Source organism: Typopeltis vanoorti, chromosome 2 (genome assembly GCF_054136105.1).
Source record: "Typopeltis vanoorti isolate ZY-2024b chromosome 2, IOZ_Tvanoo_1.0, whole genome shotgun sequence".
NCBI classification, from domain to species: domain Eukaryota; kingdom Metazoa; phylum Arthropoda; class Arachnida; order Uropygi; family Thelyphonidae; genus Typopeltis; species Typopeltis vanoorti.
In genome coordinates, this window is record NC_143550.1 from 50,267,793 (window position 1) to 50,526,817 (window position 259,025).

The 259,025-nt window shown below is 35.8% G+C and overlaps 2 protein-coding genes across 6 annotated transcripts in view; both read right to left on the reverse strand.

Annotated features, from left to right (window-relative positions):
• The window catches only part of CSN1b (COP9 signalosome subunit 1b), a 279,185-nt gene extending 234,743 nt beyond the window's left edge, over positions 1-44,442 (reverse strand). For 3 of the 4 annotated variants that reach the window (XR_016549486.1, XM_090404895.1, XM_090404886.1), the window contains exons 1-3: positions 44,228-44,442; positions 28,261-28,350; positions 15,035-15,216 (exon numbers count right to left, since the gene is read on the reverse strand). Coding sequence is in view for 3 of the 4 variants with exons in the window: in XM_090404895.1 (XP_090261021.1) it covers positions 15,035-15,216; positions 28,261-28,350; positions 44,228-44,263 (308 nt within the window). In the remaining variant the exon portion in view is untranslated. Of the gene's footprint in view, positions 1-15,034; positions 15,217-28,256; positions 28,351-44,227 lie in introns of all 4 variants that reach the window. The other variant, XM_090404906.1, reaches the window with a different exon arrangement.
• A 20,347-nt stretch (positions 44,443-64,789) lies between these two features.
• On the reverse strand, positions 64,790-234,532 carry LOC150109004 (putative RNA-binding protein Luc7-like 2). 2 transcript variants are annotated; one of them, XM_090404919.1, is made up of 8 exons: positions 234,059-234,532; positions 159,029-159,123; positions 138,916-139,014; positions 129,696-129,806; positions 110,277-110,420; positions 101,104-101,280; positions 72,135-72,274; positions 64,790-65,147 (listed from the first exon to the last, which is right to left on the reverse strand). In XM_090404919.1, exons 1-8 carry the CDS (start codon positions 234,117-234,119, stop codon positions 64,913-64,915), a joined length of 1,062 nt encoding a protein of 353 aa, XP_090261045.1. In that variant the 5' UTR covers positions 234,120-234,532; the 3' UTR covers positions 64,790-64,912. The 2 variants fall into 2 exon arrangements, with proteins under 2 accessions (XP_090261045.1, XP_090261054.1); XM_090404928.1 differs by lacking the exon at positions 234,059-234,532 and adding an exon at positions 147,002-147,047.
• Positions 234,533-259,025: the final 24,493 nt, after the last annotated feature.

Sequence of the window (259,025 nt, forward strand, 5' to 3'; positions counted from 1 at the left end):
TGTCTCTTTATTGGAGGATAGGGGAGGGAGGGAAAGAGAGAGAGAAATCCAATTTTCTGGGAGGAATAACAACGCCACTCCACATTAGATTGGATAAGTTCACCTTCATGTGAAAAGTCTGCATAAAAGTTACTCACATTCGAGATTGAAACTTGGATCTTTCAAAGGTGAGGATGTGTCACCTTTGAAGCATTAACATAACACACACACAACACCTTTCTGATCCAACAGCTAATGGTGCAGTGATATTGGTTCAAAATCCTATTTTGAATTATCATAAGCAATAACCTGACTTGGTCTACACTGCATTAAGAATAAAAAAAGCAAGTATTACAAATCGACTATATCTACAAATACACTATAATGTTAGGAGAGAAGGAGTTAGCTATAAATGGTGATGAGTGCCAAAACTTTTTCTTGAGTGAAACAAGCATTTTCAATCTATGGTTAATGTCTTTTAATTCTTATTTTTAATGATTCCATACATAATAGGTCAAATGACCTATAAGCACATTGGTGCTATATGTGGGGCAAGGATTGCGATAGAAGTTTGACTTTTTTTTTCCCGAAAAGTTTGCAAGTTGTAGTTGTTTGGGAATAATTCATGAGGAAGGCTGTTTCAGAGAACAGAGATAAATAGAATAAAAGAGGAAGAGGAGAGGCAGGTTCAGTGCATTTGCAGTTGCCCAGCATCCCTTTTCAGTGCAACTGCAAATGCACTGAACTGCTGCTGTATTAACAGGTGCAACAGCAAGTGGAGGAATAATGGCTGCCAGTTCAGTGGAGTAATGACCATTGAAGTACATGCAGAACAAACATGCACCATAACACTGCATCTTGAGATAGAGGATGAAGTAAACCTGTTAAACATGGATCATCTATAAACTGAATTATTTGCTATCCTCTAGAGATCATCAAGAATTTTTAGGAAAGTTTTAGGTGCACCACTCCAAACATGTGAGCAGTATTCAAGGATGGACAGGTTCGGGATCTGCATAGAGTTAAGAGTTGGGTGGGTATAAAATAGCATCTTGAGCAGAAAAGAATGCCTAGTTCTTTAGAAGCTGAGGAAGCTAATGATGTGATGTGTTTATGCCAGGAGAGACTAGAGTAAAGTTTAGTCCAAGCAGAGCAAACTGATCCTGTCTGGTGATTTGTATATTGCTTAGGATAAGAGTAGGCGAGATGAGATCTCTTTTGCAAGAGAAAATGCAAGACTGCATTTTGGTAGTAATGAAGGTGACCAGATTGTCTTTGCCTCAGTGAAGGATGGTACATAGATCAATGTTTAAGGCACTGATTGTAGATGATCTTGAATCTTGGGATGCCTGAGCACTGCACGATTTGTCAAAAGAGGAAGATGAATGGAAAGTACTATTATCTATAAAGGTGTCTAGTACATATAACATTTAGTTTAAATATGAAAGGGAAGAAATCTGTTTACAGTTCTTACATTTCCATTCACAGCTACACACACTTTTCATGACTCCTTCAGAGATTACATAAAAATAAACAAAACAAAAAAATGGAAAGCATATTAATAATGTGGAACTAACACAAAAACTAAGTACAAATGATAAATAATAAAAATAAAATAAGGAACAATACACTATATGTCTCATCACATTTAAAAGCCATTTGAGATTAATTATTACAGATACATTTGAGATGGATAAGTAGAGCTAAAGTCTATAGTTTTTAAATCCATTAATCACTTTACTTACAATTAAGCATTAATCTCCACCGTCCATGTGACATCTGAGTAGAGTATATGGGCTGAGTTAAGCTAAAGGGGTTTTTAATCCTACAAAACATGTAAATCAGTTTAAGAACACAACTGGAAAAAGTAAGATATGCATTAGATCAGTGTCCCGAGAAATTCAATCATGCATTCATGTAAGCATGTGCTAAAAAAAGCGTATAGTTATATAGATGAATGAACAAAAATCACCAGTTGGTTTAAAAAAATTGTGAAAATTCTTTTATCCTTTTTTTTTTTCTTTATAAGCAATAATATGAAAGGTTACATAACACCTATGGTATGCTAGTGCCACAAAGCAGTATAAGGTTGGAGATGTGAACCTAGACAAATGTCTCATTAAAAAGACACCCAGCCAGATTCCATGCATTATAAGTATCATGTAATGAATGGAAACTTTTTCATCTAAGTTTAGTAGAATCAAATAACATCACAAGAACAAAATAAATAAGATATTATTAAGGCAGCAAATAAAATAAATTTCAAACCAACATCTTTAGAGTGAAAACAACTTGTCAGTATACAGGCACTAACAATCAAGCAACAGTGGAAACAATTAAAAATTTTAACAGAGAAAAGAACTAGCATCCCATTTGATGCACCTAATATTGAATTAAAAGAAATTTACAGACAGTCTTTAAATAACTATCTCCTAAATTTTTAGTAAATTAAGTCTGCCAGTGGCAAGTCAGGATTGGAAGACCATGCCCTAGTACCCTCACATAGGATTGACTGTATTAATTTACTAAAAATTTAGGAGATAGTTATTTAAAGACTGTCTGTAAACTTCTTTTAATTCAATAAAAGATACTGAATTAAAAGAAGATATCTGATTATATCACATATAATCAGATGGAGGATAACATCAATGTTACATAGAAGTTATAGGTTTGAGAGACTAATTTTAGAATCAGCATCAGCAACGAAGCACTTTCCCAACCTCAACAAGTATGGTTGCATTAATTTGCCAAAGATATGGGAGACTGTCATTTTGAGAGCTGATAGCCCAACTTCCCCAATTTAACTTTATTATCTGGCCCATAGAAGGTGCCATGTAAGGACATTAGTTCTGTTTCTGTTACAGTTTGAACTGTTTTCCACAACTATTTAGTATGGTGCAGTGTGCCTGTCACGGTTATAATGCTCTGAAGATGCTGGGTAGAAAACCAGTGAAATATCACCAAGTTCAAATAAATGTATTTTTTCCTCTCTTGGTGTTATTTGTACCTAAGCTTTTCCATATGAGAAATAAAAGAACACACGAGAAAAAACACAAAAGACATGGCGAAAAAAAACAAAGAAAATCATGGGAAACAGAACAGAAGAAATCACGGAAATAACAAAAGTAATAACTGGAAAGAGAACAGGATATTACAGGAAACTATTAAAAAAAAAAATGCAAGAAACAGAAAAAAAGGAAAGGTGGGAAAATCATATACTAAAGACATAACACAAAAGGATTGGTATGAACCATATAAGATGACATGAAAAAATACAAATACAAACAATAATGGGAGACAAAGGAAAAAACTAGAAAGGTATGAAAATTATAAAAATATAAATTCACACATAATGTTTAAAATTTTAAATGTTACATTAGCTTTAAGTCACTTTGACATCTTAATAATATTTGCAAGTTTGTACCATTAAAATCAAAAATAACTGGAGAACTACAACAGCCAGTCAACTTGCTCACCTCTAATTATATGGAGGTAGCAGGGTTTTCTTTCTTCTCTCAGAAACTCAGGTTTTTCATTCCACATTCAGCCAAGAGAACACATGCAATTTACAGACAAAAAATATTATTTATTGGTAGTTGTGAGTTGATGGTTAGCAGTGTAGTTGGAGGATTAAGTAGGGGAAACAGTGAGATGTGAGTAGTGTAGTAGAGAGCCTTCCCATGTTATGGAGGTGTCTCCATCCCATAACTGTAATAATAATTAGTCATCCTACATTAGTAAGCCTGAGAGGGTAGGGAGGGGAAAACTGATAGACACATAATTTAGTTTAATGGTATTAACACCATCAAACAAGCTCTTTTATTAAAAAAAGTTTATTAACTGGTTTATAATTCTGCTGAATTTCCAATCAGCATCTTCAGAGCACAAAGCAGCATGTAATAGTTTATGTGTGACAATAAGTAAGTGAAACAATTCAAAACTGTAACAGACAAAAGATGTAAAGTCCTAATTTGGCACCCTCTAATGTAAAAAAAGAAGCAGTATTACAGCTATGTAAGAGGTGATCTTAAGATAAGTCTCCTAAATTTTTGGTGAATTAATGCAGCCATACTTGTTTGGGTTAGGAGAATTGTCCATAGTCATGAATGACTCTAAAAATAATATTTCTGATCTGTAACGACTTCTAAATAGCACACAGCTTTTCTTCCATATAATCTTGTGTGAAAGGGGTGTCCAAAGTGTGGTCTGTCAGTCTTAATTTGTCATCATAATGATAGCAAATGTATTTTTTATGTTCGTCAAGGTTAACAGATCTTCCTATTTGTCCATAGAAGGCCAAGTCACAGTCACAAGGAGCTTCATACACTCCAGGATATGATAGAGGATGAAGTTTATCCTTAGAAGAGCAGATCAGAGTTGCTAATTTAACATGCAGTTTGAATGTTTTATTATTACTACGGTAATCTTTTCTAATATACCTCTAACTTAGGGAAAAGGAATAGTAATGTTTTGTTCTTGTGTATTAGAGGAATGAGAAGTAATGAGGCTGTGTAGTATTTTATTTATTTTGTATGAAATGTAGCCACTGGCCAAGAAGGTGTGGCATAGATATTTAAGTTCTGTGGAAAGAGATGTATCATTAGAACAAACTGCAATGGTCCTGTGCATAAGTTTTTAAAATACCATATTGTTGGGCTGGATGACGTCATTGTTTATGTAGATATCTTCATGTGTGTGTGTGTTGGCTTTCTGTAAATGGAAAAAGATAGTGATCCATCAGAAAGGCAGGTGACTAATATGCAAAGAAAAGGATTCTTTTTGTACTGTGAAGTAAATTTTGGGGTGTTGGCTGTTTATGTAGGTGACAAGCAGGATACACACCCCATACTAGGAGCTTGTATGTAGCTGTGGTAAATATTTTGCTTTCAAAGTGTTAAGTGTGAAAGTTGCTAAGGGGAGGTAAGGAGGCAGAGAACCCATAGCAGTACCATTAATTTGTAGAATAAGGAAGTGGTCAAAACTAACCATTATGTCTGAATTTTTAAGGATATGATTTGAAATAGACTGATTTTTTTTTTGGGTGCTTAAGGGTCAAAGCTGTATAACTGAGAGGAGACCTCCACATAGCCTTTAAAGGGATGCGGAGAACCGACCAGGGCTTCTGACCTAATGTCCAATCCTCACCTTCTTGTGGTGCACCCTGTTGGGTATCTACTTGTATACTGAATGAACGACGATGGGCTGCCAATTTGGGATTTAGCCGACCAAATTGTATTCTTATTGGTTAAACCAAAATAAAAAATGATGGTACAACATGACAAAATTTCATGCCGGCTGGGGCGTCGCCCGGTTAAACAAGGCCCCCGTTGTTTTTGCCAGGGAACCAGGGCGAACAGCGAAAAGTCAGCTACTGGAACAAATCTGAAAACAAACCCGAATTCGACATCACCAGAGTTAAAGATCGGTACTATCAACGTAAGAAGCCTGAATGGCAAAGAAATGGAGCTAGCTGAGTAATTAGATAAGTACCAGATCGACATAATAGGGGTGACTGAAACAAAAAAGACCAAAACTGGTGAGATCTTTCTGAGCAATAAATACAAAATGTTATATTCAGGAAATGACAATCAAGGAAAAGAAGGAGTAGCCATAGTATTCAACACAAAATACGAGGCTAATCTTCTTGAATGGCAGTCAGTCTCAAGTAGAGTAATGTGGGCAAATATAAGAATGGTGAACTGGACAATGAGACTTATTTGTGCCTATGGTCCCACAGAAGGTTCTACTAAGGTAGAAGTGGAGGAATTTTTTGAGGCTTTAGAAAAAGCAAATGACACAATGAAAAAGGAAAAGTTGATTCTTGTTGGGGATCTAAATAGCAGAGTAGGAAATGATTGTGAGACATACAAAAATATTTTGGGAAAATTTGGAGAAAAAAGCAAAGCTAATAATAATGGCAAATATCTGTTGGATTTCTGCTCAGGACATGGACTGGTTATTACTAACACCATGTTCCAATATAAAAATGTGCACAAATTCACATGGAGAGAAGAGGCAAGGAATAAGAAAAGTCTCATTGACTATGTTATTGTTGATAGTGATGTTTTCACCCTGGTGTAGGACACCAGAATGTACAGAGGATTTGAAATTGGAAGTGATCACTATTTAGTCTCGAGCAGGATAAAATTGAATTTCATATTCAAAAGAATAACATGTAAGAAAGTTTTAAAGAGAATAAAAGTTGAGCAGCTCTCAGATGTGAACTGTAGACTAAAATACACAAAGATTATTGAAGAAAAAATGAAAGAGTTTGAGAACAGGAATCAAATCTTGGAGATTTAGTGGCAAACTCTGAAGAAAACATTGATTGATTCTGCCAGAGAGGCATGTGGTGAGGTTGTCTGCAAGGATAAAAATATCAGAACTCCCTGGTGGACACAGGAAGTTAAAGAGGCAGTGAAGGAAAAGAATAAAGCATTTCAAAAGTTCCTGTCAAATAAGTCAGCTTGTGCTGTTAGAGAATATAGAGACAAATGCAAGAATGCTAAATACTGTGTAAAACTAGCTAAGCAAAAGTCATGGAAGGACTTTGGCAAGAATATAGAAAATAAATATCAAGAAGGTGGCAAAATATTCTGGAGGTTGTTGAAGAAACTTAGGAATGGAGGAAAGAGTGCTGTAAAAGGAGTTAGAGATGATAAAGGTGACATGAAAACGGAAGAAAAAGATATCCTTGAAGTATGGAGTAATTACTTTGAAAATCTGCTAAATGAAACAAGCAGTGATGACAGCACAGTGATAAAAAACACTGACCAGGCATGCAGTCAGGAATACATATCCATAATTGAAGTAGAAAAAGCCATCAAAGGCTTGAAATATGGAAAGGCAGCAGGAGTAGATGATATTCGACCAGAAATGCTGAAGTATGGTGGTATAAGAGTCTTACAGTGACTGCACTGCATAGTTCAGAAAGTTTGGACAGAGGGACGAATTCCCGATGATTGGAGTAGAGCTCTCATAGTACCCATATATAAAAAGGGAAATAAAACTGAAAGTGAGAATTACAGAGGTATTTTCCTACTGAGTGTTCCTGGCAAGATCTACGCAAGTATACTTGAAAAACGGTTGAGAAAGATTGTGGAAGAAAAGCTTGGTGAAGAACAAGCTGGATTCAGTTGAAATAGACGTTGTCAGGATCAGATCTTCACTTTACGACAAATAGTTGAGAAAGCATGGGAATATAACAAAGATCTGTATTTAAGTTTTGTCGATTTGGAAAAGGCATATGACAAGGTGCCAAGAGAGAAGCTATTCAATACGCTGCAGTTATATGGTGTCAATGAGGCATTATATCAAGCAATACTTAGTCTTTATTTGAGTTGTAAGTCAGCAGTTAGAATTGAAGGAAGTACAGGAAGATGGTTTAATTTTAAATCTGTGTGAGACAAGGATGTACATTATCCCCTCTGTTATTCATTATCTATATGGATCACATTATGAAAGAAAGTGGTATTAAACATGATATCAAAATTGGAGATGTTAATGTCAGCTCTTTGCTTTATGCGGAAGATGTTATACTTCTAAATAAATCCGCTACAAGTCTGCAAGATTCTCTGACTAAATTGAATAACTATTGTAATAGATATGGTATGAAGGTCAGCAATAAAAAGACAAAGACAATGAAAATAGGCAGAATCATTGAAAATGTCAACTGTGTTGTGAATGGAGAACCTGTGGAACAAGTAAAACATTTCAGCTACTTAGGCATGATTTTTAGTGAAGATGGTAAATTCAATATAGAAATAGACAACAGAATCAGCAAAGCTGGTATGGTCAGAAATCAATTGAATAAATTCATATGGAATAGGAGAGAAATTAGTCGGAACACTAAATTAGCTGTATACAAGACAGTGTTGAAACCAGTTTTAACTTATGGATCTGAGAGCTGGGTCCGAAGTAAAACACTTGATCAAAGACTAGTGACAGCAGATATGCGAGTCCTGAGAAAGATTAGGAACATGAACAAATGGCATCAATGGCAATATCATATTAAAAATGAGGATATTAGGAAAGAACTTGACATTGTCAGCATCCAGGAATGCGTTAGCAGAGCTAATCTCAGGTGGTATGGTCACTTAAACAGAATGGGTGAAGAAAGATTAGCAAAACAAGTGTTCTCTGCCAGGTTGGCAGCAAAACGATCGAGGAAGACCATGATATAGGTGGATTGATACGGTACAAAGTGCCTTAGGCGATAGAAATATAAGATCTGATAATGATGATGATTTTTTTTTTACAAAAGCAAAGGAGTTGCCGGTAATGGGGGAGGGGAATATTTTTGTTTCGTAGTAAGTAAAACTCAAACTGCTGTATCTTCTTCTTCCCCCAAGAATTGTTCTGTCATTGTCATAACATAGCAATTGATAACTTTTATATATTTTTCTTTCTATAAGATAGACTTCATAAATATCCCCTTTTAAGTTCCAAAAATCTCATTTCTCCCACGGCAATATTAATACTGTTCTTTTCACTCTATGCGTGCATCACATTTTTTTACATGTTTTACATTTTTTTTAAATAGTTTCCTGTAATATCCTGTTCTCTTTCCAGTTATTACAGTTGTTATTTCCATGGTTTCTTCTGTTCTGTTTCCCATGATTTTCTTTGTTTTTTTCACCATGTCTTTTGTGTTATTTCTCATGTGTTCTTTTATTTCTCATATGGAAAAGCTTAGGTACAAATAACACCAAGAGAGGAAAAAATACATTTATTAGGAAAAAATAATATATATTTCAGTGATTTTCTACCCAGCATCTTCAGAGCATTATAACTGTGACAGGCACACTGCACCAAACTAAATAGTTGTGGAAAACAATTCAAACTGTAACAGAAACAGAACTAATGTCCTTACATGGCACCTTCTATGGGCAAGATAACCATAAAGTTAAATTGGAGAAGTTTGGCTATCAGGTCTCAAAATGAACAGTTTTTATTTACCATAAAGAGAAAAATGAACACCATTAATGGCACTTTACTTGAAAATAAATCTAACACACTTCAAGCATGAGAGAAAACTTGAGTTTATCATATCATAAATAGATTTAAATTAAATTATATAATTTCCGATAATTGTTTTAATGAAATCAAGGCATTCATTTAGTTCAATATTAACATTACACATATATAACATTATACATGACATAATAGAAAATCTAGTTTAAAAAAAAATTGTACTTTTCTCACAATATAACTTCATTAGCAAACTAAACCAATAATTAGAAACATAAAAATTAAAATTTACACAATCTAATTAAATACTAAAGTACATTTATACATTTTCTAACACATTTATCTCTGAAGTAGGTGCACAATTGTAATATAGTATTGCCCCTAAACTTATTTTCTCAGCTCATAACGTAGTACTTATTGTAATTGAATTTTTGAAAATTTTACATATAAAAAATGCTTTTGAATATTGTTATTCAAAAATTACAATTATCTTGCAAAGTTAAATCAAAGACAGAATCAGGTGACTGAGTGCATCGTGTGGGTCTGGCTGCACATGGAGTGCTACCTACTTTCTTGCTTCCATGAATTTAATTATTTGTCTTTCCTCTTAAATTACTGTTTATGGATAATTTATGTAAATTCACCCTTCATTATGAACAATAAAGGAAAGAAAACATAAACTGAGTTGTGGCATATACATTTTAAACTCACATTAAAGGAAAGTATATTTCTGTATAATTATATGTAACGTATCGTGAGAATTAAAGAATACATTACTTTGTTTTGTCAAATGTAACATATAATTTTTTTTTTTTTTAATCACTTATAACAACATTTATGGAAAGTAGACCAGTAGCTTGAGCAAACTTTTTTTGTGAATAGTAGTTCCAAGTTGTATTTCTGGAGCCCTGGATGTACAGGATATTATGATAATACTACATGAAAAAGTTACATCATTACTAACTTCCTATTGACGATTTTCCTCAAAATTAACCTGTTATCTGTCAACATTCCAATATTATTAGATCTTACATTTCTGTCTTCTAAGGCACTTTTTACTGTATCAACCAACTTAGATCTTGGTCTTCTTCTGGATCATTTTCATGTCATTCTGCTAACCTTTCCTTTCTCATTCAGTTCAAATGACAATACCATATGAGATTATCATTGCTAACATGTTCCTGAATGTTAACAATGGCAGTTCTTTCCTAATATCCTCATCTTTAATACAATACTGCCAGTGATGCCATCTGTTCACTCATCTAATCTTTCTAAGTCTCATATCCGTGGTCACCAGTCTTTGATCAAATGTTTTATTTCTAACCCAGCTCTCAGATCCATAAGGTAAAATTGGCTTGAACACTGTCTTCTATACAGCTACTTCAGTGTTTTCACTAATTTCTCACTTATTCCATATAGATTTGTTCAGATGACTTCCTATCATAGCAGATTTAATAATTCTGCTGTTTATTTCCAAATTTCATTTGCCGGCCTGGTTGGCTGAGTGGTTAGCATATCCGCTCTCCAGCCAAAAGGCTGCAAGTTTGAATCCTGCCATGGGCATGAATGTTTGTGATTGTTGTGAAAATGCTAGTGGTGGTGGGCAGATGGCATTGGCATAGACGATGCAGTTTGCTGTAGTGGTGGATTGAGTAGCAGAGATGGAGAGCTGTAGAGTAGGTGCCCATCCTCGATGAGTCTTTGGACTCTCTGGAGGTGTCATGTAATAACAATAATAATAATAATCTTCACTAAAAATTGTGCCTGAATAGCTGATATGTTTTACTTGTTCTATAGGTACTCCATTCATGATGCAGTTGATGTTTTCAACATTTCTGCCTATTTTCATTGTTTTCATCTTTTTGATGCTGATTTTCATACCAAATTTATTGCAGCAGTTATTTAATTTAGTCAGGGATGTCTGCATAGTTGTACTAGATTTACTCAGAAGTATAATATCATCTGCATGAAGTAAAGAGCTGAGATTAACATCTCCAATTTTGATATTAGGTTTAAAATCACTTTCCTTCAAAACCTGATCCATATAGATGATGAACAAGGGTGGAGATAATCATGTATACCCTTGTCTCACACCTGATTTCACATCAAACAATCTTGTGACTCTTTGAATTCTAACGGCTGATTTACAACTGAAATACAGACTAAGTATTAAATGATATAGTGTCCCATTTACACCATATAACTGAAGCATTTTGAACATTTTCCTCCTGGCACCTTGTCATATGTATTTTCCAAATCTCGTCGTCATCAAATTACTGACATTTACCCTCTAGGGGGGGTGTACAGGATGTGATAGTACCACATGAAAAATTTACATCGTTACTAACTTCCTATTTACAATTTTCTTCCAAATCAATCTATTACCTATCAAAGCTTCAACATTGTCAGATCTTATATTTCTTCTAAAGCACTTTTTTATTTTATGGTTTGTTCCAGTAGCTGACTTTTTACTGTTTGCCCTAGTGAAAATAATGGGGGGGGGGGGCCTTGTTTAACAGGCGACGCCCCAGCCGGCATGATATTCTGTCGTGTCGTACCATCATTTAATATTGTGGTTTAAGCCAATAAGAATACAATTTGGTCGGCTAAATCCCAAATCGCCAGCCCATCCTCGTTCATTCAGTATCCATAAAGATACCTAACAGGGTGTAACACGAGAAGGTGAGGATTGGACATTAGGTCAGAAGCCCTGGTCGGTTCTCCGCATTTCTTTAATAGCTACGTGGAGGTCTCCTCCCAGTTATGCAGTTTTGACCCTTATTTCATTTAAAAATATCTAATAAACTTATGATTTTGCAAATATATGATGGGTATTCTAAAAGTAATGTCTCCACTGTAATAGCTCTTCACCTAAAAGAGAGGGGCCAGAGAAATAAAAATCAAACCCAGCTTTGAAGTCTGTACTTCATAATCATACTGTTTCTCAACACTAGTCTCTCTTTCAATACATTTTCTCTGCAATGTAACAAGTTTTTTAAAACTATCATAGTAAAATTCTTTAGTTTTTTTTGATCCATTTTCTCACCTCTGCTTTGACCTCTTCTTCATTTTAAAAATGGATACCTTTGAGATTTCTTAAATTTAAGAAATAACCAGAAGTCCAATGGAGCTAAGTCTGGACTGTAAGGAAGATAAGTTCCACAATTTTGTTCATTTTGATGAACATCAACAAGATCAGATGTAGGTCATCAAACATCTTCCCTACATCATATACTTGGCTTCATCAGGCCTCTAGTTATTTTCTAAATTGAAGACACATCTCAAGGTGTCATTTTGCTAGTAACAAACAGGTCAAAGCAGCAGTAAGGCAATGATTTCAAAAATAAACTATGGAAAAAATGTATTAAAAGGGAGGGCTATTTCTCATCATAATATGGAATATTATGATGAGAAATAGCACATGAAAATAAAAACGTGCTATTATGATGAGAAACAGCATGTGAAAATAAAAACTTCAAATTTTTTATATTTTTTTATTGACATCCATTTTGGATAGCAAGCTATCACAATGCAAGCCTTCTTTCAGAAAAAACTTATGAATAATATACATGCAGAACTAAATACTACAGATAAGCATACAAAATACGAAATCCTTCAGTGACTTATAATGGAATTTTATATCTTACCTTTACACTTAAACTCCTACCATCATCATAAGCTATCTAGACATCATTCTTATATGCATATGGAACTGACTCTCCTCATCAAAAAAGCCAACTGCTAATTCTTTTAGGAAACTACAAACCCGTGAAAATCTACAAAACTTAAATACAGATCCTTGTTATATTATCACGATTTCTCAACTACTTGTCGTAAAGGGAAAATCTGATTCTGACATCCTCTGTCTGATCTGAACCCAGCTTGTACTTTTGTAGGTTTCCCTTCCATAATTTGTCTTAGCCATTTCTCAAGTATATACTTGTCTAAATCTTATCAGGAACACTCAACAGGGAAATCCTTCTGTAATACTCACATTCAGTTTACTTCCCTTTTTATAGATGAGTACTATAAGCACACCACTCCAATCAACTGGAATTTGATCCTCTGATCAGGTGCTCTGAATCACAGAATGCAGTAAAACTATTATACCTCCATATTTAAGCATTTCTGGCTGAATTTCATCTTGAAGTTGCCTTTCCACATTTCAGGTTTTTGGTAGCTTTTACTATTCAAATATTGATATATATTCCTGATTGCATTCCTGTTGAGTGTTTTTCTACCACTATGCTATCACTGCCTGTTACATTTAGCAAGCTTTCAAAGTAATTACTTCAGACATCTAGAATATCTTTATCTTCATGTCATCTTCATCATCTCTGATTAATTTTAAAACACTCTTTCCTCTATTTCTGAACTTTTTCAATAGACTAGAATATTTTACCACCTTCCTGATATTTATTCTTATTTTCTTACCAAAGTCTTCCCATGACTTTTGTTTAGCTAGTTTTACACAGTGGTTCACTTTCGTACATTTTTCTCTGTATTCTCTAAGAGCACTAGTTGACTTACTTGCTAAGACCTTTCGATATGTTTTCTTCTTTTCTTTGACTGCTTCTTTAATTTCCTGGATCCACCATGGAGTTCTGATTTTTCCATCCTTGCAGATCACCTCATCACATATCTCTCTGGCTGAATCGATCAATGTTTTATTCAGAGTTTGCACTGGATCTCCTAGGTTGGTTCTCATTTTCAAATGCTTTCATGTTTCTCTGAATAATGTTTGTGCATTGGAGTCTGCACTTCACCTCTAAAAGCTGCTCAACTTTTTGATTCATTTTAAAACTTTTTTATGCACCCTTCTTTTTAGCATGAAATTAAATTTTATACTGCTCAACACTAAATGGTGATCACTTTCAATTACAAATCCTATGGATACTCTTGTGTCATGAGCCAGTGGGAAAACACTGTCAACAATAACATAGTCATTGAGACTTTATTTATTTCTTGCATCTTCTCAACATTGAATTTGTTCAGATTTTTATGTTGGAACTTGGTGTTCATAATAAGTAGTTCATGTCCTAAGCAGAAATCTAGCAGGTATTTACCATTATTATTAGCTTCATTCTTTTCTCCAAATTTTCCCAAAACATTTCTATGTCTGGTAACCATTTCCTACTTTGCTGTTTAGATCTCTAACAAGGATTAACTTTAGCTTTTTTATTTCAGCTGCCTTCTATAATGTCTCGAAAAATTTCTCCACTTCTTCCTTAGTAAAATCTTCTGTGTGACCATATGCACAAATAAATCTCATTGTCCAGTTTTCAAATTACTCCATATTACTCTACTTGATATTGCCTGCCATTTAAGAAGATTATCCTCATATTTAGTGAATACTAGAGTTACTCCTTCTTATCCCTAATTGCCATTGCCTGAATATAACATCTTGTATTTGTTGTTTAGAAAGAGCTCACCTGTTTTTGTTCAGTTATGACTATTATGTTGATCTTGTACTTATCCAATTCTTATGCAAGTTCAATTTCTTTTCCATGGATGTTTCTTATGTTGATGGTACCAATCTTGGTCTCTGCTGACATTGAGATGGGATTTGTTCCAGTAGCTGACTTTTTGCTGTTCACCCTGTTCTGTGACAAAAACAACAGGGGGCCTTGTTTAACTGGGCAACATCCCAACCAGCAGGAAATTCTGTCATATTGTATCATCATTTTTCATTAGAGTTTAAGGCAATAAAATATAATTTGGTTGGCTAAATCCCAAACTGCCAGCCAGTTTGGGATTTAGCCAACTTGTTTGTTTAGTATCTACCATTCAGGTAGATACCTAATGGGATGCACTACAAGAAGGTGAATAGTGGACGTTAGGTCAGAAGTCCTCCCAGCTATCCAGCTTTGACCCTTAAGCACCCTTAGTTTTACTCATTAAATCATGGGTAAAAGTCAGCATGTTCAAAATGGGAGGGGGGGATACTTAGCAAAATAAGCATGCTATGTTATATTAATAATGAAACTCTTATGTAATTTTTCAAACTATAGAAATAATGAAATTTGTTACAACATATCATATAGATATGCATACATACATATATAACAGAGTAATTTGGGCTTACCCAGCAGCTTCTAACAATTTTCGATGTATCTGCTGATACATGTTAACATTGTAGGTAGTCTGAACATATGCAAGAGCCATTTTTAATGCTTCAATCCTAAGAGACAAACAGTGATCAGAGATGTATAATAACCGATACAACTTTGCCAGACCCGTATAGCTATTTATGTATGCTTCCAAATCCTAATATATGAAGAAAGAGGGGTAGAAAATAAAGAAACACAATTTAGAACAAATTTTAAAACATTTAAACAGTATTTGAAACCAGTTATGTGCATACAAAAAAAAAAAAAAGATTATTACAGAATCACCAGTTCAAAATGAATCCTTCATATTGTATTTGCTTAAAAGAAAAAATAACTTCTTAATAATAGAAATGCATACAAAAACACAAAAATACATCTTGACAGTATGTGTAATCAATATACATTAAGCTCATAATATAATAAATATATTATTATATTATGAGAAGTTCCTAAACCATAGAAGAGAGTATGTTAACTGCTCAGCCAATAAGGCTAGCAAGTTTTCATTTGAAAACTTTAAACTGTGCCAAACTATAAAGGCATAATTCATATTATGGGAGGGGGATACACAAGCTGTTACATAGTTTATCAACTATATAGTTTAAGCCCTCCCCACCTGAGAAAATAAAGTGAATTTCAGCTAGATATAAAGGGCCTAACTGAAACTTTACTTTTCTGAAATCAAGACAACAAATATTAGTGATATGTTATTTTTCTATACAGAATTTCTTGCTAACTCTAAAAGTGACATCTTGTGCTACCAGTTATGACTTATTTGAATAAGGAACAAACAAAGGAATGGGATATAATGGTTAACAGCATATTCACTTTAGACCCATTCTCCTTATATACCTCCCAGTCTCCCTTTGTGGATTAGAAAACATTGATGATGATAGGAAACTCATTATTATCATCATCAATTTCCTAATATGTACTCTCAAGGGGTGTTCAGATATATGAAAACTTGAAACTGCAGTCCCATTCCATGAACACACTACACAATTGGTAATCTTTTCATCTCAAAATGCATAACCTTATGCTTTGCCATATTAACCGACAGCCATTCTCCTTTGCCCATGCTATCAGTCTATTTAAATCATTATGCAAGATCTCTACATTATCTTTATTAAATATTGCTCTATGCAGTTTTGCATCATCTAATTGTTTCTCCTCAGATCATTTCATATATTATTAATGTACAAATTAAATGGGTGGCCATCAGATGAGTGAAACAATGAAAAGAGCCGATCCACAACCAAATAGATGAAATGATAGATGAATGGGATTAACAATTTCAGTGAGCCAGCTATTCAATTCAACTGTAAAAAGATGTTCAGCAGTTGTTTCTTGTGTTACTACTGTAGAGTTAGAAATGGGGGGGGGGGAGACTGACTGACTGTAAGGGAATGGCTGGAAGTTTATGAGGGAGAGGAATCATCAATTAGTTGAACTACCCTCTTCTGAACAGCATCGACCAAAACGTTTTTCATCTTGCCAGCCTGGTTAGTTACTAGCTACTGTACCTGCTCTACAGCCAACAGGTTGTGGATTCAAATCCCACCGTGTGTATGGATGTTTATGATTGTCTTTAGGTGGGAGATGAATTTCATTGCTTGGTGTGAGACCAATACCCTGCTTATCGGAGGCCTGAAGCGACTTGAGAAAGTTTTATGTTTGTCTTTAGAGCAGTTTCTGGTTTATGTAAAAAATAACTTAAAAATATATACATTGTTAAAAATAGAAAAAAAAAAATTCCTTAGCCCACCCATGGTACAAAATGTAAATTGAATAGGTTTGCAAATAACCTTTCATGGGTGGGAACAACATAAAAAATAATAAAAATAAAAATAATCCAATATTGGGTAGATTTGGGATTTGTACAGTTGGCAGGCTGAACAGATGAAATATAACATCTTGAGCAAAAAAAGATGTCAAGTTTTTTTAAAAACAAAACAAAACAGGGAATGCTATAGAGATGATATGTGCCAGGAAAGGCTAAGAGTAAGTTTCAGTCTGAGGAGCGAGACCTGATCTTGACCATTAAGCTGAGGATTATCAAAGGTGAGGGGAAAAGAACGAAGGTCTTTTCTGACTTCAGTGCTTTCCCCTCCCCCCTTCACCTCTGATAATGAGAAAAGAGATAAAACTGAATTTTAGAAGCATTAAAAGTGACCAGGTTGTTATCATCCCAAAGTATGGATAACAGTATTTAGAATAATGCTAGTAGATGTAACAGTTCCTATATATTTTAGTAATGTTATAGTTCATGTTTGGCCTTTTATTGTATTTTTTTATGTCATTCTAACACAGAAGAATCCACAGGTTTTAGTGGGGAAATAGTCGGTTTTCATTATATATTGTTATGACCAAATAAGCTCAGTGTATTTGGTCATAACAATATATAATGAAAACCGACTATTTTTTCCCCACTAAAGTCTATATATTCAATAAGTTTCTTCTCTGTTCCATTCTATCAACACTGCTAGAAAGTAACTACCGTATATTATCATGTATAATGCAAAACATTTATGGTAAAAAATACTACTTAAAGTTAGCGGTTCGCATTATATGCAGATCCTAAAAAATATAACATCTTATTAGACTTGCACACACAATATATACTACCTAATGCCTATGCAACCAAATCTACTTGATCCACTCGCATTCGGCGACCGAGCGTGCATCGTATCTGCGCATAAAGCTACTTACATTACTGGCATTATGCGCAGATACGATGCGCTCTCCGTCGCTGAATGATAAAGCACAGTTAGGTATATCGGTTTAACCACAGTTCATTTTAAATATTATTCGTTAAACAAACCTAGACTGAAAATGAGCCAACAGAAACATAAACGTTCATCTTTTGAAGCAGGATTTAAATTGCGTGTCGTGGCAGTTTGCAGAAGAACATAATAACAGTGTTGCTATGAGAGAATTTGGTGTAGCAGAGAGTAATATTAGACTTTAGAGTAAGCAAAAAGACAGTCTTGAAAAAACCCTTAAAACGAAACGTGCCCGTCGTGGAGATGTAGCATCCTTTCCAGAACTCGAAGAAGAGCTAAATGAATGGATGTTGATGCAACGACAAGATGGCATTATAGTAACAAGAAATGCAATTCGTTTTCAAGCTCTACAACTCAAGAATGGTAAATTCAAGGACACACCAGGTATTTCATCTTTTCTTGCTTCGCCTAGGTGGTGCAACAGATTTATGGAACGCAAAGCATTAACATTACGACACCGAACAAAAATTGTGCAGAAGTTACCAAAGCAGCTTGAAGAAAAAGTGCAGTCCTTCCATAAATTTATCATAAAATTACGGAAGTGTCACAGATATGAACTTTCCCAAATTGGCAATATGGATGAGACGCCCATGTACTCTGATATGCCTGGGAATCGAACAGTAAACTCAGTTGGTGAAAAGGGTGTCTTCATAAAAACAACGGGACATGAAAAAACGCATTTTACCGTTGTTCTAGCATGCATGGCAGATGGAACCAAATTAAAGCCAACAGTGATATTTAAAAGGAAGAAAATTCCGAAGCATATGAAATTTCCATCAGCTGTAATTGTTCGCGCCAATTAGAAAGGTTGGATGGACGAAGAAGGTGTACAATTGTGGCTGGATCAAGTATGGAACATACGTCCAGGTAGCTTGTTATGTCAACAAAGCATGCTAGTCTGGGATCTGTTCCAGGCGCATTTAACAGAGGCAAGCAAAGAGAAAACACATGAGCTAAGTACAGACCTAGTAGTCATACTGGGTGGTCTAACTTCCGTTTTGCAGCCGCTTGATGTCAGCTTGAATAAACCATTTAAAGATCACTTACGTGAAAAATGGAGAGAGTGGATGTCACCTGGTTTGGTGAAGATGACAAAGGGTGAGAATTTTCAGAAGCCTGAGATCACCCTAGTCACCAGCTGGGTTAAAGAAGCATGGGATTCGATACCATCTGAAATGATTCAACACTCATTTCTTAAATGTGGAATAAGTAATTCAATGGATGGATCCGAAGATCACGTCATATATGAAAGCGAGGATGACGCACAACAAATTGGAGAGCATGAAGACGATGATTACAACTGCTACACTGATGACACAATCCCTAGATTACGACACCGAACAAAAATTGTGCAGAAGTTACCAAAGCAGCTTGAAGAAAAAGTGCAGTCCTTCCATAAATTTATCATAAAATTACGGAAGTGTCACAGATATGAACTTTCCCAAATTGGCAATATGGATGAGACGCCCATGTACTCTGATATGCCTGGGAATCGAACAGTAAACTCAGTTGGTGAAAAGGGTGTCTTCATAAAAACAACGGGACATGAAAAAACGCATTTTACCGTTGTTCTAGCATGCATGGCAGATGGAACCAAATTAAAGCCAACAGTGATATTTAAAAGGAAGAAAATTCCGAAGCATATGAAATTTCCATCAGCTGTAATTGTTCGCGCCAATTAGAAAGGTTGGATGGACGAAGAAGGTGTACAATTGTGGCTGGATCAAGTATGGAACATACGTCCAGGTAGCTTGTTATGTCAACAAAGCATGCTAGTCTGGGATCTGTTCCAGGCGCATTTAACAGAGGCAAGCAAAGAGAAAACACATGAGCTAAGTACAGACCTAGTAGTCATACTGGGTGGTCTAACTTCCGTTTTGCAGCCGCTTGATGTCAGCTTGAATAAACCATTTAAAGATCACTTACGTGAAAAATGGAGAGAGTGGATGTCACCTGGTTTGGTGAAGATGACAAAGGGTGAGAATTTTCAGAAGCCTGAGATCACCCTAGTCACCAGCTGGGTTAAAGAAGCATGGGATTCGATACCATCTGAAATGATTCAACACTCATTTCTTAAATGTGGAATAAGTAATTCAATGGATGGATCCGAAGATCACGTCATATATGAAAGCGAGGATGACGCACAACAAATTGGAGAGCATGAAGACGATGATTACAACTGCTACACTGATGACACAATCCCTAGATGAATTTATAAATGAAATGTTTGACGATTCAAAAGATGAAGAAGAATTTAAAGGATTTTGACATTTTGTTTTAAAATAAATATTTCTTTCGTTAATTCGTATTGTATTATTTATAATGTTATGGAACAAGATCAGCAGATTACATTATACGTGGACATGGCATTTTAGGGCTAGTTTTCAAACAAAATTTCTAGTTTGCATTATACGTGGATCGTGAGTTATATGGTGTCAATGCCCCATTGACACCATATAACTGTAGCATATCGAATAGTTTCTCTCTTGGCACCTTGTCATATGCCTTTTCCAAATCGACAAAAATTAAATACAGATCTTTGTTATATTCCCATGATTTCTTCACTATTTGTTGTAAAGTGAAGATCTGATCCTGACAGCCGCTATTTGACTTGAATCAGGCTTGTTCTTCACCAAGCTTTTCTTCCACAATTCTTCTCAACCGTTTCTCAAGTATACTGGCATAAATCTTACCAGGAACACTCAGTAGGGAAATATCTAGGTAATTCTCATTCAGTTTTATTTCCCTTTTTATATAGTGAAATTCCTGATGATCAGAGTAAAGCTCTAATAGTACCCAGTACTATTAGAGCTTTACTCTGATCATTGGGAATTCGTCCCTCTGTCCAGGCATTCTGAACTATGCAGTGCACCCACTGTAAGACTTTTATATTACCATACTTCAGCATTTCTGGTCGAATATCATCTATTCCTGCTGCCTTTCCACATTTCAAGCCTTTTTCTATTCAAATTCATTTCATGGCTTTTTCTACTTCAAGTATGGATGTGTATTCCTGACTGTATGCCTGTTGTGTGTTATTTACCACTGTACTATCACTGCTTGTTTCATTTAGCAATTTTTTGAAGTAATTACTCCATACTTCAAGGATATCTTTTTCTCCCATTTTCATGTCACCTTTATCATCTCTAACTCCTTTTACAGCACTCTTTCCTCCATTTCTAAGCTTCTTCAACAACCTCCAGAATATCTTACCATCTTCTTGATATTTATTTTCTATGTTCTTGCCAAAGTCCTCCCATGACTTTTGTTTAGCTAGTTTTATATAGTGTTTCGCTTTCTTACATTTGTGTCTGTATTCTCTAAGAGCAAAAGCTGAATTATTTGCCAGGAACTTTTGATATGCTTTATTCTTTTCCTTCACTGCCTCTTTAACTTCCTATGTCCACCATGGAGTTCTAATTTTTCTATCCTTGCCGACAACTTCACCACATGCCTCTCTAGCTGAATCAATCAAGGTTTTCTTCAAGGCTTGCCACTGAATCTCCAAGGTTTGGTTCCTGTTCTCAAACTCTTTCATTTTTTCTTCCTATTATTATTATTATTATAAAAAATTAATTTGTGGAAGACAGATTCATTTTTAACTTCATCACATTTTCAATCAGTCTTCCTTCCACCAGCATGATGCTGACGATAACTAGTCTGTCATGAGTATTTGTTTGATAGCCTACCATCTCTTAGATCATCTTTATGCTTGTCAAACTTCCAGAGAAGCATGCTCACAGTGACTGTGCTGCAATCATCATTCTGCACATTTCCTCTAATTTTGTGTAAAGCAATGCAAATATCAGCTGAGTTTTCCCCACATAAGTTTTTAATTTTGATTAAAGAATGATGGTTACTATGCAATATCTGACCTGAGTTAGATTCTTTGTCCATTTTAAGCTTATTTGATAAAACAAGAAATACCATCACAAAAAATGGGTGCACAATGTTTTTATTGGCTTACACGAAGGTGAGAACTATCACAGTGCCTCTGTAACCATGCAGGTATGGTGTACAGAATTTTTGAAATGATCCTTATGTCATTATAAAAATGACAAAAAAATTAACAAAATTATATGGCTTTCAGTGTGAAGGGATTAAAATATTTTATAACACAAAAATATCAGAATTTCTGGTAAACTGTGGACTAATAAGGCAAAGACACTAAAACTTACCAACATTAATCTGACAGCCATTCTTTTTTTTGCCCAAATTTCCAGCCTATTCAAATCATTTTGTAAGTACTGGATATCAGTAGCATCCCTGATTGAACTGCCTATCTTTGCATCATTAGCAAACAATTAGACATCTCCTGTTAGACCCTTCCTGATGTCAATAATGTATAAATTGAATCACAGTGGCCCAAGGATGGAATCCTGAAGTACACCACTGGTCACCCTAAATCTAGCAGATTCATCCCATACCACCTTTTGATATCTGTCTGTCCAACCATCCATTGATAAGAGTTTATATTCCAATTCCATATTCTCCAGTTTATGCAACAGCCTTTCGTGTGATATCCTATCATGTGCCTTAGCAAAATCCAACATTATCATAGTGTATCCATTCCCTGTATCCAACTTGGCCATAACATTGTTATAAAATATGAGCAAATTGCTAAAAACATGGCCTATTTAGTAAACCCATGCTGTTCCTTGCAGAGTACTACTTGTTTGTCTACTCATTTTCTTTGTGAGTTCTTGTTCAACTTCTCTAAAATCTTCACCACGACACCAGAGATACATCTGAGAGGCTTAGCCATTTCAGCTAAACATTCCTTTAGCAAAAGTGCCAATATTTCATCTCTTCCTACTGACAAATTCTTATCCAGATTAAGCACTGCTAACTCTTCATCCAATGTAGAAATAGCACTGTGCACCATGTTACATACACCTGGTTGATATATCTTAACAAGGTGCACAATCTCACTAGCTTCTGACACTAGAGTATCATCTGCATTCAATAAAGTTATTCTTTCACATTCATTCTTTCTTTTGCTTGCAGCATAATGATAAAATTCTTTTCGATTGCCTTTAGCTTACATGGCCAATTTTTTTTCATATTCCGATTTAGCTTTCCGCACAATACTCATCACTTTTCTGGCCTGAACTTTATATATTTCATAACTCCTCTCACTCTTATTCTCACGATATTTTTTCTACATCATTTTCTTCTTGTGGATCTCTTTCTTAATAAGGTTGTACATCCATTTCACTCCCAATCTATTTATTCTTCGAATGCTGCCTCATTTACCGTAAGCACTTTTTCAAAGATTCCTATGCATTGCAGAATCTTTGTCGATCTCATTGATGGACAAAACAATCCATCTCATTGATGGTCTACCCCTGCCTCTTTTTCCAGGAACTTTAACAGGACTACAAAAATGGGACAAAGAAAAATTGTTAGTAAATCTATTAATATAATACAAGGCCAAATTCTTCACATGGCCTTGCGTTGCTTACAGCAGTAATTCATCACTAAAAAGAGTACTGCAATCAACTGTTATGAGATTTCATTTGTCAACCTTGAGGCATTTGACACAAGAATGGTTTATAAGAATTCAGTCACATGGAAAAGTTACAAAACACAAGATTGAAATCTTACAAATTACTTGTAATGAAATGTCTGAATGGAAAGTTTTATAGAACAAAGTCACCTACAACGTTATGATGTTGAAAAAAACTCATCTTTCTTTGAACATCATAATGCCCCATCATGCTGCAGGTGCCACTACAAAATGGTTTGAAAAAACTTGACAGGACTGCACAGCATCACAATTTCAGCTAAACAGAACATCACAGGGATGAACTGGGATGTTGGCTGTGAGCCAGACTAGTGTATTAAATAAGTGTACATGGAGTAATGAAAGAAGAATGGATCCAAAATACCTAACTCAACTTATCTCAAGCTGGTGGAAAATATGCTTAGAAGTGAAGAAAGTATAATTAGGACTAAAAGAGAGCTATTGAAGTGAATACAATTTAGTTTTTTCTCATTACATAATGTGCATTTTTTTTTCTTTTATATCTGATCCACACACGAAAAGCCACAAGACCTATAGCACGTTAGTGCCATGAGTGAGCAAAGAATAGAAGAAATGAGAAATCTGTTCACATTTTGCTTGAACAGCAAATTTACTGAAAGTGTGCAAGAAAAAGTACTAATAATCATGCCTACTTCTACAACATGTTTTCTTGACATTGTTCTGGTTTCTATTTGTGAAAGCTGTTGCAATAAATAATAACACATTAGTGCACAGCTTGTCCTATTTGAATATGCCAATCACTTTTACTAGTACACAATATGTTCAAGTTTGCAATCTGCTCACTGCAAGGTCTCAATAGTGTGGAACAGGAAATACCATATTCCAGCAATGGAAAAATACCTTGTACCAGTAAAATTTACTTTCTTCTTAACCTGCAAAAAATAAAATTAAATTCATTCAATTTATAATCCTTTCTTGAAATCAGAAACCGATTTCCATTCAGTTAATATATAAGTTAATGATTTTTGTATTTCAAATACAAAGACAACATTTCCTAAAAAAAAAAAAAAGTTCAAAATAAATTCATGTTAAAAATTGAGGAGACACAAAGGATCAACAGTAAATAATTTTTAACAGCCATAAACATACAAAATCCAAAGTCTGTCATCAGTACTTCTGGGCAACAGACTGCATTCCAGATATATATGGCCTTTCTAGATATCTAACTTCCTGGAAACTGAATTACTATTTTATATATATATATATATATATATATATATTTATGTCACTTCCACCCACAAAAAGTCAGTAAATCTATAGTACATTAACATTGCATGTGGGCTAAGGATTTTTCAATTATTATTATTGGATTCTGAATGAAGAGAAATGGAAATTGTTAATATATCATTCAGAGTCCAACATAATCTACCATTCCCTGAGCAACACTTGTTTTTTTTTTAAACTAATAGTCTCATGCTCATAATTTGTTATTTATGTAATTTCTTCAAGTTATGTTAATCAACATTTATTTATTTATATATGTTTGGGATAAATTACAGTTATGAAAAGCTGTGTATTAAAATATCATTAATTTTCTGAATTTAATTCCTTTAACATAATGTTAGAAATTGTAATATATGTAATTTTGATATATCCAGAAGATTCTTTGTGGTATCACTTGATTGGTTGCTATGAGAAATTATGTTATTTTTAGTTAGCACGTGTTTACTCTATACTATGCACAAGGCGAGTTTGATGTAAGCCTAACCGGCGAGAACCAATTATTGACAGGAAAAAGGAAGGAGTGGATATGAAAATGAAAGTAAAGACAGAATCGGAGTAGGGAAGTATAGAGAACGGTAGTTGGAGACTGGAAGGGAATTTTGACGTGCCGAAAACGGAATTTCGCTTGGTATTTTAACTTACCTTTTTCTGAGTTGGATTTATACCAAAACTTCCTAACGCCTAACAGTGGAATAGTGCAGGAAATAGGATAATACGTATAAGAAAAAGAAGAAATAGGTAGATAATTTAAACCAAGTGCATAAGGGTTATATTCTCCCGAGTCTATAAATCAGTCGCGGAAGTGGAAGATTCTTTTAAGTCTGTGTTATTACAAAGTAAAAGTCAGCAAGAACTTAAAAATTGTTGCTCGATCTATTTATGTGTTGAAGCTATATCCTGGTAAGATTACCTTTACTATACTTAGTGAGAAGTAATGAAAATTAATTCCTCCGAAAGTAAATTGTTCCTAGTTGCAGTATTCAGCGAGTCAAGATTTAATATGTGATGTGCTAAGACTTTTCTCTCTTCAAATGATAAATACTATGTTATTGAATTAAGTGTTCATTAACTGAATCAGAATACTGTGAAGCCTATTTGTTGTAATTTAGGAATCTCAAACTTACATGAACTAAAATTGATTAACTGAGCCTAGAGAATTACAAATGAATGTCTGAATGTTCATGAGTGTATTCTTCTGAATATCTTATCAAAGACAGGAATGGATCATTACTAACAGAAGAGTTGGAAATCAAAAACAGATGGAAAGAATACTGTGAGGAACTGTACAGCAGAGTGGATAAAGAAAATGTGGAGTCCTCCCACCAAGAAAATTTTGATTTGGAACCTCCTCCACTTAGGCATGACGTCGAAAGAGCAGTTAAGCAGCTCAACAGCAATAAGGCCCCAGGGGATGGAGGGATAAGAGTGTTTCATAGACTGATTACAAGGATATGGGAGACTGGAAGAAGTCAGTTTTCATACCACTACACAAGAAAGGTGATAAGAAGGCATACAAGGATTATAGAACTATTAGTTTGATATCTCATGCAAACAAAATTTTATTAAAGATCATGCTAAATAGGATTGAGGCCAAAGTTGAGGCAGAGATGCCCGAGGAACAAGCAGGTTTTAGGAAAGGTAGGGGCACCAGAGATCAGATCCTTTGTCTTAGACAAATCATAGAAAAATATAAAGAATTCAGACTCCCTCTGGTAATGTGTTTCTTAGACTACTCTAAAGCTTTTGACTGTGTTGAGCATGTGAAACTGTGGGAAGTAATGAAAAGAATGGGTTTTCCTCAACACACTATCAGGTTGATAGCCAACTTGTATAAGGAGCAAGAAGCCACAGTAAGAACAGGTGTTGGATTGACTGACTGGCTTCAAAGTGGAAAAGGAGTTAGACAAGGATGTTTACTTTCTCCTCACTTGTTTAGTATATATGCAGAGGACATCATGCGTGAAGCACTGGATGAACTCAGGACAGGAATTACGATAGGAGGTAGATTGATCAGTAATCTGAGGTCCGCTGATGATACAGTACTCCTTTGTAATGACATGGAAGAACTAGGACTAATTCTTGACAAAGTTAACAAGATCAGTAATAACAGAGGACTTCAACTCAATTCTAGCAAGACAAAGATCATGGTTCTCAAAGGAAAAACAAACAGAGAAGCTCTTGAGAGACAAATGTATCTTAATGGAGAAAGAATTGAGGAAGTCAGCAAGTTTGAGTACCTGGGATCCATTATTAATGTGAAGAATTGATGTTCAGAAGATGTCAGAAAAAGCTTAGGAATGCTAAAACAACAGTCAGAGACCTGTCTAAAATCTGGAAGGATGGATCTATCTCCATGGGAACAAAGTTGAGGATTTTAGATGTAGTTGTTTTTCCAACAGCAACTTATGGATGCGAGACTTGGAACCTAAAGAAGTCAGATAAGAAACGGCTATCTGCTTTTGAGATGTGGTGTTACAGAAGGCTGCTGAGGATATCATATACTGAAAGGCGTACAAATGAATGGGTGTTAGAAAAGATTAGTAGAACTTTAATACTCCTTAAGGATATTGACAGAAGAAAGTTAAACTATTTTGGACACACAGAAAGGATGGAAGGAGGACTTCTCAGAACAGTAATAGAAGGTAAAGTTCCTGGAAAAAGAGGCAGGGGTAGATCATCAATGAGATGGATGGATGGCGTGTGTGGAGTGACTGACCTTCAGAGAGTTGAGGCTACCAGAAAAGCAAACAACAGGACTACAAGGCGAGGCCTGGTGTGGAACATCATCAAGCATCGGAGTGACCATACTGCATCTGTAAATGCCCAGTGAACATAGAGAGAGAGAGAGTAATAAGAAGGATAAGATCTGTTAATTATAATCTTTAATTATAAAGTTTAAGCTCAGCTGAGTAGTATACTAGAATCTTAATGAGAGCTTTGTATTCGTTTAATTGTAATGTCCCTGTTGGAATACTGTGTTATAATGTAATTTATGTGACACTGCATTAAATAATTTTGTTTGAATTGAATCTTGTATTTGCCTGATTGTTTCATTACACCGCTCATTAAAATAATTCGAATCTCAGCGGGAACCCTATGTAATAAAAATAAAAACCTCGGCCTGAAAACAACTTATGATAACCTGATACAGTTGAAGGTTGATTTATCTAAGTTGCTCTTGCAAGTTCTGAATATGGAGTGGCGCAGTATAATATAAATTTTCTTCATATTCGATTGATATATCCACCTACAACCAATAAATACCAACGAGAGAGAGAGAGAGTTATAAGACGATAAAACATGATTGAGCAGAAATTACGATCTAACATTATTTTTATATAGCCCAGATATTCCACTACAGGCCAATCATGCAACTTTTTCTAGCCATTTCAGGCCTACAATAAATGAGGAAGCTGTCTCACACAGGACAATGGAATTCATCTCCCACTCAAAGACAATCAGAAACATCCATACCAATAATGGGATTCAAGCCTGCAGCCTGTTGATTTGTATACATTAATTCAGTGCAGCATAATCTAGCTAATTTAACTATTTTCTAAAATATGACCTGGAGCTTTTGCAAGATTTCAACTATTTATGTGTAAGCAAAAATAAAAGTTCAACAACAAAGGAAAGTAGTACCTACAAGAGTTGGATTTTCTACAATATAGGACTCTTCCTCTGGTGCTTCATTTTCATCAGGCGGTGCATCAACTTGCATTGGTTCCACAGAACTCTACAGAAGAAAATGTCATAAATAGGAATTAAGCAATGATAACAGAAAATTTACATTTAGATTTTAGGTGCATGGTGTTAATAAGCTGAATGATAATTAAATAATATAAAGCTGGTATTCATGACCACCAAATGATATAAATGCCCATAAATTATATATTTAGTGTAACCCTTTATCCAAGCATAAGCAAACCAAGTTTGCACCTGAAATATCTTCAGGACTGGGGGCAACTCGTGGCAAAGGTGGACTAAGTTCTCATCTGGCATATGGAAATATGAGTTCTGCATTGATTCAATCTTGGTATCACCTCTGGGTCTAGCTCCCACTGAAGAGACCTCAATAAAGGTTGAAACAGGTGGGGTAGTGACCCTTCCCATAATGCAGAGCATTATACATGTCCACAAGGAGATGTGCTTTGCATTATGGGATACTAAGGAAAGTGATGAGAAACAAACAAACACAGAAAAATTTGGATTCTCCATATCTTTTTGTGTGGCTGGGTACAATGTTACTTAGTTCTATTATGTTGGGTGCGAGGTTTGAAAGAGGTTTCGAAATGGATACTTTCTGAATTCTAGCTGATGGAAATAAGGCTATTGGGGGGGGGGGGAGAGCATTGTATTATATCTGTTAAGAGCATGTAAGTGTTTGTTACCTGACAGGTTTTAATGTTTTCTCAGGATGAAAATTCCTAAGGGGATTATAAAATGAGTAGAAAGCAAGAAGTTATGTAAGAAAGTTATGTAAGAGTGGGTGAAGAAGGGTGTAAGGAGTAGATTTTACATGCTTTACATGTCGAGCCCATACAAGAGAGGTTTAGTTGATCAACCTATAGTATATTAGTGCCATATATGGATAGTGGATTGGGAAAAGAGGAACTTGTTTACATTTGATTTGAAAGATTGTATATTATTGTATAGTCTCAAGTAGAGTAATGTGGGCAAATATGAGAATGGGGAACTGGACAATGAGACTTATTTGTGCCTATGGTCCCACAGAAGGCTCTACTAAGGTAGAAGTGGAGGAATTTTTTGAGGCTTTAGAAAAAGCAACTGACACAATGAAAAAGGAAAAGTTGGTCCTTGTTGGGGATCTAAATAGCAGAGTAGGAAATGATTGTGAGACATACAAAAATATTTTGGGAAAATTTGGAGAAAAGAGCAAAGCTAATAATAATGGCAAATATCTGTTGGATTTCTGCTCAGGACATGGACTGGTTATTACTAACACCATGTTCCAACATAAAAATGTGCACAAATTCACATGGAGAGAAGAGGCTAGGAATAAGAAAAGTCTCATTGACTATGTTATTGTTGATAGTGATGTGTTTTCCCTGGTGCAGGACACCAGAGTGTACAGAGGATTTGAAATTGGAAGTGATCACTATTTAGTCTCAAGCAGGATAAAATTGAATTTCATATTCAAAAGAATAACATGTAAGAAAGTTTTAAAGAGAATAAAAGTTGAGCAGCTCTCAGATGTGAACTGTAGACTAAAATACACAAAGATTATTGAAGAAAAAATGAAAGAGTTTGAGAACAGGAATCAAATCTTGGATATTTAGTGGCAAACTCTGAAGAAAACATTGATTGATTCTGCCAGAGAGGCATGTGGTGAGGTTGTGTGCAAGGATAAAAAAATTAGAACTCCCTGGTGGACACAGGAAGTTAAAGAGGCAGTGAAGGAAAAGAAGAAAGCATATCAAAAGTTCCTGGCAAATAAGTCAGCTTTTACTCTTACAGAATACAGAGACAAATGTAAGAAAGCTAAACAGTGTGTAAAACCAGCTAAACAAAAGTCATGGGAGGACTTTCGCAAGAATATAGAAAATAAATATCAAGAAGGTGGCAAAATATTCTGGAGGTTGTTGAAGAAGCTTAGGAATGGAGGAAAGAGTGCTGTAAAAGGAGTTAGAGATGATAAAGGTGACATGAAAACAGGAGAAAAAGATATCCTTGAAGTATGGAGTAATTACTTTGAAAGACTGCTAAATGAAACAAGCAGTGATGACAGCACAGTGATAAAAAACACTGACCAGGCATGCAGTCAGGAATACATATCCATACTTGAAGTAGAAAACGCCATCAAAGGCTTGAAATGTGTAAAGGCAGCAGGAGTAGATGATATTCGACCAGAAATGCTGAAGTATGGTGGTATAAAAGTCTTACAGTGGCTGCACTGCATAGTTCAGAAAGCCTGGACAGAGGGACGAATTCCCGATGATTGGAGTAGAGCTCTCATAGTACCCATATATAAAAAGGGAAATAAAACTGAATGTGAGAATTACAGAGGTATTTCCCTACTGAGTGTTCCTGGCAAGATCTATGCAAGTACACTTGAGAAACGGTTGAGAAGAATTGTGGAAGAAAAGCTTGGTGAAGAACAAGCTGGATTCAGGCCAAATAGAGGCCGTCAGGATCAGATCTTCACTTTATGACAAATAGTCGAGAAATCATGGGAATACAACAAAGATCTGTATTTAAGTTTTGTCGATTTGGAAAAGGCATATGACAAGGTGCCAAGAGAGAAGCTATTCAATACGCCAGTTATATGGTGTCAATAGGGCATTATATCAAGCAATACTTAGTCTTTATTTGAGTTGTAAGTCAGCAGTTAGAATTGAAGGAAGTACAGGAAGATGGTTTAATGTTAAATCTGGTGTGAGACAAGGATGTACATTATCCCCTCTGTTATTCATTATCTATATGGATCACATTATGAAGGAATGTGGTATTAAACCTGATATCAAAATTGGAGATGTTAATGTCAGCTCTTTGCTTTATGCGGATGATGTTATACTTCTAAATAAATCCGCTACAAGTCTGCAAGATTCTCTGACTAAATTGAATAGCTGTTGTAATAGATATGGTATGAAGGTCAGCAATAAAAAGACAAAGACGATGAAAATAGGCAGAATCATTGAAAATGTCAACTGTGTTGTGAATGGAGAACCTGTGGAACAAGTAAAACATTTCAGCTACTTAGGCCCGATTTTTACTGAAGATGGTAAATTAAATATAGAAATAGACAACAGAATCAGCAAAGCTGGTATGGTGGGAAGTCAATTGAATAAATTCATATGGAATAAGAAAGAAATTAGTCGGAACACTAAATTAGCTGTATACAAGACAGTGTTCAAACCAGTTTTAACTTATGGATCTGAGAGCTGGGTCAAAAGTAGGTCTCTTGACCAAAGACTAGAGACCGCAGATATGAGAGTCCTGAGAAAGATTAGAGGCGTGAACAGATGGCATCAATGGCAATATCATATTAAAAATGAGGATATTAGGAAATTACTTGACATTGTCAGCATCCAGGAATGTGTTAGCAGAGCTAATCTCAGGTGGTATGGTACTTAAATAGAATGGGAGAGGAAAGATTAGCAAAACAAGTGTTCTCTGCCAGGTTGGCAGGAAAACGACCCAGAGGAAGACCAAGATATAGGTGGATTGATATGGTACAAAGTGCCTTAGACGATAGAAATATAAGATCTGAAAATGTTGGAGTCTTGACAAGTAACAGACTGATTTGGAGGAAAATTGTAGATAGGAAGTTAGTAATGATGTAATTTTTTTCATGTAGTACTGTCATATCCTGTAAACCCCTTGAGGGTACATGGCAGGAATTTGATAATGATGATGATGAGATTGTACATTGTATTCCTTGGAAAACACAACAGGGGGAAGACTGCTTCACAATACAGCAGTTGCAGGGATGAAGGAAGAGGAAAAGAAACTTGTTCTGTTGGTTTCAAGGTGCACTGTGAAGGGATGTGAGGGAATTATTGATGTTATTTCAGACGAGCATTTCCCATGGAAATATTTATAGAATATATGTATTGCAGATACTAAACATCTATGTGAAAGTGGGGGGGTGAGCCGGTAAGAGGTGGGTCATTAATAAGTTTAACTGCTCTCCTCATATTGAGTCAAGAATTTTGAGGTAGCTTTTAGGGACTCCACCCCATATGTGAGAGCAGTATTCAATAACTGGGCAAATTTGTGATTTGTATAATGTTAACAGCTGTTCAGGGGTAAAGTAACATCTTGAGTGAAAGAGAAATCCTAGTTATTTTGAAGCTGAGAATGCGATAGTTGTGATATGTTTATGCCAGGAGAGGTTTGATGTCAGGGTAATTTCAAGAAGAGAAATCTCAAATTGTCTGGAAATTTGGATATTGTCAAAAAAAAAATAATTTGAAAAAATGCTTCTTTTTTTATGAGAAATAGACAGAACTGGGTTTTATTAGCACTGAAATTGATGTGGTTATCTGAGCCCCATTGGAGGATGGCTCAGAGATCAGAATCAAGAGTTGTGTAGAGTAAGGTTTATCAAATGAAAGGGAAGAGTGCAATGTGCTGTCATCTGTAAAACTGTGTATTGGGTTGGAGGTCAACTGAAGTAGGTCATTGATATAGAGCAGGAAGATGATTGGTGAGAGAACAGAACCTTGTGGAACCCCAGCTTTGAATGGTGAGAGGATAAAGAACCATCCATCATCACACAGTGTACGTCCAGATAAAAAGCTGGAAATCCAGCTACATAAGTCCTGAGATAGATCAAATGAGTAGTTTGCTTAGTAAACCTTTGTGACAGACTCAGTCAAAAGCTTTGGAGATATCAAGTGCAACTACTTGAGAATTGCCAAACTTCTCCATAGAATCTGTCCAGAGATGGGCGACATGTGAGCAGATCACCTGTTGATCGGCAGCGATGGAATCCATACTGGTGGTCGTTTATTGGCTGGGTACCTTCAAGGTAGTGTAGCAGTTGGGAATTGCATGATTTTTTCCATTACTTTAGACAGGATTGAGGTAAGCAAGATATGACGGTAGTTGGATGGCAGTGACTTGTCGCCATTCTTGGGAATGGGTTGAATATAGGCCAGTTTGCAGGTTGTGGGATAGATACCAGCGGAGTAAGAGAGTATATACAAGCAACATAGGATAGGAGTCAGTTTTGGTGCACAAACTTTCAGGACAATTGGAGAAATGACATCAGGGCCAGGAAACTTTTTTTGTGTTTAATTTGGACAGGACATGGAGAATTATGAGTGAATGGAATACATTACTGGAATACGTTGTTAATGTAGGGAGTGTTAAGGATTTTAAGATTCAGTACAATAAATACACAGTGTGCCTGTTAAGTAATAAAACAATTATTATATCAAAACAAAGAACCATATTTGGAATTGTCAATTATACTGATTCAAAATAATCTCGCTACTACTCCACACAATGTGTGGAATTGGAGGGAGATTATTTTCATCTGTCGTACAGGTGTTTGAAGGCATGGTGGAAGTCCTAAATGGGAACTTCCAGTGTTTGGATCACACGTGCACGCATGCACACTTCGTCTTTAGGAAGAGGAAAAAGTCTGCAGGAGCCAAATCTGGTGATTAGGGGGGATTTTCGATCACACAGATTGACTTCAAAACCAGAAACTGTTTCATAGGCAGTGCACAGGCGTGTTGTCGTGCAACAGAAACCAATTGTTGTCGTGGAACAGTTCTTTCCTGACATGTCACATGCAGACATAAAGACATTTCATTACTCCTAAATAATACTGACCGTTCATTGAGCGCCTCTGGAACAAATTCACGATGGATAATTCCAGGTGTCGAAAAAAACAATGACCATTTTTTTTTCTTGTATAAGAGGGACAGCCTGCACTTGAATTCATTTAATCAGGTGCCTGGGAAAATTACTTACTGGTATGAGACCTAATGCAGAGAGTAGGGAAAGTAAATCATCAAGAGAGGAATGGGAAAAATGTGTGCAAAGATTCAGCTATGGTATGCAGAGGTGATAAAAATATGAATGATAAAGGTATGGCTTTGAACGTGGTTATGTATCTGGTGAAAGGGTGGAAATATATGCTTTGGGTTTGGACCTTTTCAGTATGTTTGGGGGAGGGTAAAGATAAAGTTCCACATCAAGGCAAAATAGATTGCATATCTAATTATAAGAATAGATTAGATGGTAATTCATGTCTGTACACATATGCCAGGAGCATCAGAAACAAAGGGGGTTGAGTTCGTTGCTTTATTGAATATGATGTGGCCTAAGATTGTTGGCATTACTGAAACCTGGCTATCAGAATCAGATATGGTAACTGGGATCGAATGTAATGGGTATATTATTTCTAGGAATGATGGAAGAGATAGGAGAGGGGGGGGAGTACTACTAATGATATCAGATGATTTAAGTCCAGTTAGGATAGAAATACATGAAAACAACAATGGTAATAATAATGTCCCATACAGCATTGACTTTGAGGCTATCTGTTGTGAAGTGAAGGCTAATAGTATATGATGAGATGTTGCTACAGATCTGGGGCACAGTTGCAGGGGACAAAGAATGCATCGCCAATTTAGCTTTATGGGTACTAAACGAGTGATCATTATGGGTTACTTTAATTATCCAAACATTGATCAGGTAGAAGAGAAATCTCATGAAAAGAATGAAGATGAATTAATTGAATTTTGAAAAATAACTTTCTTAAGTATCATATGAAAGAACGAACTCAAAGTCAAAGAGTGCCGGATTTGCGCAATCTCACTAGCTTCTGACACTAGAGTACCATCTGCATTCAATAAAGTTAATGTTGAACTACAAAGCTGGAAATTATGATCAACTTAGGAGAATACCATCTTTGGTCTCATGGTATCAGTTACTCAATGAGAAAAATATGCGCAATGCATAGGAATCTTTGAAAAAGTGCTTACGGTAAATGAGGCAGGGTCCGAATGTATCTCTAGGGTTCGAAGAATAAATCGATTGGAAGTGAAATGGATGTGCAACCTTATTAAGAAAGAGATCTACAAGAAGAAAATGATGTAGAAAAAATATCGTGAGAATAAGAGTGGGAGGAGTTATGAAATATATTAAGTTCAGGCTAGAAAAGTGATGAGTATTGTGCGGAAAGCTAAATCGGAATATGAAAAAAAATTGGCCATGTAAGCTAAAAGTAATCCAAAAGAATTTTATCATTATGCTGCAAGCAAAAGAAAGAATGAATGTGAAAGAATAACTTTATTGAATGCAGATGATACTCTAGTGTCAGAAGCTGGTGAGATTGTGCACCTTGTTAAGATATATCAACCAGGTGTATGTAACATGGAGCACAGTGCTACTTCTACATTGGATGAAGAGTTAGAGGTGCATAATCTGGATAAGAATTTGTCAGTAGGAACAGATGAAATATTAGCACTTTTGCTAAAGGAATGTTTAGCTGAATTGGCTAAGCTTCTCAGATGTATCTCTGGTGTCGTGGTGAAGATTTTAGAGAAGTTGAACAAGAACTCACAAAGAAAATGGGTAGACAAACAAGTAGTACTCTGCAAGGAACAGCATGGGTTTACTAAATGGGCCATGTTTTTAGCAATTTGCTCATATTTTATAACAATGTTATGGCCAAGTTGGATACAAGGAATGAATACACTATGATAATGTTGGATTTTGCTAAGGCACATGATAGGATATCACACGAAAGGCTGTTGCATAAACTGGAGAATATGGAATTGGAATATAAACTCTTATCAATGGATGGTTGGACAGACAGATATCAAAAGGTGGTATGGGATGAATCTGCTAGATTTAAGGTGACCAGTGGTGTACTTCAGGATTCCATCCTTGGGCCACTGTGGTTCAATTTATACATTATTGACATCAGGAAGGGTCTAACAGGAGATGTCTAATTGTTTGCTAATGATGCAAAGATAGGCAGTTCAATCAGGGATGCTACTGATATCCAGTACTTACAAAATGATTTGAATAGGCTGGAAATTTGGGCAAAAAAGAGAATGGCTGTCAGATTAATGTTAGTAAGTGTTAAGTTATGCACTCTGATGTGATGAGATTTCCGGTTGCATATTATATTAACAGGGTTATGCTACAAGAAACTGAGGAGGCTCGGGATCTTGGCATAATGGTGGACAGGAATTCGAAGTTCAAAGATCACACAGCAAAAGTTTCAAATACAACTCAGGATAATTGTGAAGTTGAAGCAAACCTTGACATGTAAGGATAAGGAAGTCATTTTGCCTCTTTATAATATGACCACTCCTGAATTACTGTATGCAGATTTGATCTCCTGGGTTCCAAGGGGAATACAGAAGTTGTGGAAAGGGTGAAAAGAAGAGTTACAAAGATTATATCCGGATTATGCGATTCAGATTATGAGGACAGATTGTATGTATATGGATTATACATAGAATCTGATTAACAGGAGAAAGGGGGGGATGATATGACTGGAGCCTGTGCAGCTCAGGAAGTGGCATGTGCCTTCCACGGTGCTAAATCTCCCGAAGAGAGAGAGAGAGAGTGTTTGCAGCAAGCTCGACTCTAGTCACCGACTAGAAGAACTAAGCACCTCCATAGCGCAACTGGAAAAATGGTGGTGCACCATGCCCTTTGATTGGAAATGGCCTAAAATCGATTCTCGTCATGACAAAAGGATCTTTATATGAGAGTTTTTCAATTGAAGGTGAGTTATCTGATCTCATATGGAGGTAGTAGGGTTTTTCCCCTCCCGGAAACTCAGGTTTTTCATCCCACAAACAGACAAATCGTCCTTCAGAACACATGCAATTTACAGACAAAATATACTAGTGGTGGTGGTGGTAGATAGTAGATGGCGTTGGTGTAGATGGTGATGGTGGTTTGGTGTAGTTGGTGGATTAAGTGTTGGAGATGGAGAGTTGTTGAGTAGGTGTCCTCCCTAGATGAGCCTTTGGACTCCTTGGAGGTGTCAAAATAATAATAATAGAGGTATATAAACTTTTGAATGGGTGTTATAGGATATCGTCTGATGAAAATTTTCATTATATGGAAGGAAGGTGGGAAGAGAACACAGGAATATCCATGGAAGTTAAGTTTGTTTGAAGTCATGAAAGGGATAAGAGCTCAGTTTTCCTCTCACAGCACAGTGAGTGAGCAGAATAGTTTGCATTTAGGGGTAGTGAGTGTATTATTATTATTATTATTATTACTACGGGCTACTCCAGGGAGTCCTTAGACTCATCGAGGGAGGCCCTAAACATCATGTTCACACAACTGTTCAACATTCTCACAGTATCTATCATACCTTGCCTTGAACTCGCTCACTGTCATAGCACCCACAACAGACTCTGGCAGCTTATTCCACTCATTTACCACTCTAAAAGTAAAGAACCCAGCTCTAACACCCCTGCTAACCACGCTCTTGCCCAGCTTCCATGGGAGTCCCCTAGTTCTCCCACCACCAGTCCTGATCTCAAAAATATCCTCTGAATTAATCCTATAGAATCCTTTTAGCAATTTGAATGTCTCAATCATATCTCCCCTTATCCACCTATCAACTAGTTTCTGCAACCCACAAATCTTCAACCTGTTCTCATATGGTTCATTCCATAGACCTGCTATCATCTTAGTCACTCGCCTCTGGATCCTCTCCACCTCCTCCCCATCAAGAAGGAACCGAGGTGACGAAATCTGGGCACAGTAGTCGAGATGAGGTCTTATCAGGGCTCGGTACAGAGGTACAATAACTTGCTTGTCTCTGCTCGTCAAGGTATTTTTCAACAACCAAGTGAGTTGATGAGCTGATTTAGCTACTTTCGCAATGTGCCCCCTAAACTTCATCTCCCTATCCACCAACACTCCCAAGTCCCTGGCCTCATCAATCTCTTGGAGTACAGTTCCACCAATGTGGTATACTGCTGCTAATCTTTTCACTCCGAAATGCATAACCTTACATTTTGTCACATTAAACTGACATCCATTCTCCTTAGTCCAGAACTCCAATCTATCTAAGTCATCTTGCAAGACTTTGACATCTTCTGCGTTCACTATCGCCCTACCCAACTTTGCATCATCAGCGAACAAATGAACTGTCCCACTTAGACCCTTCCCTATATCGTTAATGAACAGATTAAACAGCAGTGGTCCAAGAACAGAACCCTGTGGCACACCACTAGTCACAGGCCATCTTTTGGACTCTACTCCTGAATAAACTACTCTCTGATATCTCTCCATCAACCACCCAGCTAACCATCTCACCAACCCTATATCCATTCCCATATGTTGTAGTTTACGGATTAGAATTCCATGTGATATCCTGTCAAACGCCTTTGCCAGGTCCAGCAGTATCACTGGAAACCCATTTCCCTTATCCAGTTCAGCCGTCACCTTGTTATAAAACTTGAGCAAGTTACTGAGGCATGATCTACCCTTCACAAAGCCATGCTGTTCTCTGTACAGTATCTCATTTTCATCAATCCATTCCTGTATTTTTCCCTTGACTACTTTCTCCAAGACCTTGACAACGACTCCTGATATGCTGATCGGTCGGTAATTTGCAACCATAGTCTTGGATCCTCCTTTATGCAGTGAAACTATTTTCCCCTCTTTCCACACCTTCGGGACTAAACCTGACCCGAGACTCAGATTAAACAACATGGTCAAGGGCACTGATAATTCTTTAGCCGCTTCACGCAAGACCCGTGCCGGTATACCATCCAATCCCACAGATGTATCCACATTATTAAGGTTCTGTAATAGACTATTCACCTCCACTTCATTCATCACAATTCCTGTATAAACTAATGGTTCCTTCATTTTTTCAACGTCACCACCTGGATGATATACTTTTGCAAAGTGCACGCTCAGTAACTCCACTCTATCGACTGGTTCAGTGAACTCTTTACCATCGTCATTCCTTAAAATCATTTTGCCATGTACAGTTTTATTCTTGCTTGCAGCATATTGAAAGAACTGTTTGGGATTCTCTTTTGCTTGCATAGCTAGTTTCCTTTCTAATCGGCTTTTGCTGTTTTTACCACACTCGTTACCCTTCTGGCCTGCACTTTATACCGTTCGTGTGCCTGCAGGTCACCCCTTTCTTTAAATTCCCTCCACAGTTGTTTCTTTTTTTGCAGCTCAAGCTTAATGGTGTTATTCATCCATTTAACCCCTACTTGTTTCACTATTCGGACCTTAGGTATACAATCAGCCATAACCTCCTGTAAATGCTCTTTGACCACTTCCCATGCTCTATCGACGTCCAGCCCTTGCAGTTGTACATGCCATGGCACTGATCCAAGCAATCTCCTAAGCTTGCATACTTGCCAGCACGGTAATTCCACATATACCCTGTCTTAATCACAAATTGCACACCTTTAGCCACCTCCCAGGTCAAGATCTTATGATCACTCTCACCAATAGGTGGCAACATGGTCATATTCATTACAGTCAAATTTTGAGATGCAATTACCAGGTCAAGCACTCTCACACCCCTAGTATTTTCAATTACATGCTGTTTCAGATAGTTATCTCTTAATAATTGAATAAAATCCATTTCCTTCCTCACATGTGTCCTCTCCTCCTTCCAATCAATGTTACCATAGTTGAAATCCCCCATAATAATTACCCTCCTTCCACTCATTTCATCAATTTGTTTATGCATACCATCTCCACCATCTATTCCATCACCTGGTCTATAGCAGCACCCAACTGTATATTTTATTCTGCCAGTGTCAATCTCACACCAAATAGCCTCAAATGAGCTCCTTTCACTATCCTGCAATACTTCAATTTTCCTTGGCTGCAGTTCATCGGCTATCATCAATAACACCCCTCCCCCCATTTTATTCTCTCTGTCCCTCCTAAACATACTATAACCTACACATTCTATCCCACTAACTATATCATCTTCCGTCAGCCATGTTTCACTAATGCCAATAACCTGTGGCCAGGAAGAGCCAATCAAGGCCAAAAATTCTTCCTTCTTGTTCCTAATACTCCTGGCATTAGTATACATGAATTGCAGTGATCCCTTTGTCCCACCCCTATCTTGATGCGTTATTCTAAATGTCCCATTCCCATTTTTTGTCCTTAGTGCTGGCTCAGGTACATTATATACATTTTTACACTCAACTGTCTCACTGATGTCTGGATATCCACCCCCCCCCTCCTTGGTAGTTCTAGTTTCCCTGGTTCTGCACATCCATTTTCACTTCATTCAGCAACACTTTTTCCAGTCTCCGCACACCAAGTCCATTCAAATGCAGGCCATCCATCTTGTATAAGTCCTTTCGCCCATCAAACTCATTCCACACGTCCACGAATTCCACACCATATAGTATGAATAGTATATAGTATGAATGAATTAAGAGAAGGATGACACAGTTGGTTTGGGTGATTTACAGCCTTCCCTTGATGAGTCCTTGATTTCCTGGACATCTCAATAATAATAACTGCATGGATGAAATTTTGACAACAGGCAACCCTTTTCTCTCTCGGTTTGTGTGGCACAAACCTTGAACAAATCTTCCTCTTGTTGAAATCTCTTTCTAAGATTAATCTGGCCATTTCATTACCGACAACAAGCTATACAACAAGTAGCCTAGTGGTTATTCGCCTGTCATGGGCAACAATTTCCTTAACTTTCACCATATTTTCAATTGTCCATGCAGAACTGGCTGTCCACAGCGTAGTTTCAACCTCCAGGAATTCCCTCCCCTCTTTAAACGTTGAAATCCAGCAGAACACCTGTGCACAGCTCAGACAGTCATCACTGTAAACTTTTTTTTTAGGTCTTGGTATACTTCTGTAACAGTTTTTCCTAATTTACAGTAAAATTTTATCGGAGTTTTTTGCTTCATGATGCAACTTGTAACATGCTCTACTCACACACACAGTTACTTCAACAGCTGCCACACAAAAACTGCTGCATCATCTGACTCGAAAGTTGTACCTGTGATTACAACACACCAGCAGAGAAAACTATAAATACTTTTGTTACTTTTATTCAAAGGGCTGTCCTGAAAAATCAATCTCATTACTTAAAGATCACACTATGTATGTGGTCAGTTGAATGAACCTGCCACGATAATTCTGCCGATTCCATGGAGGGTGTAATACATTCATGTCCAAAACCTAAGAATGAATATTATTTCTGAACATTACAACTGAAAATTCAGACAAATCAGGTTGTCTGGGAATTTGTATAACTGACGATTTCGAGTAGAAAGTAAGTAGCATTCAAATTTGCGAACTGCATGCAAAGGGGTCACACGGTGGCACTCAACAGGATAAAAGGCCAAGTGAATTGTGTCTAAAGGAAGCTCTTTTCGTGAAGGAATAAAGTTGCAAAGTTGGATGTCTTGTAATGTCTCAAAGACATCATCTAGATGATTTCAAATGGAGAAGAATTTTTGGAAAGCTTGAAGAAGGCCACAATTTTTGGAAAGCTTAGAATTTCCATAGCACTGTATCCAGACTCTGAGCAGCATTTCAAACCAATGGAATCCAGACATTTGCTAAGAGGTCACCCCCCCCCCTATCTCTACCACTAAGCATGAAGACAGATTTTTGGTTATAACAACAGAAAGTAATGACACACCACAACATGCTGGCTTGCAAATCAGCTCAATTCAAGCACAGGCATGCGGATATCTCCACATCTGCAACAAGCATGCCTATACATCAGAAGGCCTGTAGTCACCATCCATTTATCCACAGTTCATCCTAGAACACATTTTCAGCGGTGCTGTGTCATAAAAATTGGACAAGATACCAATGGACAAATGTACCCTTTACAGATGAGAGTAATTTTAGTCTTTCCTCCAATTCTAGATGGAATGGCATAAAAGTGGTACTTACTATCATGAGACCGTTCTTGAAAGAGATAGATACAGCAGTGCCGAGGTCACAATGTGAGGAGGCATTATGCTCAATGGATGCACCAAGTCATGAATGCAGGAAAAAAGGGACTATGACTGGTGAATGATATTGCAAGGAAGTTCTTTAATATCTTGTCCAATTGTTCTGTGGTGCTGTAGGCGAAGAATTCATTTTTATGGATGACAATGCCACACCACATTGTACACAAGCAGTGAGATACTTCTGGGGACCGATGATATTAATCGAATCGAGTGGCCAAGATGCTCCCCAGATCTTGACACCATAAAACACATTTGGGATGCAATAGGAAGATGCATTGCTGCTCGAAATTCCCCTCCAGAAAACAAACAAAGCCTTATCCTTGCTCTGAAGCAGGAGCAGGCCAGTTTGCCTCAGGAACTTCTGAATCACTTGGTGCTAAACATGGAACAATGGTTTTCTGTAAGCACCGCACACTAATTCTTTAACTATGCCTTTAGGAAATTTGTAACCTTTGCAAAAATGTCTTGCAGTTTAATCTGTATGAAATTTATAACACATTTTTTGTGTAATATTATTTATTAGTATACGGCAATAAATTTATGTCCACATTTGGCTAAAGTCATGAAAAATTTTTCATATACAAGTAAAAATGTAGTTCATCCTTAGCTTTTGGACACCAGTGTAATAATAAGAAAGTCATCTGTCAATATAACATTCCATTTGCTAAAATTTTAAATCATATTATAAAATTCTCATTTAAGAAATGAAATAGTGACTGATTGCTGATGCTTACACATTACAAATTATTCATATTACATTATAAAATTTAGATCATAACAATTAATAATAATAATAATAATATAAAATATAAATTATATAATAATAAGTATTATTCTTAAAAATTAATGATGCTACAGAAATTTAGTTTATAATATTCTAATTTTAGAAATGAAATACTGACTGATTGCTACTGCTTATACATACATGAAGTATTTCAAGACTGAAGTAGTTATGTTATTCAGGTGGCAGAATAAGACAAGTTTGGAACTGATTAGTTTCGAAATAAGCTTGTGCTTTCTCATTTATCACAAATAAATGTTATCTATGCTGTAATACAGTACTCAGTGTAACCAACTATACATTTTCACATACAGTTATCTCTCATCCAGTTTCATAAAAAAGAGATCTGCTAACGATTAGATGTGGTAAACTGAATACGCTATTAGACAGTACTGTTCCTAAAGTCAGTTGACATGCTAATCCATTCAGACTAGCTAAGATTCGAGGATCAGACAAATGAGAGATCATTATAATTAATTTTCAAGCTGCATAATTTAGTCTGCAAAGTTTCAAACTATTAACCAGTTTTGTTAATTTGTAATGAATCTAGGAAGGCAAGAATGAATTGCTCAAAAACAATAGCCTTTTATGATTATAGGATATTCATAAAAGGAGGTCTTCATATAGGATATATGAAGACCTCCTGATCATATGGATTCAACCTCAGCAACCTGTTTCTATAAAAACTTGATTATAAATCATAATTGTAACTGATATTTCCAATTTATTCTGTCATAGAAACTATTTCATGAAAAATGGCATACCCCCCCCCCCCACACTCCCCCAAAAAAAGACAGATGATCAGATTTTTTTTTTGGTTCCACCAGTTTCTGTCATTTGCAAACAAGTAAGCAGTGACAGAAACAATGCTGGTATCAAGGGCAAGGACCATTCGGGAGATCCAATCATGGCGAAAATAGGCATGCATCAGGGATGTGTCTCCTTATCCATGCTCTTTATCTTCACTGTGACAATTCATCTCAATGATGAAAAACAAAGGTGGGGGGGGGGGGAATTACTTACCTGCTCCAGGTGATTAAGGGCAAGTACTTATATATCATGCAGCTGGATTAATTTTCGAAAATGTCAATCATTTCTCCTCTCATGGAAATTACTTCCAGAAGAAGCTGATACTGAATCTCAATGTCACACTGCTTCAGGAAAGGGTGTTAAAAAATTATTACGTGACATCTACGAGCAGAAGGGCTCATCGCAGGTCATTCTCTAACCCACCATTCACAAATATTAGAATTGAAACGAATTAAAATTTATCTCAAACAAAATTGGCTATACTTCATAAAATAATTTTATAATAATTACTACCTGCAACATTATATGAGAGATGCAGATATTTTAGATTTACATGAACTTTTTAAAGCCGCGGTTATTACCTGAAACAAACCTGAAACTTGAACTGGTAATGGCATTGCTCGTGTTATGCGAAAATTACTTTTGAGTTCATAGGGTATCTGAATAATAATAAATGTGGATTATTTTTTCCACTTTACACAAAAAATAATTGTTTACGCTGATCACTCATAATCAAACTAACAACCGGCATTCAGCATCCAAGCAAAAGTAACAACAACTGACACACGACACCTAAGAGTTCATAAGTAGAATGGCGAACCTCACAAACAAACAAACAAAAAATAAAAAAATAAAAATAATAATAATGGCAAAATAATCCAATTTTCAAAAATGAAAACAGCGAATTCAAAGAAAGCAATAACGTGTAAATCAACATAATGAGTATTTCTTTGTAATGTATAAGTACAGAAAGCAGAAAATTGTTCATATAAGTTTGATTAGGAATTCCAAAGAACCTCTTTAAGTGTCTCCGTAGCGCAATTGGAAAAAAGAGGGTACATTGTGCCTTTCGATTGGAAAAGTCCTGAGTTCGATTCCCGTCGTGACGGGAGGAATCTTTATATGGACTTTTTCAATTGAAGATGAGTTAGCCGATCTCATACGGAGATCGGCTAACTCATACAGACAAATAGGCCCTTCAAAATGCACGCAATTGACGCTGATGTGGTTGATTGGTAGTAGAGGTTCGGTAGTGGTGGAGACGGAGAATTGTGCAGTGGGTGTCCTCCCGCGATGAGTCTTCGGACTCCTTGGAGGCGTCACAAATAATAATAATAACCTCAGTTAGACGGAGTGAGAAGAGAGGATGAGAATTTGGTTCGATATGCATAAAGAGCAAATGGTTATTGACCATCAGCTGCTCTGTTCTTAGAAGAAAGAACGGGAAAAGAAATGAAGACGAGAGAGAGCAATTTAAAGCAAAGCAGTGGAATGATATATCAGTTCGGGAGAACATCAACCATGAAATGGGTAAGGCAAAAATAACCATAAGTGAGAGAGTAATAAGTGAATCCGTCAGAGGGATTATCAGCAAACTGGATTGCCTTCTTCTTTTTCTTCTGGGTAGCATAAGGCAGATTAACAAGATTTTTTGTGTCCTCCAAATGTGGGTAAGCGTTTAAACGTTTGTTAGATGTGGGGTGTATAGTGTTTTTAGTGAATGTGAAGAGAATCTCTAAATCGTCACAATTTTTTCGTAAATCTTCGTTATTAATTTGTAGTAATCTATACAAGAAATTGAAATTATCATAATGTGCTTTTAGTTGTTCAAAACGTTCTATTGTAACGTCTAGAAGTGTATAAAACACATTCACTCTAAATTTATCTTCTAGCGATTGTGGCGTTTCGTCATGATGCTCGTAGTCAAATTGTAGTGTCTTCTTTCGTCGTCGGACTTCCGTACCAGTTTTAAATTCTCCGTCCACTTCTTCACATAGTTCTTTTGCCATTTTAGAACTTCTTTAAAATTTGTATCCGATCGATACTCTTGTAAAAATATTTTTAAGTTTTCGATAGATTGTAGGGCAAGTGTAATGTTCATATTTTTGTCTTGAAGCATTTTACTCACAGGGTTTACTCTGTTAAGTAAATCATTAAAAAATCAACTAACGCCTTTTATTCCCTAATAGGGAGTAGGCGAGGTCTTTATACCCTATCTAGCTTTTGGAGATTGAGTGGGCAGTTCAATCTCCACCGGTAGCCAATCAGAGATAGCTGGCCCATGTCTATCACTAATTATAGCAGCCACTGATGAAGAGGCTGGCAAACAAGCGCTGCCATCTCTTGGTACCTAACCCTAACAAGATATGTCACTGTCTGAAATAATGTGGGTACTACGGTCGTTTTCTTGAGTTTCCAGGAGGAAAACCCCGCTTGCCCGTGCCAGAGATCGACTAACTCGGGAACCGGTCGAAGATAGGCTTAGAAAAAGTTCCTCCAGTCAGCGACTAGACTAGAACCTAGGTCTAACTTCAAGCTGCCTGCCAAGTGCAGAGGACGCAAGCGCCACTTCCACTGAACTACACAGGCCTTCTTAAGTAAATCATGCCCAGTTATAAGAGAGCAAATAAATTTGTAGTCCTTTATTTTAGCACATAATGTTGGTGCTTAATGCTGAGTTTCTTTTTTAAAATTTTCATTATTTAAAATTTCAAAAAGTGCGTAGTAAATTTCTCGTAACTGGTATCCTAGAGGGAGGATTCCCTCGCGTTTCTGATGGCTGTTTCAATGTTAATTTTTTTACGAACTTTAAAAGCATTGCCCAAGAGAATGAAAAGGAATTGTATATTTCTTGAATAATTGCAAAGAAACTAATTGTATCTGCATTCACTTTGGCTACATCCTTAATGATTAAATTTAGAGTATAAGCAGCACATGGCACGTAAAAAGTTCGAGGATTTTTGTGTAAAAGCAAATATTGGAGCCTATATTTTTTCCTTTTCATATTTTCCCTATTGTCATACCCTTGACCTCTCATGTCTTCAATGGGAATGTTCCATTTTTCCAGTTGTTCCATTATTGTTGCGCATAAACAACGTCCTGTGGAAGCTGGTATATCTGCAAAACCTAAAACGTTTTCCCTGATCTTGACAATTCCATTGTCACAGGAAACAAAGCGAATAATAATGGTCATTTGTTCTGTTTTACTTACATCAAGTGTGCAGTCTAAAATAAAGGAATAATATTTAGATTTTCGAATTGATAATAAAATTGTATCTCTGACTGCGTTACTTAAAGTTTCCAATATTTAATTTTAATTGCCTTTACTCAAATAGTGTATTCTATTGTTTTGCTGTAGGGCCCTTTCAACATGATTTTCCATAACGGGATCAAATTTCGCAAACAGTTCGACTAATTTTAAAAAATTGCCGTTATTCCTTTCATATAATTTATCAGATGATCCGCGAAAAAAGTTTTGGCTTCCAAGGAATTTTATTATTTCATGGAAGCGTTCTAAAACACTCCAATGTCTCTTTACCTTGAGTCTGGCAATCAATAGTAGTTTTGTTTTTTAAATTTTTATCAACTTCCTTCCATTTTAAGAAATTTTTCATGTGAGTTAAACTAGTCTCATGTCTATGCAAAGTTGTACTTACATTTCTCCAATCGTTATAACCTTCTACAAGACTACTTGATTAGGTAGGTGCGAAAGGTTTGCAACAAAAGCAAAAAACAGAATTTAAAGTTTCGGAATAAATGAGCCATGTTCTTGGCACGAACTCACCGTTTTCCATTTTTCTATTATAATACGTGTCGCCAAATTTATGACCTCTGGGATATATTATATTTTATATAATAAATATATATATATAAATATATAAATTATAAATATATGTATCTCTGGGATATATTATATTTTTCTTTTGAACAGGCCCCATTTCAATTAAAACAACTCGTAATTTTTCATCAATATTTCCACATTCACCTGGATCTTCTAAATTTACAGAGACTAACAATGTGTTAGTTTCGTGGTCAACTACAATTAAATCTTCTCCTAACTGTTTTTCACTTAAATCATGCGTCTTGTTATCTTGTTCCTTAGGCACGAGCTCACCGTTTTCCATTTTTCTATTATAATACGTGTCGCCAAATTTATGACCATATGTATCTCTGGGATATATTATATTTTTCTTTTGAACAGGCCAATTAAAACAACTCGTAATTGTTCATCAATATTTCCCCATTCATCTGAATCTTCTAAATTTACAGAGACTAACAATGTGTTTGTTTCGTGGTCAACTACAACTAAATCTTCTCCTAACTGTTTTTCACTTAAATCATGCGTCTTGTTATCTTGTTCAATAGTTGCAACAGGGACAACGAAATGGAGGCAGTTATCTCTCATACTCAACCCCAGATGCCAATTAAAATCACCAATAGTCTTGTGTCGGCAATTCTGCGATTTGCTAAAAGTGAGGGCTAGCTGCCCACCAGTCATCTAAGACCTGGGGTAGAATCCCGTCTAGGATGGCAAGAACTTTGATCGGGATCAGATCTTTTAATTTGCACGTGAGTTAGCCAGTTTATGCGGAGTTTGAACGTTATTTATCTCTCTCTCGGAATCTTTAGTTTTTATCCCACAAAACACAAATAGACGAGAAGAACACATGAAGTATACTCGCACAGCCATATGAGTATAGCTAGATATATGCATAAGCTGGATAAGCTACTCTTAGGCCCTTATATTGCAATGAGCCACTGCAGCAGTATAAATTACCTGAAATTTACTCTGTAGAGGACAAGCCTCTTAAAACGTTCGTGACGATCAGTGTTCCCCTACCCACGGAAACTCTGAAGGAATTTGAAGAGAGAAATCATTTTTGAGGAAGAGGAGGGTTTACCCGTATCTCCTTTCGGGGTTGAACGTGCACATATTCTCCACGTTCATACGGCATATTAGTTTAACTTTCTCTGGTAGAATTTTGTAAAATTGGCTTTCTGAACGCAAAGACTTCATCAAAAATAGGCGATACCGTTTATTTTTTGCAACTGAAAACTTCAAAAAGTGTGTTAGGACAAATGTATTTAGTTAGGTACTGTGTTTGGTGCTACAATAAACCTGTTTTTCTTGCATGTATGCAGTATAGCGCCTGTGGGAGTGGATATATAATTTTCATTCCAATTGTTTCTAACGGCTCTAAATATTTCTAATGCAGAATAGACTGTAAATTATTATTTGAATGGCTAATATAGATTACTTTCGTTTAGGAGTAGCCCTTGTTTTACAATGTCATTGGCTCTTTACTCAAATCTTAGGGCATTGCTGAAGTGTTATAAAACTAATATATGAAGAATAATAGAGGAGAAAATTGGGACATACCTTTTTTGGATGTTATTTTCTGCCTCCTTATCCCGGAGATATGCATAATACCTCTGCTGTTAAGCTGTTAAAGGAAGAGGATTTCGGGTAAGCGGGGGTAAAGTAATGTGAATAAAATATTTGTAAAAACCCGGATTCTTATATCTATAATAATAATATTATTATTAAGGGTGGGTAGAGAGCGTTCGGAAGGTGGAGGTGAGAAAAGGATCTGAAGAGAGAAATTATTTTTTGGGGAAGAGGAGGGATTAATGGGAAAAAGTCAGGGGTTCCCAGAAATAATACCTAGATTGTAAATGTCTCTGTACTGTATTTAATGATAGAATAAAACATGTTATATATGTAGAACTCGGTTATAACGATCACGGTTACAGCGAATTCACGTTTATAACGAATAATTTTGAAGGTATATTTGAATTACATTTGATTAATGCATGTATTTCATGTTTATTACGAATTCGTTTCACGGGAATAACGAACGAATAATATACGTTAGTCGTTCCTTTACTGACATTTCGTACGTACCCATTTTCTGGTTGTGGAAAATTTTCGGGAGTCAAACGGAAAATTTTATCGGTTTCCGAAAAAGTAGAAATTATACGGGAGGTGGAAGGTGGCCAATCAAATCTGACAGTAGCAAAGAAGTATGGTTTGTCCCCATCTACAACATCAACAATTTGGAAGAATCGCGAGTTGACTCTGAAAGCTTATGAAAACAATTTATCGAAGTGTAAAAAACTTAAAAAGTGTAATAAAAGTGACGTTGACGAGGCACTTCTTTCGTGGTTTAAAGTTCAAAGAACCGCTAGCTTACCTATTAACGGACCAATTTTGAAAGTTCAAGTCGAAAAATTTGCTGTTCAAAATCTTCGCAGTGAAAACCGGAAAAGTTTGTTATTGATAGACAACTGTCCTACCCATCCTGTAGTGGCTAATTTAACAAACATAAAACTTGTTTTTTTTTTTTTGCCACGGAATATGACATCTGTCTTGCAACCACTTGATCAAGGCGTAATTAGATGTTTTAAATCCCATTTTCGTCGTCTGTTAGTCTTGGAACTGATAGAACGCAGAGAAAAATCCGCGGAAAATGCTTATGCTTACGACTCGAAGATCAGTGTACTTCACGCAATACGTTTAATGAGTGATGCTTGGAATTTGGTGTCATCATCTACGATACACAACTGTTTTAAGAATGCCGGTCTTACTGATATACGAGTGCGAATCTGAAGAAGACGAAGAGGATAACTTACCGTTATCAGCGTGGTTAAAAGCGCGAAACTTGAACAATTTTGAAACGTGTGCAGAGATTAATAATTTTATAGACATTGATAATGGCGTCGCAACTTCGGGTATACCGACAGACGCTGACATCTTAAAACAAATCTCTCATACACCAGAAGAAGATAATAGTAGTAGTGACTCCAAGGAAGAAATAGCAATGATGAGAAAATCGTTACCTTGTGTGAAGCCGAAAGTGCTTTGCATATTTTAACAAGATTTATGGAATCGCGATCTGTAAGTTCAGACGACACATTCAAGCATCTTAGTGGTATAAGGAACAATTTCAAACGTATGAAATATGCGTCTTGTGCAAAGCAAAGCACGCTTGATGATTTTTTTTATGTAAAAATGTGAAGTTTTAAAAATAAATTTTTGTTCTTTATATGTATGTAGGCACATATGTATTTATGTTACCCAATATACCTATGCTGAGAAAAATCTGAAAACATTTTTAATTCGCTCAAATTATGACCTTTTTGGATATAACGAATAACGATTATTACGAACAAATATATGCGGTCCCGTGGAATTCGTTATAACCGAGTTCAACTATGTGTGTGTGTATATATATATATATATATATATATACTTTGAACACGATAGTAATAAACAGGTCAAGCATTGAACTCAATGCAAAGCAATCTGGCACTAAGTCAAAAAAAAAAAAAAAAAAAAAACGAAAAGCAAAAACAATCAATAATTAAAGATTTTTTTTAAATAGATAAATGTAAGTACATTGTAAATTCATCTATTTTCAGTTATTAAATTTTGTAATCTAGTATGTAGACTCACATATTAGCAGTAAGTCATCTTTTAGCCATATTTTTAATGTTTTTTTACATTTCCTGCTATTTACACTTTCCTGCTGTTTGCACTTTTTTTCCCATCAGTCCCCTGAAAAGTGTAAAAAAGGGGTTTTACTGTGTGTGTGTGTGTGTGTGTGTGTGTATATATATATATATATATAACATGCCCACCTCCTTGAGGAGAGATGCATCTCTTCAAGGAGATGGGCAAATAAGGGTAAATATGTAGAATAGTGATCAGAGCTTATTCTACTTTTACCATGAGTTGCCTTGACTTGCACTACTTTGAGGGTCAGCTAGAGATCCAATATGTGCAGGCGCAAACTTGACTTGTCTGTCTGTTTGCTTACTTGGGAAATGGAGTAAAACCAGGTTTAAAATAGCTTGGTATCTTTAACACACACACACACACACACACACACACACACACACACACACACACACACACACACACACACACACACACACACACACACACACACACACACACACACACACACACACACACACACAATTTATAGATAGATGAATTCTTTCATGTATTATAAGAAGAGGACTACGTTTGTGATCTCTAACTATATATTATTAATAGGATAGTAGGGCCACTGAAAAACTAAAACAAAGTAAAGAAAAGAAGAAGAAAACTAAAAAAAGATGTAATGATCGGAAATTATTTATGTATATATTGCTCTGTATAAATGTTTTCTGTTCATAAGTGAATAATGAAGCAAATTCTTTGAAGATCTGTGTAGTTAAGTGGGAATGCCGTTTGCATCCACTATACTAGGCCTCCCGAAGAAAGCCCTGAGTTCAATTCTAGTCGACTAGAGGATTTCCTCTAAGTCTTTCTTCCATCGATTTCCGAGTCAGTTGATATCTTACAGTGGAAAACGGTTTTTCTCCTAGAAACTATGGTTTCTCGCAGAAACTTTGCCCCTGTAAGCTCAAGAAATTCCACTATAGAACCCAAACTATTTCAGATAATAAGATATTGTGATAGCGTTAGGAACCATGAAGTAAAGACACTCCTTTGACATCTTTGCACTGGATACAGCCTTAAAATTGCTGATAGTTTTGAATTGACAATGCATAATTGGCTAAAGGTGATGATTTAACTGCCCACACACTTTCCAAAAGTCTGTTAGGGCTGAATTGATCCTGGCAGTAAGGGAATAAAAGGTGTTGGAGGGATAGTTTTTTTTATTAGAAAACACACTGAAATAGAAATAAAAAAGAGAAATATTATACATAACGAGCACAACAAACTGGAATATATGAAGTGTTTGATGATCCGTCAATCCACAAGTGTTATTGCCACATGTAGAGGAATCACTTGATGAAGATTTTTATTTTAGAGGATAATCCTGTCAGTACAGTGTAGAAGTGGGAGGGAAAAAAAGAAAGGGTGAATGGGAAAGGCATAAATGTGCGTGAATATGGGAGGAAAGAGGAAAGTACTGTATGGGGATTCAATGATATGAGGTGTACTTAATGACAAAGTAATGAAAGTAGTCAATGAAGCTGTAAGTTTACAGAAGAAAGAACTGGAGTTAATTATTTAGGCAGATACAAATGATATGAAATGTTAGAAATATGCAATAACAGATGGTATGAAAGAATCAAAAATAAAGAGTAAGAAGGTAAAGATTGTAAGTCTCCTACCTCTGGAGGATAGGATAGAATTGAGAAGAGTTACGATTACGTGAGAAGTTTGTGTAGAATGTATGGAGTGAATTTGATGGACGAAAGGACCTTTATATGCTCAATGGACTGCACCGCAATGGTTTTGGGTTTAAATGCTTGGAGAGTGTGTTTTTCAGTGAGAGTTTAAAAGTGCATAAACAGAGAAATTATGAGGGGAGCAATCAAGAATGTGTCTAGCCACCCTGGAATAAATGAGTATGAGTGCAGGAATGACTGTGAGAAAATAGAACTTCTTGGATGGATGAGTATGAATGCAGGATTGATTGGGAAGAGCTGGATTCAGTTTCCAAGTTTTCGAATATCAATGGGCAGGTAATGACATTATGTAAGGGTAACTGTGAGCACAAAGGAATGTTGTAATGCATGCACACGAATGCCCAAATTTTCAGAAATGAAGGAGAGGAGTTTTTTGTCATTGGTCAGCTTGGCCAAACATTATAGGCATCATATACCTGGTTGTCAGAGAATTATGTAGTTACAGGGATGGAATGTAACGGATATAGTAGTTGCAGGAAGATATAGGGAAAGAGGGGAGGAGAAGTGGTATTATTAATGATAGCTGAAGAATTTCAATCAACAAAAATAGAAGCTAAAGTAGATTGAAAATCTGAGGGAAGTGGTTCATTTGAAGCTACAGACCAATAGGACAAAACACATTGTTGGTTGCCGCTATAGACCTGAGGAATAGAAGAATATGTGGGTGATATTGGAAGATTTGCACAACGAGTGCAGGCAAAGTAATTATCTTGCAAGTCTTCAACTACTGGGATATAGACTGAGGGAAGAAAGGACACATGGCAAAATCGAAATGGAATTTATACAGTTACTAAGGGATAATTACCTGAACACGAACGTGATGAAGGTGAGCACGACTTGACCCTGTTGGATCTAATAATAGTAGGCTTGCCAGACGTCCCGTATATATGGGACGTATATACTGTCCCGTATTTTACATCGAATTTTGCTGTCCCGTATTGTACTAGTAGGGACAGCATCATGTCCCGTATTTTAATGAAAAGATAAAATTATAAATATTATGATAAGCAATTATAATTTTCAATATTCTTTTCGAATAATCTAACTTAAATTGATTTGTAAGCCATAAAACTGACAATTCGAGGAAATTAATTGTGTTTACAGTTTACGGCGGCGGCATGACGGCGACGGCCCCTTTCATTGGTCGCTTTTTATTTATAATTCTGTACAGATATATGGCATTTGCTTATTTTCAAGCAATTCGTATTTGGACAATTGTGCGGTAAAGTACGTGGATGTTATTTCATTAATTATTAAAAAATAATATCTTGCCTTTTCCGAATATGCGATATTTGATTAATACATAAACTATATAATTAAAGGTAAATTAATTTTCTTTATAAAAAAAAAATCAGCTAACGCCTTTTTATTCCCGTATGTACAGGGAGTAGGCGAGGCCATTTAGCCCTATCTAACTTTTTGGAGACTGAGTGGGCAGTTCAATCTCCACTTGTACCAATCAGAGATAGATGGCCCAAGGCTATCACTAATTAAGCGGTACACAGTGAAGAGAGACGGCTCAAATTTGCCGCCATCCCGAGGTCCCTAACCCTAATACAATATATTTAATGTCTGAAATAATGTGGGTTCTACGGTCGATTTTCTTGAGTTTACTGGACGAAAAACCGGAGTTTTCGGGAGGAAAAACCCGCTTACCGGTGCGAGAGATCGACTAACTCGGGAACCGGTCGAAAAAAGGCTTAGAAAAATTTCCTCTAGTTGCCGACTAGACTCGAAACCAAGTCCTCCTTCGTGCGGCCAAGCGCAGTGGTATGCAAACGCCACAACCACTGAGCTACACAGGCTCTAATTTTCCTTATTAATTATAAATTTTTTTTATTAATTATGCAAAGATAAATTAAATTTTGTTTTTTTCCTTAAGCCCTTAACAATGACAAAACGAAAATGCGTTTTTAACGATGATTATTCGAAGGAATGGAATTTTTGCAAAAGGAAAAACATAGCGACGAAGTTGAGTGCAAAATCTGTAGACGAACGTTTAGTATTGCATAATTATTATTAGTATTGCAACAAATAAGGGAAAGAATGATTACGGAAAGACAACTTCACTCAGTGTTGATGGTAGGACGGTTACAGAAGCATAAGAAATAGTTCAGTTGCTAAATGATCATTTCTCAAGGGCGTATCATCCAGTGAAGACTCACTTCAGCAGTTACTGAAGTGACAGGGCTTGCTGTGAGATTTGAGGTAGATGAACTGAAGGTACTAAACATATTGAAAAATATCAATGTGAACACAGTACTGGGACTGAACAGAATGTCAACTCGTGTGCTAAGGGAACATGCAATAAATTGGCAACGAACTGTAAGTATCAGCTCTGGCAAGGTTCCAAGGGAGTGGAAAAAGTTTAGATAATAGTAGCAAATTATAGACAAATTAATATCTCTGTAGCGATGGTTAAAATATTAGAAAAGTTGGTAGAGTAAAATACAACAATGGGTGAATAGGAATATGATGCTCTATAGGGGAAAGTATGGGGGACAGCTTTGTAAAAGTGAGGTCCTGCATCACCAAATTATTCACATTTTATAATAAAGTAGCAGCGGAATTAAATAAAGGAAATGGCTACACTATGATATTGCTAAACATTGCACAGGCATTTGACAGAATACCACATGGAAAATGATTCCATTAGTTGGAGTAAATCGGAATGGATATGAGGTTGGTGGCAAGGAGAGGGGGAGGGTGCTAACAGACCCATATAAATAATAATAGTTATTTACTGAGCTACCAAGGTACAGGATGACCATAATTATACTTCCCAATTCATAGCCTTATGTAACTCGATCTAACAACCGGAATGTCATCAAATCTGGTAGGGAGATTAATCAAGACATGGGAAGGATTCCGTATAAAAAATTAATTGGAATAGTCGCCAATAGGGGAAATATGGCGTGGTTTTAACCGAGAAAAACCGAATTTGAACACTTGTATTGCTGGCATCATAAGAGCTATAAAGTAAAGGGAAAACTTCACGAGCACATTTATATTGATCGAGTCGTGTTCAATATCCGCCTCACTTTACTTTATCATGAGTTACCCTTAATTTCTTTTACCTTAACGAGCGCAATGTATCAGCCGTTCCTCCTTGAGTTTAGAACCCGCCATGTAAAGGTCCCCGGTCAGTTAACGCATATCGATCGATGATTCGGAAGTTTGAAGAAACAGGATCTTTGGATGCTCGACCTAGCAGACGACGGAAACCGGTGCCATCACGTGCAAATTGCAATTGTCAAGAAAATGTTGTTGATTTTAGCAGCATCAGTGGAGTAGCACGACAATTGGAAATGCTTTTATTCCACAGTATGGAAAGTCTTGCACAAAATTATTACATTTTATCCATACAAGATCAGCCATTACAGATGATTATGATAAGCGACTGACATTTGCTCTGACATTTCTAATCAGATTGGAAGTCACGATGCTTGGCCTTGGAAAATTCTTTCGGGAGATGAGGCCCATTTTTATCTGAATGGCACTATAAACACTCAAAACTGTCGAATTTAGGTTGCCGAATAACTCAGTGAGGTCTGCAAGAAAACATGGAGCACCTCCCTGCATTGCATGCCCAGTACAGCATCTTTAATGGAATCTTTGTAATGTTATTTTTTTTTTGCTTCTTTCCAGTTGCATGGCCAATGGAAAGTGACAATGCAACTCCACTATTACGCCATGTGATTTTTGGTTGTGGGATTATCTGAAGGCCAATATCTATCGTGGTGGTGTCTCGAACTTAGCAGCCTAAAAGACAACTTATCACAGACTATGACATCTCCCTGGCACCTGCAAAATTTTAAGCCAGCAAAAGGTTGGTCGATTGGTAGAGCCTCTGCTACTAATGGCTTACGCAAAAAATAAACAAGTTTGAGCCTGGTTAGTAGTTGGAAGGGGACCAATCGTTCGATTCTGCTGGCACTCTGCTCCCTCAATAGGTCTTTGGATTCCCTGGAGGTGTTACATAATAATAATAATATGCTCTGTTGTGAGAATGCTGTGTTTAGGATGCAATTTCTGGTCTACGAGAACGGTGACCACATTGAACCAGGCCCTCTTTAGCATGGATGAACTCAATGTGCAACTGGTTTGTTTTATTGATGTGTTATAAGTGCAACATATATAAAAGTAATTTTTTATTTTTGTTTAGTCTTTATTCCTTTGTCCATTTTAACGCTTTTCTTACATTGTGCAGTGCCATATTCCCTATATCTGAGACTTTTCATAACTTTTTTTTTTTTTTTTTTTTTTTGCAGAATCGTTCTTTCCATGTCTTGACGTCTCCATACCAAATCTGGTTATATTCCAGTAGTTAGGTCGAGCCACATATGGCTCCGAATACGGGAAGTTTAATTATGGCCCAACCTGTATAATAATTCGAAATTTATTGACTCTTGTTACCTTACCAAGGCTATTGGGACGCTTTTCAGAATATGTTATTTGTATATTATCCTGTTCTATTTCCATACTGAAAATGCCTTTACTAATAACCAAATATTTTACAATTAACAGGTTATTTAACTTGAGTTTCTCGTTTCCTTCATTTTTATTAGTAAGATAAATGATGTTAATCCAATTTTAAAAGTTTATCTTGTGTCCTGTGTAGTGTGTATATGAGAGTAGCATCAAAGTAATGCCTTCGCACTCCATTTGATTCAAGCATGAGTTTTACAAGATAGTGGACAGTACTATCTAGTTCCAATACATTGAGTAGCACTGAAATCCGTCACATGGGTGCAGCACACAAGTAGTTCAACGGTGGGTTGTTTATAGATGCATAATAAAGCAGAGTGGTGAGCGAATTCCTTATGTAAATCCACGAAAAACAGGCAGGAACGTGATACTGTTCCCATGTTCATAGTTAGGCACTAGGTCCTTCTCCACATCTAACCTTCAACCCGTTTGGTGCAAGGGAAGCTATTAAAATATTTGACTGATCTTTCCCATTATGCCCATAACCCATATCTACTACCTACTGATTACTTCTTTGGCTGAGAATGTGAAGAACGGGAGATGAAATAGGCCATTAAAAAAGAGCTCCAAATGGAGAAAAAACTACAGGGTCAGCATACAGCAATTTCACTCATTGATAGAAGAAGGGTATAGATAATTTTTTTGAAATCATATTTTAAATAAGCAAAGCTTATGCGAAATATATTTTTATAGCATATTGTTTAATAGTATATGGATAATGGAGATTCTGTTGAAAAATTATAGAATGCAGCAAAAGTAAAGATGATATAAAACTAAAGTATATTTTACAATTAACAGGTTAATTGTAAAACATAAAGATGAATAATTTTTATTTCTTAAGTAAAGAAAGGAGACACGTTAGATAGGGTAAACGGCCTCGCCTACTCCCTATATGGGAACAAATAGGCGTTAGCTGATTTTTTTTTTTTTTTTTTTAAGAAAGGAGGCATTACATGATTTACGTGCCATTCTTCGTATATGATGTGTGTGCAATACAATAAAATATATATAAGAAGCAAACTGGCTTTTTTAAACTTATAATTTCTAAGTCTTACTTTAAATGGGAGATTTTGCAAAAATAATAAATCGAATTCTGCAAGTAGATTTTGCATCTAAACAAACTGAGCACCCACTGAAAATTGTGAGGACATCTACACGGCTGTGGCTATTAAGAATAAAGGTTATCATTGCATAAGGAACAAAATTAACTGGAAGAACCTCCACAGTCTTTTAAGGAAGAACGTGAAGAGCTAACTGTGACTTCTGGCATAATATGCATTCCTCATTTTCTTGTGGTTCATCCCATTAGTAGGTATTTACCTGGATACTGAATAAATGATATAACTGGATCGGCTAGCAATTCAGAATTTTGTGAAACAGACTATTATTTTGGGCGTAAACTAAAAGCAAATGATATAACTGGATGGAAATTCATGGTTGCTGGGGCATCATATCCAGTTAAAATTTCCCATGTCATGGAAGCAGGAGAGAAAACAGTGAAAAGTCAACTACTGGAACAAAACTCCAACTCAAAATCAGCAGCATTCATGATAAGTATCACAAGTACAAACAGAAAAAAAATAAAAAATGACAGATAAGAAGTATCACTTTGATTAAAAAAAAAAAAATCAGCTAACGCCTTTATATTCCCGTATGCAGGGAGTAGGCGAGGCCATTTAGCCCTATCTAACTTTTGGAGATTAGTGGGCAGTTCAATCTCCACTGGTACCAATCAGAGATAGATGGCCCAAGGCTATCACTAATTAAGCGGTTCACAGTGAAGAAAGACGGCTCAAATGTGCCGCCATCTCGTGGTCCCTAACACAATATATTTAATGTCTGAAATAATGTGGGTTCTACGGTCGATTTTCTTGAGTTTACAGGACGAAAACCCGAGTTTCCGGGAGGAAAAACCTGCTTTCCCGTGCCAGAGATCGACTAACTCGGGAACCGGTCGAAAAAAGGCTTAGAAAAATTTCCTCTAGTCGCCGACTAGACTCGAAACCAAGTCTTCCTTCGTGCGGCCAAGCGCCGTGGTATGCAAACGCCACATCCACTGAGCTACACAGGCTAACTCACTTTGATTATTGACAAAAAATGATGAGAATTTTCTAAATAAGAAATACAAGATGTTATATTCAGAAAATAGTGATCAGGAAAAGAAAGGAATAGCTGTAGTATTCAACATGAAACGCGAATGCAAACTTAAATAGCAGGCAAATTTAAGTAGATGGAGACAGACGTCAAAATAGGGAACTGGGAAATGTAACCTATTTGTGCCTATAATCCTGCAGAGGAATTTACTGAAAAGGTGGAGAAATTTTGAGTTATTCTGAGGTAGGTGACAAAGAAATATCCTTCTTGGCGATCCGAACAGCAATATATGAAACAAATATTCAACATATAGTAATCTTTTGAGAAATTTAGACAAAAGATCAACGGAAATAATAATAATAATAATGGCAAAGTACCTTAGATTTCTGTTCAGGATATGGAGTAGTCATTTTTAATACCACGTTCAACAAGATATAAACGTACACAAATTCATATGGCGAGAAGATACAAGATGTAGGAAAATAAACATTATTATTGATAGCAATATCTTCATTGGTCCAACACAAGTATATAAAAGGGATTTGAAATAAGAATTGAATACCATTTAGTGTTGGACAGGATAAAATCAAAACCAAAAAGAAAATATTAAAAAAAAAATCAAAGCAGCTTTTAGAAGTGAACTAGACTCAAATACCCAAATATTAAAAAAAAGTCTGAAAACAAGACAAGGTCCATATCCTACAAGATGTGACAGACACTGAAGTAAACATCGATTCAGACAAAGGCATATAGTCAAGTTTTCTGAAAGAAAATAAAAATTTTAACTTCACACTGAATTAAGGAACTTAAAAGCAGTCAATGGAAAAGAAGGAAATGTATGAACTTCCTAGCAACTTAAATCAGCATGCGCTCTGGTAAGAAAGCAAACAATGCATAAAAGTCACAGGGGAAAAGGTTAGCAATTTTCTCCCTTCTTTTTTTTTTACATAGGATGGCAGGAAAAGACTCAAAGGAACACCAAGATTTAGGTGGATTGTACAGTTGGAAGGCCTTAGAACAGCATTCTTCAACCTTTTTACACCTGCGAACCGGGAAAATAAGAGAAATATTTCGCAGACCGGCTGATGGCTAAGACAGAAACATAAACCAATGTAGATAGTATTTTATTTATTAAATCCAATATTATAAAATTACAATTTTTAGCTAGTGCGACATCTGATGCTGATTAGAGGTTAGAAAATTTAATATACCATAATAATATCCCGTATACCCACCACCTTGAGGGTGCATATCAGAAATTACTCATTTAGATTTTTTTTTTTTTTTTTGTATTAATAACACATCCATACGTTCGTATGGAAATACAGCAAGTAACATATTACTAACTCCAATATCTCAATATGTGACCGTTTCAATATGAAATCCAGGGCAGGTAATAGGTTGACAGTGAAATTCTATACCACGTTGTTGCAGAACTGATTAAACATCAGTTCAATCAGCACTTTATGCTTCTGAGATTTACTCCTAGACAGTGCACATATGCCATCCCTCTTGGCTATTTTGGAAAAAGTGTATCGTCTTTTTTTTATGCCCAAACTATTAACTCTCATAATTATTATTCAACTTATGTATCAGAAATGTATACTGCATGAATCGTTTCCACTGTTAGATTTTGGCTGAGATCTTCAGTGACTACATAGTCAGATCCTCTTTCAATAATCATTTTTGGCTGAGAATTTTTTTAATCATATGGTAAATGTTTTTACCAAGTCATTAAAAATTACTTAGTTTAAGCCTTGAACAGTGGGCCTCTTAACAGTGATACATGAGTATGATACTATCTTGAAACATCGCTCTTTCTCTTCCCTTCTCTCTCTTTTTTTTTAATGAAAATGCAATCCACAAAAGATGAGAGAGACTAAATATTACTTCACAGTGCTACTAAGTGGGGTGGTAGTCTTACACTAGATGAAAATCATCTACCATCTAAATCTAAAGACAAATCACAATGGGCTTTGATCTGAGTAAGCCAGTTATCAAATGAAAATATTATCCACTTGACCAACCAGACTGGCAGCTATAGCATTTTTTCAGATGAGCTTCTTTTACAGATTCTTATTAATAACTAATACATCACTAAAACTGCTTCTCTTTTCCAATTGTTCTGATCAAACTATAACCATTGCAAAATAGCATTATGGTGTGATCTAAACAATTAATCTCTCTCTAACAAAATATTACACAATTTAATTCTCAGAAGTGCGCCAATTGATAGAAGAGAATGGATATAAATTATCATTCGGATATCCAAACCATAACTTCATATAAACTCTGTTCAGCAGGAATTTTTCCATCACCATTTTTGGCTCTTTGTTATACAACAATGCCTTGAATAATTGTAATAATTTTGAATCATATTTTCTGTCCGCGCGGTTAGCCTAGTGGCTATGCGCTTCACAACCATATGCCTTGGGAAGGAGTGTCCTAGGTTCGATTCCCATCGACGACGTGAGGAGCTTAAGGATCTTCCTCAGCCATAGCCAAGTTAGCTGGTCTTGGCCGTGGGCAACAGGGTTTTTCCCGTTTATCTGGGGTTTTTCAACCCACAAACAGGCAAACCGGCCCCGTGAACACACATGGATACAATCGGGACTACTTAAGACAATCCCTCCAGCCATAAGTCTGAATTGTCAGCTATGCCTGTCCAGAGCCCTGATAAAAATAGGGGGATTGAGGAGATGCCATACCTCCCCATAAAAGGGGCTCACGGCCGTTCAATCACCATACGAAATGAATGAATCTTTTCTCTGAGTAGTTTTTCATTATTCTGATCCACTCTCCAACAAATGGAACGTGGGGTTGAATCCCCTCCCCCCCCGTTTTCCCAACACCATGGATATACAGATGTCTCGGAATGTCTTTAGAGAGATGAATTTCGTCACTTGATATGACCATTCCCTAGCTTAATGGAAGCCTGGAGTGGTTTTAACAATTTTCATGTTTGGGTTTTATAGCAGTAGTCGCAAATTATCCAAAAAGTTATATACATAAAATAATAATAATAATAAAGCTTTGGTCCATTCATGGTATTAATGTACTACAGGTTTACAATCTTTTGTGGGTGAGAATTACATAAAAAATAGCAAATAATTCGCGAAGGATACAAGACCCAGGGAAGACCAGGGATTAACGTGACATAAAGCCCTCAGAACCACATTGCTTTGACTTGCTTTATCCATGTGGGACCCAACCAATCTTGAAGAAAAAAGAGAAGAAAATAATTCTCACCAAAATATAATTTTATCCTCATTTTATTCTAAACACTCATTCTTTATTCATATTTTGTTTTTAAATGTGCAGTTAAAGATAAAAATAGAGAACCACCCTTTAAAAAAGTCACTACTGTGTACAAACACAGGTCTTTTTTCTTTTTCAAGTTAACTACAACACACAGATCACATTAAATGCATTTCCATCCAGAACGAGATCATGATTTGCCTCACAGAAAATTGGAAATCCCTATGAAAGGGATTCCTCCACAAAGATAATTTTTGTATCTTAACCCATTCGAAAGGCTTTATATAGTGCTATGTGCACACAAGCTTAGAAAAATTGAACGAACAATGAACATCTATTCACTGTTCTCTTAACACAATAAAACAAAATGTATCGTTAGTAGCAAATCAAGTTTGACAGAACATGTCCTGAATAACGAAGAGAGAACAATTTTTTTATTATTGTTATTTTTTTTAATCTGAAATCTCAGTTCATTTCTGAGCTAGTCTTCTTACTTCTCTAAGGTGGTTCTTAACCTTTTTTTTTTTTAACCTCGTGTCCCCTGCTCAATTTTAAACTAGGTTAATGACTCAATATAATTATATGTAATTATATGTTCAGGGCCGTTGCCAGATTAGATCGCTCCCTGAGGCAAACAATTAAATATCGCCCCTGATGGATTATAAGACAAAAATATAAGAAAATTCTTCAATTGCTATTTTGTTTTTATTAGAAGAGAAACATCAATGCAAAACGATCACATAATAATATTAATGAAATCAAATGCTCTACAGGGATATCGCACAATAAAACTTTATAAGCTCTTCTAAAATTAAATTATAACCTATGTCTGCCTCTATTCGATTTAGTTGCTAGACCAACCAATCTTTCTTGGGTCATTTCTGTTCGCATATAATTTTTAATCGGTTTAATCTTGGAAAAACTTCTTTCCCACACTTGCTACACTAACAGCAATTGTTAGCGTAGCGACGGCGCGTACCGCAATATAGTTAAACGAGCGGCGCCGTGAGGCAGGTTGCCCTATGCTACACCCTGTCGACGGTACTGTATGTGTTATTAGGTAAACCTAGATTACCAACAAGATATTGAACATTTAGTTAATTAAAAATTAATGGCTACCCCTAGTCTGATGAGATCCTGTTAATTTTTCAATATCAGGTTCAATGTTCGACAAATGAAGTCTGATCTCCTCTTTCACTTATTTGCAATCTATTTCGCTGCTTAGCTAACAATTGCAACACGAAGCAGAATCCTTCCTCGACCAAGTATGAAGAAGGAAAAGCAATCAGCTGTAATTTTATCTTTCCAAAGCTGAGGATACTTGCACTGCATGTTTGGCCAGACTCTTTCATTCTCAAGCAGTTGAAATTGTACTTGAGCTTCAAAATCATTCTGCAGTCAAATTCTTTATACAAATTTAGATGAACAGAAGTGGATCAGAAAGAAATGGATTTGTGATCCAATCGGGTATTTTAAGCTCGTTTTTTAATCTGATCAAGTGCTATACAATGTCAACGAAGTGCGTCACACGATACAAGCTAGATGTAAACTACAAACCAGGGTTGTCGGATAGGGGTTAAGGAAAAATAACAGATAAAGCTTACAAAAGTAGTGGATTCTGCTAAAAACAGCCCAAATTAATTATTTTCCATGTGGAAAATTCAGACCAAAAAGTAATTACTTAACTTTCAGTTTATAACTAAAATTATAAAAGTAGCGAATAAATTTGAACAGTGCTGCCAAACATACAATGATAAATCGGGATGTTAGATTAAATACGGAATTTTTTGTTTTTACTATATTAGTAGTATTATAACGCTTACGTATCACCCCCCCCCCCCCAAAAAAAGAAGAGCGCTACTGTCCAGGTTAAGAATCACTACTCTAGATGCTACATAATGATTCTTTCTCATTCATTTCATTTTAGCAATAAAAATTTTACTTTTTATATTTTATTTCTGCATGGAAATTTGTAAAAGCAATTTTTTTTTAAAACCAATGAAAATAATCGTGGTTGGCTGCCATGAGGTCAAACTGCAAAGTTTTCATAAAGTAAGATATACGCTTATACTGTGCAAAAAGTAGACAAAATATTCAGTCAGCATAGTTTTATTATTAGACAGTATACAGTGACAACAATGATAACTGAAATTAAAGTATTTCTTTAACTAACATATTCACAATTTAAAATTTATAGTAATTATATCCAGATTATTTCATCTTTCTGATGAAGATCTATTCTCAGAATGCCTATCACGATCTCTACTTCTTGATCTGCGGTGTTTCCTCTCACGACTTCTTCCTCTGCTATGATCTCGTACTTTCCGATCATGGGAACCAGAACGACGCGATGACTTATTACTATGATATGAGTAAGAGCGTGACCTGTGCTGGGATCCAGACCGAGATCTTGACTTTCGGCAACGGTATTCACGAGAACGTGATCTAGAGCTAATTAAATTAGAACACATTTCATTAAAAAACATTTGAATACTTTTTTTTTAAATTTAAAATCAGTCACAAAACATCAAAAACCAGATGTACAGAATACAGATATACCATCAAAAGTACCCTATTACGTATCCTCTAAGTATATTAAGACTTCTGGAGTGCATTTTCATTGATTCGAAAACAATATTTTCTCAAATCTGGGGAAAACGAGAACAATCGTATCAAATATGGCTGTGTCTAAATCATCAGCCAAGATTTTGGAAACTATTATTATACGAGGGACGACTGCAGCGCTGCGATCGCAATGGTGCGCATGCGTGCTGAGTTTGTTGATTCCTTAGCAAGGCGTTGGTGCCATTCTAAGACATTCTCGCAGTGCGTTCTTCTTGGTGTGTTTATAATATCTAAGAAAATCGAAACGCCCGCCGCGTGTGAAATTAGGTCAGTTATCCGTTTCTTGAATGCGAGGAACGTTAAAGCAGATGAAATTTATCGGCAAATTACCGAGGTTTATGGAGAACAGGCAACGAGTGACTCAACGGTACTAAGATGGGTAAGACTTTTTAATGAAGGACAGGTGTGCACGATGATGAACAGAGCGGGCGACCATCTTTAGTGACTGACAATTTGGTGCGTTCAGTTGAAGAGAAGACTGAATTATTGGAAATTGTGTGCATGCTGAGTGCTGAAGTTGTTTACAGAACAACACAACGTGAATCAAATGGGCAGTGTGTTGGAATTTTTGACCTGCTACCATGAGGATGGCGATGCTTTCCTGAGGATATATGTCATCAGGGACGAGACTTGGGTGTCGCACGCAACCCCTGAATCCAAACAACAGTCCATGGAGTGGATGCACAGCTCATCGCCAGTCAAGACGAAATTGAAGACAACGGTTTCCACTCAGAAAATCATGTGCACTGTGTTTTGGGACAGACAAGGAATTTTGCTGGTAGACATCTTGGGTCAAGGCTCCACAATCTACTGCCAAACCCTTAAGAAACTGCGTCACGTGATCCAGAATAAATGATGTGGCATGCCTACCAGGGGCGTTGTTTTGATTCATAACACATGCCCACACACGGCCAGCGTAACACAACAACTTCTCACCTTCGGCTGGGAACAATTCCCCAGAGTGGAGTTGAGTATCTAGTTTATTGACATGGTAACTATTGAGCCAGACAGGAGCACCATACTCTGCTGCACTGTAAACTAGACCCATTGCAGTGCACCGAAGAGTTGTGGCACTTGAGCCCCATATAGTACCACAAAGTTTCTGAACTATGTTATTTCTGTTGCGAACTTTAGCAGCGACATTAATCATATGCTGTTTATATGTCAGAGTTCTATCCAGAGTTATTCCCAGATATTTAGGTGTTGGATTAAACGAAATTAATGTTCCATCAGCATATATCTCTGGTTTTTGATTTACAAGACTATTGTTCAGGTAAAAGCAAGAACATTCGGTTTTACCAGAATTTGGTGTTAATCTCCATTTTTTATGGAACTGCCATAAAGCAGACAGATCATTTGTCAATATTTCTTCAGTTCTTTTGATAGACTTGTTGCTGATCGCCAAAGCTAGATCATCTGCATAAGCAAACTTCCTGCTTGCTGTTTCAGGAATATCTGCGATGTAAATGCTAAAAGCCCTCTGGGCTCAGTGCTTGCACCATTGCTTTTTAGCAGTGGTGCAAGCACTGAGCCCAGAGGTAATCCATTCTTAAGCACTCTCTGTTTACTGATGCTTCCTCTGGTGACTATCCTGAAATATCGATCACACAGTAAGTTGTTTAGGAGATGACCCAATATTTTACATGGGATGACCTTAAGAAATTTATATATGAATCCCTCCCCCCAAACAGTATTGTAAGCCGCTGTTAAGTCAATGAAGACTGCAGTAGTCTTCAAGCATCTTTGAAATCCTGCTTCAATGTAGGTTGTTAAGCTGAGAACTTGATCTGAGCAGCTGCGATCTCTTGTGAACCCTGCTTGTTCTATTGGAACACGTTCCAAAATTTTATCACTGATCATGTTCAATATTAGTCTCTCCAATAATTTGTAGGTTGCACTTAAAAGGGCTATGGGTCGATAGTTTTCAGTTCTGTCTGCTGGCTTACCTGGTTTTAACATAACAATGATATTTGTCCTTTTAAATTCTTTAGGAACGCAGCCACTTTCAAGTATATCGTTAAAGAATTTAGCCAGCCACGATCTTGCATAAGGTCCACAGTGCGTCAGGAATTCATTATGAATATTGTCAAATCCAGGAGCAACATTCCAATATTAAAAGATCTTACATTTCTGTCTTCTAAGGCACTTTTTACTGTATCAATCCACCTACATCTTGGTTTTCCTCTAGGTCCTTTCATGCCATCCAGGCAAAGAACACTTGTTTAGCTAATTTTTTCCTCTCCCATTCTGCTTAAATGGCCATACTACCTGAGATTATCTCTAAATAATAAATTACACGACACCCACAATAATGAACTTTAATGAAATGAAAGTACAGATATTTCGTACTGAAAATAACAGTACATCAGTGTGTAGAAACAAGCAATAAAAGAAAAACCAGATTACAAAGTACGTGCAGCTGTTCGTGGTTTACCAATTAAAATCTGTTGCCGCATGCTAGAAATAGCATTAATAAATAGTATTATTAAAATATTATTAAAAACTATTTTTGATGGTCATGTTGTACCATCATTTTTTATTTTGGAAGAGGAAGACCAAGATATAGGTGGATTGATACGGTACAAAGTGCCTTAGACGATAGAAATATAAGATCTGATAATGTTGGAGTCTTGACAAGTAACAGAGTGATTTCGAGGAAAATTGTAGATAGGAAGTTAGTAATGATGTAATTTTTTCATGTAGTACTGTCATATCCTGTACACCTCTTGAGGGTACATGGCAGGAATTTGATGATGATGATGATTTTTGATGGTTACATAAGTTATCACGTAATTTATTATTTATTTATAGTCATGCCACAGGTACCTTTAAAGATGAGATTATCTCTGCTAACAATGTCAAATGTAAGGTAACATAAAATTGAAAATTATGCATAATAAACAAACAGTGCGTCATTCAATTTAAAATTCAATGTAAAAAAGCTGAAAATTTAAGAACTTTTGAAGACATCTTGGTTTACTTCTAAAGAAATATCATCATCAAATTCCAGCCATGTACCCCAAGGGGTGTACAGGATATGATAGTATACTAGTATACCACATGAAAAAAAATTTACATCATTACTAACTTCCTATCTATAATTTTCCTCCAAATCTGTTACTTGTCAAGACTCCAACATTATTAGATCTTACATTTCTATCGTCTAAGGCACTTTGTACCGTATCAATCCACCTATATCTTGGTCTTCCACTGGGTCGTTTTTCTGCCAACCTGGCAGAGAACACTTGTTTTGCTAATCTTTCATCGCCCATTCTGTTTAAGTGACCATGCCACCTGAGATTAGCTCTGCTAATGCATTACTGGATGCTGACAATATCAAGTTATTTCCTAATATCTTCGTTTTTAATATGATATTGCCATTGATGTTATCTGTTCACAACTCTAATCTTTCTCAGGACTCTCATATCTGCAGTCTCTAGTCTGTGGTCAAGTGTTTTACTTCTGACCCAGCTCTCAGATTCATAAGTTAAAACTGGTTTGAACACTGTCTTGTATACAGCTAATTTAGTGTTCCAACTAATTCTCTTATTCCATATGAATATATTCAATTCACTTCCTACGATACCAGTTTTATTGATTCTATTGTCTATTTCCATATTTAATTTACCATCTTCACTAAAAATCGTGCATAAGTAGCTGAAATGTTTTATGTGTTCCACAGGTTCTCCATTCACAACACAGTTTACATTTTCAATGATTCTGCCTATTTTCATTGCTAACCTTCATACCATATCTATTACAACAGTTATTCATTTTGGTCAGAGAATCTTGCAGATTTGTAGTGGATTTATTCAGAAGTATAACATCATCTGCATAAAGCAAAGAGCTGACATTAACATCTCCAATTCTGATATCATGTTTAATACCACTTTCCTTCATAATGTGATCCATATAGATAATGAATAACAGAGGGGATAATGTACATCCTTGACTCACACCAGATTTAACATTAAACAATCTTCCTGTACTTCCTTCAATTCTAACTGCTGACTTACAACTCAAATAAAGACTAAGTATTGCTTGATATAATGCCCCATTGACACTATATAACTGTAGCGTATTGAATAACTTCTCTCTCGACACCTTGTCATATGCCTTTTCCAAATCAACAAAACTTAAATACAGAGCTTTGTTATATTCAAATGCTTTCTCGACTATTTGTCGTAAAGTGAAGATCTGATCCTGACAGCCTCTATTTGGCCTGAATCCAGCTTGTTCTTCACCAAGCTTTTCTTCCACAATTCTTCTGAACTGTTTCTCAAGTATACTTGCATAGATCTTGCCAGGAACACTCAATAGGGAAATGCCTCTGTAATTCTCATATTCAGTTTTATTTCCCTTTTTATATATGGCTACTATGAGAGCTTTACTCCAAGCATCGGGAATTCGTCCCTCTGTTCAGGCTTTCTGAACTATGCAGTGCAGCCATTGTAAGTCTCTTATACCACCATACTTCAGCATTTCTGGTCGAATATCATCTACTCCTGCTACCTTTCCACATTTCAAGCCTTTGATGGCTTTTTCTACTTCAAGTATGAATATGTATTCCTGGTCAGTGTTTTTTTATCACTGTGCTGTCATCACTGTTTGTTTCATTTAGCAGTTTTTCAAAGTAATTACTCCATACTTCAAGGATATCTTTTTTCTCCCATTTTCATGTCACCTTTATCATCTCTAACTCCTTTTACAGCACTCTTTCCTTCATCAACAACCTCCACAATATTTTGTCACTTCTTGATATTTATTTTCTAAATTCTTGCCAAAGTCCTCCCATGACTTTTGCTTAGCTAGTTTTACACAGTGTTTAGCATTCTTGCATTTGTCTCTATATTCTCTAAGAGCACAAGCTGACTTATTTGACAGGAACTTTTGATATGCTTTCTTCTTTTCCTTCACTTCCTCTTTAACTTCCTGCATCCACCATGCCTCTCTAGCTGAATCAATCAGGGCTTTCTTCAAGGCTTGCCACTGAATCTCCAAGGTTTGATTCCTGTTCTCAAACTCTTTCATTTTTTCTTCAATAATCTTAATCTTTGTGTATTTTAATACACAAAGATTATTGAAGAAAAAATGAAAGAATTTGAGAACAGGAATCAAACCTTGGAGATTCAGTGGCAAGCGTTGAAGAAAGCCCTGATTGATTCAGCTAGAGAGGCATGTGGTAAAGGATAGAAAAATTAGAACTCCATGGTGGACGCAGGAAGTTAAAGAGGCAGTGAAGGAAAAGAAGAAAGCATATCAAAAGTTCCTGGCAAATAAGTCAGCTTGTGCTCTTAGAGAATACAGAGACAAATGCAAGAATGCTAAAGACTGTGTAAAACTAGCTAAGCAAAAGTCTAACGTTCACATCTGAGAGCTGCTCAACTTTTATTCTCTTTAAAACTTTCTTACATGTTATTCTTTTCAATATGAAATTCAATTTTATCCTGCTCAAGACTAAATAGTGATCACTTCCAATTTCAAATCCTCTGTACACTCTGGTGTCCTGCACCAGGGAGAAAACATCACTATCAACAATAACATAGTCAATGAGACTTTTCTTATTCCTTGCCTCTTCTCTCCATGTGAATTTGTGCATATTTTTATGTTGGAACATGGTGTTAGTAATAACCAGTCCATGTCCTGAGCAGAAATCCAACAGATATTTGCCATTATTATTAGCTTTGCTCTTTTCTCCAAATTTTCCCAAAATATTTTTGTATGTCTCACAATCATTTCCTACTCTGCTATTTAGATCCCCAACAAGGACCAACTTTTCCTTCTTCATTGTGTCAGTTGCTTTTTCTAAAGCCCCAAAAAATTCCTCCACTTCTACCTTAGTAGAACCTTCTGTGGGACCACCATAGGCACAAATAAGTCTCATTGTCTAGTTCCCCATTCTCATATTTGCCCACATTACTCTACTTGAGATTGCCTGCCATTCAAGAAGATTAGCCTCGTATTTTGTGTTGAATACTATGGCTACTCTTTCTTTTCCTTGATTGTCATTGCCTGAATATAAAGAAATAATACCATTTAAATAAAAGAAACTTTTATTTAACAAGAATTCAAAACTGAATTTGAATTCTGTTACCTTATTTATAAAAACTGTAATATATATAAATTTATAAAAACAATAATTAAGCAAAGTAATTTACAATTAAAAATAGATTATCACAGAGGGATAGAAAGCAATTTATCCCTTGTATTATAATTTAGTCTTTCTGCAATTTGTATACAAGGTATAATTCCTTGAAAAAACTGAAAATATGTCAATCAAATTCATTATGTTATTAGAATCTGTAGCTGGAAGTGGTATTACAATTCAGAGATATATTCTCAAAAGAATGACGACTACAATAACAACATTGAATATCTGTAAGCAGTGTGAAGTTCATAAGTCTATTATCCAATGAGCTTAATGCTTAACTGTGAAAAAGAAATAATGAAAATTTGTCTCTTAAGAAAAGCATGTTAAGCTACATTATACACAGTCAATTGTTGCTAAAGCAAATTCATAGGGACTGCAAGTTTAGTTTGACATAGCAGTTTGCTTATAGTGAATTTTTTTTAGCATAACACTATTGATCTTTAGTCAAGATATGACTTTTCAGCAGTTTGTTATAATGGTGTTTGCTATAGTGAGAGTAAACTGCATTTAGACTGGGCAAACCTTCCCCCAGTTGTCATTTTATAACAATTCTCGTGAACTACTAGTTCGTGAGAATTGTTATAACAGAAAAAATTTCATTAAACATTCAGCTATGAAGGAAAAAAAAAAAAAAAAAAAAAAAAAAAAAAAAAGATACTTACCGTTGTCTGTAACCATGACTTCTGCTACGGCCAGGACTTCTACTATGTGATCGACGCCTTCTAGGAGGTTTTTCTTCTTCTCGAAAACCAGTGTAATCGTTCTTTAATGCACTATTTTTGCGTTTTTCTTCAACAGTAACCTACACAGGCAAAATATTTATGAGAATAATTCAATAAATAAGAAATTAAGTAATTCTGTCCACAGATGTTATTTATTTGTTTATTTATTTTTTGAAGTCACACTTAAAGACTAATGCTTTTTAAAAATGTACCTATTCTTGTGTTAAAAGCATTTATTCCACTAAACTGTCATGACAAGGCTATTTTCATGGTTGCAACTAATTTTAAAGATCTTTCCATCAGTAGTTTATTGACATGGTAACTATTATAAATAATAGTTACCATGTCATATAGTGAAAAGATAGTAAACACAGTAATACTATATTTTCACTATATACACACACACATAACACTATCTTCCTGGCAAGCCTTCGTAGATCAGTTGGTATAGACAAAGCCCTTTGGTCAGAAAGACCTGGGTTCGATTCCCGTCCGTGATGGGAATCGAACAAAAGTCTTTTTGACAAATCGAACCTTTATGTGGTCTCTTTTGACGAAAGTCAAGTTAGCCTTTCGTCAAAACCACCTGAAAACTCAGGTTTTTCATCCCCAAGAACAGGCAAACTGGCCAAGTGAACACACACGGATTACAGTCATGAATACTTAAGATGTTCCCTCCAGCCATAAGTTTGATTCGTCAGCTATGCCAGTCCCGAGGCTGGATAAAAATGGGGGGGGGGGGGTGAACCTCCCTGTAAAAGGGGCTCACAGCCGTTGAATCATCATATGAAATAAAAAATAAACTAAACCTTCCTGGCATCTACCAAGTTTTCTCTGTAACTGTCATCTTTCTTCCTTTAGACAAATGTTTAGTGGAGAAAAGAATGAAAAAACACCAATCTTACATTGTTAATAGGAAATCTGAGAAATCTGGTCTCGTAACATGGAATTGATACCAACTATAATATCCTAGGTCTGAAATGAACTTACTCAATCATTTGAACCTGAATTGGAATGCCTGCTTCTCACTATCGAAGATATAGGAGAGTCATATTGTAATCTCACATCAAATACTAGTAAAAATAAATAAATAAATAAATTAATAATAATGTTTCCTCGGTTATTCCTTTGCACTGTTCTATGTATGGGGGTACCCAAAAATTACAGGAATCGGAAGCTGGCATGAGTGCATTTTCTAATTATGGATGATGCCAGTAGACATCATGAGTGTGCAATTTTCCACGCTAGTCTGGCAAGTGGTGTCATCCTGTGTGAACTGGTTTGTTGTTCTGGCTGCTTTTTTGTTAGTTCTTACAAGCCTGGCGATTTTGTGAAGGCTGACCACAATGAACAGAGAGTATGCATGAAATTTTGCTTTCTTTTGGATAAAACTGCAGCTGAAACAATTGTAATGCTTCAGCAAGATTTTAAGGAAAATGCTTTACGTAAACACAGGTCTGAGGGTGGTTTTCCTGTTTCAAAAATGGGGATGTGTCAGTTGAAGACTAACCACAATCTGGCCAACCTTCGACAAGCAGAAATTATGATCAAAAAGGTTTGCCAGGCAATCAATGAAGATCATTGAAAGACCACTGAGCAAGTTTCTGAAGAGATGAATTTGTCATGGAGTTCGTGCCAGCAAATTTTAACAGAACATTTGAAAATGAAATGCATGCCCACTAAATTTGTGCCTCGTTTGCTCACAGAGGATTAAAAAAAGTAAATGTTTGCCACAATTTTGAGGAAGCAAGTCCTTAATGGCCAGAACTTTCTTTCAAAATTTGTGACAAGGGACTTAATGCTATAGTTATGATTCAAAAACAAAACAAGCATCAAGACCATGCTGATTTGTTCCTCCTGGACAGACAGTCAAACAACATTTTAAGAAAACTGCATGATAGTGTGCAATGAAAACGGCCAGAAATGTAGGGTAGCAGAGATTGGTTGCTGCACCATGACAATGCCCTAGCCTATACGGTCTTGTCTGTCCAACAATTCTCGACAAAAAACAACATGGCAGTTGCAGGCGCAGACTTCTGTGACTAATTGGTTCAAAAGATATATTTCGGTGATTACAGCACATTTTTTATTATTCAGTTATACAAAATACTGAAATAATAGTTCCTGACAAGTTTCGTAAATCGTAGGATTTACATCTTCAGGGGATAAATAGTAAAGTTTAAACAAGAGAATTAATAAATACAAATCATAACCGTCTGGCTATTCATAAACTCAAATAACAGAATGCAGATATAAAACGTTATTGACGTTGAACAATACTGGACGATGTCACGTGTTTTGTTCTCGTTCATACAGTCCGAGCTTAGATTGAGGCAGATTTTTTTTATTAGAGCTGACCACACTTGATGGAGAATTAAACCTTGATTTTTATTGCATTGGGTTGGGTTTTTCAGCATATTAGCAGCTTCTTTAAATTTTCTTATATAACTGTTGTTTTCTATGTAATACAAATTATAACTGGCTATTGATAAACTCAAATAACAGAATGCAGATATAAAACGTTATTTACGTTGAACAATACTGGATGATGTCACACGTTTTGTTCTCGTTCATACAGTCCGAGCTCAGATTGAGGTAGATTTTTTTATTAGAGCTGACCACACTTGATGGAGAATTAAACTTTGATTTTTATTGCATTGGGTTGGGTTTTTCAGCATATTAGCAGCTTCTTTAAATTTTCTTATATAACTGTTGTTTTCTATGTTTGACATCGTCGTTTTTTCCCAGAGTACATCGTGTCCAGTGGAAGTGGAATGGAAAGCAAGGCCCGTTTTTTTTTTTGTTCTCTTTTGTATTGTACGTCTTTTTGGTGTTCAGCCATGAGTATTTCTCCAGATCTTCCTGTCTGTTCTACGTAGCAAATCCCGCAAGAGCAATGGATTTTGTAGACTCCTGGTTTTTTAAGAGGATGATGAGGTGGTTTTGGTGGATGTAGGAATCTTGAGATTTTTTTCCATAGGAAGGAAGGTTACTTTTATGTTGTGTTTGTTCATTAATTTGGCTAGCTTATCTGTAACATTTTTGATATAAGGAAGCGAGATTGCATTTTTGTAATCCTGTTTTATTGTGTTGTTAGTTGGAGGCATTTTAAGGATTCTCTTGATGGTTTTTATTTCATACCCATTCTGTTGGAGGATATGTGTTAAGTATTTTAGTTCTTCATTACATCTTTCTTGTGTGGTGGAGATATTGTATGCTCTGTCTCAAAGAGTTTTAATTAAACTTATTTTTTGTGAAGGATGGTGGTGTGAGGTTGCATTTAGAAATCTTCCAGTGTTTGTCGGCTTCCTATATACTGAGAAGGAGAGTTTACTTTCTTCCTTAATTTCTAATAGAATATCCAGAAAAGGAAGTTGTCTATTTATTTTCTTGTTCTAAAGTGAATTTTATGGTGCTGTGCAAATTGTTGAGATAATCTTTGAAATTGATAAGTTCATCTGTTGTTCCATTGAATATGATGAAAATATCGTCCACATAGCGTAGCGTAGCCATATTTTTGGTTTTTTTATGGTAATTCTTAAGAGCATTGTTTTCAAATTTTTCCATAAATAGGTTTGCTAATACTGGTGATAATGATGAACCCATGGCCAGTCCTTCTTTTTGTTCCCAGATTTTGTCTTGATAGGTGAAAAAAGTATTGTTTATATAATGTTTAAAGAGATTTAAGATGTCCGGAGGGAAGAGGTCTTCTAGGAGATTCAAAATTTCTTGTCTTGGGACGTTTATAAACAAGCTGATAATGTCTAGACTTGCTAAGATGTCTGTTGGACCAATATGTATATCTTTCACTTTTTCTATGAAATGTTTACTATTTTTTTATGAAGGAAGATGTTTTTCCTATATGTTGTGAAATCATGTTGGTGAGGTATTTCGCCAAGTTGGAAGTCAGTGAATCTCTTCCATCTATTATTGGTCTATTTTATTAATTCTCTTGTTTAATCTTTAAGTTATATCATTTACCCCCTGAAGATGTAAATCCTATGATTTACGAAACTTGTCGGGAACTATTATTTCAGTATTTTGTATAACTGAATAATAAAAAATGTGGTGTAATCACCGAAATATATCTTTTGAACATGGCAGTTGTTCCCCACCCTCTCTACTTGCTCGATCTCTTGATCTCTCTCTCTCTCTCTATGTGCCTTTTTATTCCCATGGATAAAGAAAATGATGAAAGAACAGCAATTCAATGAGATGTGGACGAAATGAAAGAAAAGTTACTGGACGCTATAAACAGTATTCCAGTTGAACAGTTAAAGAACTGTTTCAAGCAGTGGAAAAAAAAATGTTGGGCCAAGTGCATCGACTAACATGGAGAGCACTTTGAAGGAGACTAGAATATGGTATTATAAACTTGAATAAATTTTGTTTATAAAAAGTAATTCCGGTTATTTTTGGATACCCCCCCTCCCCACCTTGTATCTCACTTCCCTAACAATATTTCTTTTCCAGAGTTTCAGGAAACTTCTTTAGGATCTAGTATTTTGAAAAAAAAAAACTCACTTCATTTTTTTACTTCTCATAATACCCATATCTCAAGACAAGGTTATATTCCTCTTTTCACGCTGATGTATGATTCTAGACTATAGGTGGAATAAATATTTCGCACCCCACCACTGCCTCTTCAGCCTCCAAAAAACTCTTTCTTTTCTACTCAAGACAATATATCTCACTTGTATGACTGTTAATACCATATAAATCTGAAACCTGCCCAATCTTGGAATACCACTTCCACATTCAGGGTGATGCACCAAAACCATCTTATAAATGGTTAATGATGATGTTTCCACTATCACATATTCACTCCAATTACTTTCTTACAGATATTCTATTTCTGTCATATGCTCTATTGTTCTATTTCTGTCAAAATATCTTTTCCTATAGATATTTTTATGCCATGTTCTGCTAAACTGACTATCATTACTCCACTTTCATTTAATCATGTAAAAACATAGGTACCAATTAGTTAACATCCATTTACTATTCAGCTCAAACTTATTGAACCAGCTTTTCTTCCTCTTTCGTTTCATTTACCTGGTTTTTGAAAAAGCTTAGTACAGTGGTATCTCACTAATCCAAACTAATAAAAACTGATCGTTCGGAGTAGCGAAAAGTTTGGATTAGCGAATTTTCTCCCAAGAGACAACAATAATTAGCATTTAAGACAAAAATAATCAGATTCTAATGGTACATCAATTTAATTCTGTAAATAAATAAAGTAACTGATAGAAAAAATGCTACTGTATTGTAATATAAAAATTAAAAAATAATACAGTATACAAGTTTATTTTAGAAAAAAATTTAGTTTGTGTGTACCTGTATTGTTAAGGATTCTGATTTAATAAAATTGCATAGTTCAGTATGTAACTTAATTTGCATACAAAATATCACTTTCTTGTACACGACACCAAAAAAAAAAAAAAAAAATCACAAAATAACGCAAAAAAAAAAAAAAAAAATAACAAAATAACACCAAAAAAACTTTTTGATTTCTTTGTAAAAAAGTCACTGGTTTTCTTTTGCTTCTTGGAAGCTAAACTTTTTTTGAATGCTTCTCCTCAGAGCTGCATTAGCAATACAATTTTTTGAAATGGCGTATCATTCAGCTTAGCACATTCTATATACACGTTAAAACTATCAACTGCCTCTCCATGTTTTACTTTTTTTTTTCTTCGAGTTCTTTATTGTCATCATCGTCTTCTAATTCATTCTGTAGCATCATATTTATAATTTTAGCATCTGATTTGATTTCGAATTCACTTTCGGTTCTACCAGTAATCCATTCCTTAACATCTGTTTGTGAAATTTCAACATTTGGATTTATATTTTTAACCAAATTATGCATGTTTCTAATTTCCGCTTTTTGTGTATCACGGTTTTGTGTATCTTGGTAAATTCTAGAAGGCCACAGTTTTATCTATGACTCTCGACAGCGGTGATTCATGCCGACAATATAGTACATACTGTACAGTATAAAAAAGCAAACGTGAACACACAATAAATCAAAATAGGCCTACAGTGTAACCGTACAATTGACAGTATGAAAAAAAAAAAATTACTGTACTGTAATAATAATAAAATAAATAATAATGATTAAAATAATAATTATTAATAAAAATAATACTGCACAAAATAATAATACGTAATGATAATTTTTTTTCTTATTTCAAACCACAGCTCGGATTACTGGACGGTTCGCATTAGCGAGATACTACTGTACTTAAATAGAGTACATTTTCTTGTTTTCCATTTAACTACTTGCCCCTATATAGCAAGATATGATCCAGGTTTTTAAATCTCTCATTTATAGATAAAAAGTGCTAAGACGAGAGTCACGTACATGTAATGGAAGGATAGATGGTTCTATCTGCCAGTAAAAGTTTTCTGATAGGAAACTGAACATTGCCTATAGCGTCACATATGATTCTTCAATTATCCAAAAAGGGAACACATGCTGTTTGATAGTAAAGTTAATATTTTATTTAGATATTGTAGTAATTTAGTCTCTGGCTTTGTTCATTCTGAATCATTAACATATAGCTGAAAATATTTAATTAAGTCAAATTAATTATAGATATAAGTTTCAGTAAGGAAATACCGTGAGTAGACAAATCACTTCCTATTATAATAATGAAATTAACTCACATAAAATATTCTTTATTTGTAGAATTTTCACCTGAGTATCACAGGCATCACCAGTACAGGCACAAAGGCTAATTAAACAATGACTGTTATATTCACACAGCACCACCTAAGTAGCTAAGGTTAATTTTCTAAATTTATTTTATAAAAATAAAAAAATAATAATTTATATATATATATATATATATATATATATATACACACACACACACATACATGCATACAATTACAAGTTAGGAAAGATTTGCTTATAGAGTACTACCTCCCACAAGAGGGAAAGACATACACCATCGGATCTGTTTAGGTTAGGGGAGTGAAGTAACGTTTCACACGTTTCTTTGCAAAACAGTTCCATTAGGAACCGACTTTTGTCTATAGGTCCAGACTGTTGAGGTTCAAGGTACTGGATATATGACTTGTGTTCTTCTAACCAGATCAGAGCAGATCTTCCTGTTTGTCAGAAATATGATAACCCACAAGAGCAGGGAATCTGGTAGACACCTGGATAGCTGAGATGTGGGAGTTTGTCCTCTGGAGACGTGAGGAATGTGCAGATTTTTCTGATGGGTCAAAAGGCCACACAAATATTTAGTGGTTTTAACACTTTAGCTATGCGTTCGCTAACACCTTGCACATAGGGGATAGGTATACGGGTAGGTTCTTCTGTATTAGAAGAACATGAGGAAAAATTGGAGACATGAGGAATGTGGAGATTTTTCTGACGGGTCGAAAGGCCATGCAAATATTTAGTGGTTTTAACACTTTAGCGATGCGTTCACTAACGCCTTGCACATAGGGGGATAGGTATACGGGCAAGTTCTTCTGTATTAGAAGAGGATGCTGAAGCACAACTACTTAAAGCTCTTTTTATGAAGTAATTCTTATAACAATTGGACATGAAGGAGGAATTAATATATTGTAATTCTTTTTGTAATAGTTCTTCTGAAGAACAAAAGCACTGGGCTCTATGAACCAATGTTTTTATAGTACCTGCCTTTTGACTGGGATGGTGATGTGATTCAGCATGGATGTACCGGCCTGTATGAGTCTCCTTCTTATAGACTGTGAATTGTAGGTTGCCATCTGGTTGGTGCAGAATTAAGAGGTCTAGAAAGGCTGACTGTTTATTTACTTCTACTTCTAAGGTGAACTGGATCCTTGGATGAAGTGCATTTATTTTTGAGAGAAACTGTTGTAGTTCTTCCGAAGTGTCCTTCCATATGGCAAAAATGTCACCCACATATGTGAACCAAAGGTTAGGTCTGGGTGTAATGTTGTCAAAGATTACGTTGTTCCTGGAGTCTATTGCATCCACTGCACCTGTAACTTACCGTAGATTGGTGAAACAGGACGGACAATCCCTATACACAAGAAAGAACACATTAGACACATTAAATATAACCATTATGGTGAAGCAGGCCTCTCAGACCACACGCTCAACACCTTACACCAAATCAACTGGAAAAGCACCCACTCTTTACACCACACAAAAATCTGGTTTGAAAGGAAATTTAAGGAAGCCTGCGAAATCCTGATAAACCACCCAAATATCAACAACAAAGATGGCATGAAAATTCCAAGGATCTGGATGGCACACATTCAGCCTACCTACTTAATATATAAGATCCAGCATAAGTCAGGACTCTAGCCAATCTTCAGCTAGTATTAGAAACCATTCCATACCAACTGGCTGGAATGTACAAGTATAATCATGATGTTAATATATGTATATACGTAAGCTGTTCAATAAGTTATAAGACTATATTTATACAGAAAACAGATTACCTTTAATCGTCATCATTTACACGGTCTTTTTCGAAGTAACTACTGTGAGACGCGATGCATTTGTCCCAATGTTGCATCCACTTCTTAAATATATGTGAAAGTCCGTTTTTTGAGAGTTCTTTCAAAACCGCCTCCGCAGCTTTTACACATGCTTTGTTGCTTTCGAAATGGCGGCCTCTTAGTGGTTTCTTGAGCTGAGGAAACAGCCAGAAATTGCACGGTGCGAGATCAGGACTGTATGGAGGGTGTGGTAGGATATCTATGTTGTTCTTCTGCAAAACATCCACTACACAACCAGCAATATGTGGCCTTGCATTATTGTGGTGCAATAAGAAGCCATTCTTCAGCAATGGATGCTTCCTTTTGACGTGCTGTACCATTGTCCATAAAACATCCACATAGTATGAGCCGTTTACAGTATTCCCGGGTTCTATAGCATGTTGGTAAACAATGCCTTCGTAGTCAAAAAACATTATGGTCATAACTTTACCAGCTGATTTGACAGTTTTTGCTTTCTTGGGGGTAGGCGAAGACGGATGCTTCCATTCACTGCTTGGTTGTTTCATTATAGGGTCATAGTGATACAACCAAGCTTCATCTGCTGTAATGATGCGTTTTAAGAAGTTGTCGCCTTCTTGTTCCAGTCTTTCTTTCCATTCTGTGCACACATCCACTCGATGCTGCATTTGCTCCGGTGTCAAGAGTTTGGGAATCCATCGGGCGCAAACACCCAAATGTTCAGCCATGATTGAGTGAACATTTCCCACAGAAATATTCAGGACAACATGCAGCTGGCGTACTGTAATTCTGCGATCCTCCTTGATGATAATCACTGCTGTGTTGATCATTGTCTCTGTGATGGACGTTGAAGGTCTTCCCTCACGTTCAAGATCTTCCACATTTTGCTTTCCTTCCTTAAAAGTTTTATGCCAGCGAAAAACACTTGCCCATGACATTGCTTCATCGTGGAAAGCTTCGCGTATCATGTTAAAAGTGTCCGATGCCGATTTTTGCAAATACACACAAAATTGAATCGCATAACGCTGTTCCAAGGCCGCTTCCATTTCGACAACTGGTCGCGGATCGTAGGCACGACGAAACAAGCTCGCGTTTAGTCACGTGACACTCTGGCACATCAGCCCGTATACGCCATCTATCAACCTCTTTTGTTAATACAGACAGCAACATTTCTTTATTCCACAGAAATTAATATTGTGATGAGTGGTTTCGTGACAGTAAAATTAATCTTATTACTTATTAAACAGCCCTTGTAGATAGATACTTGGTGTTGCACCCAATGTATTTCTACAACCAACAGATAACACTAATAATAGGACTCTAGCGTTGATGTAATTTTTTTTTTTTTTTCCTCCAGAGGTCAGGCCAACAATTGTTGTAGCAGTTGGTCAGTATCTTTAACAAACCAGTTTGATTGTAGTGTAGCTTGTTTCCTGTGTATAGTTTTATGCTCCAGAAGATGACCTTGACATAACAGTCGAAATGTCGAATATAGATTTTAGTTATATTAAACTAAAGTTTTTATTCAAACACGGTAGTTGTCTCCATAATTTTCAAAAATGCATTCAGATCACCGTGTAAGTTTAAAAGAAAGGATTCAAAAATGCATGAAAATGGATTACATTGTTCAAAGTGCTCCATGAAATAGTTGGCAATAGCAGGAGATATTGGATCACCTATTGCTGTTCCTTCGATTTGTTGGTATAACTGGTTTTTGAAGGAAAATTAACCGTACTTTATTACAAATTCAAATAATTTGACTATGTCTGGAGGAAATTCTTGGTGCAGTAATTCAATGCTGTCCACCAACAGAACATTTGTAAATAGCAAAACAACATCTAGACTAATCATAATCTCCAAATCACCTAGATGCAGATTGGAAATTTTATTTCTGAAATCCACAGAAATTTTTATATACGTAGCAGTTCTTCTAGTTGAAGAAGTGAGTACATTTTTTCAGAAATTTTGATATTTTGTAAGTGGAACAACCTATACAGTCTACAACAGGTCTTAATGGAATTCCTGGCTTAGGTACTTTTGGAAGACTAATATAATCTCGGTGGGCACCCGAAGGAGGTCTTTAATGTTTTCTTTTTATCTTCATCCCATATTGATATTTTTTCTATAAGAGCATTAAATCTTTTTATTTGACTACTGGTAGGATCTGAATTGAGGGGCCTATACGTCGAATAGTTGCAGAGTAACAGCAATATTTTCTCTCGTATTCTCTTCTGTCTTGAATAACAACAGCCTTCCCTTTGTCAGCTTTCATAATAATTAGGTTCTTGTTGTTTTTCAGTGATTTCAGTGCTTTTTTTGTTCAGCGTACAATAGGTTCGGCCGAGGAAGCTTGGCATTAAAAAGAATTTTTGCACACTCAAATCTTGTCCTGTTAGCTGTTTTTTTTGGGGGGTAAGGATCAAATACCTCTGTCTATGCTATGGAAAAAATCTATTATTGGTACCTTACCTCTTAATTCTGTGCCAACCTAGAATTTTCACCTGAGTATCACAGGTGAAAATTCTATGAATAAAGAATATTTTATGTGAGTTAATTCCATTATTATAATAGTAAGTAATTACAGATATCACGATTCATATATCGTGGATCATTTTCAGTGTAAAATGGTTAGAAATCAAAAAATTGAATAATGAAGGTATATGTAGAACAGAATCTCTTTCTTATATGCAGTCATGAAAGAACCAGGTAAAAAAAGAATACTATTAGGATCAACTGAAGCATGCATGCAAGCTATGAAAAAAAAATCAATTTAAAAAAAAAATGAAGATATGTGTTACATGTAATAAAAACTTATATAATTAAACAGTATAGTTCTTAATAATTTCTGATTTTTGGCATAGAGAGGCCATTGGTAGGGTTGAGATTTGGACAATGTTGAAGTTATGTTTTCTTTAAAGAGATATTCATATTTATTGGAACATCTATGTAGTAATTTGGCATAATTCCAAAGGATCCCCGTGACTTGTATTAGTAATTTCATGTTTTGCTAGACCAGATTTGTTCTGTTTCTTGGAAGAAATGTAGGATTGGTGTTCAGAAATGCATACAAAAACAGATCGGCCTGTTTGTCCAAAGTAGAATAACCTGTAGTTACATGGGACTGAATAGACATCATTTAGCAGTAGAGATAAAATTTTATCATTTGGAAATGTTATCAATGAGCCAATTGAATTCATAGGCTGAAAAGTTGTGAAAATATTAAACTTAAGGTGAGAGAAAGGCATTCTGAAATACCTTCAAAGTGTGGGATGATGATTCTCTGTGTATATCTTCTATTCTAATAGATCATCATCATCATGAATTTCCTGATATGTATCCTCAAGGGGTGTTCCGACTACTATGATAGCACTACATGATTAATTGTGCATTATTAATAATCACCTTTCATCAATTTTTTCAATTTAGTCTATTAATTGTAAACACTCCAATATTGTCATTTCTAATATTTTCTTCATCTAAGGAAATTCTGACCTAATCAATCCACCTATATCATGGTCTTCCTCTGGGTATTTTAACTGCCATCTTGGCATTAAACAATTGTTTGCTAACTTTTTCTCACACATTCTATTTAAGTGACCATATCACCTTAGATTATCCCTGCTCACACATTCTTGAATGCAAATAATGCCAACTTCCTCGTAACATCTTCATTTTTAATATGATTCTGATTAATTCCATCTGTTCACTCCCTTAATCTTTCCTTTATTTCTAACCTAGCTCTCAGATCCACAGCTTAAAACTGGTTTGAACACTGTCTCATATATTGCTAGTTGAACGTTTTTGCTAATTTTTCTCTTATTCCATATAAATTTATTCAACTCCACCACCATACCAGCTTTACTTATTCTGCTGTCTATTTCCAGATTTAACTTGCCATCTTCACTATAAACAAGCCATAAACAGCTGAAATACAAGGGTGGTCTGAAAAGTTCCAGGCCTAACAATGAAAAAACAAATTTATAATTTCAAAATTATTTTTATTTTTTTCAACATAATCTCTCTTAAGACTAATACTTTTATTCCAGGGATGCTCCAGTGCCATTATCCTGTCCCTGTAGTGGTTCTCAGTAAGATCTGCAAAATATCCCTCTACAGCTGCAATCCTCTTGATTCGAAGAAAAACGCTGACCAGCGAAGAAGAGTTTTACTTTTGGGAAGAGACAAGTCAGAGGGAGCCAAATCTGAGGAATAGGGTGGATGTTCCAATAATTCATAGTGCAGATCCCTTATTTTCCCATTGCCAAAACACCTTTTTGGGTATGTGCATCATCCTGATGAAAGATGATTTTTTTCTACTGCAAACTGGGTCTTTTCTCAGGAATTTTTTTTTCGAGTCTGATTAAAAGATCGGAATAATATTACACAGTCATTGTTTTACCCTTTTCAAGATAATTAATAAACAAAATGCCTTTAGCATTCCAAAACACGGATGCCATGATCTTTCTGCTGATGGAACCAACTTTGTCTTCTTTGGCGCTGAACAACCAGCTTCTGTCCACTGTTTTGATTCTGATGTATAATGGTGAATCCAAGTCTCATCGATAGTAATAAATCGACCCACAAAATCAGTTTCATTCTTGTTAAAATGCCCCAAGCAACGTTCAGAGATTTTCATGTGAGTTCATTTTTGATCTGCTGGGCAAGTGCGGCACCCATATTGCACAAAGTTTTTCATTTGCAACTTTTCGTGCAAAATATATCCTACTCGTTCTTTTGAAATGCCTACAGTCTCAGCAATTTCATGCACTTTGACTCATCGGTCATCCAATACCACATCGTGCACTTGATCAATGATTTCTGGTGTTGTTACTTTTTGGACGTCCTTCGTGTGGATCATCTTCAAGGCTAGTATGGCAACGTTGACAGCCCATTTCTTAATTGTTGAAAACGAAGGAGGAGAGTGCCCATAAACTTTTATGAACTTCGAATGCATTCCTTTTGCCATTAAACCTTCTTTTACAAAGAATTTTATAACCGTACGATACTCAATTTTATCCATTTCAAGAAATACAGACAACACTTTTGCTTCAGACAGATGTATAAAACAAACTACTTAATAGAATGATTTGCAATTTCACATGGATGCTTATGACAGATGTACCAACTTAAAAAAAAATCGTGCCGATAGCGTTGCCATCTATGGTCAAGAACTTTTCAGATCACCCTCGTATTTAACTTGCTCTATAGGTTCTCCGTTCAGAATGCAGCTGAAGCTTTATGTTCCTGTCCATTTTCATAGTTTTAGTCTTTTTATTGCTGATTTTCATGACAAATTTGTTATAGCTGTTATTCAATTTAGTTAGAGAATCCTGAAGATTTGCACTGAATATGTTTAGGAGTACATCATCAGCTGCATAAAGCAAAAAACTAAGTTTCATATATCTCAATTCTAATATCAGGTTTAATGCCACTTTCTGAGGATAATCTTGAATGGCAGGCAGTATCAAGTAGAGTGATGTGGGCAAATATCACAACAGGGAACAGAACTGCACAATGAGACTTATTTCTGCTTATGGTTCCACAGAAGGTTCTACTGAGTATTTGCATTAGTATTACTTCCAAGCCTCTTATGGAGTCTGAGATTCATTGGGCTGAAAACTCAGACCACAATAATTATCATACCCTGCCTTGAACACATTCAATGTTGGAGCACTCAATTCACTCAGCAATACGTTTCACTTGTTCACTACCTGCCAAACAAAACATCTCCTTTTCACTTCTTTTTACAGTTTCTAGTGATGAGCACTTGAATCGCCCATTGCTCTATGCCAGCTTTTCTCAACCTTTCTAAGCCCAAGGACCAGTACAATGCCTAAAACAATTCTACGGACCACTAAGTTATGTAATTTTTTAAAAAAAAAAACCTATGCGGGAATTACCAACATTTGGGAGAAACTGTGCCATTTATAACATAATAAATCTAAAATCATTTTTTGAACAGATATGGAAACATAATTAATTAAACTAGAAGCAAAGGATTAAAAGTCTATCATCATTGAACAAAGTTATATTTTATTAAATAAATAAATAATGATACAATTATGTTACAACTTACTTTGAATAAGATGTCTGAACTTCTCAGCACTTGCAGAGTTGCTGGCTATCTGGCTCAATATCGGATCAACTTCAGCAAAGATCGGCACACACACTAAGACGATTTCTGCATTTTGTTTTTATTTGAAGGAACGATGAAAATCCTTTCTCAGATGATTTTCAATGCTTCTTCAGATAATTCGGGAAATTCACTTCTCACTGAAGGCGAGATTCAAAATCGAGCCAAACCAAGATCACGGAATTGCATTTTAAGTCCACTGTCACTTGAAAGCTCAATTAACTGTTCTTTTATCGATAATGAAAGGCCGTTCTCGTGACTGCAGCCCTGAAATGGATTGCGAACCCACAGAAATTTCTTATAAAAGTTATTCAGAAAATATATTTCAAAATTCCGTTTCAGATTTTTGAGGTGATCACAAACCCTTTTCAGAAACTCAGAATCAACAAAAATATAATTTTCCACTAAAAAGGATTCCGATGTTGGAAAAGGTGCAAATTGTCTGTCTTTGACATAATTAATCCATAAATCCAGTTTCTTCTCGAATGCCTTTATTTTGTCGTAGGCATCAAGAACAGTTAAAGAATTTCCCTGAAGGAAGAAATTTAGTTCATTAAATTTCGAAAAAATGTCTGAAAGATAGGATAGTGTTGATAACCATGCTTCGTCAACAAGGAGTGATGCAAAATCAGAATTACATTCATTTACAAATAATAAAACTTCGTGCCTTAATTGAAATAACCTTGTTAGTACTTTGGCCATGGAAAGCCAGTGAATTTTTTCAGAATGAAGCAAAAGTTGTATATATTCACTGCCCATTTCATCGCAGAGTACTGAAAATAACTTATTTAACGGTTGAGCTTTAATAAAATTAACTAGCTTTACAGCGTTATATAGCACAGTTTTAAATTCTGGTGGCATTCCTTTGGAGGCTAACGCTTCCCTATGTATGAAACAATGTATCCAAAATCTATCTACTTCCATGACCTTAGAAACAACGCCACTCGCACCCTTACAACTGCCTGTAAGGGTGCGAGCTCCATCCGAACAGAAGCCCATACATTTTCCCCACTGGATCCCTTTGTGTATTATGCAATTATTGAGAGTGTGAAATATTTCTTCTCCAGTTGTTCGGGATGGCAAATTTCTACAAAACAGAATATCGTCATGAATATTGTTATCATGTGCATATCTTACGTAGCATATTAACTGCCATCACTTGTAACGCATAATAAGGGCCCTTCTTAACTCTTTCGATTAAGTGAGATTCTAGGTCACCTGTCATATCATTAATTCTGCGAGCGACAATGTCATTTGAAAGAGGAATCAAATCAACATCTTTTAGTAACTTGTTTTGCCAAATATAGTTTTTACCACATCTGGAAACCTCATCCGATACAATGAGGTTTCCCTGTTTTCGCTATGTGCAAACTTAAGAGATAGGTTGCTTCCAGTACCTTGCTATTAATGGAACCCATGGCCAAAACTATATCTTTCCCATGATTTAATGTCCCTAAGCGTCGCTGAAAAAATTCAATTGGCTTATTTTTCACATTACTATGTTTAGTTTCTAAATGTCAGAATTTTGCAGGTTTTGCACTCGTTCGACAACACTTCATAACACAAAACACACACTGAGGTTTCTGTTCACTTTAATCTCCACACCAAGTAAACACGAATTTCTAATATGAACTGTTATATTTCCTACTATATTTATTCTTTGAACTGTTTTGTTTCTTCTACTTTAATAGTATCAGATTTACTCGCCGTTACAACACGTGCATCATAATTAGGGTTAGCATCACCTGCTTCGTTTGCTTTTCTTTTCAAAGTCCAAGTTCTAAGTCACTTTTCCAGTATTAAAAAATGTTTCCAAAAAATATATACATACTGGGGTTAACTCCACTTTGTCCAGGTATCACTTAGCACTTCTGAAGATATACTGAGCATTGGTTGAAGGCAGAAAACCTTCAATAATAAAAATCAATAAAGAACAAGTTGGTTGAAGTGTGGATAACACATGTTCACTTCAAATCTGCCAAAACAGCAAGGGAAGGCGGAAGCAATAAAACTATATTGTTGTTCAATTCACCCCTCTTTTATTAAATTATTGGTTGGTTGTTGGTTTTTTAAACTATCCATTTTATTTCAATAATTTTTACTTACTTATTCAATTTTAATTTGTTTTGTTTGGATAATTAAAAAAAAAAATTTATTTATTTAAGTCTGTCTGAGGACCACTTGTCCCATCGTCGCAGACCACAGGTTGAGAAACACTGCTCTATGCAACAATGCAAAGAAATCAAAATTAGCAGTGGAACTATCACATCCTCAACCATACATATGGTTTGCTTTATAGCAGCAATTTCTAGGTAACTCTTACAACTTTCACATTGTGTCCTATGAACTTCATCCATCAAGTTCCCTATCCATCAAAATCCCCAGATCTCTTGCCTACTGACCTCCTGAAGCAGAGTTCCTCCAATATGGTTAACCTAAATTTATCTTCTCTATCCAAAGTGCATAACTTTATACTTAGCAACATTGAAATAACATTCCAAAACAATAGACTATTCAAATCATCTTGCAGCAACAACACATCAGAACTTCCTGATATTGTTCATCCTAATATAGAATAACTAGTAAACAAATCAATATCTCCTTTCACACCATGAACTATATTATTGATATACAAATTAAATAAATTAAACAATCCCAGAACACAACCCTGTGGCACTCCGCTCTTCACCTTCCTCTTTTGGGATACTGCACCTCCATACACAACTTGCTGGCTCCTATCAGTTAGCCATCCCTATAACCAAGATACTAAATGACTATACACTCCCCCCGTTCTGCTCAATTTCAATGATAGTAAGTTGTCTCAATCAAATGAATTAGTAAAATCCAAATAAACTCATCACTAATGTAGTGAGTAACAGTTATAGCAAGGAACTTTTGTCGGTCCCATTCATTATAGCTAAGTTCAACTGTATATAGATTACATCATGAAGGAAATTTATTAGTCATCAGAATATGAAAAATACACCTAATACTCACTTCACCACCTAAAATAGAACTGGTGGCTTCAATGGGGATTAATCATTATATATATATATATATATATATATATATATATATAAAAATCACAAAGTTTATTAAACACTGAAACCAATTTTAACTTATGGAACTAAGAGCTGAGTTAGAAATAGAACCCTTGCTCTGAGAAAGATTAGTGGAGTGAACAGATGGCACCAATGGCAATATCATATTAAAAAAATAAGAATATTAGGAAAGAATGACACTGTTTGGATCCAGGAATGTGTTAGCCTAATAATCTCAGGTGGTATGGTCATTTGAACAGAATAGGAGAGGAAATGTTAGCCAAACAAGTGTTTTTTGCTAGAATGGCAGGAAACAGACCCAGAGGAACACCAAAGTCTATACTGATGCAGTAAGAAGTGCATCAGAAATGAAATAAATTTATAAGATCTAACAATATTGAGACATGATAGATAACAGATTACTTTGGTGGAATATTATTGATTGTGTGTGGGAGGGGGGGGGGGGGATCCACTTAGTGATCAAAGCTAAATAACTGGCAGATCTCCATATATAGAATTTTTAACAAATGTGGAAAACTGACTAGCACTGCTGACGTGATATCCAATCCTCATGTTTTCGTGGTGCACCCTATTAGTAGGTATCTATCTGGATACTGAATGCAGTGAACAAATAGGAAAGAATGTCTGTATCAAGTTATAAATTATTTCTTTAATAGTCTTGAAACTGGTTCAGAAATACTAGAGAAAGACATAATGACCTCATTTTTCAGCCTGTCTCAATCTCAGAACCTCTTTCAAGAATATTAAAATAGTATAACTTGATACTGATATTCTATCCTATTAAAATTCTCATCTTGGCTACACTCCTCTAAGGACAGATGACTTCCTTTTATCCTTCCAGACATTGTACTAAATTCCATGTGAATGTAATTATCATTATTTTGGACACTGGTCATTAACAAATAACATAAAATGGATTTACCTTATGTATATATATTTTTATTAGTGTAAAATTTTCACTCTAGTATCGAGGACATCTTCAATATGACTTTCAAATTAACCAGGGTGCTTAAGGGTCAAAGCTGTATAACTGAGAGGAGACCTCCAGATAGCCTTTAAAGGAATGCGGAGAACCGACCAGGGCTTCTGACCTAATGTCCAATCCTCACCTTCTCGTGGTGCACCCTGTTGGGTATCTACTTGGATACTGAACGGACGAGGATGGGCTGGCAATTTGGGATTTAGCCAACCAAATTGTATTCTTATTGGTTAAACCAAAATATTGAATGATGGTACAACATGACAAAATTTCATGCCGGCTGGGGCGTCGCCCGGTTAAACAAGGCCCCCGTTGTTTTCGCCAGGGAACCAGGACAAACAGCGAAAAGTCAGCTACTGGAACAAATCTGAAAATAAACCCCAACTCAACATCACCAGAGTTAAAGATCGGTACTATCAACGTAAGAAGCCTGAATGGCAAAGAAATGGAGCTAGCTGAGGAATTAGATAAGTACCAGATCGACATAATAGGGGTGACTGAAACAAAAAAGACCAAAACTGGTGAGATCTTTCTGAGCAATAAATACAAAATGTTATATTCAGGCAATGACAATCAAGGAAAAGAAGGAGTAGCCATAGTATTCAACACAAAATACGAGGCTAATCTTCTTGAATGGCAGTCAGTCTCAAGTAGAGTAATGTGGGCAAATATGAGAATGGGGAACTGGACAATGAGACTTATTTGTGCCTATGGTGGTCCCACAGAAGGTTCTACTAAGATAGAAGTGGAGGAATTTTTTGAGGGTTTAGAAAAAGCAACTGACACAATGAAAAATGAAAAGTTGGTCCTTGTTGAGGATCTAAATAGCAGAGTAGGAAATGATTGTGAGACATTGAAAAATATTTTGGGAAAATTTGGAGAAAAGAGCAAAGCTAATAATAATGGCAAATATCTGTTGGATTTCTGCTCAGGACATGGACTGGTTATTACTAACACCATGTTCCAACATAAAAATGTGCACAAATTCACATGGAGAGAAGAGGCTAGGAATAAGAAAGTCTCATTGACTATGTTATTGTTGATAGTGATGTTTTCTCCCTGGTGCAGGACACCAGAGTGTACAGAGGATTTGAAATTGGAAGTGATCACTATTTAGTCTTGAGCAGGATAAAACTGAATTTCATATTGAAAAGAATAACATGTAAGAAAGTTTTAAAGCGAATAAAAGTTGAGCAGCTCTCAGATGTGAGCTGTAGACTAAAATACACAAAGATTATTGAAGAAAAAATGAAAGAGTTTGAGAACATGAATCAAACCTTGGAGATTCAGTGGCAAACTCTGAAGAAAACATTGATTGATTCTGCCAGAGAGGCATGTGGTGAGGTTGTCTGTAAGGATAAAAAAATCAGAACTCCCTGGTGGACACAGGAAGTTAAAGAGGCAGTGAAGGAAAAGAAGAAAGCATACCAAAAGTTCCTGTCAAATAAGTCAGCTTGTGATCTTAGAGAATATAGAGACAAATGCAAGAATGCTAAGCACTGTGTAAAACTAGCTAAATAAAAAATCATGGGAGGACTTTGGCAAGAATATAGAAAATAAATATCAAGAAGGTGGCAAAATATTCTGGAGGTTGTTGAAGAAGCTTAAGAATGGAGGAAAGAGTGCTATAAAAGGAATTAGAGATGATAAAGGTGACATGAAAAGGGGAGAAAAAGATATCCTTGAAGTATGGAGTAATTACTTTGAAAAACTGCTAAATGAAACAAGCAGTGATGACAGCACAGTGGTAAAAAACACTGACCAGGCATGCAGTCAGGAATACATATCCATACTTGAAGTAGAAAAAGCCATCAAAAGCTTAAAATGTGGAAAGGCAGCAGGAGTAGATGATGATATTCGACCAGAAATGCTGAAGTATGGTGGTATGAGAATCTTACAGTAGCTGCACTGCATAGTTCAGAAAGCCTGGACAGAGGGACGAATTCCCGATGATTGGAGTAGAGCTCTCATAGTACCCATATATAAAAAGGGAAATAAAACTGCATGTGAGAATTACAGAGGTATTTCCCTACTGAGTGTTCCTGGCAAGATCTATGCAAGTATACTTGAGAAACGGTTGAGAAGAATTGCAGAAGAAAAGCTTGGTGAAGAACAAGCTGGATTCAGGCCAAATAGAGGCTGTCAGGATCAGATCTTCACTTTACGACAAATAGTCGAGAAAGCATGGGAATATAACAAAGATCTGTATTTAAGTTTTGTCGATCTGGAAAAGGCATATGACAAGGTTCCAAGAGAGAAGCTATTCAATACGCTGCAGTTATATGGTGTCAATGGGGCATTATATCAAGCAATACTTAGTGTGTATTTGAGTTGTAAGTCAGCAGTTAGAATTGACGGAAGTACAGGAAGATGGTTTAATGTTAAATCTGGTGTGAGACAAGGATGTACATTATCCCCTCTGTTATTCATAATCTATATGGATCACATTATGAAGGAAAGTGGTATTAAACATGATATCAAAATTGGAGACGTTAATGTCAGCTCTTTGCTTTATGCGGATGATGTTATACTTCTAAATAAATCCGCTACAAGTCTGCAAGATCCTCTGACTAAATTGAATAGCTGTTGTAATAGATATGGTATGAAGGTCAGCAATAAAAAGACAAAGACAATGAAAATAGGCAGAATCATTGAAAATGTAAACTGTGTTGTGAATGGAGAACCTGTGAAAGAAGTAAAACATTTCAGCTATTTAGGCACGATTTTTACTGAAGATGGTAAATTAAATATAGAAATAGACAACAGAATCAGCAAAGCTGGTATGGTGAGAAGTCAATTAAATAAATTCATATGGAATAAGAGAGAAATTAGTCGAAACACTAAATTAGCTGTATACAAGACAGTGTTCAAACCAGTTTTAACTTATGGATCTGAGAGCTGGGTCAGAAGTAAAACACTTCACCAAAGACTAGAGACCGCAGATATGAGAGTCCTGAGAAAGATTAGAGGCGTGAACAGATGGCATCAATGGCAATATCATATTAAAAACGAGGATATTAGGAAAGAACTTGACATTGTCAGCATCCAGGAATGCGTTAGCAGAGCTAATCTCAGGTGGTATGGTCACTTAAACAGAATGGGCGAGGAAAGATTAGCAAAACAAGTGTTCTCTGCCAGGTTGGCAGCAAAACGACCCAGAGGAAGACCAAGATATAGGTGGATTGATACGGTACAAAGTGCTTTAGACGATAGAAATGTAAGATCTGATAATGTTGGAGTGTTGACAAGTAACAGACTGATTTGGAGGAAAATTGTAGATAGGAAGTTAGTAATGATGTAATTTTTTTTCATGTAGTACTATCATATCCTGTACACTCCTTGAGGGTACATGGCAGGAATTTGATGATGATGATGATGAACCAGAATATTCAACAATGACATACGCAAACTGCACGTAAATTTATTTAGAGCATTACACACCCACCCACACAATGCTTGGAAAGAAGTCAACGGACATCACAGTGTGAGAACAAACAGCCATGGTGCCCATCTTAAGGTATAGGACAAGTTTTTGCTGTGATTACTGCAGCAATCATACGGGAATTTTGGACCATTTTTCCTGTAGGAATGTGATGAGGTCCTGGACTGTTGTGGGATGGACATCCCTTGATCTCACCAGATGGTCCAGTTCATCCCAGAGATGTTCAATAAGGTTGAGATCAGGACTCGTTGGAGGCCAGTCAAGTGTGGTGACATTCATGTCCACAAACCATGCAGTTACAGCAGCAGTCTTATGACAAGGTGTATTGTCGTGCTGAAAGAAGACAATGGTTAGTTCAAAGAAATGCCATAAAGTAGGAAGCTATGCATTGTCCAGAATGTTCACATACCTTTTTGGAACTCACTGTTCGTGGCATCACAAACAGAGACCCAAGGTCAAACCATGAAAAAAAAAAAAAAAAAAAACGGCACGTCCAAATTTCATAACTGGGATATGCACTCTGGTAAGAAACATTCACAGGCATCCACCAACTATTTGGTAGAGGGTGCAGTGTGACGTCACTCTATAACACAGCAGCAGTCTTATGACAAGGTGTATTGTCGTGCTGAAAGAAGACAATGGTTAGTTCAAAGAAATGCCATAAAGTAGGAAGCTATGCATTGTCCAGAATGTTCACATACCTTTTTGGAACTCACTGTTCGTGGCATCACAAACAGAGACCCAAGGTCAAACCATGAAAAAAAAAAAAAAAAAAAACGGCACGTCCAAATTTCATAACTGGGATATGCACTCTGGTAAGAAACATTCACAGGCATCCACCAACTATTTGGTAGAGGGTGCAGTGTGACGTCACTCTATAACACAGCTTTAAAAGCTTCCACATCCCACCATATACTCTTTGTATTGCTTAAGACCATGCTGCATGTCATCATCATCAAATCCCTGCCATGTACCCTTAAGGGGGTGGGGGTGGGGGGATGTACAGGATATGATAGTACTATATGAAAAAAATTACATCATTACTAACTTCCTATCTACAATTTTCCTCCAAATCAATCTGTTACTTGTCAAGACATTCTCAGATCGTATGTTTCTATCGTCTAAGGCACTTTGTACCGTATCAATCCACCTATATCTTGGCCTTCCTCAGGGTCGTTTTACTGCCAACCTGGCAGAGAACACTTGTTTTGCTAATCTTTCTTCGCCCATTCTGTTTGAGTGACCATACCACCTGAGATATTAGCTCTGCTAACGCATTCCTGGATGCTGACAATGTCAAGTTCTTTCCTAATATCCTCGTTTTTAATATGATATTGCCATTGATGCCATCTGTTCACGCCTATAATCTTTCTCAGGACTCTCATATCTGTGGTCTCTAGTCTTTGGTCAAGTGTTTTACTTCTGACCCAGCTCTCAGATCCATAAGTTAAAACTGGTTTGAACACTGTCTTGTATACAGCTAATTTAGTGTTCCGACTAATTTCTCTCTTATTCCATATGAATTTATTCAATTGACTTCCCACCATACCAGCTTTGCTGATTCTGTTGTCTATTTCTATATTTAATTTACCATCTTCAGTAAAAATCGTGCCTAAATAGCTGAAATGTTTTGCTTGTTCCACAGGTTCTCCATTCACAACACAGTTGACATTTTCAATGATTCTGCCTATTTTCATTGTCTTTGTCTTTTTATTGCTGACCTTCATACCATATCTATTACAACAGCTATTCAATTTAGTCAGAGAATCTTGCAGACTTGTAGCGGATTTATTTAGAAGTATAACATCATCCACATAAAGCAAAGAGCTGACATTAACATCTCCAATTTTGATATTATGTTTATTACCACTTTCCTTCATAATGTGATCCATATAGATAATGAATAACAGAGGGGATAATGTACATCCTTGTCTCACACCAGATTTAACATTAAACCACCTTCCTGTACTTCCTTCAATTCTAACAGCTGACTTACAACTCAAATAAAGACTAAGTATTGCTTGATATAATGCCCCATTGACACCATATAACTGCAGCGTATTGAATAGCTTCTCTCTTGGCACCTTGTGATATGCCTTTTCCAAATCGACAAAACTTAAATACAGATCTTTGTTATATTCCCATGCTTTCTCGACTATTTGTCGTAAAGTGAAGATCTGATCCTGACAGCCTCTATTTGGCCTGAATCCAGCTTGTTCTTCACCAAGCTTTTCTTCCACAATTCTTCTCAACCGTTTCTCAACATGCTGCATGTTGGGTCAAGAAATGTAGAGCTTGTATATTGCAGCCCTACCATGGAAACCCATGTTGTGAGCCTCAGTGAATGTTTTTGTGCAGATTCGTGTTCTAGTCGAATACCCGTAACTTCTGGCCAATGAATGGCAGTTTTTTACCCATTATTCTTCATAGCACCCTAAAGTCACATTTGATGAGTGTGGTGATTCATCCACTGCAGGTAGCACTGAATGTTGAACTGGGATATCCCAATTTTTTAACAATCTACCAAACAGATAGGCCTGCAACATGGCATCCTATCACAATGCTGATTTCAAACTCCGTCAGTTCCTTTCTCACAACCTTTTCACCTGGGCACAGTTGTAATGACTTGGAAGCGTTCAATTCCCAAAGAACACTGTGACTGGTGGTGATTACCATGCTTCGAAAGTCCTGATTGCTCTGGGTCATGCAGCTTAATGTAGTTTAAATGTTCATCATAATGCACTGTTGCAAATCAACCTGTTTGGCCAAAATACGATAATCCACATAGACAAAGAATTTGATACACTCTAGGATGGTCTATGGGCAGAAGTTTAGCTGAGCCTATAAAAGTAGATATCTTGTTGATAGGAAGGAAGGACACTTGTAGGCCAATGGATCTACGTAGTTTGGCTATCTTCTGAAATGCCCTTAACACAGGGAATGGCGACAACACAGTGGACCACCTCTGTATCACTATTTTGATGAGAGGTAGACAAGAATTAAACTCTATAATTATTTATTATCTTGTTTACATGTGATTTAGTAAAACCATTAGTAAGGAAGGCAGCTTTGATGTGATTTATTTCTTGGGAGAGCAGGAATTCAAAGGAACAAAGAAAGTGTGTTCAATGTACCAAAGTCTTAATGGTCCCAGATTTTTGACAATTATGATGGTGTGAAAGAGGATGAATGTAAAGTCCAGTATGTATTTTCTTTCTGAATACTGAGAAGTGAAGACTACCATCTTGTTGACAAAGTAAAAGGAGATCTAAAAAGGCAATCTGATTGTTCTCTCCTGACTCCAGAGTGACTGGATATGGTGGTGGAGGTTATAGATCTTATTACTCTTGTAGGTCTGTATGGAACCCATGCAAAAAAAAAAAAAAAAAAAAATGCATTGTTGAATCTTTCAATGAAGCAGTTAGCTAAAATAAAGATTTATTGTTACATAGACCATATATTTACAACGTACTTAAGCTCTTACAAATTGCCTACCGGTTTCGCTAGTAACTGACCAGCTTTCTCAAGGCATGCATAGTACAAAAAAGAGGTAAATGCAAAAAAGGTTTCAAAATACAAAGGACTGTTAGTACCTGTTAGGTAGCTAGGGTGACCCGTTCGCATGACATAACTACTCAGCATCATGAACACGCATTACATGCAAACGCGTAATATGATTATTTGCGTACTGTAGCTCTGCTGAACTGAGGGAGGTAATTAGATTTTTCCATATATATTTTTTGCATTTACCTCTTTTTTGTACTATACAAGCCTTGAGAAAGCTGGTCAGTTACTAGCGAAACCGGTAGGCAATTTGTAAGAGCTTAAGTATGTTGTAAATATATGGTCTATGTAACAATAAATCTTTATTTTGTAATACTTTATGACCAAAACATGTACAATTTGAAGCAGTTAGCTAGTGTGGGAGAAAGAAGACCACTCACTGCTATGCCCTCACAATTTGTTGGTAAAGTTTATTTTCACCCATGAAGTAGCCAGATAAATGAAAATGTAAAATAGGCTGATAATACCTGCTGGAAAATTTGGCTTGAGGAAATTAAGTGTTTCATCTAAAGGAAGATTTGTGAATAAGGAGACAATATCTTAGCTGTAATGATCGCATGAGTAAAGAAGTAGCTCTGATATTTTTTTTTTTTTTTAAATGAGAATTATATTTTCACAAATGAAGGACTTTCCTGGGAATGCCAAAAGCAACTTGGAAAGGTGTTTTGCAATTCTGTAACATGAGAACCACCACAAGATAATGTTATATTTGTTTTGTGGCCTTTAGCCCACTCTGGATTAGGTGGGAGATGTCTTATATTCCTATATTTCACTTATTAAACTTGTTATTCTGCAGAAAATGAATACAAAGGGCATCAATTATACATTGCTTACAATAAAGCATACAAGTCCAGCTTAGCACAACACAGTGTAGACACCAAAAGTAAAATCTTCTAGTCATGAACCTGATTATTATTTTATCGATGTTGCTTTAAATACAAAATGATTATATGTCTTGATCAAAAATATGGGAATGTCTCCTTAGTCATCACTAGTTTTAAAGTATTACATTTGTATCTCAATGTAGTCACATCGCTGTGTTTACATGGTGCTAATATAATTTGAAATAATCCATTGTTAGCATTCTTTGTTCAACCATTCCTGCTCTGCATATGGTGTGTTAGTTTGAAGCTGAAATGTTTGTAAATATAATGTTATTGGTGTTCCTGCAAAAAGCATATACAGGTATCCCTTGCTTAACACGGGATTTGATTAACCCAGTGAAATTAACTGCGACAATCCCTTGATATACGCGGCAAGAGTTTTAATTAACCCGCCTTTAAATTTACTATGCAAAACATGCAAGTCTCAAGGAGTGTTTCCTGGCCGAGAGAAAGAAAATCATGAGCATGATGGCAACGCACTTGGTCACCCAAACTCTCTTAATGATCTGTGTGAGAATGAAGTTTTATTTTTTCCACCAAATATGACATCATTACTACAACCCATGGATATTGGCGTCATTGCAACTTTCAAAGCCTATTTTCTTAAAAAGACATTCTGAAAGGCAGTAGAAACAACAACTGAAGAAAATGCGATTAGGCTCCATGAATTTTGGAAAAATGTTAACATTAAGCACTCAATTGAAAACATTCATGACTAGTGGAAGCATGTGTCTTCTAGTTGCATAAGAGCTGTTTGGAAAATCTTTTGCCAGAATGCGCTAATGACTTAGGTGGTTTTCAAAATCCTGTGAACAACGTGGTTGAAGAAATCATTTCAATTGGTGAAGACCTTGGTTTTGATGGTGTTGATGCAGAAGTCATTGTATGTTACACTTTCGTGGAGGCCTACATGACCTGCACTATTTTTGACCACAATAATCCAGTGGAATAGGTTGGTTGCTCCTTATTCCTGGTGGTATCCCATGTCTGTCAAAGCGTGTGTTCACGGGGCCAGTTTACCTGCTCTGAGGGATGAAAAACCTCAGATAAACTGGTGGAAAAAACACTGCTGTCCACGCCCAAGACCGGCCAACTTGGCTATGGCTGAGGAAGATCCTTAAGCTCCTCACATCGTCGACGGGAATCAAACATAGGACACTCCTTCCCTAGGCATATGGTTGCGAAGTGCAAAGCCACTAGGCTAACTGAACAGACGATGTTAAAGAATTATTGGTTTCAAATTCAAAAGATTTCAGTGACAACAATCTTCGTAAAATTAAACAACAACAACGAGCATATGAAGATAATGAACAAATGAAATTTGAAGATGAGGTTCCAAAGGAGATAACAATCAAAGAACTGGATGGAATATTTCGCATTTTAGAATCGCTTAAGAAGCAAGTAATGGATACGGATCCAGATGTTAATCGAAGAATGCTTGTTTACCGAGGTCTAGAGAGTCATTTTGCTTGTTATCATAGAATTTATGCTGATAAGAAAAAACTAGAACTGTTCAAATGACTCTTGATAACTTTTTTTTGATAAAAAAAAAATGCAGTAACTAATGTAGGTACAAGTATTTATTAAACATTTATTTTGCATTCATTTTTTATCTTTCCTAAAAGAGTACTGTATAAAGCAAATTATTAATGAAGTAATCGATCATGGACAAATTGTAATTTTAACCACTGATTATTATATTTGATTAACATGATTTTGATATACGCAGTAACACTGAGGGATTAATTAATCACATTAATCAAGGGATACCTGTATATTATGACACAAGTGCCCTCTAAAAACATTTTTACTCAGATTATAGTTTTATAGTTGCCAATAAATTCTTGTTTAATCCTTTATTCAAACATAAGCAAACAGTGTATGTGTGTGTGAAGTATCTTCACAACTATTTGTATAGAGACGCTGTTTACCATAAGGAAGTGTGTTCTGCATTATGGAATATTAAGGCAACTGATGTGAAGACAACTGCCTCTATATACAAGTAGCTTAGTTGTAAACATACTTCACATGCAAACTTTGTTTGCTTACACTCAAATAAAGGAATAAACATGAATCTCTCGGTAAGTATAATTTACTTAGTAACTAAGTGGAAAAACTTTCTGTGACTAGTTACATATTTTCCTGAATAGTGAGCCAGCCCAGTTACTTCACCACTACTGTACTTTTTAGTTATGCATCATCAAGTTTTTTCCATTTAGGATTTTTACCATTACAGGTAAAAATCCTATACTTATAGACTTTATGGCACTTGCTTGTTTAAATGTTATGAGGACTAATTTATCTTTTATAGAATAATAAATTTCTCATAACCAAATTTTAATAAAATTATATTTAAAAAAAAAAAAAAAAAACACAAACCTTAAGCTCATTCAGTTTTTCACGTATTGTGATGAAACCGAGGTGAAGTTTCCCACCAAAATGATCAGCCAGACGTCTATCATTGTCATGTATACCTAAGTATGCTGAACATACTTCACAAACTCTGAGCTTTTGTTGTTGATAGCTTGAAGCTGGTATAGAATTACGGTAATCTTGCTAGGAAATAATAATACTATTAGAAATCATCATCAAGAACTATGACCTAATTAAAATCATTACTAATTAATAATAAAAAAGTATGTTTCATCTTCCTGATCCTTTCTTTAACATAAATCATAACTGTCTTTTTTGACAAATAGATTTGCAATTCTACTGTTGTAAAGAAAAAATGTGACAGGTTTTTTACCTGATATGTATTTTGATAATTCTGAAAGGTTACAAATATATATATATATATATATCACATTAGTACTATGGATGGGAAAATAGTAGATAAGTTCAAAACCCCTGGTAAGAAACTAACTCTGGAACTTTTTCATGCATTTTCAGGCACGATGCATATAATAAGCAGGATGGCAATCCCACACTGGGCAAATGAAAATCGACTGCAATTGTGAATAGTACCTAGAAATATGAAAAGAAGAATGATAACATAGAGGGAAGAGCTAAGCTTCAAAAAATTAGCTGTGAATTCAATCAAGGCTTAAACATTTTAGATGGCTAAAAATGGGCAGGAATTAGCCTGTAGTGATGCATGAATATGCATTACCTAGATAGTACTTTGGTTTGGCTTTTCTCCCTTAGATTTTCAGGTTAACCAAAGGCAGATATTGGCTCAAATCATGATGTCAGGGTGAAATCAAAATCCAATTAAAAAAGTAAAATAGCACTGTTTCCTGAAGTTGGTGCAGATTCAATCAACAAATTATATCTTGGCTACAAAAGATAAAGAACATTAGGAGCATCACCTTACAGCATATATACAAAGTGCAAACAGAAACATTATGACAAAACCTCAGCAGCTGAAAAAAATTGTGGCCATACTATTCAATTTTTTTATTTCCACTTTCATTTCACCACTAAAAAGAAATCTTTTTATCATGCTCAACATACCATAATTAACTAGAGTTTATATCCCCCTCCTCTGTCTAAGGACACAATACTAAAACAAATCCACAGGTTGTCTGGATAGCACATGGTAACAAACCTGAGTGTAATGCACCAGAAGCCCCATTACCAATGGTCTCAACATAAGCATTAATGAGGTGCACCATTGTTACCTGAATTAAAACTTATCTGTCATTTCTCACAAAACAACCATACAAATCAAATTCTCATGATTCCCTTTGCAAGAAAAGTAATATATGTCAGATCTGACATAGAAAACTCCCCAAACACACCTGGATGATCTCTGGATCATAACTTACTTGCAATACTCTGTGTTGCTTCCATCAAAGCTATCATCGGCAAATTCCTGATATGTACCCTCAAGGAGTGTGCGGGGTATAGCACTACATACTGCTTTCGTAATTCAATAATCATTTCAATTTCTTTTCTTTGATTATTTCTGGAGGTTGGTTTTCTACAGTCTAATTAGCCAAACAGCAAGACATTCTTTATTAAATACTTCATTGTGCACTAACGTTTACAATTCAAACTAGGACGTGAAGGTATCAATCATCAACTAATACAAATTATCCAACTGAGTGACAAAATCTACATCACTAATTAATTGGAGGACTTCTAAAGTGGTGAGAAAATGTCTTATCTGTCATTTCTCACAAAACAACCATACAAATCAAATTCTCATGATTCCCTTTGTAAGAAAAGTAATATATGTCAGATCTGACATGGAAAACTCCCCAAACACACCTGGATGTTTTCTGAATCATAACTTACTTACAATACTCCGTGTTGCTTCCATCAAAGCTATCATCGGCAAATTCCTGATATGTACCCTCAAGGAGTGTGCAGGGTATAGCCCTACATACTGCTTTCGTAATTCAATAATCATTTCAATCTCTTTGATTATTTCTGGAGGTTGGTTTTCTATAGTCTAATTAGCCAAACAGCAAGACATTCTTTATTAAATACTTCACTGTCCACTAACGTTCACAATTCAAACTAGGATGTGAAGGTATCAATCATCAACTAGTACAAATTATCCAACTGAGTGACAAAATCTACATCACTAATTAATTGGAGGACTTCTAAAGTTGTGAGAAAATGTCAACTGTCAGTGACATCCTTCATTGATTTCAAGAGGACTGAGGTGAGGGCAATGAGAGACAATTTGAATAGGGCAGATGCTATAAGAGTATGAAAGATTACCCACACATTATGTAGGATGAATGTTAATTCTGAAATACAAATTTTGAGCAAAATTGGGGGGGAGGAGGTACTATCAATTTCATAATTCAAAATCCAAGCCATTCAGGATTTTTCTGATGGAAGCCTGGAGAAGGCATGCAGTAAGCTGTTTATATATATGTTACCGCTAAAGTGCAGAAATCAGTTATTCTGCAGATTAACTACGGTGATCCGTTAACGTGCAGAAAATTGTTTCATTTCTCAAATTACCTAGGCACTCGTTAAAGTGAAAATAAGATCTTTGCTGGAACAACAGCAACGTTTCTGTATGTTTAAATTAAGATAATGTTATTTATTTTTTGATATCTAAAGAATCAAGTTAATACAATCAAACAATCAACAAATTAGTTGATAGAATCAATCATCAATCAATTAATATAATACAAGGAATCAAACGGTTTAAAATATTATTACAATTAAGAAAAAAACATATGATAAAATTATGTTTACTTATTAAAAAACCAAACTAAAAGTGGAGGGAGAGGGAGGAAGGAGTAGGGAAAGGAAATGAGAGAAACAAACTTTTGAACTTTAACGATACGGAAGCCGTTAATGTGCACATTACCTAGGTAAAATGCGGAAAACTCTTGATTCCGCACGTTAACGCAGCAAATCAGTTAATCTACAGATTAGCTAGGTAATGTGCACATTAACGGTTTTCGCACTTTAGCGGTAACACACACACACACATATATATATATATATATATATATATATATAAGTGTTGAAAAAAGTAGACTGTTGTCCAAAACCAAAGGACAAACACTATTTCTGAAGATCACAACTGCAAATTCAGATGAATCAGCTTGTGGTAATTTGTATAACATATGATTTCGAGTAGAAAGTGGGTACACATTGAAATTTTTGAAACGCCCACTAAAGGATCACGTGATACCACTCAACAAAATAAAAAGCTGTGCTAAGCGAATTGTGTCTGAAAGAAATGATTTCCATGAAGGGGAAAAGCTGGAAACTTGGATATCTTTGGATGTCTCAAAGACATCCAAAGATACATGAGAGAAACAGTCAAAGACGAAGGCCACAGAATTACTGTTATTGCCAGAGTTTGGAATCATGTAAGTATTGTATCCAGTCTCTGGGTAGCATTTCAAACCAATGGAATGTGCCCCATTGGTTTACTAAGAGGTTTCTCTTCCCCCCCCCCCCCCCATGTCACTCTACCACAGAGCACAAATACAGATTTTTGGTTATAACAACAAAACTTAATTGGCGCACCACAGCAGGTCAGCTTGCAAGTAGGCTTCATTCAAACACAGGTATACAGATATCTCTACAAATTGTAGCAAGACGACCAGGCCCTATAGTCTGCATCCAAATTATCCCTAGCAAGATGACCAGGCCCTATAGTCTGCATCCAATTATCCACAGCTCATTGTAGAGCACATTTTCAATGGTGTTATATCCATAAAAATTGGGCAATGAAATTCTTCAATGTCATGTTTGATAGTCTGGTGGTACTGTATGCGAAGAATTCATTTATATGGATGACAATGCTACACCACATCATACACGAGCAATGGAGATACTTCTTTAGACTGAAGATATTATTCCAATCACATGGCCAGCATGCCACCCAGTTCCCTACAGAACACATTTGGGATGGATTGGGAGATGTACTGTTGCTTGAAATTCCCCTCCAGATAAATAAGAAGGCCTTATTCTTGCTCTGGAGGAGGAGGAGCTGGCCAATTTTTCTCAAGAACATCCGAATTACATGATACTAAGCATGGCATGATGTTGAGAGAGCTGCTGCATCACAGTTCTGGGTGGACATATTCCACACCGAAATGTTTCTCCGCATAGTTTTCTGTAAGCACTGTACATTAACTCCTTAACTACATCCTTAGGAAATTTGTAACAAGTTTTTTTTTTGTATAGCATAATTTATTAGTATGCTGGCAATAAATTTATGTCCACATTAGGCTGTAGTCATGAAAATATTTTCATATACAGGTAAAAATGAGTTCGTCCTTAGCTTTTGGACACCATAGCAGGATTCCTGGATTATCTAACACTTAGACCATCCAAGATACTAAAACATATGATAAATTTACCTTTTATGGGTGGGATTCACATTAAATAAATAAACAGGACAGAGTGGTAGGAGGTAGTTTGGGTTGATATTCACTTGCTGTAAATAAGCAAAAGCTTAGTTGGAAGAATTTTAATATTTTCTTCTCATGTCAAGTTTTTTAAGTTCAATAAGATACATATTTTGTGGTGGTTTGTTTTTATTTTCTTGATATAAAAAATTACTGTACCTCAAATAGCAGCTTTCATATACAGCTATGTATAAAAATGTATAGGCTATAGTCTGCATGACAGACCATAGCTATAAATTTTTGTAACGAAACTTTACTGAAGAAATAACGATTAAAAAGAATTCAAAAAAAAAAAAAAAATGAAAGAAGTTTACTATCACTAAATTAAACATATTTTATATACAATGATGATGTGAAATGCAAATAATGATGTTATTTGGTGACATACTTTTGCATATCTCTCCTAAGTTAAACTCATATAGAGTGCATTGAGTACTAAACCTTGAATTTTTATCATGTGTGCAAATGAAGGAATCATTTCAAAAAGATTACTCAAACTGAAGGATGTAACTATTATACAAGATGTAAGGCATTTTGGTTTGCTGCCCAATGTGTTCTGCTCGTTGTGTAAAGAAAGCTAACTGATTTATGTGCTCTCTATTTCGGCACATCTCTCAGGATTTATTTATCCCAAGTGGTTATTCTGATTATTGCTAACTCATAGTTTCTATAACAGTAATCTTATCTGAATCCATCTCATCTTTCTTTAGATGAGATGGATTCAGTGATAGTTGAATAGTGGCGAAGTGTGTTGTTTTAATACCTTTGCCCTTACAAAATATGACTATTGGATGCTTGCTGAAAGATGTTAATAATAACCAGACATAAAAGAAGCTGAAGACACTCTTCTTGGGATAGCCACAAACAGGGCTCCAGAACTACAACTTAAATCTACTAGTCACAAAAAAAATTTTATTCACTCAAGATATCAGTCTACTATATATATATATTGTTATAATTGATGTTTAAGAAAACTACATGTTATGATCACAGAAGAAAATTATACGCTATTTAATTCTTACTACGTGTGATTATACAGAAATATCCTTTCCTTTCATTTCGGTTTAAAATGTATGTCACTAAAACTTGCTGTTCATTTATATAAATGCTTCATAATGTCATACAACGTGCTTTTCTTGAATAACATCTTGCAGAGAAGGAGGGGGGGGCATTATATGATGACCTTCCCTTTTATTATACTCATTTGACTAAAATCTCTTGATGTAATTGCTGGTATGATGGTCATAACTTCAAGCAGTTGTGAGAGAAATAGAAACCTGTTCTTGTTACTCATTTTTCTTCCATAAAGATCGTGTATATTTAAATGCTTCAAATTTAAATAAATTGGAAGAACAAATTAAATGAAATTGTTTCTTCATTATCATCAAAATATCTCCTGCAATATTTATCCCCAATCTTAATTTCTTCTTTCCTATGATCTGCCAAATCTTCAGGCCAGCTTTCAAATACCTTATTCCTTCATCTATTAATGTTTTTTGTTCAACATTGGAATAGCTCTCTGCATGTATTATCCAAATATTACTGTCTTTTTCTTTTGCAGCATAATTTCCTTTTCCACTGGCTATTTCCTCCAAATACAATGCCACTGAAGATTAGATGTCAACAAATGAAGTTAGTTCCCCACTCTATTAGAACCCCCCTCCACCCATACCGAATGGCAATACCCAAATTTCAGGATTTTTGTTTGTAACATGCCTGCTACTACCTTCCCCAATTCTTTCTATCTTTTTCATGAAATCTGGTAAAAGGTATATAATGCTTTACTACTGTTTCGATTTCAGAAACAAAGAGAATATCTTTATAGAATTTAAAGTAGCCAGATTAAAGTTATGCGCAATATGTATTGATATAAGATCTGGATGTCTCTCTTTAATTTTGCCACTAGCCAATTATTTCTTCCTGACATGTTACCTGTTCTATCTATTCCAATGCCTACTAACCAATTACAAGTTCTTCAAAAGCAAACAAATTTTCTGTGTTAAGCACCTTCATGACTAGGCTAATTGTATGTGAAGACTGTTGAATTCAACTGCTTGACACAGAGATACTTCAAGTGAAGACTTTATTTCTAACCTGAAAGGAAGTGTGGTGAGCATTATGGACTACTAAGGCAAGAATAACTTGTTTATTTCATGTGCTAATGTATCAAAGTAGCCTGCAGCTGGTAGAAGAATTACAGTAATAAATGCCTCTTTCAGTTTCCAATTTTGATCTATGTATTTCATATATGATGGACAAGTTTATCCTTATTTGAAATATCTGTAGAATCTAACTCTACTGGAGACTTCAATTTCCTTAACTGATAGTTCTTTGGCAACATCTGCAACAACTGATTATGTTGTTCTGGTATGTGCTAAATTAATTTAGTGATTCCTTCATAATTACATATCTCCTGGTTGGAAGTAAAACTTCTTTAATGAAATCATTGTTGGACCTCCTAAGGTTCAGTCCAGCATACTTAGTGGAGGGAAATTGAGTTGTGTCCAAGATGACTCAATTTCCTTCCAAACACTTATTGCAGAATAGTGACAGCAACATTATCTACTACAGGGTTTCCCAAACTGTGTTCTGTGGAAGGTGAATAAGTGTTCCATGAATTGAAGTTGTCCTGGAATTTGTCATTTTAGTTTTCTAAGCATTTTTCATGAATAAATATTTTATAGTGGAAATATTCTGAGGAGAATAATATTCGTGAATATGTCGAAGATCCAGAACGTCTAATAATATCTTTGTAGCAAATGTTAGTGACCAAGCCGCGTATTTTTAAATGTGGAAGTATTCATGGATTATCGTTAATTTTCACACATCGAAACCTTTCAACATTTGAGAAAGGTGGAAAGAGAATACCACTGTTTACGACCGATCATAAAAGTTGCCTGCAAGCAGATTATAACAATGGGCAGCTTATCCTCTGTTCTCAAAACTGAAGGAAATGACATCTGTGTAGTAAATGTCAGTGACCAAGTGGCATATTCTTAAACAAGGAAATATTCATGAATTATTGTTAATTTTCACACATCGAAATCTTTCAACAATCGGGAAAGAGAATACTGCTGTTTATTACCGATCATAAAAATTGCCTGCAAGTGGATTATAACAATGGGCAGCGTATCCTCTGTTCTCAAAACTGAAGGAAATGACATCTGTGTAGTAAATGTCAGTGACCAATCAGCAAGGTAGTATAAAGAAAATTTTTCCACTAAAATTGAAGATCAAGGTAGTCTGTATCCGGTTCTCAAATCTAGTAATACTGAATACTTTCTTCGCAAGTTCGTATTGTAGGGTGAAAGTTTCGAAACCGTAGTGCCATGATTTTTTAAAAGTAATAGGCCTGCAGATTTAAATTTTAATATGAATAAGAGACAAGGGACTTTGCTTAATTTTGGTATTAAGAAATCTCTTACTGAAGGTGTTTGTAACACAACAGATAGTGAGTCATCCACCACCAGCCTACAAAGCGATCTCCAGGATGTACAAAAGGAGGGGAAAACTACCAGCACACAGGAGAAAAAGTCTGCATTCACTTGTAAGGGATATGTCAATGAAAATCAGCACAAATTAATTTAATGATATTGATGCTTAATTAATTAATAATTATCTATTATTAATTAATAATGAAAAATAAGCTAAATTAACAATTAATTAATACATTACAAAACGACCAAGGTGTTCTGTGAAAATTTCAGGATTTGTGAAGTGTTCCATCGTAGGAAAAGTTTGCAAAACGCTGATCTACTAGATGACTGCGAAAAAGCATTGCCCTCTAAATGCTACTACTCAATTTCCCTCCAAGGTCACAGTTTGTAGGAGTTGGGTGAAATTCTCTATGTATATTGCTTAGAATCAATTGCAATATATTCCATCTCCCTCCCAATTTCAATTCACCTTAAACAACCACAAAAGATCAAGCAAAGAGAAATAGATTACATACAGATAAAGAAGGGTGTGTAAGAAAGTTTTGAAACAAATCAAATTTGAAAAGCTATGAGATATGAATTGTAGGCTCAAATACATAAACATTATTCAAGAAAAACTGAGAGTTTGAATCTGCAAGGTAATCTGCAAGGATAGAAAAATCAGACTTCCATGGTGAACTCAAGAAGTTATAGAGGCAGCCAAGGAAAAGAAGAAAGCATATCAGAGCAGAAATTTCCTGAACTGCATTGATGCAAAGGTGGCACCCTGTGATAAGCACCATGTTGAAAGCCACTAAGCTCTCCAGTGCAGCCTATTTAACTGTTAATGTTTGTTTATGAGCCATGGTTGTGATGTACATAGCCATATTCATTACTACAAAGGGGCGTATATTCTGAATATTTTTGATCAGATAGCATATTAGAGTGAATTGCACATGCTCACTTGCAAATAATAAAAAAGTTCCCTAAATATCAGACACAATATTTAGAGAACTATTGTAAACTAGCCACTATAACAATACTTTTGTATTCTACCGGTTCACTACAGTGAGAGCAAATTATAGTGTGTGTGTGTGTGTGTGTAGGAAGGGGAGGGATCAACAATACACTGGATTGTTTTTATGGATGCTTTCTGACTTAACCTCATGGTTAATATCCGTACTTTTTTTTTTGAGGTGGTGATACTACTGACGTTATGCATATACATATTCTTAAAAAAATATTTTTCTATCATATTTCTGTAGGAACTGTTTTGAGAATACAATAAACTAAAGACGTTTACCTCAGCTGAAGACTTGTTTCTTCTTATTTCTTCTACTTCCTCCATCAGTTTCAGAGACTCTTCAACATTTCCCTCAGCACCAAGTTTTTCAGCTAATGCCAGTTTTTTTCCTATCTGTTCCCCTAATTCATGAACTCTGTTTAACTACAAAAAGCAATAAACATTAACATAATTCATCACAGTAAATAATAAAAAATGTTACTAATTAAAATACATTACCACTGATAGAGGTTTTGAAAAATAAATATTTATTGTTAGGGAATCAACATCCCCCCCCCCTGATTATTCAACACAAGTACTACTACTTGTGTTGAAATGCTAATTTCAAAATTTGAAAAACAATGCATTCCATATCTGTTTTTGATGTTTCGTCAGGAAAAAAGATGAGCATCTTAAGTCTATTAAGGGAGACAAATCTAAATCATTTAGAGCTATTCTGTAACAATATGCAGCAGCAGCATAGGTAGGTTTTTAGAGGTCTCGGCAAAATGTGTTCCTATGCCACTGATCTCTGATCATGTAATCACTATCCTTTTGCCAGTTCGTATTCTCAATACTTCTTTTACTTATGTTTTGTCTTCTTTCATATTATTTGCCAAGTGCAGTGCCTTTTTAGTCTCTCTCCATCTCTTGTGCAGTATTTATGTAGCACTTGTCAAAATCTTGAAATTTCAAACAGTGTGCTGATTATCATCAGGAGTTTTATTTTCAAAATATCAATAAGCAACATCTTAACCCCATCCATCCACCATAACTAATGTCACATCCATCCAGGTATGGATATAACACTGGTTAAGTGAATAAGGGGGTGGCTGCTGGATAACAGGTGACTAGTGGTGTGCTGCTGGAACCACTGTTGTTTAATTTGTACATAAATAATATATAGGAATAACCTGAAAGGAAATATTCAATTGTTTGATGATGATGCAAAATTAGGTAAAGTAATAGTTAATCAGAGAGTTTGCAGGGTGATTTAAACAGGCTGTCAGTATGGGCAAAAGATAATGGGTGTCAATTTAATGTAGAGAAATGTAAAGTTATGCATTCTGGGATAAGTAGATTACAAGCTGTGTACCACATTGAGGGAACTGTACTCCAAGGAATAGATGATGCTAGAGATTTAAGGGTGCTGAATAGAAATAGAAGGCTAGTGCACTGATGATGATCTGTTAGATTCAAATTGAAATATCTGATTTAATTTTTTAATTTAATTAAAAAAATTATTATTAATCTTTTACTGTGTCACACGTGCCATTCTTCTTCAATCTATCCACCTCTTAAGACAGGTAGAGTCGGTCTCTCTCTCTCTCCCTCTCCTGATTGGGTAGTCATGGCAGATTAATGAACCCACATGCCATTCCTCTGCTACATCTCCTAAGGGCAAGTATTTATGCTTTTATGTATGTGTTCATGGGGCTGGTTTGTCTTTTTTGAAGGACAAAAATCCCTCCATCTGTATAAGAGGCAAGATATCTCGCCATTTGATTGAAAAGAGATAACGGTTCCTCTCATCATAGATGGGATTGAACCCTGGTCTTTCTAACCAAAGGGCTCATGTATATATACCTAGTGAGCTACATGGCTCCACATGTGCCCTTTAAAAACTTGAGTAGATGATATTTTAATAAATCTAAAAAAAAAAAAAGTATTTGTGACCTTTCCTTTTTCTAAAAATATAAAAGACTCAAAAACAAAATAAACACAATTGTACATATCTATCCATTGCATTTTAATTAAAAAAAAAAAAAATTGAAAATTCTAATGAATTAAATATTTTTAAATTAGCTTGCAAAACAGCCACACATTCCCACTTTTTCAGCTTGTTCATTGATATGAAATTTGTATTCAAATCTGCAACCTTTTTAGATTCATTAGGTATAGTCTGTGAATAGTCTCAGGCTTCATCATTCAAATCTAGGGTAGTAAAAATTATAGTGATAGAGAGTCATAGACTAGTAAGGTAAAACCATGGTACAAACCAGTAATCAAACAGGCTCTTATGTTTATTTACTAATGCAAGAAGTATCAGAAATAAGAGATGAGCTTTGCCCAGTGATTCACTTAAGTTGCAATGATCATATGAGAAAATTATTTTTATGACAATACTCTCAGCTGAAAAAAATTAGATAATCTGCAATACCCATTTTAATTCTTCATAAGATCTTTAGCAATATAAGAAACATAATTTATATATTATAAATCTGTTCAAAATCAAGTTGAATGGCATGACTTGCAGAGTTGTCTGGTATTATTATGATTGTACGGGCACCTCCATGGAGTCCAAAGACTCATTGTGGGAGACCCAAACAATCTATCATTGATCTCCTCGAACCCATTAACAGATAAGCACTCACAACTGACTCTGACAATCCATTCCACTCATTCACAACTCACCAAGCAAAAAATCTAGTCCTCAAACTCCTTTATAATCACACCTTTATTCAACTTCCAGGGATAACCCCCCCCCCCGTTTGGCTCCTCCAGCCAGCTGAAACATTTCCCCTGCATCAATCCTATAAAACCCTTTAAGCAACTTAAATTTTTCTATCATATCCCTCCTTTTTCTCCTATCAACCAACTTCTGCAATTCACACACCCTCAATCTATCTTCATAGGGAACATTCCACAAACCACTCACCATCTTGGTCACCAGCCTCTGAATCTTCTCCACCACTTCCTCATCTCTCCAAAAAACCAGAAGACAAGACTTGAGCACAGTAATCCAGATGTGGATGTATCAAAGCCTTATAAAGAGAAATAACTTCCTTATCTATACTTGTTAATGTGTTCTTCAATAGCCAAATAATCTAATAGGCTACCTTAGCAATATGTTCTCTAAATTTTAAAGAAGAGAAGGAAGATGGTTTGATGTAAATTGATCATCATCATCCATATGAATCACATTGTGAAGGAAAGTGACATTAAAGCTGATATCAAATTTGGAGATGTTATAGTGTAAGGGGCACTATAGTATTTCCAAATTTGTAGGTTAGAATGGGTATTCTTTGCTGGCTGAAGTTCTGGGGATGAGTGCTTTCCACATTTGAGGCAGATTCTAAGAATAGTCTCTTCGGTTTATATTTGTTGCAATGTTCACGACTGTATTTTTTTAAGGAAATTAAATAGCAAATATAAATAATATTAGCACTAAACATGCAGCACATTTGACTCCTTACCGTACCAGCACAGCTAATTCTGTTGCTTATTTTCACATTTAACTTGCTATCTGCACTAAAAATCGTGCTTAAATGGCTGAAGTGTTTTACCTGTTCTACAGGTTTCTTATTCAGGAAAGATGCAGATGATGTTTTAAATGTTTCTGCCTATTATCATAGTCTATCTTATTATCATCATCATCATCATCATCAAATTCTTGCCATGTACCCTCAAGGGGTGTACAGGATATGGTAGTACTACATGAAAAAAATTACATCATTACTAACATCCTATCCTACAATTTTCCTCCAAATGAGTCTGTTAGTTGTCAAGACTCCAACATGATCAGATCTTATATTTCTATCGTCTAAGGCACTTTATCAATCCACCTATATCTTGGTCTTCCTCTGGGTCGTTTTGCTGCCAACCTGGCAGAGAACACTTGTTTTGCTAATCTTTCTTCGCCCATTCTGTTTGAGTGACCATACCACCTGAGATATTAGCTCTGCTAACGCATTCCTGGATGCTGACAATGTCAAGTTCTTTCCTAATATCTTTCTCAGGACTCTCATGCATGCAGTCTCTAGTCTTTGGTCAAGTGTTTTACTTCTGACCCAGCTCTCAGATCCATAAGTTAAAACTGCTTTGAACACTGTCTTGTATACAGCTAATTTAGTGTTCCGACTAATTTCTCTCTTATTCCATATGGATTTATTCAATTGACTTCCAACCATACCAGCTATGCTGATTCTGTTGTCTATTTCTATATTTAATTTACCATCTTCAGTAAAAATTGTGTAGTTGACATTTTCAATGATTCTGCCTATTTTCATTGTCTTTTTATTGCTGACTTCATACCATATCTATTACAACAGTTATTCAATTTAGTCAGAGAATCTTGCAGACTTGTAGCGGATTTATTTAGAAGTATAACATCATCTGCATAAAGCAAAGAGCTGACATTAACATCTCCAATTTTGATATCATGTTTAATACCACTTTGCTTCATAATGTGATCCATATAGATAATGAATAACAGAGGGAATAATGTACACACTTGTCTGACACCAGATTTAACATTAAACCATCTTCCTATACTTCCTTCAATTCTAATTGTTGACTTACAACTCAAATAAAGACTAAGTATTGCTTGATATAATGCCCCATTGACACCATATAACTGCAGAGTATTGAATAGCTTCTCTCTTGGCACCTTGTCATATGTCTTTTCCAAATCGACAAAACTTAAATACAGATCTTTGTTATATTCCCATGATTTCTCGGCTATTTGTCATAAAGTGAAGATCTGATCCTGACAGCCTCTATTTGGCTTGAATCCAGCTTGTTCTTCACCAAGCTTTTCTTCCACAATCCTTCTCAACCGTTTTTCAAGTATACTTGCATAGATCTTGCCAGGAACACTCAGTAGGAAAATACCTCTGTAATTCTCACATTCAGTTTTATTTCCCTTTTTATATATGGGTACTATGAGAGCTACTCCAATCATCGGGAATTCGTCCCTCTGTCCAGGCTTTCTGAACTATGCAGTGCAGCCACTGTAAGACTCTTATACCACCATACTTCAGCATTTCTGGTCGAATATCATCTACCCCTGCTGCCTTGCCACATTTCAAGCCTTAGATGGCTTTTTCTACTTCAAGTATGGATATGTATTCCTGACTGCATTCCTGGTCAGTGTTTTTTACCACTGTGCTGTCATCACTGCTTGTTTCATTTAGCAGTTTTTCAAAGTAATTACTCCATACTTCAAGGATATCTTTTTCTCCCGTTTTCATGTCACCTTTCTCATCTTCAACTCCTTTTACAGCACTCTTTCCTCCATTCCTAAGCTTTTTCAACAACCTCCAGAATATTTTGCAACATTCTTGATATTTATTTTCTATATTCTTGCCAAAGTCCTCCCATGACTTTTGTTTAGCTAGTTTTACACACTGTTTAGCTTTCTTACATTTGTCTCTGTATTCTCTAAGAGCACAAGCTGACTTATTTGACAGGAACTTTTGAAATGCTTTCTTCTTTTCTTTCACTGCCTCTTTAACTTCCTGTGTCCACCAGGGAGTTCTGATTTTTTTATCCTTGCAGACAACCTCACCACATGCCTCTCTGGCGGAATCAATCAATGTTTTCTTCAGAGTCTGCCACTAAATCTCCAAGGTTTGATTCCTGTTCTCAAACTCTTTCAATTTTTCTTCAATAATCTTTGTGTATTTTAGTCTACAGTTCACATCTGAGAGCTGCTCAACTTTTATTCGCTTTAAAACTTTCTTAAATGTTAATCTTTTCAATATGAAATTCAATTTTATCCTGCTCAAGACTAAATGGTGATCACTTCCAAGTTCGAATCCTCTGTACACTCTAGTGTTCACACCAGTGAGAAACAATAACACAATCAATGAGACTTTTCTTATTCCTTGCCTCTTCTCTCCATGTGAATTTGTGCACATTTTTATGTTGGAACATGGTGTTAGTAATAACCAGTCCATATCCTGAGCAGAAATCCAACAGATATTTGCCATTATTATTAGCTTTGCTCTTTTCTCCAAATTTTCCCAAAATATTTTTGTATGTCTCACAATCATTTCCTACTCTGCTATTTAGATCCCTAACAAGGACCAACTTTTCCTTTTTCATTGTGTCAGTTGCTTTTTCTAAAGCCTCAAAAATTCCTCCACTTCTACTTTAGTAGAATCTTCTGTAGGACCATAGGCACAAATAAGTCTCATTGTCCAGTTCCCCATTCTCATATTTGCCCACATTACTCTACTTGAGACTGACTGCCATTCAAGAAGATTAGCCTCGTATTTTGTGTTGAATACTATGGCTTCTCCTTCTTTTCCTTGATTGTCATTGCCTGAATATAATATTTTGTATTTATTGCTCAGAAAGATGTCACCAGTTTTTGTCTTTTTTGTTTCAGTCACCCCTATTATGTCGATCTGGTACTTATCTAATTCCTCAGCTAGCTCCATTTCTTTGCTATTCAGGCTTTTTATGTTGATAGTACTGATCTTTAACTCTGGTGATGTTGAGTTGGGGTTTATTTTCAGATTTGTTCCAGTAGCTGACTTTTCGCTGTTCGCCCTGGTTCCCTGGCGAAAACAACGAGGGCCTTGTTTAATCGGGCGACGCCCCAGCCAGCATGAAATTTTGTCATGTTGTACCATCATTTTTTATTTTGGTTTAACCAATAAGAATTGCAATTTGGTTGGCTAAATCCCAAATTGGCAGCCCATCGTCGTTCATTCAGTATCCAAGTAGATACCCAACAGGGTGCACCATGAGAAGGTGAGGATTGGACATTAGGTCACAAGCCCTAGTCGGTTCTCTGCATTCCTTTAAAGGCTACGTGGAGGTCTCCTCTCAGTTATACAGCTTTGAATCTTAAGCACTTATTATTGCTTATTTTAATATCAAATTTATTATGGCAGTTATAAATTTGATAGTTAGGAATTAGGATTTAGTTAGGGAATCCTGCAGACATAATGGATAATGCCATGTGCATAAAGTAAAGAGCTAATTTGAAAATCTCCAATTTTGAAATAGGCATTATGGCACTTTCCTTCATGTGATCCATGCAGATAATAAATAACAGTGAAGATAGTGTGTATCTTTCTTTTACACTTGATTTTACATCCAATCATTTTCCTGTACCTCCTTCCATTTTAATTGCAGGCTTAAAACTCAAACATAGACGATGTTTTTCTTAGATATAATATCTCATTCATACCACATAACTGAAGAGTATTGAACAGTTTTCTATTGTTATATGCCACTTCCATAACTACTAAATTTTAATACAGGCACTTCTTATAGTTTCATGATTTCTCAACTATTCGTCTTAGGGTGTAAATCTAGTCTTTCTTTTATGAATCTTATATTCCTGATGATGTTGCAAGCCCAACAACTTATGAAACTTGTCAAGTGATATTGTTTATTTTAATAAAACCTGTTTCTGCTTAGAAATACATGTCTCCATACTGCCAATTAAATGAGATTTGCTCATTTTGCTGATTTTCTAACTAGCATCATCACAGCACAAATTACAACAATGGTAATCCAGAGTGCTAAATTAGAATGTTATGGAAATAATTCAAGTTGTATCTGAAAAGGAACCAATGTTCTAATGGAGAAGTGTGCCCTAATTTGGTATTAGAATGAAATGTCTCTCATGTATCTTTGGCAAATTAATACAGCCAAACATTTCATTTGGGGTGCTTCAGGGTCAAAGCTGTATAACTGAGAGGAGAGCTCCACATAGCCTTTAAAGGAATGTGGAGAACCGACCAGGGTTTCTGACCTAATGTCCAATCCTCACCTCCTGGTACACCCGTTAGGTATCTACCTGGATAATGAACAAATGAGGATGGACTGGCAATTTGGGATTTAGATGACCAAATTGTATTCTTATTGGCTTAAACCACAATATAAAATGATGGTACAACATGACAGAATTTCATGCCATCTGGGGCATCACCTGGTTAAAAGACACCCCACCCCCCCGTTGTTTTCGTCAGGGAACAAATCCTGAAACACATACCCCAACTCAACATCACCAGAGTTCAAGATTGTTGATTGGATTTTCACGGTATAGATGCGAACACAGATTGATAAGAAAATAACTATTTATTAACTTAAAGGCTAATATTTCGCTGGTATTATATCCAGCATTTTCATAGCACACAAAGTTTGTTAGAGTCGCGAGACAACCGCAATCTGGTGTAATAGTGGGACTTATGAGTAATTGTAGCGTGCAACACAAAGACTAAAGTCCTAATTAGAGGCCATCTAAGTTTTAAAAAAAAAAAAAAAAGAAGAAAGATATTAATTTGGTCTTAGGATGACTGTCTCCCAAATCTTTGGTAGATTTATACAGCCATACTTGTTGATTCCAGGAACAACCTCTGTGACTTGTAAAAGCTTTTGTGCAGTACTTTTGTTTTCTTCCAAATGATCCTGTGTGAAGGGGTATCCAAAGCATGGTCTGTCAGACCCAACTTGCCATAGCGAAAGTGCCGGATATATTTTTTGTTTTCACCGAGGAGGATGTCCACAGTTCTTCCTGTCTGTCAATAATACGCTCGATGACATGAACAGGGCACTTCACAGACTCCTGGATGTTATAAAGGAGAGAATCAGTCCTTAGGTGAACGGATGAGAGTTGCCAATTTCATATGTGGTTTAAATACAGTGCATACTTAGTGTTTATTAAGCACCCTAGATACCTTTTCAGATGTGCCTTTAATGTATGTAAACTATCACCATCCCATACATTAAAGGCATATCTGAAAAGATATCTAGGGTGCTTAACAAACACCAACTATGCACTGTATTTAAACCACGTGAAATTGGCAACTCTCATCCGTTCACCTAAGGACAGATTCTCTCCTTTATCACATCCAGGAGTCTGTGAAGTGCCCTGTTCATGTCATCGAGCCTATTATGGACAGGAAGAACTGTGGACATCCTCCTCGGTGAACACAAAACAAATATATCTGGCACTTTCGCTATGGCAAGTCGGGTCTGGCAGACCATGCTTTGGATACCGCTGCACACAGGATCATTTGGAAGAAAACAAAAGTACTGCACAAAAGCTTTTACAAGGTCACAGAGGTTATTTCTGGAATCAACAAGTATGGCTGTATAAATCTACCAAAGATTTGGGAGACAGTCATCCTAAGACCAAATTAATATCTTTCTTCTTCTTTTTTTTTTTTTTTTAAAACTTAGATGGCATCTAATTAGGACTTTAGTCTTTGTGTTGCATGCTACAATTACTCATACTCATACCACTATTACACCGGATTGCAGCTGTCTCGTGACTGTAATAAACTTTGTATGCTCTGAAGATGCTAGATATAATACCAGCGAAATATTAGTGTTTAAGTTAATAAATAGTTATTTTCTTATCAATCTGTGTTTGCATCTATACCGTGAAAAACCAATCAACATGTGTGATGAACACATAAGCCTTTCCACACGATTAGAGTTCAAGATTGGTACTATCAACATAAGAAGCCTGAATGGCAAAGAAATGGAGCTAGCTGAGGAATTGGGTAAGTACTAAATCGACATAATAGGGGTGACTGAAACAAAAAAAGACAAAAACGATAAGATCTTTCTGAGCAATAAATACAAAATGTTATATTCAAGCAATGACAATCAAGGAAAAGAAGCAGTAGTTGTATTCAACACTAAATACGATGATAATCTTCTTGAATGGCAGACAATATCAAGTAGAGTGATGTGGGCAAATATCAGAACAGGGAACTGGACAATGAGGCTTATTTGTCCTATGGTTCCACAGAAGGTTCTACTAAGGTAGAAGTGGAGGAATTTTTTGTGGCTTTAGAGAAAGTAACCAACACAATGAAAAAGGAAAAGTTAGTCTTTGTTGGGAATCTAAATAGCAGAGTAGGAAATAATTGTCAGACATATAAAAATATTTTGGGAAAATTTGGAGAAAAGAGCAATGCTAACAATAATGGCAAATACCTGTTGGATTTCTGTTCAGGATATGGACTGGTTATTACTAACACAATGTTCCAACATAAAATTGTGCACAAACTCACATGGAGAAAAGAGGCAAGGAATAAGAAAAGTCTCATTGACTATGTTATTGTTGACAGTGTTATTGTTTCTCACTGGTGCAGGACACTAGAGTGTACAGAGGATTCGAACTTATAAGTGATCACCATTTAGTCTTGAGCAGGATAAAATTGAATTTCATATTGAAAAGAAGAACATGTAAGAAAGTTTTAAAGCGAATAAAAGTTGATCAAGCTCTCAGATGTGAACTGTAGACTAAAATACACAAAGATTATTCAAGAAAAAGTGAAATAGTTTGAAAACAAGAACCAATCCTTGGAGATTCAGTGGCAAATCCTGAAGAAAACATTGATTGATTCAGCCAGAGAGGCATGTGGTGAGTTTGTCTGCAAGGATAGAAAAATTAGAACTCCATGGTGGACACAGGAAGTTAAAGAGGAGTGAAGGAAAATAAGAAAGCATATAGAAAGCTCCTAGTGAATAAGTCAGCTCGTGCTCTTAATCCAGCACTGGTGAGGTGGGAAAATGTAACAAAAGTGGTAATGTGGGGTCCCACAGACCCACCCAAATAACATTGTGCATTATAGAAATCCATATCTTTTTCATCAATATTAGTGGATTCTTCCTCTGAAGATTCTTCCTCACAGTCTTGTTCTGTATCAGACTCATGGTTACTGACTAATTCTAAATCAATTTCATTATCATCATCTCCGCTAAATGGTTCCTCATCTGTCAAAGTATCATCTATAAGTTGACGTAACCTCTGTTCATTCTGCTTGTAACTCTTCTGGTAAAAAAAAGATATCATTCTCAAAATACCCTCTAAATATTTACGAAAACTTATTTGCTTATAGTCGGTATGTAAAAATATAGAAGACACAGCAGTAACGATAATATTGTAGTAGAATATACATGAAAACAACTTGCGTTTCGGAAGTAAATATAGTCACACCTTTGGTAAGATGGGGGTCAGAGTAGAGCTCTCATAGTACCCATATACAAAAAGGGAAGGGAAATAAAACTGAATGTGAGAATTACAGAAATATTTCCCTACTGAGTGTTCCTGGTAAGATTTATGCAACTATACTTGAGAAACGGTTGAGAAGGATTGTGGAAGGGAAGCTTGGTGAAGAACAAGCTGGATTCAGGCCAAATAGAGGCTGTCAGCGTTAGATTTTCACTTCATAACAAATAGTTGAGAAATCATGGGAGTATAACAAAGATCTGTAGTTAAGTTTTGTAGAGCTGGAAAAGACATATGACAAGGTACCAAGAGAAAAGCTATTCAAAATGCTACCATTGTATGGTGTCAGTGGGGCATTATATCAAGCAATACGTAGTCTTTATTGAGTTGTAAGTCGGTTTAATGTTAAATCTGGTGTCAGACAAGTATGTACATTATCCCCTCTGTTATTCGTTATCTATATGGATTACATTATGAAGGAAACGGTATTAAGCCTGATATCAAAATTGGAGATGTTAATCTTAGCTCTTTGCTTTACATGGATGATGTCATACTTCTAAATAAATCCACTACAAATCTGGAAGATTCCCTGACTAAATTGAATAACTGTTGTAATAAATTTGGTATGAAAATCAGCAATACCAAGACAAAGACAATGAAAATAGGCAGAAGCATTGAAAATATCAACTGCACTACATTGTGAATGGAGAACCTATAAAACTGAACAAGTAAAGCATTTCAGCTACTTAAACATGATTTTTAGTGAAGATGGTAAATTAAATGTGGAAATAGACAACACAATAAATCTGGTATGATAGGAAGTCAGCTGAATAAATTTATATGGAATAAGAGAGAAATTAGTCAAAACACAAAATTAGCTGTATACAAGATAGTGTTCAAGCCAATTTTAACTTATGGATCTGAGAGCTGGGTTATAAATAAAACACTTGATCAAAGACTGGAGACCGCAGATATGAGATTCCTGAGAAAGATTAGGGGTGTGAACAGATGGCATCATTGGCAATATTATATTAAAAACGAGGATATTAGGAAAGAACTTGACATTGTTAGCATCCAGGAACGTGTAAGCAGAGCTAATCCTAAGTGGTATTGTCACTGAAACGGAAAGTGAGATGAAAGATTAGCAAAACAAGTGTTTTCTGCCAGGTTGGCATAAAAATGACCCAGAGGAAGACCAAGATATAGGGGATTGATATAATAAAAATTACCTTAGAAGACATAAATATAAGATCTGATAATGCTGGAGTCTTGACAGGTAACAGATTGATTTGGAAGAAAATTGTTGATAAGTTAATGATGATGTAAATTTTTCCTCCCCCCCTTGAGGATACGTCAGGAATTTGATGATGATGAACATTTCATTTCATAACTGATGCTGATTCTAAAAATAGCCTCTCAGATCTGAAGTAACTTGTGTGTAGCAGAGTTTTCTTCCATTTTAATTCTATGTTATGAAATATCCAGAGCATGGTCTGCCAGTTCTGATGTGCCATACAGATTACTGGGAATCTTGTTCTTGTGTTCTTTAAAGCAGATACCGCTGTACAGTTGACCACTGTCCCAGTGTAGATGTGCAAGTGAGTGAAGCTGATCCTTTGGAGAACAAATGAAAGCAGATGGCTGAAAGTATGATTTGGATATGGTATGGAGATGATATTTGCAAATAACATTTAGGCTATCATTTCAGATATAACCTGAACATAAGGGATGGGTATAGTTTTATTGCAATCTTGTGTGTTGGTTATAGGAAGGTGATGGGGAGAGGGGAATAGTGTTTTATGGAGGATTGTACTACTGTATAGAAAAGCGTTGTGGAGGTACTCAAGTTTGGTTTCGTGCTGTGTCATCAGAATAAACTGAAAACAGTTCTGGCTCTGTGTTTTGAGGAAGCCCTGATTGGATGGGTGGAAGCACGATTACTTTATGCAAGTATCTTTGTATGCATGTTTTTTTTATTTTTTAACAAATTCAGAAAGATGATAAACTTCAGTAGTTGTGTCACTAGTGTGACACAACTACTGAAGTTGTATCACACTAGTGACACAACTACTGAAGAAAACTGTTCGTTTCTTTTTTCATTTGTTTGTCTACAGTGAAATGTATTTAATATGACAAGAACAAACAATAAAAACATCATTTACATAGTGTAGTCAAATTTTTGGTTTTACTCAATGCTCAGTTTTCCAGAAATTAGTAGCATATCGGAAAGAAGGGCCCCCATAGCAGCTCTGTCTACTTGCTGGTACACTTTTCTTTTTCTATGTAAACTAATCTGAATTAAATGGTGAATCTGGACAATTCATGTCAGAGTGGAAACGAGGATTAATAAAGTCAAGGGTTTCTGTTAGAGGTATGTTGGGGAATAACGAAGTAATATCAATACTGACCATGATGTCTGAATCTTTCAGGCTAAGATTTTCTGTTATGGTTTTAAAGTGAACAGAACTGTTTAATGAGAGATGCCCATGGTGTGTGGGTGGGGGGTGGGGGGAGAATTAATTAACTGTTTGGCAAGTTTGTAGGCAAGGCTATCTATGCTGTCAACTATTGGATGGTATTATGCATATGAATATTTTTTGGACCCTATATATCTATTCTATATATATAAAAAGATAAGCCAAAATTTGAAATGTTTTTATGTCACTTTTTTGTCTCTTCATTGTTTTGAAACATCCAACAATGTGTTTGCTTTCATGAGACAAACACATTGTTGTCTCATCAGAATTGAAGGAGAACCGGCTTACCTGCCTGGAACTCGGGTTGGGCATCGTAGGTGCCAGAGTCCCCCCTAGTGTGTGTGTGTGTGTGTGTGTGTGTGTGTGTGTGTGTGTGTGTGTGTGTATACACACACAGTAACACCCTGGGACTGATGGAAATTTACACTTTCCAGGGGATTGATGGAAAAAAGTGTAAATAGCAGGAAATGTAAAAAAACATTAAAAAAAGGCTAAAACTTACTGCTAGTATGTGAGTCTACATACTAGATTACAAAATTTAATAACTGAAAATAAATGAATTTACAATTACTCACATTTATCTATTTAAAAAAAATCTTTAATTGTTGATTGTTTTTGCTTTTTCTGCACTCTTATAAGTTCCACCTGCCTCTCCACAGTGTATAAGGCATTAAATGCCCCATAGTCTCCTGATGCACTTGCAATATACTGCCTCAAAACATAGCTTCCATTGATTCTTTACTAGTAGGGACGGTAGGTTCTTGATCAGTCTTCTTCAACCACTTCTTCCTCTTCACCGTTGATGTGATCACACCAGCATCAACATCACCATAGTCTTGAAATGAGGAAGACTCATCCACACATACCAGTTGTTGGGCTCTGACATATCTTCTTCTTCCTCCTGTAGTTGTTCCTCCTCTTCCACAAACGTAACTCCTGCCTTCCAAAAACAGTTGGATATGGTTTCAGGAGTAACATGCAACCATGCTTTGGCCATATAATGCATGGCATCAAGGATTGATATGGTCATTTGTTTTGGCTCCATACCATTATCATGCATAAACAAAGCTTTTTCAACAAGCATTTTTCTATATTTCCATTTAAATGCATGGATGATGCCCAGATCTAATGGCTGAATTTCACTTGTACAATTAGGGGAAAAGAACACTAATCTAATGTTTCTGAGCTGTAGATCTTCAGGGTGTGCAGGACATTTGTCTAGCAGTAGTAGTATTTTGCAGTGATTTGTCCCCATTTTAACATCCAGAGCATGCATAGTGGATGTGAAGATGCTGCTGATCATCCATGTGTGTTGTTGGCATCATACTTAGTAGGTAGATTTTTCATGTTCTTAAAACATCTTGGCTTTTTAAATTTACCAATTACCAGTGGAGGTAATTTTTCTGATCCATCAGCATTGACCATGAGCAAAACAGTTACCCTCTGCTCTTGCTGAGTTTTCCACTGTGACACTTCTCTCCTTTAAAACACAATGTTTTACTTGGCAGAATGTTATAAAAGAGCCCAGTTTCATCAATGTTGAAAATATTTTTCGGTTCATAGTCCTGAATAATAGTCTTTAGCTCATGTTTCCACTGGTTTACAGTTTCCCCTGCAACACTATTACTTTCTCCACACACTTGATTATACACAATATTGTGAAGAGTCTTGAAACGATCAATCCATCCATTTGATGCAGTAAAACCATTAATTCCCAACCTCGCAGCAAATTCAAGGGCTTTCACTCGGAGTATAGTATCATCGACTGGAATACCCGATGCTGTCACAGAAACAAACCATTCCGCCACAAGTTTAACCAATTCATCGTATGTCGATGTCCAGATGTATTTTCGTTTTTTTGACATAGTACCAGGTTGGTTTGCATTGAGTTCAATGCTTGACCTGTTTTTTTACTATCGCGTTCAAAGTGGACACGGAGAGTCAAAGATCTTTTGCTAAATGCACACATGTTCCGGCATGCCAATCTACATGTCGCAGAATTGCCATCTTTTCTTCTACAGAAATACATGTTCTGTCTTTTTTCTCCATGTTACTAACATGGATCATCCACCACCGCAACTATCACACACTAAATTACATAGTAGAAATTCTGCAATATCAATTCGTACTGTGATTGAAAAATCATGGCATTGCTCATCACTACTGCAAGCATACAAGTCACCATGATGGCGGAAACGAAACCACAGCCGAAAGTAATGCCATCTGGGAACAGGAATGCACAGATTTCCACAGAAAACGATTTGAATGAGAGGAAATTGATTCGAAAATCAGTATTGCCACCCGAGACAAAAAACGCAAATCACGGGAAAACAACATATTGTGAGAATAGGACTTAAGACGGGACAAACGGAAAATGACGTAAATGGCAGGAATGTAAAAACGGGGTTTTACTGTATATATATATATAGAGAGAGAGAGAGAGAGAGAGAGAGAGAGAAAGTTCACAATTTCTTTAAATTTACTCTTTTCTTTTGAGATTTTGCAGTATCCTACTAAAATATTATGTAAAGGAATCTTTAAGAAAGTGTGCTTATTTCTCTGTTATAATCAGTTTGGTCCATAATGTCAGTGGCATTACCCTTAACTGCTTTTGTTAAAACTTTTTTTTTAATTTTTTTAAGGACCATATGGAATGTTGCTCTTTGGGAAGTTTGAATTTTATCAGAATTCTGGCCATGTCTAAATGAATAATGTTAGCCACTGTGGGAAAAAGATCAGAAATACCACATTGCACATTGGTCATGATTTGTAAAAGAAAGCCCAAATCTGTCCAGCCATGGAATATTGCTTCCATGTTTGGGGTGTGCACCAAAATCCTCTCTAAGATTGCTCGATTCTATCCAAGAGGACAATTTGCTAATTAATGATCCCTGTCTCACAGATTCCCTCAATCCATTTCTCATAGATGTTGTTTCTGCCCTGTGCTTCTTCTATAAAGACTTTCATGGACAGTCTTTTCTGAATTGGACACTATTATTCTCCCATTCCCCTCTAAAATCATTAAAACAAGAGCACTACTAACCAACACGCTTTTACAGTCCATCTTAAAACTCACCAAACTAACTTCACCGCCTCCTCTTTTATTCCATTTACTTCTGTCCTTTGGAATAGTCTCTCCCACTTCCCAAAGATTACAACCCTTGGCTGTTCAAGCAAAATGTGAACATACTCCCCTCCTTTCTTCTTGCCCTAATGTGCTATAGGTCTCACAGCCTTTCACGTGTGGATATATATATATGTGTGTGTGTGTGTGTGTGTGTGTGTGTGTGTGAATAAAAAAAAGCAGTAGCCAATCAAGAACTTGGCAAAACCCTATTCATGCCACTTCAGGAAAAAGTATTTCGTATATCAGTATTTCAAATGAATGTCATATTATAAGCTAACTGAATTCCAAAATGACCTGCTACTTGAAAAGCAGCTGTCTTTTTTTCCCCAAGGCAATAAAAAAAAATTTCAATAACTCGAAGGAGACAAATTAATACAGAAAAGCAGTATATGGTCCAATGCTAATGGAAGATAGAATGTCTTCTGTTCTTAAGCTGTATATGTTATCAGATATCAGATATCCTTCCTTCTTGTACCTTTCTAAATAAGGCACTGCAAGTTCATTTCTTATGAACCACTGTTATGGTTCATAAAAGTAAGAAATTCCCACTATCAGGTGATATTTGACATCACCTGATTAATTTTGAAAAGGATTACTAAGAAAGACTGTAAAGATGATACTGGATGGGTGTTAATTCTTATGAACAGTTCGTGGGATAATATCATTAGGACCAGATTTCGATACAAACCAGACTCATACGTATTCAAGTAATTTGGGATTTTTTTTTTTTATAACGGACATTAAATTACTATGGTCATCAAGGCAGGAGGAGCTGGCAGAGTAAATTGATATCAGCACCCTCTTTTGGTTATTATAATGGATGTGAGAGGTGGAAACAAGGATGAACAGATCTTATACTCAGTGACCTTAGAAAAAGCTTACTGGGTGACAAGTTCACCCCCCCCACCATTTCAAAGTTATATTTAGATTAGATGATAATTTCTTTCACAGTACCCATCTATAAAAAGGGAAATAAAGCAAAATGGGAGAATTACAAATACTTATTGAGGGTTCAAGGTAAGATTCCATTTTTATGCAAGCATACTTGCAGAGAGGCTCAGAAAAATTATGGAAGAGAAACCTAGAGACAACAACCACCTGTGTTGAGATCAAATATGAGTTACCAGGATCAGATATCCACATTAAGATAGTTCAAAAGTTGTGGAATATAGCTGGATTTAAAAAACAGTTCATGAAAGCCTGGCACTAGTTGCAACATGTTAAAAATGAATATATTAGGAAGGAACCTAATGTTGTTAGCATTCAAGAATGTGTAAGCAGAGCCGAAGCTGTTCTAAAGTGATAATGGAAAAACACACATTTGAAGGAAGGCCGAGATTGGGATGAAATGATGCAGAAGTACCAATAACTGACAGACTAACTTGACAGTTAGTGACTAGAGATCAGTAATAATGCAAACTTTCATTTAATCATGTAGCACTGTAATATTATCCTGTATACCAACTAAGGGTAAAACATTAAACTACTTATCTATGCTGAATTTTTTTCTTGGACTGCTTTCCTCTCTTATTTCATTTAAAATAACAAACCAATATCCAAGTCTTAGTTTTTTCATTATTTGAAGGATAATTGTTTTAGTTTTAGATTCTGACCCCTGCATTGACAGGAGAGTGGAAACAGACCATGAAAAGGAAGAGTGGAAATCAAAGATATCACTCCATTTGGCACAAATGCAGTGCCACAGAACATGAAATTGGTTGGGTGAAAGAAATTTCCAAAGAAAGCTGATACCTGAAGTATATACTGAAAAAAAAAAAAAAGCTAAGAAAAGATCAAGGGTTGGTGATCATCTAGAATTCTCATTGGTGGACAGAATTTGTGTAAGAGCAAATATGTTGCCATTTCTTTCAATATGATCAATGGAGTAGGAGTACTGAAGCCAGTCCAAGCTGTGGATAGTAAAGTCCTCAAGGAAGGTGACCTCACTTTTGATATTTAGATTGCAGAAAATCAAGCTTCAGAGATAATCAAAGGTCTGAATTTGTTGACAAAGACAAGCAGATATAGGCAACAAAATGCAGTAAGGAAATTTTAAATCAATAACATCATAAAGGGTGATTCTCAGTTTGGCATTCTCTGACAAAGGACACAAAATCAGAAAATGCAACGGTACCATCCCAATGTTAGATGATTCATATAAGATGGTGGTACATATAATTTTTATGTTAAAATTAAGATCACAAACCTTGCTAAACGAACATAGCAATTACTGTTTTGCATGCGGGAGATTATTTATAACCAACATGCATCACCAGGTTCAGTTCTGTCCTTACAGAATATCTAACACGTCCTTGAAACTAAACATGGGAATGGATGCCTCTGGGACTGGTATATGATAAAGCAGTGGTGTAATGCACAGAAATGTTCCCAAATTCACGCACCTCATCATAAAAGAACCCCCACCACCACACACACCATTCAAGTGCCATCTAATCTAGGAGGTTGACTACCATGATGTGACTAATGGTTAACTATGAACATGTGGTGAGGACCCTATCTCTTCCACATATTGTTGTAAGTATTCATCACTGTAAATCTGTGTATTCACAGGGCCGGTTTGCTTGTTCTGGGTGACAAAAAACTAGTTTCCAGGTGAAACCCCCCCCCCCCCATCTCTATACGAAACTGGCTAACTGACCATTAATCAAAAGAGACCAAATAAAGTTCCTCACATCATAGACAGGTACTGAACCTGGGTCTTTCTGACCAAAGGGCTTTGTCTATACCGACCGAGATACAGAAACTCCGTAAAAGAACAGCTTTGGCTCTGCTTACACATTTTTGAATGTATAGGCCATTCCACTATTTAGGTTCATTCAAAAACAAAATTTGTTTTTTTGATTAAAAATCATCACAATAACATTAATTTTTTTTTTATTGTACTGCAAAAATGTTTTTTTTATTATATCTTGAATTTTTTATGAACTATTTGAAGAATACAAGAGGTTAAAGTACATTTAAAACACACTTTATAGAAAAGTCATCATTTGCTTTTGCTATGTTATTTGCAAGTGGCAGTTAAACTTACTCAACTAAAAGACCATACTTCACAATATATTCTTTTATTTCTAAAATTAATATTTCATTAAATTAAATCTTTATGATACCTTTTCTGTTACTTCAGCACTCAGTTCTTCTTGTGTTTCTGCAAGACGCCGTTTTGCAACTTCTGTTCGTTGATCACAGTCATCAATAAAATTCTGAAGATGTTCCATAGCCTATGTAAACAGTAATCTTTTCATAAATCAAATTTAGTTTTACAAAAATAAGAGTGATCATTACAAAATTTAGTGTTTTAATGTATTGATAATTACTGGATTATTTATTTAGGCTTAATACAGAGACAGCTATAATCATCATTAAGTGAGCATGTTATGTCTTAATTGCAAGTGTTATTATTCAGAACTACCATGGAGTTCTAGAGACTGATTGTGGAAGATCTGCCTTAAATAGAAACTATCATACCAATCAAATGCATTCCATGCTCCTACAAAGCACTCGATGTAAAAAAAAAAAAAAACTACTCTTACACAATAATTGTTGTTGGAACTTCCAGGGATAACCTTTTGTCCTTGTTCTCTCCCTGAATATCACGAAAAATATCTCCCAAGTATCAATCTGGTAATTAGCTCTCAACAGTTTAAAATTTCTTAATCATATCATCCCTTTGTCTTTCACCCACCAAACTGCAAATTACATTCCCTCAGTCTATCCTCTGCTGTATCCTCTCCAAAAGTTACTTTATCCCCTTCAAAACCCAGTAACCAGATCTGAGCACAGTAATTGAGATATGGTCTGATCAGCATGTTATACAATGTAACTACAATTCTTATCTCTGCAAGCTAATATCCTCCTAGTGCTGCAGCAATTCTTATGGGTAGTCTTAACCACTGCAAAATGTTCTCTGAACTTCAAATTTTTATTTACATCACTCTAAAATCCCATGCTTCCTCCACTTCTTTCAGTGTTTCTCCACTAGGGAAGTATGCAGCCTCCCATTTGTGGATCTCAAATTATATTTAGCTGTGTTATACTCTTCCCACCCACATTAATTTGCCACTTTTCCAAATTATTCACTATCCTGAAGAGCCAGAATATCAAAACTAATACTAATAACCCTCTCAAGATTGACAAATATCTTCCCAAACACTAACAGCTCCAACAAAGCTAAGAGACTATAACAATAGCCTTTAAGAATATGGAAAAGTGATATGAGCTTTTGAACTACATGCCTAATCCTTCCCTTTTAATGGTATGCTCTGTTAACAGGTACTCGCAATAGATACTGAAGGAATGAGGATAGACTAAACTATATTCGTATATGCCACTATACTGATTAGTCAGTAATACAGTTTATCTTCTGTTCACCCTCCAGCACCGAGTTAATTAGTCTCAATTGTGGCTGTGGGATTTTCTCCAGATGCTCTAATATTCCCTCCCCCCCCCCCCCACCCCCCCCCCCCCCCACCCCCCCCCCCCCCCACCCCCCCCCCCCCCCACCCCCCCCCCCCCCCACCCCCCCCCCCCCCCACCCCCCCCCCCCCCCACCCCCCCCCCCCCCCACCCCCCCCCCCCCCCACCCCCCCCCCCCCCCACCCCCCCCCCCCCCCACCCCCCCCCCCCCCCACCCCCCCCCCCCCCCACCCCCCCCCCCCCCCACCCCCCCCCCCCCCCACCCCCCCCCCCCCCCACCCCCCCCCCCCCCCACCCCCCCCCCCCCCCACCCCCCCCCCCCCCCACCCCCCCCCCCCCCCACCCCCCCCCCCCCCCACCCCCCCCCCCCCCCACCCCCCCCCCCCCCCACCCCCCCCCCCCCCCACCCCCCCCCCCCCCCACCCCCCCCCCCCCCCACCCCCCCCCCCCCCCACCCCCCCCCCCCCCCACCCCCCCCCCCCCCCACCCCCCCCCCCCCCCACCCCCCCCCCCCCCCACCCCCATTATTATCAACTATGTGATCACATTATGAAAGCAAGTAGCATTAACCTAATATCGAAATCAGATATTTGACTCAGCTCTTCAAATAAATGGATCCAAGACAAGTCTTCAGGACTCTAAATTAAATAACTGGTGTAACAAATTTGGTATGGAAATTAGCAAATGAAAAGAAACTATGAAAACAGGCAGGAAAATGGAATCAATTGAATTCTCAAAGGAAAATTAATAGAACAAATTAAAATATTTCAATTATTTAAGTAGTTTTCAGAGCAGATGGAAAACCTCACCTGTAAGTGTTATGCTAAAATGGCTGGTTATTTCTGAGTAATTTGGCTTCTTAGAAACTAAATCATGCTCTTCTAAGGGAGTTAATTCTATATTTATAGTACAGTGGAACCTCAGTTGTCGAACTTAATTCGTTCCCGAAGGCTGTTCGGAAACCAAATTGTTCGAAAACTGAAACCATTTTCCCATAAGAATTAATGTAAAATGGATTAATCCATTCCCAAAACACCAGCTGATTGTTTATTTAAACCTTTAAAACAGTACTTTATGCATAAGATGGTATACAAACATAATGAAAATGCATAAAATCTTACATAAAAAAGAATAAACACAATAAATAGATAAAATAAAAACGAAAATTTAACTTCACTTTAACTATACATACGGAGGAGAGTTGATGGCACAGGTGGAAGGAGGTGAGTAAGGGGAGTCCCCTTCCAGAAAAACATCAGGTTACTGTCCTTCTGGGGTTTTTTCCTTTTTCTCTTTTCTGTCTCTTGGTACCACTTGACTCTGCTTGAGACACACTGGGCCTCTGTCTCACTAAAAACCTGTCCAACGACATTTGTTTTTGCCTGAGTTTTAAAATGTTTCTGAAGTGAGACATGGCACTGTCATTGAAATGATTTATGATGAGGTTTGCTACAGCTTTGTGAGGGTGATATCTTGCCACAAAACTTTGCACCTCACTCCATTTTGCACACATTTCTTTGATCAAAGAACTAGAAACATCCTCAATCCCTTTCTCTGCATCTGAAGACATTTCCTCCACCTCCGTCTTTTGCTGCTCCTTCTGAAGGTGTTCCAGTTCTTCTGTGGTGAGCTCATTCCTGTGATCCTCCACATCAACATTGTCAACTTCCAAGCCCATGCTTTTGCCCAGAGACACAATATCATCGACAAGAGCAACATGCTCAGCCTCAATGTCTCTGTCTGCTACACAGTCTGGCCACAATTTCCTCCAGGCTGAGTTCATCATCCTGTAAGTCACTTGCGCCCAGGCTTTGTTTCAAAGATACTTAAGCAATGGAGAATGTTGAAGTGATTTTTCCAGAATTCTCTGAGTGTTAATTCTGTGTCAGAGGTCACTTCAAAACACCTTTAAAACAGTGCTTTGGTGTAGAGTTTCTTAAAGTTCGAAATGACCTGCTGGTCCATGGGCTGAATTAGAGAAGTTGTGTTAGGGAGCAGGAACTTCATTGTGATAAAATCAGACTCTTCTACTAACTCGTCCTCCAAGCCTGGAGGGTGAGCAGGAGCATTGTCCATCACAAGAATAATCTAATTGGCAAATTTTTTTCTTGAAGGTATTTTCTCACACTTGGGGCAAAGACTTCATGGGTAACCACTCAATAAACAATTGCCTGGTTACCCAAGTCCTACTATTAGCCCTCCACATAACAGGCAATTTACTTTTCATCACGTTATTTTTCTTAAACACCTCGGATTCTCAGAGTGGTACACAAGCAATGGCTTGACCTTGAAGTCCCCACTTGCGTTTCCACATAGCAAAAGAGTCAGCCTGTCCTTCATTGGCTTGTGACCTGGTAATGCTTTTTCCTCCTGAGTTATGTAGGTCCTTTTTGGCAATTTTTTTCAAAATAGGCCGGTTTCATCACAGTTGAACACTTGTTGGATAAGAAAACCCTCAGCCTTTACACAGTTACTAAATTCTTGCACATATTTCTCAGAAGCTTCTTGGTTTGAACTCGCAGCCTCTGCCATGCCTAACCACACTATGTATGCCGCTTCTCCTCTTAAATTTCTCGAACCACCCCTCTACTAGCTTTGAACACATCAGTATCAGCACTCATACCAGGGTTTTTCTTTAACAGGTCATCATGTAATCACCTCGCTTTTTCAAAAATTATAGCCTCAGAAACACTATCACCAGCTAAATGTTTCTCGTTTATCCAAATCAGCAACAATTTTTCCACTTCTTCAATCGTCTGCGATCTTTGTTTAGTACGAACTTTCATTCCTCTTGCAAGATCAGCTCTCTTGATCACCTTTTTATATGAGTATTGCACATATCGTTGATTTCGCCATACCAAAATGCATAGCAAGATTCGAGACATGAATGCCATTTTCATGTTTGGATACGATTTCTTTTTTCATCTCTATTGTGGTTCTAACAACTTTTCTTTTTGCTTTGCTGCTATCACTATTCTTCTGCAGCCCCATGGTGGCTTAATTAATAATAATTTATGAAAAAAAAACAACAAAACACAAAGAAAATCAAGAAAACTCACTGCAAATTCGAGCAGGCGTCTGCACTGAACAAAGGCTACCACATAACTGATGCTTTCCCGCCTTACAGCTCAGCACGCAGAGCACGTGGTTGCCTGTTCGTGAACCGAAATTCTGTTCAGAAACCAGGGCATTTTTTGTTTTTGGGAACAAAAGAACAGAGGTGTTCGACAACTGAGGTTCCACTGTATATTATGTATGTCAATTATTCGATTCCTCTCACTAGGTTTGCAGGATGAAAAACTGTTGATAAGGTTATATCACTAACAATTGTTAAGAAGAGATTTAGCATATAAAGATACAGAAACTGAAGTTTATTACAGTAATTTACAGTTTATATTTCTAGCATTGTAAGAGTTGCAGGGACTAAAGGCAAACAATCTTTGCTGATGCTTCTTTGATCCCAGTTGTTGAGATAGAATGAATAAGAAATGCAATACACACTAGGAAAAGACCAAGGATGTAGTTTTTTTTTCCTTTCTGAAGTTATATCAAAATTAAAAATATTTCTGAAACAAATACTCATATTAAAAAAAAAAAAGAAAAAAAAAAGTACTTTTGACTTCCTTCATTTTCAAACCCCCCCCCCCCATTTCAAAAGATAAAGTTCATCCTACTACAGTCAAACTGGGCCTTCAGGTGACATTAAGAACACATGAATTACATCCATTTTCATCAACTTGGTATGTCTAGATTAGATGACAATGGCATTAATACAAATGAACATATTACATGGCAGGACACAATACTTATTCATCATAGTTGTTTTATATATGCAACTATTCAAAGAATCCTGTGGAAATTTTCCAAATTGTTCTGTGCCAATCCTTAATATTTGTGAAATTGCTATATGAAAGATTAATATCCTTCCACTACAAACAGATACTATTACTTTAAATTTGATTTACTTGATTCAAATTCTTACACTGTTAGTTCAAATTTAGTCCTTACCCACTGTGTCAACAAATATAAGTTGCAAAGTTCTGTTGTAATAAACTATTCTTCCCTTCAATGTGACTTTATCCATTAAATCTTTCATAACAAGCATGAAGAAGTAGAGTCTGCGAAGGAAAAAGTCTACAACTTATTATTATGATACTAGTCAACTCATCTCTATCTATTCATTGGACATTATCAAATGCCATATAGTCACTCAGTTGCTTGATGATGTGTCACACCAGTATTCACTAGATGGTCCTGTTGTATGCATTTCTGATTCCCTCTGAATATCAATCATTCCAGACACACCATTCAACCATCTCATTGACGGTCTATTCCTTCCTCTTTTTCCAGAAACTTTATCTTCTATTACTGTTTTGAGAAGTTACTTCAATCCTTTCAGTGTGTTCAAAGTAATTTAACTTCCAATATCCTTAAAGTGCTACCAATCCTTTCTAGCATTCATCTGTTTGTCTTCCTTTCAATATATAATATCCTCAGCCTTCTATAATACCACATCTCAAAAACAGATCTTTTTTCCTATCAGACTTTAGGTTTCATGTTTCACATCCATAAGTCGTTGATGGAAGAACAGCCACATCCAGAATCACCAACTTTGTTCCTATGGAGATATATCTATCCTTCCAAATTTTAGACATGTCTCTGACCACTGTTTTACCCATTCCTAATATTCTTCTGAACGTCAATTCTTCACATTATATAACTGATGACAGGTACTCGAACTTGACTACCTCAATTCTTTTTCTATTAAGGCATACTTGTTTCTCAGGAGTTTCCCTGTCTGTATTTCCTTTGAGAACCATATTCTTTGTCATGCTAGGACTGAGCTCAAGTCCTCCGTTCTAATTGATCTCCTTAACTTTGTCAAGGATTTGTCCTAGTTCTTCCTTGTCATTATGAAGGAGTACTGTATCATCTACACACCTCAGATTACTGATAAATCTTCCACCTATCTTAATTCTTAAGATCATCCAGTGCTGCATCATAATGTCCTCAACATAGATACTCAACAGGTAAGGAGATAAGCATCTTTGCTTATCTCCTTACCTAACTCTCTTTCTAACCTGAAGCTAAGTTAATTCAACACCTGTTCTTACTGTGGCTTCTTGCTCACTGTACAAGTTATCTATCAACCTGACAATGTGTTAAGGAAATCCCATTATTTCATTACTTCCCACAGTTTCAAATACTGAACATAGTCAAAGGCTTTAGAGTAGTCTATGAAACACACTACCACGGGAAGTCTAAATTCTTTATACTTTTCGATGATCTGATCTGATCTCTGGTATCCTTACCTTTCCTAAAACTTGCTTGCTCCTCAGTCATCTCTGCCTTAACTTTTGCCTCAATCTTATTTAGAATGATCTTTAATAAAATCTTGTTGGCATGAGAGATTAAACTAATAGTTCTATAGTTTTTGAAATCCTTCTGATCTTCCTTCTTGTGTAGTGGTATACACAAGGAAAATAGACTTCTTTTGGTCTCTAGGATCCTGTCTCCAATATCCTTGTAATCAAGTCTATAAAATACTCTTATTCTATTCCTGGTGGCATTAATTAACTCTGCTGGAATTCCATCTGTATCTAGGATCTTATCGTTGTAAATCAGTTTAACTGCTCTTTCAACCTCATGCCTAAGTGGAGGAAGTTCAAATTAAAATCTTCCTGGAGAGAAGGCTCCTCCAACTTTTATTTATATCCTTTCTGTTGTACAGTTCTGCACAGTATTCATTCCATCTGTTTTTGATTTCCAGTTCTTCTGTTAGCACTGCTCCATTCCTGTCTTTGATGACATTCAATTTGGGCTTAAACTTATGCTTTAGGTCAAACTAAATGAAACATCATTTTATAACTGTGCCTCCTCATGTTTAATTCTATCTCTTCATATTTATTATGCAGAATAATTTTCCTGGTCCTGCCTGATGGCTCTTCTGACTTCTCTATGCAATCTCCAATATTCTTCAGTCCCTGTGTCTCTTTGCTTTTCCAACTGCTTTCTTTCAATTAGATCTCATGATGAATCCGATATCCATAGGTTTTGGTCTCTTCTAATTGGGCCTAGATACGCTTGGCTGTATCCTGCATTATAACCTTGACTCCGTCCCAGAGCATTTCAAGTAAGTTCTTCTTATTAGTCTGCAAAAGATTATCCAACTGAATTGATGTTTCTTCTGTGAACCCTCTAGGGATTACTCTGACATCCAGTCTAGTGGAATGGGCCTGACTTGGAAGGTTTCAGAGTCTCACTCTTACTTTGATTCTTATTAGCAGACAGTCTGTACCACAGTCTGCTCTAGGACAAGTATGCACATCAGAAAAATGCTTGTCTTCCACTGGTGGAGAGCAAGAATGTAATCAATCTGGTGCCTTGACCTATCACTGTTAGATGTCCAAGTACAGGTCCGACATGGGCATTTCTAGAAGCAGGTATTAGTAATAACTAATCTGTTAGCACAGGCAGATTACAAGTCTTTCACCAGATGTGGTATGATGTTCACTCAGACCAAATATCCCACACTCAGGCCTAACTCTCATACTCTTTCCCACTTTTGCATTCAAGTCCCCTAAGATGAAAAGTACATCCCTCCTTGGTGGGCAGTCCAAAACAGTCCGTAGGCTTTTATTGAATTCCTCACTCAGTTCACCAGATGTCAATTTTACACCTGTTCATTTCTTTATAGACAATATCAAGGGTACTCATCTGTAGACCTCAGCACATTTTATGTACTATATAAAGTTCACCTCTAAAGTTAATCCTGTACCTTTTGTATTCCTTGTTTACTGTAACCCTGACTTGTGTTGGAGACTGTAATACGCTCGAATAGGGCACTCTCCCTAAGCCCTGAACACAGTTGTGATATTCTATGTGACAGCTGATGCAACATATGATTTATTATAAGGCACAACCATATTAGCATTTTGGAGTGCAGTTACTGAAAGAAAAAAAAGTGGTAGTGAAAAGGCCCTTTCCACATATCTGGGAGGTTTTGGTTCCACTTCATCTTACACTGGCCAGAACTTCAGCCAACTCATCATCAGGTGAAAAATCAATTATAAAGCTGTTCACATCCTAGATAAGAAAGAAAATAATTTTTGAATCCTACCTCTTTTTAGCTGATTGTTTTTTTTTTTAAACAACTTAGTGATTACCTCTTCTCACAAACATGCACCTTAAATATAATCCAAGCTAACCATATTAATTTATGCGTTGATCTCAAAAGTGATCTCAACCATTGCATTCCATCAGATGTTTGCTCACTGACATGGCTTTATCGGGACCCTTCGGTGGATGCTTTTCCCTGGAAGATGAGTGGTTTTTCTTGGTGATGATTTGTGTGTGTCAATGAGTAGAACCACAGCTAAGTATCTTTGAATGATCAACAGATAATGAGTTAAAATGATCCTTAGGTCACTCAACTCACTGAGGTTAGAGTGCTCTGGGGAATTGTCTAGTTTTTGGAGATGACCCTTTCCATAATGCATAGCATTATACATACCCCAAAGGATGTGTACTTTGCATTATGGAATACTAAGCCAATTAATGTGAAGTCAGTGGCCTCTATATACAAGTAGCCCAGTCATGAAGATACTTTGTGTGCAACTTTGCTTATACTTGGATAAAGAATTAAAACAAGAACATAATTTTTGTGCATCTTTTTTAACTGTGATCTATGTGGTAGTAATTATGCTATGTTGGCTATAATAATAATAAGCAGTAAAAATAAATCACTAACATTAAGGTATCTCTGTTAAGACAAAAATCCAAGTTTTGCAGTGTTCTTCCCCCCCCCCCCCCCACCAATAATTACTGGGATTTAACTGTTTAACAACCACAGGATATTTTACCATAAAAGAAAATTAAATATTTTCCTTTAGCAGTGAGAGAGGAGGCACTTACACTGATATCATAATGGTAATCTTTATCCTTAGATGCAGCTTCAAAATCAGCTCGAAGAGCAAGATCATGGATCTTTGGACACTCTCCCAGGTCCATTCTCTGCAATAAAATGAAAAATTAGTTAAATGAAAAGTATATTTTTGCTGTTTCTTTTGCTATTAGTCCTCAGGGCTGTATTTATACTTTTTGAGGCCCTACGCGCAATATCATTATGAGGTCTCAAAAGAACAAGTCTATTTCAGTTAATCAAACTCATACGCATTTTTTTTTTTTTTTTTTTTTTTTTTTAGTTTATTGAAAATAAAAGTCGATATTTCCATAACTTACTTTAATAAAATAAAAATAACACAACATTGGTATACATATATTTGCATTTTAAAAAAATATATATATAAAAATAAATCAGTTCAAATTTAAATTAAAAAAATATGAAATAATAAAGTTTTTTTTTTTCTGGCTTTGGTTTTAGCAAATATATCTATAATCTCATCATAATTAATCGGGTCCATTACATCTGACTCAAAGCATAATATCAACAGGTCACTTGTTTTATTTTGGTGCAAGTTGCTTCTTAAATTTTTTTATTCTTTTCAACACTGAAAATGAGTGTTCAGCACTTGCATTTGAAATAGGCATCGTCAAAAATATTTTTAGAATTGTTTCTAAGTTTGGAAAAGTAGACTTTTGTACATATTTTTATTGAAAAATTTTCTTCCTTTATCATTATTAAAAATTGCTTAACTTCACCGATAAAATTTTTCTGAGTCAATATCAGCCCCATAAGATTGTAAAATAAAATTTTGTTAATACCAGTCTTCTACTTGTCTTGAGCTATATCTTTCTTAAAAAAAAAAACTGTCTAAATAGCTTTTTGCTCTTTCATTAATTTCAAAAATTAGCTTATTGCAAAGACATTAAAAATATTAACAATGAAATTTTCTTTCCCATGTAATATACGAGTAATCTCATCATTAGATTGTGAAATTTCGTGAGACATTTTTTTTTTCATTTTTTCACTCTTTGCTTCTCATCTTTAAATTTTGTCTTATCTGTTAATAGATTCTTCTTCATTTAAAGCAGCAAAACTATTTCTTATATCTAAAATAAAACCAACTAAAGACTGTAACAAATTATTAGCTAAAAACAAATCCATACCGGTATCTTGTAGAGATTTACTAGTAGCATTTATTCGTTGTAAAATTTTGTCCCACACAACTGTTAAAATTGCTGTTTCTGAATTGTCAAAATGATCAGCCAATGATGAGCTCTAATTTGGAAATAGATTTCTCCTGAGGAGAAATGGATAGTTCAAGTAATGCCTCTTTAATTTGTTTATATCCACGATTTCAAAGCAATACAGCGTCAGCTCTTGCGGACCACCTCGTTTCACTTAGTCTTTTAACTTAAAAGATTTTTTTTTTTCTAAATGTTTAAGGAGTATACCCCATCTTCTTGTTGAAGATGAAAAGTAATTATATGCATTTTGAATAAAACAAAAATACTGCACTGCTTCCGGACAAGATTCCGCGGCATAGTTGCCAATTCAATTTTAATGGATCAAAACTTCATCCACATTCTACTTTTTATCATGCAATTATTGCCTCTGCCGTTAATTCCTGAATGGCGATTTTAGAGCCATTAACGGATTAACTGTAGTTGAACAACCTTTGATTTTACGTCTACTGTGTTACTTGGAATTTCCTTTATTGTCCTATGATAATCGATCTTTTTTTTTTTTTTTCCTGCACAATTATTGTGTCTTTTCCCAAAAATAAAAATGAATTTCACATGTAAGAAAATAATCAATCCTGAAATGACCAGACATCAGCCTTTGCAATGAATCTATTTAGTAACAGTAAATTTGCTTCCTTTTATTCTTCAAATTAGAGTAACAGAACAAGACAACTTTATGTTCTTTCACATTACTGACAATACAGAAGAATTTTTTTTTGTGAATTTTCAAATGTTTGTTTCATTTAAAATGTTATGTCAAATATTTATATTTTTAAATAACATTTATTGAAATAAATATGACATTTTGCTTTCTTTCCTTGCAAAATATCGTTATATGGATTGTAACATTTCAATTTTAGGAAAGATTTTTTTTTTTTATGAACAACAAATGATAATAAATTGCATTACTCGGGGTTTCCGATTGCAAATCTTTTTTTTTTTTTTTTTTTTTTAATATCAAAAATTTATATCCAATGATATTTTAGCAGGGGACTCTTTGCCTTTGTCTTTTGCTTAAAATTGCAACAGATTTTTTTTTTTTTGTAGGATCCACATTACTATAATATCCTGTGCGTAACCACTGCTGATATGTGGAAAATATAATATGAAGGGAAAATAAAATATAATATAAAAGGGAAAATATATAATATAATATAATATAATATAATAGGAAAATAAAATATAATATCCTATACGGAATGATTCAGATTGAAGATTTTCTACTGCATCTCCTTCCCTTCTCCTCTCCTGGAACTCAGTTACATAATTACTTTAAATTTCTACTGGTTTGAAAGCTTTCAGACAGTATTCAAAACTGCAAATGAAGTATTTCGTTTTTTACTTTAGTTTACCTTTTTGACAATAGAAATAAGCAATAATATTGTTGTACTGTCGAAGCTTCTAATTCTGTACTATTCTGTACCAAAGTGATACAATATGAAGTGAAGTGAAGAAAGTATGAAAAGATTTCTTATTTTGCACTGCCATTAAAAACTATAATTATACAATAAAACAAGTAGTAAAAATGAATATAACTCGTAGGTATTTAGTCTAATATAACTTGGATTCCAGCTACCGAGCGAACGGCAAGCAACTGCGTTTCTTGCTATAGGCAATGAACGTAGCTACTCATGTCAGGTAGTTTCATTAAGTGTTCTTTTCAGCGAAGGATTATCGCACCTTCTAATGGACATCACGGTCAAATTACACTTCTTATACATGTTCTTTCAACAGATGGACAAAATCTTATAAAGGTTTTGCTGGACTATATACATGTCCAGCAAAGAAATGGTATGCTCACGTACATGAATTTTATGCAATGCACCAATTCCTGTTAGTTTTATATTCTAAGGAAAGGGCAATGTATTTCAAATGGAGGTGGGAGGCCTCTAGTTTTTATATTATGAATTCAATATTTAAAAATAAGTATTTTATTTTGCAACTATAAGTAGGCTGTTTTTTATATTGTTGTTTGTGAGGAGTAAGTAAAATGTGGCCCTCATAGAGAGAGTGAGGCCCCAGCTTGCGCCTTATGGTAAATGAAGCCCTGTTAGTCCTAAACATTAAAGTTTTAGGGTTGTATGGTTCAGTACCCACAGGGTAGGCAAAAAGCAAACTTCAAAATTTCATAACTTATTTTAAAAATATTACAACACTAAACAAACTAAAACAACTTCTATATAGCACATTCTTCCATCTAATCCTGTGTGTGTGTGGGGGGGGGGGGGGGGTCCAAAGCATGGTCTGTCATAGTACAGATCTGCCATAATAATGGAAGTGAATGTATTATTGTGTTCTCCAAGACAAATGTTAACATCCTATCTGTCCACAGTAGGCCAAGTCAGGAACTTCAAACACTCCAGGATATGCTAGGGGATGGAGTTTCACACCACACTGAACGTGGTGTGAAGGTCATATTTTGTTAGTACAGTGGAACCTTGGTTGTTGAACATAATTCGTTCCTAAAGGCTATTTGGAAATCGGTTTGTTTGAAAATTGAAACCATTTTCCCATAAGAATTAATGTAAGATGGATTAATCCATTCCCGAATCCCAGATGATTGCTTATTTAAACCTTTATAACTTTTTTACTTCATGCATAAAATCATATACAAAAACAATGAAAATGCATAAAATCTTACACAAAAAGAAAAACACAATGAATAGATAAAATATAGATGAAAATTGTCGCCTCTTTATTTTTGAGTATTGTACAGATTGTTGATTTCGCCATCCCGAACTGCATAGTAAGATCCGAGACACGAACGCCATTTTCATGTTTGGATATGGTTTCTTTTTTCACCTCTGTCATGGTTCTAACAACTTTTCTTTTAACTTTGCTGCTATTGTTAAATTGTGAATGAAACTATGTTGTGTAATTTATTTTTTTTTCATTCACATTTAACATTGCTTATTATATATTAATCATGATTTGTATAAAAAATTATTTATTGTTCCTTAGTTAAGGATTACTATTTAAATATTTATTCTAAACTTAACCTACTATTAATTTATTAAATAATAATATGTGTAGAAAATTATGATAACTAAAAAAATATATATAAAGTAACGGAAAGTGTTATTATATATAATTGTATACGTAATGAAAAAGCTGATTAAGTAGCTCAAATATTCTGTTTATTCTTATTTGTAAAAATTTAACGTTATGTAATCACTTATGTAGTAGTAGAGCGTTGTATTATATTAGCGAAATGTTTGCGTTCATTGGTTGTCATGGAGACGCATGAAATAAACAAGCACGAGTTGAAGAGTGCGTGACCTCGGAACCAAAAGGAGAAGGGAATAGAATAAGAAAATTTTTGGAGAGAAAAGGGGGGAGTTTTGCGGAGCCTGAAGGAAGGTAGGATACAAGCAAAAAAGTGAAAGAAAATTATAAATTCTTTAGGGCAGAAATTCATGAGAAGAGTGTTTGAAGTGAGCAAAAACGTAGTGAATCATATACTCAGCTGCAAGTGAAATCAGCTGTTGTTGTAGAGGAAAATCGATGTCGTAATCGGATAAATAAAGAACTGGACATTCAATGGGAAATTCTGATTAGTTCCAGTTAGTCTAGGATTACGTCTTAATTCTATGTTGCCCTGAGAAGAATTATAATGAATTTAACTAGTTGGAGAAAAGTAAACAAGGAAAAATATCAGTGCCTTATTGCTGTTGTTTAGAGTAGTGAAGTGCGATTAACAGTAGTTCAGTTAAAGCGTTGGAGAATTTTATTTAATGTGTTCCGCTAGCTTAAATAAGTTAATTCATAAGTGTGCTCACAATAAATTGATGTATTGAAGATTGTATTTGGTAAGAGTAGTCTTACATGTTTGTTTATTCTAACATTAACTATAACGTATCTTCGAAGTTCAAGGTCCGAAATAAGACTGCTTGGAAAATTGTCTACCTTGATTAGTGCCTGCTGTGAATTTAAACATTAAGTACAACTGATAGATATGTGCAGACTGATCTAAAGAGAAGTTTTGTTTTATTAACTTGAGTTAAGAAAGCTTGTAATTTTGAAGCTGTGAATTGTATGTTAAAGTTTAGAACATTGAATTGGAATGAGTGACTTAGCAAGATGTATTAGGTTATTTGTATTGTTTCATTTAAAGGTAGAATTCTTGTATTTGTTATATATCATATATTAAATGTTTTATTTTGTTAATCTAAATATTGTGTTTGCCTGAATTCCCTTTTATTGCACCGCTCATAAAAAATTCGAATCTTGCGGGTGCCCCAAGTAGAATAGTAAATAATTCGGCCTAAATAAGAAGACTGCTAACTTAATTAAGAATTGATCCTACTATTTTATATAGACTAATCTAAAAATAGGGTGGCGCAGTATAATTATAAATTTCCCTACTTTTGGATCGGTGATCAATTTGCAATTAGTTGTTTTATTAATAAGAGTGACTTGAAACAAGATGGCAGATTAGAACACAACACGAAAATAGAATGTCACGACACTATCACTATCCTTCTTCGGCCCCACGGTGGCTTATTTAATAATAATTTATTAAAAAAATCCACAAAATACAAAGAAAATCAAGAAAAGGCACTGCAAATTCAAGAATTTGAATGAGTTTAAGGGAAAGTATGACAGGTACTGTGTGAATAATGGTTAGTATGCAATGTTGGGTCTCCTGTGATGAGTCTTTTGACTCCAAGAAGGCACCTTATAATAATAATAATATACAGAAATTCCAGCAGGTATCTGTACTGAGCAGAGGCTATGGCATAACTGACGCTCTCCCGTTGTAATCTCAACTCGCCGGAGCACGTGGTTGCCAGTTTGCCTGTTCGGGAACTGAGATTATGTTCGGAAACCGGTGCGTTTTTATTCGGAAAATATGTTCGGGAACCGATTTGTTCAAGATGAGAGGCGTTTGACAACCGAGGTTCCACTGTACTATGGCTATCTTTTCAGATGTACATTGGGAATAGGAATGGTGATATTTTGTCCTAGTGTATTTGAGAAAGGGAAGCAGGAGGGCCATGTAGTATTTTATCTATTATGTAGAATCTGTAACCATTGGCCAGAAAAGTATGGCAAAGATATTGAAGTTTTATGGAAACAGCTGCATCATTAAGCTATTTGCTCTAATGCTGCAGCTTTTTCCATAGAACTTCTCAGTGTGTGTTTTTAGAACATCATGCTGGTGGAATGGATGATAACATTGATTATGTAGATATCTTCCTGTGCCTATGGGCTTTCTATAAATAGAAAAACAGTGAACCATCTGAAAGGTGGGTAACTAATATGTCAGGAAAAGGCAAACAGGTATTCGACTTTTATTTTTATTTTTTTTAAAAGTGAATTTTGGGGTATTGACTGTTGAAATCCAGTAAAACATAAGCCAGCTAATAAACATCTTTTTATAATTTAGTTTGCTTGGTTGTAATACTGTTAAACTAAGTTATGAATAACGTCCAACATCAAAACTTGCCAATTAGATAGACTTCAAAATTTCATTGAAAAGTAAATATTAACTTAACACACAAGACACTGTTAAATTAGGAAGAACTACGAGCATATGAAAGGTAGAAGCAGGAAATGGAAAAGAGAAACAATGAGAATATATTGTATATTAGTACCATGGATAGGCCAAGGATTTATTTTTTCAATTTTTATCAATTCTTTTGAATTGTTTATTTTTTCATAATCTGAAATTCTGCTCTAGAGAACACAGAACTTTTTCAAACTGCCTCATGCCTCCAACAAGTGGGTGGTGGCCTTACAGCCAATGAAATTCAATTACCAATTTATATGTTTTTTTACTAATGTTTTTAATTTTATTCCAATGTAATATTTTGTCCCTCAGAATCATAATCACAAGACATCCAGAGACAATTGCAAACATCCATGCATATGACAGGTTTTTGAACCTGCATTCTGTTGGTTTTGGAGAGCAGATATGATAACCACTTGGCCAACAAGCCAAGCAAAAATTTGCTACCTCCATATTAACTAACTCACCTCTAAATTAAAAAGTCCATATAAACATTCCTCTAATCATTACAAGAACTGAACTTAGCTCTTTTCTAATCAAAGGGTGCATGCTTATCCAACTCTGCATGTAGGTGCTAAATGTAATAGTAGGATACATGCAACAAGCTACCTCGCAAGACTGTATTTTAACCAATTTTTTGAATAAGCATTTAAACCAAGTTTCAAATAAGCAAGAAAGCAGTCTTATACTGGGTGATGAATCTGTCACTTACAAACATATTCAAAAATATCCATGTATGCAGCAGGATTATCAAAAGTAAGGGAATGGGATTTTTTTTTTTTTGAAACTAGGCATTAATATGATTTTGGTAGCATGTGAGGGTGAGTAGGTTAGTTTAGTCACTCAGCTGAAATCCATGTTTAAGGCTATGGTTATAAAAGATGTTAAACTTAGTATGTTTCTATTCTGCAACGTTTGTCAGATGGAGTTGTTAATCAATGAGAATGGCTAGGATTACCATTCAAAGAGTATGACATTTATGAATAAGAGAAAGAGAACAGGTAACAGAACAACACCTTGAGACAGCATCCTGTATTGGTGCTGAAGTGTAAAGAGAGGAAAACTGGCTACTGAATAACAGATTAACAGTAGCCCAAAATTTGCTAAGCAGGTCTCAATGCCAAACACAATCATAAGTTTCCCCCAACTCTTCCTATTGCAAGTATAGCTATAGAGTTATGTGAAGTAAGCCAAGAGCTCTGCTATGGATCTCAAGTGGCAGAAACCATATAGAAATTGACCTCTGTTTAACTTGTTAAAAACATGTTATTGATTTTTTAAACATGTACTTGAAATGAAAATAAAATCATGAAAAAAAAACTGTTAACATTTATTTCTTACTTAGGTCAGTGTTTTCCAAAGTGTAGTCTGTAGCCCAGTACCAGTCCTAAGAAAACATAAAAATTGAAATATCAGCTGTCAACAGACAGCTGAGATATATACATATATACATATCAGCTGTCAATAGAAAAATTTAAACTATAAAGAATAAAACTAAAACAGAAATGCATTACTACTGTTTATTCAAGTTTAATAATGTACATATCCCCCTCCCACCACACACAAACAGAAAATACACACTAAGTCCTCTTGCATCATCAATTTGCTGTGGTGTGTATCTGTGCTCTTCAATAATTTTTTGAAATGAAGTTTAGTAATACATACCCAGAAAAATTTATCTCTTCCTTTTCCCGCTTTTCCCTTGCAATGTCGAGGGTTTATTAATCATCGGACCTCAAACAGTTCACAGAATAAGGTGGTCAGCCCTACATCCCGGTGTACCCTATGTCCGTAGTGTTGAGTTCTCAAGGCTGGTTTGCCTGCTTTGCGGGATGAAAAACCCCAGGATAAACTGGGAGAAAACCTTACTCCACATGCCCAAGACTGGCTAATTTGGCTATGGCCGAGAAAGATCCTTCAGCTCCTTACGTCACCGATGGGAATCAAACCTAGGACACTCCTTCCCCAGGCATATCGTTGCAAAGTGCACAGCCACTAGGTTAACCGCGTGAATGAAAAATTTATAAATGATCAAAAAAACCAAAATAACCTTACAAAAAACTTAAGTCATGAACTACAATGCTTCAAAGTCATAATTTTTAATGGTCTCAAATAAGCAAAGTTCAGGTGCACAGAACCAAACATGGTGATTTCCCAACAAAAAATATAAAAATTTTCCAATATTTATTTATTTTTACATTATTGGCTAGAGAATCAACAGCGGGATTCACAAAAAAGAATGGGCAAGTCAAAAAATTACACCCAACATAACAGCAAGGTTTTCTCCCACAAAAGCTTGAAAATACCATGCTAGAGCTAAACTGTGTTATACAGGGTTGCCTATATTTATCAAAAAAATCAATTTTTTACTTTTATCCCCAGAAAAACCTTTCATCTCTAAACAGCAAGAATAATTTTCTGTTCATTATTAAGTAAAAATCTAAGAGTATTATGATATGCAAGTTGCTTATCTTCTGAAAAACGGTTTTGGTTTATTCTTTGCTTTAGAGAAAATTCAAATGCTATATGAAATGCAGACTGGTTATCTACACCTTGTATGGCAATCATTCAACTATTTCCAACTATAGAGTGCAGGTTTAATTCCAACCATAGGTATGGATGCTTGTAAATGTCTTTAGGAAGTAGATGAATTTCATTACCCATGGGAAGACCACCATGATTACTAAAGACATGAAGCAGCTTAAAAAAAGTTCCATGCTCTATCATACTACTACTCTACTACTTCTTGAAAGCATTTACTGATGATACAACAGAGTGGCAACCTCTTCCATTAATTCATCTCTCCAAACAAAAAAAAACAGTCCTCAAACTCTTACTCAATTTCCAGGGATGATTCCTTGTCTAGTTCCCTCTAGCCAAGTGCTCTGAAAACCCCTTTAGTAAGTTAAACATTATCATCATATTTCCTGCACATTTAACTTCTGCATCCTACAAAGTCCCAATCTATTCTAGTAGGGAGCATTCAACAGACTAGTCACCACATTCATCACTCACCTCTGGATCCTCTCTACCACTATTTCATACCCAAAAAAACTCAGGTGAAAAGAAGTGCACAATAATCCATATGCGTGTGTGGCTGTATGAAAGCCTTATAATGAGGAATGATAGTTTCCTTATCAATGCTTGTTCTTCAATATTCAAGCAATCCAATGAGCTACATTGGCTACTTTTGCAATATGCTCTCTCAATTTCAACTTTCTATCAACCAGTATCTTCCAAATCCCTAGTTTCATAAATTTTATAGAATATAGTACATACAGTTTGTAATCTTTTCATCTCAAAATGCATAACATCATATTTTTTCCACAATAAACTAGCACCCATTATCCCCATACTGTCATCCTCTTTAAATCATTCTACAAGCTTTCTACTTTGCCTTAACTATTATGCTACCCAATTTTGCATCATCAGCAAACAACTGAATATTTTACTGCATTTACTTAAATAACTCACACTTTTTTCCCCAAGATTAAAGTAATTTAAAAAATCAAGTGTGAGATATATGCGAGGATTTTTGAAAACCAAAGTTTTTCAGGAAAAAAAAACTAAACTGACATTTATAATTAAATCCTCAGTATTCATTATAATTGATCACATTTATAAAATGAATGCATTTAAATTTTAATTATCAACATTATTTACATGATCAGCTGCTCACCTTCATCATGTGATAAATTTGAATCTTTGAAGCAACAATACTCCCTGTAATTAAATTAAAAACCTATTGTTGGTGTTTTGTAATGCAAGTTTGTTATGCCAATATTGCACATTAAATTCAGTCACCGTAAACACATGCCCTGAGGCTTGATTGCCATGTTTTTCTGCAAAATCAATAACTATGAATTTAAAATCAACACTGTAACTTGAACATTTCTTCATGTTTCAAGCAAAAATTACCAGTAATTTACAAGACTTAAGATACGTTATGAACAATCCTTCATGAATGACTAATGAGAAGTGAAAACAGAACATGAAACATGCAGCAATGGTAGGTCGGTAGAGATAGATCATATGCATTTCTTCATTTCTATGAAGAAATGCACATGATTGGGCCAGGATTAACAAAAGACCAGGTGACTCAACAACAAAGCAAGCCAACTATTGAGTTGAAATGCTGATTCCAAAATATCTAAAACTGCCATAACAACATTCACTATATTTCTTAAAGTTTTAAACTTTCATTGTGAAACTTTATCATTTCGTTTTTCATCAATTAAAATCAGGGTTGCGAGACATATGATTAGGATGAATTATATTCTAGTAAATATGGTATGTACAGATTAAACAGCAGTAGTTATATAGTGCCTTGCACACACCACTAGTCTAATACTTTCTCCTGACTTCAGTTCCTCTATATAATACTCTTTGGCATCTGTACATGAGTCACTCATATTAATATCACTAGTTTCATGTCCATTTCTATTTGTTTCAGTTTGCGTGACAGAGTTCCACAGAGCATCCTGTCAAACACCTTTACAAAATCCTGCAGGTATTGTGTAGCCATTCCCTTTATCCAGTTCAACCATTACTGGTATAAGAAAAGAACTAAATTACTAAGGTTTGACATGACCTATCCTTCACAAAACCATGCTGCCTTCATTCTTGAATTCTGCCTTTGATCAACTTTCCCAATACCTTTATAACCACTTCTGAGATGAATGATTAGTCTACAACCTACTATCTCAGTTTTGGAACCTCATTTATGCAAAATAATTATTTAGTCCTCTTTCCACTCTCTTAGGACTTGATGTACATTAGCAAAATGTATATTATCTGTACATTTTGCTAATACAGAAGCTAATATAAAGTATCTCCACAGTACAACTGGAAAAATGACAGGATATTACCCCATTCAACTGGTAAAGACTCAAGTTTGGTTTTTGTTGTGACAAGTGGAATCTTTATTAGACTTTTTTTTAACTTCAAGCAAGTCAGCTGATCTCATAAGGAGGTATCAGTATTTTTCCTCTTAGAAACCTGGGTTTTTCATCCTATATACAGGCAAACTATTTACAGATGAAAACTACTATCTGTGGGCAGCAGATGGTGTTATGAGTAGATAGAAGATTAAGTAGTGTCAATAGTGAGTTGAGTGGAGTAGAATGCCTCCCATGATCAGTCTTGGTGGTTTCATATAATAACAACATCCTGTATAATCTCTTGGCTGTATTTTCTTTCAGATTCTGCAGTATTCTAAATAATCCCAATTTGTCAACCTCTATTCCCATCTCAGTTCCTGTTACAGCATTATTTTCACTTGGATGACAGATTTGAAGACTAGTCGCTCAATAACTCAATTAGAAGTTAAAGTTATTTACTTTCATACTCATTCTTCCTTTTATTTTCCACACAGTGAAATAACTCAGCGATTTCACTTTGGCCTTCTTAGCTAATTTCTTGACAATCTAATTTTGCCTTCCTTATAATTTTCCTGTCTAACGAGAGTTGCAGAGTTTCCATAATTATATAAACACACATATTTGTATAATAAATAGCATTTTTACTATACCTTGTATCATAGGCGTTTCTGAATATGTGGAAAAATTTTGAAGAAATCCCAACTCATGACTATCAACCATATTTACAAACTCTTATCTTCTTCAAAAGACAAACTTCTACTATTGATGCTTATCAAGTTTTCATGCTCTTACAACTTGTCTTATTATGATCAAACAGGAAAATTAGTCAAGAAACTTATTTCAGAACATCAGAGATATTATCTGGCTATCAAAGTTCATAAATCTGGCCTGATTCAACATGGAATTGACAACATTAGACATGGATCAAGTGGGATGATACCAAACTTTTACATAGATCTACTTATAAATATGAGTGCTTATTCAAAGAAAGCGGCAATACCTTACTTCTGGAAAGACTTTTAATGGGATTATATTGATCAGGTGCATATAATAAACAACAATGTTATACCAACTAGTTTCACCAACTAAGGCTGTTGGCATCTTCAGGGTACATAACTGATGTAAGGCACTAAAAAGTAAAAAACTGTTACAAACTATAATCAACCGATTCCAATTATATTAAACAAAGAACAGAGTGCATTATCACTTGTTGTTATTTAGGAACGTTCTATAGTTGGCACTATAATTCAGTTCTGGCGAGTTGAAGGATTTGATAAGGGTCTTCCAGATCACGGGCAAGATTAGTCCTCGGTTCTTGTTAAGGTTTTGTATACAGCGGGCAACTGTTGTGGCCTCCTTAAAAATTCGGGAGCGGAAGTCCTCCTCCATGTAAGGAATTGTGCTTCTATCCCACTCTATGGTATGGTTTGTTCTTGAGAAATGAAAAGCTAACCCCGATTTTTCTTCTCTGTTATTATTGACGTCACCTATGTGTTCTTTTTGCCTAATTTCAAGGCTCCTTGAAGTTTGGCTGATGTAATTCAAGCCGCACGAGCAGGGTATATTATAAACTCCAGCATATTTAGAGAAAGGATGGCTATCTTTTGGAGATCTTAAGAATTGTCTAATCGTTTCTGTTGGTTTAAAGGCCACTCTTATTTTATGTGGTCTAAGGAGTCTAGCAATCTTATTTGAAACTGTCCCTAAGTATGGAATGACGATGATAGAAATATAACGTACATCATCTTGTTGTCTTTGTCGGGGTTCAGAGAAAAGTAACTTGTGGACGAGTCTTCGAGGAAATCCATTCATGGTAAAGTTGGTAGATATCAGGGATAGTTCTTCATGGAGGGTTTGTTGATCTGTTGTTGTTGTTATAATTTTTTTTAAAATGCCTTACTTCATTTTCAGAACCTTAGTCATAATGATTGCCTTTCTATCCCTAAAGTTTGAGAAATAATTATCCTCAAACTGCATTAAATAATTTTTTAATATATTTATTATTATGCCTACTCCAATAGTATTTTATCCTAACTAATATGCAACTGCATATTTAGATGGATTATACTGTAACAAATGAGTTTCACTGTTCTTTTGTTTTTTAATATCATTATTGTTCTTCGTTTACATTGATAATGTCTTATGATATGCAAGATGAAATATTTGTCTAATAATATATTTTTTTACTTGGTATATACACTCAATAGATGAAACATTAGATACCAACCTAAGAGCATGTCGATCCTCCTCTAGCACAAATAACAGCCTGTACTCTCTGAGACACCGACTCCACCAGATGCCTGTTGAGCACTGTCCACAACTGTGCTTAGATATCGGTTCCAGATACGTGGATCTGATGTCTCACTCTATGGCATCCAAGAGATTTGATTGGATTTAAATCTGGGACTTGGGGGACACTGGATGGTCCCAAACTCAGATGAGTGTTCCTTGAGCCATACCTGGGTGGTTGTGGTCTAGTTGGGCAGTGCATTGTCCTGCTTAAACATAACATCGGCTACAGGATATGTGTAGGCCATGAAAGTGTTAGGTGATCAGCCAACACATTCTAGTAGCTTGCAGCATTTAAGGACTTTGCCAAGCACAATAAGATACCTAATGTGTCACATGAGAAGGCTCCACAAACTATCATAGAGCCACCACTACCTCCTTAAACAAAGCCAACCTGGCATGACAGGGCCTTGGCCTCATGCTGTCGATGCCGCACCCACACCTTCCCATCAACACAGTACAACTGATAATGGGATTCACCAGACCTCATGACTCTGGTCCACTCTGCAGAGGTCCAGTTTTGATGGTCCTGACACCAGGAAAAACACAATGCTCAATGACAAGCAGTCAACGCTGGTACATGATTAGGGTGTCTGCTCCTGTAGCCCATGGTAAGCAGGGTATGCCATACCGTTTGCTTGCTGATGCTGCTTAAAACTCTAACAGTGAAACTGGATGTCATTTGTGCTACTGTTGCCCTGTGTGAACCTGGACAGTCTTTGTCGACCCTGGTCATCAATGGCATGTAGTTGGCCACCACTTGCTCGCTAGAGTTGGTACATCCGCTGATGGTTTGCTCGTGGTAGACCCTTGATATGGTTGCCTTTGAGAACCATACAGTTCTTACTACTTGTATGGTTCTCAAACCATACAGTTCTTACCCATCTATCAAAGTCACTAAAATTGCCACATTTACCCATGTTCGTCGATTGTGATAAACTGTTGAGAAGCCCCTGTCTATTTACCATCTGTGTTCAGTTTGTGTACATTTCACTTTGCGTGGGGGATGTCAGTGCCTTCCCATCACCTCCATCTCTAATGTTTTGTCCACTGAGTGTATACTGTGTGTTTGTTTACATAATTATGGAAGCTTCCTTACCATGCTGGTCATCTTTCTAGTGCACTGTACTACTTAGGAGCTGTTGATCAACTTTCTTATATACTCTCCACAACATATTTTTTCTTGTAGTTGCTGCTTAATGACTATTAATTCCATCTATACTAACTACTATCCATCTAACTCCTACTCGATTTATCCTTTTGACATTGCTTCCACAAGACAATCTCCCCATACACTACTAACATTCCCTCCTCATCGAGATTGTTTATGTTATGTCTGCTTCAAGCTGCTACCTATGCTTGTCATAATCACCTACTCTGTAGTTTCACATATACACATCCTTCTTAACTGAATTTCACATATGGCAACTTTGGTTATAGACAAATCTTCTGATTCTATTATGTAAAGATCCAGAAATCTCAAGCCCTCAGTGTTTGAGATTTTATATGTTTTTTCAATTTATCATCTCTTACTAACATATATTAGTGAATAAATTAAATTTCTTTCCTACCATGTGATTTTTCCTCTTTCCAATCTATGCCCCCCCCATGATAATTACTTTGATTGCATTCTTTGTGCCAGTCTGTCAATGCATGCCTTCCACATCTCCTTGCACTCATTGGCCTACAACAGGGGTGTTCAACCCATCGATCGCAGAGTGATTTTTGGTCGATCTCTTGTGTATTTCTCCTTACTTACAAATTTAATTAAAACTGAAAACATAATATTTTGTTTATCATTATTTTGTATTATTTTTAATTTGCTTTAAGTGTATTGCTATTGTTTATTTATTTTTCATTAAAATTGTCAAATCAGTAATTTTCTTATAAGTCCGGGTAAATGAATTAATTTGGATCAGTGGAAGTCAAACAGGGAGCAGAGTGAATATGATTATAAGCAAAGTGCAAAAACTCGATTGTAGCTTAAATATTAAATATTCCAAAGCACATTACATCGATTATTTACTTAGGTTAAGTCCCATGTGAATATTGTAAAAAAAAATAAGCTTTGTTTGTCTCGGTATAGTTTGTCATCATCATCATGCATATGAAGGATTTAGGCCTAGCATGGCCTGTTCCGGCCTTAGAAGACATCGTTGAATCGTTTAAGAGGACATCCTATGGCTTGTATTTTAAGGCTTGTTTTGGTAATCTTTCTGTTTTCATTCTTTGAACGTGTTCCATCCATTTATGTTTATATTTTTTAATTTTTTCTATTACTGGTTCTTGGTTTAATTCTTTCATAATTTCTTCATTTCTTTTGTGATCAAATATGGTATACTTTGCGGTTTTTCTCATAAAGTTCATTTCTGCTGTTCTTCGGTATAGTTTGTATTAGATGTTTTTGTAAATAACTCTTTTGAAGCTAACTGTATATACTGCTTTAATAAGAATATGCTAGAGTGTTAAAAACAATGGCAATGTTTTTGTCGCTGAAGCTGTCCATGGCAGCATTAGAAAGACTGTTACTGAAACTTGTATGTATGAGAAAGGCTTGCAGGCTCTAAGTGAAAACATGTCCGAAGTCAATCACAAAGAGTTCAAACAACCTTCTGATGGCCGGCAACTTACTTACAATCAAAAGAAAGCAGAGGAGAACAAAAGGCGTGCCAAACTTGAAACTTAAGATGAAAGACTCATACCGATTCTTTGGGGGGATTGCCAAACTTCAAGCGAGGGCTCAGAGTAGGCCTAATAAAAAGGGACTGAAGCAAGCAGAAGGGGTCCCAGTTCCAGAATTGCTGTCAGAGGAGGCTGCCCAGTCCAGAGTCGCCATCAGAGAGACTGCCCGGATCCACGTTGCATGAGAGAGGAGTTTCCCACTTCCAGAAAGGAGCTTCTCGGTTCGAGAAGTCGCTAGAGAGAGACTACTTCTAGGCCGCAGACAAGGTTTCAAATTGCCAAAAGGAAGAGTTCCAATTGCCGGAGAAAAGTTTCCAGGCCAGGTTAATGTCAGACATTCACCAGTGTGTTGTGTTTCCATTACAATTTGATGAATCAAACGACTTCACTGATATTGTTCAGTTAATGGTATTTATTCGTATGGTATTTCAAGATTATTCAAGTAAAGAAGAACTTTTAAAAATTATACCATTATTGGGAAGGACTAGGGGAGAAGACATTTTTTCGGCATTTGATGAATTTGTGAAACAACACAAACTTCTGCTTTTTAAATTTGTTTAAAAACTGATGGTGTTTCTGCAATGATAGGTAATAAATCAGGCTTCATTTCATTATGTAAAAACGATGACAAATATCCAGATTTTTTTAACGTACCACTGTATTATTCACCAACAAGTACTGCGTAGTAAAAGATTAAACACAAAAGATGTTTTGGATATTACATTTAAAATTGTAAATTCTGTTCGAGGAAAAGCCCTGCAATGGCAGTTATTTAAATTACAGGCAGATGATGATAGGGAACTTCTGTTGTACAATAATGTTTGCTGGCTCAGCAGAAGTCAATTTTTAGAAAGATTTCTTGTATTAATTAACGATATAAAAAATTATCTTGATGAAAAAGGAGATATTTATCCACAATTGAGTGATAAAAGACAGTTGTTACACCTATCATTTTTAGTAGATCTCTGTATGAAATTAAGCAATTTAAATTTAGAGTTACAAGGTAGAGATAAAAATTTAATTGACATGTTAATTTCAATAAAAACTTTCCAACAATACTTACTTTTATTAAAGAAAAATATAAATGACCCCAAATTTAGACATCTCCAATATTTATTAAAATTTTTTGAACAAAATCAAGAAATGATTCGCTATATATAAATTCTAATAAATCAAAAGAATTTATTCGTGAAATAGAATTAGTTGAGGAAGAAATAAATTCAAGATTTAAAGATTTTAATAAAATTGAAATGATTGTATCTTTTATTAATAATCCATTTCAAAAAAACTTGAACATAAAAATTTCAAATAAAATTAATGGGCTGTTTGACATAAACCAAGCTGAAGTAGAACTTGAGATAATAAACATTCAGAATAGTTTACATTTAAAATCAATAAACAATGAAGTCATTTGGAAGTATGCACATGAAAAATTCCCAATATTAACTGATATTGCGTGAAAAATTCTGTCGTGTTTCGGATCGACATGCTTGTCAGAATCTGCTTTTTCAAATATGACCGTCATAAAAAATCAATTAAGAAACCAAATTACAAATGATCATTTGGATGATTGTCTGTGATTGGTCAGTTCTTCATATCAACTTGACTATGAAAATATTGCGAGGTCCAAACAATGCCAAATTTCGCATTAACTTTTTTTTTTTTTTTTTTTTTTTTAATAATCAACCAGCATTTCCTGTAACTTGTGAGTTTGCAATCAATCTGTTGTTTTTTCTAAGTTTGGTTTTCCAAAATAGAGAAAAAAATATTTTATTCCAATATTTTTTTTTTTTGTTGTATTAAAATAATTAAAAGTGATAAATAAATTTTTAAACACACAAATAAAGTTTTTAGTTGTGTATTTTTTTTAGTTGTTTATTTGTGCGTAATCAGATATCAGGATGGGAGAACGTGATCTATATAAGAGAATAGATCGCCGAATAACTTTTTATAGAAAAGTAGCTCGTGTAGTAAAAAAGGTTGAACACCACTGGCCTACAACATCAACCTATGAAATATAGAAATAGGCAAACAGGACAGAATATATAGTTGGTTGCTATATATATTGTCCTATGTGCTTCCACACCAGTCTTCTTGATGACTTTCTATTCTCTTTGGCTACAATTCATTTGCTATCATCAGCAGTACTCCTCTCCATTCTTCCTGAAAATACCATAGCCTTCACATTCTATCCCAGAGCTACTTAATCTCCTGTCAACTAAGTGTCATTATTGCCTATAACTTTTAACCTGATTACACAAACAATGCCAACAACTCTCTCTCTTTCATTGTTCATATTTCTCGAATTAGCATAATAGGGTGCCCATAATTTGGAAGAAACATGGGGGAGGAGTTGAAATTTCCTCAAAACAAATAGAACTTCAGGTAATACAGAATACCATTTTGCATAAAAGGATATTCCACCATAATAGTAGCAAAAGTTCCTCTAAATAAATATATTTTTAATGATCTAAAATTCACTATTTTGAATACAAAGATTGATCATGCAAAAGGAACAGAATTAAGCATATTTAAAATAATTTGATTAATGTATTTAGGGTATTTACAATATTTTAATGCAACAGGTGAAGGTCTGATACATTAAAATATTTGCAGCAGCTAATTAGCTGTATTTAATGGTTAAATTAGTAAATAAAACTAAAAATTCAAATAGTATTAATTTTAATAATAAGAAAGCGAAATTTCACAAAAAATACTCAACAAACCTCTCAAAATAATAAAAATCCATGAAGAGAAAATTCTTTCTACTGAAGCAATTGGATGCAGTGTCAAAATAAATTCATTAATGGTTTTCAGATTCTCAAAAGGAATGTTTTCATTATGAAAGTATTTGAAAATTATTGAAAAAAAAAAAAACCTTTCGATAACAGAAATAAATCCATATATGACTTACAAAAGTTTTCAGAATATAATCATATTTCTGCAACAGTTTAGGAATGTCACATGAAAACATTTCATACTGCATCCAAAACCAATCAAAACCAAAAATGGGATATATTAGTGTCTTGAAAGCATGTATGGAAATGCTGGGACAATGAAAGATGGATGGCACCTTAACCCTCATATTGACTACCCTATTCAATTTTGTCACTTAACAGACTAGATTCCACATTTTTTTTGGTCATTTCACTTGTTACATAGGTGCATGATATTGGCAGCATACAGACAACATCTAATATAATAGAAAATATGCAACTTTTTCTTAAAAGATAAACAACTTACTCTTTGAGAAACTCATGAAGAACAAAAATCTAAAACAAATTAATTAAATTCAAAAATATTGCTTATCTTTCTACACTGCTCTAATCACTCAGTGTACACACATCACCCTCTCTAATATTACCATATTGAAATTACTGATAGGGTATTAGTGGATAAAAGTATAAAAATTGCTCCTAACCACCCATTCTTAGAGAAATGTACCACAAAGAAATCCCACCTCAAGAAAATTTGTGTATGTTACTGAAAGGCAGAAATATACAAAACATTAACTTACCGTTGCTGATAAAATGTCATGTGGGCAACAACTAAGGAGAAAACTCTTACAGACACGAGAATCTGTGAAGTGAATCCTGTAGCGATCATTCTCTCCTATAATTATAGTAAAAGCAGCCATTATACTCAATTTTACAGAAGTCAGTGCTTTTAAATATGCTCAAACTGGATTCTACAACAACCTTTCCTTAAAAGAGTGTTAATTCATTAACACATACCCAACAAATAAAGTGACTAGATAAACTATTAATACATCATTGTGATACATACTCTTATTGAAGACTTCATGAGTTTCCACTTCATATTTTTCTCAGACTAGAATATCAAGTGAAATCACTTTGAAAAAAAAAAAAAATCAAGTAGTATTCTAATATGATGGGGAATGATTGAATAAGGTTCTTTCAAATAAAATTGTATAATTTTAAATCTACATCACATTTAGTATAAATCACAATAAGTAAACAATTTTTTTTAAATTATGAATTATATAATTGTTTTTCCAGAATCTTAAACACTATGTAGAATTAAGCAAATTTAGATTATAATGAATAAATCTTAAACACTTTTTCTCTTTAGCCTCTAAGAGTGTGTGTGTTGAAATGAATTTTATTATTTAAATAATATTAGAGAAATTACTGGAATTCAAGTTTTAAAACAGGATTTAATTTTTTGATTATAGTAGATAATCTGTTGAAAGCAGAGATTATCATTATTACTGTGCAGAAGCAGTGTTGCTATAAACTTAAAAAGCTTAGCTGACTTCTGTCATTCTATTTCCCTGCTATTTCACAGCATCCTCTGGTACTACATCAGAAAATGAAAAGAGAAGAGTGACTTCCCTTTCCATATGCACAACCTGCATAAACATGATTACTAATGCAATGCATAACGAAGGATATTAAAAACCTATCACCTTTTTATAACCAAATACAATGAAACTTAAACAGATTCTGCTCAGGATCCCATATATTTACCTTTTATTAGTGCACTGTTTTGGGTTTCAGCCCGACAGCTGTTTCAAACTGTTGGTTTTCATCAGAAACCTAAGAGGGCAAACCTTTTATTCATAGTGTTTGAGAGAGATTCTTTATAAGTAAACTCTCAGTAGGTGCATAATACCATGACATAGGACTTATTTTGATAAATTAAGTAATACATAATCAACAAAGTATTTAGAAATTGTGTATTATTATAATAATACCAAATTACTAAAATGAAAAGGATAAACACATTCTGCAATGTCACAACTTAAAGGAAGTTAACCATTAACCAGATTTTAATGTGAAAGACCTGTTCTCAAGTTATGGGTATATGGCAATGGCCTTTTTTCCCTACTAAGCCTGCGTCAGTCATAAACTGGCTATTATTAATGAATTCTGATGGCACTTTTAAGTCTGATTTGTAGACATTCTTATCAACCTTAGCACTTGTTTTTCATATTATTCATTAGAACATCAGAACATTAAATTATTTCTGCACCTCTCATATTTTCAGGATTTTTTTTAGACATTAACTTCTATTTAGTAATTTTTTAAACGAATTCAACCCATGTAAGATTGTGCATATACAATAATCAGCTCTACAGGTGGGCTTAGGATTAGATAATTCAGAAATCTTACTTTAGATATCAAATACAAGACTTTTCAAAGCCACTTCAGATTACCAAGCAAAGGTAATGATATCATAAATGGATTATGAAGCTGGTCTATCACCTGAAAATATTCATGCCCAAGGTGGGATTTAAGCCCAAAGTCTGTTGGTTGGAGAGGGTATGCTATTTGCACAGTCAATCAAGCTGGCTGGGGCCTAAGTAATAATGCTCTATTACTCAGAGCATAAGTAATAATGGCATATCTTGATGGAAGTAGCCATAATAAGACATAAAAAGTCAACTCCTTCATGCTGATAATTTTTCCTAGCTGCTTATGTAGGACAACTGATATCAGGGGAACAAGTGCACTAGAAAAGAACCCAGTTCTATTCTTATCATGACAAGAGGGATCTTTATATAGGTTTTTTTTTTTTGGACTGAAGGTGACCTAGCTTAACTCATATGGTGGCAGCAGTTTTTCTCTGCCAGAAACTCTGGTTTTTCATCTGGCATAAAGCAAATTGGCTGTGAGAACACACAATCTACTTGATCCTTCAGCAGAAGGCACTGTGTAGCTGAAGGATCAAGTAGAAGAGAGGGTGAGTTGTGTAGTGCAGTAATATACTCTCCCATGATGAGTTCTTGGACTCCTTGGAGGTGTCACATAATAATAATGATAGTGTATTGCCTCCAGAGTTTTACATTACTTTCACTGACTTGCAATTTTCTTATGTGCATGTGATTAAAGAAAATTACACTGCTTCTCCCATATTCCATCAACTCATACAACTGAAATCTGGACTTAAGAGAATGGAACAATTTTCCCAAACTTCAGCATTCCTTTACCCAGTGATGGTGGTTTTATGTTTTGTGCTGAAAGAAATGGTGCACAATAGAGACAGTTTACAATGCATTGCCCACTATGGTCTGTAATTAACAACATTATATACAGATATATATTGCGATTCTTGCAATCACTGGCCAAGAGAACAGAGCTTTCCCACAAATAGGAATGGATGCTTGTGAATGGATGCAGGAATGGATGATTGTGAATATTTTAAGTGATAAATCCACTTTACCACACAACAGGCAAAATGGAAGACTACCATTTTGCTTATTCGTAGCCTGAAAAAATTTCATATTTGGTTTCTACTGCAGAGGTTTAGACTGCTTCTCTAATTCCTGATCAACCCATGATGATACTAATATAGGGTGTCCCAAAATTCATGCAAGATTTAAATTTAACGCCATTTGTGTGGTAAAGTGTTGCCAACGAGAAAAAAAGACAGCGTGACAGCTGACAGTTCAGGTTATTAAAAATGGAGCGCTACACAAAAGAACAATGCATTTTCATTGTTGAGCAATATTTTAAAAATAATGAAGGTTTGGCAGCTACAGTTCGCAATTTTCGTACAAAATATGGTCGGAATAGTGATTTAACTTCATCAACTGTGAAAAGATTAATTAAAAAATTCAAGGAAACTGGATCAATTAGTGATCTTATACACTGGCCGTCATGTGGGCAACAAGTCGTGCAACAGAAAACATCGAAGCAGTTCGTGAGAGTGTTGTTGAGAGTCCAGGAACATCAATTCGGCACTGTGGTCTTGAATTGGGCATTTCGAAAAGCTCTCTACAGCGTATTCTCACAAAAGATTTGCATCTTTATGCTTACAAAGTTCAATTGACTCAAGAACTGAAGCCTACTGACCACACACGGCGAAGAGACTTCGTTGAATGGATTATGGAACAACAACAAGTGGATGCTTATTTTTCGAACAAAATCATCTTCAGTGATGAGGCTCATTTTCATCTTGATGGCTTCGTTAATTGACAAAATTGTCGCATTTGGGGTTCAGAAAATCCACGAGTGATTGTCGAGAAACAAATGCATCCACAACGTGTCACTGTTTGGTGCGGATTTTGGGCTGGAGGCATCATTGGTCCATTCTTCTTCGAAAATGCAGCTGGTAAGACAATAACAGTTAATGGTGCTCGCTATCGCGACATGATAATCCAGTTTTTTGTGCCTAAATTGCAAGATATAGATGTGAACAACATGTGGTTTCAACAAGACGGTGCCACATGCCATGCAGCCTGAGAAACAATTCAATTACTGCATGAGTCATTTCCTGGTTGTGTAATTTCCCGTTTTGGTGATCAGAATTGGCCATCCGGATCGTGATTTAACGCCGTTAAACTTTTTTCTTTGGGGTTTTTTGAAGTCTAAGGTTTATGCCAACAAGCCCACACCTTGAAGGAGGAAATTGAGTGCTGTATCAACGAAATTCAGCCACATTTATGCAAAACAGTCGTGGAAAATTTCGACAAAAGAGTGTGCATGTGCCAGCAAAGCCATAGAGGCCATTTACCCGATATGCTATTCCATGCATAACCCTATACTGTATACACTATGAATCAATAATAAATTACAAATTTTAAGTAAAAACCTGTGTTTTCTATCAAAATTACTTCTTGCGTGAATTTTGGGACACCCTGTATATGACAAGAGTTACAATTTTTTGTTGGTAAGACTCACAATTATTATTATTTTTTTTATTTCAACATTTGAGTGTAACCCTCCAACTCTCATAATCATGTTCTACTAAAGCTTTTTTTTTTTTTTTTTTGGCATAACTTTACAATCAAGAGTGGAAATATAAAATCATACAACGATTGAGGCTAGGAATAGCCTATAAAGCTAAAGCCACCATACATATTCTAAATCTCATACAAACTTTGGTATAAGATTTAGAAGTGGAAATGTATTTCCTGTAGAAACGTTGCATTGCGATGTTGCTGCAGCAACTCAGCAATCATTCCAATGGTTTCTTTTTCCCCTCCTCAAATAAAACTGCAAATTTATCAAAATGATTTAATGTCACTGTATTAACACTGATAATAATACTGATAACAACAAGATGAATAAGCTTACCAGAATCATTGCTGCAGCACTATTCTGGTAACCAAACAAAAACAATTTGTTTCAAAAACATTAAATTAGCCACAACAAAAGTGAGCATTAATAAATGTATTTGAGTATGAGTGCACGCACATAAACTGAGCTCCTTCAGGCACATGGAATATTAACTGCCAGATGTTACATTTTATCCTCTCTATAATGTTCCAACAAGTAAAGATTTCAACATGATTTTTTTTTTAAATAACATTTCTACCATTCTTATGACAGTTTTTCAGATCGCATGATACTTCCTGGACCACTCTGCTGCAATATATTAATCTCAGAGGATAATTTGAGAAATTCAGAATTTGAAAAAAGCTTTCATAATGTCATTTTGTTGTTGTTGTGTACTCTCAAGGAATATATAAGATACTACTACTATGTCATTACCTAGTTTCATGTTATTGAAAATTATACAGTTTCATGTGTGAAATAGGCAAATAAAAGAGTGGCAAGGTAGATGAATGGACATGATAATAATAAAGATACAATAAAGGAAGGGGTACTGCTATGTCTTTAAAGCAGTTAATCATATTACACCAGAATGTGTCCAACGTGCATACAGTGGAAACCTGTCAGACCTCATCCATGCTACACCAAGTGCAGTTGACTGGATAATCAACCTAGACATTCAGTTGTAGCCTATTCTTGAGTCTCTTTTATGACTGTATTATCTTATTATTGTACATATGTCTATTACTATGTCCATATATATTAAGGATTAATGTAATGTAACTTTTCATGTGTGAGCCATATGCTAAATAAATAAATAAATTTAAAGCAGTGGAAAAGGAATTTCAAGAATAATGGAAAATGAATGTTTGTCTAATTATGTGCAAGCAAAAACCACCTGTGTTTGTAGTAAGTCAATTTGTGAAGAGAACAACTTCAAGCACCACTATATTTTAATGCACAAATACATACTGAACTAAGCATTTTTATATTAAATTTAAATCAATTTACTTTTAAAAAAAACACACACCCATTATTATATTAAAAACTTATGCTGACCCATGAACTGTTAAGATAATTTTTATCCTTCCTCTATTTGCTAAAAAAATTTTGTCTTTTCCACTTAACATTCAAAGATTAACATTACACAGTGCCACTCTAAACTATTTATATCACAATCTAGTAGTGATTTATTTCCCCATGGTACAATGTTCGTACAGCCATTCTCACCTAATTATCATTTGATTCAAACACTGCACTGAATGCATTACTGAAACAATGCTTATAGGCATAGGAACATAATTTCCCATTCCACTTTAAATTCTCATTCCTTATCTAAGCACCTATTTTCTAAAGCTATTCACATGAAAAATTAAACATACTACAACTGAGCAGCATCAAAATATATCTCCCCCTTATACTAAAGCTGAAAAAAATCAAAATCAAATTCACGTTAAAAAAAAAAAAAGAAAAAAAGAAGAAGATGGGATATCTGGAATACTCCACCAAATGGAAGTTACATCATTTTTACACTTAAAATTAACTCATTAAATGAGCAAATTTTATGTGCCAATGAGCTCATTAAATGTCTTCCTTCCAATCTACACTCACAATAACAAATACCGCCTTTCATTTTTCACCAGAAAGTGAACAAAAGGATCTAGATGCAAAAAAGTAACGAGGTTCTAATGATTTTTTCAGTTCTGAAACTTCATGTGCTAATAAGCAGACTATTCTATTTTTTTGAATATACCATCCTACTCCACTGGTATTTATACTCTATGGCTCAAAAATCGGTCTGCATGTTTATCTGAGTCAACAAAAACATGTTTTACTCTCACATTAGCTCAGTTGGCAGAGCAGTCAACTGTAGGTGAGATGATACAGGTGAAAAGTTTTTTTTTTTTAACCGTTACTTTTGTAACCCGGTTTAAAAAAAAATGTGCTCATTACAACAAAGGTTGACCTTTGTTGTAATGAGCACAGAAATAACAAGTCATGGCTGCAATGAGCATAATACTACACAGATATACTGTACAAAATTTATTTGTTAACTATGTAAACATTCTTAATTGCTTAGGTAGTTCTTGGAACAGACAAAAATAAAAGAAGTGATTTATCTTTTATGAACTACCTGCATCAGATTACAGGCCAGTTTATGTCCTTGGGAGCAATCCTCCTCATCTGACACTTTTCCATCACTTTATCAAACACTGCAACAACTAAAAATCAGTTAAAAACTAACCATCCACTGCAAACATATCTACTAAAAGAAAGTGTCTCAGTTCACGAAAGTCAAAATTAATCGTGAGTTAGAATGTGTTGCAAAAAATATTGAAGTGTGTAAAAAAGTTTTCTTTGTCCTCTTCAATAGCATTGAGATTGCGGAAGAATAAAGATGTTTACTTATCGGCACTGGAACACAACATAACTTAAACAAAATAAAAATTTAGAAGTGTGATCTTACAAATAAAATATCAATGATGCATTGCTTCAGTGGTTCACTATACAAAGTGGTACTGGATTCTTAATAGATGGTCTGATCATGAAGGCTCAAGAGGAAAAATTTGCTAAGCAATTTGGACCTAATGATTTTGTATGTAACAATAGCTGGCTGAATCGATTTATAAACAGACATAACATTGCTATGTCAGGTTTTAAAAATATTAAATGAAATCATGTTTATTATTAATTAGAATTGTTTTTAATTACAGAGAAATAAACTGTATTTAATATTAAGTGCACTGCAGTTTATATAAGCATATACATACAAATGATTTTTAATGTCTGAAAATAGTGTGGGTTCGACAGCCGATTTTCTTGAGTTTATGGGACTAAAAACCAGAGTTCCCGGGAGAAAAAACCCGCTAGCCCATGCCAGAGATCAACGAACTCGGGAACTGGTCGAGAAAAGGCTTAGAAAAAGTTCCTCTAGTCAGCGACTAGATTCGTACGCCTTTCATCGTGCGGTCAAGCACCGTAGAGTGTAAACGCCACTTCTATTGAGATACACAGCCTCTCTGATTTTTTTTTTCCTTTTTGACATCTAGGTATATAATTATATTATTTTTTTCTCTCTGATATTTTTGTTTTTTTCAATCTATTTTTTATCAAGTTATTGAGAATTAAAAAAAAAATAGGAGGTAGATTTTAGAAAGACTTCTAAACATACTTACATTCATGTTTTAAAAAGTCTAAATGAAAGTGTTTATTATTAAACAGTATTGTGTTTAATTATGGAGAAATAAACTGTGTTTAGTATTAAGTATATTAGTTTATACAAGCATATTCATACAAATGATATGTAGGTATGTAATTATATTTTTTCTTACTAATACTTCTGTTTTTTTTAAATCTATGTTTTATTGAGAATTTAAAAAAAAAAAAAAAAAAAAAAAAGGAGGCAGATTTAACTCATCACTGATATAATGAATAATGGTTATTGCTTCCTGTGCATTCAAAAATATTAGGCTCTCTCTTTCACTTGAGGTGTTACTTTAATTACAAACATCTCCTAATTTTATACAAATCACAAATCCACCGAACATTGAATACTGCTCTCATCTGTGGTGGCATTCCTAAGAGCTACCTGAAAATACAGATTCTATACAGAAAGGAGCAGTTTGATTGATTGATGATGCACCCCCCCCTCCCCTCTTTGTAATATACTTCAAGGAATATAATCCACAGCTTTTCAAGTCAAATGTGAATAAGTTCCTTATTGCCCATCCATGGTATCAGCATATTATAGGCTGAACAACCTCATGGATTCTCCATATACATCAACTGTAATGCCCTTTAATTTCAAAGGAAGTAGGTAGGGATCCTTTTGTCCTGACTAACTTTTTTGGAAATCAGCAGCACGTCTCTACCCTTAGCAGTCAAGCATAGCTGCCACCATCTTATAGTCCTAAACTCTAACATACATATATATTACTGTCTGAAACAGTGCAAGTTCTATCAATTTTCTTGAACTGCAGAGTTAAAAAAAAATTCAAGTTTCCAAGAGAGAGAAAGAGGAACCATGATTGCCCATTCCATAGATTAACCGACTCTGGAACAGGATGAAAAAAGCTTAGAAGAAAAGTTCTACTTGTTGTCCAGGATCGAACAAATAATGGTCTCTCTTCTTGCATTTTAGTGCAATGGAAGCAAGTGTGTCCAAAGGACTATAAAGGCACAATTTGATTTCAATTTAAATTCAAAATTCTGGTTTAAATCTGAAAGTAGATTTCCAATAAAATACAACTAAAACTTCAGCTAGTTTTTGACAATTATTTATAATGACACTAGAGACATCTCTGCTAACCAGCCTTCATCAGGATGAATAATGAAAAAACAAATGACATGTTTTCAAATGAAGTTTACAACAAACTTAAAAACTGACAAATATACCTGTGACAGAATACAAAAGGAATGATTATGCAGAATCAGGACAACTATTAAGGTAGACACAGATAGGTGTGTCATGTACCAATAAGTAAGTACGAGGGCTGTTCGATAAGTCAGTGCAAAGTCTAAGAGATGCCACCACCAGTATGCATCAAGGTTATTTTTAGTTGCTGGCAACTGTTTGAGGATCACACACTAAGTTTCAGTCAGATAGATCTATTACTCTGTGTTTGGCATTCATCTGAATCGATCAAGTACCATGATTTGTGAAAAATGAATGAGAAAGAATTTCGTGTAGTGATTAAACATTACTTTTTGAAAGGCAAAATGGCTCAGGAAACCAAAGCTAAGCTTGATAAACATTATGGTGAGTCTGCACGTTTGATTAGAACGGTTTATAAGTGGTTTAGTAACTTTCGAAGTGGCCATAAGAGCACAAGTGACGCCGAACGTTTCGAACACCCTGTTGAGGTCACTACTCCAGAAATTATTGAAAAACATCCATGTTATGGTGATGGATGATAGAAGAGTGAAGGTGATTGAAATTGCTAAGGCTGTGGGCATCTCAAATGACCGTGTACATAATATTTTATACGAACATTTACATATGAGAAAACTATCAGCAAGATGGGTGCCGCGTTTTCTCACACTGGATCAAAAGCGCCAACTTGTGAACTGCTGGAAGGACAGCTTGAAGCTGTTTCAACGGAATCCAGAAGAATTTTTGCGTTGTTTCGTAACAGTGGACAAAACGTGGATTCATCACTACCAGCCTGAGACAAAGGAATTGTCAAAACAATGGGTTGCAAGCAGGGAATCTGTACCAAAGAAAGCGAAAACTGTTCCTTCAGCAGGAAAGGTTATGGCCAAGTCTTTTGGGATGCTTGTGGCATAATCTTTATAGACTTCTTGGAAAAGGGCAAAACAATTACCGGGGTGTATTATGTGTCTTTGCTGAATCATTTAAATAATGAAATAAAGGAAAAACGACCACACTGGCGAAAAAGAAGATTCCTTTTCACCACGACAATGCACCTGCTCACTCTTCTGCAATTGCGACTGCAAAATGGTTTGATTTATGCTACGAAGTCCTTTTCCCCCCCCCTCCAGATTTGGCTCCCTCGGACTACTATCTGTTTCCAAACATGAAAAAATGGCTGGTGGCAGGAAAGAGATTTTTGCCAAATGATGAGGTGATTGCCGAAACAACTGCCTATTTTGAAGAGTTGAACAAATCACACTATATGGATGGGATAAAAAACTCTAGCATCTTTGGACTAAGTGTATAGACCGTAAAGCAGACTATGTTGTAAAATAAAAAATGTTTGTCCCCAAAAATTATGTTTTCTTCATTTTTGCATGGACTTATCGAACAACCTTCATTTGAGAATGGGATTGACTGAGAAATGTTGAATATAGATCATAAAGTCTCAAATATGAATGGAGAAAAATCAACCCTGCCTTCTTGCAGTACAACCTGTTTCCAAAGAAATTCTTATGATATGAGCAAGTATTCCCTCTGTTAAAGGATATCTTCCAAGTTAGCAGGTGAACTAAGTCTACTGCATGATAGATGATCTTCATCACGAAGTGATCACCATCAGTTTACTTACTGGGGGCCCTGAAGTGACTATTGGCATGTTTGGTTCCCAGAGAAGTGCTTTCTGTCCCCTCCTCCAATCTTCTAACATGCACAGTATGCCAAACATACTCTGGAGATTCAAAACCTCCCCTCTTTTTGAGGCAATTTGGAAAGATAGCCACAGATAATGTATATATGGAATTGAACCTTGATGGCAATGTGTTTTACCAAGCTTCCTCCTGATCAGCTGGCATAATCTTGCTGCCAGATAGTGGCCACAGGGAGGTTGTGTGGTGGTGATGGTATGCAAGGGTCACACTTTCAAGGCCATATTATGGCATGAAGCTGGATAATCTTTATGGGCAACATGTCTAAGAGCATGTTCTCCCATGGTATGTTCCCCTGTTTTTTTTTTTTTTTCTTCATCTCTAAAATACCCACATGACAATAAATCTAAATATAATTGCTTAGGTTAAAATGAAAAAATGAAAAAACAAGACCAAATTAAAAAATCTCCCCAAGAATTTAAAAACGCAAAACCACCTTACTTCAACATTCAAGGTATAAACACCAACCTAAATGATATGTACATTCACCTGCAGACATTCAAACCTGATCTTGTTTCTGACAGAAGCCCAAATTACTACCACAATAATCCAAGTCCCATCTTAACTGTCCAAACTACATTCTGTAAGATTCCTTTCATCAGAAGAGTGGTATGTGTGTTTTTTTTTTGCAATTTTATATTCCTTGCATGAGGATGCTAATCTTGTATCTTCCCCTTTTTTGATCTTCTGTGGTTTTAGATTTACTTGCCTCATTATGTAACATTCATCTCTATATCTAGTACTTTCTCCAATTTCTGGAAATTATTCTAACTTCTGCCTTCTTATTCTTGAAGCAGGATTTCCTGCAATGACCTAAACCAAACTGTTACAATACCAACCAGAATTCCTGCCAATCCTCTCCAATCACCCAATCACTAGTTTTGTTCTTAACCAGTTCTCTAATCAGATTCACTCCTCTCAGTAATTCAGATCATCCAAGTTTCATTTCTAGTGAAACACCCTTGTCTCAGCCGTTAACCTCATGTCTTTTGACACTTTAACATCAAGTGTAAAGGATGAATAAAAATCTTGGAAGATCAGACTTTTTTGGTCCTCCTTTCCATTGTCAGACTACTGTAACTGGATCAAAAGAAAAGAAACTTGTTTTGATCTTGTTACAGAAATTCTCCATGTTCGAATGAGGACCTTCATTCTCCACTCCTTTAAACTTCTCACCAAATATCTAACTCATGGTCTTCCAGTGAAGTGTGTCATGACAGTTAAAAAATAAATAAATAAATAAAAATAAAAAAAAACGCTTATTGAAGTGGCCTGTGACAAGTTTCAGCTGCATTCACAGCCTAAATGAAGCCTACATTAGCAAAACAATCTTTACCAGGCCTAAGTCTGACTCTGAAAGGGTTCAACTTGCCTCCTATGCCAATGGCAGTCAAGCTTTTTGGTCCCAGGCATAAATTGCAGGATGCAACTTCTGTCCCTCTATATTAATGATTCTCTGTTACCACTAAGGAGATGGTAGTACAGCAACATCACCTAAAGATAAAGCCAATCTGGAATCATTCTTCTCATCAAGCTCCTATAGAGATGAAAGCAAATCGTCTCCAATCTTTACCTAGAACACTCCATTGCATGCCTTCTGCATCCTTCTAATCAGAAAAATCTTGAACCACCTGAATAATACCAATAAAGGTTTCATATGCTATAGTATAGCACCAAGCATGCTCCTGACTAACATCTGTTCTTTATATTATACTCAGTTGGTATATATACTCTATAGCATGGAAGCAAGCTCACATACAGCAATCAATCCAGAAAGGATAAGTATCATCAACTACTGACTTACTGCTCTCACTTCAGTGTTTTTTGTTTGCTACCTGAAGAAATGTCAACTAATCAGTGACTATGAATATGGATCTTGCCATTCCAGATCCACAACCAATCTCCTCAGTCTACATCATCACCAACTTGTGCGCATTTGCCATGGAATGGTTTGGAGATGCTTTGCAAGGCATATAACAGGTTTTGGCAATAAGAATTCAGCAAACTGCATCTTATTATGTGCTTACCTCCCTTATAATTGGAATGATAGAGCATTCTGTCTTCAGATTTTTCAATTAATGCAGTTATTCCTCTGGGTTTGGTTATTTTTTTACTCACCCTTTTCCTCTCTCTCTCACACACACACACCCCTATCAAACTAACCTCAAATCAAACATGCGGTTTTGCTGATGACAGCACTGTCAGTGCATCTTACTCTTATGAAAAACTTTGCAGTACTCAAGTAGCTCAAAACTTCAAAGACCATCTATGATGCATGTCCCAAACAATGATTACACCATCCTTCAATGGGAGTGATAACCTAGACACCATCAATGCTTCCAAAACACATTTTTCTCTTTTGTTCTAAAAATAAAAAAAAAAGGTGGGAAGGGTGGAGGAGGAATCAATGCTCCTTGGCCCTACTTAAAAACTATCTGGTAGAGGCAATGCTTGCATAAATTTCGAGGATCAGGAGGCTAAATAAAGCAGGTGAGAAATGATGGATGAAAGTATTATGGAGGCTACACAAGGTGGGTGGTAATAATCAGTTGCATGAGGAATACAAAGAGCTGGTGAAGAAGATGACTCATTTCGTAAGGGTAGCACAAAAGTGCAGTATGATTAGAAGTCACCTAAAAAAAATAAAAGTGATGCCAAAAATTGCAGGAAGTATTATTAATACAAGGCAAAAAAGAATAATCATGGAAGAATGATACTGGTCGATGAAAATGGTAAAGTTAACCACTATGGAGGATAGTTGATATATTAAATGGGCAATTCATAAAGGTATTTCATCTTTATGAATGTATGTAGCATCATGCAAAACTTGAGTGCAATGGAAAGGGTGGAGGAGGGGCTGATGGTGAGTGAGTAGGAGGAATATTGGGCATTGAGTAAACTTATGCTTGTACGGTTTGATGACATATCACAGTGTTTTAAGGAAATGTTTCAGGGAGCAATAGCTTTGACATGGTTAATATGAGTCACACAATAAGCAAAGTTTGAAATGAGTGGAAAGAAAACAAAACTGTTTCACTCAATAAGGGAGGTGATAAGATTAAAACTTTGAGTTATAGGCTAATCTATGTCTTGAGTTGTCGTTAAAGTGTTGGGAAGAACCTAGATTCAGAACTAGGCTGGCAATAACAGGATTATCTTTGATAGACAACAAAAGTTTGATAAGCTGAATTGTTAAACATGTTTTAACAATTTACTTATTATAATAAGGTAAATGTACTGGGCAAGGGAAGTGCATACACAGAGGTATATTTAGATGCCATTAGTAGATTGCCATGTGACAAGCTGGTAATTAAATTGGGACAAATGGGATTGGATAGCAGATTAGTGCACTGGTTTGGAAACTGGCTGTTTGAAATGTACCAGCAAGTTGTGTGTGAAAGAATAATATCCTGGAAGAAGTTACCAGCAGTTTGCCTCATGGACCTGTTTTGAGGATGATGCTATTTAATTTGCATGTTAAGGATAATGGAAAAGGTCCGAAATGTGATATATGATGCAAAGTTAGGAAGAATTATGAGGAACAAAGTAAATGTTTGCAAGAGGATTTGAATTAGGGTTAACAGTTCAATGTTGAAAGTGTAAGGTTTTAAAATTGAGAAAACAAAGCTGAGGTAGAAAGTTCAGAGAGATATCTTAGAGGAGATAAGAGTACTTGATGTGATGATAGATATAGTAAGATTATGGCTCCGCTGCTTAATGTCTTGATCATACCACAAATAGATCGCTGGGCACAGATTTAGTCACTTGGTTTTCAAAAGAATGAAGAGATACTGAAAAGGATCCAGAGGCAATTAATTAAGGTGGTTTCTGGGTGGAATGGTGAAAACAAAGAAAGAAAGAAAAAGAAATATTATTTTCAGTCTAGTGAACAGGAAGAGGAAGAGAGGGGAGGGATGTGATCAAGACATATAAGTTGGTAAATGGTTATTGCCAGATTAATGTGGATAAGGTTTTCTATAGAAATGGAAAGAGTCTGGGATGGTGATGGTGGGAAGGAAACAAGATGACATCCTCAGAACTGTACAAAGAGGATGTGGGTATGTTTTTTCACATCAAGTGGTTGGTGCAGCAAATGTGAATGCATTCCAGCACAGTATAATGAGATGTGTCTGAGAGTGGGACCTCCCACAATGGGTCTTTTGACTGCATGGAGGTATAGTGATGATGATGATGATATAAAATCACTTACAAAATCTATGTTCAAAGCTATGTTTGCTGTAAAGAATATTCTACAAAATAATGTCTATGGTGAATGTGCATTCAGATAATTCAAAATTCATAACATAGTACATACCTTCACCTTTAGTTCCTTTGTTTCTTGAATGAATTCAATAGGAATCTCATCTTGAGTTAATAAAGAAGGTTATAGAGTTAGATGCTAAAAGTATTTATGGCAGACAGGGCATGTTTTTACACAGATAAGAATCTTATCTGTGTAAAATGTATCCGATGGAGATTATGTGGATTCAGATTTATCATTTTTAATTACTGTATATAAGATAATTGAAGTTAAACAAAAAAAATTGCCAAAACACGGGAACATTTTATACTTCAAGTATAAAACCTGAAAATTTGAATTCAGCAACATCAAGCAACCACCTAGTTCCTACAGTAATATATACTGTATAGCAGTGTTACGTTAGATGCATGTACTGTGTTCTGAACAAGCTTTTGCTTTTATATTGTTAATTAGCATATTAATATGCTGATATATTAGTATATTTTGTATATACACATTTAATGAATGTATGAATACATTCATTAAATGTGTCATTCATTAGGGTAAGCATGTAATTTTTTTTTTTCATTTAAGCCCTAATGAAACCTTACTAGCATGATAATCACATGAATTACAATATATAAAACTGAAGACTGGTATAATTATACATGACAATTTTACCAAACATACTGGAAGACATTGTTCATTAATAACAATAAAATGAAATACCTACTGTGATTTCTATGCCCATATTTTTTATTAAAGTAAATGTGTAAGCTGTCAGCAGTAAGTATAAAATTTTGTCTTATCCGATGAGAATTGCACAAAATAAACACTTTGAAAAGAAATTTTGGGAATAGTTTTATATGCCTAGCTATCTTACACACTAGCATACATGGTAATTTTCATTTATTGTTTTTAATTTGTTTTTGTACTATTTATCATTAAACCATATTAGATAAGAAATTAAATTGCTTTAATCCTTTACAAAACACGAACAAACAAAAGTTTGTACATTAAGTATCATCATGACTAGACTACTTGAATATAGAAGTTGTTGATTACACATCAAGTGCTTCTGCATCTCAATAATGTACAGCTCACTTCCTTTCAAAAAGTTCCATATATTACTAATATATGGAACAAAATATAAATCCAAAATGGGGGTACACAGTGCATTATGGAATATGCAACATATGTGAAGTCAGCAGCCTCTATGTCAGAGTAAGCCTATGAAGGTAACTCTTGTAAAAACTTTTGTTTGATCCCACTTGGGTAAAGAATTAAAAAAAAAAAAAAAACAGAATAATTTCTATCCAGTATAATTTACTTTTTAACCAAGCAAAATAAAAAACTTTATACGAGTAGTATACTGCTACTAGTATTATTCTTCATTTTTGATTTTAATTTCATTTACATATAAATTGGACCATTCCTTTTCAAACATTATCTAAATCTCAATCTTTCCTTCCTCCTCTCAGGATAACTCTACTAATGACAGGATTCTTCACTGAAAAAAATTCAAGCTTTTCCATAGTTTAAAATGTTTTCCATATGTTAATAATTTGATCAATATATATGAATAGAATTGGAAATAAACTATATTCTTGTCTTATAACTTCATTAATTTCAATCTCTTCTGTTAATCTATTACCCAATTGTAACTTTATTTTTGTGTCTTTATATATTCTTTGTATAGCTTGACCATGCTTACTGAACTTATCAGCTATGAGAGGTATACCACCATGGAAGTATACAAACACCTATTCCTAATAAATCATTCCCAGCTGCTCAAAATCCAACTACTGCCATTAATCAAAGATGCTTCATTATCACATCTAAATATAAAATTATAACTTCTATGGCAGACAGTTGAAAAATTATGGGAATATAAAGTGCTAAAGAAAACCTGTCCAAACTTCAGAATTATTGTATTTTGGAAGCATGACAGATGAGTGCCATACTGAGAGTTGTAGAGAATCCTATACACAGGATTCTCTACAACTCTCAGTATGGATTTGGAAAAGACAGTTCCCACTTTAACAATCTATATATATATATATTCTAAGAAAAAACAACAAAAACTTTTAACAATTAGCTCTAATTCAGAGTATTTTAATAATAAAGGTTGATACCTTTTCACTACTTGTATATGGGAAACATATGACTTAAACATTACTTCAATGTTGGTGTCACTTCTGGGTCTGGCTCCCACTGATGAGACCTAAATAAGGGCTGAAAACGAGTCTGGGTAGTGGTCCCTTCTCATAATGCATATGCACTCACACGGATGTGTGCTTTGCATTATGTGATACTAAGGCAATCAATGTGAAGTCAATAACTTCAGTCATAAAAATACATCATGTGCAAACTTTATTTGCTTACATTAGGATTAAGGATAAACCAAGAATATAATTTCTTGGTATTCATTATTTATTAGTATAAAATTTTTGCCCTAGTATCAAGGGCATCTTCAGTATGACTTTACATTAAACAATAAGAACAGAAACCAGTATAATCAACAATGGCACACACGAACTGCATGTGCATGATGTAAGTGTCACGGTCTAATTACGTTAAAGTTCTAGTAAAAAATAACTTTAACAAGATTTATTAATAAATAAATAAAATATATAATAAAATTTAAATTAATTCTTGAATTTGTGAAGAACTATTTTCCATAACAGGGATAATTCAAGTGCAACATTTCTATTCAGATTTGCTCAATATAGTAAGGTCTCACAACTCTATTTGTATAAAGTTCCAATTATTACTTTTAAGGAGAACCTTAATTTTCTTACAAAGAACTCTGTTGTGTTTGGTTTATGTACTGTGCTCTGCAAGACCCGATTGTTATGGCCTGGAATTTAATAGATTCCAGGATGGTTTATAGGTAGAAGTTTAGTTGAACCTAGAAAAGTAGATATCTTTTTGATAACACTGATAAGGACCATTGCAGGCCGATGGATCTAAATAGCTTATACCTATACCTTCTGAGATGCCTTTAACATATAGAATCGTGACAATGGACCACTTCTGTTTCACTATTTTGATGAGAGGCAGATGACAATGGAACTCTATAATTAATTATTATCTTGTAGATATATAATTCGGTAAAACCATTAGTAAGAAAGGTGTACTTGATGTGATTTATTTCTTGGGAGAACAATAATTCAGTAAAGCAAAGAGAGTGTGTTCAATGTACTAGTCTTAATGGTACCAAATTTTTGACAATTATGATTGTGTGAAAGAAAATGAATGTAAATTCCAGTATGTGTTTTCTATCTGAATACTGAGAAGTGAGGGCTACTATCTGATTGATGAAGTAAAAGGAGATCCAAAAAGGCAATCCAATTGTTCTCTTCTGACACAAGAGTGAACTGGATACAATGGTGAAGGTTGTTGATCTTCTTGACAAACCACTGTAGATCTGTATGGGACACATGCCAAAAAGCAAAAACATCATCAACATATCTGTACCATAAGTATGGTTTAGGAAGGATGCTATTCTGTATACATTGTTCAAATCTTTCCATGAAGTAAGTTAACTAGTGTGGAAGAATGAGGACTACCCACTGATGTGTGCTAAGTTTGCTGGTAAAGTTTATTTTGGCATGTGAAGTAGTCAGAATGAATGCCAAAGTCAAATAAGCTGACAATGTCTGCTGGAATATCTTTTTATTTTATTTTTTTATTATGTGACACCTCCAGGGAGTCCAAAGACTCATCAAGGGAGGACACCTACTCTACAACTCTCAATCTCCACCAACTACAGCGAACCTCATCATGTACACCAACGGCATCTACTGCCCACCACCACTAGTGTTTTCACAGACAACTGCAGGCCGATGGAAAATCTTCCTTGAGGAAGTTAATTCTAGAATTAAATTATATATTTTATTTTTTTATTTATTATTAAATCTTTTTAATGTTATTTTTATAGAATCTTAATATAATTAAACCACGATACTCTGCATTACTTATGTGCAGTTCTTGCATGTCATTGTTGAATATGCCAGTTTCTCTTCTTGTTGTTTAATTTGAAAGCCATACTGAAAAATGTCATTGATGCTAGGGCAAAAATTTTATACTAATAAAAAATACATAAGTCATTTCCATTTTATATTATTTATTACTCAAAAGCCTTGAGCATTGAGCATAAACAATGTTGTTCTGAGTCTCTCTATTAGAAGAATTAAATAAGATAAAACTCACTATCACTTAATGGATAGTGATGAAACCACAATACAGAAAATAAATGATAATTATCATTCCCCAGCCATATTGCAATCTGATGTTAAACGGATTTGCATATCGTACCTTAAAGGGACTTCTGAACAAATAGCAAAGACTCTCTGCAAATATAATTCTGTATACCACCTTCAAACCAGCCCAGAAGTGATCTTCTTTCTTGCCACCTTTTAAGGATAAATTATCACCTCTATTCTTGCCTGGTGTTTATCAAATACTCTGTTCTTGTCATCTTTGCTACTCGGGACAGACTGGCTATTCTGCTGGATTTGGATATGGATCAGTGCATTTTGTGGAGTGGAGAATGAAGGCCTCATTCCAGTATAAACATTTATTTTAGATATGTGGTAGGAATAAGTGGTCAGATTGGGAGACTGGAAACAGGTATCAGAATATGGAAAAGTGTGTAGAAATCAGGGTCATTCCATTTGACACCACTGTAGTGTCACGGAAAATGAGGTTGAGAATGACTGGAAGAAGGTTAATTTGTAAAAATGGAAACGTAGACATGTTATGGTGGAACTGCCAAGAAGTGAGCAAATACCTACAGTGTATTTGTAAGTGGGGGGGGGGGAGGGAAACAGGTCAACTAAAGGTCAAGGGCTTTGGAAAATGATCAGGTTTACCTGGTATTCTGGTGAGTAGGTAAATCATTTCTGTCAGATCGTTGCTAAGAGCATATAATTCAGCTTCTCTTTAATCCCTTATGTTTGAAGTAAGAGAACAGAAGCCAGTTTGAATTATGCAAGTGACGTCACTAAGAAAGATGATTTCAATGTCTGGATAATTAGTGTGTAGGAAATCTACTTTCAGAAAGAAATAATCAAAGAGGTCAGCATAGCCACCTCTCAACCAAATTAGAAGAGCAGTGAAGGCAGCAAATAATGGAAACCAAGGAGACAAAATCTTAAGCCAGAGTACAGAGGAGATCCACCAAATTCGTAATACGTACCCTCAAAAAGTGTACAGTACTACATGGAAGTCTACATCACTAACTTTCTAACGACATTCCTCCAGACTAGTTTGTTATCCTGTCAGGATTCTAACACTGTCAGATCATGGCCTTCTAAGGCACTTCACAATCATAATCTTCCTCCAAGTTCATCTTAGCTTAAGATGGTCCAAACACCATCAAAACATGTACTTGATGGCATCCTGACATTAAATACCTGTTCTGATAATTTTTCTTCTATCAATTTGTTCAAGTAACCATACCACCTGAGATTAATTTATTCATATATATAAAGCCTTAAAACAGTAACAATGTCAAGTTCATTCCTAATAACTTCATTTTTAATATAATTCTACCACCAATGCCACCTGTTTATTCTCATAATTTCTCTCAGAACTAATATTTGGGTCTCTAGTCTTTGTTCAACTGTTTAATTTCTAACCCAACTCTCAGCTAAGTTAAAATTGGTTTCACTTGTATACAGCTAGTTTAGTGTTTTGACAAACTTCTTTAATTCTCTATAAATTTAGTTGACTATATCACCTCTGCTTATTCTGTTGTCTATTTCTATATTTAAATTGCTGTATTCACTAAACGATGTGCATAAATAGCTGAAACATTTTACATGTTTTACAGTTCCCAATTCAGGAAGAAAATTCGGAACTGTACTGGAAACTTCATGAGAGTATAACATCTATTGAAGAGCTGAGATTAACACCTCTAATTTTGATATCAGATTTTATACCACTTTCTTAATATGATTTCTTGTCACTATTTAATGAAAGTTAATCTGATCCAGAGTATTTTAATATTACTACATGTATATGGAAATATACAACTTCTGCACTGATTTAACTTTACTCTCTTCCTGGGTGGTGGTGATACCTCAAAAATTGAAACTGGCTGGATGGTAACCCTTCTCATAGTGCATAGTAACATACATATCTAAATCTAAAAGCAAGTGTGCTATGCTTTATGGAATACTGAGGCAAATCGATGTGAAGTTCACAGCCTACTCATCAAGATACTTCATGTAAAAACTGTGTTTGCTCATGGTCAGAAGACTAAAACAAGAATATGCTTTCTTGTAAAATATAATATACTTTTTAAACATGTGAAAAAACTTTCTACAATACTTTATAGTTATAAACACTTTTATAGTTATGGACCATGAATTCATGACACGTAACACAAAACCTCTTCCTGACAGGTTTCAACAAACATGGCTCTGGTTCATCAGGCAAGTATCTTATACCTAGGTGGTAGGTATAAAGATACCTATGCTATGCTTGCAGAACAAGGGCTCTGGTTTCTGTCCACAAAAATTCAATATATCTCAAGTTTTTTAAAAAAAAAAAAGCTTTTCCCTACAGCAACTTTGCCCATAACATCTGTAAGAAAATTATCTACAAATGTGAATCCAACTCTGAATGGCTTAAATGCAAAAATGCACACTTCCTCTTATCTTTATTGAATATAAAAGACAAGTAGATCACAACTTTTAATACCTAACTGGTTACTGGTAAGCTATCATAAATCAAACCTTAATTTCTTACAGTCTGAACTCTGTGATATAATAATATAAACACTTGTTTTTGTATTTTTAAGTGGTGCTTCTCAATAACTGGGACAACTGAAACTTGGAGTAAGTTTCATCAACTTAACTCCAGATTCCTGAAGGCTAAAAATTTCTTGCCAAGGATTTTGTATTCACAAAAATCATTTCTCTCCACATTTTTGAAGGCATAAATAAAGCTGACTTGTATTTACTGTGCACTATCAGAAGGGTCACTACCCAGTCAGTTTCAACCTTTATTGAGGTATCATCAGTGGGGAATACACTTGGATAGGTGTGCAGCAACCCAGTGGCTTTCTTTAAAAAAAAAAAAAAAAACATGTATACATTATTCATGACATAAAATTCAATCACTGGAAAAAAATAAACCCTGATGATTCAGTTACTAGAAGTCATCCATATTAATTAAAATCATTTATTCTCAGCTGTGCACTGTCTTCTGTCAGTCAACAACCCTTGGATAGAAGGATACATTCCCAACTGCCTCACTTTTGTGGTTCAGCATTTCATATCTTTAACACAAAAATTGTTACTGGTAATTTACAACCAGTAAAATTTTCTATTATGAATAGATAAATTGCCAAATATATCAATATATTCATACAAATAGAGCACAGATGGAATATGGAATGTTTTTTTTTCTATTAATTTTATATAAAACCTCTCCAAGAATACTTCATGCTATCCACAAGAAGGCAATCCAATTATGACAACTCTTTCAAATGCTTTCAGATATTCACTGCACTCTTCCCATAGGCATTTTTTTTTGCTTTAGGCCTCTACTATAAATATTTTCACAACCAATATACTGGTGAAAACTTTTTTTAAGACTAAGAACACAAGCTGCAGCTGGCCAATCAACATGCCTTTACTGTTCAGCTTCAAACCTACTCAATAAACTTCTCTTCCTCTTTCATTCCTTTTTACTGCTGTTCTCTGGAACAGCTCTCATCACTTTGTCTTTCCCCAAAAACCACCATCTCTAGTCGTTTTTTTTTTTTTTTTCATGTATGAATAACACATGAAAAAAAAAAAAAAATGCCATTCATACATGTCAAATTCATGTATAAATGGCATCTGGTATAAGCCTGACTGCATTACAGATTCACAAGAACACAACTACTCTTGCATCAAATCATGTGTGGGATCCGGATATAATAGGTACCTCCCACAAAAAACAGAAATGGCCAATGAATACATATCACTGACAGCCACAGCAGATTCTAAAATAAGACTTACCAAGCTGCTATTCTGATGATTTGGTTCAGAGTTCATATGGTGTAACGTGAATTATTATTACGGGCAGCTCCAAGGAGTCCTTAGACTCATCGAGGGAGGCCAAACATCATGTCAAGAACAACTATTCAACATTCACACAGTATATCTATCATACTTCACCTTGAACTCATTTACAGTCATGGCACCCACAACAGACTCTGGCAACTTATTCCACTCATTTACCACTCTCCAAGTAAAAAACCTAGCTCTAACACCCTCGCTAACCACACTCTTACCAAGCTTCCATGGATGGCCCCTAGTCCTCCCATTACTCCTTCTGAATATTTTTGAGAATATTCAGAAGATATTCTCAAAAATATCTTCTGAATTAATCTTATAGAAACCCTTCAGTAATTTGAATGTCACAATCATCACCCCTTTTTCGCCTATCAACCAATTTCTGCAGCCCACAAATCTTCAAACTGTTCTTGTAAGGTTCATTCCATAGTCCTGCTATTATCTTGTTCACTCATCTCTGGATCCTCTCCTCCCCATCAAGAAGAAACCCTGTGGCCATATTTGGGCACAGTAGTCTAGATGGGGTCTTATCAAGGCTCGATACAGAGGAACAATAACCTGTTTGTCTCTGCTTGTTAAAGTATTTTTCAGCAACCAAGTGATTTGATGAGCTGATTTAGCTACTTTTGCAATGTGCCCCCTAAACTTCAACTTCCTATCCACCAACATTCTCAAATCCCTAGCCTCATCAATCTCCTGGAGTACGGTTCCACCAATGTGACATACTGCTGCTAATCTTTTCACCCCAAAATGCATAACCTTACACTTTGCCACATTAAATTGACATCCATTTTCCTTAGCCCAGTCCTCCAAACTATCCAAATCATCTTACAAAATTTTGACATCCTGTGCACTCACTATTACTCTACCCAACTTTGCATCAGCAAACAAGTGAACACTTCCTCTCAGATCCTTTCCTATATCGTTAATGAACAAATTGAAAAGTAGTGGTCCAAGAACAGAACCCTGCGGCACACCACTAGTCACAGGCCGTCTTCTGGACTCTGCTCCTGAATAAACCACTCTCTGATATCTCTCCATCAACCACCCTCCTATCCATCTCACCAACCCTATATCCATCCCCATATGCTGCAGTTTACTGATTAGAATTCCATGTGGTATCCTGTCAAAGGCCTTAGCAAGATCCAGTAGAATCACTGTAAACCCATTACCCTTATCCAGTTCAGCGGTCACTGTGTTATAAAACGTGAGCAAGTTACTGAGGCATGATCTACCCTTCACAAAACCATGTTGTCCCCCCATACAGTATCCCATTTTCACCTATCCAATCCTGTATCTTTTCTTGACTAATTTCTCTAAGACCTTGACAATGATTCCTGATATGCTGATCGGCCGGTAATTTTCAACAGCAGTGTTGGAACCTCCTTTATGCAGTGGAACTATTTTCCTCTCTTTCCATCCCCTTGGGACTAACCCAGACACGAGACTCAAATTAAACAAAATGATCAAAGGCACTGACAATTCTTTAGCCGCTTCTTGTACGACACGAGCTGGTATACCATCCAATCCCACAGATGAATTGACATTGGGGTTTTGTAATAGACTATTCACCTCCACTTCATTCACCACAATTCCTGTATAAGCTGTTGGTTCTTCCATTTCTGCAATGTCACCATCAGGATGATATACTCTTGCAAAGTGCTCACTTAGTAATTCTACTATATCAACTGATTCGGTTACCTCCCTACCATTGGCATTCTTTAAAATCATTCTGCCATATACATTTTTTCTTTTACTTGCAACATATCAAAAAAACTGTTTGGGATTCTCTTTAGCCTGCATGGCTAATGTTCTTTCATAATCCGCTTTTGCTTTTCTTACCACACTTGTTACCCTTCTGGCCTGGGCTTTATACCGTTCATGTGCCTGCCGGTCACCTTTCTCCTTAAATTCCCTCCACAGTTGTTTCTTTTTTTTTTTTTTTTTGCAGCTCAAGCTTAATGGTGTTATTCATCCATTTAATCCCTACTTGATTTATTATTTGGACTCTAGGTATACAGTCAGCCATTGCTTCCTGCAAACACTTCTAAACTGCCTCCCATGCACTATCAACATCCAGCCTTGCAGTTTTACATGCCATGGCACTGAACCAATCAAACTCCTAAGCTTGTCATACTTACCAGCCCGATAATTCCACATGTACCCTGTCTTAATTGTAAATTCCACACCTTTAGCCACCTCCCAGTTTAAGACCCTATGATCACTCTCACCAATTGGTGGCAATGTGGTCATATTCGTTACAGTCAGATCCTCAGATGCAATTACTAGGTCAAGCACTCTCTGACCCCTAGTATTTTCCATTACATGCTGTCGCAGATAGTTAACCCTTAATAACCGCATAAAATCCAATTCCTTCCTCCCATGTGGCCTCTCCTCCCTCCAATCAATGCTACCATAGTTGAAATCTCCAATAATAATTACCCTCCTTCCACTCATTTCTTCTATTTGCTTATGCATACTATCTCCACCATCTTTTCCGTCACCTGGTCTATAGCAGCACCCAATTGTATATTTTGTTCTGCTAGCCTCAATCTCACACCAAATGGCCTCAAATGTGCTCTTTTCTCTATCTTGCAATTCAACTTCTATTCTCCTTGCCTGCAGCTCATCAGCTATCATCAATAATACTCCCCCCCCCCCCATTTTATTCTCCCTGCCATTTCTGAACACACTATACCCCTCACATTCAATCCCACTAGCTATATCATCTTCAGTCAGCCATGTTTCACTAATGCCAATAACCTGTGGATCTGGAAGTGCCAACCAAGGCCACAAATTCTTCCTTCTTGTTCCTAATACTCCTAGCATTAGCATACATGAATTGCAAACCTCCATTGGCCCCATTCCTACCTTGATGCCTTATACTAACTATCCCATTCTGATTTGTTGTCCTTATTCGCTCGGCCATATTATACTCATTCATACACTCAACTGCCTCCCTAAGGTCTGCATATCTACTTCCCCCACACCCCTTAATAAATCTAGTTTCCCTGATTCTGCAGATTCACTTCATTCAACAACACTTTTTCAAGTCTCCTTACAACGAATCCATTCAAATGCAAACCATCCATCTTATATAGATCCTTTCGCCCATCGAACTCACTCCACACGTTCACAAATTCCACACCACTCGTCATGCATAACCAACGCATAAAGTCATTTGCAATTATGGCCCTCCTTCTAAACTCTTCACTGTCATACTGCAGTGAAAGACTAATCATCCTAACTCTCTCACTCTTTTCTTTTGCATCTTCAAACAATTCATTCAGGTCCTCTATTATTTCCATTTTATCTCCTTTCAAATCATTCATACCTGCCACAACTATCATTTCTTTCACTCTTTGCTTTTGCTCCCTAATAGACTCACTTCTGTCCTTAATGGTCGCACCAGGTTGGCACGATTTTGTCAAATTCTCTACTATCACACTTCGTACTAACGAATCTCCATACAGCACTCGCTCCTTCATTTTGTTTACGTTCACAATCATACTCTTATTTTTCCTATCATACTTTTTTTTATTGGCTGGTACACTCGGCAGACATTTGTGCATACGCTCCAGCTGCCACTTTGCTCTATGTATCACTCTGCTCAACAGCGCGATCTCACTCATCGCATCTATCTCATCTTTTTTATTATCTGTTAAACCATTAATATGCTCTGTATTAATACCTTCATTCACACTTTCTACATTCACGCCCTCACAGCTCTGTTACAACCTTGCCATTTCTTATATCGCTATTTTCTACATTCTGAAATTTGACAAAAAATATCACACTCACGACCTGAAACACACTTTAATTCCTAATTTTCCTTACATTTTCTGCACACATTCACTCCACTATTATCATCTAACCATACTCCAACCGCTCTCCGTAATGCATACATTTCGCAGATAGTACACTGAATAATCTCCTTTATGTTACCGTTATTGAACAAAGATGGCAAACCATTATTACTAGCCGGCATTTTTTTTCTTACCGGAGCCATGTGCTATCGTATCTTGTTGAATTAATAATTGAAACAACACCAAAATACACAAACAGACACACTAAGATATGAAATATTCAAGCAAAATTGTCAATGACAACTTAAAATAACACTTATCTTATCAGGAGCTCTCAACAAACACTAGACACCACGAGTCCCTCTCAAGATCCAGTAAGCAAACATATATGAACAAGCAAGTACAAGTACAGTAAATGAATAAGCAAGTACAGGTATGACTCAGTTTATGATGCTTCACTTTCACACCTCTCATAGCTCATGAGCAGAGGGGTGATGAGTCATGGATTTCCTAGACACAGATGATCCTGATACTGTAATAAAACTATAACATTAAATGATTAAACTACGGCTTAAAATTTAAATAATTAAAAAAAAAAAAACGGCATATAAAATGCAACAAGAAAAAGCAAATTACATGAACCACAGGCTAAGAACTTCAAGTGAACTTACAAACATGCATCAGTACCTAAACAACAAGACTCTGAAAGGTTAATACTAATGGTCTACAGTTCAAGATTGTCTACCTTCTACCAAACACCTCACTTTTAAAACCCATGGATCAAGGAGCAATATCCACCTTCAAGACTTATTACTTATGGACACCACTCAAGGGAATTGCTGAGATTATTCAAGTGTCTGGTAATGTCATGTTGAGAGCCTACTGGAAGTCATATAACATCATGAAAGGAAACTCCAACATTTCAGCAGCAGGGAGTGTCAAAATCATGTATGAATGTCATCTGGCATAAGCATTGGCCTGACTGCATTACAGATTCACAAGAACAACTACCCTTGAATCAATAACAAAGAATGTGAAAGAGATAGCAAAAGAAATAAGACGCAAAGGTTGGTCGACTGGTAGAGCCTCTGCTACTAATGGCTCAGTTAAGTAAGTTTGAGCGTGGTTAGTAGTTGGAAGGGGAAACAATCGTTCGATGCTGTTGGCACACTCTCCCTCGATGAGTCTTTGGACTCCCTGGAGGTGTCAAATAATAATAATAATAATAATAATAATAATAAATGATGTAGAAGTTGGTGACATAAATGATCTCCTTGAAAGTCATAGTAAAGAGCTTTTAACAGAAGAAAGTGAAGCTGACTCTGCAATGCTGGTTAGGACATTAACAGTGAAATCAATGCAAGAGGCTATTGCTTTTATTAGTAAGGGATGTGATATCTTCTGTAGCAACTACCCCAACTCAATAGAGCTCAACTATTAAGCAAGGAATTCAAACAGTTATACAGCCATACTATAACTTATTATCAGAAAATACGAAAGTAGTAAATTTTCTTTCTTTTGCTTAAACATTATACAATTTCAATAGGTAAATTTCATAAAATAAAACATTTTAAGTATTTTGTGTTGATTACTGAAAATCTTGGAACAAAAGCTAATGTATTTATTTACATATGTTCCCATTATATTTTTGCTTCAATTTATGGCACTTCATTTTACATCAGAAATCTCACGCCTAATCCTGGCATAAACTGAGTCATACCTGTATAAATAAAAAGCAGAATCAATGCAGTAGTTCCTGAACCAACATATAATAAAGCACATGAATTATTTTAATTTTGCAGTTCTGAAATCCCTGTTTTAACATGCATTTAAGAAGTCATTCGCTTTTTTTTTTTTTACATGTTAAATTGATGATTTAAAGCATCAAACCAGTATTTGTGCATGTGCCACTACCGCTTCTAAGTGTTGCAAGACTTGTGTTTCTACGTTGCATAACTAAGTCTGGCCTGGGCAGTCAAATTGTGTGAGCACTGTAGCAGGGTCATATTCAATGTAAGTGGTTCAGTTTTTTTTTAATCGGCTGGTTGCTAGTGATGACTGAAAATGGGCAAGTACAATCCTCTCCTATCCTTCTTGTCTGTCCTAGGACAGGTTTAAGTCCCCTCCCAATGAGTGGTTATTGGCATATTAATGCAGCCAGTTCGCCACTCCTCTGCTGTATCCCCTAAGGGCGATATCCATGACTCTACTCTGTGTGTGTGTTCATGGGGCCGGTTGGTCTGCTTGCGGGATGAAAAACCCTATATAAACTGGGGGGAGAAAACCTGCTATCCATGCCCAAGACCGGCTAACTTGGCTATGGCTTAGGAAGATCCTTGAGCTTCTCACATTGTCGACGGGAATCGAACCTAGGACACTCCTTCCCCAGGCATATGGTTGTGAAGCGCATAGCCACTAGGCTAACCGTGTGGACATAGTGACTAACGATGAATTTCAAAATGACACTATTTTACAGTCTTGCCATAAATACTGTTACAACTTCCACACAACCCCACACTGCCCAGAGAATTATACAAGCCTGGTTCTGTTAGTGGCAACGTGCACAGCAAACATCTATGTGTTTATCAGCAGAGAGAGAGAGAAGGGGTGGGGAGAAGAGAAATCTAGCTCTATAGGTTAAAACGCAGTGGGGAGATTATAAGAACTGTATAGCTATAATAGCACTTCACAAGTTTGGGATGCAGCTACCTGTTATTTTCAACATGCTAAAAACACTGAGGATCAGTAGGATGTTTGTGTATTGGACATTAAATATTATAACCATACAAAAGACATATCTAATTGCCAAAGAACAGTTAATCCATGCTGCATTAGGATGCAAAAAATTGTGAGGGCTGTGAAGGCATGCCTCTGCTGTAATCCCAAGAGAATGCAGAAAGTGATGTCACGAGAGATGAACGTTTCGTAGAGAACAATATCACATGTACTAACTGATGACCTGGAGTTGAGAGCTTATCGTCATTCTACTGGACACCTCCTAACACCATAACTTATGTGGCAGAGGATGATAAAATCAACAGCACTTCTCTGGTGGTATGTGAACAACAGATACAGAGATCTCTTCACAGATGAGATTTTCGCACTGAAGAGCAATTTAATTGCCAAAATGATGATATGTACGTCCCCAGATGTTTGCACAGCATGTGCCAGCACTCAAGATTCAGAGCAGTCATCACCCTGCGTCAGTGGTGGTTTGGTGTGTGTGTGGGGGGGGGGGGGGGGGGACTTCCACAATCACCATCTGATTGGCCATGTGGAAGTCCCAATCTGAATCCAATGGAGTTCAAATTGTGGTCAGAGCTTTAGAAGCCTGCAAGAAAATGACACCACCCAGCCTGAAGATGGATTTGGAGCAAGCAATGGTGGCATTTCTGGTAGATGTTTGTGTGTGCCATCATCAATATGTGATCTCACAGACTTCAGGCATGCTTGAAGGCAAAAGGGAGACATTTCAAACATTGAGTGCTGCTATATAAATGTTATACATGTGGTTTATATATGCTGAAATCTGTAAATGATTTACTGATAGATTAAAGGTTTATATGCTGTTCAACAGTATGGTTGAACATTATGTAACAATATGGTAGTAGAAGAACCATCAAATGCAAACGACAAAGATGAGGAAGATATTTAAACACAGACTACAAAGGAAAATTAAGTCAATTAGCAAACAGATCCAGTTGACAAGAAATTTTCCCCATTTACTAAAAATGAAATGTCTGCTAATTTTATGAAATAGTAACAGACCAATAGACTACTTTCATCTTATACTGACAGATGAATTTCTACAGGAACCAAACCAAATTACAATGCACTCAAATATTTTTGTTTAAAGAAACCAAAGAGTAACCCTGAATTTGTCTATGGAAAGGTACTGTAGAAGAGCTGTTAGTATTTTGGGGGTGTGGGGCAACGTAAAAATGAACAAGCTAGAAGATCACTGGAAGAAAGATCTTTTGTTACATAATAAAGATGATGCAATGAGTGAGAGAAGAAATCAGTTTCTTCTAATATTGCACTTCATAATTTTTCAAAAAAATCTCAATCTGAGTGAGCCTAAATCAGCATACCAGTTATATGAAATAAGACTAGTTGTCAATTATTTCAATAAAAGGATGTCAGAAGTATACCATCAATGATGAGAGCTTTCTTTGAATGAATTCATAGTCTTCTAGTGAGGTTGATTAGTATTTTGTCAGTACAGCAAAGATAAACAAAACAAAACAAAACAAAACATAGATATGGAATTAAACTTTATGTTGACAACTTTATATGTTGATTGATCCCAAAGGAGCAATCCAAAAATTTACAGTTTACATTGGTATGTTCGATGATGCTGAAGGCAGAGGACATGTGCTAAAAGTAGTTTTGCATTTATTAGAAAGAAAGCTAAATGCTGATCACCATATTTACATGGCAAATATTATAATAGTTTTGAATTTTCTTGAAGTGAGTTAGTTTCTTTTTCTGGAAAAAGAAACTCACTAATCCGGAACATTAAGAATGGATAGGAAAAATACTTTAAAAGAAGTCAAAAATGAAACACTTGAAAAAGGAAACAGTTGCCAAGATTGCTGACAGGTAGGTGGAAGAATAAAAGAGGTACAAGTGACATCTCAACAGAATTGTAGAAGTAGAAAACAAAAGAAAAAAAAATGAAAGTAAGCTGCTATCAATTGTGAATTCTAACAAGTTTATGTCAGGAATTGGCTGATAAGACACAAATGCTATCTTATCTGTCAGAAATGAAAACGATTCACAGACCATAAAAACTTTTCATCCATTCTGCTGATACTATGGATGCTATTTTATTAGAATTAACATAATAAAACAACTTTTACAGAATAACATAGAATTAAAGTTGAGCAGCCTTTATAGGTAAACTCTATACTCAACTATACACATTACTAAAGAAAAAATGGAACAGATTGGAGGGGGAAAAAACACACACAAAAAGAATAAATAAACACTGGAATCTTACTGGCAAACTGAAGAGGATACTGATTGAATGGTTCAGCTAGGAAGGAATGTGGTCAAGTTGTCTGCAAGGATAGAAAAATAAGAACATCATGGTGGACATAAGACATTAAAGCAGTAGTACTGGCCAAGAAAACAGCATATCGCAAGTTCCTAGCAAATAAGTCAGCAGATGCCCTAAAAGAATACAGAGAAAAATGTAAGACAGCTAAGCTACATGTAAAGTAGTTTAAAATATCATAGAAGACTTTGGTAAGAATATAAATTACTAACTATTATAATAACAGAATTAACTCAGGTAAATTATTCTTTATTTGTAAAATTTTCACCTGAGTGTCTCAAGCATCATCAGTACAGGTACAAGGCTAATTAAACAATAACTATTATATTCACAAAACGCCACCTAAGTAGCTAAGGTTAAATTTCCTAAATTTATTTAATTACTTAATTATTTAGTTATTTAATTATTCAATTATAATCATTTAAAATTAAAAAAAAAAAAATATATATATATATATATATATACATGTGTGTGTGTATACAATTATAATGTTAGAAAAGATTTGCTGCTTTATAAAGTACTATCTCCCACAAGGGGGAAAGACGTAGACCATCCGATCTGTTTAGGTTAGAGGAATGAAGTAATGTTTCACATGTTTCTTTGTATAGCCGTTCCATTAGGAACCGACTTTTGTGAATGACTTTTGTCTTGTTCCACTTAACTCTATGTTTGGTGTCGATGGCATGTTCTGCAATTCCAGATTGTTCGGGTTCAAGGTACTGGATATACGACTGGTGTTCTTCTAACGGACCTGAGCAGATCTTCCTGTTTGTCCGAAATATGATAACCCACATGAGCAGGGAATCTGGTACACACATGGATAGCTGAGATGTGGGAGCTTGTCCTTTGGAGACATTAGGAATGTGGAATTTTTCTGACGGGTCAAAAAGCCACACAGATATTTAGTGGTTTCAGCACCTTAGCTATGCGTTCACTAACCCCTTGTACATAAGGGATAGGTGTGTAGGTTCTTCTGTACTTGAAGAGGATGCTGAGCACGACTACTTAAAGCTCTTTTTATGAAGGACTTCTTATAGCCATTAGATATGAAGGAGGAATTAATATACTGTAATTCTTTTTTGTAAAAGTTCTTCTGAAGAACAAAAAAGAGTGGACTCTATGAACTAGTGTTTTTATAGTACCTGCCTTTTGACTAGGATGGTGATTTGTTTCAGCATGGATGTACTGGCCTGTATGAGTCTCTTTCCTATAGACTGTGAATTGTATATAACCATCTGGTTGGTGAAGAATCAAGAGGTCTAGAACGGCAAACTGCTTATTTACTTCTAGGGCGAACTGGATCCTTGGATGAAGTGCATTAATTTTTGAGAGAAACTGTTGTAGTTCTTCTGAGGTGCTCTTCCATACAAAAATGTCGTCCACATATCTGAACCAAATGTTAGGTCTGGGTATAATGTTGTCAAAGATACACTGTTCGAAATGCTCCATGAAGTAGTTGGCAATAGCAGAAGATACTGGATTACCCATTGCTGTCCCTTCGATTTGTTGGTATAACTGGTTTTTGAAGGAAAAATAACCGGACTTTATTACAAATTCAAATAATTTGACAATGTCTGGAGAAAATTCTTGGTGTAGTAATTCTACATGTATACCTATCCCCTATGTACAAGGGGTTAGTGAACGCATAGCTAAGGCGCTAAAACACTAAATATCTGAGTGGCTTTTTGACCTGTCAGAAAAATCTCCACATTCCTAATGTCTCCAAAGGACAAGCTTCCACATCTCAGCTATCCAGGTGTCTACCAGATTCCCCTGCTCATGTGGGTTATCATATTTCGGACAAACAGGAAGATCTGCTCAGGTCCGGTTAGAAGAACACCAGTCGTATATCCAGTACCTTGAACCAGAACAGTCTGGAATTGCAGAACATGCCATCAACACCAGATAGACTTAAGTGGAACAAGACAAAAGTCATTCACAAAAGTCGGTTCCTAATGGAACGTCTACGTCGATGGTCTACGTCTTTCCCCCCTTGTGGGAGATAGTACTTTATAAAGCAGCAAATCTTTTCTAACATATAATTGTATACATATATTTATATTTTAAAAAAAAATTTAATTATAATTGAATTAAATTTAAATAATTAAAATAATTAAATAATTAAAAATAATAATTAAATAAATTTAGGAAATTTAACCTTAGCTACTTAGGTGGCGCTTTGTGAATATAACAGTTATTGTTTAATTAGCCTTGTACCTGTACTGATGATGCCTGTGATACCCAGGTGAAAATTCTAGGAATAAAGAATAATTAACGTGAGTTAATTCCGTTATTATAATAGTTAGTAATATGTCTACTCACGGTATTTCCTTAGTGAAACTTATAGAATATAAATATCAGGAAAGTGGAGGCTATTGAAAAAGCTCAGAAATGGAGGAAAGAGTACTGTAAAAGGATCAAAAATGATAAAGAAGGCATTAAAACTGAAGATAAGAATATCTTAGATGTCTGGAGTAATTATTTTGAAAGACTGTTACACAAAACAAGCAGTGACAGAATCATACTAGAAAAGTTTCAGAAGGAATGCAAAGAGGATATTAATATCCTCAAGTATATATATATATATATTAACACTTGAGGTAGAAAAAGCATCAAAAACTTAAAATGTATGATGATGGCTAGAGTAGATGATATTCGACCAGAAATGCTGAAGTATGGAGGTAGTGACTACATTGCTTAATTCAGAGGGCCTGGTCAGAAGGTTGAATTTCAGATAATTGGAGAAAATTGCTGGTAGGAGATTGATAAAAATATCAACTTCGTCATGTAATGCTGTCATAGTAGCCTGAATAACCCTTGAGGGTACACAGGAAATTGATGACAATGAACAACTTTTACCTCCTATGAAAGAATATCCTGGAGGAAATCAAGCACCACAACAACATATGCCAAAGAATAAACAAGTTATAAGAGATGTAAACTTTGTGCTAAGGAGAGAAGATGTATAGACACTATATATGAATTCCAAAGTTGTCCTGGTCAACCAAGATATTGTCTTAATGCAGTGTTATTTCTCACAAATAAATGTTTTACTTACATATGAGAATATTTTTTTCAAGTCTGTATCTCAACTTATTAGTGGCAGTCAACATGTTAATGTAGCTTCCACCATTGAAAGGTTTTATTTGTAAACATATAATATACTTGTACCATGGGTGAGTCAAGGATTTTTTTCCCCTAATTTTATGTAAAAAAATAAAAATAAAATAAAATAAATATAAAATCAAGTCTGGAAACCCTGCTTTCAAGACAAAACATGGAACTGTTTTCAAGCCATTTCAGGCCTCCAATAAACAGGGTGGCAGTCTCACACTGGACGATGAAGTTCATTGCCCACCTAACAACAGTCGTGAACATCCATGCCCATGGCAGAATTCGAACTTGTAGCCTGTTGGTTGAAGAGTGAATACACTAACCACTCGGCCAACCAGGTCGGCAAACTGTGCATCAATTGTCAACATACCAAATGATGACTCCTCAATTTTGGAAAAAAATCAGTTTTTAGTATTTGTTAATTCACTACACCATATTCTTACAATAATAGATATTCTAGCAATATACGCTACTCGACTAAGTTAAGAAAAGACTTAGAAAATGGTGTAACTTGTGTAGTTTGTGATAAAGCAGTACAAAATCTGGTATAGAAGTGTACAACAGAATAACAAAATGAGGAGACAAGAAACATTTTATAGGTATGAGGAACATTACATAGGGTGTGTACAGGAATTACCAAAAATATTACACTATAGAAGTTGACACAATATGCTTGAAAATATGGTCAGATGTTCCCCCCTCAAATGGCTAAGCGGTGCAAGAACACTTCAGCATACTAAGTGACCAATGTGATGGCTGTGCAATGTGACATCCAAAGGTGTTCCACACATGTTCAACTGAATTTAAGTCTGGTGATCATGCTGACTTGCAGTTGCTTTATATCATCAGTTTCACAAGGTACTCCAACCACTTGGGCTCTATGGGCAGTAGCACTGTCATGCAAGAAAACAAAATCTCGGCCAACCACACATCCCACCTACAAAGTCACACATAGGGTGTAGGAACTGTTCTCAGTGGTGATCGGAAAATTCACCATGAACATATTTGGCGTAAGACATTTTGCATTAATTTTTGTAAATAATCAATGGATGATAAAGGGTATTATAAAATTATTAAAAAGGCAAATCTTTATTAAGGTGAATGTCAGTGATACATAACATAATGAAATCATTTAAAAATTGTGCAAATTAAAAGAGATGCTGCATAAATAATTAACTTTTTTGCTGCAGATCGTCAATTCAATAAATCCATCAATAAGTTCGCTCACTAGAAAAAATGCTAATGCTATGAAGCATTTAATTTTCATGTGGAATTCAGCATCTGTTTGATAGCGTAACTTCAAACCAATGGCAACAATTTTGCGATAAATATTTTGTGCCATATGAAATAAACAACCTGTTATAGTTATTGATGTAAATGTGTTAGAAAAAATGTTGATAGTTGCTTTCTGGAAGTCAACCATTAATGTTTCGGAATCTAATGATGAACATAAGCCCTTTAAGGCACTCAATAATCTGCCATGGAATCCTTAGGGGTTTTGTGTCAGTCCCAAGCCTGGATATAGGAGGAGGTTCGGTCAGATGAGTGTAGATGCTCTGACCATCAAGAAAAAACGCGATTGTTATCTGATGCCTATAAGATCAATAGTAACAACATACCGGCTCGGATGTCGCCCAGATCAACAAGGTCCGCAATACCAATCGAGCGATCGAGGTTTGATCGAAAAGTGGGATACCGAAAGGAAACTGAAACTAACAGAACTATTATCAGTAGGAACATGGAATGTACAGACACGCTGGACGGCAGAAAAACTAGAATTACTTCACAAGGAGATGAAGAAATATTGGTGTGATATACTAGGACTGGCGGAGTTGCGATGGACATCAGCAGAAAAGATACAAGTAAATAGATGCAAAGTCAGAATGGATATCAGGAGGCTGATTAGATGGATAAAAGAGAATAGTGTGACAGGAAGGGTAGTAAGCGTGTTGCCTAGGTATAACTATAGTGAGATGAGGCAGAAAGCAAGGATGATGAACGGTATGTTGGCTGAAATGTGCGAGGAGAGTCACGAAGCAGGATTTGGTTTCCTTCTTAACAAAAAAAAAACAAGCTAGAAAGGCACTCTTATGCTACAAACCAGTCAATGAACAAATCACACATTTCAAGCAAAACCATTTAATATATCAATAGTACAGATATATTCATCCACATCTGACAGCACAGATGAGGATATTGACTTATTCTACAAAGATCTGATAGAGACAATAGAAACAATACCAAAGCAAGATGTACTAATTATTGAAGGAGATTGGAATGCCAAGGTCGGAATATATAATGATGGTTGGGAAAGAGTCATGGGAAAATATGGTATCGGAGAAAGAAATGAACGAGGTGAAAGAATGTTAGAATTTGATGTGGACCATGGGATGATCTGTAACACAAGATTCCAGCAAAAGGAGTGTAGAAAATGGGCGTGGTGATCAAATGATGGGAAAACCAAGAACATGATTGATATGATTATGATTAAAAGAAGATGGATAACATTAGTACAGCAGTGTCGAACTTTTCGAGGAGCAGATACAGACTCAGATCACAGTTCAGCGATTGCAAACATCAAGTTGAAATTAAAAAGAAAATATAAACCTCATCATCAGAAACAAAGAGAGCAAGAATAAGTGAAGCACAAATAGGAAGAAGGTACAGAACAGTGTTGGAGTAGAAACTTAGAAGTGTGGACAAAGAAAAAAAATCGAATCTAAGAGTGAAAGGAGTAGTGAAGGTGATAGAAGATGCAGTTGAAGAAACTGTACCAGAAGAAGAGAAGATCAAGAAGAAATGGATTAGACAAGAAACACTGAAGTTAGTACAGGAGAAAAGAATGTTGAAAATAAGAGGATGGGATGAATATAGAAGATGGGGTGAAAAAGGGGTCAGCCGGATAAGATGAAGAAAATGGAGATGGAGAAAATGCAGAGCATAAAACTAGGGAGATGTACATAAAGATTAGAACCATTAAGAGAAGGTGGCCACCAAAACAGACTACAGTTAAAGACGAAAAAGGCAAAATATTGATGAATAAAGATAAAACTGTACAGCGATGGACAAGATACTGTAGTGAGTTATATGAAAAAAAAAAAACTAGATTTAGATAGCGTTGGGAAACTGACTGAAGAATTGAAGCAGATATCACCACCAGGTAATGAGTATGATACGGAATCACTTGATTGGTATTGCGGACCTTGTAGATGCGTGTGACATCCGAGATGGCATGTTGTAGATGTTGATCACATAGGCATCAGATAACAATCGCGTTTTTTCTTGATGGTCAGAGCATCGACACTCATCTGACCCCGAACCTCATCCTATATCCAGGCTTGGGACTGACACAAAACCCCTAAGGATTCCATGGCAGCTTTTTGCTTTGCTTCCTGGCAAAAATCAGAATTAACTTACAGCAAATTATTCAGTGCCTTAAAGGGCTTATGTTCATCATTAGATCTCGAAACATTAATGGTTTGACTTCGAGAAAGCAACTATCAACGCTTTTTCTAACATATTTACATCAACAACTATAACAGGTTGTTTATTTCATATGGCACAAAATCTTTATCGTAAAATTGTTGCCATTGGTTTGAAGTTACACTATCAAACAGTTGCTCAATTCAACATGAAAATTAAATGCTTCATAGCATTAGCATTTTTTTCAATGAGCGATGTTACTGATGGATTTGTTGAATTGACGATCAGCAGCATAAAGTTAATTATTTACGCAGCATCTCTTTTAATTTGCATAATTTTTAAATGATTTCATTATGTTATGTATCACTGACATTCACCTTAATAAAGATTTGCCTTTTTAATGATTTTATAATGCTCTTTATCGTCCATTGATTATTTACAAAAATTAATGCAAAATGTCTTATGCCGAAAATGTTTTATGCTCAAAATATTGGCGGCAAATTTTCTTAGACCGTTCTCAATACCGCTGTGCAATTATGGTATCTCCATTCAAAATATGAAGGAGTGCAGCCATTGATCATTATTCTATCACACACACAAGAACACTGCCTCCATTATAAGTATCCCTTTCTCTGATGTTAGAGGGGCAGTACTACATTTGTCACTCTCTCTCTCTCTCTCCAATTCAAACAATTAAAATCTGTTCTGTTCTCTGATGAGCAAGAGCTCATCAGAGAACAGAACAGTATCCGACAAATGGAAAAGAGATCATGATCACCGACCTAAATCTAATCGAACACATGTGAATGATAACTTGGATGCCACATTGCAGTCACTACCCTGTACACCATTTGTCAGGGTTCCAAGTTACATGTTCATGGCACCAGTTTCAAAGAGCTCTGTGGCAGTTTGTGGTTAATGGGATAGAAACTAATAGCTTCTCTGTGTAGAATCCACTTTATTTGAACCTTCTATCAGTTGATGTTGTCAACTTTGGTAGCAGCTACCTCAAAAGACAGTTGATGACAGGACATTGTAGAGTTCATTTATACTGTTAGATCCAGGTAGTGGACTGTTCTGGTTGATGTAACCCTCACACAACCTTGATCAGCTCCATGTAATGGTTCCTTGTCTTCTGAAACTAACATCCGTAGAGTTGAGATGGCACTTCATGATCAATCGCCTAAATAATGACTTGCAATCCTGAAAGTAATGAAGATGTGGCTAACTCACTGAGCAAGTCAAAAAAATAGGAATGAGGTGATGTGGTCGCAATCCGTGTTTTACAGCACGAGTCATTTGCATTGTGTGAGGACCTGCTGATTGGTAGATAGCAGAATATAGCAGAACGAGGTGATGTGGTCGCAATCCGTGTTTTTACAGCATGAGTCATTTGCATTGTGTGAGGACCTGCTGATTGGTAGATAGCAGAATATATCATACTGGTAAATGATGCCGTGTAACTGTAGAAGAGAGGAAAGTATTAGGAGAATTGAAAGTGAAAGAATCAGCACTGTATCAAGTATTGATTGAGTTAGATGTCAATAAGGCTGTGGGAATGGATGACAATAACCATATTTTTAAGGAATGTGCACAACAGTTAGTTATGCCCTTGACCTGGTTATTTAATGGAAGTCTTCCAGTGGGTAAGGTTCCTAAGGAGTTGAAAGAAGGCAAAATGGTACCACTCCACAAGCATGGTTCTGGGATAGAAGTTTCCAATTATAGACTAGTCTGCATGACTGTCATTGTGGTCAAGGTGTTACAGAGATTGGTTGGGATGGAATACAAAATTGAGCTGATGGACAAAATATTCTTTATGATGGTCAGCATGAATTTGTAAAGGGTGGGTCTTGTTTTAACAATTTACTTGCATTTTATACAGCAAGTGTGTTAGATAAGAGAGAAGCATATAAAGTGATATTCTTCAACTTTGCAAAGCATTTGATAGAATACAATGATAAACTGTTGTACAAGCTGTGATGGTGGGAACAGATAGTATACTGGTTAGGTGGATTAGTGACCGACTACCTGAAAGATACCAACAAGTGGTGTATGATTGAGCAATCTCAAAAAAGGAGGGTAAGAAGTGGTGTGCCCTAGGGTTCTTGGGTCCCCACTGCTTAACTTGTTTGTAAATAATATATCATGTGAAATATATCCACTGCTACTCAGCATCTATGTGAATCACATTACGAAGTAGAGTGGTATTAGGCTCAGGGCCATCACCAGATTAGATCACGGCCTGAGGCAAACAATTAAATATCACCCGATAGATTATAAGACAAAAATATAAGAAAATTTTCAATTGCTATTTTGTTTTTATTACAACAGAAACATTAATGCAAAACGATTACATGATAATATTAATTAAATGTTCGCTCTAAGGGGGGGGGGGGGAGTATCATTCAATAAAACTGTTTATAAGCTCTTTTAAATTTAAATTATAAGCTATGCCTGTCTCTATCAATATAGTTGCTAGACCAACCAATCTTTCTTGGGTTATTGTTGAACGTAAATGAACTGTATAAATTTAATCAGTTTACACTTGGAAAAACTTCTTTCTGCACTATGCTAACAATTCCTGTTAGCTTAGCGATGGTGCCTACTGCAATATGGTTGAACAAGCGCCCTTATTAAGCCATGCCGCGAGGTAGGTTGCCTCTATGCTACACCCTGTCAAAGGTACTGATTAGGCTTGATATAATTAAAGATGTTGATGTCACTTCATATATGTAGACAATATTATAATCTCAAATAAATTTTCTAAAAGTCTGAGAATTATTTTATGTGGCTCCCCTACAGAAGGTTTATTTGTAAACTTATAGTACATTTGCACCTTTTCTTTCTCTCTCTCTCTTTTTTTTTCTTCTTTTACATAGTAGAAACTAAACTGAATAATTGATATAAGAATTTTAGCATGAAAATAAACAATAAAAAGACTAGCTCTTAAAATAAGTAGGAACATTGAAAACAATAGCTACATCCTGAGTGGAAAATTTTAGGTACAAATTTTACAAGTGGCAAATAAAATATTGAAATATAAAGCTCCTGTGGTGGGGTCAAACTAAATTCATACATGGAATAAGAGAGAAGTAATCAAACCACTAAGTTAGTTGTATACCAAATAGTGTTCCAACTAATTTTAGCACATGGAACTAAAAGCTGGGTAAAAAAAAAATCTACAGATATGAATTTCAGGGAAATAAACAGAAATGGATCAAAGATGGTCTGATATGTGGAATCCAAACACTGCCTTTAGAGAGAATGACAACAGAGTAACTATGGAAAGTAAGATGACCACTGGTTCAGAAAACTTAGTCCTACTAAAATGGAATTAAACAATGGTGAGTGATGGGGTTGTTAATCAGGAATTATATTCTTCACTTGAAGAAACAAAGAGATGAAATGCAATAAACATGCAACATAAGGTGAAAAACCATCACTGACATTTATTAAGAATGACAATAATTTATCTTCAACAACTATCTTAATGCTTTGCCATTATCAAATCTGAAGATTTTGATATGCTATCCACAGTTAATGCTATCTCTTTATTTTCGAACCTATTAAAAAAAATTTAATTAAAAAATATATATATATATATATAGAGAGAGAGAGAGAGAGAGAGAGAGAAAGAGAGAGTGTGTGTGTGTCTGTCTCTCTCTATATATGAGGGTGGTCTGAAAAGTTCTTGGCCTAACAATGATAAAACGAATTTATAATTTCAAAATTATTTTTTATTTTTCAACATAATCTCCCTTAAGACTAATACATTCATTCTAGCAATGCTCCAGTACCATTATCCCGTCCCTGTAGTGGTTCTCAGTAAGATCTGTAAAATACCCCTCTACAGCTGCAATCACCTCCTGATTCGAAGAAAAACACTGACCAGCAAGGAAGAGTTTTAGTTTTGGGAAGAGATAGAAGACAGAGGGAGCCAAATCTTGGGAATAGGATGGATGTTCCAACAATTCATAGTGCAGATCCCTTAATTTTCGCATTGACAAAACACCTTTGTGGGCAGGTGCATTGTCCTAATGAAAGATGATTTCTTTCTTCTGCAAACCTTCTCAAGAATTTTTTTGTCTGGTCTGGTTAAAAGATCGGAATAATTTATTCCCCGGTTATTGTTTTACCCTTTTCAAGATAATTAATAAACAAAATGCCTTTAGCATACCAAAACGGCATGACCTTTCCTGTTGATGGATCCAACTTTGTCTTCTTTGGCGCTGAACAACCGGCTTCTGTCCACTGTTTTGACTCTGGTGTGCAATGGTGATTCCAAGTCTCATCCATAGTAATAAATCAACGCACAGAATCAGTTTTATTCTTGTTAAAACGCTCCAAGCACGCACGGCACTTATCTTGTGCAAAGCTTTTTCATATGCAGTTCCTTCATGCAAAATATATCCTACACATTCTTTTGAAATGCCTATAGTCTAAGCAATATCACCCACTTTGACTCGCCAGTCATCCAATACCATATCGTGCACTTGATCAATGATTTCTGGTGTTGTTACACTTTTTGGATGTGCTTCACATGGATCATCTTCAAGGCTAGTATGGCCAATTTCTTAATTGTCGAAAATAAAGGAGAAGCATGCCCATAAGCTTTTATGAACCTCGAATGAATTTATTTTGGCGTTAAACCTTCTTTTACAAAAAATTTTATAACTGCACAATACTCAATTTTATCCATTTCAAGGGTTATAGACAACACTTTTGCTTCAGACAGCTGTATAAAATAAACTACTTGATAGAATGACTTGCAATTTGACATGGATGCTTATGCCAGATGTACCAACTTGGAAAAAAAAATCTTGCAGATAGTGTTGCCATCTATGGTCAAGGCCATGAACTTTCAGACTACCTTTGTGCATGTGTGTGAGTATATATATATATTTTTTTTAAAGAATAAATATTTAATGACTTAAACCGAGATAAAATATGAAGTTTTAATGAAAACGATACAATTAGTTTCAGCCTTCTTCAGGTATCCACTAAAGGTAGAACACAGTAATAAAAATTGAAGTTACAAAAAACTGAGAATTACAGGCAAAAAATGCAATACATAAGTGACACAAAAACGTATTTTTCAAGTTGTTCTATCTAACGTGTTATTGTTTGTTGCATGCGATCTTGCAAGTTCTCATGAATGCCAGTATTGAACAACTGCAGCATGGCTATCAGGGATATTGTAACTCAAATTGCTGTTCAAATGTTTAGGATTTAGGAGGATTTCGCTGGAGTCCACGATTTTCCTCTCAAACTCATCACTGCAACGGAATACGTTTTCGGATTTATCCCAGCAAACTGAGTGACTCTGTAGATCATCATGAGGATTGTTTGGAAAAAGAACATGACTGGATAGGGCAGATGATAGTTCTGCCGAAGATTCTAATTGTGATGAATCCGTTAAAGAATTCAGTTTAAAGAAATTAGCAGACAGAGTGAACTTAGCAAGAAAGTTAGGAAGCTATTTTACGGATAACGATCTCTCAATGGAGCACTCCAGAAAATTCACGGGATAATTGGATATTTGTTTAGTTCCATATCGTGAACTTTGTAGTTATGACTCTTGTGACTTGGGCTCCCTGGAGGTGTCAGGTAATAATAATAATAAAAATGTTAGTTTTGAAGATAGTGATGATGATTAAAATATGCACTTTATTTTATTTTGCCTAAAACATTTGTGCATTATGTTCAATGAAGTTTACGTACAATTTGTAATTTTATACTATGTATTTGTTTCATAGTTTATATGTTTTCTTAACTTGCATGAATTATCTGAATTAAATAAAAAAATTTTTTTGTAGGATGTCATTGTTGTTTATATAATTAAAAAAAAAAAAAGAAAAGATTTTGGAACATAACCCTACTTTTTCTATGTGATCTGAGTGCCGCATAACACTATTTATATAGCATGACATTGCTATGGAACCTAACATCCGCGTTATACGAGGGTTACCTATATATATATATATATATATATATACAGGGTGTTCGGGATAAATTTCACATGTTTATAATTAATTATATTTTTCCGTAAGTTACATGTATTAACACACACTTCTCTTCATTTAAAAGTTTGGACCCTTCTTCATTCATATACAAGATGTCAGAAAGGATGGATAGCTGAAACCCACCTGAATCATGGAAGAGAATAACTTGTATCATGATGATTCGTGCCCGCCATCAAAATAAGGATATTACGACTGCTGCCCAATGCTCCCTGAATACAGTAAAAACAATCAGGCATGAACTAGAGACTTGCAATGGTGACTACGAGGATGTAGCAAGAAGAAAGATCCCTAGCAGACGATCTGATTGCGTTCGTACAGCAGAATTCCTCGCAAATCTGCAGGAACAGGTGTTGAAGAACCCTGGCATTGGAATTCGGGCTTTGTTCGTGGAGTTGCTAACTGTAGTCAAGCCCTGGATAACAAGGGTAGCCAATGGTAGGCCGTATGTATGGCAGCAGGATTCGGCCCCTTGCCACACCTCTGGGAAAAGTCAAAAATGGTTGTCTGAAAATTTCTACGACTTCACCAGTCCAAATGTTTGGCCTCCAAACTCCCCAGACCTTAACCCCATGGATTATTTTGTATGGGGCGCAGTTGAAAAAGACACCAATCGCACTTCCAGTAATACAAAAGCCCAGTTAATGGATAAAATTAAAACAGTTTTTGCGGCCCTTCCCAGGGAGACTGTAGCATCAGCTTGTTCGAGGTTCCGAAGCAGAATTGAAGCTGTGATCGATGCTAATGGTGGTTATTTTGAGTAAATCTTGTTGATAGTATTGTAATTAACTCTGCCTGTAATGTTTTTTTGTCAATTCATTAAATTTAATAGATACAAAGAAGATTTTCTTTTTCCTTATGAAACTGTCAAATTTATCCCGAACACCCTGTATATATATATATATATACAGGGTGTTCGGGATAAATTTGACATATTTATAATTATATTTTTCCGTAAGTTACATGTATTAACACACACTTCTCTTCATTTAAAAGTTTGGACCCTTCTTCATTCATATACAAGATGTCAGAAAGGATGGATAGCTGGAACCCACCTGAATCATGGAAGAGAATAACTTGTATCATGATGATTCGTGCCCGCCATCAAAATAAGGATATTACGACTGCTGCCCAATGCTCCCTGAATACAGTAAAAACAATCAGGCATGAACTAGAGACTTGCAATGGTGACTACGAGGATGTAGCAAGAAGAAAGATCCCTAGCAGACGATCTGATTGCGTTCGTACAGCAGAATTCCTCGCAAATCTGCAGGAACAGGTGTTGAAGAACCCTGGCATTGGAATTCGGGCTTTGTTCGTGGAGTTGCTAACTGTAGTCAAGCCCTGGATAACAAGGGTAGCCAATGGTAGGCCGTATGTATGGCAGCAGGATTCGGCCCCTTGCCACACCTCTGGGAAAAGTCAAAAATGGTTGTCTGAAAATTTCTACGACTTCACCAGTCCAAATGTTTGGCCTCCAAACTCCCCAGACCTTAACCCCATGGATTATTTTGTATGGGGCGCAGTTGAAAAAGACACCAATCGCACTTCCAGTAATACAAAAGCCCAGTTAATGGATAAAATTAAAACAGTGTTTGCGGCCCTTCCCAGGGAGACTGTAGCATCAGCTTGTTCGAGGTTCCGAAGCAGAATTGAAGCTGTGATCGATGCTAATGGTGGTTATTTTGAGTAAATCTTGTTGATAGTATTGTAATTAACTCTGCCTGTAATGTTTTTTTGTCAATTCATTAAATTTAATAGATACAAAGAAGATTTTCTTTTTCCTTACGAAACTGTCAAATTTATCCCGAACACCCTGTATATATGAGTAGTTCAATAATGATACGAGGTTATTACCTATATATATATATGAGTAGTTCAATAATGATAATCAAAAAATGACATACTAATGGCTGGCTGAAATAATATAAAAGTATTTTAGGAGTCGGAAATAATATACCAACCCACAGAAGCAGTCAAACCTCTCTACATACTGACATTAAAGTCTTACACAGTACATCTGCTTTTATTAATTTCTAATTTTTTTTAAAAAATGCACATTTTCATATCTTTGGGAGTCTTAGACAAAGGCCAGCTAAACTTATGGCCAAATGCTGTTAAACTCAACTGCATGGGGGATATTCTGCTTATCTACCATTGCTTTTGCATTATAACAACACAAGAAAACTGATTTTAACAATATATATGAGCAAAAATGATAACTTCAGAGAAGCCTAAAAAACTGATATGTCTGCATAATATTATAGCTCATAATGTAAAACTTATATTAAGAAATTGAATTAATGTCAGAAAGTATATCTGCTTCTAGTTGGAAAGACTATCACAAATCTTGTATAATTCCAAATGTAAACTATATTGACCATATACCCGACACCAGATTCTGGCAAACAATCTATCTTAACCATTTTGGTGGCACATTGTTTTGAATGCATGCTCTGCTTAATAATGGTCTTATTATTACAAACCTCGCTTGTACATTATTGCCCATCACATTTTGGGAATGACCAGAATTAGAATTATTTACTCTCTGTCTATGCACAAACACATGTAGAGTGTAAATTTCAACTTAATTCAGGACAGTCTACAAGTTATAATCTATTCATGAAGATAGTAATGCACAGAACAGCAACATGAGAAAATGAAAAGAATAAAAAAAAAAAAAAAAGAGAATTTTGAAAAATGTAAGCAGATTTATTACCCAAACAATATACTGAAATATGAAAAGTCATACTTCTCTGAAAACAGAACACTTCACCTATTACAGCTTATGATAATATACAGATCTTCAGACAACAGATTTCTGTTCTTGAAATAAAGTTAACATTCAGCTTTCTTTAGCATAAAGCTGCTTTAACACTCAAAAGTTGGACCTTCATTTCCTTTGATTATAATTTTCATCACTCATTATTGAAATCATATGAAGACTACCCATGTGTTTGTGGTTCAACTTTAAGACCATAAATGTGTACATCATAAACCTTCCAATTTTAAACACCCTCCCACATAGGTGATATCTCTCAATCCACTTAAAATATTTGGTTCTATTTAGAAAAGAACAGTTAAGTAACAATTTCCTCTTGCTGATTAACTCCATAATAACCAATGTTCATTTTCTATGCCACTCCTGCCATCCACAAGGATCATAACTGTACATGTTCTCTCAAAATCTGTTTAAACAAACTGCAAGTACTCATTTTGAGTTTCATTTTTTGAATTTCAAAAAATGACTGACCTACTCTTTCCTCTCTACTTCCAGTCTTTCTAGAGCCTTCCATCATCAGCAGCTCTCCAAAATAATAATTGATGGCTGTTTAAAATTAATGTGCATCAAGAGTTGTGGCAGCAATCTTACACCTCACCTAGCATTGTAGAGCCACTGACTGTGGCTATTACAAGAATCAACATGTTTTGGAAGTTTTAGAATCTTATGTAATTGTTTTCATGTTTATGTATCAGAGGCAAGGTATATAGTCATACCATTATACAGATGAGAAAATAAATCGCTCTCTCTTCATTTATATATATATACATATAAAATCATATTTTAGAAGTCTGTTAATATTAGAAGAACCTTTATGCAAGCATGAGTCATTTTACAATACAAGTTATTTCAGTAAAACAGAGGTAATAAAACAGTACATACATGTTACTATTTCTACACTAATGTTTAGGCGTTCTTTACTAGCAAAGCTGATAGTAACTAAACGCCTTCTGAATGCATCCATTTTTTTACACCACTCTAAAATGGCATTGTGGACGCTAGTGAATTTTGTTACAAAATTTACAAACTATAATATATTCTAATTCAATTTTGGAGCAGAATAGACTGTAAGATTCAGATAAAGTTCTGTTATTATGAATAACTTACCAATCCAGTTAGTTTTCTACCATTGGTACTTAGACCTGTATGCTGACTAATATGTTAAGAGGAAAATATGAACTTCTTTAAGCAATTCAGAGTAAAAATTTTCAGTTATGTAGTTAACACTGAATGTTATGTAAGTGAAGGTCAATATTCTAAGATTTGCAATTACCATATTTAACAGTTGTTTGGTCTGCAACACTTTATTATTAAAAATATTAAATCCAAACCTAAAGGTTGCTAAATCTATAGCATATTAGTGCCATGAGTGAGCAAAAGGTAAAGGAAAAGAAGGAATTTATTCTGACATCATATTATAATCATGGGAGTAACTTAAAGCCTGAATTAGTTAAACTCTTACATTAAAATCTGAAACATGCAGTAAAGAACGCCTTTGAAAGCTCTATGTATTCCATTTATGGAGCACACTTTGCCTTCTTGTTAAATATAATTTCTGTCATATATACTGAAAATTATTTATAAACACCCATAAAATTTATACACTAAGTGTAAATAACTAGTAAGTCAGACATGGACGGGTGTAAGAAAACTCACGCCAACGGCTTTTGTACAACTATACTCCCAACAGTCTGGAATTGTGGTGGTTTCTTTCCTGGAAAACATGGAATACTAAGATGTACTCTCTGTATAAGTGGAAAGGATTCCAATGCTTATATTTCCACAACCTAAACATATATAGCTATGATTAAACTAATTTGAATTAATGGCAACAGCAGCAGGAGCAGTGCTTATTTCAATATAAAATGTGTATATTTCAGATGATTCAAGTTATTGCCATTGCAGGTAAAATAAATTATTTTACTTATGATAACAGCTGTAATGTTTGATGAAAGAGAAAATCCAAGAGCAAAATAGCACAATTTCATTAACTCAAAAAATAATTTGGGGATTTCTTATTTTCAACAAATAATAAAAACACATGCAATAAATTTCTGATTATATTATCACCTATAAAAAATTTTTTGATTTCTCCAAAAAATCAAGATTGACTTAAGTATTATAGAGTTACCAACTACATATAATTATTTCTTAATCGGTTTGAAGTAACCTGAGAATTTCAGTAGCACCCAAAATCAGATTGTTCCTTCCCCTTCAGACACATTTACAAAATGATTTTAAACAAATTTAGAATATAATTGCTTCTCAGTATCCATGAAAATGTTTGAGCTTAATCAGGGCAACAACAATGCCAATAAACATAGGAGAGGAGGGAAAAAAGTTGCTGTATTACATTACTACAGTAATCCAAATCATATATCTTCTATCTCAAAAAAAGGCACAATTCAGAAGTGATTACTTAATTGACATTGTGCTAATAAAATATCAGAGAAACATTCATATTCTCGAGAATTAGTAAGCAGCCAAACATACATTTTAAAATTATTTTGCCCAGTATCTGGCTCATTTTAAACCAATATTTTTTTAGAAAATCAAAAAAGCATAATCATTCTAGCAATATATTAAAACATAACTTAAGGAGTGAGATTGAAAGGCTGCAGAAACAGCAAGAGATCAGTCAAACAGAGAACAGAAAAAACTAAAGTCTGAAGCGAAAAAAAGTTCGAAGAATAAATGAGAGAAGGAGCAAAGCAGATCATATTTTATGGCAATTGTATGATGGGGGAACTTTATGAAAGTGCTACAAAATCTTGTTTCCTTAAAATTAATATTAGTAATGCTGTCAGAATGAAGAAAGGGAAGGTGAAAGAATTGATTGTTTTGGCTGGAACCAATGACATGAGAGTGAGAAGTATTTCATGAGAAACAGTGTGAAAGAGTTATTGGTAGAAGCAAAAACGAAGAGTGTTAGAGTGAAGTTTATTAAGTCTGCTGCCACACTATGTTAGAGGTGAACTGAGGAGTGCAATGATAGCTTAAGAATCAATGTACAGGTTGTGCAAAAGAAATGATGTAGAGTTTGTAGACCTATGGCCTGAGCTTGATGGATGTAAATATTTGTACCATGCTGATGGACTGCACTTAAATGGATTTGGAGTTAAGTGTCTAGAGAGCTCTGTTCACTGAGAGTGTGGAAGTGCAAAGTCAGGAAAACTAAAGAAATTAGGGTGCGGATGTAGACAAGTGTGTGAAAGCATCCATGAGGCCAAATAATTGTGACAGCAACTAACAAGTGCAGAATCTAGTCTCTCACATAAATATTGAATAGGATAGGCAATTCAGGAAGTATAGGTGGTTAGGAGCCTAAAGGAATGCTGCAGTTTTATATACCAATGCCAGAAGTATCAAGAACAAGAGAGGGGAGTTTTTGGAATTAGTTAGTGCAACTGCACCAAATGTTATGGGCATTAGTGAAACTTAGTTAACAGGTGATGTAGTTGCAGGGATTAAAAGTGATGGAATTAGTATTTTCAGGGAGGGGGGGATAGAGTAGACAAGACAGGGGATGGAGTACTGCTGATGATAGCAGATGAATTGCAGTCAACAAGAGTGGAAGTCAGTCAGGCATATGGCAGTTCCTTTGAATCAATCTGGTGTGAAATTGAGACCAACAGGACTAAATATAAAATTGGTTGCTGTATAGGCAGAGGGATGCCACGGATGATGGGAGACAGTCAGGAGATTAGTATAATGAGTGTAAGTCAATTATTATGGGGGGGGGGCTTCAACTTTGGAGACAGACTGGAAGGAGGAAAGATCACATGACAGGAAGGAAATGGAATTTATACACCTATGGGGAGATAATTACCTGGAGCAGAATGTGATGGAGGGAAGTGTAGAACAAGAGTGTTGGATCAAGTTATAAGATCAGAAGACCTGTCCATAACTGTGGATTATACTGTCTTCAATTTGGGGAAGTGATCATGTGGTCTTGACTTGGTCAAAAAGTGAGCAAGTAACAAAACATGGAAATTCCAGTAAAGTAAGGGTATATATGGAACTACAAAGCAGGTGATGATATACTTAGGAGGCAGCTTGAGGAGTACCATGGCATAGAGATCTGCAAGGGATGGATGCTCACAGGGCATGATGTATAGTCAAGGGATATCTGGAGGAAGCAATATCACACTGCATACCAGGGGTGTCAAACAGGTGGCCCACAAAGCAATTTCTTGCAGCCCACAACGCCTCAAGGAAAGATTAAAAAAAAGGATGGTTGCTTTTTATAACAAAACAGATATACCACATTTACTCGAATATAACTTGCACCCCTGATTTTACTTTACCAAAAAAGAAATTAAAAAGTTTTGCATATACATCACACATGAAAATAAAGTTCAACCATTTTCACGTCGGGGCGATAACAACACGCCCTCCTGAACTGCCATATTGCAGATGCAAGAAAAACAAGTAGTTTTATTGTACCAATGAATAAAGTACGGAGATATTTGCTGTCTGTGTAACATATTTCTTTAGAGACAACTGGGATAAAAACGGCACTAATGCATGTCCCCTCCCACATTAATCATGCTGTTTAGACTCAAGCAAAACCATGTGTGGCACCGGCAAACACAGTATCTAACTAAAAACTATTGTTTTTTTTAATAAGATACTGCATCCACTAACTCAAACGCAAAGCTGCAATAAAATTCATAAACGTGTTAAAACTAAAACATAGAGTGAATGTTGTTATGGCAGTTTCAGATATTATGGAATTCTGTTGAAGAGAATTAGCGTTTCAACTCAAAAACTGTCGGCTTGAATTTGTGTTTTGGTAACATGATCTTTTATTAATACCACACCAATCATATGCACATCTTCATAGCTTCTCTATCTCTATTAGCCTACCATTGCTGTCTATTTCCCGCTTTGCTTTCACTTCTCATTAGTCATTCATGAACGGTTGTTCATTACGTATCTAAAATCTTGTAAATTACTTGTAATTTTTACTTCGAATAATGGAAAAGAAGATTTTGCTATTTGGGTAGATTCCTTTGACAATGCACACAAGGAAATTGCTCTCGAGGCTGGAAGTAGCGATAACGAATAGGAGATTCTTAGTAAGTCATCCCCGTTGTCAGTTTTTTTCCTGAAAACTTTAGTTTCCAAAAATCCCTGCATATATCTCGCACCACAATTTTTTAGCTTTAATTTTACAGAAAAAAGTGCGAGTTATATTCGAGTAAATACAGTATCGATTTATTCGTTTTCATATGACATTTATAGTTACAATATGGATGCAATGACCTGCTATAATATAACTGCAATAATAAAAATTTATATCGCAATTTCAATGTTAGATCCGATCCTAATCAATCGTAAACTATATTTATGCTTCCATTGTTAATTTATAGCACGCTACTGGTATTGGGCTGAAAAAATTGAATCCTATGTGCTACCAGCTGTTCACGTGATGTGCAGCATCATATGCGCTCATGTGAATCCAGGCTATGAGTTTATAATAGCCTGCTACAATCAATCAGTGATCGTTGAAGCAAGTCAGTGCACCGAACACGATTCAATGACAACCTAGCAGTGAGAGAATACCTTTTCTTTTATTATTTTTTAGTTGCAATAGTATTGTGCACTGGTCTACAGTTTTGTGCATTTTTATAAAAATTGTTATTAATAATATATTTATTCACTCTGGCAATGTTGCTTTCTAAGACAACAAGAAAAAGAAAATTGCTGATGAGGGGAGAAAATTTCAAGAAAAATGGGAATTGAATTACTTCTGCACTGAAACAAAGAACAAAATTGTGCATTATTTGTAATGAAACAATTAGTGTCGCCAAAGAATATAATATAAAAAGGCACTACGATAAAATTCACAAAGAATAACATTCATGCTTTGAGGGTAAACTGAGAGAAGAAAAATTAAAAAGTATGAAGAATTCACTTCCAAGTCAGCCACAAATATTTTCAAAAATTATGAATGACAATGAATCAGCTATTTATTGGCAAAACATTCCAAACCTTTTCGTGACGGTTCCTTGGTTAAACAGTGTATGATAAAAGCAGCCAAAAATGTGCAAGTATTTCATGATATCTTTTTGTACAGAAATACTGTGATCGAAAGAATAACCGAAATGGCAGATAATCTGCGTGACCAGTTGCAAGAAATATCTGCAAACGTACAGTGCTTTTCAATTGCACTTGACGAAAGTTTCGATATTCACAATGTGGCTCACGTTACTCTGTTTCTTTAGGCTTGCAACAACAATATGAATATTATGGAAGAGTTCTTTGAAATGATTCCCATCTACAGAACCACCACAGGGGAAGATATTTTTGACGCAGTGTGGAGCATTCTGGAAAAATACCAATTTTCTCTGAACAGGCTCGTTAGCAGTGACAACTGATGGTGCTCCAGCAATGACAGGCAAAAATAAAGGTTTTGTATTAAGACTTGCAGCTTAAAGGAAATGTATCCAGACATTCCAAAACTGCAATCTTTCCACTGCATTATTCATCAGCAGGTCCTGTGCTCCAAAGTATTGGAAATAAGCAGCGTACTCAAGCCTGTGGCAAATATTATGAACTTCATCTGATACAGAGTCTCAATCACTGCCAGTTTGCACAATTTCTTAAAGACTTGGAGAATGAATTTGAAGGGCTACCTTATTATACAGATTTGTTGGTTATCTTGTCATTAGAAGGCTTGGGAATCCTTTGGAGAAAGATTAGACTCATCCTATGAAAATGCAAACAAAGTATTCTGGCAGACCATCCGCCAACTTCGAGGGAAGAAATCGTGCACAACAAGGGCAATTAAGGCCTCTGATGGTGCACTTTTAACAACCGAGAAGGATATCGTCCACAAATGGAGGGAATACTTTGAGAGCCTTCTTAACCCGGGTGGCCCAGCAGTTGTGGACATCCAAGAGGTGCAGATCGGGGCAATGACTAGTCTCACAGCAGAAGAGGTCCATTTAGCAATAAAATCGGGCAAGGCTGCCGGCGATGATGAAATTCGGCCCGAAATGCTAAAAGCCTTAAATTGAGACGGTGTTCTCTGGCTGACTCGAGTGTGTCAGGCTGCTTGGATATCTGAGCGAAAACCAAAGCAATGGCAGACAGGCATAATAATACCAGTCTTCAAGAAGAGAGACCAGAAGGATTGCAGAAACTATTGTGGCATCTCTCTGCTCAGCCTGCCTAGGAAAGTGTATGCAAGGTGCTTGGAAAGACGGTGCAGGAGCATAGTTGAGTCAAAGTTCCAGGAAGAACAATGTGGCTTTCGTCCTGGTAGAAGCACAACTGACCAAATCTTCACTTTAAAGCAAGTCTGAGAAATCTTGGGAATATGCCAAGAATGTCCACACGTGTTTTGTGGACATGGAGACATTGGCAAATAGTACAGGAGTATGGAGTGGATGGCCAACTATTAGCTGACATCAAGTCCCTGTATGAATGCCCAGAGTTTTGTGTCAGGATAAACAGCACAAAGTCTGAACCTTTCACAGTCTCCGTTGGCCTCTGCCAAGGGTGTGTTCTGTCATCCCTCCTTTTCATAATATTTATGGACTGGATTGATAGGCACAGCCGAGGCAGTGAGTGTGTTAGAATTGGAAGATGTAGCATTGGACGTCTGCTTTTTGGAGATGACCTCCAGCAGATCCTGGATAGGTTTGTAGCTGTTTGTGCGGACGCTGGAATGAAGATCAGTGTGGCCAAAACTGAAATATTTCAATGGTGGTCTCAAGACAACCATCCCAGTGCACTCTACATGTAAGTGGAGTCCCAATGAGGCAGGTGGAGAAGTTAAATACCTTGGGTCCATATTCAAGAATGATGGAAAATGGGAAGTAGAGCTAGATACTTGAAATGGTTTAGCAAGCTCAATATTGCGGGAGCTTGGCCATGCGGTAGTATTGAAGTGGGAGTTAAGCCAGAAGGCAAAGCTGGCTGTCTTCAATACAGTCTACGTCCCCATCCCCACCTATGGTCATGAGAATTGAGTAATGACCTAAAGAATGCGGACATGAATCCAAGCGGCTGAAATGAGGTTCCTTCGAGGGGTTGCGGGGCTGACAGGACTTGACAGAATCAGAAGCTCTGCAATTCGGGAAACCCTCAAAACTCAATCGCTGCTTCTCCGTGTTGAGAGATCACAGTTATGTTGGTATGGCACCTGGTCAGAATGCCACAAGAGAGGCTCCCTCAGCAGGCCCTCTTTGCCAAGCCAGAGGGTGGTAGGCCACGTGGAAGGCCAAGGACTTGCTGGATAGATTATATCCAAAACCTTGGGTGGACATGTTTGGGAATCCCACCAGAACACTTGAGCTTGGTGGCAGAGGATCATGACCATTGGAAGTTCCTCTTGCAGCTGTTGCCCCCTCAACCCAATTAGGAAAGGTGGGCCTTGAAGATGTATGAATCTTGTCATTACATTCTAAAAAGTTTTTTTTTTTTTTTTTTTTTACTTTTAGAGGAGATCAAATTGTTCCTAGAAATGAAAAACCATGATATTGCATTTCTTAATGATCAGACATGGGTACAAGATCTAGCATTCTTAGTTGATATTACAGGACATTTGAATGATTTAAATGTCAGACTTCAGGGGAAAGATCAGTTAATAACACACATGTATGATGCACTGGCAAGTTTTAGATGTAAAATTAGTTTTGTTTCAAAATCATTTAAAAGAGAATATTCTAAATTATTTTCCTACGTGTGAACAGTTGAACAATAAGAATCAAACTTTTACCTTTTCTCAGTACTGTCCCAAACTAGAAAAGATTAAAGAATTTAATAGGTGATTTAAAAATTTTAAGGAGCAAGAAGTTTTTTCACTTTTTACAGATCCTTTTCTTTTAATTTCGAAAAAGCTCCTATTTGTATTCAAATGGAACTTATTGATTTCCAAAATGATTCCATTCTAAAAGCGAAATACCAAGAAGTTGGTGTTCCAAAAATATATATACGGAAATAAAAAGGCTTGCAGCAAATATTCTATGTTATTTTGGAAGCACCTATTTATGTGAACAATTATTCTCATGTATTAGTCTCAGGTAACAAACAGGCCACAGATCAAGACATCAATCTTTCTGCCATAATGAAGGTTGTATGCTCACAATCTTTGAGTCTAAATTTTGTCAAGCTGGTTAACAATAAACGTTGTCAAGTGTCCGGAAAAAAATAAAATTCTACAATTAAATTACTTAAAATTACTATAATTATATTATGCAAGTATATATATTTTAACCCGAAAATATCATTTTCCCCAAAACATTTTCATTAACATTTAAAAAATTCCCCAAAATATAGACCCCGCCCCCAAAAAAATAGAAGTGTTTTATTTCAACACACACAAAAAATTTCAAACTAACAGGAGGCTCTGTAATTTTTTGTGATGGTTATTAACGAGTTTATACTTTTTTAGACTGTATAATTATTCAAATAAATGCTATCTATTGTAAATATTAATATAATAAAAATATTCTTTATTTTTTTGAGTTGAAATAATCATTGTACTATTATTTTATGTTTTGTAATGACTTAGAATAAATAAAATTTTGTTATTAATTTTCCGATTTACTGATACTCATTCTTTCACTTCTCTTCGATTCTAATTAGTGCAGGTTTTTTTTAACCGAAAATGTTTTGCGGCCCACTCAAGATACAGTTTTATCGCAAATGGTCCAATTGAGTTTAATATTCCTGCTGTATACCCAAGGTTAGGAGAGTAAATCAGATAGGACTTCATGAGCTGCAAAAACGAAAATGTTGTGGTGAATATAGAGTGACTAGTTAACTCACGAACAGTACAAGGATCAGACAAAATCAAATTATAAGAGATAAGCCAAACTTGCAGAAGGAAATCCCAAAGTTCTTTCATTATTTGGCAAGTAGGAGGAAGAATGACTATCGAAGGATAATTTTAATGAGAGCAAATGTTAGAGCGGTAATGGAGATAGATTAAATTATTGAGCTACTGAGTGATCATTTTGTGAGAGTGTATATAAACCCTCTCTCCAAAAAGAAACTTTTCAAAAATAGAACTAGTGGTGCCACCTGTTGTATCTTTTTGTTGTCGAAAGAAGCAACCTTCATTAGTCTTGTGTCAACTGTTTATGACATTTTCATTAGAAGCCAAGTTATAGTGCCAAGAGTGACCGTGTGTTTTGACGAAAATGAGTTTCAAACAGAGAGCTGCGATTGACTTTTGTGTTAAACTTAGTAAACATTTTACCAAAACGCATCGAATGCTTCAAAAAGCATACAGTGATGAATGCTTATCCCGTACTCAAGTTTATGAGTGGTTTAAGCGATTTCAAAGTGGTCGTGAGATGCTTGAGGACGACAAAAAGCCAGGCCGTCCAAAAACTGGACTGAACGAAGTAAACATCCAAAAAGTGCATGATTTCATCAAAGAAAACCCGAAAATGTCCATGAGATTGATTGAAGATGAATTGGGGATTCCAAAATCAACTGTGCACAACATTTTGACTGAGAGTTTGGGCCTTCGTAAATTGAATTCGTGATTTGTTCCCCACAAGTTGACCGGCGACCAAAAATTTATCGAATTGAACACTGCAAGGACCCAATTAAAATTTCTTGGAAGGACTCAAATTTCCTTGAAACGCCCAAAACAAAGTGCTGAGTGGAAGAGACCAGGGGCATCCAAAAAAAAAGTCACTTGGAGAAGTCAAAAGTAAAGACAATGCTGATTTGTTTCTATGATTCCAAGGGCATTATCCACAAAGAATTCGTTCTGCCTGGCCAAACTGTCAATGGCGAGTTTTATCTCAAAGTTTTGAAGCGAGAATTTGTCGCATACAGCATGAATATCATGATGCAGGCAGCTGGTCACTTTTGCACAATAAGGCACCATCTCGTCTTTCGAACACTGTGAGACAGTTTTTGAGCAAAAATCAAGTTTGTGTCTTGGATCACTCGCCGTACTCACCTGATTTAGTACCCTGTGATTTCTTTCTCTTCCCCAAACTTCATTTGCCGATGAAAGGAAAGCAATACAACAGCATTGAAAACATCCAAGTGGCAGTAACCATGACCCTCAACAGTATCCCAAAAACTGATATAAAAAACTCATTTAATGAATTAATTGACTGTGCCAAACGCTGTATCGAAGATGAGGGAGTATATTGATTGAAATAAATTATTTGAATAATTATAATTGGCCTGTTTTTTATTTTGCATAAAAAGTTCGGTTTCTTTTTGGACAGAGGGTGTACATCCAGGTGAAGATACTGTTATCAGAGACATGACAAGTACTGATGTGAGAAGAGAAGTTGAAGAATTGCAGGCACTTAGTATATTACAAATCTGAATGCAAATACAGTTTGGAATTGGATGGGATATCAACTGTTATAAAACAATGTACAGGGGAACTAGTGATGCCTTTCCTAGGCTGTTTAATTCAAGTGTCAGTTCTGGCAAAGTCTCAAAACACTGGAAGGATGGCAAAATAATTCCTTTGCATAAAGGAGGTTTTAAGTCTGTGGTAGCAAATTAAAGGCCAATAAGTATCTCATGAATGGTGGCAAAAGTGATACTGGAAAAGTTGGTCAAAAAGATAATTCAGGCGATACAAGTATCTCCTGAATTGACTGAAATGGTCGGTCAAGCCTTAATATAATCTACCAACTTTTTATAAGAGTGACAGCTAACTTGGATATATGGAATGGCTACACAATGATACTGCCGGATTTTGCAAAGTCGTTTGACAGAATACCACACAGAACTCTGTTACACAAACTGCAACCAATGGGGACAGATATGAAACTGGTGATATGGATAAAAGGGTGGCTCATGCACAGACACTAAAAAGTAGTAGATGGAGGAGCAGAATCCAGGAGAAGGCAGGTGACTGGTGTTCTAGGTTTTTTTTAACTTGTACATTGATATAGCAAATAATTTGAAGGGAGATATTCAGCTGTTTGCTGATGATGCAAAATTGGGTAGAATAATAGTTAATCAAGATGATGTATAGAGCTTGCAGGATGATTTCAACAAGCTAACAGTATGAGTAAAACATAATGTAGGTCAATTTTATGTGGAAAAGGGTAAAGTTATGCATTTTGGGATGCAAACATTACACGCTGTGTATCACATTGAGGGAACTGTACTGCAGGAAACTGATGAAGCCAGGGACTTTTTGGGTAGTTGTGGATAAAATACTGAAGTTTAGAGGGCACATTGCTAAAGTAGCCAGAGCAGTCACAGGATTACTTGGTTACTGAAGAATACACTAACAAGCAGAGATAAGGAAGTTGTTCCTCTTTATAAGCACTGATGCAATTACCATCTGTATTACTATGCTCAGGTCTGATCACCTGGGTTTCTTGAGGATGTGCAAGTGATGGAGAGGATCCAGAGGCAAGTGATCAAGATGAGTGGTTTGTGGAATGTGTCCTATGAGGATAGATTTAGGATTGCAAAAGTTGGTTGACTGGCAAAAAAGAGAGATTTAGATGGAAACATTTAAGTTATTTAAGGCTTTTTTTTTTTAATAGGACTGATGTAAGGGAAATGTTTCCATACTTTGCTAGTGTGAGCAGAACAAGAGGCCATCCCTTGTTGGGCAAGAGTGTGGTTAGCAAGGATACGAGGATTAGATTTTTTTGCTCGGGGAGTGGTGAATGAATGGAATGGATTGGCCGAGTCAGTTGCGTGTGTTTTGCCTGTATCTGTTTTGTATTGGTTTCAAGGAGAGGTATGATGGATATTGGGTCTCACATGATGAATATTAGGACTCCATGGAAGTGACTACAATAATAATAATACTTACTTAATAAAGTGTAAACCTTGAATAATTTAAATAAAAAATTCAGGCACTCAGAATGTACGTATATAAATGCATTAAAATAATGCATGTGCATATTCCAATATTTAAAAAAATGCTCCAAACTCTAGCCACTGGCAATCTGTAAAACAGTGGTGTAGATAAGAGGTGGGGTACCCCTCACCCACGAGTCTATTTCAATACGCCCCTTTGCTGATGTACATACGAGTACATCAGCAAAGAATGAAATAGTAAAATTGTAAATAAAATTTTATAATAATTTAAATTTATTTAAATTTAAATAATCAAATATACAAAACCAAAAATAGCTATATTACATATAATATGATTGTCATACGTCTGGTAAGATATATATTGCACACTACATACACTATATATAAGAGTTAAAATTTACCAGTTGCCTGTGGAAGTTTTTAAATTAGCAATTTTTGCCCTTGATACTAAAAAGGTTCCCCACCCCTGATGTAGATAGTACTTCCACCTTGAATCTTCTGCATAAATAATGTATGATCCAGCAATCCTGTCAATTTCCTTTTAGTGGAAAAGAAGTATTCATGCATAAAGTGATATTAAAGTCATATTATAGACATTGCAAAATCTCAAAGCAAACGCAACAGCATGGTTAGGTGAGATTTTAGTACAAGTACAAAGGGAATAGGCAAGTCAGATGACAATGCCTTTGAGCTGATTGTTCAAGTTTTAACACAGGATCAGAATATGAAAAAGTAGGAAGTACAAAATATTTCTGTGAAGGGAGGGAGGGGGGAATGCCAAAGCAGATTTGGTAATAAAATAATACACACACACAAAAACAAAATGTTTTTGTGTGTGTATGGGGGGGGGGGGTATTTAGCAGCCATAATTAGGACAAGGACAAAATTATGAAAGATATAATTATTTTCAAAAATTTACTTCTATTACAGAACTAAGCCTTATCCATTTAATGATATAATCTGAGTGTTGTTATATGGAAGGGAAAAATCACAGTATGCTCTTATGTCACGATGTTCAGCTAAATGTATTTTTTAATAAGCACTCTGAAGATATCGATGCCAGTCATTTTCTAGTGAACACTTAACCTAATTAAGATTTCAAGAGTCAATAACTTACTTTTAAGTGGTCTACTTAACTGTCAGGTCTCTACTCTGATCAATATTTCAATCTTTATTTATTAGCATGAGGTCCCCCCCCCTGAATCCTCGGGAGGGAGAGGAACCATCCCTTAGGACAGGTTGAGCTGTCATAGTGCAGGATTAAGTACGTATTTTATGACTGAAAATCTGTGTGCATTCATGGGCTGGTTTGCCTGTTCTGAGGGACAAAAAAAAAACCCGGAGTTTCTGAGTGAAAAGGGGTATATTCCTAGCTCGCCTCCGCGTGGTGCACTCTGGGTAATGCTAAATGAGCTAGAGTGACTGCTGGCAGCCAGACCTATCTTAATGATCTCCTGGCTATAGACACATGAAATTACAAGCTATACAATCACCAAACGGTCCTTTTCAGGACCACAAGAAAAGAAAACCAGGTGCTACTTTCCGGATTTGCCAATTCAACATTGAAGGAATCAGCTTTGCTAAAAATCAATCTCTCTCAAAAATCCTTCAAGAAAATGATATAGACATAGCTGTCATTCAAGAGATGCAGACAAATAATGAACAATTGAAATCTAGAGGGAAAATTGCAGGCTACGATCACCAAGCTCATGGCTGTGCAACTTACATATGCAATAATATAGAGAATGCCCACTTAATATCAGCACATATTAATCAGAATATATACACTATCATGGCCAAAATTGAAGATCTCACAGTGGTTAACATCTATAGGTCTCCCCTGGTAGAATGGCCACCTGAAGTAATTCCCATATTTTCACATCCTACTATTTACATAAGATATTTTAACAGCCATCACACCATGTGGAATTACAATAATAATGATGGAAATGGTGAAGCACTAACAAACAGAAACTAACAAACTGGGCTGAGCAAAACAATCTTAGCTTAATATTTGATACAAAGGAACCTTTAAGGCTGCAGCATGGAAGAGGGAATACAACACAGACTTCTGTTTTGTTACCCAAAATTTGCAAAATCAGCCGATAAACATAATAAGACAAGTCCTTGAAGATTTTCCGTACAGCCAACATCACCCAGTATTGGTAGAAATAGGAATACAAATACCAATAATATGATCTATTCCACGACCAAGATGGAATTTTAGAAAAGCAAACTGGCAGGAGTTTTCACAAGAACTGGATAAAATAGTAAGATGGATACCTCCTGTGAGTGAAAACTACAACAGATTTATTGGAGCAGTCATATCAACAGCAAATAAGTATATTCCAAGGGGTTTCCGAAAGGAATACATACCTGGATGGAATAAAGACTGTGAAGAGCTATATCAAGTCTACTTAGAATCTGGCGACTGTGACATAGCTGACGAATTACTCCAGAAGCTTGATAATGAGCATACAGAAAAATGAATAAAAACTACAGAGGACTTAGACTTTAAAACATCAAGTAGAAAAGCATGGAGCCTATTGAAAAAGTTAGGTGGAAGTAACCCAATCACTCATAAAGATCCTCTGGTGACTACAGATCAAATTTGCCTGTCGAATAACCTCACAGTCCGGAGCAGCCTCGAGATCATCAACACACACGGAAAGTTAAATGAACACTCAGAAACTTATGACAAAATGCAGATGGCAGTTCCCAATTTTCAAGAGAATTCACCACAGACGAAATAACTGAGGCCTTAAAGGAGGTGAAAACTGGCAACGCATCAGGCTTTGATGGTGTTCACCCGGAATTCTTGGTAAACTGTGGAAAAAATGCTTGTCAATGGCTAACAAGATTCTTTTCTCACATTTTATGGACGGGAAACCTTCCAACAGCCTTTAAGAGAAACAAAATAATAGCCATATTAAAACCTAACAAGCCTCAAGATCAAGCAGAGAGCTATTGCCAATTGCGCTCCTCAGTTGCTGTTATAAGCTCCTCGAGAGACTCCTCCTTAACAGAATTGGGCCAAAAATATCTGAAGTTATCCCTGTTGAGCAATCAGGCTTTAGGACTCAACGTAGTTGTACAGACCAAGTACTAAGCCTTACTACCCATATTGAAGCAGGCTTGTTGACCTTACTGCTACATATGACACGGTATGGAAAAAGGGGATGCTATACAAGCTGATACAAATCATACCATGCCAATCCATCATAAGACTTATTGGTAACATGATTTCTGACAGGTTCTTCCATGTGGTACTGGTAAACAAAATGAGCAAACTGAGAAAGCTGAACAATGGGCTCCCACAGGGCTCAGTATTAGCACCAATCCTGTTCAACTTATATGCATCTGATCTACCGGCAAACTTCAGGTCAGCTTTAACAACACAATGCTGCAGTACCAAGATTTCCCTAAATATCTGGGTGTTACCCTGGATAGAACACTATCTTTTAAAAGACATCTGGAGAATCTCTCTTTAAAGATCAGAACCCGTAATAACATCATACAAAAACTGTGTGGTTCTACACGGGATTCTTCTGCTATTACACTGCGATACTGCGATACTAAGGCCAATGTGGAGTATCGCAGTGTAATAGCGATACTAAGGCCAATGTGGAGTATCGCTATTACACTGCGATACTCCACATTGGCCTTAGTCTACTTTGCGGCAGAATATTGTTCACCAGTATGGCTAAACAGTCCTCATATCAAGAAAATCAACACGCAAATAAATGCAGCAATGAGGACAATAACAGGTTGTGTCAAATCCACTCCCCTCTACTGGCTTCCGACTTTGAGCAATATTGCACCACCGAACCTGCGCAGACAAAAACTCTGGTAAAAGAATACAAAAAAATAAACAGCAATCCCCTGTTGCCGATACATGAAGACATCCCATATATAAACATGAATCGCCTTAAATCCCGACGGCCTCCACTAATACTGGCTGAAGAACTAGTAAATAGCAATTTCAAAGTTAATTCGAAATGGCTAGAAACTTGGAAAGAAAAATCGCCACCAGACATAGACAAGTATATCCTTTCCAACCAAAATCCGAAAGGGATTGAGCTTCCACGTCATCTATGGAAAAGCTTAAATAGGATATGCACAGGACATGGTATCTGCGCAGACAGCTTACACAAGTGGGGAAGATCACCTACACCCCAATGCGACTGTGGGACCATAAACCAAACCATCCGATACATTGTGGAGGACTGCAGTATAAGAGCCTACCCTGGTGACCTGAGAGACTTTTTTGAGGCAGATCCTTCAGCTCTTGACTGGCTATCTGAACTTTACTTAAAATTTTAGACCTTTTTTTTTTTACCTGATATTTGTATATGTGCATTACTTGTATCATTTTTATTGTCTGCACAAATATGTATTTATATATTCTGATGTCATGTGTCTTTATTATGCCATACGCTAAATAAATAAATCTGGGGGAAAAACTCTCTACCTCCATATGAGACCAGCTAACTCGCCTTCAGTCGAAAAAGACCAGATAAAGATTCCTCACGTCACTGACGGGAATCGAATCCAGGTCTTTCTGACCAAAGGGCTTCGTCTATACTGACTGAGCTATGGAGGCTCTATAACATTTCATTCTGAAGTACTATTACTGCAAAAGATCTATCTATATCTTATAATATACATTATAATAATGATGCTAGGGACTTGGGGATAATGGTAGACAAAGAATTAAAGTTCAGAGGGCATATTGCAAAAGTTGGTAAAATAGCTCAATGAATACTTTGATGTTGAAAAACACGCTAACAACTTTTAAGATATTAAAGGGATTTTATAAAATTGATGCAAGTGAAATTTTTTAATATATGACAAATAGAGAACTAGGGGCCATCTGTGGAAGCTGTGTAAAAATGTGGTTAGTAGGGGTACAGACCAGACTTTTTGCATGGAGTGGAATGGACTGCCAGAAACAGTTGTGAGTTTCCTTGATGGTGAATGGATTTAAGGAGATGTATGAGATAGGATTTGTGTGTATGATGGTTGATTTTGGATTTCCCCATGACGAGTCTCTGAAAGCCATGGAGATGACATAAATAACAATCTTAGCCTTCATCCTGCCATTTTTGTTTCTAACACTTGTTTTGTTAATCTTTCATCACTATTGTATTTAAATGACCATTAGCATCTTACTTACACACACTTTGTGCCTCATGGCACATAAGGCCGAGATCCGTTTCTTCCAGATATGTCTTGTGCCATCAATTCAGCTTCTCTCCAGCTCTCCCAGTGAGCCATTCTTCTTTCCTCTTCTGTCATTCTCTGCCAATTTAATTTAGGCCTTCCCCTTGATGATTATGACCTTGGTTTCTTTTGTGAATTCTGCAATCCATTTGGTGATGTCATTGAGGAGCTTGATCAATCTATTAATTTGACTAAACAATTTTTATAATGAATTCATACAGTACTCCTTTTTATCCTAAACCACTACAGCTTTTACCAAGGTGACTACTACAGCTTTCATTCTCATAGCTTTCTTCATAATTAAATTGCTATTTTTTTAGAGAGTTTAAAGATTAGGAGGTGAAAATATCCACCTTGATGGAAGTTATTTCCCCATGAAGAGTCTCTGGACTCCACAGAGATGCCATAAATAATAATAATAATATAAAACATGAGCTGCTTTAAATAAAATTTTATTAGCAATGCCCACATGAATATTACCCGTTTTTATAAATGTAAAGGTTAACAACAATCACTTGCTGGTATTCACTGGTGCTTATGGATCTAAGGCACACATACTGGTTTATCTAACTTTGGTAAGGTAAACCAATTAATCAATCAGGTACCATGAACCAGTAAAGTCTAGGCTTGCTCATAGAATCTTGTAATCACCCACATGCACACAAGACTCACGAAAAAATAAAAGATTCAGGTCCTACATAAGAGTAGGATCCTTATGGAACAATTATATAGATTGATGTTTGCTACATCATTTACACCTAAAAAACCTGAAAGATTATGTTTATCCCACTGCAGGAAGTAATATTAGTTTAACACTCCTCATGAACATTAATTTTTTATACTTTTACTAAACCTTCCAAGGACTTTGGTTACAATCAGAACTGATGCTCTACACCTCATAATACTACATCTGTTATTTACATTTGGGTTGCTGTTCTCTCTCTGTTAAATTAATCATACTTCAGGTACTCATGATAAAAAATTTTATAAATAAAGAAATATTTTTTCATATAAGTAAAACATATTTACAACTTATAAATTCATTAAGTTTTGTAGTATTTTGCATTTAGTGAGTGTTTGGTTGTTCTTGACTTATTACCCTAATATCTGAAAAGTCGATCTAAAACTTTTACAATTATTGTAAAGGAGGGTGTGCAATAGCATTTCCTGCAATTGTATAGTGGGTGGGTGTGAATGTTGATTTTAATGACTTTAGAGGTGATCAGTTCATCATGAAGTGAAGCATGAACTGTTTTTTTTTTTTAAATCAATGGAACAAGGAAATTTAAACACTCATGTATTATAAATTATGTAACTTTTTTTAAAAATTATTTATGGAATTGGGGTCAGAAGAGGATGAAGTTTGGTGGTAAGGCTTACACGCTGGCTATTCATAACTGTATTTTTAAGGAAATTACAGTGTAGCCTAATATTAACAAATAAATTTAATTCATATTCCAATATATTTCGGCAAAGTCAAACTGCCCATTTGTCAGGGAACAAAATATAATAAGATATGTGCATGCAGGACTATGCTCAGTAATGAAGATGAAGCACATTAGAATGGCAATTCTAATGTTGGCTGTTTTGCCTGTTTGGCCAGCCAACATCAGAATTGCTAAACATAAGGACTATATCTGTTTCCATCACTACAGCCACTCAGAACTTGCTGACCATGCTTTGGACACCCGTCAGAGAATACGCTGGAAGAAAGCCACTTTACTCCATTGCAGCAAATATAAATACAAAAGACTTTTCCTTGAATCTGCTTATGCCTTAGAAACTGCCTTAACCTATACCAATTTAATTGCATGAAAACTGCCCCAAATTTGGGAAGTTCTCATCCTCTGTACTTCAGCCCAATAGCCAAGGATGCCCAATTTAGCCCACTAAGGGCTACTATTTAGGACTTTAGGCCTATTCTCAGTGGATGTGCTTCATCTTCATTGCTTAGTGTAGAGCCTGCGTGCACTATATTATATTTTGTTCCCTGACAATGGCAATATGGGTTTGCCAAAATAATAGAATATTAATTAAATTTACTTTAGTTCATATTAGTCTGCATTGTAATTGCCTTAAAAAACAGTTATGAAAAGGATGAAATTTGGAGATGGTTCAGAAGTGGTTGACAAAAATGACTTCAGGACTCTGAAGTGTTAGCTATAAGGATGGACCGATATAATATGATTAAATACGTTGCAGGCAGCGGAAAATTTTCTTGAAAAGTCTGTGGACTTTTATATCTGTATTCTTATACACTGAAGAACTGTTAACAACATACTAGTTAGGAACAGAATACAGCACTGGGTGGATGTACAGGATTCTCTAAGTATGATGGACAACATGGATTTGTGAAGGACGGGTTTTGTTTAAGCCAGTTGTTCCCAAACTTTTTCGATTCTCTGTGCCCTTGCTGAATCCAGGTTTTCCCAAGGCGCCCTATGTCAAATTCTAACAAGTACACTTTGCGAAATAGCGAATAATTCTTTTTAATTAAAGGGTTAGGTAAAAATAAATAAAACACATATTTAAGATCACAAAAAAAAGTAATTGAACAAATTCAACTAATTATCATTCATGGGATGGATGAGCCTGTTGATCACCGCACATTTTCTCAAATCTTGGAATCAAACTGGACACAGCCATCCTCATTTCCTTCTCCACATTGATTTTCGTGTGATACACCTCGATTAATGCGGCTAATGCGTTCTTTAAAACAGGTGCATTAATCAAAAACGCACTAATCGAATATAATAACCTATGGGAAAAAGTATAATTTGTTCCTCAAATTTCTTTTTTGACCCTAATATTTTATAAAAGAATCAGGGTATATCTCAGGGCCTAGTTTAAGGAAAACCATGAAGCTGATAGACAATAAAACATATTCAGAATATCAATTTATTATTCTACTTCTTAACAAAGAATTGAGCTAACGTAGTTTGGCAGGCATTCAATTTTTCAATTGCATACAACTGACGATATGGCCCTATTGCCTCTTCTACTCTTCTGCAAATTTTACTGCTTCTCTCTTCATCAGGGGCCCCTCTAACCATTGCTGCTTAAAAACTTTGACTGTACAAACATTTTCAAATTGTTTCTGTGAAATCTCTTTGGGCTTATCAGGGATTAAATTTTCTTCATATTCTTCAGGATCTTCCGGCTGTGCTAAATTTAAGATGCACAGGGCGAAATCACCCAATTTCTCAGAATGAGATTTAATTAACTTAGGTTCATTTGAAAAGCATCTAAAATCATCTTGCACAATGTGGAAGAATGTAATTCCAAACGGCTCGCATATTGCCAGCAGAAATGTCATTCGACTTCGAGACTTTATAACCAGGCTGAGATTTCTCTGATTTGGCCAGAAAAGTCTTGGAAGGCATTTGCTTCCAAAAAAGGCTGGTTTCATTGACATTAAATATTTGTTAGCTACAATTTTCTTCAAAACTCTGGATAATTTGTGGCCACCTTGTTATCTGCACTTGCAGCTTCATCTGTGGTTCAAACATTATGTGCTATTTCTCTTTTTTGAAATGCTCAAAAAATTTTGAAATGCACTACTGTGGAATTCTTCTTTTCCATCATTAATAGCTCTTTCTTTCAAGGTTGCAAAAAGACTTAATGCTTTTGATTTAATAAAGTCAGTGTTTAGCTGGATCCGTTTTTGATTACAATCTTCTTCAATCCGTGTAGAAAGAAGTTTCTCTAATTCAATCATTATAATACTTTGATTTCGAGTAGTCTGCATGCATGATGAACTTGAAGCAGTCTTACGTTTCTCTTTGTATTCATCAGCTTTGCTTAAAATTGCTCTTGTAGTTAATTCACTCATTTTTGTGTTCCTGTCTCATCTTTGATCTGGACTCGCCTTGGTCATTTTTCTTTATTATTCCAAGTTTTTTCTTCCAGTGAGATTATTTTTCGAATCATTTTCACATTTCCACTTTTTTGCTCACTAATTCTTTTATTCATGTTGAAAGGCTGAGAAAATACTTTAAATTAAAAAATTAGGGAAAACAGTTGCAAAGGAGGGACGAGATATGATCATCAAAAGGCTCTGTAATTAGCAGATGAATTACATTTTGGCGGTAAATTTGGAACACAGTGTACATGGAAATAGTGTAGTACGCCATTAAAATTCACTTTGTGTAATGTTTTAAATCGGTAACTAAATTATTTCATCCTGGTAAGTGGTTTTTTAAAATAGTTAGCCATAAAAATGTACAGAGAGAAAAATGTTTAAAATCTGTAACATTTATTTATAAGATGTATATAGGCGTACTAATCGAATTTTAGAGGTGCACTAATCGAATTTAGGTATAGAAAAAAATGATGCACTAATCGAAAATGCATTAATCGAAGGATTGCTGTACTGTTTTTATCACAGAGACTGCTGAAAATCCAGCTTCGCACAAATAAGAAGTCGCAAATGAGCTTTTTCACTCAGAAGGGGATATTCATCTTTTACTGATACCCAAAATTCAGTTAATTCCATGCTGCTAAATTTTGTTTTCAACGTATTGTCGCAAAACAACTCAATAAGATTCTCTTCTTCTGCAGCAGTAAATTCGGATGGAGCACTGGCATTAAATGCATCTTGAATCCATGCAAATTTATCGATATTATCATTTTGAAATCGACTCCAATGGAAATCAAAAACTGTTGCAACAAGGGGAAACATTCTTCGCCTCCATCTTCATTCATTTTTCTTTTGCATAGTTTTAGTTATTTTATAAAAGCTGAAATTTTCTCAATCGAATATAAAAGGTGCATGTTGCATCCCTGCAAGGAGAGATTCAGAGCATTCATCTTTTCAAAAATATCACATAAGTATGCTAGTTTTACCAAAAAAATCTTCATTCACAAAATTTTCAGTATACTTGTGGTCTTCCTCTTTAAGAAAAATATAAATTTCCTGTCGCAGTTCTAACGTACGACACAAAAGATTACCACGAGAAAGAACCATCACGAAGTGCTGTAGTACAACAAAGACGTGTGCTCGGATCCCATATCCTCACATAGTTTTTTGAAAAACCTTGCCTTCAACGGCCAAGTTTTTATAAAGTTTACTACATTCACTATATATTCTAAGACCTGGTTCAACGTAGGACTCTGATATTTTGACATGAGTGTTTCCCTGTGAATAACAAAATGGGTCACACAGTGCATCAGGGACTTTGCTTCGAATAAGTGCCTGTAATCCTCCATAAGAGTCGAACATAGGACGAGCACCATCAGTACAGATACCAATGCACTTAGTGCACTTCAAATTATTTTCGGATATAAAAGTATCAAGGATCTCGAACAAGTCTTGAGCCTTAGCACCAGTAGTGATACTTTTACAAAAGAGGTCTTCTACAATGTTATTACCATCTATAAACCGTACATTGCATATCAAGTGAGCATCATTATTATTATCTGTGGCCTCATCCAGCTGCAACCCAAATTCCTCAATGATCACCCAAATGATCATTGAGGTCCTCCGCTATGTGCTGTATTCTGTGACTGATGGTGTTATTGGACAAAGGCACTTTTGAAAGCAGCTTCCCAGCAGACTCACCGATCATAATGTTCACCATATCTACAGCAGCCAGTAGAATGAGTTCTTTTGCGATGGTATGAGGCTTCTTATACAGTATTTTGCGATTCTATGTGTCACTGTGTAAGATGCTAACAAAGCATTGTTTAGGATTGACGCCTGCTTATAAAAACTACCTTTTTGTTGATTTAACTCTTTTAAATTTCTGGTAAAGTAGTCACAAGATGTACTACCATGCTGGGATGATTGGTTTCTAAATGGCGTTTCAACTTACTTGGTAGCATGCACTCTGGTGCCAAAACCGTCATACACAGTACACACAGCTGCCTCCCTTCACCATTGACTTCTGTCGAAGTAAAACCAAAGTCCAAATAACTGGCATCATATTTTCGACATTTACGCTTCTTCACACTTTTGCCACTATTTGATGGTGCGCCCTCTTTATTTTCTCTCTCACAACGCTTATTACTGTTTAGTAAAAACCAATCCATTTTTAAAAATACATATGAGATGAAATACTTCAAAAACTTCACTTGACTAAATCACAACAATATTCAGTTGATACAATCTCTGAAAACTAATTCAACACTAAGACAGCGCGAAACCGACAGCTATTTATATACGAACAAAAGTACAGAGAAATTTCGAGAAACTACTAAAACAATCGAGAAACTTAACTATTGTAGAGTGCCAGCTAGTAACCATTTGTAGAGGCTTCTACAAACAGTTATTACTAAGGGAGTTACTGGTGAGTTGCTAGATGTTGCGTCCTATCACATTGAATTGAAAATGGAAATAAAATTATGAAAATTTTGTAATCCGCAGTGCACATTTTGGGAACCACTGGTTTAAGCATTAAGTTTTATGCTTACATGATAAAGTGACAAATGTGGTCAATAAGGAAGATTCGTATAGTGATATTCTTGGACTTTGTAATAGCATTTGACAGATTACCACTTGACTAGTTGGTGTATAAGGTGCATAAAATGGAATTGGATAACAGACTGATTAGAAAGACTGAACACTGGCTTTCTGAACATTACTAGCAAGTTGTGTATGATGTTGTAGTGTCTCAGAAAGGAAAGGTAACCGGGGGGGGGGGGCATGGCTCAGGATTCTGTTCTTGGGCAACTGCAGTTTAACTTATTTGTTAATGGTATTTCATGGAATGACTGGTGATGTTCAAATATTTGCTGATGATCCAAAGTTAAATATAATTATTAAGAGTACTTCCAAGGTTAATTCTCTATAGAAAGATTTGAACAGACTTTTGGCTTGGACCAATGAATGGGGTTTATAGTTTAATATTATTAAATGCTAGGTGCTGCACTTCATGGTGCAGAGATATAAGGCTGCTTTTCAGGAAGTGGATGAGGTTCAGGACTTTGGGATGATGGTTGACGATGGACTAAAGTTCTGAGGGCACATTGCAAGTGTGAAGATTTTGCATCATATTGTTACTATGATAAGAAGTACAGTGACAAGTAGGAATAAGATGGTGACTTTGTATAAGGCTTTGTTCAGATCACATATGGACTATTGTGCACAAATTTGATCACCTTGTTTTCACTATGATGTGGAAACATTAGAGAGGATCCAAAGATAAAAGATATAAGTGATATCAGGACTCCAAAATGTTAGCTACAGTGAGTAGAGTAGTTGAGGAAATGCAACTGCAGAGTTTGGTGGATAAGAGGAAAAGAGGCAATATGATAGACTTTCAAGTAGTGAAGCGATTTTACTAGATTAATACAAAAAGTATTATAAAAGGAGTGAAACTTTTCCTACTCTTTTATAATTGAGATGGGAAAAACAACAGGCTACCCCCCCCCCCCGGAAGTTAGAAGACTTTTGCATGGTGAGTGGTTGGTGAGAGGAATGAACTGCCAAGAATGCACTGTGCACAGGGTTCAATATGATAGACGTGTTGTTAAGTGGGCTTCCCAGAATGACTCCACGAAGGTTGCTGTAATTTTAATAATAAGCACTATAATGATGGTAAATACTCTTAGAGATGTAAGTTTTCAAATTTTCATGGAAAGCAAGAGATCTGTGGTGATTTAGGATAGATGGCCAAAAATATCTGACAATTTTATGTCAAATTTCATAATTTTTGAAAAGCATATGAATATTCAGGAAAGAATACACAAACACCTGTTTTTTCTTTGAGTACACTCTTTCTTAAAACATGTATTTTTTTTTTTTTTTTTGGCATAAATTCATCACTATCTCAAGAGAAATAAAATTTCATGCTGAATAAGCATCTCCATAGTGCAACTGGAAGAACAACAGGATATTGCACCCTTCAATTGGAAAAGATCTGAGTTCGATTTTTGTTGTGAAGAAAGGAATCTTGATGGTGAGTTAGCTAATCTCATATGGAGGTAGAAGGATTCCTCCCCTCTCGGAAACTTTGGGTTTTCATCCCACATAGAGGCATATCAGCCATTATTGCATCGTGTGTTGATGTTAGTGGTGACATTGTGGTAGCAGTAGTTGGAAGATTAAGTAGGGGAAATGGTGAGTTGAATATAGTGAAGTAGAGTGCCTTCCCACAATGAGCCCTTGGAGGTGTCACACAATAATAATAATATAAAACAATTATGGACAATGTCATATTTTTAGTCTTCCCACAGTGATATGAAACAAAATCTTTCTTTATACAAATGTGAGAATAAAATTAGATCCACGTTATAGCTTAAACCAGGGGTCGCCAAAGTTATTTGTCCATCGACCCCTTCAAGATTTTCTTGACTTTTTATCGACCCCCCCCCATATTTTACTATTACGTAATTATAATAGGACAAGCAAAATAAGACGCTTATGTGAGTTTTTAGATTGTTTATTTTATAGTTACAGTGTTTATTGTATGTATAATATAGTATATATTATTATATTACTATTACTACTACTATTACTATCACTAGTATTACTGTCACTATTAATATTACTAGTGATATTAATAAACTGCTGGTATTAATATCACTGGTATTACTACCAGCGCTGCTCAACTCTTCAACATTGAGAAGTTTAGTTCGTGAATGAATAACAATTGAATTATAATATGTATGTTGATGAATTTTAGAACATTAACGCTCATTTGTATGTCGATGCACAAAAATGAGACTGGGATCGAATACTTGTATCAGTAAATAAGAACCACGCACATGTTGCAATCTCGCTCCCACTGCGCCAGCCGGCAGGAACCACCAACATCCGTTTATTGGTAAATATGTCATTTTGGTCTACTTGATTGGCCTCAGTAACTATTTTCATGACCTTACTCCATCTTACAGGTCCTATTCATGGACCTGTAAGATGGAGGTACTGATCCCATGATTCACTCTTAATTGCGTTGTCATTACCTCCATATCTTTTGTCATGGAGGTAATCCAAGTTAACTGAATTAAATATTACCCACACAATGATGTCTTATATTTTTCTGTCGACCTCCAATCGACCCCTAACAATGTCATATCGACCCCTTTGGTGACCACTGGCTTAAACATTTACTTCCATTTATAAAATTTATACCAGGTGGTTTATATTTTTATCACAAAAGTTCCTTCTGCGATTACTGCATGGTATATTTAGACAAAAATATTCATGTAGATCGCTCAAAGTATTACAATCGATGATATGCATGGTTTTGCTTTGAAAAATGTATACAGTATTATTTCCTGATTTTTATACACACGCACACACATATATATACATATATATATAAATAACATTTTTTCACGTGGAGATGACATGTTAGGTACATTTTTTTCTTATTTTACTTACATTCTGGAAGTAGATGACATCTCTCCAGTGGTTTAGTACTAATCTCTGCTAGAGATAAACAGATTATTATGGTTTGTCAAATTACTCGTGACTGCAGACATCACGAAAGATGAAAACATACCACCAACACTTCATTGCTGTCATATCAAATACCTTCATTATGGAATAATGGGAGGTGTCATACACAAAGCATCAGTGATACATTTTTTTCTTATTTTACTTACATTCTGGAAGTAGATGACATACCTCCAGTGGTTTAGTACTAATCTCTGCTAGAGATAAACAGATTATTATGGTTTGTCAAATTACTTGTGACTGCAGACATCACGAAAGATGAAATAATGGAAGGTGTCATACACAAAGCATCAGTGACATATTTTCATCTTCATTCATAAGATTTAGGCCAATTATCTCCAATAACTAAAAACTTCAGTTAAATGGATACAATACTTATGATCACCATGAACAGAATAGCGTTTATTTAATAAAATAACATTTCACACAAAAACGAATTCCAAAAATATTACTTGAATTCACTTTTTTAACAAAATGCAAATTCATAAAATTAAAGCATGTCAGAAAATATCCTTACCGTTCCGACCAGTTCCCATTAACTGGTCTAGCATTTGTCGCATTTGTTCGTGAGCCGACATTATAAAACTTCATGCAAAAGTTTATCCAGTGGGTTCGAATAGCAATTGACTTGTCACGTACAGTATTAATGAAATGATCTCCTAAGGTAGTTATCACAAGATAGCTTTATTTGTAAAAGTCATCATATTACATCTAAATAAAAAGTTAACATCCAGCAATAACAGCACAACGTTGTAACAATTCTGGAAATCTCGATACCAGATCAGATATGCAATCGTTCACTTAAGAGAATCCTGACAATTTTTTTTTTTCAGAGGAAATTATAACATCTATAGGAAACAATAAACATACTATTTAATGTTGATATACAGTATATTGGGTAACGGAAAAGAAATGAAATTCCAATCAGCATATATGAGATGATAAAATTTAACATTCTCTGATGGCGTTGATGGAGATTATTCGTGGTAGAGGTTCGGTGTAGTGGTTGAGACAGTTGTAGGTGTCCTCCCGCGATGAGTCTTCGGACTCCTTGGAGGTATCAGGAATAATAATAATAATAATAATTACTACATATGTAAATACAGTAGACAATAGTGGATAGATATGTAAATCAAATCGATTTACTTATCAAAATTATATATATATACATATACATAAAGGCGTAAGCTTATCAAAATTATTATATAAATATAATATAAAAAGACCACTAAGGTCAAGAAAGAGACTGCATCATGAAAACAGAACATGCCATAGAAAGGTTTGGAGAAAATACGCTGTTGCAGTTCATGTTGCAGATGAAATTTTTAATTTCAACTGCAACAGACACAATCAGGGGTTTGATAGTGTTTGGTGTTCAGGACTTCTCAGAAAATTGCTATCTTATGTTCTATTTTCTTCTTCTCTTTTTAACTGGATTGCTGGAGATTTTTTAAGTTGTTCAACATGTATAATTGAGGAAGGTGCACCATCTGCATTAACAGGAAATTGTCTTGAGGAATAAAAGCATTAATAAGAAATTCGGAAAAGATTTTCCTGTTGATGCAGATGTTCTTCAAGCCTTTCATCCACTCTCTTTCTTTTATATAAAATCACCTCGGTGACCTCAAACTCTAATCAGAATGATGGTGCTTCAGTGCTTCCATAACAAATGTTTTCTCTGTTATCTTTGAAAATACCTTAGCTATTCTTCAACCAATGGATAATGCTCAATAAAATGTCAGGATAAGATATCTCAGATATCATGTCGGCCTGGTTGGCCGATTGGTTAGAGTTTCCACTTTCCAGCCAAAAGGCTGTGGGTTCGAATCCCGCCTTGGGCATGGATGTTTCTCTGTGAAAATACTAGTGGTGGCCAGCGGTAGATGGCATTGGTGTAGATGATGAACACAGTTGCGATTGTGGAGACGGAGAGTTGTGGAGTAAGTGCCCTCCCTCGATGAGTATTTAGACTCCCTGGAGGTGTTATGTAATAATAATAATAATCTCTTTTCCTCGGAAAATCACTCATCTGTAATATCTGCAGTTTTGAAAAAAAAATTGGTGTACTTTTTTCGAGGGGAAGAATTACTTTTCTTCTGTCCAGGTGGTTACTCTGCACAAATTTTCAATATGTGCAACATTGGGATTCTGGATGAAATTCAAAACAGCTCTTTAGTTGACTGATGACCCCTGTCTGTTCAGCCACAACTCATAGACTGTCATTTTCACACAATGTATCTGCTAGAGATATTTCCATGGGCGCTATTCAGCAGAAATAGAAACCAGTATATGCTTTCTATATCTGTAAAAACTACAGGAAAGCTCAAGCAACAGCTGTCCAACATCTTTTTAGGGATGTGCTGACTCATGGAACTTTCAATATCCATTCACATGTGATTCCATCTACTTCAGCACTGTGAAATGGCCTCCATTACCTCTTCTTGCCCACCAAAAAATTATTCCCCAAATGATGAATACGCACAAATTATTTTGCACTTCATCCCAGCCCAGACATGATATTCATGGTCACTAGAGGCTTTAGGCCTCTAGTTTTTTGGGAAGAAAAAAAAAGTTCCTTCATAGAAATAAAAAAAAAATCTACATCTTTATACGTGACTAGATATTAAGATTTATTTCAGTAAATATCTGAAAATAAAAAGAAATTACTGTAACAGGTTTTCATGATTAGTATTTGAGAAAATAAAACAATAAAAGTTGAATATTAAACTCAGGAGCATTATTAGGGTCTGTTCTATGCTGAGCCTGCATTATTTTACTGCCCTAAATTTAAGAAAATATGTAAAATTAACGAACACGGTGTTTGTATGGCTGAAATTCAATTTTGCTGGTTTCTTCCGTCCTTCAAACTTAATACTTCCTAGCCATTGTTTAAAGAGCCTGTGTAGCTCAGTGGATGTGGCGTCTTACCAGTGCGGGCACGCTGCCCTTAACGTACCGTCTGCTTTCATACAGCATGTCGTCGATCGCGGAAAAATCTTCACTTGCTAATACAAGCTCACCTATTAAGGCTACTAGCTTTCAACAACTACCGGAAGGAAATGTTTCATCTGGCAATACCTCTTCAAGTACCAAGGCTACTGGATCTCTGAAGGATACATCCCCAGTCTCTACAGTAACAAATCTACATAACACAATGGAACAGGCATCAGCGACCGTCTTTCAGTCACCTGCTGCCAGTACAACGAAGGATTTCAATTCAGATGTTCTCTCATCGTTGAATCTCCCAGATGAACTAGATTGGAGCAAGGCCTGCATCCTAAAGTGTGATCCTTCTGGCGCCCCATATACAGAACTGGATATCATCGAAAGTTTGAAAGGCAAGGTAAGAGGTTCCGATGTATGGCACCTTGGCTCCTTAAAGTTCAGTTATGTTTTCATAATTTCATTTAAACATGTTTCTTTGAAAGAAAAATTTGCTAAATTAAAATCGCTTAATGTTAATAACCATACATGTGAAATTATCCCCATTGTGAGATCTAGAAAATTAGATATTTTAATTCATTGGTTGCCCCCCCAAATATCTAATAGATTAGTTGGCATGCACTTTGAATCATTTGGTAAAATAGAATGTATTGAAAATGTATCCAATATAAAAGATAAAGAATGGGCGCATGTATTATCCAACAAAAAAAGATTGACTATTACATTGTATGACGATGCCAGAATAGAAAATATCCCGTACATTATAAAAGTTTCTAAAATGCCAGGCTTAGTAATCATTCCATGAAGACCTCCTGTATGCTTCAGATGCAGGCAGGTAGGTCATCTAAGAAGAGAATGTACAGCATCTAAATATGAGCGATGCAAGAGAATCGGACACGATATTAAACAATGTCCAGGGCAGACATATGCCTCCATGTTGGCCGCGCGCCCTTCGGGCAGTCAACCGAACACATGCGATGAGCTTGAAAAAGCAGAAGACTTCCAGGAAATAACCTCAAGTATTGCATTTGAGGCAGATAATCGGGTCAATGAAGCAGTACCCCAGGACTTAACACCCACGGCCACGCGGAATGTAATGAGAATAACTCTCTGCTAAAGGCAAAGGAAGGGATTATCCGGGCGGGCGAGGAGACTAACAGCCAAAGGTCAGTTTCAAATTCAGAAAAAGTAACAAAACCTGAAACTACAGAGAAAAAAAAATCACTCCGAATAATACAAATGAAGAATTAAATAATAATTGCCCGGTTGAAGATGAAGAACTTCCAAACAGTGAAATAATTCAAACCATCTCGGTAACACAAATTACAGAAAAAAGTAAAACGGATTTAGAAAACGAAGTAGAGAAATCAGAAGGGAATACTAAACAGACCCCAGTAAAGAGAGCAAAAATGAATTTTACGCCTAACATCACCAAAAGCCGGAAGTCAAAACCCAAAGAAAAAAAAAATAGCTAAGTGTCCGGAAAGAAAAGGCTCTAGAAAACTTTTAACTTTCTAACTATGACTCACAATCTAAAAATCATCACACTAAATGTAAACGGGCTAAATAATAAAACATCGATTCAACTAACAGTTAATTTAATCTTTCAACACAGACCCGATATACTTATGATACAAGACACTAGACTACACAACAACACTGACCCATCAAACAGCTTCAAATACAAGTTACAAACAATGTACCATATCGTTGCCGAAGAGGCTCAGACCAATGGAATAGGTGGAGTTACTACACTAATAAAAAAATCGGGTAACCTCCAAATATTATCCCATAATGTCGTAATCAGGCATAGAGTTCTGGAGGTCGAGCTCCTTTAGCAGAAAAAAATACACAACATAATTAACATATATGGACCAGCCACACATAATCATAAGACCACCTTCTGGGAGGAAGTGTGACACTATATTCAACAAAAAATAACCCAATAATAGCAGGAGATATGAACTTTACAGAACAACCACAAAAGGATCAAGAACACCCAAACTTAATTCCGCAGAAAAATTTCACAAGAGTTTTCACCTACTGTGGCCTATCAGATGCCTTCAGAATCTTGCATCCCCAAAAGAAAGAATTCACATATTTTGCACCCGGAAACGCCTCTAGAATAGACCGCATATACATCCAAACATTCAGAAATATAAAGGCCAAAACTGTACAACACACACCTGTCATGTTCAGCGATCACCATATGGTGATGGCTGAACTACAATATCAACAAACAGAAACAGCTGATAAGTTTACAAACAGAAATTTCCCCCTATGGAAATTTAATAAACACCTTAAAGATGACGATGAATTCAACAATAACATAGAGAAAATAGTTGAGGAAATAGAATCCATAAAAAATGCTGTAACAGCCTGGGAGAAATTTAAACACATGACAAAACAAACAGCAATCAAAACTAGTAGAATAAAAAAGCAGCAACAAAGGAACAAACAGAACGCTGACACGAAGAAATTATAAAAATTGTATCACCACCATGACAGAAATAATGAAAACATCAGAACAGAAATAGAAGAAATTAAAAACCGCATAACAGCGAAACAGTTTCAGGAAATAGAAGGAGCGTGGCTACGTGCTGGTCTCAAAATAATTGAAAATGATGAAGGGAAGCCCTCGACAGCATGGCTGTTTGAGAAACAACGGAACGCAAAACAGAGAATAAAAACCATAACATACGAAGGCCAAACCCTAAATAAAGACTACGAAATAATTCGTGGTGTTCAAAAATACTTTTCTTCACTATTTCAAGAAAAACCCAGCAGTCAGGAAGAAAGAGAAAGATTCCTTTCACTCCTCCCCAAAATCACCCAGCAGGAGGCTGAGGAGATCGACGCACCAATCACCGTAGCAGAATGCCGTCTTATAGTGAAACAGCTCCCGGATAACAAATCACCAGGTGAAGACGGACTAACAGGCGAATTCTATAAAGAATACTTCCCAAAATTTGAACATATTTTTATTAAAATGATCAACACGATGATTACAACACAGACAACGCCAGCAAAATTCAACACAGGACACATTGTACTACTACCAAAGGTCGGGGATCAACAGAAGTTACAAGACATAAAAAACTGGAGAGGCATAACCCTACTGAATACTGATTACAAAATAATATACAGGGTGTTCGGGATAAATTTGACATATTTATAATTAATTATATTTTTCCGTAAGTTACATGTATTAACACACACTTCTCTTCATTTAAAAGTTTGGACCCTTCTTCATTCATATACAAGATGTCAGAAAGGATGGATAGCTGGAACCCACCTGAATCATGGAAGAGAATAACTTGTATCATGATGATTCGTGCCCGCCATCAAAATAAGGATATTACGACTGCTGCCCAATGCTCCCTGAATACAGTAAAAACAATCAGGCATGAACTAGAGACTTGCAATGGTGACTACGAGGATGTAGCAAGAAGAAAGATCCCTAGCAGACGATCTGATTGCGTTCGTACAGCAGAATTCCTCGCAAATCTGCAGGAACAGGTGTTGAAGAACCCTGGCATTGGAATTCGGGCTTTGTTCGTGGAGTTGCTAACTGTAGTCAAGCCCTGGATAACAAGGGTAGCCAATGGTAGGCCGTATGTATGGCAGCAGGATTCGGCCCCTTGCCACACCTCTGGGAAAAGTCAAAAATGGTTGTCTGAAAATTTCTACGACTTCACCAGTCCAAATGTTTGGCCTCCAAACTCCCCAGACCTTAACCCCATGGATTATTTTGTATGGGGCGCAGTTGAAAAAGACACCAATCGCACTTCCAGTAATACAAAAGCCCAGTTAATGGATAAAATTAAAACAGTTTTTGCGGCCCTTCCCAGGGAAACTGTAGCATCAGCTTGTTCGAGGTTCCGAAGCAGAATTGAAGCTGTGATCGATGCTAATGGTGGTTATTTTGAGTAAATCTTGTTGATAGTATTGTAATTAACTCTGCCTGTAATGTTTTTTTGTCAATTCATTAAATTTAATAGATACAAAGAAGATTTTCTTTTTCCTTACGAAACTGTCAAATTTATCCCGAACACCCTGTATAAAATACTTACAAACCGAATACAAAAGCACCTCCATAAACTTATCTCACCAGCACAATCATGTGCAGTGAAAGGAAGAAATATTCTTGACACAATAATGCGCCTCCAATGCATTTGCGATTATTACAGCCTCACAGAAAATCCATGTATTGCAATGGGTCTAGATATTCAAAAGGCATTTGACACAGTTAGCCACCAATACCTGTTTGAAACACTAGACCGAATAGGAGTTGGAGTAAACTGGAAAGAAACGATTAAGCTTTTGTACAGAAACGCGGAAAGTAGGCTGATCATCAATAAAAATCTCTCAGCCTCTTTCCCAATAAAATGTTCCATCCGGCAAGGAGACCCACTATCCATGGCTCTATTTGTTCTAGCCCTAGAACCACTCATTATAGCCATTAACACAAACAACAGTATCAAAGGAACACATATACACGGAGAAAGTGACGCCAAAATTTTGGCATATGCTGATGACGTCACTTTAACACTAGGAACACAAAAATCCTTGGACACAACACTCAAAATAATAAAACTTCAGCAAAGCCTCAGCACTGAATGTGAATCTGGCAAAATCCCACTGCAAAATAATTGGCAAGTGGGAAAACCAACCAAGGATTCCTTCAGGAATACAGGTGAATAATTACATACCAGTTCTGGGCATCAACATCAGAAGCTCAGAATCACACGAAGAACAGTGGAAAGAACTCCATGACGGCATAAAGAAGAAAATTAATGCAATGCGCCCTAGACAGCTGTCCGTCAGAGGAAGAGCCCGGGTTTGCAACATCTACCTAACATCTCGCCTGTGGTACAAGATACACAACACCCCGTATCACGGAAGGTGGGCCGAAAAAATACACAGGCTATGCGCTACATACATCTGGGGCTCTCAGTATGAACCCATGCGCAGATCAACACTCTTCCATGAAGTTGAAGCTGGAGGTTTAGCATTGCTAAACATCCATCTGAAAACTCTCATCGGCAGGGCAATAACAGCAGCCCGAGCACACACAAAACCTATCATGCCTATGCGCCAACATTCTTACAAAAGTGTTTGCCGCATAGGTTTATAAGCTCACTTCCAGATATAAAAAAACCAAGCCCGAGAATGTTCAAAGAAATAGCCGAAGGGTACACATATATAATGAAACACTCAGATACCGAAACCTTACTGACAATTAAACCAAGAAAACTATATAAAACATTAAGTCAAGTGACATTCCCACCTCCCCAACACAGGGAAATAAGAAAAGGAGAAATTAGGCTTAGTCCAGTGCTTAGCAAAGTTTTCCGACTTCCAATATCACCAAAATACAAAACATTCTTCTATAAAGTACACCATGCCTGTCTCCCCACAAAAATGTGGTGTGTAGCAAAAAAAATCCCACTACAAGGCCCAACGAAGTGTCATTTCTGTCCCGACCCAGAAACAATATATCATATTATGATGTTCTGTAGCAAAACGTCCACAGTATGGAACACCATACAGAAATTCCTACATAAGACACAACCATTCTCTGAAAACACATTATTTTGGTTGGAAGACCAAAAAATGAAAAAAACAGAACTAATAATCATAATAATAACAATGTATGCAATATGGTCCCACAGATGTGACAAAATACACGGACGAGACACCAGACCAGACATACTAGCAAAAATTAACAATTATTTAAAGGAAATTATCATAAACACTAGACAAACCAAAAGCATAACAACACAGCAATGGAGGAAACTCGGCCTAATTGAAGAAGGAGAAGAAGAAGGAAAAATAAAACTTATACCGATAATGGAACCCCCGTAGGTAGTGGTAGACAATAATGATAACCCACTATCTGAACAAAAAGCATAATCCCAGACAAAGGTGCTGTTAACGTAGGCTCATTCGCCACAACGAGAGGAATAATGACAACAAGATATCAAATCTAATAAAAAAAATAAAATTAAAAAAAAATTAAAAAAAAGTATATATGTATATAAAATAATTAAAATAAATAAATAAGTAAAAGTTTAAAAAATAATAAAAATATTAATAATAATATATAGGTACGCCTATATATAAGGGATAAGAATGTTATATATATATATATATATATATATATATAAATATATATATATATATATATATATAAATATATATATATATATATATATATATATATATATATATATATAATTGTGTAAAAAAAAAAAAAAAAGTAAATAGCAAATTACTCCTTAAGATAAGTCAGTACTACTCTTGTAATAAATATGTAGATTAAGATATACTACTAGACATATGTATATGTTCTTGTATATACAGACACAAGGACGGTAGAAATGTCAATTGTAAGAAATGCAGATAACATAAGTTCATAACATGATAATAACCCAAAATGTTAATAGGATATATTATCCATTTATAGACCTGTAACTAATTCTGCAATTCAGGAAACTTTGTATATAAGAAACTACAGATTTACCTCTTAAGTTAAGCAAACAATATAATGTTAAAGCAATATGGAATTCATTTTTGTAAAAATAAGAGTGCCTACAAAAAAATAAAATCTGCATGAGATATAGAGATACTACCAAAATATATGCATATATAAATGTAAATAAAACCATAAGCAATGTATGTATTTTAAGAATAAGATGTGCATTTAAATTAAGTCAATAAAATAGTCTTCCAAATATGTGAACAAAGATATAAAATGAAGATATATGTAAAACGAATTGTACATATGGAAAATGTCAATGCTAACATATATATGTATGTATATGTATATGTGTGTGTGGGTGTATATGTATGTATATATGTATATGTATGTATGTGTGTATGTATGTATATATATATATAAACGAGAATAGACTGATCTGATAATGGAACTTATAGACTGAAATCACTATGTAACATATACCAACAAAAATAACAGCTCAAGCAATTCAATAGGACAATAAGGAAAATAGAAATTGAGCATGTGATGTTGTATCTTATTTAAACAGTGATTGTAAAACAGGTGTCATAAGTATATTGTAACGAGTAAATGAAAATGCCTAATAGAATTAGCAGCCTATGTAGAAATTGTAAATAACTGTATATATATTTATTTTTAAATGTACACAGCTGCTGTTGTTGATACAAATAACCTCAGTAGAAGTAGCCTCAAGAAATGTTTGCCAACCACGGCGCTTGGCCGCACGAAGGAAGACTTGATTTCGAGTCTAGTCGGCGACTAGAGGAAAATTTTCTAAGTCTTTTTCGACCGGTTCCCGAGTTAGTCGATCTCTGGCACGAGCAAGCAGGTTTTTTCTCCCGGAAACTCGGGTTTTTCGTCCTGTAAACTCAAGAAAATCGACCGTAGAACCCACATTATTTCAGACATTAAATATATTGTGTTAGGGTTAGAGACCACGAGATGGCGGCACATTTGAGCCGTCTCTCTTCACTGAGTACCGCTTAATTAGTGATAACCTTGGGCCATCTATCTCTGATTGGTACCAGTGGATATTGAACTGCCCACTCAGTCTCCAAAAGTTAAATAGGGCTAAATGGCCTCGCCTACTCCCCGTATACGGGAATAAAAATGCGTTAGCTGATTTTTTTTTATAGAGCCATTGTTTAATTGCTTAATGGTGCGACCGTTATGGTCGCACCATTAAGCAATTAAAGCAATATGGTCACACCGTTTCTCAGTGATATGCCACACTAGTCCTTGCCAGATGGTTCTGTTTTATAATTTCCTAGAGGCTTAAATTCGCTGAAGACTAGTCACTCCAAACATGCCATCCATTCATCTTATTCGAGGGATTACTACTTCCTCTTTTCCCAGGAACTTTCACTTCTATTACAGTTTCGAGAATTCCTCCTTACATCCTTTCAATGGGTGCAAAATATTTCACCTTTCTTTTGTCAATAATTTTAAGGAACTTTAAAGTTCTGAAAATTATTTCTACGAATTGTTAGTTACGGCTGCGGTAATTAAGCATAGAAAAAGGCAAAAATATAACATGCGTTAATAAATTCATATGATAAGAATAACAATAAAAAGTTTTTGACTTATGATATCTCTCAAGGAATTTTGATATATCTCAAGTTATCAAGTTAACACCTTTATGGAAAAGGAAAGTTTTCCTAAGAGGGCCTTCAATTTCACATCACTTATATTTAAAAAAAACGTGCATGATAGAGCTAATATAACTTAGTATGGCTACATAACCAAATGAATAAAGATTAGAAAAGAAAGCTTTGAATAAAGATTAGAAAAGTAGTATATTTAATTCTTCAATAAACTGGGTGGGAAAAAAAACATGACTGAAAGATAAAGGCGAAATTATCCGTGTGTTAGATGGGTTGATCCAGTAAGGAGTTCTCTATTTTGGCAATATTACCGAAAACTTTAAGGCGATGAGCCATGTATATGATTGTTTAGGAAATGATAGACCATAATTTCCCTTCGGCCTTCAACTCTTACTACCCACATAACCATTCATCCAGTGGACATTATCAGATGACAAATCGTCACACCGATCCTCGGTGACATGCCATACCAGTTCTTGCCAGATGGCTCTATTGTATAATATCCTAGAGGCTTAAACTCACTGAAGACTAGTCGCTCCAAACATACAATTTGTTCATCTTATTTGAGACCTTACAACTTCCTCTTTTTCCAGGAACTTTCACTTCTATGGCTGTTTCGAGAATTCCTCCTTCCATCCTTTCAACGGGTGCAAAGTGTTTCACCTTTCTGTTGTCAATATTCTTAAAGAATTTTAAAGTTCTGAAAATTGTTTCTACCAGCCATTCCCATTTCCGTATACTTTATACTCAACACCATCTGTATTAAGTCATCTCAAAAGCGGCTATTCATATCCTATTGGACTTCAATAATTTCCAAATGTCTCATCCATAATAGCAGTTATAAAAACAGCTCCATCCAGAATCATGAGCTTTGTTCATGCGGAGAAAGAACCATCCTTCCAGATTTCAGAAAACTGTGAACTGAACCTTGCTTTAATTCTTTTAAACAGCGATTCTTTATATTAATGATCGATCTCAGGTACTTTAATTTGATCATTTTTTCAATTCTTTCTCCGTCTTACATTTTTTTCTGGAGGTCCTTATCAATAATTTTTTTGAGACCAATAATATTTCTCTAAGATTGAAAAAACGTCGTCTATACATAAAATCTCATTAACTTTCTCAGTGATCTGTTCTAGATCTTCCATGTAGTTTGAAATGTGTACTGTATCATCAGTGCACCTTATCTTATCGATCCATTTGCCGCCTATTCTAATTCCTGTTTTAAGCTCATCCAGTTCTACATGCATGATGTCTTCATCACAGATAATAAACAGGTGAAGAGAAAGTGGGAATCCTTCCCAAACTCTAGCTTGTCATCTTGAAGCTAATCAGTTAATCCAACACGTGCTGTTACTTACTTACTGAACAAGTTAGCTATCAACCTAATAGCGAGTTCAGAAAAAAACATTATTTTAATAACATCTCTAAATTTCACAATGTTCCATAGTCAAATGCTTTGGAGTAGTCTATGAAAGATATCACAATAGGATGAATAAATTTTTTATGCTTTTAAGTGATCTATCTAAATCAAAAGATAGGATTTCCAGTATCCTTGCCCTTCCTAAAACTACTTATTCCTCAGGCATCGCAGCTTCGACGATTGTCTCAGTCCTATTAAGAACGACCTTTAGTAAAATCTTGCTTGCATGAGACATTAAACTAAGAGTTCTCTAGTTCTCAAAATCTTCCTGTGTAGTGTAATGAAAGTCGACTTCCTCCAGTCTCTTGCACATGAACCTATCTCGTGTATCTATGTAATCAGTTTATAAAACAGTATCTTACAACTTCATCCATTATGGACTTAACTAGCTCTTCTGGAATTCCATTTGACAAAGGACCTCATTGTTGTTAAGCTATGTCACTGCTCTTTTAACCTTATGTCTAAGAGGAAGATCCAAATCGAAATTTTCGTGATGAGAGCTCCTACAAATTTTCCTTATCCTCTCTGCTATACAAGTCCTCCAGGTATTCTTTACAGCTCTTTTAGATTCACAGTTCTTCTGTTAACACTGTTCAATTCTTGCCTTTCATGACATTTAGTTAGGACTTAAACCTGAACATTAGGTCACAAACTCTAAATAAATAATTAAATAAATCAGCTAAAGTCTTTTATTCCCTTATAGGGAGTAGGCGAGGCCTTTATACCCTATCTAGCTTTTGGAGACTGAGTGAGCAGTTTAATTTGCACTGGTAGCCAATCAGAGATAGCTGGCCGATCTCTATCACTAATTATAGCAGCTACCTAAGGCTCTGAATAGAAGGTATGCTTACTTGCTGCCATTTTGGATCGAGGGTCGCCCATAGTCGCATTCGTTTGAGCTCTTGATTTTTTCGACTTTATAGCGAAATAGGTTGTTCTGCTCCAAATTTTACAAACAACCATTCTAAAGGATTCAGTCTCTATCGATTTCCAAGAGATCAGGATAGTAGAGCAATATGGCCCAGATAATCTTATGAACTTGCTTATAGTACATATATTGGTACTAATGTTATTCTATTACACAGACCCCCCCCCGTATGTATGTATATATGTAAACATAAATAACTTATAAATTATCATTGTTTCAAAGATAATTACAAGTCATATGTCTAGTATAGTTTTATTTTATTATTAATATTATATTATTACATGACACCTCCATGAAATCCCAGGACTTTCAGTTCCGTATTTTGAAGTACGAATTTAGAAAAATGCAGAATTTATAAAATTAATAACAGTATTTTATCAAAATCGCTCATTCATATAAAGCAGCACAACCAATAATAAAGGACATGGGAAGTCTTTTCTTTACGAACTCACGAAAAATGAATGCTTATGAACGTTATACAGCCACTTCTATTTACTGATAAATGATACGAGCTCTAACCGCCAAGATAGCTCCAAAATGGCGGCATGTAAGAGTACCTTCTATTTAGAGCCTTACAGCTACCGATGAAGAGGCTGGCAAACAAGTGCTGACATCTCTTGGTACCTACCCCTAACAGGATAAGTTACTATGTGAAATAATGTGGGTACTACGGTCGATTTTCTAGAGTTCACGGGATTCAAAACCAGAGTTTCCGGGAGGAAAAAATCGCTTGCCCGTGCTACAGATCGACTAACTCGGGAACAGGTCGAAGAAAGGCTTAGAAAACGTTCCTCCAGTCGGCGACTAGACTTGAACTTTAGTCTAAGTTCGAGCGACCAAGCGCAGAGGTAGTGGCGCACTTAGGATTTAATCTTGGAGGGGGCCGAGCGCTCAGGATTTAACCTTTGGGGGGGGGCCGAGTTGTGTAGATGTTTTGCGAATACACACTACACATCGCATACGACCTATAACTGAGCATCTGCAGTGATCGCTAATTCATAAGTAGCACACAACATAAATAAAAAAAAATGAATTTTAATTAGGAAAAGATTTTTGGAAATTTTTCTAGTGTTTTTTCCTTTTCTTTGGGGGGTGTCCAGGCCCCTTGGCCTCCTCTCTGGGTGCGCCACTGCGCAGAGGACGCAAGCGCCACTTCCACTGAGCTACACTGCCTCCTCATCTAACTCAGGGCTTCTAATCAGGCAAGATATGTTTTGGCTGTATCCTGTATTATAACCTTGACTTCTTCCCAGAGCATTTCTGGTGAGTTCTCATTAGTCTCCAGAAATTCATCTAACTGAGTTGATGTTTCTTTGGTGAACCCACTAGGGATTACATTGACATCCAGTCTAGTAGGATGGGCCTAACATGGGAGGTAATGGAGTGTCAGTTTTACATTGTAACTTATTAGCTCATAGTCTGTAACCACAGTCAGCTCCAGAAGAACTATGCAAATCAGACATGTTTGTTTTCCACTATTGGGGTGCCAGGATGTAATCAGTCTGGTGCCTTGACTGATCAATATTAGCACTCCTATTACATGTGTGTCATGAGTAATTCTGGAATCACTGATTGATCATCAATAATATGTTAACACAGGCAATTCCAAAAGTCTTTATTCATGGCTATTACGTTCACAGGTATTATGTTCAAGCATGCTATGCCTAGGTCTAACTTTCATACACTTACCCAATTTGCAATGCAGTTCGCTGAGATGAAAATTACATCTCTGCTTGGTAGCAGCTCCAAACACTTTGCAGGTTGTTGTAGAAGTCTTCATAATCTTCATCAGGACTATCTTAGTGGAGTAGAAATTTAAAACAGGAGCAATAAAAAAATGCAGAGATAATATAAAGAAAACAAACGGTGTTCCGTATACTTAAGAGCACTACAAAGTACAGGAAAGAAGAGCGACTAGTATCGTGAAGAAGGACAACTCAAATCATGAGAGAAAATTATTTTAGCAAATAAGGGAAAGAGTGATATGGAAGAATGTTAATCAACGGTGACGAAATGAAGATGAAAGAAGTAGAAGGAACTGGTCAGTTGGTGAGGGATGACTTTGTAAGGTTGCGTTATTAAGTAAGAAATTAGGAGTTTCTGGTGTCATAGAGACTGTTGTGATGTGAAGTCATACCACCTTTACCACGAGTTGCCCCAGTCTTGAAGATACTCAGGTGCAAACTTTGTTTGCTTACACCTGGATAAAGGATTAAACCAAGTATATAGTTTCTTGGTATCTTTAATTAACACTACGAGGCAGTTCATTATGTATGTCAATTGTATTTATTTTCTTGCCTAGTTTCTGTTTTTAAAGAAAAACTCCGTGTTTTCATGAAGAGAAATTCCGTAGTTTTGTATGAGTTTGGTTACCTCACCTCGAGTTATATCTATATAAAAAAAAAGTCGTCATCATCATCATGCATATCAAGGATTTAGGCCTAGCATCCTGTTCCGGCCTTAGAAGTCATGGCGAGGAAGAGAGAATCAAACACATCTACCAATAACAAGTGTATCGTCGATTCACACCGATGGAAGTTTGAAGTGGTTGAAAAGTGTATTAAAAATAAATATAATAACTGGTTGGCTAGAATCAGAACTATAATGATCTATTTTCTAGCGTGCTGGCAGTCAAGCAGCAAAAACGTAGCTATGAGGTTACACTGACACCTCTAACATAGGTTCGATTCAAATTTACTAGAAAAATTGCAATAACAGCTAGAGCAACACAGTGTGTGTGCATGTGTTCTGCTTCAACACTAAAATACGACTTTTTATATATGCAATTGAAGTTTTTATTTTTTAAAATTCACTCAAACCTAAGGTTGTAAACTTATAGGACATTTGTACTGTGGCTAGATTAACCCTACAATGAAAGGTGCAGTAATCTTACACAAGAAGATGAAATTCATTTCCCACATAAGGACATTCACCAGTGTCGTGACGTTCTATTTTCATGTTGTGTTCTAATCTGCCATCTTGTTTCAAGTCACTCTTATTAATAAAACAACTAATTGCAAATTGATCACCGATCCAAAAGTAGGGAAATTTATAATTATACTGCGCCACCCTATTTTTAGATTAGTCTATATAAAATAGTAGGATCAATTTTTAATTAAGTTAGCAGTCTCCTCATTTATTTAGGCCGAATTATTTACTATTCCACTTGGGGTTCCTGCAAGATTCGAATATTTATGAACGGTGCAATAAAAAGGAATTCAGGCAAACACAATATTTAGATTAACAAAATAAAACATTTAATATATGATATATATAACAAATACAAGAATTCTGCTTTAAAATGAAACAACACAATTAACTTAATACATCTTGCTAAGTCACTCATGCGAATTCAATGTTCTAAACTTTCACATACAATTCACAGCTTCAAAATCACAAGCTTTCTTAACTCAAGTTAATAAAACGAAACTTCTTATTTAATCAGTCTCCACATATCCATCAGCTGTACTTAATGTTTAAATTCACAGGAAGCACTAATCAAGGTAGACAATATTCCAAGCAATCTTATTTCGGACTTTGAACTTCGAAGATATGTTAATGTTAGAATAAACAAACAACTATGACTACTCTTACCAGATACAATCTTCAATACATCAATTAATTGTGAGCACACTTATGAATTAACTTATTTACGTTAGCGGAACACATTAATAAAGATTCTCCAACGATTTAACTGAACTACTGTTAATCGCGCTTCACTACTCTAAAAAAAAAAAACACATCAATAAGGCACTGATAATTCTCCTTGTTTACTTTTCTCAAACTAGTTAATTTCAATATAATTCTTCTCAGGGCAACATAGAATTAAAACGTAATCCTAGACTAACTGGAACTAATCAGAATTTTCCATTGAATGTCCAGTTCTTTATTTATCCGGTTACGGCATTAATTTTCCTTTACAACACAGCTGACTTCACTTGCAACTAAGTATATGATTCACTATGTTCTGGCTCACTTCTAAACACTATTCTCATGAATTTCTGCCCTAGAGAACTTATAATTTTCTTCCACTTCCTTTGCTTGTATCCTACCTTCCTTTCCGCTCCGCAAAAACTTCCTCCCTTCTCTCTAATTAAAATCTTCTATTATTTTTCTTCTCCTTTCAGTCCGAAGGTCACGCTCTCTTCGATTCGTGCTTGTTTATTTCATGCGTCTCCATGACAACAAATGAACGCAAACATTTCGCTAATGTAATACAATGCTCTACTACTACATGAGTGATTACATAACGTTAAATTTTCACAAATACGGATAAACAGAATATTTGAGCTACTTAATCAGCCTTTTCATTATGTATAGAATTAATTATAATAATACTTTTCGTTACATCATATATATATATTATTTATTATAAATTCTGCACATATTATTGCTTAACAAATTAATAGTAGGTTAAGTTTAGAATAAATATTTAAATAGTAATCCTTAATTAAGGAACAATAAATAATATTTATACAAATCATGATTAATATATAATAAGCAATGTTAAATGTGAATGAAAAAAATAAATTACACAACATAGTTTCATTCACAATTTAACACCAGCATCCATGCCCAGTGCAGGAATTGAATCAGCAGTGCCAGTTCCTTGGTGAGAGAACATGTCAAATCATTCAGCCGACCAGATTATACTTGACTTCATCAGTTGCTCTAAATGAATCAAGATTATGGATGCAAGCTGCAAAAATATTCTTCAAAAATTACTTATCAAATGAATGTGATATAGGTATCCGATATGCAGGTGGTAAGGATGAATTCTACAGGGAAACTAAGGTCTTAAATTCACTTAAACAGTAATTTAACCAAAGTAAACAAACTCCTTACTCAATCAACGAACCTATTGACTGGTATTTACCTGTACCATTTTATTATCATCTCTCAGTGTAAGCAAACAAAATTTGTACGTGAAGTCACTTCACAACTGGGTTACTTGTATGTAGAGGCTAATGATTTCACACCAATTCCCTTAGTATCCCATAATGCAATGCACATATTCTTACTGACATGTATATTGTTATGCATTATGGGAAGTGGCCCTTCTCATAATGCACTTGAAGTCACTTTGTATGACTTCACGTACATGAAACCAAGAATATAATTTCTTGGCATCTTCAGTTTATAGTACAAACAAGTGGAAAAACTTCTAACATTTTTCTCCAATCCAAAGTATTTTAGTGATAAGGTAGCTTTTGGCTACTCATATGGAAATATGACTTGTGCATTACTTGAACCTTTGTATCACTTCAGGATCTGGTTCTCACTGATGAGACCTCAATAAAGGTCAGACCAGTCTTGGTAGTGACCCTTCTCATAATGTATAGCAATATACATGTCTGTAAGGGTATGTGCCTTGCATTATGGGATACTAAGATAAGTGATGTGAAATCATTAGCCTTGGAGGTGTCGAGTTGTCCAGTCCTGAAGTTACTTCTGGTGCAAACTTTGTTTGCATACACTTGGAAAAAGTATTAAACCAAGAATATAATTTCTTGGCATCTTCAATTCACAGTATAATTAAGTGGAAAAACTTCTAACATTTATTCAGTTGCCAAGGATGACTCCTTCTGTCCCTCAAGCCAAGTGTTGAAATATTTCTTCTGCATCAACCCTATAAAACTCTTTAAGGAACTTAAATGTTTTTATCATATCTCTCTTTTTCTCCTCTCAACCAATTTATGCAATCTGCACACCCTCAATATATCCTCACAGGGAACATTCCACAAACTACTCACCATCTTGATCATTCGCCTCTGAATTCGCTCCACTGCTTCCTCATCCCAAGAAACCTAGAGTACAGACCTGAGAGTGCAATATGGGCATATCAAGGCCTTATAAAGAGGAATAACAATTTCCTTCTCGCTATTTGTTAATGTGTTCTTCAATAGTCAAGTAATCTTATGGGCTACATTAGCAATCATTATTATCATTATTATTACATAACACCTCCAGGGAGCCCCAAAGACTCATCGAAGGAAGGCACCTACTCTACAACTCTCCATCTCCACCAACGCTATCTACAGCCAATCACCACTAGTATTTTCACAGACAAGCATCTATGCCCACGGCAGGCTTCGAACCGGCAGCCTTTTGGGTGGAGAGCGGATACACTAACCACTCGACCAACCAGACCATCATATCCTTTAAACTTTAACTCTCTGCTTCCACCACCACCACCACCAAATCTTTAGCTTCATCTATTTCCTGGAGGATAGTTAAATCAATGTGGTGCACAGCTGGTAATCTATTTATCCAAAAATGCATAACTTTACATTTCTCCACATTAAACTGATATTCATTATCTTTTGCCCATACTGACAGCATATTTATGAGTAAATTGTACGGCAAGCTGTCCATATCACCTTGAATAACAATTATTCTATATAATTTGCATCATCAGCAAAAAACTGAATATTTCTCCTTTCAGGTAATTTCCTATATCATTTATGTACAAATTCAATAGCAGTGGTCCCAACACTGAACCTCGCAGCAAACCTATCGCAAGGTTCAGTGCTCAAGGCGAAAAGTAATCAACTGTTTTCACCTTGGCTCTGCCACTCCGTATATCACTTTTTGATGTGTGTCAAACAGTCACCCTCTTATCCACTTAATCATTGTCACATCCATCCCCTTTTGTGCTAATTTGCTTAGCAGAGTTCCATGTGATATTCTGTCAAATGTCTTTGTGAAATCCAGCTGAATCATCTTATTACCATTTCCTTTATCAAACTCAGTTGTTACTCTATTAGAAGAAGTTAGTAAATTACTAAGGAATGACTTACCCTTCGCAAAACCATGTTGCCCCTCATACAGTATATCTTTATCCACCCATTATTGAATTCTCTTCATGACCACTTTTTCCAGTACTTTTACCACTATGCCTGAGATACTGTTGGTTTATAATTTGCTATTGCATTATCCAAAGGACTATTTTGCCCTCTTTCAACTCACTTGGAACTCTACAAGAGCTGAGACTTAAATTAAAGAGCCTAGTCAGAGGCATTGCCAGTTCCTTTGCACATTCTCGCAAAACTCGAGCCGATATCCCATATAATCCCACAGCCGTATTTACATTGAGATTCTGCAATATCCTAAGAACCTCCAATTCATCCAATTCTGTTCCCACATTAGTATCTGTCGCATATGTTAAGGGAGTAATCTCACTTGGATGACATACCCTTACAAAGTAGTAATTCAGTTATTTTATCTGCCTCTGTCACCTCGTGACCATCATCACCCATTAAGGATAGTCTTCCAATGTCATTCTTCGAAGCTCTCAGTTACCATAACAAACTAATTGGTCGAGATTTTCTTTGGCCTGCTCTGCTAGATTCTCGTAATCTGATTTTGCCTTCTTTGCTATGCTGGTCACCTTTCTTGCCTGAGCCTTGTACTGTTCATAAGTTTGCTGGCCACCTTTCTCCTTATATACCCTCCACAGCATTTTCTTCTTCTGTAGCTCAAGCTTCATGATATTACTCATCCATCTACCTCCTATGTGATTAATCCTACTTACCTTAGTTATACAATTTAATATTTCTTACTCTAGATCAGTGGTCTCCAAACTTTTCGGCGTGAGGGCCACATTGGGTACTTCAGCACTGTTTAGCAGGCCATAGTAAAAAAAACTCTAGACCTAGATATATGAGTTTTATTGATAGCAGATAAAAACTGATTACAGAGTATGTGAGATTAAATTATCGTATATTAATGACAACGAACACTATCAGCAAATTCTCATATTTTTATCACAAATTATAATAAAACCATTAATGTGAATGATGTAACTGTGTTTGTAATTTTAAAATCTTATTAAACTCAGGTTATCAAATTTTGAAGTGCTAATTACAAGTAACGATTTCAAATGTTCATCAGATAAATTTGCCCTTTATTTCGACTTGATATATTTTATTCGGGAAAAAGTTTGTTCGCAAAGATACGTTGTTCCAAAAATAGAGATAAATTTACAAGCAAATTTCTTCAAATTTGCTTGTAAAATTTTGTAAAATTCAAATTTGTTTTCTTCGTTAGTCCATTTTAACAGACTTTTTAAGTCAGAAAGACCGTAATTTATGGTTACTTTTTGCTATTCGGGAATATATTTTGAACGCAATTTTAATTAATGCATTTGAAATCTATCAGCACCCCGTGTTTTTTTGTTTTGAGGATTCTTATTGAAAAATTAGTCCAATTGGCGGGCAGGATAAAATCATATCGCGGGCCGCATCTGACCGGCAGGCCATAGTTTGGAGACCCCTGCTCTTGATCATCCTTAACTATCTCCAATGCATTACTCATCCTTACCCAGCAGTGTTTTATGCCATGGCATAGATTTAAGCTTCCTTCTAAGGAATTATCATAATCATTGTCATAATCACCTATCTTTAAGTTCCCCAAATACTCCTCCTTAATAGAATATTTTTCATGGTTTGCAATCTCCCAAGTCAAGACTGCATGGTCACTTTCACCAACTGAAGGCAAGCTCACCTTGGTTATGGATAACTCTTCTGATCCTATGACCAGGTTCAATGCTCTCACTTCCCAAGTTCTCTATCACATGCTGCCTTAAGTAATTATCTCTCATATTGTTTATTATTTTAACAGTATAATAGAACACAGAAACTAAGTAAATAATTAATTTATTAACTTGATGCTGATATTTCACTGGTGTTATAACCAGCATCTTCAGAGCACAAAAACACTGTTTGTCACAATACTCGAGACTAAAACAACATGGTGTACTTAAACAAAATTGTAGCAGCAACACAAAGACTAGAGTCCTGATTTTGGCGCCCTCTATATGAAAAAAAAAGGCTATCATATATTACTAGAGTCCTAGAAAAGTGCTAGTTTTTTCTTAATATGACTGTCTCCCAGATCTTCGGCAAGTTAATACAGCCATATTTGTTGAGATTTGGAGTGTGTTTTAGGGCTTCTGTCGCCTCTAAGAACAATCTCTCTGATTTATACGGGTTTCTGTGTAGTACTTTTGTGTTTTTCCAGTTGATCCTGTGTGCAGGGGTATCCAGAGCATGGTCTGCTAGCCCGACTTCCCATAATGATAATTCCGGACGTATCTTTTATGTTCGCTGATGCGGATGTTCACAGTTCTTCCTGTTTGACCGTAGTAGGCTTGATTGCATGAGCAGGGTACTTGGTAGACTCCTGGATGTGATAAAGGAGGAATGCTGTCCTTGGGTGAGCGGCTGAGGGTGGCTAGTTTGCTACATGGTCTGAATGTAGTGCGTAGTTTATGTTTATTGAGAATTCTTGAGATCTTTTCGGATGTGCCTTTGATGTAAGGGATGGTGACTGTTTTGTTGTAGTTCTCTGTGGTGGATGGTGGGAGGGGTTTCTTAGGAGTGTTTAGTATTTTGTTTATTTTATGTGGATTGTAGCCGTTGGCCAAGAAGGTGTGGCGTAAGTGAGTCAGTTCAGCAGTAAGAGCCTTGTCATTGGAACAGATTGCTCTCGCTCTATGGGTTAGCGTTTTTAATATGCCATATTGTTGAGAAGGATGATGGTGTGATTGTTTGTGTAAGTATCTACCTGTATGTGTGGGTTTTCTAAAAACTGAAAATGATAAGGAACCATCTGAGAGACGTGTGATGAGTGTATCCAGGAAGGGCAGACAGTTGTTGGCTTCCAGTTCCATAGTAAATTGGATTTTTGGATGTTGGCTAATTAAATGTGCTAAGAATGTTTTCAATGTCTCAGGGCCATGTGGCCAAATAGCAAGCACATCGTCAATATAGCGTAGCCAAAGTGTTGGTTTGAGAGTGGCTGTATTGATTGCTTGTTTTTCCAGGTGTTCTATGTAAAAGTTGGCTGGGGGGGGGAGCCCATGGCTGTCCCATCAATTTGTTTGTATATTTTCCCTTTCCATGTGAAATATCCTGCATGTATTGTGAATTTGAATAGTTCAAATATATCAGGGGGGGGGGGAAGTGTGACTTCAGTAGACTGAGGGTTTCTATTAGTGGTACATTTGTGAACAGTGAAGTGATGTCAAAGCTTACTATTAAGTCTGAGCTTTTTAGGGTAAGGCGTTGTAAGATGCTTTTTAGGTGTGCTGAATTTTTGACAAAGGAGGGAGAATTGTTTGTGAGAGTGGCTAGTAGCTTCGCTAAATTTCTAGCCAGTTTTTATGTGGGACTATTTATACTGTCCACTATTGGACGTGGGGGTGTGCCTTGCTTGTGAATTTTTGGTGCTCCATAGATCCTCGGTGTTTTAACATGGAAGGGTTTGAGTTTGTTAACTGTGTCTTTGGGCCAGGAAGTGACTTTTTTCAATAATTTTCGTGCATTATTCTTTTGTGTGTTGGTGGGATTGCGATCTATAATTTTGTATGTTGACTGATCTTGTAATAGTGTGTGCATTTTGTTTTCATATTCAGTTGTGTCCATCACCACGGTTGCATTTCCTTTGTCTGCTTTTGTTATGGTATTCTGGCTGTTGTTGTGTAGCTCTTTTATAGCAATGAATTCCTTATGTGGGATATTATTTTTGAGAGGCTTGGACTTGATTAGGATGTTGGCCACATCTAAACGTATGTTATTAGCTATTGTTGGAGGCAGGTCGTAAATTCCTCGTTCGATGGATGCCATTATTTCGGCTTTTGGAACTTGCTTGGGAGTTATGGCAAAGTTGTGCCCTCGACTTAAAGCACTCGTGGCTTCTTTGCTTAAGGTGAGTGACGATAGATTCACGACGACGAGGTCTTGTTGTAATTGCGGTCGTTGTATGGTGTTCCGTTGTCGGAGATTTTCGAACTTATTTTGGTGACGGTTTTTGACTCTGTCGAATTCTTTTTTTTTGCCGTTGTGTCGGTGATGTTATCTAGGATCTGCCAAAGGTCCGTATTTAGAATATTATGCAGTGATTCTCGTAATGTGTTGATGGTTGCATTTGATTTTGCTAATTCCAGACGAGTGTTATATTGAATATAAAATGTTATATTCAGGCAATGACAATCAAGGAAAAGAAGGAATAGCCATTGTATTCAACACTAAATACGAGGCTAATCTTCTTGAATGGCAGGCAGTCTCAAGTAGAGTGATGTGGGCAAATATCAGAATGGGGAACTGGACAATGAGACTTATTTGTGCCTATGGTCCTACAGAAGGTTCTACTAAGGTAGAAGTGGAGGAATTTTTTGAGACTTTAGAGAAAGCAACTGACATAATGAAAAAGGAAAAGTTGGTCCTTGTTGGGGATCGAAATAGCAGAGTAGGAAATGATTGTCAGACATACAAAAATATTTTGGGAAAATTTGGAGAAAAGAGCAAAGCTAATAATAATGGCAAATACCTGTTGGATTTCTGCTCGGTACATGGACTGGTTATTGCTAACACCATGTTCCAACATAAAAATGTGCACAAATTCACATGGAGAGAAGAGGCAAGGAATAAGAAGTCTCATTGACTATGTTATTGTTGATAGTGATGTTTTCTCCGAGGACACCAGAATGAACAGAGGATTTGAAATTGGAAGTGATCACTATTTAGTCTTGGGCAGGATAAAATTTAATTTCATTTTGAAAAGAACAACATGTGAGAAAGTTTATTGAAGAAAAAATGAAAGGGTTTGAGAACAGGAATCAAACCTTGGAGATTCAGTGGCAAGCCTTGAAGAAAACCCTGATTGATTCAGCCAGAGAGGCATTTGGTGAGGTTGTCTGTAAGAATAGAAAAATCAGAACTCCATGGTGGACACTGGAAATTAAAGAGGCAACGAAGGAAAAGAAGAAAGCATACCAAACGTTCCTGGCAAATAAGTCAGCTTGTGCTTTTAGAGAATACAGAGAGAAATGTAAGAAAGCTAATCACTGTGTAAAACTAGCTAAACAAAAGTCATGGGAAGACTTTGGTAAGAACATACAAAATGAATATCAAGAAGATGGCAAGATATTCTGGAGGTTGTTGAAAAGCTCAGAAATGGAGGAAAGATGTTGTAAAAGGAATTAGGGATGATAAAAGTGACATGAAAACTGGAGAAAAAGATATCCTTGAAGTATGGAGTAATTAGTTCGAAAAATTGATAAAT

Excerpts from the sequence above, each read along its gene's own strand:
- LOC150109004 (XM_090404919.1), bottom strand. The coding sequence starts at position 234,119 with ATGTCGGCTCACGAACAAATGCGACAAATGCTAGACCAGTTAATGGGA. Across the intron at positions 159,124-234,058 it reads AATGGGAACTGGTCGGAACG|GAGAGAATGATCGCTACAGG; the intron begins GTAAGGATATTT and ends CTATAATTATAG. Across the intron at positions 129,807-138,915 it reads ATTACCATTATGATATCAGT|GCTATGGAACATCTTCAGAA; the intron begins GTAAGTGCCTCC and ends CTGTTTACATAG.